Source organism: Hyperolius riggenbachi, chromosome 7, assembly GCF_040937935.1.
Source record: "Hyperolius riggenbachi isolate aHypRig1 chromosome 7, aHypRig1.pri, whole genome shotgun sequence".
Taxonomy (NCBI): Eukaryota; Metazoa; Chordata; class Amphibia; order Anura; family Hyperoliidae; genus Hyperolius; species Hyperolius riggenbachi.
In genome coordinates, this window is record NC_090652.1 from 300,220,152 (window position 1) to 300,436,903 (window position 216,752).

General features: G+C 46.6%; 3 protein-coding genes across 4 annotated transcripts in view; all 3 read right to left on the reverse strand.

The window, feature by feature from the left end:
• Positions 1 to 19,557: 19,557 nt before the first annotated feature.
• Positions 19,558 to 117,029, reverse strand: TMBIM1 (transmembrane BAX inhibitor motif containing 1). The gene is made up of 12 exons (XM_068246072.1): positions 116,953 to 117,029; positions 70,054 to 70,372; positions 56,920 to 57,008; positions 54,342 to 54,406; positions 53,223 to 53,276; positions 52,285 to 52,335; positions 48,346 to 48,385; positions 45,203 to 45,240; positions 32,712 to 32,799; positions 30,745 to 30,840; positions 21,614 to 21,667; positions 19,558 to 21,238 (listed from the first exon to the last, which is right to left on the reverse strand). The coding sequence occupies exons 2-12, from the start codon at positions 70,337 to 70,339 to the stop codon at positions 21,092 to 21,094; spliced, it is 1,008 nt and encodes a 335-aa protein (XP_068102173.1). The 5' UTR covers positions 70,340 to 70,372; positions 116,953 to 117,029; the 3' UTR covers positions 19,558 to 21,091.
• Positions 117,030 to 138,034: 21,005 nt separating this feature from the next.
• On the reverse strand, positions 138,035 to 190,666 carry CYP27C1 (cytochrome P450 family 27 subfamily C member 1). 2 transcript variants are annotated; one of them, XM_068247110.1, is made up of 9 exons: positions 190,583 to 190,666; positions 164,456 to 164,646; positions 158,520 to 158,719; positions 154,952 to 155,161; positions 153,678 to 153,841; positions 150,231 to 150,397; positions 148,842 to 148,920; positions 147,394 to 147,597; positions 138,035 to 138,732 (listed from the first exon to the last, which is right to left on the reverse strand). In XM_068247110.1, the coding sequence occupies exons 2-9, from the start codon at positions 164,563 to 164,565 to the stop codon at positions 138,616 to 138,618; spliced, it is 1,251 nt and encodes a 416-aa protein (XP_068103211.1). In that variant the 5' UTR covers positions 164,566 to 164,646; positions 190,583 to 190,666; the 3' UTR covers positions 138,035 to 138,615. The 2 variants fall into 2 exon arrangements, with proteins under 2 accessions (XP_068103211.1, XP_068103210.1); XM_068247109.1 differs by lacking the exon at positions 190,583 to 190,666 and adding an exon at positions 175,076 to 175,254.
• A 13,290-nt stretch (positions 190,667 to 203,956) lies between these two features.
• ERCC3 (ERCC excision repair 3, TFIIH core complex helicase subunit) overlaps positions 203,957 to 216,752 on the reverse strand; it is a 53,363-nt gene continuing 40,567 nt past the window's right edge. The window contains exons 13-15 of the mRNA XM_068246074.1: positions 209,973 to 210,091; positions 208,282 to 208,437; positions 203,957 to 206,831 (exon numbers count right to left, since the gene is read on the reverse strand). Of these exons, the coding sequence (XP_068102175.1) occupies positions 206,697 to 206,831; positions 208,282 to 208,437; positions 209,973 to 210,091 (410 nt within the window). The 3' untranslated portion in view covers positions 203,957 to 206,696. The remainder of the gene's footprint in view (positions 206,832 to 208,281; positions 208,438 to 209,972; positions 210,092 to 216,752) is intronic.

Genomic DNA, 216,752 nt, shown 5'->3' on the forward strand with positions numbered 1-216,752 from the left:
AAATTACATCAGAAATGGCTTCAAAATAGCCACACTTCAAAGTCGGCACGAAATTACACGTAAATGCATGCCTAATTATGAATGATTATACAAAATCAATTGAATTAACAATTTGTAATTACATATATGCGTGAATTTCACATCATTGTTATTAGTTGATTATGATCACTGTTCTGTTTGCCTTGTATAGCTTTGTTCCATGTTGTATGCCCTTGTTACGTCTGTCATCCTTGTATATGTTTATTGTCCAGCGCTACGTTGGCGCTTTAAAATAATAATAATTAACGCGTGTCAGACTAAATCGCAATCATATCTACAGCGTTCACAATTTCCATTCAACACCTCATAAAAGCACAAGCTATTTAGGTTCTGTTTATTACTTTTTGTTAATTATGCAGTGATAAAAGTTTCTGTTTGAATGAAAGAGACAGAATAGGATCTGTGCTTACGTGATATTTTTATTGGAAAATGACATCACTTGTTATGTTACTGTTTATATTGGAGGATTATGGAGTTCTAGGATTATCCCTGGATAGATCACACTGCTGTGGTGACATACAGAGGATATGAGGTACCAGCAGTCCACTTAGCTGCATTCCTCCATGATAGTGCACTGGCCTGGGATTGTGTCAAACTGGTCGTTTGGCTCCCCCTAGTGGACAACATTATGTATTACAGAATTACACACAGTACCCTGAAAAGACCAAACGGGGAGCAACAATAGAAAAATGATGCATTCCATTCATATAGCACTAAATCTCATTATCTGCCTCATTTTAAAGTGAGCCGTGTACAATTCATGTTGCTGTATGAACATATAAACTCACTGCTGACCCTTACCTTGCCAGTATTTAAACTTACACTGCTGAAAGGCAAAGCTAATTATTGTTTGCATGCGTTGTTGCTTGCACATTTTTGCCAAAGGCATATCGAAAATGCCATTTTCCTTTTTGAGATTTTTTTTTTCACAAAAAAAACCACTTACATTTTTATGTTTTTGCTTTCGAGACTATCCGTGTAAATACACTAAAATTTTTGCGTTTACGCCTGTTTGCCGAATTTCATGGTTAAAAGCAAAAACCCCCTTAACACAGTGCTGGTCGTAATGGAAAAATCTACGATTACGGATCATTACGCGTAATTTTACACTATTACGCATTACGCAATTACGGTTATGGCGTAGGAAATTATCTACGGTACATCACTGTAATTACGCGTAAACTTACACAGTTACGCGTAAGGATACCGTAATGTAGGCGCTTACACTACGATGTTACGCGTAGTGCCGTAATACCCATTAATGCGTATTTTTTGACGCATACGGACGATATGTACGCAATAGCCGTCAATTTGACAGTTATTGCGTACATATCATTCGTATGCGTCAAAACGTACGCTTATACTGAAGGGCGGGAGAAGATACTATTGGTTGCTTAGGATGTTGACTGATTGACTACTCTTAGAAAAGAGGAGTTTTTACGTTAGTAATTACGCGTAAAATTACGCGTAAGTGTTCATAAAATTACGCATGCCTAGCAATTATGGTAGCCAGTGTAATTACGTTACCACTTTACTGCTTACGCGTAAACAATTACGTGTAAGACCGTAAGTTACGCGTAGCGCTCACGCGTAAATTTACATTGAATTACGATGCGTAATTACGCTCATGCGTAATTTCGGCCCAGCACTGCCTTAACAGCTAGAATCAACCAACTTGCAGGGTATGTTAAAGTGGATCCGAGATAAACTTTTACTTATTGCATAATTGTGTTCCTTTCATATAGTTTATAGGGCATTCCTCAAGCCAAATACTATTTTGTTTTTGTTTTAATAATCTAATTCCCTATAAACTAAACAAGCCTCGCCCACAGCTTTTCACAGTGCCTTGGCATTTTCAGACAGTAGCAGGGGCTCATGGGAGCTCAGTCTGGGCAGGAGGAGGGGAGGTGTTACTAGCCATTGATTTCAGAGGCAGAGGGGAGGAGGAGAGGGGACTGAATTTGCACACAGGTAAGCTGATAGCATCTCCAGCCCTTAGCCTGTGACAATGTGACAAACAGAACCTTGGCTGCCCTCATTGTATCACAGGAATTAATAATCATAAACTTTAGAAACTTTTGCAGATAGATATGCTGTGTAAAAAACTTTAGATAACCTACACAGACAAGTTACTTGTTATAGTTAGTTTTTCATCTCGGATCCGCTTTAAGAAGAAAAGTAAGTACAAAAGGAAAAAAAGGTTTTCAAAAAGACCTAGTTTAGGAGAAAATCGATTTAAAATTTACGACAGGAATAAAGTATACATTTAAATGACGGTAAATGACAGATAACCCCAGCCAGGTCAGCATCTGCAAGGAGTTTGTATGTTCTCCCTGTGTCTGCGTGGGTTTCCTCCGGGCACTTCAGTTTCCTCGCACATCCCAAAAATATACAGATAAGTTAATTGGCTTCCCCCTAAATTGCCCCTAGACTAAAATATACATGCACTACACAATACATACATAGACATATGACTATGGTAGGGACTAGATTGTGAGCTCCTTCGAGGAACAGTTAGTGACAAGACTATATATACTCTGTACAGCGCTGCGGAAGATGTTGGTGCTATATAAATAAATAATAATGTACCAACCTAACGGGAGTGTAAATTTACATATATTTTCATGACGGGGTTTCCAGGGGGTCCAACGCAGAGCGTACGGACCCCCTGGAAACCCCTCAGAAGTGGCAACGCTTTGGCCAGGGATCGCTATACACCCACAATATGACTGTATAGAAAACCCTAGCAACTTCAACTTTTTAAACATTTTTTTTTGTTCAGAATGTGGGAAATAATTATTTTTTTTAAAAAATGACACGGGGTTCCCCCTCCCAAGCATCCTTAACCCCTTGTCCCCCATGCAGACTGGGATAGCTAGGATGCGGAGTCCCGGCCACGTGGGGCTTCGCACCCTGAGCTATACCAGCCCACATGGTCCATGGTATGGGGGGGGGGCTCTGGAGCCTGAGGAGAGGGGTGGCTAAGCCTCCCCCTCTCCCCCAGAGCCCTTGTCCAATCCATGGACAAGGGGCTTTTCCCCACCTCCGGCGCCCCAGTAGGAGATGGGGCAACGACATCGGGGGGGGGGGGGGGGCATGGTAGCATCTGAAAGTACACTTTAAGAAGGAGGCCCCAGATACCAGCCCCCTCCGCAGGAGAAATGAGTATAGGGGTACAAAGTACTCCACAATGGGCTAAATTAAATAAAAACATGATGATGAGAAGAGTCCTTTATTATCCTTAATTACCATAAATACTTACCTCTAAATTAAAAAAAAATGTTACCACGCCAATAAATATCCTTTAATGTTGGAAAGCAGAAAACCGAGAGCCCAATATAGTGTAGTATGTATTACAAGAGGGGAGATTAAATGAAACGTAAGTATTATACTTACAAACCGGGGTTACCACCAAGGTAACCACTGTAGATGCAGGTGGGGAGATTAGACCTGTCCCCACTCAGGATTAAGATGTCGCTCTCTGTGGATAGAAGAAAGGGAGGGTGTAACACCCTTCCACCAAGGGTGGATAACTTACTTTGTAGAGTTGTACAGAGGCGCTAAGAGAGTAACATATGCTAAAAACGTCTAAAACCGTTCAGGAGGCGGTGGTGGACCAGCCACTCCAAACAGACACGATGCTGTCGATTTAGTTAATACAATTTATTCACATACTCCTAGTGACAACTGGCAACACGTTTCATGGGCACAATCCTGCTTCATCAGGCAATAACACAACAGGAGTAACACACAGCTAGGGGTCCAGTCTACGCTTGGCACCTCAGTGAACTCTTTGTTGACAGAGGTGTCAAGCGTAGACTGGATCCCTAGCTGTGTGTTATTCCTGTTGTGTTATTGCCTGATGAAGCAGGATTGTGCCCATGAAACGCGTTGCCAGTTGACACTAGGAGTATGTGAATAAATTGTATTAACTAAAATCGACAGCATCGTGTGTTTGGGGTGCCTGGTCCACCACCGCCTCTGGAACGGTTTTAGACATTTTTAGCAGATTTTACTTTTTTGGCGGCTCTGTACACCTCTACATCCTCTTATGTTGTAACCTTGATTGGAGATCTCCACGTACCCACCACTCCCCACGCAGCACTAGCTATACAAAGTATAGTATATTGATATAACAGGGGCGGACTGACAACTCATGGGGCCCCTGGGCAATAGGAGATTATGGGACCCCGTACAACCGCAAGCCACACCAGCTTGCACGGCAGAGGAGTAGGTGCCTCCAATATAGGTAGCCAGTACAGTTGCCCCAGTATAGGTTAGATAGGTAGGTTCCCCGTAGTATAGGTTAGATAGGTAGGTGCCCCCAGTATAGATTAGATAGGTAGGTGCCCCCAGTATAGATTAGATAGGTAGGTGCCCACAGTATAGATTAGATAGGTAGGTGCCCACAGTATAGGTTAGATAGGTAGGTGCCCACAGTATAGGTTAGATAGGTAGGTGCCCACAGTATAGGTTAGATAGGTAGGTGCCCACAGTATAGGTTACATAGGTAGGTTCCTACAGTATAGGTTGCATAGGTAGGTTGCATAGGTAGGTGCCCCCAGTATAGGTTAGATAGGGAGGTGCCCCCAGTATAGATTAGATAGGTAGGTTCCCACAGTATAGGTTAGATAGGTAGGTGCCCACAGTATGTTACATAGGTAGGTGCCCACAGTATAGGTTACATAGGTAGGTGCCCACAGTATAGGTTACATAGGTAGATTCCCCACAGTATAGGTTACATAGGTAGATTCCCCACAGTATAGGTTACATAGGCAGGTGCCCCCAGTATAGATTAGATAGGTAGGTAGGTTCCCACAGTATAGGTTAGATAGGTAGGTGCCCACAGTATAGGTTACATAGGTAGGTGCCCCCAGTATAGGTTACATAGGTAGGTGCCCCCAGTATAGATTAGATAGGTAGGTAGGTTCCCACAGTATAAGTTAGATAGGGGGGTGCCCCCAGTATAGGTTAGATAGGTAGGTAGGTTCCCACAGTATAGGTTAGATAGGTAGGTGCCCACAGTATAGGTTACATAGGTAGATTCCCCACTGTATAGGTTACATAGGTAGGTGCCCATAGTATAGGATACATAGGTAGGTGCCCACAGTATAGGTTACAAAGGTAGGTGCCCACAGTATAGGTTACATAGGTAGGTGCCCCCAGTATAGATTAGATAGGTAGATAGGTTCCCACAGTATAGGTTAGATAGGTATGTGCCCCGCAGAGGTGGGGGGGGGGGGATAGTAGTAGTTACAACTCACTTTCCGCCGCCAATCCCCTCTATCTCCTTCCTCTCCTGGCTTCTGTGGCATTGGTAACAGCGCCCCTTGTGACGACATGCGGTCATGTCATCACAGGAAGGTGCTGCTACCAACACGATGGACACCTGGGAGAGAGGAAGGAGATAGAGGCTGCAGTGCATAGAGAGAAGAGGTTGACCTGACAGATACAAGTTAGAGCTTTTTCACACTGTGAGCGTTTTCGGGGGGTTTTCAAGTGCCAGCGATTTTGAAAAGCGCTTGTGCAAGGATTCCTTATGAGTGTTCACATCTGAGCGTTTCAATTGCTTTCCGCTTACTAAAGCCCTACCTGTACCATTTTCTGAGCGCTTTAGACGATATAGAGAAACCGCTAAGCACTTGAAAAAAGTATAGCGATTTTCCGGTGCACTTTTAAGAATAAATACATTGTATTTATTATATTCTGGGTCAAAGAAATCACTTCCTGAATGAAGTCAGGAAGTGAACTCAATCGCTCATCAAAAGCGCTTATACAAATCGCCCAACGCTAAGAAAACGCCGGGAATTGCTAGAAAAAAAATAACGCACAAAAACGCTCAGCGCTTCCGATAGCGCTGGGCGATTCATAATGTGAACAAGGACTTACATTACACAGAAAGAATACATGGCGTGGCTGATAGAAGCAACCGGCTGTAACTTTCTGAACGACCCTCATACTTCACAAACCGACATACGTAACATCTGCGCCAACAGTTTATTGTTCAGCGCTGTGTAAAACAGTAATAATAATAATAATAATAACCCTGACATCACAGGAGTTACCCTCCCATCCTCTTCACATAAAGTAGCTGCCTATGCAGACGACCTATTTTACCTTACTAATCCACACATTTCCCTGCCTAATTTGCTAGCAGGATTTAAAGAGGAACTCCAGTGAAAATAATGTAATAAAAAAAGTGCTTCATTTTTACAATAATTATGTATAAATGATTTAGTCAGTGTCTGCCCATTGTAAACTCTTTTATATCCCTGATTTACATTCTGACATTTATTACATGGTGACATTTTTACTGCTGGCAGGTGATGTAGCTGCTGCATGCTTTTTTTGGCAGTTGGAAACAGCTGTAAACAGCTATTTCCCACAATGCAACAAGGTTCACAGACAGGAAACTGCCAGGAGTACCACGGTCCTCAGAGTTTCTTGTGGGAGGGGTTTCATCACAATAGCAGCCATACAGCGCCCCCTGATGGTCTGTTTGTGAAAATGAATAGATTTCTCATGTAAAAGGGGGTATCAGCTACTGATTGGAATAAAGTTCAATTCTTGATCGGAGTATGGCCAATAATCCAATATGTCCATCAATTAAGATAAAAGTGAGGCCCTTGGGGTCCTCTTGCCTAGGGATATGAAGACCACTCATCAGTCCAACTTCCGATTTAAGTGGCCCAATAAAGCAGTGAAATATTTGGGTGTACAGATTACCCTGAACCCTGGGGATCTGTTTTCGGCTAACTTTGTCCCTGCTCATGAACGTATTAAGCAAGACCTTCTTCACTGGGACAAACTGCATTTTTCGTGGTTTGGGAGGTCAAATATTATTAAAATGACTATTATGCCCCGCCTACTATATTTATTTCAAACACTACCAATATTTATCCCCTCCCATTATCATAAAGCAGTTACACAAACTTTCTCGAAATTTATTTGGAACGGCCGTAAACCGAGGCTTAAATATTCCCTTCAAACAGCTCCCAAAGAACTAGGTGTCATGGCTGTCCCAAATCCACACCTTTTCCATGCAGCAGCCACTTTGATTAGAATTATAGATTGGCATAGGCACTCGCATCTCAAAAGATGGGTGAGTATAGAAAACGAGATGATGAGTGGATGTCTCGTCCACACCCCTTGGTCAGCCTCATTATTTAAAGTATCTGACCCTGCGGCATCTCTAATCTCCCAGACGCTTAAAGAAGGTTCTGGTCAAGCAGCAGGGACCGATTGCGGTCTGACTCTTTGAATTCAAACCAGCCAAACCAAGTCTTCCAAAATTGTTCATGATTCTCATGTATGGTTGCCGTAAGATCTTCCATATGTCTAGTCTGATCCACCTCACGTGTCCACATCAAGGCTGTGGGTGGATCCGGAGATTTCCACTTTTTTGCTATTGGAGACCGAGCTGAGTTAACTAAATGTCTCGTAAGTGTTTTCTTATATCTGCGAATAGACCAGGTATTGTGATGGAGCAAAAAGAAAGCTGGTGAGTCTAGTGGAAGAAAATCCATCATTTGGTGCATCAGGTCCCTTATGTCTGACCAGACCTGTATAATGTTACTGCAGGACTAGAATCTATGCAATAATGACCCCGTATCTTGTCCACATCTCCAGCAGAGAGGGGATGACCCTGGGAACATGCGATGTAATTTGGATGGTGTGAGGTACCATCTTGTGAACGTTTTATAGCCAGCTTCCTGACTTTTTGATGAAATAGCAGCTTTATGAGAAGAGGTGAGGATTTCTCCCCATTGTTTATCGGAGAACGTCAGACCCAGGTCGTGTTCCCATTTCTCCTTGTAGGCCGACGCAGGCGAATCGGGACAATTTAGAAGCGAATACATAATGGAGATTATGCCTCGCATTGGGCCCTCACCCTGGCATGTTTGTTCGAATAGCGTCGGGTCTACTAAAGTTAATTTTAGTGCCTTGAGTCAAAATGTAGTATCTGAATTGAAGCCAGGACCAATGGTCCAATGCTGGAGAATTATTAAAGTCCTGTCTTAATTTCTGTAATGTGGTCCATTCTCCTTCAACCCAAAAAATGTTTGTCCGTAGATTAGGACATTTACGCCAGTGAGGGTAATTTTAGGTGGAAGCCCGAGGGAAGCCAGGGTTGTCCAATATAGGAAGCAGAGGCGAGGGCCAAGGCGAAATAGCAGGTTCTTGTCTATATTTTGCCAAGGTCACATGGGGAATGTGATGGACACTAAATTGGGTTTACTGGAATTGGGAAATGTCTCCACGCTCCTGGGTCTGTATTTTCATATATCTTTCTCCTGTCCCCTTGGCATTTGGGGAGCGGGAGCTCCTGGGATGGCCTCCTGACATAGATTCTCTTCACTATCTTTTACTTTACTGGAGATCTTTCTCTTCTCTTTCTTTGTGGTCATAGATATCTAATACAGCTTAAAGGTCTAAGTAGACATTTGGTCTTTTCAGGTCAAATTTGGGCTTTTAGGAATGGGTTTTGGGTTGCGGGAATGGTTGACACCCACCTTTAAAAAGTAGCTCTCTTTTGGCAGTCCCTGGTGTATGATCCCTCTAGGCCCAGGGCTGCCTTTTTTCTTATATCTTAAGGCTGCTTTCACAGTGGGACGTTACAGGCGCACGTTAGTGCAGCCTATAACGCTCCCCCAACGCACAGCAATGTAACACAAGTGGGCTGTTCACAGTGCCCACGTTGCGTTACATGTAACGCTGCACGTTGTAGTGAAAGTGCAGCATGCTGTGCGTTGTTTGCACATGCTCAGTGGGGGGCGGAGAGGAGGCGGGGAGATGCTGCTACAGTAGCCGCGCACATGGCTACTTAATATGCACTGCACTGGCGGCCGCTGATTGGCCGTAGTGTTGGGCGAACAGTGTTCGCCACTGTTCGGGTTCTGCAGAACATCACCCTGTTCGGGTGATGTTCGAGTTCGGCCGAACACCTGACGGTGCTCGGCCAAACCGTTCGGCCATATGGCCGAACTAAGAGCGCATGGCCGAACGTTCCCCGAACGTTCGGCTAGCGCTGTGATTGGCCGAACGGGTCACGTGGTTCGGACCCGAACGCGCTCTGATTGGCCGAACGGTCACGTGGTTCGGGTAAATAAATACCCGAACCACGTCATATCTCCGCCATTTGTCTGTGGGTTTAGCTTTGGGTAGGCAGGCAGGGTAGTTCGCGCTCCAGCCACGCTAGCCAGGGTCCCCCCTGTCATTGTGTCACTGCTGGGAACAGTAGTACACCGCTTGCTCAGCCACACTATATAGCATTCTGTTTACTGCCACTCTGTGTACCTCGCTCAGCCACACTATATAGCATTCTGTTTACTGCCACTCTGTGTCTGCTGGGAATAGTAGTACACCGCTTGCTCAGCCACACTATATAGCATTCTGTTTACTGCCACTCTGTGTACCTCGCTCAGCCACACTATATAGCATTCTGTTTACTGCCACTCTGTGTCTGCTGGGAATAGTGGTACACCGCTCGCTCAGCCACACTATATAGCATTCTGTTCACTGTTCTGTGTCTGCTTGGAATAGTGGTACACCGCTCGCTCAGCCACACTATATAGCATTCTGTTTACTGTTCTGTGTCTGCTGGGAATAGTGGTACACCGCTCGCTCAGCCACACTATATAGCATTCTGTTTACTGTTCTGTGTCTGCTGGGAATAGTGGTACACCGCTCGCTCAGCCACACTATATAGCATTCTGTTTACTGTTCTGTGTCTGCTGGGAATAGTGGTACACCGCTCGCTCAGCCACACTATATAGCATTCTGTTCACTGTTCTGTGTCTGCTGGGAATAGTGGTACACCGCTCGCTCAGCCACACTATATAGCATTCTGTTTACTGTTCTGTGTCTGCTGGGAATAGTGGTACACCGCTCGCTCAGCCACACTATATAGCATTCTGTTTACTGTTCTGTGTCTGCTGGGAATAGTGGTACACCGCTCGCTCAGCCACACTATATAGCATTCTGTTTACTGTTCTGTGTCTGCTGGGAACAGTAGTACACCGCTCGCTCAGCCAGAGTATATAGCATTGTGTTTACTGCCACTCTGTGTACACCGCTCAGCCAGACTATATACCATTGTTTACTGACACTCTGTGTACACCGCTCAGCCAGACTATATACCATTGTTTACTGACACTCTGTGTACACCGCTCAGCCAGACTATATACCATTGTTTACTGCCACTCTGATTCTGCTGGGAACAGTAGTACACCGCTCGCTCAGCCAGACTATATAGCATTCGTGTACACCGCTCAGCCAGACTATATACCATTGTTTACTGACACTCTGTGTACACCGCTCAGCCAGACTATATACCATTGTTTACTGAAACTCTGTGTACACCGCTCAGCCAGACTATATAGCATTGTGTTTACTTCCACTCTTTGTCTGCTGGGCCTGGGAACAGTAGTACACCGCTCACCCGCCTCTGTATAGCATTGTGCTCTGTGTCGCTGCTGGGAATAGTGGTACTGTATAGCATTTCTGTGCTGCCACTGTACTGCTGCCAGTCAGCGTGTACTGTAAGGATAAGTGAAATGAGGAAGAAATCCGGTGAAAGAGGAAGGGGCAAGGGAAGAGGTGTTTCCCCTGACGGTTCACGTACAGGCCACAGGGGAGCACCCACTCATGCAAGGCCTGGGTTGTTGTGTCTCACAAAGCGTGGCCTTCTCCTCCTGCGCCTCCTCCTGTTCCATCACGTCTGCTGCTGCTGGGTTAGCGTTGCCGGTCCTTGTTTATGGAACCTCTTATCTTTATTACATTTATGACTGCATGGCGGTACAAAGCATGCTATCCGCACGCTTCTTGCCCTCATGCAAGGCCGGGGTTGTTGTGTCTCACAAAGCGTGGCCTTCTCCTCCTGCGCCTCCTCCTGTTCCATCACGTGTGCTGCTGCTGGGTTAGCGTTACCGGTCCCTTTTCCTGGAACCTCTTATATGTATTACATTTATGACTGCATGCCGACAAAAAGCATGTTACCTGTGCAAAGAAAACAGACATTTCCCGCATTTAAAAGACAGTTTTCCCTTTGAAACTTTAAAATCGATTTTCTCAAAAACTATAAGCTCTTTTTGCTAATTTTTTTTTTCCTCTTGTACCCACTCCCAAGGTGCACATACCCTGTAAATTTGGGGTATGTAGCATGTAAGGAGGCTTTACAAACCACAAAAGTTCGGGTCCCCATTGACTTCCATTATGTTCGGAGTTCGGGTCGAACACCCGAACATCGCGGCCATGTTCGGCCTGTTCGGCCCGAACCCGAACATCTAGATGTTCGCCCAACACTAATTGGCCGGCGGGACCACGTGATGCGGAGTGTCTCGCTCCGCATCACGTGGTCCTGCTGGCCAATCAGCGCCACTCTGGGAGACCTTATGTGGATAGAGCCGCCTAACGCGGCTCACTCTACCGTCCTCTCCCGCACCAGCAGGCGTTGCGTTAGGGGCACGTTATGCGACCATAACGTCCCCTAAAACGCAACGTCTTAGTGTGTAAGTAGACTAAAGGGTGAACATTCTTCTACCTATGCACAATATTTTCTTTTTGATTGCCTTGATGTTCATCTGGGTACTCTATTGTTTCTATGCTAGCTGCGCTGGTTTGCGGCTGGATAATACAATTTCTTTTATACTGTCATAGATGTGCCTGTTTATAATGTGCCAATTTGACCGATACCGGTTATCCTTTGATTCTAAGCTAATTAGGACTTTTTTTTTATATACTAATACTCTGTATATCTTTTGAAAATCAAAAATAAAAGAATCTTAAAAAAAATAAATAATAATAATAAAAAATGTATAAATAATTCATAATACTAAAATGATAGGTAAATAAACACATCTATACAGCAGACGAGAGAGGGACAGGTGCAAGTGAAGCATATTCGCTGCATTTTTTGTATTATGATTGGTAACCACAACTGGTTTCGCCAGTGTAAGTCTTCTGCTTGGCGTCTCTCTATACATACAGAGTAAGGTATGTACCCAGCCAGGGCCCTTTTATGAATTATATACATCTATTCTCCACTCCACAGCCATCACTGACATAGCGCAGATGTACAGCAGGCGAGAGAGGGACAGTTGTAAGTGAAGCATATTTGCTGCATTTTTTTGTATTATCACTGGTAATAAGCACAGCTGGTTTCGCCAGTATAAATCCTTCCCTTGACACCCCTCTATACACACAGAGTAAGGTATGCATCCAGGCAGGGCGCTTCTAATGAAATATATGCATCTATTCTCCACTCCAGAGCCATTACTGACATAGCACAGATGTACAGCAGGCGAGAGAGGTACAGTTGTAAGTGAAGCATATTTGCTGCATTTTTTGTATTATGACTGCTAGTAACCACAACTGGTTTTGCCAGTGTAAATCTTCCGCTTGGCGTCTCTCTATACACACAGAGTAAGGTATGCATCCAGGCAGGGCACTTCTAATGAATTATATGCATCCATTCTCCACTCCAGAGCCATCACTGACATAGCACAGATATCTTACATGCTGTGGCTGCCAATAATGTAGACATGTCATTTATTATTGGTCTCGTTCCTTCTGGCTAAACAGAAAGAGAGCCTGTCACTCCGACTGACGGAAGTGCGGGGACCCGGTACCGGCGCTGCAGAATAATAATAATTCCTTTTTTTGTATAGTGCTTTTCTCCGGTCGGACTCAAAGCGCTTATGAGGCAGCCACTAGGACGCGCTCTATAGGCAGCAGCAGTGTTAGGGAGTCTCGCCCAAAGAACTCCTTACTGAATAGGTGCTGGCTTACTGAACAGGCAGAGCCAATATTCGAACCCAGGTCTCCTGTGTCAGAGACGGAGCCCTTAACCATTACACTATCCAGCCAGAAGACTGAGGACGGCAGCATGGGAGCGATCCGAGCAGAAGGGGCTGGGGGAAGCCCTAGGTATGTATAAATCTTTTTATTTAAACAAACTCTGGTACACTTTAAAATCTGCTGTATTCTGCTTTACCGACCGTGGTCATGCTTAGTGAATTGTAGCCATAGAATCATCTGCAGCAATCGTTTCCCGCACGTTATTATAGACAGCACTAAAGGAAGAGGCAAAACATCCCATCTGCAGTAAGTAACGTTTATTTGCTCTGGATAGTAGATAAAAAACAAAATGTGCATATATAACATCCCGAGAAATAGCCTCCCTCCTTCTCCATGTAATATAAAGATGATATTAAATGTATACAGGTAACGTCTGTCTGACCGCAGTGCATGTACTCCGCACGATTGCGCGGCAATTACATTCAGACAATTTTTGCAGTGTATATATATCTATACATATTTTTCAATGAAACTTTCTCCAGAAAAAAAAAATAGCGAGATTCCAATACAGTCAGTATAGAGATTTTCAAACAACACCTCAAGTGAGAGCGATATGGAGGCTGCCATATTTATTTCCTTTTAAGGAATACCAGTTGCCTGGCTGTCCTGCTGATCTCTTAGGCTGCAGTAGTGTCCGAATCACACCAGAAACAAGCATGCAGCTAATCTTGTCAGATCTGGCAACAACGTCAGAAACACCTGATCTGCTGCATGCCTGTTCGGGGGCTAGGGCTAAAAGTATTAGAGTCAGATGATCAGCAGGACAGCTAGGCAACCGGTATTGCTTAAAAGAAAAACATGGCAGCCTCCATATACCACTCGCTTCAGGTGTACTTAATGCTAAATACATACAATTTTCCCATCCGATTGATGGGGATCGGACAATTATTTACAACATGTCTGGATCTGCGAAGTTCTCATGGGGAAAAAAAAATTGATTCTTTTACTGATCGAGAGTAGTCTGCAAATGTACACATGACAACTTCCCGTCAGATAACCCATTGATCGATTGGGAAATGTAATCATGTGTACCCAGTATTAGGCAGGAGTCACACTTGCCAAGAATCGCGTGCTTTTTTTCCACAATGCGAAAATGTGCATAATGCTTCACTATGGGCAATCACAGGGAAGCGAAGGTAATGTGCATTTTTTTTTCCTGCAGCGTGGAAGAAAAAATACCAACGCAGCTGCTTTGTTTGCACAATCGGCTCTATTCACAATCATTTTCCACATGCGCAAATGCACTTGCGGTAAATTCCCGACTGAAATAAGACCATCTTGAGATTCACAACATTTTACGCATGTTTATCACATGTACGCATTGTTTAACCGCATGCGTAAAAAGTGCGGTAAAAGTCCGCAAAAATTGGTAATTCCCACAAAAAAAACAAATTCACAAACAAAAAGGGGCACATTATTTCTGACTTCAAGGATACCCGAAGTGACATAATGAGATAGACATGGGTATGTACAGTGCCTAGCACACAAATAACTATGCGGTGTTCCTTTTTTTCTTTCTCTGCCTGAAAGGGTTAAATATCAGGTATGTAAGTGGCTGACTCAGTCCTGACTCAGACAGGAAGTGACTACAGTTTGACCCTCACTGGTAAGAAATTTCCCTTTTTATCTCTTTCATGCTCTTAGAAACAATTTTCTGCTAGGAAAGTGTTTTATTGTTGGAATTTCTTAACAGTGGGGGTCACACTGTAGTCACTTCCTGTCTGAGTCAGGACTGAGTCAGCCACTTACATTCCTGATATTTAACTCTTTCAGGCAGAGAAAGTAAAATGGAACACAGCATAGTAATATGTGTGCTAGGCCCTGTACATACATATGTCTATCTCATCATGTCACTTCGGGTATCCTTTAACTACCGATTTTATATCACCTACTAGAACTTATAATATAATATAGAATAATTCGCTTCCCATTGACTTAAATGAAGTCTGGAGCCTTGAGTCCTGCGTTTGTTGGACTTTCATTTTTTTTTTCAAAGTTTTTATGCCACTTTTTTTCCGCATGGTTTCCGCATGTTCACTATGCAATTACGCATGTTTCCCAATTTTTTTTACGCATTGTTGCGGAAAATTTTTAGTGAATGTGAAAAAAAAAAAATGCAGAAATCATCACTGGCGGTAATATAGCAGTCAAAAATCTCTTACCGCATGTGTGATTGTGAGTAGAGCATATTGTGTGCTATTCATTCACTGCCAACTGCTGTCAGACAACACTGCAAATTTGTGCGCGGAAAAACGGCAACATTTTTCTGCAGACGAATTTGCAGTGTCTGACGGCCGGGATCAACTGTGACCCCGCCTTAATGAGCTGCTAACATTGTTTTTATGCAAATATGCGGCTGGAAATGATCCAATCAAAGGCACCAGCTGCTGCAGTTGGTTGGTTCACTTCCAAGCAGCATACATTTAAATAAATAGCAGCTTATTGATAATCCCTACTCAAGAGAGACATTTTCTATAGAGTGAACACCTTTATCTGACAAACTCCATGGCCAACGAGGAGCAAATCATTCCAAACTTGCATGCAGCTCAGAAGGGTAAAGGCTCATACACACATCAGACTATAGTCTTTGGAAAATGAAAGATCACAGACCAATCTTACCACCCTTCATGTAGTATGAGAGCCATACCTACACAGTCTATTCTATGGAGCTGAACTCCCCATCAGACAGAAATCTTTGCAAGATGCTGTACACATGCAACAGATCAGTATCTGCAAAAGATCCATTCCTGCAAATTGCAATGATAGTCTATGAGATCTGCAGATCATACACACATGATTTAACTGACATTCATCTGCAGATCAGATCCACCAGGATGGATTTTCAGATTGGCAGATGATTGCTTGATCTGCAGATGAATGTCAGTTAAATCATGTGTGTATGATGATCTGCAGATCCCATAGACTATCATTGCAATTTGCAGGAATGGATTTTTGGCAGGAACAGATCTTTTGCAGATACTGATCTTTTGTGTCTGTACAGCATCTGTGTGTGCAGCATCTTGCAAAGATTTCTGTCTGATGGGGAGTTCAGCTCCATAGAATAGACTGTGTAGGTATGGCTCTCATACTACATGAAGGGTGGTAAGATTGGTCTGTGATCTTTCATTTTCCAAAGACTATAGTCTGATGTGTGTATGCACCTTTACACAGACATTCATCTGCAGATCAGATCCACCAGGATGGATCTTCTGATCTGCAGATGAATGTCAGTTAAACAAGGTGTGTATGATGATCTGCAGATCTCATAGACTATGAATGCAATGGATTGGCCTAACTCCAAGCTGCATAAAATCTGCATGCAAGTAGGAAAACTGAAATCTCGTTAAAGGGAACCTGAGGGGAGAGGGATATGGAGGCTGACATGTTTATTTACTTTTAAATAATACACATTGCTTGGCTGTCCTGCTGATCCTCTGCCTCTAATACTTTAAGCCATAGCCCCTGAACAAGCATGCAGATTGGATGTCTATGACAAATCTGTCAAGATTAGCTGCATACTTGTTTCAGGTGTGTGATTTAGACCATACTGACCAAAACTATCAGCAGGACTGCCAGGCAACTGGTATTGTTTAAAATGAAATAAATATGGCAGCTTCCGTAGATCTCACACCTCAGGTTCCTTATACGCATCTCTGTTAAGAGATGCTTTTGTACACAAGCCCAGGGGACACATTCTCCTGCGCACCAAACAAGCCACAGAGAGAGCTACACAATAAATACAAAGCTATGAGACGCCCCCTAGAGGTTGGGATCACCCGTGAGATCACTAGGGGTCTCCGCAAAGCCCTCTGGAGAGATTGCAGCACCAGCAGGGGGCGCACCGTGTAACATAGCAATACAGCACAAACTATTTACACTAGTTAAAAAGTTTTTTGTTAAAAATACAATTCTAAAGGGTAAATGGCACTTTAAGGGAAGCTAGGGTCTTGTGGTAAAAAGGGGCAGAACATATAAAGTTACTGGAGAATTATTATGTTCATGTTATTAAAGAGGAACTGTAGTGAAAATGACACAAGAAAAAAAAACAAAACATTTTATTCATTATAACATTCATTTATAGATGATTTAGTCAGGGACCATTGTAAAATCTTTCCTCTCCCTGATTTACATTCAGATATGTATCACTGGTGGTGAGATCTCTGTCAGGTGCAGCACTATTGAATGCTTGAGAATTCCAAAGCCAGAGAAAAAAAACAAAAACGACTGGTCTCCCAAAATACTCTGGGAGGAGAATTCCGCAGAGCTAAACAGCCTAGGCTAAGTGGAGCTACATATCAATTTACGTCAATATATAGATAGATAGAGGAAGGGTTTTTTATGCTAAAACCAGGAAAAGTATGATACTGCAGAAGTGGGTATACTGAATAGTTACTGCATTCTGCTATATGTCACTACAGGGCTTCTTTAATAGCAAATTGGCAACCAGTGATAATTGTTGTGTTATTCCATTTAGCCTTTACTTGTTTTCAATCTATAGAATGGTGCACTGCATTTTTCTAAATAACAGTGGAATTACCCTAAAACAATACAAACAGAGCAACGAGGATTGGATTGTAATCCCTTTTAGAACAAAACATATTAAAGAGAACCCGAGGTGGGAATTACTTTTACTATTGGGGCACAGAGGCTGGTTGTGCGCACTAAGACCAGCCTCTGTTGCCCCATCGTGTGCCTCCATGTCCCCCCTGCTCGCCGCTATACCCCCCGCATTGCTGGCTGTGTCGCCAGCTCAATGTTTACCTTGCGCTGTCAGTCAGCGCCGCTCCCCCGCCTCCTCCGCATCGGCGCCACCCGCCGCGTCACTTCCCTCCTATCAGCGGGAGGGAAGGGACACGGGCGGGTGCGCCGATGCGGAGGAGGCAGGGGAGCAGCGCTGACTGACAGCGCAAGGTAAACATTGAGCTGGCGACACGCTGCGTGTCGCCAGCAATGCGGGGGGTATAGCGGCGAGCAGGGGGGACATGGAGACACACGATGGGGCAACAGAGGCTGGTCTTAGTGCGCACAACAAGCCTCTGTGCCCCAATAGTAAAAGTAATTCCCACCTCGGGTTCTCTTTAAAGGACACCCGAGGCGAAAATAAACGAATGAAATAAACGATTGTATTTATCTTCCTTGTCATAAAAATGCCTTTTTAAGATATTCCACAGTTTTATTTTATTTTTAAATCTACTTTTTAAGTTTTAACTGTGTTATTGTTTTTGCTCAATGACACATTCAATGAAGTATGCCAGAGCTAAAATCTATGAACTATTGACCCTTTTTTATCTCTTTCCTGCTCTCAGAAGCCATTTTCTGCTAGGAAAGTGTTTTATAGTTGGAATTTCTTATCAATGAGAGTCACACTGTAGTCACTTCCTATCTGAGGCCTGGAACCCACTGAAATCCGCAAACGCAAAACGCAACCGCTAGCGTTTTGTCTGAGCGGTTTGCAAGCGGATTCATGCGCGTTTTCGGTCGCGTTTTGCAACATTGTATTTTTTTCCCCAGCGGGTGCCTAGCGTTTTGCGTTTTGCGTTTTTATCCTGATTGGTCCTGTGAATTATTTTTAATTTTGTTACAGTGTGCTGAACCGCAAAACGCTAGCAAAACCGCTCAGTTTAGGTTTTGCTGAGCGTTTCTGCTAGCGGTTCAATACTTTACATTGAAGCGCTAACGCTCCCAAAATGCTGCAGGTCCTGCGTTTGCGTTTCCCAGAAACGCAAACGCTCCTGTGGAAGTTGTCCCATCCATTAACATCAGCTGAGCGTTTTGGCAAAACGCTAGCATATCGCAGCGCTGCCAAAATGCTCAAAAAACCGTTCTTGTGGGTTCCAGCCCTGAGTCAGGACTGAGTCAGCCACTTGCATACCTGATATTTAACTCTTTCAGGCAGAGAAAGAAAAAAAAGGAACACAGCATAGTTATTAGTGTGCTAGGCACCCATGTCTATCTCATCAGGTCATATGTCACCTCAGGTATCCTTTAACAGCAATTGCCAACATAAACAAATTGCCAATAAGGAACTATTCCCACTGTGTAAACAAGCAGTATTTTGGAAATATTTCCTGTGGGATTTTTAGCTTTTATCTTGTGATGTTATGAAGGGATCCCCATCAGAAGCCTTCCCAATTTTCCAAGCTCCAAAAAAGTAAACAGGAGCAGTGCTGCCATAAGGTTTCTCCACGCTGAGCTCAGTCATGGAGTAATAGGTGTAACCACAATGTGCTGCACCCCAATACACCCCTGGTTTGCCGCATTTCAAGAGATATGGGCCCATATGTAACCTTTTCTCCTGGGTGACATTTTCATACTCTGTCAGTAAAATGGCTTTTACTACCAGCAAGCAAGAAAATACTTAAAGTGAACCAGAGACAAAGCACCCTCATGTATTTTACCATATATATCAGTGGGCACATTAGAGAAAACACCTACCCTGCTGTCTGTTTCATCCTTCACTGCTCAGCCTGCTTGTTAGCAGCCCTGATAAAATCCCCGACTGAGCATTCAGTCTGGCTTTGCTCAGGAATTATCATAGAGGAGTCTGTCTTCTCTGATGTCTTTTCAAGCCAAAGCCTGCCCCTTTCTGGCTGGGCTTTCCTGTTCTGTATACTCACAGCATCATCACAGAGAGCAGGGAGGAGCTGCTAATAGGGTATATTGAAAAACTTTTTTTTTTCTTTTTTTTTTTTTTTTTTTTAGAAATCGTGATTTCATTTTGCACACAGCCCACTAAATAATATGATTTTCTGATGAACTGTGTTTTGCGTGGAGTTTTAATTAAAAAGCAAAACAAAACAAAAGGGCACACCAGAGCGGTGAAAATACCAGTCATAGCATTTATTTTGTAAAATCTATTGGGGGATGTTTATTTTGTGCCAAAGCGTTCATCTCTGGTTTCCTTTAAATATCTCCCACAGTAAAATGCACTATAAATTACTTTTTTACTAAGTCGCTGTTACTTACAGTAGGTACTGAAAATCGTACAGGTCTGTCTGGTTTTGGACTAGTCCATCTCCTCATGGGGGGTTCTCTGTTATTACTTCATTAAAAAAAAAAAAGCACTGAACAACAGTTGCTCAGTCCAGCTGGCAAAATACTATGCAACAAATATGGAAGCAGAGTGACATCTCTGTGCAGCTCCTTTCTAGGGAATGCTTTTGTAAACAATAAAGTTAAAACGGAGAATCTCCCATGAGGAGATGGACTAGTCTGGCATTACAGCTAGAAAAATATCAGCATTTTACTATCTACTGTAAGTGTCAGCAACATATGAGAATAATGTAAACTGTATTTTACTCAGGAAAACATACATTTTATATCTATGAATTTTAAAATGCATCACAAAAGTGGACCTGAACTCAGAACTTCTGCTTTGCTCTAAAGGGATAAGCAATAGCATAATAAAGTTCACAGAAAAACGTTTGTTGCAGCTGATAGAAATCCTGCAACAAATCTGCAGTGTGTCTACTCCCTGCTTGTATGGAAGCAAACAGAGTTAGCATCCTTTGTTTATAAATTAGCTGCTCTGCCGAGGCAGCCAGCTGACACAGCTGAGAGATCAAATTACACTTGTGATTAGTCACAGATAATGGGGAATTAGGCAGGCTAAACTCTCTAAATACATACAGGGTGCATTTCTCTGTGTTTTCCTTGTGTTCTGTGCAAGAGTTCAGGTACACTTTAAAAAGAACATCAGCAATGGCCACCTCCATTTTTTTCTCCTGACGATTAGAAAGCGAATAAAAACATCCTGATAAAGGTTGAAGGACAAGTACTAGATTGTGATACAAATTATAAAACGGTGACAAGCAGATTTGGTTGCGCTCATACACTCTGCAACCATTCATATCGATATATATATAGAAAACATGAAGAGTGAGGGGTCAGGCGACCTTCCTTCCAAATCAGAAGCGTCACAAACCTTCAGCGGTCTCTAAGCAGCACTCGAGTCCTCAACGGATGGGTTAACAAAGTTCTCAGTCGGCGAGAAAGCTACAATTGGCATACAGTCTGCTTCCTCCTCACACAGACCTCCATTTTATGTGGTAAACTGAATGGGGGCCATATGAACAGACACACACGGAGTCACTCGGGGACAGGAAAGAGGGTGTGACCTTTTCAGAACAAAATGGCCGCCCTCCCGCTCAAACAGCGGTGAGGGGTGGGGATTGGGGGAAGAGGGGGAGGGGTCTTAGGTCCGACTGCCCACCAGCTGCAGCAGGTTGAGGAAGATGTAAACAATGTCGGTGTAAATCTTCATAGCGCCGTAGACGTATTCCTCCGGGCTGATGGTGTGCTTGCGGTTTCCGATCACCAGCTGCGTGTCATACGCCAAGAACTGTTGTGGAGAACAAAGCCAAAATTAACAAACTGGGTAAAAAAATGACCAACAGGAGAATTATAAGGCGGGGCTAAACTGGTGAAACACCCAATTATGTTCATGAGTGGACATACTGTATTTGCATTCTTTTACATGGTAGTTTGTTCCAGCAGGCACTCAAGTGACACGCCAGGAGCCATATACAGAGGATCCTCTGACCTTCCCGATAGAGTCACAGCAAGGCCAGGCAGTCAGGCAGTCCTGTAGACTCTTCACAGCTTCAGACAGACTCCATATAGCTCATGATCACAGTGAAATATCGCTGCATGTCCCCAAGTCAAGACTACCTATCCCCAGCCCCTTATGGATGAAATAAGATGAAATAATACTAACCAGAGTGAAGGCGACAGCGCCGATAGCAGCATACAGCATGTGCAGCCAGTAGATCTACAACAGGAGACAAGACAGAGAATAATACAGCATTAAAACTTAACATGGAAGAGGCTACAAGATTTGTACAGGGATCTTAATATTTTTTTAATTAATATTCAATTATAAATTATTAAGTCAGTGTTTGTTGTAAAATAATTCCTCTCCTTGATTCTGAAAATTATCCCAGGCAGCCAAAGCTTTGGTCCTGGCAGGTGATCTCTGCGGAATGTTTGTTTACTGAGAGTTCTAAAGCCAGTAGAAAAGATATTTGGTCTCCCAGGATGCTCTGGGGTATTCCACATAATAAATAGTCTAGGATAAGCCTCAGAGGGAGGGATAGGCTACAAACTAATATAAAGCAATATATTGCTGGCAGAAGCCAGGATATTTAACGTAAAATGATAATTAATAATTTACTGCATTCCACTTTATGATGTTTGGGTTCCCTTTAAGCCCAACTACAGGTTGGGAGGAGCAATATACTGCAAGTCTGCAGCCAGGAGACCAGCAACCATCAGCTGCTGCACCAGGCATTTGTGATTGGTGAGATGAGTGAGTTAGAAGAGTTTTTATATTGTAGTCATGCAAATATAAAACACAGCGTCAATAAATGCATTCAAAAGCTTACTGACCCAGGCCTTTAATAAGAATACAAGCCAGGTTTAATAGAGCACACCAGTTCTCTACTCTTAATCAGCCACAAAAAAAAGGGGTAGAAGGTATTCAGGAGCACTGAGGAGAAAGCAGGACTCTCCCAAACAGAACTTCGTTCAAAGTCACATTATAGGAGTCCTACCATACACATGAAGGCTGGACCAGACCACAACGGTCAGAGGGCCCGTTTTCTACTGTCGCGGAAACGGCCGCGAATCCGCAGAGTTTCCCCGCAGGCAAATCGCGCAGGGAAACTCTGCCATAGGGGATAACGGCGCCGCCGGCCGAATCGCTTGCAGTAGCGATTCGGCCGGAACCCCTCACAGAATTCGCGGCGGAGGCTGCGATTCCCATAGCCGTGCATGGCACGGCTCATGGGATTCGCCTGCGATCCCGCCCACCCGCTCAGTGCCGGCGTGCGTCTGCGAGACGCACGCCGCACAAGTGGAAACGAGCCCTAAGTCATAGGAATGTATTTATTTCTAATGTAATATGATTATTTATATTCACTGTTCACTTTTGCACTTTAACTCACACCTGATAGGGGCAAAACATGTAGGGTCACTTTACTTGTCTAAATAGTTTAGATTATGAGTCAGCAACTACCCGAACAAAGCTCTAGTAGAGTATATATTAATTTAAAGCGGAATATAACCCTGCATTTCAACTTTACTCTAAAACATTATTTACAGTATATTATATGCAAAAAGCATTTTTTTTTACTAGACCAGCATTGAAAGGGTTACACAGAGTTTTAAAGTTGCTGGAGATTTCTGCAGACGCATCCGAAGCTTAAAAAGATACATTTTGTTTACAGAAATGTATCTAAGTGTTGAATGTGACTCACTCTCTCTGACTGAGCTGGAGGACAGCCAAAGTGTGTAACATTCAACATTATGTAAAGAAAATGTATCTATTTCAGCTTCGGATACGTCTGCAGAAATCTCCAGGAACTTTAAAACTGTGTAACCCTTCCAATGCTGGTCTAGTAAAAAAAAAATGCTTTTTGCATATAATATACTGTAAATAATGTTTTAGAGCAAAGTTGAAATGCAGGGTTATATTCCGCTTTAAATTAATATATACTCTACTAGAGCTTTGTTCGGGTAGTTGCTGACTCATAATCTAAACTCTCCACCCCCCCACCCCCTCTTTCCCCTTCCTGTGTGCGATTATTAAAAATTAGCCTTATCTTGTTTTTGCATGCCACAGCTTGATGTAGTGCACCGCTATGTGGCCATCAATCTCCATACAATCCTACCCCGCCCCCTCACACAGAGATTTAAAGCTAATCAGACTCTCGATCAATAAATTGCATAAACTAGATCAAAAGTGAATCAATCGTATATGATGGACTATGACTGGTAGATTTGATCAAAGTAACAAAGCCAGAAACTGATTGGGAAAATTGATGAACGTATTGCTAGCTTACCTCTCACTTACAAAACCCTTTACTTAAAGGGGTTCTTCCGCGAAATAGAAAAAAAATAAAAAGTGGTTTATTTATAAACTATTAAAAATCCTCTTCAAATAGTGCGAAAAGTGTTTTTAAAAAATGAATAGTTTCATCAAAGTAACACCTAATGTAATCAGTGACGGATGACGGCCAGGGAGGCTAATCCATTTGTTAGGGGTTTTTTTTTTTGTACTATAATATCACAAACATAACTGCTGCGTACCTAGTTGACAGTTCTGTAGTCCGTTGCTGTCAGGAATGGCTCTTACAATTAGAATAACGGCTGTTATCTCCCGGAGCTCTGCGCAGTTATTTATTTTAGTTTCACGGAGGGAGAGCGAGGACCCCGGAAGCAATGAATCAGGCAGAGAGAGAGCAGCTGATCAGTGAGAACGTAATTTGTTGACGTCGTTGCCCGGCAACCAGACTACGGCGTGTATGCAGAATCCTCTTTATCTCCTGAAAGCGAGTGATCTCTTTGTCGCTGCAAGATTTATGGGTTTGTGTTTTCTTATTAACTTTTAGCTGCCTGGAGAACTCAACACAAACCAATAAATCTTGCAGCGACAAAGAGATCACTCGCTAGAGGATTCTGCATAGACACCCTACGTTCTCACTGATCAGCTGCTCTCTCTCTGCCTGATTCATTGCTCCGGGGTCCTCTCTCTCCCTCCGTGAAACTAAAATAAATAACTGCGCAGAGCTCCGGGAGATAACAGCCGTTATTCTAATTGTAAGAGCCATTCCTGACAGCAACGGACTACAGAACTGTCAACTAGGTACGCAGCAGTTATGTTTGTGATATTATAGTACAAAAAAAAAAAACCCCTAACAAATGGATTAGCCTCCCTGGCCGTCATCCGTCACTGATTACATTAGGTGTTACTTTGATGAAACTATTCATTTTTTAAAAACACTTTTCGCACTATTTGAAGAGGATTTTTAATAGTTTATAAATAAACCACTTTTTATTTTTTTCCTATTTCGCGGAAGAACCCCTTTAAAGGACACTTGAACTAGGAGGTATATGGAGGCTGACATATTTATTGTCTTTTAAATAATACCAGTTGCCTGACTCTTATGCTGAACTTGCAGGTACCAGTAGAGTTTGAATCCCAACACCTGAAACAAGCATGCAGCTAATAAAGTCAGACTTCAGTGCTTGTTTCGGGTTCCCTTTGTGGAGACACAGTACAGATCAGGACTGAGCCAAGTGCCACTGTGCCATGACAAAAGGGATCCTGCGCTGCCCCGAAACAAGTGTTGGTGATACGGTCGGTTGCGTATTGGTGATGGAACAATAAAAACATTTCCTTATAGTGTGTTGTGCAGACCCTTCTTGGATAATTCAAAAATAATAATAGTCATGAAAAGTTTGAGAAACTGTTCGCTTAAAACTAAAATGGTTGCAGTTAGAAATTCCGCCACACGGTGTCACTGTTGCCCTCTTTCCATTACACCCGCCCTTCATTTTCCTGTGAGGACTGTTGCCTAGTATTGTATCTTGCAGAATCCTTCTAGCTAATCCTGTTCCACCCTTCTGGCCTGATAGTAAACATTTGCCGTGTGCTGTAGCGCCAGCACTGACGTAACCTCAAGAGCCTATGGGGAGAGGTCAGCTGATGTAACTCTACTGGAAATCCCAGTTACTGGCAGTCAGATCACCCAGCCACACAGAGCAGATCAGGGTATCCACCACCTGTTATGCTGGCCATACACTAAGCAATATGCTTTGCCCCAATTAGTCATTGGATTCAACAAAAGTCTATTTAATCAAACAATTGTGCTTGAAGGAAATCTTAAAGTGGACCCAAATTAAAAATACAAGATTTCAAAAATAAAATCTATTTTCTAACTTATAATAAATAGCAGCATTTTTTCAGCTGCATGATGACTAATATAAAATAATTTACATTTAGTGGAGGAACCCCTCCCTTCCTTTCATATTGCCGGGACAGAATCCGGCAGACTGGTGAAGTAGAAGGTGTCCAGCAAAGGAGGAATTGCTAATGGCTGCCACCTGTATAAGCAGCCATTAGTTATGAAAAGAGAAGGGTGAAAAGCATGCACTGAAATGCTCATAGGCTTGAAGGAGTGTTTATTTATCTTTGTATGTGTCAGAGTGCTGCAACTAAATATTTTGAATTAAAAAAATGTTTGGTTTGGGTCCGCTCTGTAACAAAATTTTCAGCCTAAAGGTGCGTACACACGTCAGATAAAAGTCTTTGGAAAATGAAAGATCACAGACCAATTTTACCCCCTTCCATGTAGTATGAGAGCCATACTCTACACAGTCTATTCTATGGAGCTGCACTCCCCATCAGATAGAAATCTTTGCAAGATGCTGCACACAAAGATTCTGTACACATTCAACAGATCAGTATCTGCAAAAGATCTGTTCCTGCAAAAGATCCATTCCTGCAAAATGCATTCATAGTCTATGATATCTGCAGATCCTCATACACACCTTGTTTAATGGACATTCATCTGCAGATCAGACAATTATCTGCCGATCTGAAGATCCAACCTGGTGGATCTGATCTACAGATAATTGTCCGTTAAACAAGGTGTGTACGAGATCTGCAGATATCATTGACTATGAAAGCGTTTTGCAGGAATGGATCTTTTGCAGGAACAGATCTTTTGCAGATACTGATCTGTTGCATGTGTACAGCGGTCTTTGTGTGCAGCATCTTGCAATGATTTTTATCTGATGGGGAGTTCAGCTCCATAGAATAGACTGTGTAGAGTATGGCTCTCATACTACATGGAAGGGGGTAAAATTGGTCTATGATCTTTCATTTTCCAAAGACTTTTATCTGACGTGTGTACCCACCTTTAGTTCTTCTATCCTATAAGTTCTTTTGCCTGTTCTAATGTGCTCTGGCTTACTGCAGCCTTTGCTAATTGCACAGTGGCTGTGTTATCGCTGTTATATGATCTAATCTGTTTCCTTCTGTCGGCTCTGTCGGGCTAAGGCTTGAATGTGTGGAATGTGAAGGGCTGCTTGTGATTGGATAGAAGCGATACACACCCTCTGCAGGCCCCCTGCACACTCTGTATGACTCACACACTCTGCTTATGTGAGCCTATCACAAGCTGGTTAGTTTGTTTGTAAACACTGCCTAAAACTGTTAATTACAAGCCAGGATTTCAGCAGAGAGTGGCAGAAACAGCACAGAGGGGCCCAGGAGAACATAATGAATAGAATGGTATGCTTTTAGCTGTAAAAAATGTAGAGTACAGATTCTCTTTAAGTTAAAAAAAAAAAAAAAAAAGTAGTTTAAAGAGAACCCATAACCAAGAATTGAACTTCATCCCAATCAGTAGCTGATATCTCCCCATTCCCATGAGAAATCTTTTCCTTTTCACAAACGGATCATCAGGGGACTCTGTATGGCTGATATTGTGGTGAAACCCCTCCCACAGTAGGACCATGGTCCTCCTGGCAGTTTCCTGTCTGAGAACCTCATTGCATTGTGGGAAATAACAGCTGTTTACAGCTGGATCTAACTGCCAAAAAAGCAAGCAGCATCTCCTTCCACTGGCATCACCTGCCAGCAGTAAAAATGTCACCATGTGATAAATGTCTGAATGTAAATCAGGGAGAGGAAAGATTTTACAATGGGCCAATACCGACTAAATCATTTATACATAAAAATGATATGTAAAAATTAAGCACATTTTTTCATTACCTTATTTTCACTCCTAGGTAAAATTTGCCTTCTTAAAACAGAGTAAAAATACCATGTGGTTTGGGTCACCCTGAGCTGCTTGGTTACTCTGTTATTTTCACTGGAGTTCCTTTTTAACTTACTTGAGGCTTCTTGCAACCCCCTGCAGTCATCCTGTGCCCACACCATCCTTCAGAGACTCTCCAGCAAGCAGTGGCCACCCCTGCAAAGCTGGCTGGCTACGCACACCGTAATCGTGCTCCCATTGCTGACAACATTCTTCGCATGCGCAGTACAGGAAAATCACTACTAGGGGCTTGGGGCTGTGCTTGTGCAGTAGCCTCCACCTGTCCACCACCAGCCACCTTTGCAGGGAGTCGCCACTGCTCACTGGAGAGAAGCGGAAGGACGGAACGGCGTGGCACAGGATGACTGCGCGGGGGGGGGGGGGGGGGGCCTTGGGTTGGGGGGGGGGCTGCAGGTAGCCCTGAACTGACCTGATATCTTTTTTAAATAATGCAGATTGCCTGGCAGCCCTGCTGATCCTCTGCCTCTAATACTTTTAGCCATAGACCCTAAACAAGCATGCAGCAGATCAGTTGTATCTGACTGAAGTCAGACTGCATTAGCTGCATTCTTGTTTCAAATGTGGGGTTCAGACACTGCTGCAGCCAAATAGATCAGCAGGACAGCCAGGCAACTGGTATTCTTTAAATGGAAATAAATACGGCAGCCTCCATATCCCTCTCGCTTCAGATGTACTCTAATCATGGCACCGCGATCGACCTGCAGACAACATTATGTGGGGATGGCGGTTCTTACCACACACCCTACAATTTTTTAAATATCTGTTCAATTTAAGAATTGCAATAATTTTTTCTGACTGATTGACATTTCAAAAATATTACCAATGTACCACACACCTATGTTACATTTTTCCCCAATTATGATAAAAATGATTGGAAACTGAGAAAATTGCTAGGGTGTGCATATTAATAAATTGACAATCTAACACACACCATACAATCTTTAGAAAATTGAAGAAAAATTTCCAGCATTCCGGATCGATACAAAGTGGAAAAAAAAACAGGAATTCCAATCGGATTTTTCAGTCGAATGAAGGGGAAAAAAAAAAAAAAGCTTTCGCCGCTTTTGCCGTAAAATTGGATCATTTTATTGTATCGTGTGTGGCCACCTTTGGCCAAAGTCACTTCGGAAAGTACTCAATACCCCAAGTACTTCTGAAGACGGGCGGATCCATACTGCACATGTGCGAGTGCGGGGTAGAACATGTGTAGGCAGCCATCTTTAGAAGCGCCTGGGGACGTGAACACTTTCAGAAGCTTGCCAAGGACCCCGGAGGCAAAACCTTTGAAGGGAGAACAGCGCTGGAACGAGAGAGGATCAGGAAGGCTCTAGGTTATCTAGAACCTTCCCTATCCTTAGGTGAGAAGCTGACCCCTTTCCTCAATTCATGTTTGCTTCAAGCAGACTTCACCAGCAAGGCTGGCAGCACTATGCTACCGTTCCCCATCCCGGTCTGAGTAATGCTGTGCTTCGTATTACATACAGGTTAGAGTGGGTTATAATAATGGCCTCAATTCACTAAGCTTATCTCCTGTCTTTAATAACGTTTCTAGAGTTATCACCATGGTGATGAGGCATGTAGTAAACTTAATGATTCTGTCTCTAAGTTAAGGATAGATCTCTAAAGTTAACATTTCAATCTTTAAAATAACTACATAACTCCAAAGGTAAAGACAGGCTGTTCATTAACTGCATGTGAAAAGAACTACAGAGGAGGTAACTAAAGGTGCACACTACTGTACTGAACACGCCCCACATATGAACCAGTCGACCCTCCCGCTGGGCGGGCGTTCTGCTGACGGTACTGCGTGTGTACAGCCTGTCAGTTCAGACAGTTTCTGAACGATCTGCTGAGCCAACAGACTGTACACACGCAGTACTATTGGCAGAACGCCCGCCCAGCAGGAGCGTCGGACGGACCCGTTGTTCATTACAGTATTACAGTAGTGCTGTAATGGAGAAAGCCCCAGGTGAGTAAAGCTTTTTTTTTTCCCTGATGATTCCTTTAATAAGGCAAGCTCAATGTGTGGTGGTAAAGGGGCCCATACACTGATCCATGGCCCATAGAGTTGCATTGGATCTAATGGTCGATTTCCAATAGATTTTATTCTGAAATCTAATGGAAATCTGTTCCTAGTGTATAGGTGGCCATACACTGGCCCGATTCGCCGCCGTTTCGACAGCAGATTGGATCACTGGGATCGAATCTGCTGCCAATCGTTCGCGCTACACGCCGAATTTCGATCCTTTTCGTCCGATCCCGTCGATCGCTCCGTGCGGAAAATTAGCGTCGATCGCCCGCGGGTAGGGAGCGCGTCGCTAGCGGCGTTCGAGTGCCCGACGCAATAGAGCTGCATACATTACCTGCTCCGCCGGCACGTCTACGCCCGGTCACCGCTGCTCCGTGTCCGCGCTGGTCTCCGGCATGCTTCAGTTCCTCCGGCCCGGCAGGAAGTTTAAACAGTAGAGGGCGCTCTACTGTTTAAACTTCCTGCCGGGCAGGAAGAAGTAAAGCATGCCGGGGCCGGAGACCAGAGCGGAGACGGAGCAGCGGTGACCGGGGGCAGTCGCACCGGCGGAGCAGGTAATGTATGCGGCGGGGGAGGGGAGCGGCGGCAGCACCACCACAACAGATTGTGATCGGTTTCAGGCTGAAATCGGTTCACAATCTGTTTGCAGTAAAGGTAGCCATACGATCCCTCTCTGATCAGATTCGATCAGATAGGGATCTGTCAGTTGGTCGAATCTGATGGCAAATCGACCAGTGTATGGCTACCTTATAGCACACATCAGATAGATTCCTGTCAGATTCCACTTGACAGGCATCTGACAGAAATCTATCTGATGGTCGAATCTGCTGCAAATCTATAAGTGTATGGCCACCTAAGGTTTCTCTTGTCTTATCTCCAGCATGATCTTAGTGAATTGAGGCCAATGTCTACAGGCTGAATTCATCTAACTACTTTATAACTCAGTTACTTAATCCATTACCCCGGATTTTGTACAACATCAGATACAAGTTTCCGCATAATGCAGGAAAATGTATAGTGATATTTTATGACAATATTTTTCTACGTAACAGATTGCCACTTTTTCTAGGAGTTTTCGTATACCTCCAGTACAGACTGTAATTGTTATCATACAGGATATCACTATTTATGACGTGGTGTAGTCAGTCTGCAATTGGACAGATTATGGCAGGCATGAAACGCTGTACTCACATATTTAAAGGACAGGACAATGGCGGTGACGATGCCCGTCACAAAGACGACTATTCCCAGGACACAGAAGAGTCCCGCGCAGGAAGTGAAGTCCACCTATAGGGGGCAGAACATGGTCAGAAAGTCACGTGGTTCAAAAACAAACACAAAACCTTTAGGCCTCATTCACACTTGCAAAGCGCTAGCGATTTTGCTCAGGCGATTTATGCCAAAAATCACCATTCACCCTTGGGTCGATGTTCCGTGATCGCGATTAGCGTTTCGTAGCACTAAACGCGATCGCCAGAAAATCGCCTGAAAATGGTGCAGGATACAAATTTTTGGAGCGGTTTGCGTTAAATCGCAGGCGATTAACGCAAATCGCCCAAGTAAGAACGGGCCTATAGGTTCCTATTGCACTAGCGCTTGAGCGGTTTGCCGAAATCGCCGGCAAACTGCTCTAGTGCGAACGGGGCCTTAGGGAAATGTGATAATCTTTTCAATTTCCACCACTACGATTTTGCTGCAAACCATTGTACAGGTGTATGGCAAGACTGCTGCTGTGCCGGGCGGATCGCTCAGAAACAGCCGTATCAGTCTGCAGACAGACTGTACACACGCCGGACTGTCGCTGGAACGCCCACCCAGCGGGAGGTGACGACGGACCCGTTTTTGCCTCCAGTCCGGCGTGTGTACGGACCTTTAAAGAGACACTGAAGCAAAAAAAAAAAATATGATATAGTGAATTGGTTGTGTACTATGAATAATTACTAGAAGATTAGCAGCAAAGAAAATATTCTCATACTTTTATTTTCAGGTATATAGTGTTTTTTCTAACATTGCATCATTCTATAATATGTGCACATTACACAACACTCAGCATTCACAATGATTCTTTCAGAGCAGTCTGTGAAGTAATGACCTCTCCTCTAGCAGAGGAAAAGTAAAAAGTCCAGGAACAGTTGAGATAATAAAAGTCAGATAACAGCCCTCTCCACGACTAACTTAGTCGGAGAGCTTAATGGCTTGTTTGCATAGAGATAACAACTGGAGTTTCTCAACTCTTCCTGTACTGGAAACAATTACACTGATGTATCTGATCTTAATGTTTTATTTCTTAGCTGTGCTACACATACAAATCATAATATCATCATTTTTTTTCCGCTTCAGTGTCTCTTTAAGGTCCAGTTCACACTGGGGCTCTTTTCTGCAGCGTTTCCGCACAATGCTTATCACACCCGCACTATGCTTCGCGCGCGGTTTTCCCGTAAGTAAGCGCGTTATGACAAAGGTTTGCACGCGTTAATGTTCGCATGCGCGCGCTAAAGTACGCGTTGGCGCTCGCACATTAATACGTACCTTTGTCATAGCACGCGTAAACCGTTACACGCGGTAAACCACTCACGTAGCATAGCGCGGGCGTGAAAAGCATCATCACGCTTTTGTGAATCAGGCCCAATGTATCCATATGGCATCCTTCACACTGCAGCGCTTGTGATTTGTATAAATCGTAAACGTAGCATTTTTGAAGCGATTGTGATTGATTCTTGCTCCCCAAAGGGGAATCTCAAACGGTAATTGCTGAAAAAATTGCAACACAAAACGCAGTTACTGGCCGATAACGATTGCGTTTTCCGATCACTTACTGTATGTGGTCAAAAAAACCTTCCCCCAGTATTTCGATGCTGCAATTTGCCGCATATCCCTCCCATACCATCGCCAACACCTGTCGGTATGTTAATGGGAGGCTATATCATTACCCATGAGTAGGGGCGGTCAGTGACATGCTAATAGATTATGCAAATTTTATGGTAATGCACGCAGCTCAGAAATGAACTCTGCATAAATCTGCATCAAATTTGCATCAACTCAAAGTTATTATCATCTCATTGACCATCCCTACCCATGAACAATGGCTGAGAACTTGGGCAGGTGGATTTTTCTAGTATATCACAGACTGCTAAGAACGCTGGGGCGATTTATCTCACCTTCGTTTGGAAGCAGAAGACGGTGACAGCGATGGTGACGACAGCCGTTATCGCCAGAGTGATCAGCACGGCTCGCGTGGAGTAATAACTGAAATAGACACAGGAAACAGAAGAGGATGTGAGAGCTGCGTATACTGCATGCCTAGAGGAATATTCTGTATTACGGACATTCATCCCTGTATCCATGACGATGATTCAGATGAGTCTCCCACGGCCAACAGTGGCAAAACTATGGCACATGTGGCAGAGGAGGCACTACGAGCCTTCTCAATGGGCACACAAGGTGCTGCCCGCCCCCACCTGCTGGCTCACTGTGCATTGATGCCTCCCAGTTTACCTCCTGACAGTTAACTTATAGTTCTGGCCAGGAACAGCAGCAGAGACAGAGGCATACTTGAGTAATTGGTAATTGCTGCATTTCATACGTGGGTCAATTGCTGCATTTCATACGTGGGGCAATTGCTGCATTTCATACGTGGGGCAATTGCTACATGTTAAAGGTCGAGTGGCCTATAACGTATGACTTGTTTTTTTCTTAACTAAAACAGCAGTTTTCAGTGTAAATTGCCGTGTTCGCACAGTGTGATAAGGGGATTTTGGGTTACAGTTCAGGTACTCAACCTCTAAAAGGTTTGCCATCGCTGTCTGGAATCCAGTGTGCCATAAATCAGTTCACTGATCTTACGCCACGTACACACATAGGGGGACTGTCACTCATAGGGATGATTTTGGAAATAATCCTGCAGTGTGCATAGGCTGGGTATGCAAGGGTTAACTCGTCTAAGCCACCGCCTCCCTTCTGATGCGCTCCATGACACATTCCATCTACTTCCACTTCTGCCTTCTAAACCGAAACTTCTGCTCTAAAGGAGGAGGTTTAAGATCCTCCCCCACTCCTCTGACGCAGCCCCTCTCTGCCAATTATTGGCTACCAATTACTCAAAGGATCCAGTTTAAACTCCTCCCCATCATACAAAGCTCTACATAAGTTGCCACCTTCATACATTTCCTCACTCATCTCCAGATACCTCCCCGCCCGGAACCTTCACTCCTCCCAGGAGACCTTCTTGTCCTCTAACTTAGTCACCTCCTCTCACTCCCGCATCCAGGACTTCTCATGAGCCTCCCCTCCCCTTTGGAACTCCCTTCCACAGCCTATCTTTCATGCCCTGAGCCCGGAAACCTTCAAATGTTCTTGCAAAACACCCCTGATTAGACAAGCCTTTAATTTGCTATAGGTAGCAATGCAGTTTCACTGCCTCATCCGCTTACCCATGTCTCCTCCCCTAATGCCTCCACCACACTACCCTCTAGGCTACATCTGGCTCACAGACAAATCAGTAGGGGTTGATACACTAAACTACACAGCTCAAGCAGCGCAGCTTAGTGTGGCAGCGCAAGTAACAGTTTCAAAGTAGGCACACTACTGCTATAGCATGCACTACTAACTTACTCACCCCCCTCCCCCCCAAAAAACTAACGTCCACTTCAACTGTCCCACCCTGGACCCTGTCAGTTCTAGTGACTTTGTAGGACGAGATCCCTGCACTTTGATTGGCCCAACAGGCTACCTGTCACTTGACAGGCAGCCTATTGGGCTAAACTGTGAGGATCTCATCCTACAAAGTGAATCAACCCCCAAGTCAGCTAGCTAATTGTACAAGCTGTTAGTCTGTATTTCTCCTTTCTGGCTCTCGGGGAAATTGCTGATATTGCTGAAACCCAAGAGAAGCTGAAGACATGTCTGACACGTCTGCTGCCCTGAGGATCAATTGTATACACATCTCCATGGCAACAGGGACGTGAGCCCTTTGCTGCGCATGCGCACTGTGCCAGTTTGAACCATACTGTATGGCTCTCACGGAATTACATTTTAAAATATGTGGCGTTTATGGCTCTCTCAGCCAAAGAGATTCCTGCCCCCTGCTCCAGATTGTAAGCTCGCAAGGGCAGGGACCTCCTCCTAGTGTTTCTTATTCTGCTGTAACTTATCATATGAATGTGTACCAGTATTGGTGATATTTTAAAGCCACACATCAACTATGTATGTATTTGTATTGCTGGATGTCCTGATTGTACAAAGCTTTGAACTTTCTCCTGTATCAGTGCTCCCCGGTATTTATTTTGTACTATGTACAGCGCTACGGAAGATGTTGGCGCTATATAAAGAAATAATAATAAATATTAATGCTACTTGAAACTATGGATGATCAATGAGATATTTCCAAACTCATGCAGGATTATGTACATTTTTATGAAAATATATGCAGCTCGAAAAGGGATGAATCAAGTCACACCAAGCTTTAATTTGATTGGTCCATTTTCAAGCTGCAGTTATTTGCATAGGAATGTGCATGAAATATTTGCATCTCATTGATCATCCCTACTTGGAACGCATCCGAAGGGAGACAACAGCTTAGGCGAGTAGCACTTGCATACACAACCCGCACCCCCAGGACAATATTGCATTTTGAGAATTCTTTCTCGCTCCCTAGTCGCCCGGCAGGGATTCGGACTTGATACGATAGGCAACAGTTAAGGCCAAAGCTGCATGTTTTGTTGCTATGGGGGGGAGGCGGGCCAACAGTATGGCAAAGCCAGCAGGGCGAGTAGGACAACAATGCCCTGTGACATCTCACCCTATGAGGTCAGATATTGATAAATTACTGGAGGAGTAATTGTGATGTGAGGTTTCCAAACACAGGGAAGTCCTTGCCCTTAAAGTGGATCCGAGATGAACTTTTACTCATTGCATAATTGTGTTCCTTTCCTATTGTTTATAGGGCATTCCTCAAGCCAAATACTTTTTTGTTTTTGTTTTAATACTCTAATTCCCTATAAACTAAATAAACCACGCCCACAGGTTTTCAGAGAGCCTTGGCAGTAGCAAGGGCTCATGGGAGCTCAGTCTGGGCAGGAGGAGGGGGAGGTATTACTAGCCAGAGATTTCAGAGGCAGAGGGGAGAAGAGAGGAGGAGGGATTCGTTTTTTTTCCCAGGCTTAGTGATCAAGATACAGATAAGCCTGCCTCTGTGTAATGTTTACAAATAACATGGCTGCTGTCATTGTATCACAGGAAGAAATAATCATTTTCTAGCTGTGTGCAGCTAGATTTGCTGTGTAAACGATCTAAACTTTAGATAAGATATATAGACAAGTTACTTGTTATAGTTAGTTTTTCATCTCGGATCCGCTTTAAAGCAGATCCGAGATGAAAAACTAACTATAACAAGTAACTTGTCTATATATCTTATCTAAAGTTTAGATAGTTTACACAGCATATCTAGCTGAAAACAGCTTCAAAAGTGTATGATTATGTCTTCCTGTGATACAATGAGGGCAGCCATGTTCTGTTTGTCACAGGCTGAGGGCTGGAGAAATTCAGTCCCCTCTCCTCCTCCCCTCTGCCTCTGAAATCTCTGGCTAGTAACCTCCTCCTCCTGCCCAGACTGAGCTCCCATAAGCCCTTGCTACAGTGCCAAGGCACTGGAGAAAGCTGTGGGTGAGGCTTGTTTAGTTTATAGGGAATTAGAGTATTAACCACTTCACCACTGAGGGGTTTTACCCCCTGACCACCAGAGCAATTTTCACCTTTCAGCGCTCCATCCATTCGTCTATAACTTTATCATAACTTATCCCAATGAAATGAACTATATCTTGTTTTTTCCGCCACCAATTAGGCTTTCTTTAGGTGGGACATTATGCCAAGAATTATTTTATTCTAAATGTGTTTTAATGGGAAAATAGGAAAAATGTGTGAAAAAAATATATTATTTTTCAGTTTCCGGCCATTATAGTTTTTAAATAATGCATGCTACTGTAATTAAAACCCATGAAACGTATTTGCCCTTTTGTCCCGGTTATAAAACCGTTTAAATTATGTCCCTATCACAATGTTTGGCGCCAATATTTTATTTGGAAATAAAGGTGCATTTTTTTCAGTTTTGCGTCCATCCCTAATTACAAGCCCATAGTTTATAAAGTAACAGTGTTATACCCTCTTGACGTAAATATTTAAAAAGTTCAGTCCCTAAGGTAACTATTTATGTATTTTTTTTAATTGTACATTTTTTAATTTTTTTTTAATTACAAAAAAAAAAAATATGGGGAGTGTGGGAGGTAATGAGTTAATTTTTAGTGTAAAACTAATTTATTTCTATGTAAAAAATGCTAAGGGTGTAGTTTTACTGTTTGGCCACAAGATGACAACAGTAACTTTTTGTTTATTGCGACCTGCGAGCGTCCTTCCGGACGCTCGCAGGAAGTATAAGGAGGCTGTGAGTGTTTGTTTTTTCTCACAATGATCGCGCTGCCCATCGGAGAGCAGCGGATCATTGTGGGGCTTAGATCAACGAACGGGAATGGATTTTCCCGTTCATTGATCTCCGGGCGAGCGGGCGGCGGCGTGTTTACTAGCGGCGGGCAGCGTGTTTACGAGCGGGAGCGCGGACAGCGGCGGGAGCGCGGAAAGTACGGATTTCTCCGTCCCTGGGGGTTAAAGGATGGAAAAAGGGACGGAGAAATCCGTACGGGCGGGGGTAAAGTGGTTAAAACAAACTAAAAAAGTACTTGGCTTGAGGAATGCCCTATAAACAATATGAAAGGAACACAATTATGCTATGAGTAAAAGTTTATCTCGGATGTACTTTAAAGTAAACCTGAGAGGAGGATAAAGAGAGATTTGATACTTACCCGGGGCTTCCTTTAGCCCCATAAGCACCACTGAGTCCCTTGCGGTCCTCCCACGGTCTACCCTTCAGCAGCAATCAGCCCCGCTTAGCCGTGCCTGTTGGGCTCTCACGAGCGGAGCGGCTGCGCATGCACAGTAGACCCCGACTGAGCCAGTTCCCGGGGCTGATTGCGGCTGAATGGCAGCCCGCGGGAGGGCAGCGAAGAACTCAGCGGTGCTTATGGGGCTGGAGGAAGCCCCGGGTAAGCATCACATCTTTCTTTATGCCCCTCACAGGTACACATTAAGGTGGCCATACATCAGGCGACTTGGCGGCCAATCGACCATCAGGGTTCAATAATTATCAAATCGGGTGAAAATCTGTGCCACCACAAGCATGCCTGATCGAGGATTCAACTGATTTTGGGACAAAATATATCGGACATGCTGGGTAATCTTGGGCCGATATGGTTGATCGAGTGCACGGCGGTAATGACGTGCGATAATTGCGGGAACACGTGATGGAACCCCCGCCCGCTGTCCCCCAATGTAAATATTCCCCCATGCATGAAAATACTTTACCTGTCCGCTGTCGCCTGCTGCGGTGCCCATACACATCTGTACCATACTTTACCTGTCCGCATCGCCGGCCCACATGGCTACCGGCACAGGGTGTGTGTGTGATGAAGAGGCGGGCGACAATGGACAGGTAAAGTTTTGTCAGGCATGGGTGGGGGGAAGGGGACATTTTATTAGGGGGGCAGCAACAGAGGCGGCGGATGCAGCGTCATGAGGCCTCTTCCAGAAAGATTTCACACTGAAATCGATCGGGAATCTGCCTGTGGTGTATGGGCAGCCAACAGATCTCTCTCGGATAAGATTTGAATAAACATACATATATCCAGGCACATCGCCTCTAGTTAGGACATTAAATAAATTATTAGGGAAAGGGAGGTGCTGAAGGGGGTGTGGCTAGAAAACAGCAAAAATCTATTAACCCTTCGCACACTCACATGCAAATGTTCACACAATTGCATTCACAGATTCACTCATCCAGGCACAACTGTTATCCCTACAGCTAAATTAAAAGCCAGGGTTTTAGTTCACAGAAGAATGCATTCTTATGCTTAATCACCTATACTGCGCAGAAGTACCCAGGTAAACATAGGTGTCCTAACTCTGGCCCTGTAACATGCATAGTGCAGACATGCAAACACATTCATTGCATCAAACCTATCAATGGATTAGGAGCACACATCCTAACTTCCTCTCCTGGGAAAGACAGTGCATCTTACCAATCGCACAAGGGAGCTAATGTTATGTGTCCATGTGCACAATGCGCATACACCAGCATAAGCTGTCTGCATGCTGACAAACATACAGGGGAAGGGGGAGTGCACCGAATTGGACCCTAGCCACAGGGGTCAATGATAAGAATAAACATACATATATCCAGGCACATCGCCTCTAGTTAGGACATTAAATAAATTATTAGGGAAAGGGAGGTGCTGAAGGGGGTGTGGCTAGAAAACAGCAAAAATCTATTAACCCTTCGCACACTCACATGCAAATGTTCACACAATTGCATTCACAGATTCACTCATCCAGGCACAACTGTTATCCCTACAGCTAAATTAAAAGCCAGGGTTTTAGTTCACAGAAGAATGCATTCTTATGCTTAATCACCTATACTGCGCAGAAGTACCCAGGTAAACATAGGTGTCCTAACTCTGGCCCTGTAACATGCATAGTGCAGACATGCAAACACATTCATTGCATCAAACCTATCAATGGATTAGGAGCACACATCCTAACTTCCTCTCCTGGGAAAGACAGTGCATCTTACCAATCGCACAAGGGAGCTAATGTTATGTGTCCATGTGCACAATGCGCATACACCAGCATAAGCTGTCTGCATGCTGACAAACATACAGGGGAAGGGGGAGTGCACCGAATTGGACCCTAGCCACAGGGGTCAATGATAAGAATAAACATACATATATCCAGGCACATCGCCTCTAGTTAGGACATTAAATAAATTATTAGGGAAAGGGAGGTGCTGAAGGGGGTGTGGCTAGAAAACAGCAAAAATCTATTAACCCTTCGCACACTCACATGCAAATGTTCACACAATTGCATTCACAGATTCACTCATCCAGGCACAACTGTTATCCCTACAGCTAAATTAAAAGCCAGGGTTTTAGTTCACAGAAGAATGCATTCTTATGCTTAATCACCTATACTGCGCAGAAGTACCCAGGTAAACATAGGTGTCCTAACTCTGGCCCTGTAACATGCATAGTGCAGACATGCAAACACATTCATTGCATCAAACCTATCAATGGATTAGGAGCACACATCCTAACTTCCTCTCCTGGGAAAGACAGTGCATCTTACCAATCGCACAAGGGAGCTAATGTTATGTGTCCATGTGCACAATGCGCATACACCAGCATAAGCTGTCTGCATGCTGACAAACATACAGGGGAAGGGGGAGTGCACCGAATTGGACCCTAGCCACAGGGGTCAATGATAAGAATAAACATACATATATCCAGGCACATCGCCTCTAGTTAGGACATTAAATAAATTATTAGGGAAAGGGAGGTGCTGAAGGGGGTGTGGCTAGAAAACAGCAAAAATCTATTAACCCTTCGCACACTCACATGCAAATGTTCACACAATTGCATTCACAGATTCACTCATCCAGGCACAACTGTTATCCCTACAGCTAAATTAAAAGCCAGGGTTTTAGTTCACAGAAGAATGCATTCTTATGCTTAATCACCTATACTGCGCAGAAGTACCCAGGTAAACATAGGTGTCCTAACTCTGGCCCTGTAACATGCATAGTGCAGACATGCAAACACATTCATTGCATCAAACCTATCAATGGATTAGGAGCACACATCCTAACTTCCTCTCCTGGGAAAGACAGTGCATCTTACCAATCGCACAAGGGAGCTAATGTTATGTGTCCATGTGCACAATGCGCATACACCAGCATAAGCTGTCTGCATGCTGACAAACATACAGGGGAAGGGGGAGTGCACCGAACTGGACCCTAGCCACAGGGGTCAATGATAAGAATAAACATACATATATCCAGGCACATCGCCTCTAGTTAGGAGGATAAGGATTTGATCACAGAGAGATCTGTCTCTTGGTCAAATCTGCCCATCGTCACGAGATCTATGGGCACCTTTAGAAGACAGTGTTGTCTGATAATCAGGGCTGGATTTACCATAAGGCAATGTAGGCACGTGCCTACAGGCGCCTGATGATGGAAAGGCGGCTCACTCCTCTTCCCCTAGTGCCTCCCTCCCTCCTTCCCTGTGCAGAGTCCTGATGAGAGTGTAAATGAGAGGTTACTCACCCTGCTCTCTGCATTTAACTGACTAAATCTACCTTCAGTCAAGGGAACCTCTAGCTACCTAATGCAGAGGTTCTTCTAGCTATCTTATACTTGGGGCACCTCTAGCTACTAGTAGTAGGTAGCCAGAAGTACCCTAAATATTAAGGGGCACCTATGACAGGCAAGGGAAGTAAGGGATAAGTGACAGCTGGGACAGCCAGCACACTTGTCGCGCCATTTGGTTGGGGTTATAGGTTCATGGAGGGCGGAGTCTAGGGTGCCAGGACATCTGTGCCTATAGGCTCCTGTGATGTAAATCCTGCTGATAATAGATTCTGGCACTGTTCTTGTGTGGGCAAACCGCTCCATTGTTAGCTCACCTAAGGTGGCGGGGCTGGCGTTTCCTGTACATTACTATTATGCTGGGAACATTTTCTGTCAGATAGATTGGCAGATAGATCATTTCCGACAGGTCCGATCTGATTTTGATCGATTTTCTCACAGAAGTGAAAGGAAATCGATCAGAAAAAAAGATGGGAAAATTGATCGGACAGTAAATCTGCTGAAAAAAAAAATCATCATTGTATTCCCAGCATTAGGGGCGGTTTCCACTAGCCGGCGGGAGTCTTGCAAGACGCACACTGGCACTTGTAGTGATGCGATCATGCGTGCCATGCGCCGGCTATAGGTATTCGGGTGTGCGCTGCAGCATGCTGCCCAGAATCGCACACACCATGTTTAACCAGCCTGGCGTTCTATTAAGATCGCCAGGCTGGCGACCGAACGGTTTTTTTTTAATAAAAAAAAAAAAACTATTGCATGCAGCCAACTGAAAGTTGGCTGCATGAAAGCCCACTAGAGGGCGCTCCTGACACGTACTAACAAGAAGGGCCGCGGTGAGCGGCCCTTCTTGTTTTGCTTTCCTCGTCGCCATGGCGACGAGCGGAGTGACGTCATGGACGTCAGCCGACATCCTGACGTCAGCTGCCTCAGATCCAGCCCTTAGCGCTGGCCGGAACTGTTTGGTCCGGCTGCGCTGGGCTCGGGGGGACCCTCTTTCGCCGCTGCGGCGGCGATCAGGTAGCACACGCGGCTGGCAAAGTGCCGGCTGTGTGTGCACCTTTTTATTTCATGAAAATCGTCCCAGCAGGGCCTGAGCGGCAGCCTCCGGCAGTGATGGACGAGCTGAGCTCGTCCATACCGTCCAGCAGGTTAAAGGGGAATTATGACGAATTATTCCCCTTTAAGAAGCTGCAATAAAAAAGCTTTAGATTAAGAAAAATAAACAGAGCTGCTTCCTTAAAGGATACCCGAACTGACATATGACATGAGATAGACATGTGTATGTACAGTGCATAGCACACAAATGACTATGCTGTGTTCCTTTTTTTTCCATTCTCTGCCTGAAGAGTTAAATATCAGGCATGTAAGTGGCTGACTCAGTCCTGACTTATTAGAGTCAGGACTGAGTCAGCCACTTACATACCTGATATTTAACTCTTTCAGGCAGAGAAAGAAAAAAAAAAGGAACACAGCATAGTTATTTGTGTGCTAGGCACTGTACATACACATGTCTATCTCATCATACCACATGTCAGTTCGGGTATCCTTTAATCACTTTAGTTTTCAGTATCCCATCATCTGTATTGTAAGGGTCAGACTAAAACAGACCAATACATTATTTACGGGTTGGGTGGGGGCGGGGTATCATCTGGTATGACTGTTTATTTTTCTCAGATCTGACTTCCCTCTCACCTTGTTGTTCTTGGTTTCTCCACCCCCACGAGCCAGGTCGCTATAAACTGTTGTAAAGCTGCGCTTCCTCACAGCGTAGACTGAAGCCATGAAGGACCCCTGCACTCTGACAGGCAATAAATCAGCCACCTCATCTCGGCTGTCTATCCGCCCCCCACCTCCTGTGTCGTTAGCAGACATGCCTAACGGCTCCTTCACACCTAAGCGGGAATCGTGCAATTCCCACTAACCGCAAACCGGTGTTCTCACTAGAGAATTCTGCTTTTTCTGAGTTTTCAATCATTTTTTTTTCATAATGGAACATGTGTGTGTGGTACATTGGTCAGATTTTTGAAATGTTACAATCAGATTGCAATTCTTGAATTGAACAGATATTTAAAACTTTGTATAGTGAGTGGCCACCATCAGAGTGTTGTATGAGCATGTGGTTTCTGAGGTGTCTGTTCCTGGGGGGGGTCACACACACACACAGGGAGAGAGCATTTGACGAGGTGTGTGTGTGTGTTGTGGGTGTGTGTGTGTGTATACAGTGTGTGTGTGTGTGTGTGTGTATACAGTGTGTGTGTGTGTGTACAGTGTGTGTGTGTATACAGTGTGTGTGTGTGTGTACAGTGTGTGTGTGTATACAGTGTGTGTGTGTGTGTACAGTGTGTGTGTGTGTGTGTGTGTGTGTGTGTGTGTGTGTGTGTGTGTGTGTGTGTGTGTGTGTGTGTGTGTGTGTGTGTGTGTGTGTGTGTGTGTGTACAGTGTGTGTGTGTGTGTGTGTGTGTGTGTGTGTGTGTGTGTGTGTGTGTACAGTGTGTGTGTGTGTACAGTGTGTGTGTGTGTGTGTGTACAGTGTGTGTGCAGTGTGTGTGTGTGTGTGTGTGTGTGTGTGTATACAGTGTGTGTGTGTGTGTGTATACAGTGTGTGTGTGTGTGTATACAGTGTGTGTGTGTGTGTGTGTGTGTGTGTGTGTGTGTGTGTGTGTGTGTGTGTGTGTGTGTGTGTGTGTGTGTGTACAGTGTGTGTGTGTGTGTACAGTGTGTGTACAGTGTGTGTGTGTGTGTATACAGTGTGTGTGTGTGTGTGTATACAGTGTGTGTGTGTGTGTGTGTGTGTATACAGTGTGTGTGTGTGTGTGTGTACAGTGTGTGTGTGTGTGTGTGTGTGTATACAGTGTGTGTGTGTGTGTGTGTGTGTGTGTGTACAGTGTGTGTGTGTGTGTGTGTGTGTGTGTGTGTGTGTGTGTGTGTGTGTATACAGTGTGTGTGTGTGTGTGTGTGTGTGTGTGTGTGTGTGTATACAGTGTGTGTGTGTGTGTGTGTGTGTGTATACAGTGTGTGTGTGTGTGTGTGTGTGTGTGTGTATACAGTGTGTGTGTGTGTATACAGTGTGTGTGTGTGTGTGTATACAGTGTGTGTGTGTGTGTGTATACAGTGTGTGTGTGTGTGTGTACAGTGTGTGTGTGTGTGTGTACAGTGTGTGTGTGTGTGTGTGTGTGTGTGTGTGTGTGTGTGTGTGTGTGTGTGTGTGTGTGTGTGTGTACGTGTGTGTGTGTACGTGTGTGTGTGTACGTGTGTGTGTGTACGTGTGTGTGTGTACGTGTGTGTGTGTACGTGTGTGTGTGTACGTGTGTGTGTGTACGTGTGTGTGTGTACGTGTGTGTGTGTACACGTGTGTGTGTGTGTGTACGTGTGTGTGTGTGTGTACGTGTGTGTGTGTGTGTGTGTACGTGTGTGTGTGTGTACGTGTGTGTGTGTGTGTACGTGTGTGTGTGTGTGTGTACGTGTACGTGTGTGGTTACAGAGTCAGCTATTCCTTGTGACTCCACACAGTGAGAGAGTTTTTGACGTGTGGTTTCTGAGGCGTCTATTGCTGGGGTCCGGCCACTTCCTGCTCTCTGGAGTCACCACCTGCCCTGTATCTGTAGATGCACATGTGACTCAATTGTTTGATATTTTTTTTAATGTCATTTCAGCTTCTGTGGAAGAAAAAGGAAACACTGCAACTAAGCAGCTGTGAGAACCAGAGCAGAGCTACCACAAGAGCGCGAGCACCGCCCAGCCTGCAGGAACCCCTAGGGGTTATTGTTACACCAGTGGTGCTAATGAAGAGAATACATGATCGGTAACTGATTGCTACAGCTAAACCTAACACTATCCCCACACTGAACCCACCCTCTACTGATGCTATTGGGGGAGGGGGGGATTTTGGGTCCCGTGGCGCCTGATAATTGGGCCACACAAAATGCAAAATACGGCTACAAATTGTGCCATTTTTAGCCATATTTTGCATTGCAGGCAGCCCTGGCACCCTCTATCAGGTGCTGCGGACACCCATATTTCCACCCATAGCCTGTATTTATGTGGGCACCTAAGGCCAAACATTTTCTGTTTCCGTAGCAGGAGGCCAAGTTTTCAACAGTCGTATCTGCAGAAGTGAAGATCATTCTGACACGCAGTTCCCACGGAAGGTAACCTCTTATCATGACTACTATTACAAAGGTTCAGATTCAGATCCGTCCAGTTTCAGGACAGGTTGGTTTCCCGACACCTTAAATGAGATGTCTGGAGCTTTGATCGATTGATGAAGATTGCGTACAATGGTTTTATCACTGAAGGATTCTGGGAAATCACTAATGGTCAGTACTTTGCTTTGCTCTATAGCCCCTCCCTGCTAGGTCTGTGTGAATAGGGCTTGTGTAATAGTCCTGCTGAGTCATAGCGTACCTGGCAATAGTCCCGGTCATCAGCGACATGGCAATGGTCTGCGGAGAGAGGAAAGAGTTCATATCTTACAATGTGCAGAACAGAAACACTCCCAGTGCAGCACAAATGTCATCAACGCTCAATAGCCAAAATACTTCCAGACTGAGGGGCACAACTCGAGAGATTGTAAACAGATGATCCAAAAGGAAACACCATGCCCCCCTCCCCCCTCATCCCCCTCCGGAAAAAAAAATACAAAAAGGGAAAAAGAAAACAGGAGCCAATAGTGCAGTATACAATAATTGAACAACATTTGTAAAGCATTTTTCTCCCTTAAGACTCAAAGTGCATAGTTATTTCGTTAAGATGCAGTCTGGACTGTTACAGAGGAAATAGGTATTTATAAATGTCAGACCAAACAGGTGGATTTTCATTTTGGACTTAGATGTTTCCAGGGATGGAGATGTCCTGATTGGGTGTGGCAGGGAGTTCCAAAGTGTAGGGGCAGCATGACAGAAGGATCTGTCTCCAAATGTTTTGAGGTGCACTCTGGGGGTTACCAAGTTATTAGATCCTTTTGATCTAAGATTGGGGGAGGGGGGGGGGGTTGGATGCAGTTGCAACAAATCCTTCAGGTACCCAGGGCCCAGATTGTGCAAGGATTTAAATGTCAATAAGCCATAACAGTCCAAGGTCGGCTGGCCCACCAATGTAGTTTTGCAGAAGGGCTTTATTCCTTAGTGCATGTGTCAACGCGAGTTTTGACAATTGTTTCGGGGCCACGGAGGGTCCTCTTTTTCAGATTGAGCACACATACCGTTAACCGATACCGTATTGTATGTCTGCAATTCCTGATGAAGGGGACCCTCCGTGACCCCGAAACAATTGTCAATTGTGATGTGACTTTTCATCCTGGCTATGCACCCAAATACCTACGGAAATGTGTGCCTCTTCTAAACCTTATTACATTCTCCATTTTATGGGTAGCCAGTGGAATGAGCGATGGGTTGGTGTTTTGTGTATGCTAATACACCTACAGTATTTATGTAAATAAGGTAGTGTACCTAGTAAATAAGGTAGTGTAATCCTGGTTGCAAGGGACTGCGACAAAAGAGTATTTCTGATGCTTAAAGGATACCCGAAGTGACATGTGGTATGATGAGATAGACATGTGTATGTACAGTGCCTAGCACACAAATAACTAGGCTGTGTTCCTTTTTCTCTTTCTCTGCCTGAAAGAGTTAAATATTAGGTATATAAGTGGCTGACTCAGTTCTGACTCAGACAGGAAGTGACTACAGTGTGACCCTCACTGATAAGAAATTCCAACTATAAAACACTTTCCTAGCAGAAAATTACTTATGAGAGCAAAGAAAGAGATAAAAAAGGGGAATTTCTTATCAGTGAGGGTCACACTGTAGTCACTTCCTGTCTGAGTCAGGACTGAGTCAGCCACTTATATACCTGATATTTAACTCTTTCAGGCAGAGAAAGAAAAAAAAGGAAGACAGCATAGTTATTTGTGTGCTAGGCACTGTACATACACATGTCTGTCTCATCATGTCACTTCGGGTATCCTTTAAAACAGGAAAATGACAGTAAAAGTTGGCATTCTGCATAAGGCCTCTTTGGTGATTGACGTGCCCACTGGCTGTATCCATAAGGGAGGGATGGGGTTAATTAATCGCCTTTCTGCAAGAATGACAAATCGTCATCCAGCTCTTCGCTTCTACGTTCGGTTTATATTCATCACTTATCAACCTTATTGCTGTTAAAATGTTACTCGGTTAATTCTAGGTTCAGTTAGGCTTTAACTTTCCCATAAACGGCGTGGTGAGATAGGTCGTGGAATATGATTTATACCAGTGGTGGAACGGACAACCCTTCCCCCACGTACAACGGACTTGGATCATTACTTCAAGCACCACTACAGAGAATCTCCACACTAAAGAGTAACTCCGACTAAACACATCTCTAGAAGTATCATCACTATGAGATACATATTGTAACGGATTGTGTTTAAAAGGACACCCGAGGTGAAAATAAACGAATGAAATAAACAATTGTATCTATCCTCCTCCTCATAAAAATGACTTAAGATATTCCACGGTTTTAGGTTATGGTTAAATCTACTTTTTAAGTTTTTACTGTTTTATTGTTTTTGCTCAATGACACATTCATTGAAGTATGTCAGAGCTAAAAATCTATGGACTATTGACTCTTTTTATCTCTTTCCTGCTCTCAGAAGCCATTTTGTGCTAGGAAAGTGTTTTGTAGTTGTAATGTCTTATCAGTGAGGGTCACACTGTAGTCTGACCCAGTCCTGACTCAGACAGGAACTGCCACTTACATACCTGATGTTTAACTCTTTCAGGCAGAAAAAGAAAAAAAAAGGAGCACAGTCTAGTTATTTGTGTGCTAGGCACTGTACATAAACATGTCTATCTCATCAGGTCACCTCGTGTATCCTTTAAAGAGTACCTGTGAGCCAAAACAAAGTACAAATTACACTCGCCACAGTAGTATTGCTTTGCATAGGATCCAATTGCATCCGTTGGTATCCGTTAAATAGAACATTTTTTGTGAAATGAGAACCGAGCCAAACACATGTATGTAATAAGCATTATGTGATAATGTATTTATAGAAACTATTATTCATCAGACTAGTGATGTTCCCACATCTGCTCCTGTTTCCAGCATAGAAACAGGACCTATACAAAAAAATAAAATTATATGCGTTGGGAGTGGGGGGCGGGGGTTGGTTAGGGGGAAGAAGAAAAAAAAAAAAAAAGATTCCATGGGGGTCATCCTATTGACCAGTAGCCAACTGCGAGAAGTAGACTAAAGAAAACACAGACGCAAAGCACCAGAGCTGCCGCAGCTAGGACACGCTCTATAGGCAGTAGCAGTGTTAGGGAGTATTGCCCAAGGTCTCCTACTGGATAGGTGCTGGCTTACTAAACAGGAACATTTGAACCCAGGTCTCCTGTGTCAGAGGCAGAGCTCTTAACCAGTATCCAGCCTCTGCCTAGTGGGATGAAACAGTCCAAAACCAGAGAATAAAAGGCGGCCAGACCAGCGCCATTTCCAGAAGCATCATTATTGCTGGTCGATGGACTGATCCCACCACTAAGATATAAATACTACAGAACTGAAATACTCACAAATATTGCCAGGAGGATGATATTCCAGGGGAACTTCCTCCTAAAAGAAGAAAGATTGTAAAAGTTATTAACTATTTCAGCATGCAGGGATTTTTCACTTTATGCAACAGCGCAATTTTCACCTCCCATTCCTTCGCCAATAACTTTATCACTAATTATCACAATGAATTGATCTATATCTTGTTTTTTCCGCCACCAATTAGGCTTTCTTTGGGTGGTACATTTTGCTAAGAATTATTTTTTTCTAAATGCATTTTAACAGGAATATTAAAAAGAAAAAAAAATGGGAAAAGTAATGATTTCTCAGTTTTCTGCCAATATAGTTTTAAAATAATACATGCTACCATAATTAAAACCTATGAATTTTATTTGCCCATTTGTCTCGGCTATTACACCATTTAACCACTTAACAACCTCTGCCACGCTTATCTACGCCCCTTTAAAATTCACCTGAGTCACAGGGGCGTAGATAGGCAACTCCTGTTTATTTTCCTGCTGTGCGCGATCGCGTTCGCGTGCGCGATCGCGTTCGCGTGCGCGTCCGCGTCCGCGTGCACGCGGACGTGCATACGCGTCGGGCACCCGCTGGTCTGTGATTGGCTGATGTGAACATGTGTTCACAAAGCCAATGACAGTGCTTATTCATGCAGAATGTGTGTAAACATTGTATCAGTCACTATGCTGTTACAGTTACTGAGATCACTCGTGAGAGGATCTCAGATAACTAACACAGCATTAGTGACTGATCAGCATCAGTGAGGTTTTTTTTAAATAAATTATACCCCCATTAAGCCCATTAACCCTTGCCTCCCTTAAATGTGAAAATTGCTGTGGTTTTTAGGTGAAAAACCCCGTGGTAGAGAAGTGGTTAAATGTTGTCCCTACAATGTATGGCGCCAATATTTTATTTGGAAATAAAGGTGCATTTTTTTCAGTTTTGCATCCATCACTATTTACAAGCTTATAATTTAAAAAAAATGTTCGTAATATACCTTTTTCACATGCATACTTAAAAAGTTCAGATCCTTAGGTAACTATTTATGGGGTTTTTTTTTATTGTAATTTTTTTCCATTAAAAATTCGATTTGGGTAATTTTTGGTGTGGGAAATAAACCGTTAATTTTAAAGAGACTCTGTAACTAAATTTTGAGCCTTATTTCTTGTATCCTCTAAGTTCCTATACCTGTTCTAATGTGCTCTGGCGTACTGCAGCCTTTCCTAGTTGCACAGTGGCTGTATTATCTCTGTTATATGATCTAATCTTCTCTCCTCTGTCGGGCTCAGGCAGTCAGGCTGGAATGTGCTGTGCTGCTTGTGATTGGATAGAAGCTATACACACCCTCTCCAGGCCCCCAGCACACTCTGTATGACTCACACACTGAGCTACTCTCAGCCTATCACTTGCTATGTCTTTTGTATGTAAAGAAAAACAAAAGTTTGCTTTCTTAAAACAGAAAGAATTTGCGATAATTCAGGTTGGAGTGAGCTTGAGATGTCTCCCAGTGCATCACTGCTGAATATATGCAAATCAACCATTGTTACCCTTAGAAGCTTAACACACCTCCAGAACCGCTGGAATGCAATGATGTGTCACCTTGTTAATTTGTACAGAGCCAGAATAATCCAACATGCATACAGACTGTTTCAGATTGTTTGATCCTCATCAGTGCATGGCATGGATTAATTTGGCTCTATGGAGTAGGGCTTGTAACACCGAGAGGTACAGACTAACCAGCAAGCTCATGGTGAACCAGAACTCATTGGAGTGTGTAAGGGACTACAATGGTCCTAAAAGCCCCCTTACTAAAATGCTAAGAAAAACAAAAGTTTGCTTTCTTAAAACAGAAAGAATTTGCGATAATTCAGGTTGGAGTCAGCTTGAGATGTCTCCCAGTGCAACACTGCTGAATATATGCAAATTAACCATTGTTACCCTTAGAAGCTAAACTCACCTCCAGATCCGCTGGAATGCAATAATGTGTCAGCTTTTGTTTGTAAACACTGCATAAAACTGGCAATTACAAGCCAGGATTGCAGCAGAGAGTGGCAGAAACAGCACAGAGGGGCCCAGGAGAACATAATGAATAGAATGGTATGCTTTTTATTGTAAGAATTTTACAGTACAGATTCTCTTTAAATGGAATGATGTGTGTTTTATGTATTGAAAAATGTATGTAGATGTAGTTTTAATGATCTCCGGGCTACCAGGGGGCGGCATGGGGGCGCGCGGGCACGCCCGCGATGGCCTGCGGGAGCGCGCATCAGCAACACAGCAGCCGCCTGGACATGAGGATCACGTCCAGGCGGCATAAATGGTTAAACAAGAAAAAAAAAAAACACTTTACTTATAGTGAACCCGAGGCGAGAGTGATATGGAGGCTGCCATAGTTATTTCCTTTTAAGCAATACCAGGTGCCTGGCTGTCCTGCTGATCATCTGCCACTAATACTTTTAGCCATAGACCCTGAACAAGCATGCAGCAGATCAGGCGTTTCTGACTTAGATTTGACAAGATTAGCTGCATGCTTGTTTCTGGTGTCAATTCAGACACTTCCACAAACAAATAGATCAGGGCGCTCCCGTGCCTCCCCCCCGTTAGCCATAGTTAACATAGTTCCCATTCATTGATCTAAGTCCCCGGTAGAAAGACTGACAGCTTCTTATGAGAAGCCGCGGTCTTTCTGAACAAAAAAAAGAAAAAGAATCACGTCCTCATACTTCCTGTAAGCGAGAGGGCTCGCTTACAGTATGGAATAAAAAAAATAAAATAAAAGACTGCCATCTTGTGGCCAAATAGTAAAATTGCATGTACATATTTTTTTTCACACAAAACACAATAAATTACATTAAAAATTAACAGTTTACCTCCCACACCCAAAAAATACCCAAATTAAATTTTTAACTAAAATAAAAAATAAAATAAAAACAAAACAAAACAAATAGTTACTTAAGGGTCTGAACTTTTTTAATATGCATGTCAAGAGGGTATATTACGAACATTTTTTAAATGATAAGCTTGTAAATAGTGATGGACGCAAAACTGAAAAAATGCATCTTTATTTCTAAATAAAATATGGGCACCATACATTGTGATAGGGACATAATTTGAATAGTGTAATAACTGGGACAAATGGGCAAATAAAATGTGTGGGTTTTAATTATGGTAGCATCTATTATTTTAAAGCTATAATGGCCGAAAACTGAGAAATGATGATTTTTTTTACTTTTGTTCCTTAATATTCCTGTTAAAATTTAGAAAAAAATTATTCTTAGCAAAATGTACCACGCAAAGAAAGCCTAATTGGTGACGCAAAAAATAAGATCAATTGTTTGTGATGCACTAGACAATTGTAAAGAAGCGCCCTAATAGTAGATAAAAGCATCTAAAAACAGTTTAAAATTGACAAAAACTTGAGGTAGCTTACCTCAGTGACGAGAAATCTTTGTAATAAACAGAAGATTTATTTATAGCACAGGCAACGCATTTCGCGGGTCCAAGCCCGCTTCCTCAGGCCAATACAAGTGCCAAGCTAGATGGAATATTTAGCCAAGGGAGGCTCCATTGCACCATTGGGCTCCCCGTTTTTGTTCCATGTCGTTTTTCAGAAGGTGTCCTGACACCCACTACCCACTAATTGATTGTGATAATTAGTGATAAAGTTATTGGCGAATGAATGGGAGGTGAAAATTGCTTGGATGCATAAGGTGATAAACAATTGAAGGCTAAAGTGGTTAAAGAAGTTATACATTCTTTAAATCTTGAGTATATATTCATATATTTGGGTAAATTGCTAAACCGGAATAAATAGCGCCTACGGTTCATTTTCACTCAGGTGTTTGCACTGATTAAAAAAAGAAAATTTATCGGGTTTTGTTATGACACATGCCACATAAAATCCCAAGTTCTTCCTTCTGCCCTCCCTGGTTGGTCAGACTCACCTGGGTCCCTCACAGCAGGCCAGCACAATGTAGGTGACAAAAAACACACCACTGTGGAAGAGAGAGGAGAGAAGATCACACACACATGTAAGACACACATGGGCGTCCGCACGTCGGGCAAATTGGGGCGCCTGACAGCCCCCCCCCGGCCCCGCTGCCTAAGTTCCAGCAGGCAGCCAAGCGTCAGCCCTCCGATCAGCCAGCGACCACAGAGTGCGGGCGCACGGACCTAGTGAACACTGCACTGATATGCAGAAGTGACATCACTTCCACATTGCAGCGTGGTGTCCACGGAGTACCGTGCGCGCCCGCTCTCACTGGTCGCCGGCTGATTCTGAGGTCTGAAGCTCACGCTGGGCTGCTGCTGGATCTACAGTAAGTGGGGGGAACCTGTCACTACATAAACTGAGGGGCACCCGTCACATAAACTGGGGGTCCCTGTCACTACATAAACTGAGGGGCACCCGTCACATAAACTGGGGGTCCCTGTCACTACATAAACTGAGGGGCACCCGTCACATAAACTGGGGGTCCCTGTCACTACATAAACTGCAGGGGTCCCTGTCACTACATAAACTGCAGGGGTCCCTGTCACTACCTAAACTGGGGGGCTCCTGTCACTACCTAAACTGGGGGGCTCCTGTCACTACCTAAACTGGGGGGCTCCTGTCACTACCTAAACTGGGGGGCACCTGTGTTGGAGGCGCTCGCAATCTAATTCTTACTATAATCCTAGTTTAATGTTCCACCAGTGCCAAGTTCGTGTAAGTTTGGCTCCACCCGTGACCACACCCATTTCCTGATCCACGGTCACGCCCATTTTCTGGCACCCTCCCTCCCCCCTTTTTTGCCCCCCTCCCTCCCCCCGGAAATTTTTTTGCAGACACCCATGAAGACACACCATACAGGACACACAGGAAGGTGGAAGCGCTACTCACTAGGAGGAATAGTAGAAAGCAGGATTCTTCCTCACGAATGCCCCCACTGGATCCCTGCAAAAAAAACAGCAGAAGAGAGATCAATGCTAAGATTCTACTACAGCGGATGTCACAGGAACCCTAAGGAGTAGGAATAATCAATGAGATGCAAATATTTCTGAGTATATGCAAATGTATGTACATTTTTTATGCAAACGTATGCAGCTTGAAAATGGACCAATCATTTTAATCCTGGTGGGACCTCATTGGTCCATTTTCAAGCTGTATATATATATTTGCAGAAAGGGGGAAACGTGCTGAAATTCTGCAGCTTTATAAATGATCGTCTAAAATGAAAACTCACTTCCTGATGCTGGAATCTGACCTTCCCACCTTGAGCTGTCTCTCACGGTTTCTTGTCTGTTTAAGTGCTTCAGAAAACAGGACTGAATTCCACCCAGTGGGTGGGAGAGCTCAGAGAAACTCTTTTGCATAAATAACTTGGGTTTCTTTTTAACTCTTCCCGCACTGGGAAACAGAGACTTTTCTTTGCTCCGAATGTTCTATTTCTTAGCTATACTATGCATACAATTCATTAAATCATAAGTTTATGTTTGCTTCATGTTTGCTTTAAGGTGGCCATTAACAATACAATCTCTTGGTCAACCGTAAGATCGGCTGGATTGGGTACCCATCAACACTGAACGATTGTTCCGTCAATGCATGTTTTGGATCAATTCTATAGCCAGATCAGATTGCTTATCATTTCCTCTCCGTTGGTGGGCTCCAACAATCATTTCCAATTGATTGTAACAATTGGACGGTTGTTTGAGAAATTGGATTGTTAATGGACATCTTTACTTTTCATAAATCCAGGACAGCTGGCCTTTATCCAAAAACGTTCTCACGCTGAGTGTTGCCCAAGACTGAAGGCGCAAAACTATCAAAATTACAAACCTTTCGCCAACCCCCACTACAATCTGGTATGATCCAGCATTGCAAGCTCTTTCTACCCATTTGAAATCATCCAGATTTCAGATTTCCTGAATTGATGTTATGGGCCCTCAGTAACGCCCCCTGCAGCTTGTTGGTGAATATGGCATTTGTGGTGGTAAGAGTGAAGACAGATATGTAACCTACACAAACGTGAAGACGGCCACGATGGCGACGGTGACGAACAGCTGCACGGTGATGATGGCGTAGACCTGGAAGACATGGATGGCGTGTGGTCAGTGGAAACTGGCAACAAACACACTTTGCATGGCAGAATAAGAGGGATGGAAGCGAGAGACTGGCGTACAATATATGATACAGCCTCATTTCTGACACGAGGGGATGATCTGCAGGATAGGTGATAAGAAGCACGACATATATTCTGTCTGCTCAGAATCAGTGCTAATCTGCTCTGTGCCTCCAGACCCCGATACCCCACTGCCCTTCCCAGTGCAGCTGTCATCTGTCTCTTCCTCTCCCCCGCATGTGCCCTCTCCCCAACACCCTGCATGTGCCCTGTCACCCTGCATGCGCCCTGTCACCCTGCATGCGCCCTCTCCTCCCACAATCTGCATGCGCACTGCCCCATGCCTGCATGTGCCCCGTCTCCATGCATGCGCCTTGTCTCCCAGCATATGCCCTGCATGCGCCCTGTCTACCTGCATCCGCCCTGCATGCTCCGTCTCCCTGCATCCACCCTGCATGCGCCCTGTCTCCCTGCATGCGCCCTGTCTCCCTGCATGCGCCCTGTCTCCCTGCATGCGCCCTGCATGCGCCATCTCCTTGCATGCGCCCTGTCTCCCTGCATGCGCCCTGTCTCCCTGCATGCGCCCTGTCTCCCCACAAGCACCCTCTCCTCCCACATGCTGCATTTGCCCCGTCTCCCTGCATGCGCCCTGTCTCCCTGCATGCGCCCTGTCTCCCCACAAGCACCCTCTCCTCCCACATGCTGCATACGCCCTGTCACCCCACATGCACCCTCTCCTCCCACAATCTGCATGCGCCCTGTCTCCCTGCATCCACCCTGCATGTGCCCTGTCTCCCTGCATGTGCCCTGTCTCCCTGCATCCGCCCTGTCTCCCTGCATCCGCCCTGTCTCCCTGCATCCGCCCTGCATGCGCCCTGTCTCCCTGCATCCGCCCTGTCTCCCTGCATGCACCCTCTCCTCCCACATGCTGCATTTGCCCCGTCTACTTGCATACGCCCTGTCACCCCACATGCACCCTCTCCTCCCACAATCTGCATGTGCCCTGTCTCCCTGCATGCGCCTTGTCTCCCGGCATGCGCCCTCTCCTCCCACTATCTGCATATGCCCTGTCTCCTTGGCTGCGCCCTGTCTCCCTGCATCCGTCCCGTCTCCCTGCATCCGTCCCGTCTCCCTGCATCCGTCCCGTCTCCCTGCATCCGTCCCGTCTCCCTGCATCCGTCCCGTCTCCCTGCATCCGTCCCGTCTCCCTGCATCCGTCCCGTCTCCCTGCATCCGTCCCGTCTCCCTGCATCCGTCCCGTCTCCCTGCATCCGTCCCGTCTCCCTGCATCCGTCCCGTCTCCCTGCATCCGTCCCGTCTCCCTGCATCCGTCCCGTCTCCCTGCATCCGTCCCGTCTCCCTGCATCCGTCCCGTCTCCCTGCATCCGTCCCGTCTCCCTGCATCCGTCCCGTCTCCCTGCATCCGTCCCGTCTCCCTGCATCCGTCCCGTCTCCCTGCATCCGTCCCGTCTCCCTGCATCCGTCCCGTCTCCCTGCATCCGTCCCGTCTCCCTGCATCCGTCCCGTCTCCCTGCATCCGTCCCGTCTCCCTGCATCCGTCCCGTCTCCCTGCATCCGTCCCGTCTCCCTGCATCCGTCCCGTCTCCCTGCATCCGTCCCGTCTCCCTGCATCCGTCCCGTCTCCCTGCATCCGTCCCGTCTCCCTGCATCCGTCCCGTCTCCCTGCATCCGTCCCGTCTCCCTGCATCCGTCCCGTCTCCCTGCATCCGTCCCGTCTCCCTGCATCCGTCCCGTCTCCCTGCATCCGCCCCGTCTCCCTGCATCCGCCCCGTCTCCCTGCATCCGTCCCGTCTCCCTGCATCCTCCCTGCATGCGCCCTCTCCTCCCACAATCTGCATGCACACTGTGCCCTGTCTCCCGGCATGCGCCCTCTCCTCCCACAATCTGCATATGCCCTGTCTCCTTGGCTGCACCCTGTCCTCCCGCATACGGCCTGTCCCCCATATCCTACATGTATCCTGTCTCCCTGCATGCTCCCCGCCCCCTGCATGCACTCTCCCCTTTCTTGTGGCTCTCCTTCCATCTGCAGCCATGCCCCCTGCCAATCCCTGTGCAGCCCTCTGTTTCATGTGTACAATGCATGTGCAGCTCCCTTGGGCAGCAGCGTCCATGCACAACTCCTCCCTATGCACCATCACATGACCACCCGTCCGTCCCTTTTGGCTGCAGCGTCCATGTGTAGCCCCCTTACCTGCAGCCTCCTCCGCCTATGCAGCATCCCATGACCCCCCCCCCCCCATCCGTCCCTTTTGGCAGCAGCGTCCATGTGTAGCCCCCCTACCTGCAGCCTCCTCCCCCTATGCAGCATCCTATGACCCCCCCATCGGTCCCTTTGGGCAGCAGCGGCCCATCACCATGGCCTGTAAGGAATTTCTGAAAGTCTGGCCCCGCTTACAATGCTAACACGCTGATAGCAGATTACTTCGCATATCATACCCCAATACCAGGAGGACTCACCTTGCGAATGAACGCGTGCCGGACCGTCTTACTGTCCCAGGTGCCAAATTGGCCATCCGGATCTCCAGTCTCATAGGCGCTGTGATCACCTGCAGGCAAGCAGGACAGATTACCAATCATTCCTTTACAGCGGACCTGAACTCAGAACTTCCTCTCTGCTCTAAAAGATACACAACAGCATAATAACGTTTAAACAAAAACATTTCTTTGTTACAGCTGATACAAATCCTAAAATAAAATCTGCGCAGTTTCTACTTCCTGATTCATGGAAGCAGACATATTGTTTACAGCCTGTGCTTTCAAATGGCCTTATCTGCCATAGGCAGTCATGTGATACAGGGGAGGATCAAATTACAACTTGTGATTAGACACAAATGAGGGGGAATTAAACAGGCTAAACTCTCTAAATACATACAGGGTGCAATTCTCTATGTTTTCCTTTTGTCCTGTACAAGAGCTCAGATCCATTTTAAAGGGAATCTGAAGTGAAAATACATTTATGATATAATGATTTGTATGTGTGGTACAACTAAGGGTCCCATACACCTAACGATTTTCCCGCCGATATACAGCAGATTCGATCACTGTGATCATATCTGTAGTGAAATTGTTGCGCAAACGCTGACAGAACGATCGATTTCCATCCGAAATCAATAGTTCCCGTCGATTCCCATCGATCCGTCTGTGCGGAAGATATCGCCGGCAGGTCGGGAGTGCGTTGATAGCAGCGGTCGAATGCCCGACGACCGACGCAATACAGCAGCAATACATTACCTACTCCACCGGCGCTAGTCCCCCGGTCTCCGCTGGGCTCTGAGTCCGGCAGGCTTCACTGAACTTCCTGTCCCGGCAGGGAGTTTAAACAGTAGAGCGCCCTCTACTGTTAAACTTCCCCCTGACAGGACGTTCAGTGAAGCTGCAGCCGAGCGCAGAGAAGACGACGGCGGAGACCGGAGGGGACTCCCGCCCGGCCGGATCAGCTAATGAATGCTGGGGGATGGCAGCTTCACAGATTGTGATGGGTTTCAGGCTGAAATCGATTTACAATTTGTTTGCAGTAAAGGCAGCCATACAATCCCTCTCTGATCAGATTCGATCAGAGAGGGATCTCTGTTGGTCAATCTGATGGAAAATCGACCAGTGTATGGCCACCTTAAGAATTAGAGCATTATTACCACAGATATGAATCTCATATTGTTTCCAGTACAGGAAGATAAGAAACTTCACTTGCCATCTATGCAAAAGAGCTTCTCTGAGCTCTCCGACTAATTCAGAAGTACTTATACATCAAAGAAACAATGGACAACAACTTCAGATAAGATTTTACTGCAGGGAAGTTCAGAGGGTCATTAGCTCTGCTCTTTTTCATAGTTTAAAATGCAGATTGTAGTTTGTAAACTGCACATATTGAGGCTGATGCAATGTCATAAAAAAAAAGCTGTATAACTAAATATAAAAATGAGACTTTTCTTTGCTACTAACGTTCTATGAATCATCCGTACTACACATACAATTCATTAGATCATATGTATTTTTCACTTGAGTGTCACTTTAATAGCACCAATATCCAGCGTACATCTGTATTAACCGCTGGTGAAGGGGGGCGCAGGGTGAGGTGTCACCGCTGGTGAAGGGGGGCGCAGGGTGAGGTGTCACCGCTGGCGAGTGGGGCGCAGGGTGAGGTGTCACCGCTGGCGAGTGGGGCGCAGGGTGAGGTGTCACCGCTGGCGAGTGGGGCGCAGGGTGAGGTGTCACCGCTGGCGAGTGGGGCGCAGGGTGAGGTGTCACCGCTGGCGAGTGGGGCGCAGGGTGAGGTGTCACCGCTGGTGAAGGGGGGCGCAGGGTGAGGTGTCACCGCTGGCAAGTGGGGAGCAGGGTGAGGTGTCACCGCTGGCGAGTGGGGAGCAGGGTGAGGTGTCACCGCTGGTGAGTGGGGCGCAGGGTGAGGTGTCACCGCTGGCGAGTGGGGCGCAGGGTGAGGCGTCACCGCTGGCGAGTGGGGAGCAGGGTGAGGTGTCACCGCTGGCGAGTGGGGCGCAGGGTGAGGTGTCACCGCTGGTGAGTGGGGCGCAGGGTGAGGTGTCACCGCTGGTGAGTGGGGCGCAGGGTGAGGTGTCACCGCTGGTGAGTGGGGCGCAGGGTGAGGTGTCACCGCTGGTGAGTGGGGCGCAGGGTGAGGCGTCACCGCTGGCGAGTGGGGAGCAGGGTGAGGTGTCACCGCTGGCGAGTGGGGCGCAGGGTGAGGTGTCACCGCTGGCGAGTGGGGCGCAGGGTGAGGTGTCACCGCTGGCGAGTGGGGCGCAGGGTGAGGTGTCACCGCTGGTGAGTGGGGCGCAGGGTGAGGTGTCACCGCTGGTGAGTGGGGCGCAGGGTGAGGTGTCACCGCTGGTTGAGTGGGACCCAGGGTGAGGTGTCACCGTTGGTGAGTGGGGCGCAGGGTGAGGTGTCACCGCTGGTGAGTGGGACCCATGGTGAGGTGTCACCGCTGGTGAGTGGGACGCAGGGTGAGGTGTCACCGCTGGTGAGTGGGACGCAGGGTGAGGTGTCACCGCTGGTGAGTGGGGCGCAGGGTGAGGTGTCACCGCTGGTGAGTGGGGCGCAGGGTGAGGTGTCACCGCTGGTGAGTGGGGCGCAGGGTGAGGTGTCACCGCTGGTGAGTGGGGCGCAGGGTGAGGTGTCACCGCTGGTGAGTGGGGCGCAGGGTGAGGTGTCACCGCTGGTGAGTGGGGCGCAGGGTGAGGTGTCACCGCTGGTGAGTGGGACGCAGGGTGAGGGGTCACCGCTGGTGAGTGGGACGCAGGGTGAGGGGTCACCGCTGGTGAGTGGGACGCAGGGTGAGGTGTCACCGCTGGTGAGTGGGGCGCAGGGTGAGGTGTCACCGTTGGTGAGTGGGGCGCAGGGTGAGGTGTCACCGCTGGTGAGTGGGGCGCAGGGTGAGGTGTCACCGCTGGTGAGTGGGACGCAGGGTGAGGTGGATGGCCCACCCTGCTGCCGCTCAAACCCGTGGCGGCGTAAAATACTATTCCCCCTCCGAGTCCTCGCAACTTGGGAGGGAGAATTTTCGGTCTGGAGATTGCTGGAACCCCAAATTACCCAAGTGCCCTAGTGCTATAGGGGCTCCCATATCAAGAGCTATGTGCCAAAAGCACCTGCTTTACAATATCTGCCATAGCGCTAAAGGGAAAAAAATATTTTACAAACAAGGATAATACAGATAAAACAATATTGCACACCATGATACTGCACACTAATGAGAGTTAGTAAGTGCAATGCCAGGATATATTAGGAGACAGGGATCTGCCTATAACAACTCAGGGATCTGCCCAGGAGCGTAGCAATAGGGGGTGCAGAAGTTGCGACAGCATCAGGGCCCTTGGGCCAGAGGGGCCCCATAGAGCCCTCCCTAAACTTTAGTATTAGCGCTCTATTGGTCCTGGGCTCATAATAATCACTTCTATAGATACTTTGAATAGTGGTAATTATTAAACTCCTCCCCATCCCCTTCTTGCACACTGTAGTTGCCATTGGCAGGTTTTGGCGTGCCGTATCAATTGTTACGTATAGAGTGCTTGGGGGGCCCCAATGTAAAACTTGCACTGGGGCCCACAGCTCCTTAGCTAAAGCACTGGATCTGCCAACAAGTGTGCGTACACACATCCAACACAGAATGAATGCAGGAAATCACAATACCATAAAGATCATCACATATTAAAGACAGTGACATCTTGTGGTTGCTTTATTATATTGCAGTTTAAGTAATCCTGTTGATACTTCCAACAGGAACAATACGGGATATCGTCATGACCGACATACACAACGTACCTCCGGCCAAAGTCCCCCCAAGTGTTAAATGTCCCCCCAGTGCCCTGCTTTGAAAATTCTCACCTGCCCCCTGGTACCACTCCTGGCCACTTCTCCGCTGTCACCCGTGTCCGCCGTTTTCACAAATGCTGTACCATGTGACGTGTGTGTGTGTGTGTGTGTGTGTGTGTGTGTGTGTGTCAGCACTGTGGTAACAGCGGACGCATAGATGAAAGTGGAGGCGTGGCTGGGAATCGCGCACGGGGACAGGTGAATAGGGTGGGAGGGGGCACACTTAATATTTTGGGGGCGGCCAGGCATGTGGCAGAGGTAGCAGCTGATTTCTGATAGAAAATCAATTGGCCTGCAGTGTATGGCTAGGCAACAGATCTCGCTCTGATCAGATTCGATCAGAGAGAGAGATCCATTTCACAGTCAAGAAAAGACACAAAACATTTATATTGCGCTTTTCTCCTGGTGGACTTAAAAGTGCCAGAGCTGCAGCCACTAAGGAGCGCTTTATAGGCATAGCAGTGTTAGGGAGTCTTGACCAAGGTCTTCTTACTGAATAGGTGCTGGCTTACTAATCAGGTCGATCTGCTGATATACCATCACTAAACCTTCATGCTTAGTACACACGATGCAATTTTCCATCAGAGGGCTATTGTACACCAAAAACATCTAGCAGATCCACAAAACGCTTGAGGTTTTTGAAGCAGATTTCAGAGCGATTCTAAGCATGTTTAGAGAGATTTTCTAAACATGCCCAGGGTTTTTTGGAGTGTTTTTCTGTAGCAGATTACAAATATTGTTACAGTAAAGCTGTTAACGAACAGCTTCTGTAACAAACGTTTTTCAGAGCAGTTTTCCACTTTCCTATACTTTAACATTGAGATAGAAACGCCTCAGAAATCTAAAAAATGCAGCAGCCCCCGAGTTTGCGTTTGTGGAAAAAACGAACCACTCTGGTGTGCACCATCCTATTGAAATACATTACCCAAGCGGTTTTCAAACAGCTAGCGTTTTTAAAAACACTCATGAACCACTCTGGTGCGCACCAGCCCAGATTGACGCAGTGTTCTCCCCAGTCTTTTAGCCGGGTGCTCCACCCGGCTAGTTTTGGTGACCGCCCGGCTGTCATTGCCTCATCTTCTCCTCTGCTGTGTATGCAGAGAAGCGCCGGCCTGCATTCTGTTATCACGCCCCACCTGGCTACTTTTTCATGCCAACCGGCTGGAAAAAATTTCTGGGGAGAACACAGTTGACGGTCAAATTGAGTATTTCCGACAGGTTGAACTGATTTCCAATCGATCATTTTTTTTTTTTTCAGTTTTTCTGATCGATTTTTTTGATCACTTCTGTGTGTACCAAGTCTGTGCGGCTGATAGATGTCTCAATGCAGAATTCTAAAAAAGGTTCTTTGCCTCCTCCCTCAGCCCTATGAGATAAAAATCTGGAGGATTTATCACATGAACACATCTACTTGCTGCAGTCCAGACCTCACGCCTTCACCCAAATCTGGGATGATTGGATTAGGAGGTTCCCTTCGGGTCACACGCCCTCATCGTACAGAACAGGTTATTTTTGGTAGCCGGCTTAGCCTTACTCCACATACCAGTTTGTTGTCTTCTTGCTAACATTGTACAATACGGTTATTAGCTGTCCTCCTACAGCTACATGGGCAATTTTATTAGGATCAGATTGCCTTTGTCCAAAACGTCTTGATTATTCTAACAAAATATTAAGGTGCCATACATCAGGCGTTTTGGCGGCCGATTGACCATACAATTCAACCCTTGTAATTGGATGAAAATCAGAGCATGCCGAAATTGGTCACATGTATCGAACGGACAATGCTGCAAGATGTAGGGCCGACATGCTGGATCAGGCGAGCTGCGGTAGCGACTTGCGATATCGAGAGGGATGACGAATGTGACGTAACACACGTTCTTACGTATACGCCGGCAACCACATGGGGCGCATGTTTGCGGATAGAGCCCGGAGCTAGTGGCAGACACCGACAGGTAAAGTAAAGTGCACCGGGGGGGGGGGGGGGGGGGGGGGACTCAGCGCGGGGGGGGGGGGGGCGTTTGGCGAGGTGGCTTCACATGGCCGATACCTGAGAGGTTTCATGAAATATATCGGGAATCGGCCTGCAGTGTATGGGCAGGCAATGGCCACCTTTACTGTTCCACAAATTCTCAAATAAAAATGTAAAGTTAAAAAACAAAAAAAACAAAAAACAGTACTTCTGAGCTGTTGCAGATTTTATGTTAATGTTTATAAAAATGTATGCGGTTTAACCTCCCTGGCGGTAAGCCTGAGCTACACTTGGGATAGCCGCCGCAGAGGATCACATGGCCCCCGGAGGATTTTTTAAATAAAATTTACTGTATATGCTTAAGCTAGCACTTGGCTAGCTAACTACGTCCCCCAAGTTTCGCGGCTCCCCACCGATCGCCGCCGTAACACGTACCCCCAGGGATCCTGCGATGGCGCAGTCTCCCAATCAGCTCCAGGCTTCGCTATGGGGAGGATCGGGACTGCGCATGACGTCATGTCTGATCGTCGCCATAGCGGCGAGTGAAGCTGAATGTTGAAGCTGCAGCTCTCGCGGGATCGTGGACGGGTAAATATTGCAGGCGGTGATCGGGGGGTTTAGTTAGATGCGGGCGGGCTTGGGGGACATAGCTAGTGAAGTGCTAGCTAAAACATTAAAAAAAAAAACACATTTTTATAGAAAAAAATCCTCCCGCGGACGTAGCCTCTGAAACTGTGTACCGACAAGTAGACCAATCAAATTCTGCTGCAGCAGAGGAGGTTTGTTTAATTTTTTTTTTTTTTTTTTTTTTTGCTGCAGATGAAGATTACTGGAGCATCCCAACTGTCCCTTTTTTGGAGGAACAGTCCCTCTTTGTGAACCAAATCCCCCTGTCCCTCTTTCTTCTTCGTTTTTCTCTCTTTCAGGACTGATTAACAGATCTGTGTAAATATATGGATAAAATAAATTTAAAAATGTTTTCCATTAAATGTTGCAAATCGGTTGGCCAATCGACCGATCGACGGCCGATTTCGATCGATTTCGATGGATTTCCATCGAACTTGCAGGGTGGAAAATTTAGGTCGATCTGATGAGATTGCTTATCAGTTTGCATTGGCCTTAAAGGGACTCCGAGCAGTGCAGAAACTATGGAAAGATGCATATCATTTTAAAGCTCTCTTTCTCCTCTTTCCAATGATATATAAACCGCCACTCTACGCCTTTTAGTTTTCGCTATTTTCGCGATTGAAATTGCCGCGGCCGCGATTTCAATCGCGAAAATAGAGAAAACTAAAAGGCGTAGGGCAACGATTTAGGTGTCGTCAGAAAGAGGAGAAAGAGAGCTTTAAAATGATATCCATCAAGCCATAGTTATATTGTATTACACAGGGCGACTTTTTGTCAAAGTCAGCAGCTGCATTCAGCAGAATGGAGCTGCTGACACTGGGGAAAGTGTCGTCCTGTGTAATACAATATAACTATGGCTTGATGGATATCATTTTAAAGCTCTCTTTCTCCTCTTTCTGACGACACCTAAATCGTTGCCCTACACCTTTTAGTTTTCTCTATTTTCGCGATCGAAATCGCGGCCATTTCAATCGCGAAAATAGCGAAAACTAAAAGACGTAGGGTGGTGGTTTATATATCATTGGAAAGAGGAGAAAGAGAGCTTTAAAATGATATGCATTGTTCCATAGTTTCTGCACTGCTCGGAGTCCCTTTAATGGAAATCTGATGGCAAAAAAATGCCATCAAATCGAATTTCAATAGATTTCAAACTGAAATCTATTGGAATTCTATCCTGGTAAAAAATGTTCTAAAAACGCATCAGATAGATCATCAGATGCATTTCTTATCTATTTGCTGCCAATCTGACGAGTGTATGGGCACCTTAAGGATGATAGAGAGGACCAGTGTGGTTTGAATGATAAAATTGCAAAAATCTTTTGCTTCCGAATTCTTTGTGACATGCTTGCCCAGGGTGTGGTGGGGGCGTGGTTAGCGGCGTGGCAGGGGCATGTCTTAAAGTGTCCCTCTTTCTTATCTCAAGTTGGGAGGTGTGCTTATAGGGTGTATACACAACTGACCCTGTTCCTCTGATATCATGAGCCACATACACCACCCATTTCCCTCAGTTGGCCACATCCGTACCTTGCAAACAAACGGGCAGAGGAGGCATAAAACCTGAATTTCACACGGTAATCATAATCCAAAGTTATTCCCAGGCACAACTCCAACACATACACCCGGGGAATCGGCAGGATGGCCTTATGGCCAACAGAACAAGGTGGTCATTTCTTGTCAGGAGGAAGCAAGCCTTCATTGTCAACCCTAGGGGTCCCCATAAATTAGCCGATTTCACCTGAGTTTTCTACTAGGTGAAATTTTTACAACCTGTAAATAAATTGCCTTATTTAACCAGCAAACAAATCCTCAAAACAATTTTAACAGTACTTTTTCACCTACTTGGTGTTACTTTTTCCATTGCAAAGTGGGAAAAAAGTTATTTTAAATCTAAGATGTAAAATTATCTCCTAGGAGAAAACTCAGTATAAAAAGTGAATTGCATGTGGGCCTCTGTCTTTGAAACTATAAAACAAAGCAGGAATAATGACCTTTTGAACTTTCCTATAGTAAAATCTTATCTCAAGCTGTCTCTCACTGCTTCTTAGCTATTTAAAGGATACCACAGTGTAAAAAAAAAGTTTTCAGCAGTGTGTGGGGGGGTTAACCACTTGATGACCCACCCTTTACTCCCCCTTAAGGACCAGCGCTGTGTTAAGTGATCTGTGCTGGGTGGGCTCTGCAGCCCCCAGCACAGATCAGGTAGCAGGCAGAGAGATCAGATTGCCCCCCTTTTTTCCCCACTAGGGGGATGATGTGCTGGGGGGGTCCGATCTCTCCTGCCTGCGTGTGGCTGCTAGGGGGGGCACCTCAAAGCCCCCCTCCGTGGCGAAATTCCCCCCCTCCCTCTCCTACCTGCTCCCCCCCCCCCCCCCGGAGATCAGGGCTGCACAGGACGCTATCCGTCCTGTGCAGCCAGTAACAGTCTGTCCCCTGTCACATGGCGGCGATCCCCGGCCGCTGATTGGCCGGGGATCGCCGATCTGCCTTACGGCGCTGCTGCGCAGCAGCGCCGTACAATGTAAACAAAGCGGATTATTTCCGCTTGGGTTTACATTTAGCCTGCCAAGTGGATAAAATTACATACCGTTAGCCAGTCCCGCCTCCTCCGTCTGCCGCCATTAGTCTCATATAAGTCCCGGTGCCCGGCGACTTGATTGACCCCCCCCGGACATACTGCGCCGTGTGCGCGCAGTATGTCCTCCCCTCTTCACTTCTGGCTGGCGCATAGCGATCGGCTCAGAAGCACGTTCATTCCTCTGCGCTGCGTGTGCGCTCCATTACACTTAGTGTCACATGCTAATCATGTGACGCTTAGTGTAATGGAGCGCACACGCAGCGCAGGGGAGGCAGAGGAATGAACGTGCTTCTGAGCCGATCGCTATGCGCCAGCCAGAAGTGAAGAGGGGAGGACATACTGCGCGCACAGGGCGCAGTATGTCCGGGTGGGGGTGGGGGGGGTCAATCAAGTCGCCGGGCACCGGGACTTATATGAGACTAACGGCGGCAGACGGAGGAGCCAGGACTGGCTAACGGTATGTAATTTTAACCCCCCCCCCCACACACACTCGCACACTCGCACACTCAGTGTGTGAGTGTGTGAGTGTGTGAGTGTGCGAGTGTGCGAGTGTGTGTGGGGGGGGGGGTTTAAAATTACATACCGTTAGCCAGTCCTGGCTCCTCCGTCTGCCGCCGTTAGTCTCATATAAGTCCCGGTGCCCGGCGACTTGATTGACCCCCCCCACCCCCACCCGGACATACTGCGCCCTGTGCGCGCAGTATGTCCTCCCCTCTTCACTTCTGGCTGGCGCATAGCGATCGGCTCAGAAGCACGTTCATTCCTCTGCGCTGCGTGTGCGCTCCATTACACTTAGTGTCACATGCTAATCATGTGACGCTTAGTGTAATGGAGCGCACACGCAGCGCAGGGGAGGCAGCGGAATGAACGTGCTTCTGAGCCGATCGCTATGCGCCAGCCAGAAGTGAAGAGGGGAGGACATACTGCGCGCACAGGGCGCAGTATGTCCGGGTGGGGGTGGGGGGGGTCAATCAAGTCGCCGGGCACCGGGACTTATATGAGACTAACGGCGGCAGACGGAGGAGCCAGGACTGGCTAACGGTATGTAATTTTAACCCCCCCCCCCCCACACACACTCGCACACACACACACACACTCACACACTCACACACTCACACACTCACACACTCACACACTCACACACTCACACACTCACACACTCACACACTCACACACTCACACACTCACACACTCACACACTCACACACTCACACACTCACACACTCACACACTCACACACTCACACACTCACACACTCACACACTCACACACTCACACACTCACACACTCACACACTCACACACTCTGCCATTTACAGTGAAATTTGTTTTTTGCCCCCCCTCACTTTTTGTAACCTCCACACAGACACTCGATGACCAAGTTTGTGAGCTTTCAGGTTCCTGGCATCAAAGATGTGTAAATGGAAGCAGTTTATCCAGCAAAGAAATCTGATTGGCTTTTTGTGGCTCCGCCCATTTAGTGAATTTGGACCCCAGTCACCCAATGACCGACTGTAGCAGGTGTGAAGCCTCTGCCATTAACAGTGTAAGAATGGCTGCAGTTTATATTTTCCCAGTGAAATTTGTTTATGGCCCCGCCCACTTTTTGTGATCTTGACACACAGTCACTCAATGACCAAGTTTAGGGCCTGTACACACTGAAAAACGCAGGCAAAAACGCAAGCGCATGCGTTTTTAAAGTGCCTGTAGTTTTAAAAACGCATGTGCAGAGTCTTCTGGGATACTGACTTCTGAAAAACGCAGGCAAAAACGCAAGCGCGTTTTTAATGCGTTTTTCATGCACTGCGTTTGCGTTTTTTTAAAAACGCATCGCACCAGTGTGTACAAGTCATCACGATTTTCATTCTTTTTCAAAAGACCTTGCGTTTTTAAAAACGCAACGCAAGCGCAGCAGTGTGTACAGGCCCTTAGGCGCTTTCAGGTTCCTGGCATCAAAAATGTGTGAATGGAAGCAGTTTATCCAGCAAAGAAATCTGATGGGCTGTTTGTGGCCCCCTTTGGTGAATTTGAACCCCAGTTACCCAATGACCGACTGTAGCAAGTTTGAAGCCTCTGCCATTAACCGTGCAAGAATGTCAGCAGTTTAAATATTCCCCTTGAAAATCAATAGGTGGATTTTGATTGGCTGTTGCAGGCTCCTCCCACTGAATATTAATCCCGGTGACCAAGTGTGCAAAGTTTGAAAACCCTGCGACTAACAGTGTAAGAATGGCTGTAGTTTAAATTTTCCCATTCACAATGAATGGCTAAAATTTGATGCTTTATGCTCCGCCCAATTTTCCTGGATTTGTAGCCTCTGTCACCAAGTGACCAACTGTGCCAAGTGTGGGGACTCTGGCTTGTTTACTGCAGGAATGGCAGCCTTTTACATTTTTTCCATGGATATGAATGGGTGAAATCTGATTTGCTGTTTGTAGCTCCGCCCAGGTGTGCAGGGGGGTCGCGAGTGTGTGTGTGTGTGTGTGTGTGTGTGTGTGTGTGTGTGTGTGTGTGTGTGTGTGTGTGTGTGTGTGTGTGTGTGTGTGTGTGTGTGTGTGTGTGTGTGTGTGTGTGTGTGTGTGTGTGTGTAAAGAATTATGTTTCAGGCATTTGCCATCTTAATTACCTCTTACTGAAGCCAATCTTTATGTCATCTGCTCCCATACTTTTTTTCCTCCTAGAAACTGCACTGTCATAGCTAGCGTGCTTTGTAAACACATGTGAGCAAAGCATAGATCAGATTTCAGCAGCTCACTGAACTGCCCTCAGCCAATCAGTGAGCAGCAGGAATGTAGGGGGAGAGGTCCCTCTCTGTTGACATGGAAAAAATAGAGCCAGGCCGACTGAGATAAGATTTATTAAGGCGTATACATTTCTGAATAAATTGGAGTGCTTGCAATGCAGGGTAAGGCTGCAGGCTGCACAATAAACAGAGCTGTGAGTAAATGAAATTTGATTTTGTGACTGACCAGCCCTCTTTAAATACTGATAACCGGAGCTTAACACAATATGCAAATATTTGCTCCAACGGTGTTTAACACTTCCCAGTTATCTGATTGGTAGCTCGTGGCTTGGAATTGCCTACTGCCATTTACATTTCCTGTGGAGCAGAGATTTGGATATGCAGTAAATGTGTTGCTCCACTTCAATAACTGATATGAACAACACTTAACCTCCTTGGTGTTCTGATTCTTTCTGGATTTTAGGATCTAAAAGCGGTGCAATTTTTTGCATGCTTTTACATCCTAAAACCTGGAAAAAAAATCATGCTGCTAAGGAGTTCTGCAGCACCTTAGCTCTCACTCACCTCCCTGGGATCCAGCACTGCAGTTTTCCCTCAGTCCTGCAGGTGGCACTGTAACCCTTTAGTGCATACATGTCAAACTCCGGCCCGCGGGCCAAATCTGGCCCTCAGAGCCATTAAATTTGGCCCTCAAGGGGTTGCCCAACTTTGCTTTATGTTTTACCTACTCTAGACCACCAGGGATGCTATATTGGAGGTGAAGCCCTAGAACTCCAGGAAAGCCATATGGGGGAGGTGGGTAAAAGCACTAAGCACTAGGGAACTGTATAGGGGAGGGTGGAGGCCACTAGACACCAGGGATCTGTGTATGGGAGGGAGGACCACTAGACTCCAGATAACTGTATAGAGGAGAGAGTTGAAGGGGTGTAATTGGACACCAGGGAACTTTATATGGTGGCAAGTAGACATTGAGGTTGGCCCTCGACTAGGTGCCAGTGTTCAATGTCAGCTCACTTTGTATTTGAGTTTGACACCCCTGCTTTAGTGAGATTGCCGGCTGTCATCATGACGACAGACGGTGATCTCACTAAGGTGAAGCAGAGCCTCAGAGGAGAGGAAGTAGAATGGCGGCCAACGTCGGGATCCCCCGGGAGGTGGGTTAAAACGCGCATTGCTCTGCACAGACCTACCGGCGGCTATCCATGAGTTCAGCTCGGGGATACCGCTCTTAGCAGGTTTTTCCTACCCTGAGCTGAACTCATGATTACCGCTAAGGAGGTTAATAATAAATGCATATATTTATGGCTGTGACAAAATATGGGCGTGATCACACAAGACTTGACCTTACCTGGATTGAGTGGAATATTTGGCAACATGGGCATGACCGGTTTGGGAGGATCATTGTGGCCGGGTTCCGGGTATCCCCCAGGCTGTGGGTATCCTGGTTGTGGGTAGAACCCTCCTGGCTGCCCATATGGGGGAGGATAGGCGCCTGGCTGATTAGATGCACCAGGAGGGTAGCCGGCAGGTGGAGGGTAGCCGCCTGGTGGAGGGTAGCCTCCTGGCTCGGGGTAGCCTCGGTTGTGGAGGGGATCGCGGTCATCATATGGTGGTGGAGCATTTGGATAGGACATGGTGGCTTTCTGGAACAAGAATCACTCTGTGACCTATAGAGAGAGCAAAAACAAAGCATTAATCAGCCCACCAATCCCAGCATTCATTATAAAATGTAACTCAGCAGCTGACCCAAACACTCCACAGTTTATACCCCCATTAGCTTGGGATCCTGGTTTTGATTTATACGATTTTAATCCAATGGCCAAAGTCTCCGCCCTTAGTTTAAGTGCATAAACTGGCTTCTAGAGTGCACAGGAGTACCTTCAGAAGCATAAATGCAAAAAAGAGCGCCGGGGTGAAGCAGAAAAACGGACAGACTATGGCAGGATTAGACTGTGAGCTCCTCTGAGGACAGCCAGTGACATGACTATGTATTCTGTAATGTGCTGCAGAAGATGACAGTGCTATATAAATACATAATAATAATAATAATAATAATAATATGGTAGGACATTAGACTATGACTATGGTAGGGATTAGACTGTGAGCTCCTCTGAGGACAGTCAGTGACATGACTATGTACTCTAATGTGCTGAAGAAGATGTCAGTGCTATATAAATACTGTACATAATAATAATAATAATAATAATAATAATAATAAATAATATGGTAGGACCTTAGATTATGACCAGTGTTCTCCCCACGCTTTTTTAGCCGGGTGCTCCACCCAGCTAGTTTTGGTGACCACCTGGCTGTCATCAGCTCACCTCCTTCTCTACAATAAACAGTTGCGCAGAAAAGTGCCGGCCCTGCATTCTCTCATCTCGCCCCACCCGGCTACTTTTTCATGCCACCCGGCTGGAAAGAAATTCTGGAGAGAACACTGAGGACTATGGTAGGATTAGATTGCGAGCCCCTCTGAGGACAGTCAGTGACATGACTATGATTATGTACTATGTACAGTGCTGCAGAAGATGTCAGTGCTATATAAATACATAATAATAATATGGTAGGACATTAGACTGTGACAATGGTTGGATTAGATTGTGAGCTCCTCTGAGAACAGCCAGTGACATGACTATGTACTTTGTAATGTGATGCAGAAGATGTCAGTGTTATATAAATACATAATAATAATATGGTAGGACATTAGACTGTGAAAATGGTCGGATTAGATTGTGAGCTCCTCTGAGAACAGCCAGTGACATGACTATGTACTCTGTAATGTGCTGCAGAAGATGTAAGTGCTATATGAATACATAATAATTTGTGATTTCTAGTGGCAACCTAGCCTAATATGTTGTTCTACTCCTTTCAATGTATATAACGGATCTGGCAAGGATGGTTTCTTGTTGAAGAGACCAGGATAACACTTTAATATCCATAATGTCCAGCCTGCCATTATAGCTCATTGTTTATTGATCTGATTGGTTGCTATTGATTATTAAAGTAGGATGAAAGTCAGAGCAATAGAGCAGCACAGCTTTCAGCATCACCAGACTACAATCCACTCAGCAATGTCATTTTCTTCAGTTGTCCAGAATAATTCCTGCATTATACTTTCTGGCCCTCATTACTCCGGACACAGCTCTCTATTGAGCAAGTCAGAGGAACAACCCGACACTTCCATCATTTACAGCACCAACATTTCACCACAGCACTGTACAAATAAATCATGTAAAAATGTATAGAATACCATTTCCATGGACAAACAAGTATGGAAGGGACAGCTGTGTAGCATGGGGGACTTCGCATGGGGGTGCATATTAATTCGGCGGCACTCAGTTCGGAGCGGTGAGAGCCGGTTGACAGCTTTCACTGATGCCGCTAAACTCCGAGGCGGCGGTAAATACTATTCCCCCTCTGAGTTGTCTGGCAGCCGCCAGAGCCCTGAATTAGCGCTACGCGGGCCGCGCAGCATAGCAATGCTGCTATAGGGTACCCAGTTTCAGCGTTCGGCTCTCAGAGCTGTGCGCCGAAATCAGCTGATCCGTTCGCATGGTACACAGTCACAAGCACATAAACACATGTCACTTGCGTGTTGCTAAGGGGAGGGAAGGGGAGGAGGGTCGACCATGCAACACAAAATGGAGTGATGAGGGTGGCAAGGAGGAGAATAACGCACTTCGCTTCAAGATCTGTGGGATACCTGTACACACACTAGTTCTGCCTAGATAAAAGAGTTACTGTAGTGGCTTTAAAGGGGAACTGAAGAGAGAGGTATATGGAGGCTACCATGTTTATTTCCTTTTAAGCAATACCAGTTGCCTGGCAGCCCTGCTGATCCTCTGCCTCTAATACTATTAGCCATAGCCCCTGAACAAGCATGCAACAGATCAGGTGTTTCTGACATTAAAGTCAGATCTGAGAAGACTAGCTGCATGCTTGTTTCTGGTGTTATTCAGCCACTACTGCAGAGAAATAGGGATAAGGGGAAGAGAGTAATATGTAAGGCAGGCATGGGAGAGAAGGTATAAGGGGGAGGGGGTGAATACAGACATTTGCCGTCAGTGTCTGTTCTCAGTAAAATATCTGTGCCAAGTGCATTCGGCCTTTAAACACTTCATACCAACTGCATTCCTCCTTATATAAGAGCCCAGTCATAGCATTCCACAACCCGCTGGATCAGTGTGCAGCCTCAGGGCGGATGCATAGCCTGGCACTGGCCAGCATGTCTCTCCACTTATCACCAGACAGGGGGAAGGGTGGCACTGCCTCCTCACCCCGGGGGGGGGGGGGGGGGGAGGGGGTAGCAGGGGTCCCCAAACGTTTTAGGTCGACAGCCAGGTTACTATACTTCAGTCTGCTGGGGGGCGGAGTATACAGAAAATGATGTAGAAGTCTTTGCAGGCCAGACAGTGAAGCATACTCAGGTGACAATCTGCAGTGGACAGCAGAGTCACCTGATGTGGAATTTGATTGGAAACCAGTGAATCACTGTTTTCTGGCTTCCATGTGGATGGGTGGGGCCAGCACTGCTACTCTATATGCGGATCACCAATATTTAAAGATGTAGCTGACCGCATCTATAAGTAATACATTGTGTGTGTGTGTGGGGGGGGGGGGGGGGGAGTGGCAGTAAAGAAGCCTTAGGGGGCCACATTCGGCCCACGGGCCTCAGTTTGAGGACCACTGCTTTAAAGTATGCGCAGCCCAAGTGGGCCTGATCTCAGAAATTCCTCTCTGCTCTACAAGACAAGCAACAGCATAATAACCTTTAAAGTAAAACCTTTTTTTTTTTTTTTTTTTTTACAGCAGATACAAATCCTGCAATAAATCTGCAGCATGTCTACTTCCTGCTTCTATACAAGCAGACATAGGGTTAACATCCTGTGTCTACAAATTAGCTGCTCTGCCGAGGCAGTCAGCTGGCAAAGCTAAGGGACCAAATTACAACTTGTGATTAGTCACAGATGAGGGGGAATTAGACAGGTTAATAACAGAGTGCATTTCTTATGTTTTCCTTCTGTTCAGTGCAAAAGTTCAGGTCCACTTTATCATAAACGGGGATACAGGGCCCCCCAAAATCCATAAAACACTTTAAAATGTAAACTCAAAAAAATAGATTTAGCTTTCCTCAATAATGACACAAGATTTGATAAAGGGGGTCAGCCGATTAGTACGCCCAACACTGAAACTTGGCCTGATGAAGTTGGCCGTATGAACTCACGAAACGCGTTGCCTAACGCAAACACACTTTTTCCCCTTGTATCTAATCTTGTGTCATCATTGACGAGATCCACGTCTATTAACACTTTAAAATCAAAAAATAAAGAAGAATAGAATTTGGGCGCCTCTTATCCCCCTTTGTGTTTCCACCACTCCCTGCAGAGGGCGCCCTCCGTCAGCACTCACAGCTAAAGGCAGCCACACATCTAGCGATTCTGATTCAAATGCACAAAGCGTTCAACTTTAAGGAATAGACTTCAGTATGGTTGATCGACGAGGGATCCACACACTACAAACGATATTCCATGCGATTCACCTTTACATTCAATCTGACCAAAGTGGTGTCTCTGTGTTGTAAAAAAATTGATTCAGAGTTTATCGAATGAAATGTGAACAGTAGCCGATTCCTGCGCTATTGACCGATATCTTGCATCCTGCTCGATCGACTAAGCTGGCCGATTTTGTGAGTACAACAGCCTCTGACTGATACTCCTCTGCTTGAGGTCGCACCCCTGTGGTCGGGAGCATCCTACGCTGGCGCAGTGCTACTGGGCCCGTGCAGAACGCTCCCAGCTACAGGAGTGCAACCCTAAGTGTCGCATGTGTACCCCCCCACATGCGCAGACGCACCCGGCTAGCTTGGCGGCCTCTACGGAGGGAACACCAGAACACCGCTGCGCGTTGCTCCTTTTACTAAAGGGGCCCATACACCTAACGATTTTCCCGCCGATATGCAGCAGATTTGATCACTGATCGAATCTGTTGTGAAATCGTTGCACAAACGCTGACAGAACGATCGATTTCTGTCCGAAAACAATCGTTCCCGTCGATCCATCCGTGCGGAAGATTTCGCTCGATCGCCGGCGGGTCGGGAGTGCGTCGATAGCGGCGTTGGAATGCCCGATGACCGACGCTAGCGGCAATACATTACCTGCTCCGTTGGCGCGTCCCCGCTCTCTCCGCACCGCGGTCACTTCTCCGTGCCCGGCTCCTCCAGCTTCACTGAACTTCCTGTCCCGGCAGGAAGTTTAAACAGTAGAGCGCCCTCTACTGTTTAAAAACTTCCCCGGCAGGAAGTTCAGAGAAGCTGGAGGAGCCGGGCACGGAGGAGAAGACAACGGAGACCGGGGGACACACGCCGGCCGGATCAGGTAATGTATGGGGGGGGGCGGCAGCTTCACAGATTGTGAATCGATTTCAGCATGAAACCGATCACAATCTGTTTGCAGTAAAGGCAGCCATACGATCCCTCTCTGATCAGATTCGATCAGAGAGGGATCTATCTGTTGGTCGGATCTGATGGCAAATCGACCAGTGTATGGCCACCTTTACTGGTTGGGCCAATCACTGCACTCGATCAGTAGTAGTGATATCTAGTAGGTCACTGGGGGCGGGGTATCCTCCAAAGTTTACTTTAGGCAGCAGAAAGTCTAGAACCAACTTTGGGTTTGATCCACAAAGGGGAAAAAAGGGAGTCTTGTGTGAAGCTGTTGGGGGAAATTTTGTTAAAACACAAGGAAATGAAATGTCCTGTTTACAGCAATAAAACTCACAGTTTACAGAGCTCTGCAGAAGTAGTAATCCTACAGGTAAAACAAGATTACTAGCCTGATAGAGAACTCAAACAAACACAGGCTTAAACAGGAACTTTAGCGAAAAGGGGAAATACTGCAAAGTGAGAAGTTAAAAAATAGAAACCAAGAAATGATTGATATTTGTCATGTAATTTGTTCATATTGTTTGATCCACAATCAGTCTGCACGTCATCATCTTTACTACTGGCAGATATGAAAAAAAAAACAGCACCAACTGCAATTATCTGTAACCACACCCCCTAACAATGCAATAGGATAAAAAGGTAATTTTTTTGTTATAGATATACATATGCAGAGAGGGAGATACTGGTTGCTTGGCAGTTGGAAACAGTTGTCACTTCCCACAATGCAACAAGGCTCACAGACAAAAAACTTTCAAGACCTAGGTCCTGACATCACACTGTGGGAGGGGTTTCACCACAATAGCAGCCGAACAGACCCCACCCCCTTCTCATGGGAAAGGGGGTATCAGCTACTGATTGGGATAAAGTCCTTGGTTACAGTTCCTCTTTAAATCCTAGGAAACTGTCCGTATGCCAACGACTTCATCTGTGCTGATTACCGCTAGAGACGCAGAGGAAGCATACAGGGATGGGAGGCTTTTAGAATAGCAGTAATTGGCAAACTGGCACTAATATGTTTGTGAATGACATCCCTGGGGGCTCAGCTGTGGCTTTCAGTTTCCCTTTCTTCCTTCCTTTCACACATCTTGTAATAATAATAATAATAATAATAATAATAATAATAATGGCTTTTGACTTGACCAGCGTTAAACAGTCCACTGAGGAGTGAACAAAATGTACGCTCATTGTAGGCACCCAACAGGTTTGAGAGCTGTTCCTGGGGGGACAGATCAGCAAAAGGGAACACTACCCCTCTGACAATGTGATGAGATCAGGGAGAGGCCTTTAGGTTGTTAAAGATTTGTCTGAAGCGGTTTGTTAAACACAAGGAAATGAAATGTCCGGTTTACAGCAATAAAACTCACACTTTACAAGTACAATTAGCAATCCTACAGGTAAAACAAGATTTCTAGCTTGATGCAGAACTCTAAACATAGAACACGCTTAAAGGGACTCCGAGCACCTCTCATGGGCATGCTTTTTATGCTGGGCATACACGGGTCGATCCGGCGGCCGGATCGACTCCTGCCGTGTGTGCACGTTTATGAAGTATAAAGAATAAGACATAGAAGCTATCATCCCATAATGGTGACCAACACAACAGACCTGTAAATATTGGTCCTAAGATCACCATAGGGAGAAGCAAGTAACAAAGCAAATAAAGCAAGAAAAAAATAAAGCAAGAAAAAAGGGGAAAAAAATATACACCAATCTTAACAAACCTATTAATCCTGAGAAGAGTGTATGACGGGAGCATCACGAAACAAGAGAGAACATCTGAGGCAACCAGATGTATATAACACCTTAAAAGAGAGCCATATAGTAAAGCCACGTATACACATGCGACTACGATCGTTCGTAACAAACGACGAACGATCACTTGCATATGGTTGGTGAAACGGTCGTTATAAACGCCAAGAAACCGCAACAAACGATAAGATCGTTCGTTTACCAACGATCAAGGGATATTACGTACAGATAAGGGCGGCAAGTATGCAAATGTATACGATCTTTTTTTTTTTACCGGAACGAACGTCACTGAAAATGGCCCCGTAGATTCCATTGTAAACAAAGGATTTTTTAAACACACAGACAAACAACAAGGCCAGGCCATCATGGATGATCTTGATGAGCTGTATGCCAAGGCAGAGCTCATAAAGAGCAACGTGTGGACATCTATGTGCCAATATCAGCTCGAGATTAATGAGATGAAGGGGAGAGTGAAGAAAGTTTTGAACTTGTAAAGGCATTTCTTGGTTTATTTTTATTTCAAAATAAAAAAACCGTTCACCAACGTTACTTACTGTAGTGTTTCTTGCGTTACTTTATAGTCTTCATATCAATGTAAGCAATGGAACGACATATCCAAGTCTAATACATAATAGCAACATACAAACACCACTGTAATATTCATAATATGTGTCAATCTATTCACATACAAAACCTGTGCTATATAGAGAGAGACACACAGATCCAAATAGCAATAGATACATAATTCTCTCTCTCTCTCTATATATATATATATATTCATATATATATATAGAGATATACATACAAATACACACACACACATATACATATATATATATATATATATATATATATATATATATATATATATATATATATATATATATATATATATATATATATGTACATAAACATCTCACACTCACATCTACACACATACGCATACACTACAAATAGACATACCAACATAATAACACATGCTCACAAGCCTATTAGCCTTTATTTCTTTAATAACAATGATGTATATATGTCATTTATATTAAAGAAAGCAAGGACAAAAGGCCTGAGCGCATGTGCCGCAGTTTGGGAACGATCGTTTTCGAACGATATCCATACACACGTACGTTTTGTAAACGACCGTCGCCAGATAACGATCCGTCCAGTTGGTCCTTTCGTTTCAAACGACTACTGTCGTTCGTCGTTGGATTTAATAGTCGTTGGCTCTTTTTTTGTAACGATCGTCGTTCGGAACGGTCGGGGAACGATCGTTTCAAACGACTATAGTCGCATGTGTGTACGAGCCTTAAGGGAAATGGTTAGCAGACCAAAACATCATTCCCAGACAGACAGATAATTAAAGCATTTTTATTGAGATTACTCCTGGATTTTTTATGAATTTGTGTCAATAAAGTATTTTTGATAATTTTTTCCTACAAAGACTTTGCATGAACTCTTTTCGGTCCTTTCTATATATAAAAAGTATTCTGGTGGGTCAAGTGGATGACTCCAGAAAAGGATTAAGAGGTTTTTTCCTTTCCTGTCTAAAAGGAACAAATCCCGACTATACTATACAGCATAAGACTCCAACCAGTACTGCAAAGTACTTAAAGATGCATATCATTCAGTAGCTTGTGCTCTCCTCTTTCATTTGATGCCTGAATCGCCGTTCTACACCAAATAGTTTTCATTCCATTTCAATTTAAAAATCGTGGCTGCCATCTTGGCTATGTTATTACTTCCGGGTCACCCCTGTCTTCTCTGTTAGAGAAGTGCATCACTGAATGAAACAGGAAGAGGAAGTGACACGCATGGCCATTGCAAGCGGCTCCTCCAGAGGGGTCATAGCACGACTTTGTTGGAAGTCGTCTGTCTTAAAGCCATGCCCATGAGAGGTGCTCGGAGTCCCTTTAAAGGGGAATCACACTTAACGTAACATAACTGCCATAAACACAAATGCCAGCTGCACAAGTCTATTATTTAAAGGGGTTCTGTGGTAGTCAAAAAGTACAACAAGCTGACACTTACCTGGGGCTTCTATCAGCCCCCTGCAGCAGTAATGTCCCGCGCTGTCCTCCTCTGATCACCCGTTCCCCGCCGCCGGCACCGGGCATTATTCGTCTGGCATAACCGAATAATGCACGCTCCCGTTTGCGTCAACGGGAGCTTATGGCGCAGGCGCAGTACGAAGTTTTCTTGTACTGCGCCTGCGCAGTAAGCTCTGATGACGTGTGCAGGAGCGAGAGCTCGGCCGCGCAGCCGCAGTGTAATCACTTGCGTGATTACATGGGGACCGGCGGCAGGGAACGGCGCATCGGGAGAGGACGGCTTGGGACATCACCGCTGCAAGGGGCTGATAGAAGCCCCAGGTAAGTGTCAGCTCGTTTTACTTTTTGACTAACACAGAACTCCTTTAAAGCACATCTGAAGTGAGGGGAAGATGGTTGATCCCATATAGGCAGCCCCCCATAGGTAAATAATGCTGACCCCCCCCCCCCTCAATAGCACATTATTACGAATCTCCCTTTAAAAAGCCACTTTAAAGGAAATCTTAAGGCAAAATTAAAAATGAGTAACTTCCCTGGGGCTTCTTGCAACCCCTTGGAGTCATCCTGTGTCCACGCCCCCCTCTGGCAAGCAGCAGCGACCCTTGCAAAGCCCACTGGCCACGCGCCGCTTCACCTCACTCCCACAGCTGGGAGCATTCTGTGCATGCAGTACACGGAAATCGCTACTGCGCATGCGCAGTGAGCTCCTGGCCACGGGAGCGTGATCAGTGTGCGCGCTGCTTGGGGTGGTGCATGCGCTTTGAGCTCCTGGCCACGGGAGCGTGATCAGTGTGCGCGCTGCTTGGAGTGGCGCATGCGCAGTAAGCTCCTGGCCACGGGAGCGTGATCAGTGTGCGCGCTGCTTGGAGTGGCGCATGCGCATTGAGCTCCTGGCCACGGGAACGTGATCAGTGTGCGCGCTGCTTGGGGTGGCGAATGCGCAGTAGCTGCCAGTGACCTGCCAGCTTTGCAGGGATCGCTACTGGCTAGTAGAGACTAGTATTGACGTCATGGGAAGAGGATGACTGCAGTGGGCTGCAAAAAAAACCCAGGTAAGTTCAACTCATTTTTAAATTTTGCCTTAAAGGGAACCTGAAGCGAGAGGGATATGGAGGCTGCCATATTTATTTTATTTTAAGCAATACCAGTTGCCTGGCTGTGCTGCTGATCCTCTGTCTCTAATACTTTTTAGCCATAGCCCCTGAACAAGCATGCAGCAGATCAGGTATTTCTGACATTATTGTCAGATCTGACAAGATTAGCTGCATGCTTGTTTCTGGTGTGATTCAGACACTACAGCAGCCAAATAGATCAGCAGGACAGCCAGGCAACTGGATTTGTTTAACAGGAAATAAGTATGGCAGCCTCCACATACCTCTCCTCAAGTAACCCTTTAATACAGCTGTGGCCTATTCTGCTTCTCTGTGGCTTGTGGTTATTTCAGGCAGTTTCCACTTCTGCAGTTCTGCTCCTTTCCCTCTTATCCGAGTTCCAGGTGTGGCCACTATGTCCGCTGTTACCAGTCAGCCCGCATCCTGCTCAGCAACCAATCAGAACCTTCCTTTCTGTTTTCCATGATGCACTGCAGCCCCGACCAAACCAACGCCTGTTTACACAAAGGATGAACATTTGCCGTTTTGTCATGAAAATAATAGTTTCCGACACGTCTGCCTGTTTGCAGATCTGCTCTGGGAAGTCAATATTTCAAACATAGAAAACCAAAAAAAAATTAGGTGAAACTAATCTATGAAATAGACCCATTACATGCAAAGCGAGATATTCCAAGCCTTTATTTGTTATTATTTTGAAGATTATGGCTTACAGCTTATGGGAACCTCAAAATCAAAATCTCACACTCAATATACATTCAAAATACACATTCTCAAACTCAAAATACGTCCTGACTGTTCAGAGCTTTGAACGTTCCTTGTATCTACAGTATGCTCCACATTGTCTTGTAGGGAAATGCTGGATCCCTATGTCCGGCTCCAGCCCAAAGGTCATCGGTGCTCCTCTACTTGGAGATATAGCTGCGCCTATGACCTTTTGACCAAGATAGTGGGGCTAAGCACAGGAAAAGGACATTGGAAGACCGGGTAGGTATTTTAAAGTGCACCAGAGATCAAATGAACTAAAGATTTGATACTTACCCGGGGCTTCCTCCAGCTCCATAAGTTCATCCCACGCCATCTGCCATTAAGCTGCAATCAGCCCCGGTAACAGCTCAGTCGCGTCCAGTTTGGGTCTTCTGCGCATGCATGGACCACCCACACATGCACGGCAGACCCAGAGTGATGTGACTGAGCTGTTACCGGGGCTGATTGCGGCTTAACGGCAGATGGCGTGGGATGAACTTATGGAGCTGGAAGAAATCCCAGGTACCGTATTTTTCGGACTATAAGACGCACCGGACTATAAGACGCACCTAGGTTTAGGGGACAAAAATTAAGGGAAAAAAAATTATATTGAACCTGGTGCATCCATAGTGCCGTTGTGTCTTCTATATCTTCCCTCCCACAATGATTGTTCCTCTTGTGCCTTTCTGATACCTCTTGTGTCTCCCTGTGTCCTCCTTTATTCTCTGTCCTGTGTCCTTTGTCCCCGTGTCCTTTGTCCTCCTGTGTGCTCTATGCCCATGTGTCCTGATGTCCTCTTTGCCTCTATGTAGCCCTGTGTCCTCTGTCCCCATGTCTCTTATCCTCCTGTGTCCTACATACCCCTGTGTAATCCTGCCCTCCAGTATCCCTGTGTCTTGTGGAGTGCCTGTCCCCCTGTTCCCTCTGATGTCCGCTGTGCCACCTCCTTAGTCCTCTGCAGTGTTGATACCCCGCACCCTCAGTCCTCTCCAATGTCGCTGTTCCCCGCCCCTCTAGAGAGTGGCCACCATCCTGTCCCCTCCGGCGTCCATTACATGCCTGAGATGACGGCTGCAAACGTTTTCTTCAGGCTACGTCCCCTCCGGCGTCCATTAAATATCGGAGGTGAAAGCTGCAAAAGTATTCTTCAGGCCATGTCCCCTCCGGCCATTACATACCGGACATGACCGCTGCGCGGTTACCCAGAAGTGGCTACGGAACTAGTAGCCTCACAACTTTGAAAAAGATTGGCGAATCAGGAGGAGGGGCGCTGCCCCAGACCGCCAATCACAGCTCTCGCTGCTCTCTCCTCCTTGCCGATAGGAGCCGCGGTCTTTCGGGCGGGACAAGTCTCGGTATTGGGGCCAATCACTGCACTCCATGCATGGACAGCAGTGATTGGCCCCAATGCCGAGACTTGTCCCGCCCGAAAGACCGCGGCTCCTATCAGCAAGGAGGAATGAGCAGGGAGAGCTGTGATTGGCGGTCTGGGGCAGCGCCCCTCCGCCTGATTCGCCGATCTTTTTCAAAGTTGTGAGGCTACTACGGTAGTTCCGTAGCCACTTCTGGGTACAGCGGTCATGTCCATGTAATGGCCGGAGGGGACATGGCCTGAAGAATACTTTTGCAGCTTTCACCTCCGATATTTAATGGACGCCGGAGGGGACGTAGCCTGACGAAAACGTTTGCAGCCGTCATCTCAGGCATGTAATGGACGCCGGAGGGGACAGGATGGTGGCCACTCTCTAGAGGGGCGGGGAACAGCGACATTGGAGAGGACTGAGGGTGCGGGGGTATCAACACTGCAGAGGACTAAGGAGGTGGCACAGCGGACAGCAGAGGGAACAGGTGGGCCAAAGGACAGGGGACATGGGAAGTAAAAAAAAGTAGTATTCGGAGTATAAGACGCACCAACTTTTTCACCCCACTTTTGGGGGAGAAAAAGTGCGTCTTATAGTCCGAAAAATACGGTAAGTATCAAATCTTTAGTTTGTTTGATCTCTGGTGCACTTTAAAATTTTATTTTGCAGAAGATAATAAATAAAAAATAAAAAAATCAGAAGCATTTCACAATTGCCTGCAGTAGATTGTACAAAACTTCCAATCACCCCCAAAAACGCGCCGGGGATCACTGCACAAAACGCTTGCACAATCCCCTGTGGACCCCAGTACTATATTTTATTAGAGCCGTATCATCCACAAGACAACCCTAGGCAGCTGCCCAGGGCCTAGACAGAGTCTAGGGGCCAGGTGGATGCTTGCCCCCACCAAATCTAACTAAAAAGCCAGGTGACCATCAGCAGTGGACAAAAAAATGCTATCTTGCCTACAGCCCCATTCCATCTTCATCCATTTCTGCATTTTATATTCTCATAAAGACAAGATTATCAAGATAAAAAGAAACATAATTGCCATGAAATCTTTACAATCTACAGAGCCAAACTAACATCGTTGAGTTTTCCCAGTACAAAAGAGGACTTCCCCTTTAAGAAATGCTTGCCAGCTGGGCGCGGCCAAAGATTAATCCCGTGAATGATTCTTTTAGACTCGATCGTGACGTCTGCGTTCCAAAAATAACAGCAGCGAGCCTGGAGGTAGCATCAGGCAGCATCTCCCAGACACAAGGCCTGATCTAGGAAGACAAGTGCAGCGACACATCGCAGTGCAAATAGAAGTCGCCAAGAGCAACCAATCAAAGCTCGGCTTTTCTGGAGCAACTTAAAAACAGGAACTTTAGTGAAAAGGGGAGAAAAAGAAATCAATACATTACAAAGTGAGAAGTTAAAAAACTAGAAGAGATCAAGAAAGTATTGATATTCACCATGTAATTTGTTCATATTGTTTGATCCACAATGAGCCTGCAGGTCAACATCTTTACTGCTGGCAGACATGAAAAAAAAAAGACAGCACCAACTGCCATCATCTATAACCGCACCCCCTGACTATGCGATAAACTAAAAGGTTGTGTTTTTTATTTTATAAACAAACATATACACAGAGGGAGATGCTGCTTGCTTGGCTCTTGGAAAAAGCCATTATTTACCACAATGCAATGAGGTTCACAGACAGGAAACTGTCAGGACTATAGTCATGACATCACACTGTGGGAGGGGTTTCACCAAAATAATAGCCATACAGACACTCCTGATGATCTATTCAAGAAAATGTAAAGATTTTTCATAGGAAAGGGGGTATTTGCTACTGACTGAGATGAAGTTTAATCCTTGGTCACAGTTCCTATTGAAGTCAGATTGGTTGTTGCCCTGGGTAACCACACACCTCCTGCTCTAGATTTACTTTGCGTTTGACTTGATAAATCAGGCTGCATTAGTGATTTGCCGGTGATCAGAAGTCACACCGCAATCGCCGTAGAAACAACCTCGAAGTAAAAAAAAAAACAACTCTTAAAGTGGACCCAAGTTAAAAATACAAGATTTCAGAAATACATTTTTTTTTTATTATAATAATAAATAGCAGCCTTTTTTTCAGCTGCATGATGAGAAATATAAAATATTTTACATTTATTGGAGGAACCCCTCCCTTCATTTCATATTGCCGGGACAGAATCTGGCAGGAGATAAAAAAACTAAAACAAAAACACAGGCTGCTACTGATGATGTCACAGGGGAGGTGATCTCAGCTTGTGTGAGATTTCACATAGACGACGCCCCTGAGAGGCAGGGTAGCTGATGACAAACACACCCATGATCTAAAACCTCCTACTAAGCTCAGAAGTAATGGCTGCCCCAGTATAACCCTAGTTATGAAAAGAGAAGGGTGAAAAGCATGCACTGAAATGCTCATAGGCTTGAAGGAGTGTTTATTTATCTTTATATGTGTCAGAGTGCTGCAACTAAATATTTTGAATTAAAAAAAATGTTTGGTTTGGCTCCGCTTTAACGATGACTGGCAGCAAAAAGGTAAAAGGCTCGAAGTATAAAGCTGGCCATTCACTGTACAATTTTCTTTGCCAAAATGTCTAATAGACAAAATGTCTAATCAATCCTGCACTGAAGTGAATTTAAAGATTTTCGATCAATGCATGCAAAGGGCTAAAATTGCTCTAATGTCGATCATAATATTGATTGGGAAATTTAAAAAAAAAAAAAAAATCAAATAATGCATTTGCAGCACCTGTTTATAGCTAACCAATGAAAGTTATATACAGTATTTTAAAACCGGAAATTCCCAGCAGATCTAGGACAATCTTCAGTATACATTATCAGAGGCTGAAACTAACATCTACCCATATATGGTCACCGATAGTCCCTCCCACATCTATATTCACTTCGATCCTTAAGGTGCCCATACACCTAGTGATTTTGGAGGCTGATCGACTAAGAGATAGATCTCTGTCTAGACATAGGTTTTTTGCAAGAGACACACTTTAAAGAAGGAAAAATCCCTAAAATTATTAATAAAAAATATGGTAATTGGATTAATAATGCCAACCCTAGAAAGAAGGCAGGTGGAGTCTCTATTGTGATTAGTTCCAATCTAGACTTTAAGACAGATCATATCTTCAGAGACCCGGAAGGAAGATTCCTTGTAGTGCTGGGTAGGGTCAGGGGCACACAGATTACCTTAGCCAACCTATATGCCCCTAATCGGGGTCAGGTCAGGGTGATAATGGAGTTCCTGGATTTGGTCAAATGCAGAGGGAAAGGAAGGATTATAATAGGAGGGGATTTTAATTTGGCGACAGACCCCGTTTTGGATAGCACTGGTGGGTCGAGAAGTATATCAAAGAGGGACAGAACCAGGTATAATGACACGGTGAGACATCATAAACTATTGGATGCTTGGCGAATACTCAACTTAGGGGTAAGAGACTATACATATTATTCCAAAACCCATAATATGTTCTCAAGGTTAGACTTCTTTTTGGTTCCCCAGGACCAGGTCCAATGGATAATTGATGCAGAAATTGGGGTTAGGTCCTTATCAGACCATGCCCCAGTGAGAATTACTATAAACGGTTTTGGGGGGACAGCACAAACTAAATCTTGGAGCTTGGATACAGATCTATTAACAGATGAAAATGTTAAAGTAGAAATTCGCACTACTATTATGGAGTTTTATAAAATTAACCGCACACCTGGTATGTCGGAAAAACTACTTTGGGATACCCTTAAATGTGTGCTTAGGGGTATATTTATGAAGTTTAGTGGAAGGAGGAGAAAGGAAAGAAAAGATTGATAAATTACTACATGACTTAAATGAGGTAGAAAACCAACATAAAAAAAACCCAAATAGGTCAACATGGGACAACCTGATCAGTGTCAGGGGGGAGCTTAATAATCTACTGGATTCCCGTTGTCTTAGACAATATAGGACAATAAGAAAAAAATATCACCTTGAAAAGAATAGATCGGGGAAAGTATTAGCAAATTTGCTCAAAAAGGACCACAGTTCTAATTTTATTGAAAAAATCTGCGACGAAAATGGGACTATACAATTCGCAACACATAAGATAGGGTCTGTTTTCGCACAGTTTTATCAGAAACTATATAATCTGTCAGAGACCAAAGAGGACTCGAAGAGTAAAGCACTCGAGAAGCTTGTGGCCATGCAAGTCCTAGATAAAAAAAACTAGTGAGATTCTTGAGGCCCCTATACAGGAGAAGGAGTTTGTTGAAGCAGTAAGAAGCTTGACAGATGGCAAATGCCCAGGACCAGATGGTTTTCCGGTAGAATTTTTTAAGCTTTTTTCAAACTCCTTAGCTCCGCATTTTTGTACATTGGTGAATGATAAGGGGGGTGGTGGGACTTTTTCAGATAGAGCTAATGAGGCTACAATTTCCCTAATACCAAAAGAAGGTAAATCTCTTATGGCGTGTGAAGATTTTCGTCCAATATCAATTATGAATTGTGATGTCAAAATATATTCCAGGATCTTAGCTGCAAGACTGGGTGAAATAACGGACCTGGTTCTGGGGAATCAACAGGCTGGCTTTCGAAAACAAAGACATGTTAAAGACAACATCTATACGGCTATTAATGTGGTGAATGGTTGTAAATTGAGTAATAAAGAAGCAATATTAGCCACTATCGATGCAGAAAAAGCCTTTGATAGGGTATCTAGGGGTTTTATATTTGATGTTCTTAAGAGGATTGGCCTGGGTCCCTGTTTTGTTGACAGAATAATAAATTTGTACTCCAATCAATCAGCAAGAGTCAAGATAAATGGCTGTCTATCGGAGAGCTTTAGATTAACTAATGGAGTTCGGCAAGGATGCCCCCTCTCTCCAGTGCTGTTCAATTTGAGTCTAGAGCCCCTAATCAGAGCTATCCAAGGGGATCCCTTTATAGAGGGGATAGTAAATGAAGGGGAGGAAATAAAATTGATAGCTTACGCTGATGATATACTCCTCACTTTGACCAATCCACGGGTCTCTATGAAACACTGTATGAAATGGTTCACTCAGTTTGGGATGGCTACTAATTTTAAAATTAATGAACAAAAATCTATAATTCTTGATTTGGGTTGCTCCCCTGGAACCAAGAAAGCTATTCAGGACAGTATAAATTTTTGTTGGGACAGTCACTCAATCAAATATTTGGGTGTAAGAATTTGCGCTGAATCAAGAGATTTATATAGAGCCAATTATGGGGACATAGTAGTAGTATGTAGGGAAGCATTGAGAACCTGGGATCTCCCTTTTTTTAAGGTTATTGGTAGAATAGCAATTGTAAAGATGAAGATATTGCCTAGATGACTGTTCCTGTTACAGTGTCTGCCCTGTCCCTACCCAGCAAATGGTTTCAAGAATGGAACAAGATGTTCCAAAATGTTATATGGGCAAGGTCACGGCGTAGGATAGCATTCTCTATTACTTCAAGGGGTAAGGATCTCGGGGGTATGGCAGTTCCAGACATCTACAGATATTATACTAGTATTCATCTAGCTCGTGTGCTGGATTGGAGAATAAATGAGGACAATAGATTATGGGTAAGAATGGAGGGAAGCTGCCTCCGCCGAGACCTTCTCCTTTCCTGGATTCCAGCTCAGATACGAGCTGCTCTGCTGGTTCCCTCCCATCCCCTTATTCAAGCTACGGTATCAATTTTAGCTAAAGTAATTGAGAGATGGCGACATTTTGATGGAATATCCCCACTGATATCAATTGTAAATAATCCAGATTTTGGACCAACTAAAGACAAGGCTTGGTGTAAGGCTAATCATCTTCCTATGGATATGAGACTTATAGACTTGGTAGGTAATAGTGAACTAGCCATCTCTCCCTTACTTGATTCCCATAAAATTGATTATTTCGTTGCTGTACAACTAAAGAGTTACTGGAAGAATTTGGAGAGAAAGGAGGGTGTTATTAGCAACAAAGTAAACAATTTTGAAAGATGGTTCCTATTAAAACAAAGGCCACCGAGGACTCTCTCAAACATTTATAAAGTGCTGGATGCCACCCTCCATGGGGTCCTCCCACGATACTGTGACAGTTGGGAAAAATGTGAAGGAATTAAAATGAATGGAGAATTATGGGCTAGAGTTTTTTAAAAAATCTGGAGTATATCGGACACCTATATTCAGCTTGCCCAATATAAATTAATAGCCAGATGGTACCTGTCGCCAGTTAGTATGTTCAGATACGGCTTAGCTGTCGATGAAACCTGCTGGAACTGCGGACGGGATTCAGGTACCTTCTTGCATATGATGTGGAGCTGCCCTGTGGTGGTGGGCTTCTGGAAAGGGGTGGAGGAATTTTGTTCCGGGTACTTACCGTATTTTTCGGACTATAAGACGCACTTTTTCTCCCCCAAAAGTGGGGTGAAAAAGTTGGTGCGTCTTATACTCCGAATACTACTTTTTTTTACTTCCCATGTCCCCTGTCCTTTGGCCCACCTGTTCCCTCTGCTGTCCGCTGTGCCACCTCCTTAGTCCTCTGCAGTGTTGATACCCCCGCACCCTCAGTCCTCTCCAATGTCGCTGTTCCCCGCCCCTCTAGAGAGTGGCCACCATCCTGTCCCCTCCGGCGTCCATTACATGCCTGAGATGACGGCTGCAAACGTTTTCGTCAGGCTACGTCCCCTCCGGCGTCCATTAAATATCGGAGGTGAAAGCTGCAAAAGTATTCTTCAGGCCATGTCCCCTCCGGCCATTACATGGACATGACCGCTGTACCCAGAAGTGGCTACGGAACTACCGTAGTAGCCTCACAACTTTGAAAAAGATCGGCGAATCAGGCGGAGGGGCGCTGCCCCAGACCGCCAATCACAGCTCTCCCTGCTCATTCCTCCTTGCTGATAGGAGCCGCGGTCTTTCGGGCGGGACAAGTCTCGGCATTGGGGCCAATCACTGCTGTCCATGCATGGAGTGCAGTGATTGGCCCCAATACCGAGACTTGTCCCGCCCGAAAGACCGCGGCTCCTATCGGCAAGGAGGAGAGAGCAGCGAGAGCTGTGATTGGCGGTCTGGGGCAGCGCCCCTCCTCCTGATTCGCCAATCTTTTTCAAAGTTGTGAGGCTACTAGTTCCGTAGCCACTTCTGGGTAACCGCGCAGCGGTCATGTCCGGTATGTAATGGCCGGAGGGGACATGGCCTGAAGAATACTTTTGCAGCTTTCACCTCCGATATTTAATGGACGCCGGAGGGGACGTAGCCTGAAGAAAACGTTTGCAGCCGTCATCTCAGGCATGTAATGGACGCCGGAGGGGACAGGATGGTGGCCACTCTCTAGAGGGGCGGGGAACAGCGACATTGGAGAGGACTGAGGGTGCGGGGTATCAACACTGCAGAGGACTAAGGAGGTGGCACAGCGGACATCAGAGGGAACAGGGGGACAGGCACTCCACAAGACACAGGGATACTGGAGGGCAGGATTACACAGGGGTATGTAGGACACAGGAGGATAAGAGACATGGGGACAGAGGACACAGGGCTACATAGAGGCAAAGAGGACATCAGGACACATGGGCATAGAGCACACAGGAGGACAAAGGACACGGGGACAAAGGACACAGGACAGAGAATAAAGGAGGACACAGGGAGACACAAGAGGTATCAGAAAGGCACAAGAGGAACAATCATTGTGGGAGGGAAGATATAGAAGACACAACGGCACTATGGATGCACCAGGTTCAATATAATTTTTTTTCCCTTAATTTTTGTCCCCTAAACCTAGGTGTGTCTTATAGTCCGGTGCGTCTTATAGTCCGAAAAATACGGTAATCCCTGGGGTTACATTAGATGTAAACTGGGCAATTTTTGGGATTAAAGATACAAAAGAAGCAGAAGGTGGTCCTGAGCAAAAACTATTGGTAGATTTGGGGGTAAGCTTAGCTAGAAAGCTTATTATTAAAAAATGGAAAAATCCAGAACCACTCTCCCTTGGAGAATGGAAAAAGGATATTATAGCATTTCTAAATAATAGAGTTTGGATAGGAGAAGATGATGTGACTGAAAGGTCTAATGCTACTTGTTGGGTTGTTATGAAACAGATTTGGGAGAAGAGTGTTGTCTGACTTCCGTATACCTCTTTGTTTTTGTAAGGAGGAGGAGAGGACCTAGAAGTGTCTGAGTTTTTTGGGGGGAAGTATATGGAGGATGTATGAGGTATGTATGGGGTGTGGTAGGTGGGATGTCTGAGTGAACAGTAATCTGTCATTACGTTGTATTGTTTTACTATATTTCTAATAATTTTCTAATTCAAATAAGATTACTAAATAAAAGATATGGCAAACCATGATGCAACAAATTACCCAACAAGAGAAGGTGCTGATGAAGCTAAGTTCTGGTTGGGATATGGCGTATTATCGCTGCTGAGAGTTTGCAAAAAAAAAAAAAAAAAAAAAAAGATAGATCTCTGTCTGATCGAATCTGAAGGGGGAAGGATCTGTTAGCAGACCATACACTGCAGTCCAATTTCAACTTGAAATCTTTTGGGAATCGTCCTTGTGACGCCACATCTGCCACCTCACCGCTCCCCGCCGCTGTCCCCCTAATGTTTTTATGTCACCCCTGCTGGGCGAAATTGGTCGCATGTATCAATGGGCCATGCTGGAAAATCTCGGGGCGACATGCTCGATCGGGTGCGCCGCAGCTACGGCGAGCGATAATCGCTATAAAACCCCTAGGCGCTGTCCCCCTAATGCTTTATGTCCCTCCGGTGCCCGTACAGTTATACTTTACCTGTCCATGCCGAGTGTACGCATACGTCTGCATTTTCGCCCTCTGGTGGTTGCCGATGTTATAGCACGTGGGGTGCATGAGTGATGTCACACACATGCTATATGCTGGTAGTCACATAGGGCCCAAAGGCAGGAATAGGGTATGGATATTCAGCACGGATGGTGGACAGGTAAAGTATAACTATTATATAGAACAATATTAGGGGGCTGTGGCGCACGCAATAACCGCCGCACACCCGATCGAACATATTGGCCTGAGATTTTCCAGCATGTCCGAACGATACATGTGACCAATTTCCGGCCAAAAATCAAACTGTCAATCAGGCACACTCTTGTGGGCAACTATTTTCATCAGATTCAATAATTATCGAATCTGATGGTTGATCGGCCAAGTCTACAGATGTATGGCCACTTTTAGTCCACCTGTAGATAACAGCTGCCTAGAACAACATAATACTGTGAGGAGGAGAGGATTATGGGAGAAGGAGAGCGATAAGTATCTCCCCCCCCCGCCCACATTCCCAGCCCGCCCCCTGTAACAGAGCACATTCTACCAGGAAAATGCTCTAGCTAAATATTTATATTATAGAAAATGATTATCATCCTGTGTTACGCAGAAACATATACACAAAGTTAGACTCTATTAAGTAAACGTTTTTCCAGCTTCAAACTCAGCACCGCTTAAGTGTATACTGTAAAGCAATCGCCTGGGGCCGGTGCTATCACAGGGACAACCTGGGCGACTGCCTAGGACCCCAGAGGTCCTTTTGGGTAACCAAGTCAGGGATCATGGGGAATCACAATATAGGTTACTGCAAGTATAGCATTCAGAGGAACACAAGGTGTGAGACCTAAGTAAGCTGCCATATTGATTACCTTTTAAACAATACCAGTTGCCTGGCAGTCCTGCTGATCTTTTTGGTCAGTAGGGTCTAAATCACACAGCTGAAACCAGCATGCAGCTAATCCTGTCAGATTTGTCATAGACATCTGATCTGCCTGCTTGTTCAGGGTCTATGGCTTAAAGCATTAGAGGCAGAGGATCAGCAGAACAGCCGGGCAATGTGTAGGATTTAAAAGGAAATAAACATGTCAGCCTTCATATCCCTCTCACCTCAGGTTCCCTTTAATCTTCACACTTATCCAGCCATATGAAAACTGCAGTTAAAGGGGAACTTCAGCCTAAACAAACATACTGTCAAGTTACATTAGTTATGTTAATTAGAATAGATAGGTAATATAATCTCTTACTCACCCTGTTTTAAAAGAACAGGCAAAGGTTTGTGATTCATGGGGGCTGTCATCTTTGTCATGGGGGCAGCCACCTTTTTGGTTGAAAGGAGGTGACAAGGAGCAGGAGACAGAGTTCCAACTATCCTGTGTCCTGATAACCCCTCCCAGCTGCACACGCTAGGCTTCAAATATCAAATTCAAAGTGTAAAAAAAAAAAAAAAAAAAAAAAAAAAAAATTGCACCAAAACAGCAGAACGAGAACAACAAAATCAGAAATCCCATAATGCTTTGCACAGCATCAGGGGAAAAATGCCCGGGCAGTTTTCTTCTGTGCAGCTAAAAATGAGGCTTGTATAAGAGAAACAGAAGTTCTGATGCTGTGAAACTGTTAAAGAAACACCAGGCCTTTTCAGTGATGCTGAGTCGATTTTTAGTCCGGAGGTTTACTTTAATATCGATTACTGAAATAGTTGGGTCTGTGGCTTCATGGCAAAATTGGCTGCCGATCTTGCAAGAAAGGTGGCCACACATGATACAATTTTTTTATATTTTAATTTGAGAAATACAATAAATTTTTCTGATGGAATGTTCAATTTGACAAATCTGACCACACACCTGTTTACAACAGTACCCAATTATGGAGGATTACGGAAAAAAAATGCGGTATAGATCAAGAAATTGATCATCTAGCCTACACCATTCACTTTTCATAAACATTGGTCAGACAAATGAGTGACTCCTGATGGACATAGCAATAAAAACAGGGAATTCAATCAGATTTCTTGCTTGAATGTGGCCAAAAAAAAAAAAAAAAATGTCTGCAACCCACTAGAGCGATTTTTTGAGTGTTTAGGGAGCTTTTAACCACTTCGCATCCAGACCTTGTTTCCCACTTATGGACCAGGGCAGTTTTGATAGTTTAGTAATGTCCTTATTTAGTCAGAAATAACTTTATCCCTACGTATGACACAAATGAAATATATATTGTTTTTTTCAAGACTAACTAGGCTTTCATTGTATGCCATTTTTTTGCCTCTAACAATTTTGCTTTCTATGAATTTTAATGGGAAAACAAATAAAAAAATAGAAAAAAAACCATTTCTCAGTTTTACCAATTCCAGTTTAAAAATAAAAAAAGTGCTACTGTAGATATAAAAAAAAAAAAAAAAAACACCACATTTTGTTTGGCTATTTCTACAATTTATCACAAAACTTAGATTAGAAGATATTTGATTCTGAAATAATGCTACAGTGTGTTTTTCACTATGAAATGAGAAAATAAAAGTATTTTTAATAGTAAATATCAATCTCATTAGGTCAGGGAACATATATTCCCGTTCACCAATTAGTGCTGCATCAGATAGTGCCAGAAATGTGCACAGGAGCAAGCCCAATCCTGCACAGCACTGCTTCTGCTACATGACGTATATCTACTGACTCCTGGCTTAGATGAAGTCACAGAGGATGTACATATACTGTAGTGGTGGATAAAGTGGTTAAAAACGCTAGCGATTTCCCTAAAAGCTCAGATAATGTTAATGGGTGGGCCAAATTCCTCTGCATCGATTGCGATTAGCAAAATCGCAAATGCAGGACATGCAGCAGTTTTAGCGTTTAGTGTTTGCGTTTCTGCAATGTAAAGTATATAAACGCTGGCATAATCGCTTGTCAAAACCTACACAGAGTGATTTTGATAGAGTTTTTAAATTATTGTACACTGTAAAAAAATTGAAAGGACCAATCAGAATTAAAAACACCAATCGCTGGCAAAACGCTTACACTTTTTAAAATAGTTACCAAAATCGCCAGAAAACGCCCATTAAAAACGCTAGCAATTGAGCTTTGTAGTGCGTTCCAAGCCTCAATTTCTCTGTGCAACAGATTATTTTTATCAAAGTGTCATAACATTGATTCTTCTTATTGTATTGTGTGTGGCCACCTTAATTCAGATCGGGGCAGAATCACTTGAACATTTTGCTTACTCATCCATACTTCATGACAGTATGAGTCATTAGGCGGGAGGGGCGATCACATGGCAGCATCAAATTCCGCTGTGACTTAACTTGAACTTGTTGATCTGAATGGCAGTGTTTTTGTTTTTTTTTATAAAACTGGAGAAAAAAAAAAAAACCTATTTGGGCTAAGAAACAGAACCTGTGATCTGTAAGGGCCCATTCGCACTAGCAAATGGCAAAAACGAAACCGCCAAGCGGTCACAATTTTGCTTTGCGATTTCATGGCGCATGCGCTTTGCACAGGGATACATGCGTCACAGAGCTATGCTAATCAGCAAAGCCACCCAGTGTAAGTGGGCCCTCATGGTATTAAACGCTTCTGTCTCAGGATATCACAGTGACTTCATATAGACAAGACAAATAACATTTATATTGCGCTTTTCTCCTGGCGGACTCAAAGCGCCAGAGCAGCCACCAGGGCGTGCTCTATAGGCAGTAGTAGTGTTAGGGAGACTTGCCAAAGGTCTCCTACTGAATAGCTGCTGGCTTACTGAACAGGCAGAGCCGAGATTCGAACCCAGGTCTCCTGTGTCAGAGGCAGAGCCCTTAACCATTACACCACCCAGCCACATATACACAAATCACTACAGAGAGTCTATGATTTAAAAAAAAAAAAAAAATTACTCCCAGTTATATCTACAGCCAAACACATCACTGCCCTTAGAAAAGTTTTAAAGCGGACCTAAACTCAGAACTTCCTCTCTGCACTAAAAAATTAGCAGCAGCAAGCTGCTAATTAGGCTAGGTTCACAGTGGGATGTTGCAGTGCTGCGTTAGAAAGTTTTATAACGCAGATTACTGCACTGCAATCATAATTCTATGGGACGTTCAAAATGCGAGGTTAGCGTCGCATTCTAACGTGTAGCATTATGGTAACGCATTGCATTACCTCTAAACGCACACATTATCAGGTACAGGGAAGCATACTTTTCACTGCCTGTATGCTTTACTGTACCTACTGTATGCGGCAGTAACAGCGTTAATGTGAGTTTCCACTTTTTTGTTGTGTTGTGTTGTAATGCTGCGTTGCAACTTTACAATGCAATGTCCTACTGTGAAATAAAAACATTTCCTTGTTACAGCTGATACAAATCCTGCAATAAATCTGCAGTGTGTCTACATCCTGCTTTCATGGAAACAGACATATTGTTAACATCCTGAGGTTACAAATTAGCTGCTCTGCCAGGACAGCCAGCTGAGAGATCTAATTACAGTGGTGATTGGTCACAGATGAGGGGCATTAGGCAGGGTTAACTCTCTAAATACATACAGGGCTCCTTTCTCTCGGTTTTCCTTCTGTCCTGCGGTCCACAGACCAGACTTCAGTGTACAATGAATATGAGCGGTTATATAAGGTGTACGTGGCATCAGGACGGTTTTCCTAGCTTCATTAAGTGGTTATGTCAGTCATCTGCTGTACATGTGATTGAGACAAAGTGACAGAGGTGTGGCCATCTCGCCTCCTCCTATATATACTCAGAGTGGAGGAACAACTGTCTAAGCAGTAAATGACATGTCACATCGCAGCCTGACACTGTCACACATGACGTTACATGATCACCACCTCTCCTGCTCTTTCCATGTAGACTGCCTGGTATTCCCCAACAGGGCACAAGTACCGGGCAATGCGCCACCACCTTCCCATCGCTCCCACCAGCAGCACAAGGAAACCTAAAGTGACAAGGATATGATGGCTGCCAAATAGATAGGAAATGATAGGACTAAACCGGTCAGAATATTTAGTTTGCTCTCTGCTGCTTCGGAAGCCCGAGTGCTCCTGAAGACGGGCCGCCCCACACTGCGCACGTGAGCACCCTCTCGCACGTTCACAATATGGAGCCGCCTGTCTTTGGGAGGACTCGGCTCCCGAAGATTCCCGAAGTCCCCCGCGGCGGGGGAGCAAGCGCTTAATGGAGGGGACAGGGAGAGGAACAGGAAGGCTCTACAGGACCCAGAGCCTTCCCCCTCCTCAGGTAAATACTGTATTTTTTGAACGATAAGACTCACTTTTTCTCTGCCAAAAGTGTGTGTGGGGGGGGGGGGGGGAATCAACGAGACTTACAGTCCAAATGCAGGGAGTTCCTGACTTGTGAACACCTGCCAATACAAACCTCCAACCCGCTGCAATATTGGTGACTCCCTGTACTGTGCCCATGCAGAGGAGGACACAAAGGGGACAGACAGAAGGACACATGGAGACACAGGAGGACACGTGGGGACAGAGAAAGGCACAGGGAGACACAAGAGGTACAAAGGGGGCATAATCTACAAGATGCCCCTTCACCATGGATGCACCAGGTTTACTATATATTTTTCTCCTGGTTTTCGTCCTGTAAACCTAGGTGCGTCTTATCGCCTGAAAAATGTTTGTTTTTTAAACTACGTTTCCCAATTACTTTAGAGAATAAAAAAATATTCAAAAGAGCAATTATTTCTCAGGTTTCAGCGATTATAGATTTAAAATAAAAAAAAAGTGTTAGGGCGCGTTTCCACTTGTGCAGCACAAGTCTGTGACATGCGCGGCGGCACTTCCGATTCTGCGGGTACACAGATGAGTGCCATGCACGGCTATGGGATTCGCAGATTCCCGCACAACTTCGGATGGAAAAGCCGGCCAAATCGCTAGCGCAAGCGATTCGGCCGGCGGCGCTATTACTCCCTATGGCAGAGTTTCCCAGCACGATTTGCCTGCGGTGAAACTCTGCGGATTCAGCGCAGAAAGTGGAAACGGGTCCTGACTGTAGATACAATGCACACATTTTATTTGCATATTTGTCCCAGTTATTACATTTAAAATGATGTCCTTAGTACAATTTACGGTGACAATATTTTTTGGGGAACAGAAGGTGTATTTTTTGTGTTTCTTTATACTGTATCAATAATTACAAGCCCTTATTTGCAAAAATTACAGTAATATACGGTACCCTGATGAAATACACATTTAAAAAGTCCCTTAGATAACTATTGTTGGATTTTTTTAATGCGGGAATGTGGGTTATTTTGGTAAATATGTGGGAGGGGGTAGAAGGGGTTTACTATAGGAGATTTTTTTTTTATGTATTTAAATGTATATTTAATGTAATTTTACTTTTTGTCCACTAGATGTCCCCACACTTTATCCTGTGTACTTAACAGTGCATAGAAAGTGAGTGTATGTTTACTTTCATTTTTTGAATGATCACCGGCTTGTCGCTGGTGCCAGTGATCATTCGAAGGCCCATTGCTCAGCTTTGGGAACACATGTTCCCATTTCCCTATCAGCACACGGCGTGACAGCGTTGGAAAAATAGAGGCCGGTTTTTAATACCGATTCGATTCAGGCATTTAAAAAAGGAAACAATTATGTCAGCCTCCAAGTCATCTCACCTCAGGTTCTTTTTAAAAGACAAATAAATGAGGTGAGAAAAATAAAGAGGCTGCCATATCTATTTCCTTTTAAACAATACCAGTTCCCTGGCAGCCTTGCTGATCAATTTGGCTGCAGTAGTGTCTGAATCACACCTGAAACAAGCATGCAGCTAGTCTGGTCAGACCTGACAATAATGTCAGCTACACCTGATCTGCTGCATGCTTGTTCAGGGTCTGTGGCTGTAAGTGTTAGGGCCAGTGCACACCAAAAACCGTTAGCGGATCCGCAAAATGCTAGCGATTTTTGAAGATGTTTTTCAAAGCGATTCTAGGCATGTTTAGAGCAAGTTTCTAAACATACCTAGCATTTTTGTGTAGCAGATTTCATATATTGTTACAGTAAAGCTGTTACTGAACAGCTTCTGTAACAAAAACACCTGGAAACCCGCTCTGATCTAGCAGTTCCACTTTCTCATACTTTATATTGAGTCAGAAATGCCTCAGAAATCCCCAAAAATACTGCAGAACAGGAGTTTGCGTTTCAGGAAAAATTAAACCGCTCGTGTGCAGCAGCCTATTGACTAACATTAGCCAAGTGGTTTTCAGCCCCGAAAGCGTTTTTAAAAACGCTCAGAACTGCTCTGGTGGGCACCAGCCCTTAGAGGCAGAAGATCATCAGCATAGCCAGGCAACTGGTATGGTTTAAAACTCCATGCAAGTTAGCCCTAGTACTTCAGAGGACTGCCTTAATATAACAGGCCATTTATTTGTCTGGCGGCAGAAAACAAACGCAGGCGTACGCAATGGGTGAACAGCGCGGTGTTCCAGCACAGAGCTCACAATGGACGTGGTTATCCTGCCAGGCTGCCCCGCATCACAGGACGGTTCAGGGAAGTGCGAAGGTCTGAAAGGTCTACTTGTTCCCAATGTGTTTATATGTGATGCAGCCAAAGCATTCCGCTCACCACACCCCCTGTAACTGGCAGCCGCACCTACGTGAGTCATGCACCCAGAACAGCGCGCAAGCAGCCTCTCTGCAGGCCGGGGACTCACAATGCAAGGGAGGGAAAGAGAAACCAGGACAGCATACAGCTGCTCAGCAACCACATGTACCAGCAGGCCCTGCACTCCGACAGCTGCAGGCTGCACAAGCACACGAGAGCCAGCAAGAGGCTGCCCTGGAACAAAGACTGCTCAGAGGGAAAATCAACTTTCATTGAGAGAAAAGAGTGATATGTCTCATCTTACTTTCACATAGTGTAAGCCAAGCAAACCTGAAGGGAAAATAAACTTATTAGATAATGAATTGTTTGGGTAGAACAGCTAAGGAATAGAACAAAAAAATTAGTTGCAAAGAAAAGAGTCTCATATTGTTTCCAGTAAAGGAAGAGTTAAGGGGCCCATACACCTAATGATTTTCCCGCTGATGTACAGCAGATTCGATCACTGTGATCGAATCTGCTGTGAAATCGTTGCGCAAACGCTGACAGAACGATAGATTTCCGTCCGAAATCAATCGTTCCCATCGATTCGTCAGTGCGGAAGATTATGCTCGATCGCCGGCGGGTCGGGAGTGCGTCGATAGCGGCGTTTGAATGCCAGACGACCGACGCAATACAGCGGCAATACATTACCTGCTTCCGGCCGGCACGAGTCCCCCCGGTCTCCACTGTCTTCTCCGCTTGGCTCCGAGTCCGGCAGGCTTCACTGAACTTCCTGTCCTGGCAGGAAGTTTAAACAGTAGAGCACCATCTACTGTTTAAACTTACCCGGACGTGAAGTGAAGCCAGCCGGTCCGGAACCCAGAGGATAAGACAGCGGAGACCGAGGGACTCGCGCCGGCCAGAGCAGGTAATGTATGCAGGGGGGCGGCGGCAGCTTCACAGATTGCGATCGGTTTCATGCTGAAATCGATTCACAATCTGTTTGCAGTAAAGGCAGCCATACGATCCCTCTCTGATCAGATTCAATCAGAGAGGGATCTATCTGTTGGTCGATCTGATGGCAAATCGACCAGTGTATGGCCACCTTAAAGAAACTTCAGCTATCTATGCAAAAGAGCTTCTCTGAGCTATTGGACCCAACTTAGGTCAAATTCAGTCCTATTTTTTGAAGGCACGTCATCAACTAAGAGACAGTAAGAGACAGCTTGAGATAAGGTTTTACTGACGGAAAGGTCAAAGGATCATTATTTCTGCTGTTTTATTGCTTAAAAGACAGAATGTGGTTTTTAATCTGCAAATGTGACAAAATGATGCAAGGTTTTAAAAAAGAAAAAAAGCTATGACATTGCTACTAATGTTTCTATTTATTATCTGTACTACGCATACAGTTCATTGTAAGTTTTATTTGGCCTCAGGTTTTAAACTGTAAAGCTTGGTACACACTTTCAATTCTTATTGGCCCATCACTGACCAATTTTACCTCCAACCATGTATTGCTAAACCCATACCCACGAAAATAGCGCAAATTGACAGATAAACAACGGATCGTTCCTATAGCGGCGGGTCTCTGCGGATGCGTGTAGTCACCACAAGAAGATCCCTAAAGATCTGTCCAGTCGGACAGAAAATAGGGCGCAGACACAAGTAGTACAGCCCGAAATTTTCCAGAATGTCCAATCGATACATAGTCGAAGTGTTGATCGGGCAGGTTCTTGGTGGTATCAATTTTCATCTGATTCAACAATAATCGAATCTAAAGGTCGATCGGCCGCCAAGTCTACAGATGTATGACCACCTTTAATACTCATACACACGTCCAACTTAATGCACAACCAACCGCACAGCAAGTCGTTTACAAGTATGCACACACGCCATGTGAGCAAGCGAAACGACAAACTGCACAAAATGTCCGCATTCAAAAACAAGGTTGTTCAAACGACTTGTACACACACTATAGTTGTGCAGGTTGGATCTGGCAAACCAACTGTTATTGGTTAGTCGTCTAGCTGTTTGCCAGCCATACACACGCCCAACCGTCTTCCAACAGACCAAGTTTAGATGATAATTGGTCAGCTTGTTTGGACATGTGTACGAGTCTAAATTGCCTAGTTAGAACACACAATGCAATTTTACATCAGATTGATGGTCGAATCGATTATTTCCGACAAGTCTGATCTGATTTCCGATCATTTTACCAATCAATTTCATATACAAGTGATTGGAAATCAGATCAGACCAGCGGAAATAATCGATTCTACCGTCAGCGCCCTTTTACACCGGAGTGGTGCGGTATTTTTGCTGCACCCCACCGCCGGGCAATGAAAGTCTATGGAGACTTTCATACTGCCACGGTATGTTGCGACGGAAGTGAAGTTTTCGCCAGATCCTCAACGCTAGAACAAAACTACATTAACGCACATACTTGCGTCGCTCTGCGTCGGGCCGGAAGTCATGTTAGTCTATGGTGACGCAGAGTTTTTAAGAATGTTGGCATTGCGACGCGCATGCGTGAAAGCATATTTAAACAATACGCTTCTGTGCACTTCTGCATACCCGATGCAGGAATTGACGGCAAGGGAGCGCCACTTCCTGCTTGGCTGGTGGCCAGACAGGAAACACCGCGCACTAACCGTGTGTTCCCTGGAGGCCTGTTTCTGGTGGAGCGATGTGGTGCGGCGGGCGCGACGCACTGCATCGCTGCTACTAGTTTTCGTTGTGAAATCGGCCTCAGATCTGACAGAAAATTGCATGGTGTATACCAGGCATTATGCTGGGTACACACAATGCGTTTTTTCGGTCAATTTTCTGTCCGATTGATTTTCCAATCGATTTCCAAATCGATTCTGTTATGTTTCTTATCTATTTCCAATCACTTCTATGAGAAATCGATCAGAAAAACCATCGAAAATAAGCTTGGACATGTCGGAAATTATCTATCGAACCATCTAATCAGCTCAGAATCGAGCCGTGTATTCCCAGCATAACACAATATTGTATGGTGCGTTCCTAGTGCCTACTACCCACCAAACAATTTTCTGTTAGATTTTCTGTTAAGGGAGCCATACACTAGGCGACCAACCAACCAATCGACCATCCAATTCGATTACTATAATCCAATTGGATGAAAATTGGTGCTGCCAAGTGCATGCCCGACCAGCAAAGCGAGCAATTTCGAGACGGAAATTGGCCGCACGGTCGATCGCGCTTGCTGGAAAATTTCAGGCCGAGGTTGGTTGGTCGGGTGCGCGGCGGTACAACGGCCAAATTGCGAACGAGTGACGAGACGACGGATCCCCCGCCGCAATGTATGCAGTGTGTGAGCATTTATGCATTACCTGTCCGGTGTCAGCCTCCACGCGGTTTCCGTCCAACTCGCCGGGTTCCGCATACACGCCGGCGGCGCTCTGACGTCACAAAGACGCATAGCGGCTGACGTCAGATGCTATGCGCCGCTAGCGTGTATGCGGCTTACCCAGCGAGATGGACGAATGGACCCGGCGAGCTGCTTCAGGACAGGTAATGTAAAAAATGTACTACATAATTTACATACATTTTGGGCACAGCGGCGGGGCGGACAGCGGCGGCTCAGCCGATTCCCGGATGATTTCATGCTGAAATCGGCCTGTAGTGTATGGGCAGATTCGATTAGAGATAAATTTGTCTCTTGGTCGAATCTGCCCATATTTGTTCTAGTGTATGGGCACCTTAAAGGTGCGTACACACACACTACAAAAGGAAACGATGGGTCCGCTGCGTGTGTACGCGCTGTCGGCAGACTGATAAGGCGGTTTCTGAACGATCCGCCCCAGCACGTACACACGCGCATACTGTCGGCTAAAGAGCAAAACAATCAGGCGGGAGATCGGACATGTAGGAAATGATCTATGGAGACATCTTAATGGCTCAAAACCGAGCTGTGTATTCTCAGCATAACAGAAAAGTGTGAAGTGTGTACCTAGTATAGCATTAGTTGAGAAATCTTGAAAGATCTTCAATCAACTTCTGTAGGTTTGATGTTGACATATTGCTGCCATTTCCAGAGGTTATCAGCACTTCAACAGAGATAAGCTTCTTTAGATTAGTTTGCACAGTGAGTAACCCAGTAGAGGCTGGAGGAACAGCTCCACAGCTGGATAGCTAGTTTATGCTGGGCATACACGGATAGATTATGCTCCGGAATCGAGACGCTCAATAGATTCCGGCGCGTTCCCGCGGGCGCCCGGATCAATTCCCACTCGTCCATCAAGCGCGGAATCAATCCAGCGCAGTGATCGGACACGTCAGAAATTATCAATCGAGCCATCAGCGGCTCGACTGATAAGAAGAAACTATCAGTGTATGCCCAGCATTACTCTCAGTATAGGCACAGAATACCAGTGAGGGCCCAATTCAAATCCAGCCAAACACGCCCATTTCAGCAGGCAGACTGGAGGTAGCAGGGATCAGCACACACTACAGCTAGTATACTATCAGTACAGGCACACAGTAACAGCTTATACTGTACATACTGGAGGCAGCAGTGATCAGCACACACTACAGCTAGTATACTATCAGTACAGGCACACAGTAACAGCTTATACTGTACATACTGGAGGCAACAGAGATCAGCACACACTGCAGCTAGTTTACTATCAGTACTGGCACAGAGTAACCGCTTATACTGTACATACTGAAGGCAGCAGTGATCAGCACACACTGCAGTAGGTTTACTATCAGTATAGGCACAGAGTAACAGCTTCTACTGTATATACTGGAGGTAGCAGAGATCAGCACACACTGCAGCTAGTTTACTATCAGTACTGGCACAGAGTAACCGCTTATACTATACATACCGAGGGTACCAGAGATCAGCACACACTACAGCTAGTTTACTATCAGTACATGCACAGAGTAACCGCTTAGACTGTACATAATGGAGGCAGCAGGGATCAGCACACACTGCAGCTAGTTTGCTATCAGTACAGGCACAGAGTAACCGCTTATACTGTACATACTGGAGGTAGCAGAGATCTGCACATGCTGCAGCTAGTTTACTATCAGTACAGGCACAGAGTAACAGCTTATACTGTACATACTGGAGGCAGCAGTGATCAGCACACACTGCAGCTAGTTTACTATCAGTACAGGCACAGAGTAACCGCTTATACAGTACATACTGGAGGTAGCAGAGATCTGTACATGCTGCAGCTAGTTTACTATCAGTACAGGCACAGAGTAACAGCTTATACTGTACATACTGAAAGACCGCTTACACGATACAATGGTGACCAGCTCAGGGCACCTCCAGCACAGGTATCTGAGATTTGTACAATGCTGGTACACACCTTCAATTCTAAATTGCCCAATTTTACTGCCGTCATGTACTAGGAGGGCCACCAGATTTTGAATACTATGAACAGATAGTGTTGGTAAACTCTCATACTATAAAAAGTGATTGGCCAATTAAAATTGAAGGTGTGTACAAGGCTTAAAGCAGACCTGAACTCAGAACTTCCTCTCTGCTTTAAAAGATAAGCAACAGCATAATAACCTTTACAGAAAAACATTTCTTTGTTACATCTGATACAAATCCTGCAAAAAATCTACAGTGTCTACTTCCTGCTTTCATGGAAGCAGCCATAGGGTTAACATCCTGTGTTTACAAACTAGCTACCCTGCTGAGCTGACACAGCTGAAGAGATCACATTACAACTTGTGATTAGTCACAGATGAGGAGGGATTAGATAGGCTCTCTAAAATACATAGAGGGTGCATTTCTCTCCGTTTTCCTTCTGTCCTGTGCAAGAGTTCAGGTCCACTTTAAACTTGCTGCAGTAGTGGAGAGATGCACATGTCACAGTTCTGGGTATTCCCAGAGCCCACATCTGTCGCCCAGCTGTCACCGTCACATGACCCGACCAGCCAACAGCAGTCCCACTCCTACAGTGCTTATTACACAACAGTATTTATATGCAGATGCTACAGGGCAGCACCATTACATTATTCTGTATATTAAGGTTATTACTGAGTCCCTCCCTGACATTAGCAGCCACATAAATAAGCAGACAGCTAAATATAGCCTATTAGGCCACGGTGTAGTAAGTGTGTGTGTCCTATGGTGTGGTAACAGCAGCCTGAGACAGGCCGGGGGGGTGTGTGGCACAGCTATAGATCAGTGCTTATTACCAGAAGCACGGATCATTTCAGTTACCGGAGAACTACAAGCCCCAGCATGCTCTGCCAGTATCAGGCCTGCTGGAACTTGTAGTTACTCAGCAGGTGGTTGCCAATATACACACACACACACACACGCACACTACACACACACACACACACACACACACACACACACACACACCGAGAAAGAAGGCAGGTCCAGAAAGACCTCTAGAAAAGAAACCATGGCAATTACTGTATTTTTTGGATGATAAGACTCACCTTTTCTCTGCCAAAAGTGGGGGAAAAAAAGTCACTGCGTCTTATAGTACAAATGCAGGGAGTTCCTGACTTGTAAACACCTGTCAATAGGAACCTCCAACCTACCACAATGTCAGGGACTCCCTGTACTGTGCCCATGCAGAGGAAAACACAGGGGGACAAATGGAGGGCACAGGGGACACAAAGGGGCATCTAGGAGGACACACACGGGGGGCACAAAGGGGCATAGAGGAGGACACAAGGGGAACACACAAAGGGGCATAGAGGAGGACACAAGGGGGGGCACAAAGGGGCATAGAGGACACAAGGGGGACACAAAGGGGCATAGAGGAGGACACAAAGGGGCATAGAGGAGGACACAATGGGGGCACAAAGGGGCATGGAGGAGGACACAAGGGGGGCATAGAAGAGGACACAAAGGGGCATAGAGGAGGACACAAGGGGGGGGGGCACAAAGGGGCATAGAGGAGGACACAAGGGGAGCACAAAGGAGGACACAAAGGGGCATAGAGGACACAAAGGGGACACAAAGGGGCATAGAGGACGACACAAGGGGGGCACAAAGGGGCATAGAGGATGACACAAGGGGGGCACAAAGTGGCATAGAGGATGACACAAGGGGGGCACAAAGTGGCATAGAGGATGAGACAAGGGGGGCACAAAGGGGCATAGAGGATGACACAAGGGGGGCATAGAAGAGGACACAAGGGGGACACAAAGGGGCATAGAGGAGGACACAAGGGGGACACAAAGGGTCATAGAGGAGGACACGAGAGGCACAAGGGGGCATGAGGTGCAAGGGGGGGGATAATCCACAAGATGCCCCTTCACCATGGATGCACCAGGTTTAGTATATATTTATTTTTCCCCGGTTTTGTCCTTTAAACCTAGGTGCCTCTTATGGTCAGGAGTGTCTTATAGTCCGAAATATATGGTAGGTACTGTGAACTATAGAAATAGATTATTGTTTTATATTCATAAACAACCAATCTTTATCCATTAATTATACTACTTGTTATGTAATTAAAAAAAAAAAAAAATGTCTCATCTTCAGAAACACTAGGAATTTCATATTAAAATAATATGTCCTTCACAGAACAAATGTTCCTTGTTAAAAACCTCCTAGTCCTATGCTAGGTATACACGATGCAATTTTCTGATAGATTTACTGTCAGATTGATTATTTCTAACATGTCTGATCTGATTTCCGAGAGATTTTCCATAGAGGTAAAAACCAGATCAGGCATGTAGGAAATAATCGATTCAAACTATCTGACAGGCTATCTACCAAAAAACAGGCTAGCTCCTCTCCAATCCCTTCTAAATGCAGCGGCCCGCCTCATTCACCTTTCCACACGCTCTTCCGATGCAGCCCCACTGTGCCGTTCTCTCCACTGGTTACCCATTACCCAGAGGATCCAGTTCAAACTCCTGACTCTAACATACAAAGCCCTCCACGAGTTGTCTCCTCCATACATCTCCTCACTAATCTCAAGATATTGTCCCTCCCGCAACCTTCGCTCCTCCCAAGAAATTATCCTGGCCTCTAAGCTGATCACCTCCTCTCATGCTCGCATCCAGGACTTTACACGAGCATCAGCCCTTATCTGGAACTCTCTTCCACAGCCTGTACGTCATGCTCCAAACCTGGACATCTTCAAACGCACTCTTAAAACACACCTTTTCAGACAAGCTTATAACATTCTATAGCCCTTTATTTACTTATTTGTCACAATGTAATCAGAGGCAAAGAATCACTGCCTCATCCATCCTCCACCCCCTTACCTAGTGTGTCCCCCACTACCCATTAGATTGTAAGCTCGCAAGGGCAGGGTCATCCTCCTAATGTTTACTGTCTTTGTAACAATATTTGTGCTGCTTGGAACTCTGCTGTATATTTGTTAGCTGTATCTATGTTCCCCTTGTCGTCTTATTGTGCTTTGTAAAGCGCTGCGGAATATGTTGGCGCTATATAAATAAAAAATAATAATAATAATAATAATAATCTGACGGGAAACTGCATATGTGTACCAGGCACAAATGTAGCTATACATTTAGCAATGATGGGCACATTCAACCAAGATAGAGATCTCTCTCTGATCGGGGAGAGATCGGTCAGCTGCCCATACACCCCAGACCGTTTCCTCATAGATTTCAGCATGAAATCTTGCAGGAATCCGCCATGTGACGTTTCCTTTGGAGCCATTTCCCCCATTGTGAAAATGTGCCCCCCTGGTGCCTGTGAGTGAATACTTTACCCGCCAGTGTCCTCCGCTGGCCCGGGCTCTGCACTCTCGCTCACACACACGCGCCCCTTGTGGTTGCCGACGTAATGTGGGCACATGTGTGTTATCAGATAAATGAGATACTGATCTTGTGGTCACTTACGTAAACTAGAATGCATTGTTTGCTATGGTGTATGTAAATATAAGTAACTAAAGCCATGGAGCCAAACATTCTAAATGTACACCATTCTGTAACGCATTGTCTATCGTGTGTGTAAATATAAATCACAAACTAAAAGTCAAACAGCGCAACACAAGTATGCCATTCTGTACAAGCAGCCGATTGGCCTGTGAAATCCAGCCTTCACCGACTGTCTACAGACACCATGTTTTGGGGTGTGCCTCGCTATTGTGCTCCTGTGCAGAAAGATCACACCAGCGACTTGGAAGTCTGAGGGTGGAACGGACTGTATCCACAATGCAATTTTTGCAGCAATTTTTCACAATATTATGTGACATTGTTTAACTAAAGTTAAAGTTGACCTGAACTCTTGAACGGGACAGAAGGAAAACAGAGAAATGCACCTTGTATGTATTTAGAGAGTTTAGCCCAGTGGTCCTCAAACTACAGCCCACGGGCCAAATGTGCGCCCCCCCCCCCGAGACTTTTTCACTGGCCCTCAATCACACAATGTATAACTTCTAGATGCGGCCCGCTGTACCTTTAAATATTGGCAGCTCGAATATAGAATAGCAGTGATGCCCCCCCCCCCCCCCCCCCCCATCCACATACTGTAGAAGCCAGTGAGCAGTCATTCGCTGGCTTCCAATCCAATTCTACATCAGGTGACACTGCTGTCCAACTGGGCGGCAGGTTGTCACCCGGGTATGCGTCACTGTCTGGTGCACAGAGACGTTCTTCAGGTGCTGCATGACTGGATTGCTGCTGGGAGGTCTCCTCCGGGCATGATTGGAAGAATTGATACCAAGACTCAGGGCCTGTTTCCACTTGTGCGGTGCGAATCGCAGCGGTAAAAATTCGCATGTGGATGCGAATTTTGCATGCGGGTGTATGCGAATTTTCATGTGAATTCGCATGAATGATGCTATATGCGAATTTAACCATGGCAGTGCCTGTATACTTTTCCATTGATTTAATGCGAATTTGCGTGAAAATTCGCATACACCCACATAGCGGTATGCAAATTCTGATGGCTCTGCCATGCGAATTTTTACCGCTCAGAAATCCTGACAAGTGGAAAAAGTCCCATCCACTTGTATTGGCTATGCAAATTCGCATGCAGCAAACGCATTCGAATTCGCAATAGTGGAATCAGGCCCTCAATGTAATGTTTTTCAACATCTTTTTATGTATGTTCCCGCCCCCCGGCAGCCCGAAGTATGTAGACCCAGCCCTTGACCGAAAAAGTTTGATGACCCCTGGTTTAGCCGGTCTAATTTCGCCTCATCTGTGACTAATCACAAGTGTAATTTGATGCCTCAGCTGTATCAGATCAAGAATCTACTCTACCCCAGCAGAGCAGCTAATATATAAACACAGGATGTTAACCCTATGTCTGCTCCCATGAAAGCAGGAAGTAGACACACTGCAGATGTTTAGCAGGATTTGTTTCAGGTGTAACAAAGAAATGTTTTCCTTTAAAGGTTATTATGCTATTGCTTATCTTTTAGAGCAAAGAGGAAGTCCTGAGTTCAGGTCGCTTTAGTTAAATTATGTTTGTCAACGTGCAGCGAACGCCACAGCGGATCCCGTCCCGGATTGTCGTTCAGATCCCCATAGACTCCCGCGATAATTACCACGAGTGTTTGAAGTCTCGTTGGCACCGGCGCTTGTTCCCGCGGTAAGCGATTGCAGAAGATGGGTCGGGGATCCCTCTTTAGGGGAGTACTTTGCTTTACAGGAACAATTTCCCCAAAAATCATTGCCATCAAATGGAGATGGCTGTTCGGCCAACCAACGGAGGAGAAGATGGTAAGTAATCCGATCAGAGTAAAAGAATGGATCCAAAATGTGGAACGATTGCCAGATCAATCATTCGATAGCATTAACAGTATCCAATCAATCATACAGTTGAATTCCCAGGAGATTGCACCGTTAATGGTCACTTTAAAAAGTCAACTGTAGCAAGAGGCTGCCATATTTATTTCCATTTAAGCAATACCATTTGCCTGGCAGTCCAGCTGATCTATTTGGCCGCAGTAGTGTCTGAATCACACCAGAAACAAGCATGCAGCTAATCTTGTCAGATCTGACAATAATGTCAGAAACACCTGATCTGCTGCATGCTTGTTCAGGGCCTATGGCTGAAAGTATTAGAGGCAGAGGATCAGCAGGACAGCCAGGCAACTGGTATTGCTTAAATGGAAATACATATGGCAGCCTCCATATCCCTCTCACTACAGTTGTCCTTTAACCTCCTTAAGGTAGCCAAACACTGGTCGATTTGCCATCAGATTCGACCAACAGATAGATCCCTGTCTGATCAGAGAGGGATAGTATGGCTGCCTTTACTGCAAACAGATTGTGAATCGATTTCAGCATAAAACCGATCACAATCTGTGGAGCCGCCGCCGCCTGTCCGCTGTCTTCTTCTCCGCGCTGGGTTCCGGAACGGCTGCAGCTTCACTGAACTTCCTGTCCAGGGGAAGTTTAAACAGTAGAGGGCACTCTACTATTTAAACTTCCTGCCGGGACAGGAAGTTCAGTGAAGCTGCAGCCCTGAGCGGAGAAGAACACAGCAGAGACCGGGGGAGTCGCGCCGGCCGGAACAGGTAATGCATCTCCGCTGTATTGCGTCGGTCGTCAGGCATTCGAACGCCGCTATCGACGCACCCCCGACCCGCCGGCGATAGAGAAAAATCTTCCGCACGGACGGATCGACGGGAAAGATTGATTTCGGACGGAAGTTCTGTCAGCGTTTGCGTGACGATTTCACAGCAGATTCTATTACAGTGATCGAATCTGCTGTATATCAGCGGGAGAATCGTTAGGTGTATGGGGCCCTTAAGTGGTATGCCGGACATTGTGTCGGGCATACCGCTTGGTGTCCTCAGGAGTCCCCCAAGCATAAGTAATGTGATCAAATGGCTTTAAACCCTTTAGCTAGCACTAGCTAGTGTCAGTCACCCCCTGATCTCCGCCGATCCCCCCTGTTTATACATTACCCAGCCTGGATCCAGCGATCGCGCAGCCTCCCTGCATAGCTCCGGTCTCTCTATGGGAAGGATCAAGTTTGCGCATGACGTCATGTGCGATCCTCCCCATAGTGAAGACCGGAGCTGTCCGGGGAGGCTGCGATGATCGCTGGATCCAGGCTGGGCAACGTATAAACGGGGGAGAAGCGGGGATCGGGGGGTGCCAGACACTTGTACTAGCTAGCCTAGTGCTAGCTAAAGGGTTTACAGCCATTTGATCACATTACATATGCTTGGGGACACAAACTGGCAAAACCTGAGCGGCGTAACGCTTAGGAGGTTAAAGAGCATCTGTAACGTCAAAACGTCCCCTGGGGGGGGGGTACTCACCTCGGGTGGGGGAAGCCTCCGGATCCTAATGAGGCTTCACACGCCGTCCTCCGTCCCTCAGGGGTCTCGCTGCAGCCCTCCATGCAGCTGTGACGTCAATATTTACCTTCCCGGCTCCTGCGCAGGAGCTCGGCTCCGAAGTAGGCAGAAATACCCGATCGCCGTCGGGTCTGCTCTACTGCGCAGGTGCAAGTCTCCGGCGCCTGCGCAGTAGAGCGGACCCGACAGAGATCGGGTATTTCCGTCTATTTCGGAGCCGAAAGCAGCCACAGCGCCCCCGCTGGAGCCAGCAAAGGTAAATATTGAATCTACAGTCGGGTCTGTCGCCGGCTGTTCGGAGGGCTGCAGCGAGACCCCCGTGGGACAGAGGACGGCATGGGAAGCCTCATTAGGATCCGGAGGCTTCCCCCCTAGTGATTTGGACTGGCCTAATTCCAGCCCGCATTCAATTTGCATTAAACCTGCATGCAAATCAGAATTATTTGCATCCCGATCTCCAGCTCTAAAAATGTAGTATTTACAAATAGGAAGGAGGGTCATTTGTGATGATTACTCATAAACACGGGTCACCGAAAAGGAAACCAGTGACTCACTCAGGAAAGAGCGTCTCGTAAAATGCCTGGGCGGTCACGTTCTCACAGGGTTCACAGTAAACTGCCAAATACCTGCAAATGAGTCCTAATGCAGGCCAGACACTTAAAGGGGACCCAAATTAAAAATACAAGATTTCAGAAATAAAATCTATTTTTTAAATTATAATAATAAATATCAGCCTTTTTTCAGCTGCATGATGACAAATATAAAATATTTTACATTTATTGGAGGAACCCCTCCCTTCCTTTCATATTGCCGGGACAGAATCCGGCAGACTGGTGGAGGAGATAAAAAACAAAAACAAAACACAGGCTGCTACTGATGATGTCACAGGGGAGGTGATCTCAGCTTGTGTGAGATTTCACATAGATGACGCCCCTGTGAGGGAGGGCAGCTGATGACAAACACACCCATGATCTAAAACCTCCTACTAAGCTCAGAAGTAATGGCTGCCACCTGTGTAACCCTAGTTATGAAAAGAGAAGGGGGGAAAGCATGCACTGAAATGCTCATAGGCTTGAATGAGTGTTTATTTATCTTTGTATGTGTCAGAGTGGTGCAACTAAATATTTTGAATTAAAAAAATGTTTGGTTTGGGTCTGGTTTAAAGTGAACCCGAGGTGAGAGAGATATGGAGGCTGCCATATTTATTTCCTTTTAAACAATACCAGTTACCTGGCAGTCCTCCTGATCCTGTGTCACTAATACTTTTACCTGTCCCCGCCGCTGTTTGGGTCTCTACCCTCCCAGTTTGCTGCTTCTTCACTGCCCAAACACTAGAGGCCTCTAGTGGTAACAGCGCCCCTAGTGTCAGGCCTCTGCATTACATTACACATGCGTCCTGGGACTTGGCAGTGAAGAAGAGGCTGACTGGGAGGGGGGGGTGTCCGGTCTCAACCGGTTCCCAACCTGTCACGCTCCACTTTCTGTTGCTCAAATCTGCCCTTTTCTGAGTGAATGGGTGAAATATTTTTACAGTCAGGGACCGGCTGATGTCATCCGATCCGCCAACGCTATCGGTTTCCCAAGCTTGAAGACATCTTTCTCCACTTTTGTTAAAGTGAACAATACAAATATTTACACAACACACAGGCGATACAGGAGATGTTATGGTCATTAAAATTAACTTATTTCAAACAGCCAGGTTTGTTTTAGCAAAACAACAGTGACATTTATCATTCCTGCCACAAAAACATTGCTTCCCCCGGCCGCCTTCTAGCCACCTGCTGAATTTGCAGTGATTCCAATTATGCAACATGATTTTTAAGCTTTTAGCACCCAATTTATTTAAAGGCTTGCAAGAGCTCCAGAGCAAATTTCAGCGCACTTTTTCATTTCTTATATGTTAAATTTCCCTGCTTCTAATTAGTACTGCTGTAATGTGTATTTATGGCCACTTGTCACTATGGGGCAGTGTGAGACACTAACAGAGAACTTCTGCTTTCAGTATTTATAATTTTCTGCTAGTAAAGAGAGATCAAAGCATTCCAAGAATTTACAGCAGGACGAGTTCTGCTGACTGAGGTCAAAAACGAGATAACTCTATTGAAGCTGCTAATTGGTTAAAGGAAAGTCTGCCTTTGCACATTCCTCTAAGCTGAACTGCTATGAAAAATGGTACATGTCGGAAGATATCAATTTCCTAAAAATCCAAAAGCTACTGAGGTTAAACACTCAGGCAGAGTGACACTGCAGTAGCGCATGGCCGATCACCGAAGATTAGTAAGCGCAGCGCAAACGCCCCCAGTGTGAACCACCCCTAAAGGTGGCCACGCACCAAACAACTTTTTTATATTTCTTTTCAAATAAAGAATTCCAATCAAATTTTTCTGACTGATTGTAACATTTCAAAAATCAAACAGTCAATTTTTCACCTAATTATAAAAAAACAAAACAAAAAGAAGAAGAAAATTGAAAACTCTGAAAATTGCATGGATCTATATAAATTGACGATTTCTACACCATTCAATTTTCATTAAGATTGATAAAAAAAAATCCACTGCTCCTGATCGACTTTTATCAAAACAAAACGGAAAATTCAATCGGATTTCTTGAACAAATAAAAATTATTTGGTTTTATCAAATTGCATTGAATCATTTCATCAATAAAGCCCCATCTATACCATACAATTCATGTCCGATTGGGATTCGATTCAATTTGCCATTGCAACTGACATGTCGGATTGTATCGAATCGGACAAATAAAAAATTGTATCGTGTAGATGCAGCTATAGTGTGTGGCAACCTTTAGGCTGGAGATTGCAAATTAGAGCAATTTTGCTACTGTACTGAAATCGGAAAGATTTCTGGAGCGATTTCAGGGAATGCTATTTTGGCCCCCATATTCCCTGAAGGAAAGGACTCCAAAAAAGCTGCGGGCACCGGGGTTACGATTTCAGCAAATCACAATCACTCCTGTGGAATCACTGCCATTGGCTTTCATTAGCCTGATGCTTTTGGAATTGCCAGCGATTCCTAGAAAGCACAAAATCACTCTTACAACCAATGGGCCCTTTCCCCCGTCCTCCCACGGCCCTGTTCCTTGATGATTGCACCAGGCCACGGGAGCATGATCGAGAAGATTCTTGCATGCCCAGTATCCTGCGAATGGCTCAGATGCCCGGGTTCTGGAGAGGCACAGATGGACGACAGAGGGCTGGAGGAAGCCCCAGGTAACAAACTGCACACCTTAAGGAGCGTACACACATGCGACTATAGTCGTTTGAAACGATCGTTCCCCGATCGTTTCAAACGACGATCGTTTAAAAAAAAAAAAAAAAAGCAGCCAACGACCATTAAGGCTAACGACGGACGAGCTAGATCGTTAAAAACAAACGATCTAGCTTGGCGGATTTTTCCCAACGACGATCGTTTGCAAAAGTAGTACATCGTTAGAAACTGTCGTTCGTACTAGGCTTGACATGCGCATTTCACTATTTTTCCATGGAACTTTTCATTTTTATGCGCAGGCGCAATAGGTGCTTAACGTGATGTAACGTTCGTTCCAACGATGTGATCGTTACACACCTTTTAAAACTAACTTTACTTAGGTCGTTCTTTCGCCAATTAAAAGTTCGTTAGTCGTTGACAACGAACGATCGTTGTCGCATGTGTGTACGTAGCTTTAGTGTCACTGTAGGTACCCTTCAAGGATACCAGAGCTGATGATAGTTGGAGAAATGGGGGGGGGGGGGGGGAGCAGGGGGTGAAGCTATCCTGCGGTCCACTGCTCCCCCCCCCCCCCCCCACCTCCTTTCCTACCTAAATGCCCCCTTTTAGGTAGGACTTACCTGGCGCTTCCCCAAGCCCCAGCAGCCATCCTGCCCCGCGCTGGTCCTCCACGATCCTCCGTTCTCCCACCACCAGCTAGTTTCGTTACCGTCAACTTCTAAGTCGACGGCAACTGCACGCCCCAGGCCACACGCAGCTTTCGTCGCGTTGCCGCCCACTTAAGCATCCATCTCTGGGGTTCCCACATTCTTGGCGTGATCTGCACAGCAAAGTTTGGGGAATAAATCAATAGCCAAGTTTTTTTTTTTCATAAGACCCTCATAGGAGGGCTGCTTCTCAGGCACAATGTGGGGGTACGGGCACTGCTGGCAACAATAGGATGCTGTACAGATTGTAGGCCGTCTAGAAGCAGCACAAGAGCTTGCAATCTAGGAAAGGTTTAGGCGGCTTTTACATTTTGTGCGGTGCAATTGTAAACAATCGCACCACAGCCAAAAAGTTGTACAGCGCACTACAGCCATGGTGCGGCCAAAAAAAAAAAAAAAAAAAAAACGAACAGTGAGGAATAATTTCCATTGAAATTTTTCATCACTTACTTAGTTACTGTGCAAGTTGCAGGGCAATGCACTGCACGCAGCGCAATCGCTACTTCTGCAACATAATCCTTTACAGGACAACTGAAGTGAGAGGGATCTGGAGGCTGCCATATTTATTTCCATCTAAGCAATGCCAGTTGCCTGGCTCGTCCTGCTGATCCTCTGCCTCTAATGCCTCATCTACACGGGTAGATGAGGCGCGGATGTGGCTTATCAATCGAGCCGCTAATGCGGCTCGATTGATAAGATCCGACAGGTCGGATCTTACTACCACCGATTCCCTGCTCGTTCCCCGCGAGGGGACAATGGCAGGGAATCGAGCGGAAGATGCTCGGCGCTGGGACGAGCGGGTATCGAATCCGGCGCACGCGCGGGTGAGTGGTGACACGGAAGAGGCGATCTGGCGGCTAATAGAGCCGCCGGATCGGAGCCTCATCTACGCGTGTAGATGAGGCTTAATACTATTAGTCATAGCCCCAGAACAAGCATGCAGCAGATCAGGTGTTTCTGACATTAAAGAGAACCCGAGGTGGGATTTTATTATGCTAGTGGGGCACAGAGGCTGGTTGTGCACACTAACACCAGCCTCTGTTGCCCCATGGTGTGCCTCCATGTCTCCCCTGCGCACCGCTATACCCCCCACAGTGCTGGCGACACGCAGTGTATCACCAGCACAATGTTTAACTATGCGCTGTCAGTCAGCGCCGCTCCCCCGCCTCCTCCGTATCGGCGCTACCCGCCTGTGTCCCTTCCCTCCCGCCGATTGGAGGGAAGTGACGAGGGCGGGTAGCGCTGATACGGAGGAGGCGGGGGAGCGGCGCGCAGGGGGGTCTTGGAGGCACACCATGGGGCAACAGAGGCTGGTGTTAATGTGCACAACCAGCCTCTGTGCCCCAATAGCATAATAAAATCCCACCTCGGGTTCTCTTTAATGTCAGATCTGACAAGACTAGCTGCATGCTTGTTTCTGGTGTGATTCACACTACTGCAGCCAAATAGCTCAGCAGGGCTGCCAGGCAACTGGTATTGATTAAAAGGAAATAAATATGGCAGCCTCCGTATACCTCTTACTTCAGTTCCCCTTTAAGTGTAAAAAGGGCTATGCCCACCAGAGTGATTTCAGCAGAGTTGTGGGATCGCACATGATCGCTGGCAATCCCAAAAAGCGCTATGCTAGTAAAGGTCAATATGGCCAAATCGACAGGTGCGATTGCGATTACCGTAGGCCAAATCACAATCACAGGGGAGCATTTTTGGAGCATTTGCAAAATCACTCTACAAAAAGCTAGCACCAAAATAAAATTGCGTTTAAAGCACCGGAAATCGCTGCACAAAAACACTTACAAAAACTCTGAGAAATAGCAATTCACAATTTGTAGCGGGTGCCTGGCCTGAGCCTGGTAAACGTTGTGCAATTTTAACTTCAGATCCTATTTTCCCCATTGAATACAGATCGAAAATGGTTGAAAAAGACACACACACAGAACGATAGCCAGTATTTTGATCGATATTTTTGGCACGACCAATCTGTTTTGAAACACAACGATTTTGAGCATTGGCGAGTCGCTGGCAATCCGTATATTTCTTTCTCCGGATCCGATCATTTTCTCGATCTGCCGTGAAGATTGCATGGTGTGTACCAGGCCTTGTGTACAGGAAGATCCTCCACTCCCCTAAAAGTTATTCCAGTAAACAGATGGCCATGTGACCTCAGGGCTGGTGGACTTTCCATGCTGCAATTACTAAGCGAAGCCCCCCTCTCTTCCCCCCAAACACACCATCCCCTCCCCCTCCAGAGACCCCCCTCTCCCCAATACACCACCCCTTCCTACCCCCAACCCTCTCTGCCCACCTTACCTGCGCTTCCCTCTGCTGCCTCTGCTCCACTTCTGGTCTGACCAGTCTCCGGAGTCTGACTGGAGGTAATGCTGGGTGTGAATTTGAAGTTCCTTACACTCCCTTTCAGGCATAGAATGCATGACAAGATCGCCCCCTGGTGTCCCCAGAGTGCAAGTGCTACCTGTAACCCTTTCCCTGCTGAAACAATGTGTAATGATTCCAAAATTATTTTTTTTTTTTATTTATATAGTGCCAACATCTTCGGTAGCGCTGTATATAGTACAAAACAAATAGTGGGCAGCGTAGATACGTGAAACTTTCCCAATTCTGTACAATCTATTACATCCAGCAATTCAAATATATACACAGTTGATGGGTGGTTTTAAGACATCAAAATTATCTTTGTATATATTATTGTCAATATTATTATTAATCTATATAGCAGTGACATCTCCTGCAGCACTTTACAGAGTACATAGTGATGTCACTGACTGTCCTCAGAGGGGCTCACAGTCTAATCCCTATCATAGTCATAATAATAATAATAATAAGTCTAATGTCCTCCCATATTATTATTATGTATTCATATAGCACTAACATCTCCTGCAGAACTTTACAGCGTACATAGCCATGTCACTGACAGTCCTCAGAGGACCATTCAATCTAATGCTACCAGGGGCGTAACTAGAAATCACTGGGCCCCCCTGCGAATATTTGGATGGGGCCCCCCCCCATAGGTGCCAAATAATCGTAATGGGGCAGCGTTTCACTGTAAATTAATTGTAAAGTGGGCAGCATTTTACCAGACAATCGTAATGTGGGCCAGAAAATCGCAATGTGGGCAGCAGACACCTGAAAATCACAATGTGGGCAGCAGACACCTGAAAATCACAATGTGGGCAGCAGACACCTGAAAATCGTAATGTGGGCAGCAGACACCTGAAAATCGCAATGTGGGCAGCAGACACCTGAAAATCGTAATGTGGGCAGCAGACACCTGAAAATCGTAATGTGGGCAGCAGACACCAGAAAATCAAAATATGGGCAGCAGACACCAGAAAATCGTAATGTGGGCAGCAGACACCTGAAAATCGCAATGTGGGCAGCAGTGACCAGAAAATCGTAATGTGGGCAGCAGACACCTCAAAATCGCAATGTGGGCAGCAGACACCAGAAAATCGTAATGTGGGCAGCAGACACCAGAAAATCATAATGTGGGCAGCAGACACCTGAAAATCGCAATGTGGGCAGCAGACACCTGAAAATCGTAATGTGGGCAGCAGACACCTGAAAATCGTAATGTGGGCAGCAGGCACCTGAAAATCGTAATGTGGGCAGCAGACACCAGAAAATCGTAATGTGGGCAGCAGACACCAGAAAATCGTAATGTGGGCAGCAGACACCAGAAAATCATAATATGGGCAGCAGACACCAGAAAATCGTAATGTGGGCAGCAGACACCTGAAAATCGCAATGTGGGCAGCAGACACCTGAAAATCGTAATGTGGGCAGCAGACACCTGAAAATCGTAATGTGGGCAGCAGACACCTGAAAATCGTAATGTGGGCAGCAGGCACCTGAAAATCGTAATGTGGGCAGCAGACACCAGAAAATCATAATATGGGCAGCAGACACCAGAAAATCGTAATGTGGGCAGCAGACACCAGAAAATCGTAATGTGGGCAGCAGACACCTGAAAATCGCAATGTGGGCAGCAGTGACCAGAAAATCGTAATGTGGGCAGCAGACACCTGAAAATCGCAATGTGGGCAGCAGACACCAGAAAATCGTAATGTGGGCAGCAGACACCAGAAAATCGTAATGTGGGCAGCAGACACCAGAAAATCGTAATATGGGCAGCAGACACCAGAAAATCGTAATGTGGGCAGCAGACACCTGAAAATCGCAATGTGGGCAGCAGTGACCAGAAAATCGTAATGTGGGCAGCAGACACCTGAAAATCGCAATGTGGGCAGCAGACACCAGAAAATCGTAATGTGGGCAGCAGACACCTGAAAATCGTAATGTGGGCAGCAGACACCTGAAAATCACAATGTAGGCAGCAGACACTAGAAAAAAAAATGCACCTGTGAACAAAAAACAATTCACTTACCTGACAGAAGTCTTCTCCTCTCCCGGCATCTGGCTCGCAGCTCCCCGAGTCCTCCTGCGCTGACAGGCAGAGTGCAGGGCTACGGCAAGATGGCTGCCGAAGCCCTGTACTAGAGACACAAATAGTCTCCAGTGCAGGGCTTCTTCGGCGGCCATCTTGCCGTAGCCCTGCTCTGCCTGCCGGAGACTATGCAGGCTGCTGGAGCGGAGCGGGGCTGCGGGGAATGAACTGGCGCAGCGTCTATTAGAGATGGGAAGTTCGGATCTTTTCAATGATCCGGATGATTCGAATCGGATCATTGAAGAGATCCGGATCTTTGATTCGAATCTCGGATCATTTTACTACCGGAAGCATTCGGGGGTGAAATGAACAGCAGGACAGGTCTGTGGACAGGAGAAGGGGAGGGCGGTGGACACACAGAGAAGGGGAGAAGATGGACAGAGGGCAGGGAGTGGACAGAGATGGGAGGAGGGACGAGCAGAGAGCAGAAATGTTTGCACGTAATACCCACATGCTGAAGTCATATGCTTTACATATATTTCACCTATATGTTCATCTGTACACTTTGAAAGAAAAGGTCGCACAGTGAAAGAAAGCATTCCCAGAAGATAAGTGCAGCTGTTTAGTGCCGAGTGCAGGAGGATTATATTGCCGAGTGCAGGAGGATTATATTGCCTTTCAATCACACTGTCTGCAAAGTTACTGAGCTGTGCTGAGCCAAAAGCTTCCCATGTGTTCACTGTGCAGCACTACGGAACAGACAGCCTATAATGAGCAGCACATTGCAGCCAGTATGTGTGCTCTACACATATCTGGCAGTGGCACCCATGTCCCCTCTCTCTCATCTACCTGTCCCTGCAAGGCTGCCTCCCCTCCAACTCAGCAATCCATCCCTGCTCTGCTTCCCGAACCCCGCTGCCCGCTGAGAGGGGGCGTGTCGCTTCTGGCCCCGCCCCTTTTGCGATCCGAATCGTTCATTTTGATGATTCGGATGATCGACTCATAAAATAGATTCGGATCAAAGATCCGAATCGTTCATGATCCGGACAACACTAGCGTCTATTAGACGCTGCGGCCAGTTGAGCACCTTGCTGGGGGGTCCAGAGCAGCGCTCCCCCCACGCACAGTGAGCGGGCCCCAGAGCAGCCCCGGGCCCCCCTGCGGCTGAGGGGGTCGCATCCCCGGTATGTACGCCGGTGAATGCTACCATAGTCATAGTCTAATGTCCTACCATATTATTATGATGTATTATATAGCACTGCCATCTTCTGCAGCACTTTACAGAGTACACAGTCATGTCACTGACTGTCTCCACAAACGAGCAGTGGAGAGAGGTAAAAACAAAATGGAAGATGGGCTAATAAATAGCAGCCTTTTTTAAGCTGTATGATGAGAAATATAAAATATTTTACATTTATTAGAGGAATCCCCTCCCTTCCTTTCATATTGCCGGGACAGAATCCGGCAGTCTGGTGGAGTAGGAGGTGTCCGGAAAAGGAGGAATTACTAATGGCTGCCACCAGGGGCGTAACTAGAAATCACTGGGCCCCCCTGCGAATATTTGGATGGGCCCCCCCCCCATAGGTGCCAAATAATCGTAATGGGGCAGCGTTTCACTGTAAATTAATTGTAAAGTGGGCAGCATTTTACCAGACAATCGTAATGTGGGCCAGAAAATCGCAATGTGGGCAGCAGACACCTGAAAATCACAATGTGGGCAGCAGACACCTGAAAATCACAATGTGGGCAGCAGACACCTGAAAATCGTAATGTGGGCAGCAGACACCTGAAAATCGCAATGTGGGCAGCAGACACCTGAAAATCGTAATGTGGGCAGCAGACACCTGAAAATCGTAATGTGGGCAGCAGACACCTGAAAATCGTAATGTGGGCAGCAGACACCAGAAAATCATAATATGGGCAGCAGACACCAGAAAATCGTAATGTGGGCAGCAGACACCAGAAAATCGTAATGTGGGCAGCAGACACCTGAAAATCGCAATGTGGGCAGCAGTGACCAGAAAATCGTAATGTGGGCAGCAGACACCTCAAAATCGCAATGTGGGCAGCAGACACCAGAAAATCGCAATGTGGGCAGCAGACACCAGAAAATCATAATGTGGGCAGCAGACACCTGAAAATCGCAATGTGGGCAGCAGACACCTGAAAATCGTAATGTGGGCAGCAGACACCTGAAAATCGTAATGTGGGCAGCAGACACCTGAAAATCGTAATGTGGGCAGCAGGCACCTGAAAATCGTAATGTGGGCAGCAGACACCAGAAAATCGTAATGTGGGCAGCAGACACCAGAAAATCGTAATGTGGGCAGCAGACACCAGAAAATCATAATATGGGCAGCAGACACCAGAAAATCGTAATGTGGGCAGCAGACACCTGAAAATCGCAATGTGGGCAGCAGACACCTGAAAATCGTAATGTGGGCAGCAGACACCTGAAAATCGTAATGTGGGCAGCAGACACCTGAAAATCGTAATGTGGGCAGCAGGCACCTGAAAATCGTAATGTGGGCAGCAGACACCTGAAAATCGTAATGTGGGCAGCAGACACCAGAAAATCGTAATGTGGGCAGCAGACACCAGAAAATCGTAATGTGGGCAGCAGACACCAGAAAATCATAATATGGGCAGCAGACACCAGAAAATCGTAATGTGGGCAGCAGACACCTGAAAATCGCAATGTGGGCAGCAGACACCTGAAAATCGTAATGTGGGCAGCAGACACCTGAAAATCGTAATGTGGGCAGCAGACACCTGAAAATCGTAATGTGGACAGCAGACACCTGAAAATCGTAATGTGGGCAGCAGGCACCTGAAAATCGTAATGTGGGCAGCAGACACCTGAAAATCGTAATGTGGGCAGCAGACACCTGAAAATCGTAATGTGGGCAGCAGGCACCTGAAAATCGTAATGTGGGCAGCAGACACCAGAAAATCATAATATGGGCAGCAGACACCAGAAAATCGTAATGTGGGCAGCAGACACCAGAAAATCGTAATGTGGGCAGCAGACACCTGAAAATCGCAATGTGGGCAGCAGTGACCAGAAAATCGTAATGTGGGCAGCAGACACCTGAAAATCGTAATGTGGGCAGCAGACACCTGAAAATCGCAATGTGGGCAGCAGACACCAGAAAATCGTAATGTGGGCAGCAGACACCAGAAAATCATAATGTGGGCAGCAGACACCTGAAAATCGCAATGTGGGCAGCAGACACCTGAAAATCGTAATGTGGGCAGCAGACACCTGAAAATCACAATGTAGGCAGCAGACACTAGAAAAAAAAATGCACCTGTGAACAAAAAACAATTCACTTACCTGACAGAAGTCTTCTCCTCTCCTCCCGGCATCTGGCTCGCAGCTCCCCGAGTCCTCCTGCAGCACATCTCCCGCGCTGACAGGCAGAGTGCAGGGCTACGGCAAGATGGCTGCCGAAGCCCTGTACTAGAGACACAAATAGTCTCCAGTGCAGGGCTTCTTCGGCGGCCATCTTGCCGTAGCCCTGCTCTGCCTGCCGGAGACTATGCAGGCTGCTGGAGCGGAGCGGGGCTGCGGGGAATGAACTGGCGCAGCGTCTATTAGACGCTGCGGCCAGTTGAGCACCTTGCTGGGGGGTCCAGAGCAGCGCTCCCCCCACGCACAGTGAGCGGGACCCAGAGCAGCCCCGGGCCCCCCTGCGGCTGAGGGGGTCGCATCCCCGGTATGTACGCCGGTGGCTGCCACCTGTGTAACCCTAGTTATGAAAAGAGAAGGGTGAAAAGCAAGCACTGAAATGCTCATAGGCTTGAAGGAGTGTTTATTTATCTTTGTATGTGTCAGAGACTGAGTGCTGCAACTAAATATTTTGAATTAAAAAAATGTTTGGTTTGGGTCCGTTTTAAAGTGTATCCCGGGTTGACGTGTGACATGATGAGATAAACGTGTGTATGTACAGTGCAAAACATATTAATAACCAGGCTGTTTTACTTGTTTTATTTTGCTGCCTGAAAGAGTTAATTTCTAGGCATGGAAGTGACCGCTTCTGTCTTGTGGGTACCTTGTCGGGAATATAGTAAACCTCACTGATAAGCAAATTACAGCCATAAAAGTTTTCCTGGCAGAATACAATTTCTGAGAGCAAGGAGAGATAAAACATGAACTATTGACCTTTTGCTAATTCTGGGACACTTATTAGGCAGCCACTGAGCAGAGGCAACAAAAAAATTAAATCGAGTTTGTAAATGGTTAAATATAAAATAGAACCAAGGGATATTTTTTTTTTAAAGTCATTTTTAGAAGTAGGAGGATAAATACAACTGTTTATCTCATTATTTATTTATTTATTGTATTTATAAAGCGCCAACATATTCGTTTATTATCACCTCGGGTTCACTTTAAAATATGTGAGGCTACGTTAACATTGGGTAGTCGTGTCGCGTACCATGTAAGCGCAGGAACCCGATGGAGGGGAAAGCTGAATCACGTGTTAAAGAGACACTGAAGCTGAAAAAAAAATTATGATATAATGAATTGGTTGTGTAGTACGGATAATTACTAGAACATTAGTAGCAAAGAAAATATTCTCATATTTTTATTTTCAGTTATATAGTGTTTTTTATAACATTGCATCATTCTCTAATATTTGCAGTTTACACAACACTCAGCATTCTAAATGATTTTACAGAGCAGGTCAGTGAACTTTTGAACCCCTCTCTGCGGAGAAAAAGAAAATACATTGACAGACACTTGAGATAATAAGCTTCCGAAGACAGAGCTCTCTGCCACTTTGAAAGTCGTGGAGCTCAATGGCTCTTTTGCATAGAAGATAACAACTGGAGTCTCTTAACTCTTCCTGTACTTGATGCAATATTAGACTTATGTCTTAATAATGTTTTATTTCTTAGCTGTACTACACATACAAATCAATATATCATACGTTTATTTTCACTTCAGATTCCCTTTAAGCATGGGGTGTGACACATACCATGAAACATACAATACAAGAAAGTATGCTTCACTGCCACCTTTAACCCACGCATTATGCAGTAACGCATTGCATACATCGAGTTATGTCCGATATGAACATACCATTACAATGTAATTGCATCGAGTTGCCAATGTGATTATATTGCTATGCACGTAACATGCCGTGAAAGCGTGAACGGCCTTCTATGAGGCTAGCAGGAGATCGCATGCACTGATGCGCCTTCAGTCTCCCAGCATCGTCTAATCAGGCTGTACAGCGATCTAAGGCAGTGCTGTACTGGGGACAGCAGTGTGACACGGTTGTCCCCCTGGGACACAGGAGAGCGATCGGCTCTCAAAGGCTGAAGCCTATGGCAGCCGATCGCCGTGATTGGCTGGCTGGGGGGAGGGAGGTATTATAAAAAATAAATACTAGAATTTATTAAAAAATAAAGCACATAAATATTTATAAAAAAAAACAAAAAACACTGAGGGAGCGATCAGAGAAAAGGGGGAGAGATCACGTGGGTGCTGAGTTGGACGGCCCTGCAGCAAGGCCTTAAAGGATACCCGAAGTGACATGTGACGTGATGAGATAGACATGGGTACAGTGCCTAGCACACAAATAACTAGGCTGTGTTCCTTTTTTTTCTTTCTGTGCCTGAAAGAGTTAAATATCAGGTATGTAAGTGGCTGACTCAGTCCTGACAGGAAGTGACTACAGTGTGACTCTCACTGATAAGAAATTCCAACTATAAAACACTTTCCCAGCAGAAAATGGCTTCTGAAAACAGGAAGAGAAAAAAAGGGTCAATAGTTCATAGATTTTAGCTCTGGCATACTTCAATGAATGTGTCATTGACCAAAAACAATAAAACAGTAAAAACTTAAAAAGTAGATTTAAACATAAAATAAAACTGTGGAATATCTTTAAAAAGTCGTTTTTAAGAGAAGGAAGATAGATACTATTGTTTATTTCATTCGTTTATTTTCGCCTCGGGTGTCCTTTAAGGTGGATTGGTTGTAAATATTGCTGTATGTCACCCCTAAATATTGTCTATAATCTTAACTACTGTAATGTCCAGGGCTAAATAAAGTAAATATTCTCTGTTGATCGGCACAATAGATTACGAACAATTTATAAAAAAGGTCGGCCAACTGGATTTTTGTCGAACCAAATTTTGGATTTTCTTTTGATAGATAGGAAGCACAGATTGGTTCGTTGATGATGTAGCGAACTATTTCACTTCCGATCAAAATTATCTGATCAATTGATTTTTCGCTATAAACTGGATTGTTAGTGGCCACCTTAAAGGAATCATCAGGCAAATTGGACAAAATCAGCCTTACCCACCTGGGGCTTTCTCCAGCCCCTTGCAGCCGTCTGTAACCCACATTGTGGTGACAGCGGGATAGCAGCGGGGAGCAGAGCGGTCGGTGTGGGACAGTCTGGTGCAAGGGGCTGGAGAAAGCCCCAGGCGAGTAACGTTGATTTTTTATTTTTAGCCTGGTGAAGATTCCTTTAAGGTGCCCATACATCTAGTAATATTTGAGCAGATCGACCAAAAGACAGGTCTCTCTCTGATTGAATCTGGTTAGAGAGAGAGATCTGTTGGCTGGCCATGCATAGAGCTGGTTCTCTCATGAAGCAAGGTGAAACACTTGCATCAGGCGGCAGAGATTACAGGTGCAGCATGTTTGTACTGTGTTTACACTAACAGCATGCAGTCAGAGTAGGAGGAGAAGCGAGAGGATAGCGAGGTGAAGAGGTCATCATTGGGGAAAAGCAGCTTGTTGTGCTGTGTGAGGAGTCTGACAAAGAGTGAGGAGGAGGAGGAGGCAGGAGAGCAGCAGTGTTCTATTTAAAATAGGGCCCTAAACAAGACAGCAGTTTTTGCCCACCACTGATGGCTTTTTGTTTAGTAAGATTTGGTGAGAGCTAGCATCCACCAGGCTCCTAGACCCTCTCCAGGCCCTAGGCAACTGCCTAGCTTTGCCTAGTAGATGATTTGGCTCTGGAGTGAACCCTTCTGAAACCTAGCACTGAACATTTCTACATGGAAGATGGTTGACCTCTTGAAGAAGACTGAGAGGAGATCGTCAGGGTTTGGAAAGTTCACAAAGTTTCCGCTTACCGCAATTGCAAACAGGTCATTTCCTCAATGTGACAAACTTTTCTTTGGCTTGAATAACATTAACATCCTCTTCTGTGCATCTTCTTCTTCATATCGAGGAAAATAGAATGATGACTATATGAGTGCTTAAAATAGGCTAAAATGAAATTGTTGCAATATACTTGTACTATAAGGAACTTGCCTGCTCTTGAAGTTTCCGCTGAGACCCGGGCAGAATCTGTCGCTTCCGGGTCTCGGCGCTTGTTCCCCACTGATGACGTCACTGCTGAGACACAAACTGCACATGCTGATAGGCGGAGGAGGCGTTCAGAATATGCCCTCCGCAAATGTAAACAATAGTCAGCCGACTCCGGTCAGCTGACAGCATGGTGTCAGCTGACGTTACAGCTGACACCTAGGTAGGCTTAACGCTGTGCGATTGGATGTGCGGAGTGTGGCCAGCCACTGATTGGTTGAAAGTTGTATTTAAACCTGCAGAGTGCTCCCAGTCATTGCCCGTGATAAGTATAGCTTTGGCTGGGTGTGCAGAGAGCTCAGTCAGAGACAGGCAGAGCTTTCACTCACAGAGAGCAGCGGAAATGTATCTTATGTGCAACATAAACATTTGTAATTGTGTGTGTGAAAACTGATACCTGACAGTATTTGGGTTTTCATATAGCTGTGCTTCAATATTACACTGTTCATAGCATGTCAGACTGTAGAGATTCACCTTTGCAAATGAGACATTCCAAACATAGCTAAAATCTACACACAATAAATTAAAGCTTTTGCCTCTGATATTTAACATCAAAAGTAGGAAAAGGTTTACACAGCTACTTGGGTTTACACAGAACTCTTGGGTATTGATAGAGTTCCTTTAAACATTTACCAAATAATTTCAAATGATAACACAAACCGGTTTCTTACATTCTTGGTTAGTGGTTGGCTGAAGCCATTTATTGTCTAACAATGGTGTTCTTTTTAAATTATAATCACAACACAAACTACCCAAATGACCCTGTTTAAAGTTTACATACCCTGGTGATTTGGCCTGATAACTTGCACACAACTTGATTCAAATGGCTATTAAAAAGGTAACCATCTTCAGTTATAATTTGTTTCCGTGTAATTAGTGGGTGTGTGTAAAAGGTCAATGAGTTTCTGGACTCCTGACAGACCCTTGCATCTTTCAACCAGTGCTCCCCGAAGTTTTCTGGATTCTAAGTCATGGGGAAAGCAAAAGAAATGTAAAAGCATCTGGTAGACCAACTAAAATCTCAGCCACAACCGCTCAAAAAATTATTTGGGGTGCAAGGAAAAACCCACAAGTAACTTCAGGTGAAATACAGGACTTTCTGAAAAAATGTGGTGTGTCGGTTTCAAGATGCACAATAAGGAGGCACTTGAAGAAAAACAGGCTGCGTGGTGGAGTTGCCAGAAGAAAGCCATTACTACACAAATACCCCAAAGTATCCCACTTACAATATGCCTAACAGCACAGAGGTAAGCCTCAAACCTACTGGCAGAAACTCATTTAGAGTGATAAGACAAAAATTAAACTCTTTGGCCACAACCAGGGCTGTGGAGTCAACGTCAAGGAGTCTGAGTCAAAGCAATTTAGGGTACCTGGATTTGGAGGTTTCATAAACCGAGTTGGATGATTTTTATACTGTCTCCACAGCCTTGGCCACAACCATAAATGCTACATTTGAAGAGGAGTCAACAAGGCCTATGATGAAAGGTACTCCATACCTACTGTAAAACATGGTGGTGGATGGATCACTGATGTTTTGAGAATGTGTGAGCTACAAAGGCACAGGACATTTGGTCAAAATTGATGGCAATATGAATGCAGTAAGTTATTAAAAAATACTAGAGGCAAATGTGAAACTCATTAGCCAGGAAGCTGAGCATGGGACATACTTGTACTTTCCAACATGATAAAGATCTAAAACACAAAGCCAAGTTGACCTGTCATTGGGCACAGCAACATGAAGGTTTTGGAGTGGCCGTCTGTCTCCAGACCTCAATATCGTTGAGGCACTCTGGAGAGACCTCGGGCGTGCAGTTCATGCAAGACAGCCCAAAAATGTAGGAACTGGAGGCTTTCTGCCAGGCAGAATGGGCAGCTTTACCATCTGAGAAGATAAAGAGCCCTATCCACAACGACCACAAGAGGCTTCAAGATGTCATTGATGTTAAAACGGGACAACAAACGGTATGTGAACTTTTAATCATGGTCAATTCGGTAGTTTGTGTTGTGATTAGGACAAGCGACACCCATGCTAACCTAGAAATAAAAAACACATATATAAGTAGATAAATACTACTTCTACTTACATAGCAGATGTATTGTGCTATCTGCATAATGATTCCTGTGAATTTTATAAAGGAAAAGCAGAAAATCCTATTCTAGGCAGTGGCCATCTTGCCAAGCTAATGCTGACATCATATCCTCCCTGACTCTTGTTTCCCCCCCTCCCTTCTCTTGCTCATTGTGTATTCATTAGCTGCCCTCCTCCCAGAGTCTTTAGACACTCCCACTGAGGTGTATACAAGGAACTGCACTTTTTTTTTCCTTCTTTTCTCCTCCAATCGCTGAGTAGTGTTGGGCGAACAGTGTTCGCCACTGTTCGGGTTCTGCAGAACATCACCCTGTTCGGGTGATGTTCGCGTTCGGCCGAACACCTGATGGTGTTCGGCCTTTTAAGTTCGGGTTCGCCCCGAACTTCTAATGGCCGCCGAACAGGGCCGAACAGGGCCCCTGTTCGGCCGAACAGGGCCCTGTTCGGCCGAATACTGCCCCCCTATGGGGTCGCAGGCATAAGGGGGGAGCATGCCCCGATCGCGGGGGGGGGGCGGAAATTCCCCCCACCCCCTCCGCTAGCGCTCCCCCCTCTGCCCGCTTCCCCATTCAAAAGTTTAAGCAAAGTACCTGTAGTGGATGGCCTGGCAGTGGAGTGAGGAGGAGGAGTCCGGAGAGTGACGAGTTGAGGGAGGCCGGGCAGCGGGCGGTTCAGCGGAAGTACCCTTGTGGTACTTCCGCCCTTTCTCTGACCTCACGCCCGCTGCCCGGCCTCCCTCAACTCGTCACTCTCCGGACTCCTCCTCCTCACTCCACAGTGCCGCCCACTGCCAGGCCATCCACTACAGGTACTTTGCTTAAACTTTTGAATGGGGAAGCGGGCAGAGGGGGGAGCGCTAGCGGAGGGGGTGGGGGGAATTTCCAACCCCCCCCCGCGATCGGGGCATGCTCCCCCCTTATGCCTGCGACCCCATATGGCCCCCAAAAGCTGGATGTTCGGAAAGTTCGGGGTTCGGCCCGAACATCTCGGCCATGTTCGGCGAACTTTCCCGAACCCGAACATCCAGGTGTTCGCCCATCACTATCGCTGAGTCACCTCAGCCTTGCTTGTAATCACAAGTGAGCAGAGAATCATGTTTCAGTTAGGCTAGGCAGGGAAATAAAGGGAAGAGGAGGAATATATTATAGATTAACCTCCTTGGCGGTATGAAAAATACCGCCAGGAGGGAGCGCAGCAGTTTTTAAAAAAAAAAATTTTTTTTTTATCATGTAGCGAGCCGAGGGCTCGCTACATGATAGCCGCTGCTGAGCGGCATCCCCCCGCCCGCTTCGATCGCCTTCGGCGATCTCCGATCAGGAAATCCCGTTCATAGAACGGGATTTCCTGGAGGGCTTCCCCCGTCGCCATGGCGACGGGGCGGGATGACGTCACCGACGTCACTGACGTCGGGACGTCATTGGGAGTCCCGGGCCACCCCTCGGCGCTGCCTGGCACTGATTGGCCAGGCAGCGCTGGGGTCTGGAGGGGGGGGGGGGGCCCGCGCCGCAGCAGATAGCGGCGATCGGGCAGGGGCCGGCGGCGATCAGAGTGCTGGCGCAGCTAGCAAAGTGCTAGCTGCGTCCAGCAAAGCAAAAATTATGAAAATCGGCCCAGCAGGGCCTGAGCGGCACCCTCCGGCGGCTTACCCCGTGTCACACACGGGGTTACCGCCAAGGAGGTTAAGGGCTCGTTCCCACTATCGCGAATCTGCATGCGTCCAACGCATGCAGATCCGCACATGTAATGCAAGTGGATGGGCCTGTTTCCACTGTAGCGTTGTTGAGGTGCGTTTTTTTCAGCGGTAAAAAAACGCACAAAAGAGCCAACGATTTCGCCTGCGTCGGGAATCCGTGCGAATCGCCGCTAATGTATTTAATAGTAAAAACGCATGCGTTTGTTACATGCATTTTTACTCGCGATTTCGCGTGCGATTTCGCACCTTTTTTAATTTTATTTTGCCCTGGCAGTGTCATGGTTAATTTCGCATGGCACCCTGCCATGCGAAATCGCATGCGAAATCGCGGGTAAAAACGCATGCGGAAACGCATCCGCATGCGTTTTTACAAGCGTCGGAATGCGGCCGAAATCGCGTCGCAACAGTGGGAACGAGCCCTGAAAAAAAAAAAAGAAACAGCATTCAACTGTTTAGCACTGACTACTAAAGGGCTAGTGCTCCTATAGCAGCCTTTCTCAACCTTTCTACCATGGAGGAACCCTGCAAATAACTTTTGGATCTCAAGGAACCCCTGCACACAATTTTTTGGGATCTCGAGGAACCCCTGCATTTATTTTGCAGGAGGCGTGGTCTTTAAAAGTAGGTGTGGCTGTTTATTTCACTATCTCCTATTACACTGCCACTCATTAGACTGTCTCCTGACCCCCCAATTTAGTGCTTCTTGTTACAGTACCACCGATTATAAATGTGCTCTATTATACTTCCCCCACGATGGGGTAAAATGCCAAGGAACCCCTGCAGAGTCCTCAAGGAACCCTGGTTGAGAAAGCCTGTCCTATAGTATATGTGATAACTCCAAATTATAACAGCAGAAAAAAGTTTTTCAAGTTTTGAATGCAGGATTAGCATCTTTATCACTTAATACACTCAGACCAGTTGCTGTTTAAATTTGATTTTTATGGTGACAAATTAAAAAAAAAAAGTAAGGAGTAAACAGTTGTTTGCTATTGAATGGCTTCAGCCAATCACGAACCATGAAACCATGAGTGAAAGCAGAGGGTTTGTGTTATCATTCATATTCTATGAAAAATGGTAAAGAAATCATAAATTCTACCAGAGTATGTGAGCTTGGTACATTCTCTGCTGCAAAAGGAGCATCATTTGTCCAACCATTGGGGGTACAGAACAAGCACTTGCACAATTGGATGACTGACTACAAGGTTAAAGTGGATCCAAGATGAAAAACTACCTTTTAGGGCTGCATTGCCAGGCTGGACAAATCCCTAGTACAGTATCTAGGGCTACTAAAAGAGAACCAGAGAAGACAGAAAAAAGATGTTATACATACCTGGGGCTTCCTCCAGCCCCATCAGCCTGGATCGCTCCCACGCCGCCGTCCTCCGCTGCCTCTGTCCGCCGGTACCGGGTCCCGTCATTTCGGGTAGTCGACGCAAGCGCAATGTGCTCCCTCCGTACTGCGCAAAGATATGGAGGAAGTCCCTGCGCTTGCGTACAATTGCCCGCGTCCGCCGAAAGTGACAGGACCCAGTACCGGCGATAGAGGCTGCGAAGGACGGCGGCGTGGGAGCGATCCAGGCTTATGGGGCTGGGGGAAGCCCCAGGTATGTATAACTTTTTTTATTTTTTAAGACCGTTCGCCTCCAAAAATTGCAGCCATCACTCAATAGAGGCAGCCACTTTCTTCCTGTGAGTGGCTCCGATACCTCCGTGGGCGGGACTTGCAGCACATATCCTGCAAAACCTTCTGCTCACACATGAGCCAATCATGAAGCCTCTCTTCAAAATGCAGCCAATCACAATAAGCCACTAACATCAGTAATGCGAGTGGCTATATATCCGCAGGCGGGACTTAACACATTCCTCTCCACTCTTAGTTTGGCAGCGAGTAGGACCGCCCTCACCTGCACTACAAGTGAAAGTAGCCTGTACTGCACTCTACAAGCTACCAGGAGCATCATCGCTAACTAGGGAAGAGATACCCAGGAGTGCGTACAATCTCGTGGGAGGACTGTAACGATACTTTTAATCGGTGATTGTAAAGTGGACGTGGTAACACTGCATCCTCTTGTTTACATTCACATTATTCCTAATTTCCACCAGGCTGCTTATTTGTACAGCACTGTATATCCAGCGCCGGGACCATTCTTCTGGTCTTACAAATGTTATCAGGCATCAACTCACCTGCAACCAGCCTGAAGAGAGCAGCCGACACTGATCTATGACGCATGCGCCGCCCACTGTTTACTATATCCAGAGTCAGCGTCATGTAGGGGCCAAAAACCATGTTTACTATAACAGAAGTTTTATTATATCAGAGTTTACTATACCAGCCGTTGTTCCCATAGACTTATAATGGAGATCGGCCCACATGGAGAGGTAGTTTACTATACCCAAATGTTTACAATATCAGTTTATTATCACACGATTATACTGTAGTTCTAATAGGCGAGTTCATCATAAAATGAATACATATGGTTATGAAATATGGAACAAGACAGGACACTTTGAAGGTCAAAATTTTGGATTTTTTTTTTATGTTGACCAATAAAAAGAGCTCACTATCCCAAGTCTTTCTGTGAAACTGTAGACATTTAGCTTCACCATTTATGAACATTTACAGCATCTGCAGCACAATTAGTTTATAGAAAACAAAACTGTTCCAATAAATATTTTATTAGGGACCATGTACAAAAATTACACTGTTACTAGACAAAATATCACCCTAATAAAAAATATATATAAAGAATAAGAAAAAGTGTAACGGTACTAAACAAGAACCAATTCTCGCTCTGTGCAGATTTTATATACAAAAAAAAAAAAAAAAATACAAAAAAAAAAATTCACACAGAAATGCAATTCAAGTATGTATAAAATATTGATGACTGCCATGTTTCTCTAATTAGTAGAGCACCATTATATATCATGATGGGAAAAATGGCGATCACTCTAAATTTTAAACACATGTACCGTATACCCCACAAATATTAGAAATTGTATCCACTCAGAAGTTATTTGCATCTACTTGACCATCACTACTCTCTACCCAGAGCTAAAAGAACAAAGCTTTGGCAAGCGTATTCCCTTTAAAGAGACTCTGTAACATTAAAAAAATCCCCTGGGGGGTACTCGCCTCGGGTGGGGGAAGCCTCCGGATCCTAATGAGGCTTCCCACGCCGTCCTCTGTCCCACGGGGGTCTCGCTGCAGCCCTCCGAACAGCCGGCGACAGACCCGACTGTCAATTCAATATTTACCTTTCCAGGCTCCAGCGGGGGCGCTATGGCGGCTTTCGGCACGGAAATAGACGGAAATATCCGATCTCCGTCGGGTCCGCTCTACTGCGCAGGCGCCGGAAACTTGCGCCTGCACAGTAGAGCAGACCTGACGGCGATCGGGTATTTCCGCCTACTTCGGCGCCGACAGCCGTCAGAGCGCCTGCGCAGGAGCCAGGAAGGTAAATATTACGTCACCGCTGCACGGAGGGCTGCAGCGAGACCCCTGACGGATGGAGGACGGCGTGGGAAGCCTCATTAGGATCCGGAGGCTTCCCCCACCCGAGGTGAGTACCCCCCAGGGGCCGTTTTGTCGTTACAGTTCCTCTTTAAAGCCACCTAAGGGCTGGTGCACACCAAGAGCAGTTCTAAGTGTTTTTCAAAACGCTTTCGGAGGGAAAACCGCTTGGCTAATGTTAGTCAATAGGCTGGTGCACACCAGAGCGGTTCGTTTTTCCCTCAAACGCAACCTCAGGTCCTGCAGCATTTTTGAGATTTGAGGCGTTTGCCTCAATGTATAGGAAAGTGGAAAACTGCTCTGAAAAACGCTAGATCAGAGCGGTTTTCCAAGCGTTGTTACAGAAGCTGTTCAGCTACAGCTCTACTGAATATAAGAATATAAAATCTGCTACACAAAAACGCTCCAAAAACACTAGGCATGTTTAGAAAACGTCTCTAAACATGTATAGAATCGCTCTGAAAAAACAGCTTCAAAAACCTCTAGTGTTTGCGGATCCGCTAGCGGTTTTTTGGGGTGTGCCAGCCCTAAGTGTGTACACACACACACACACACACACACACACACACACACACACACACACACACACACACACACACACACACACACACTTAAAGGGAACCTGAACTGAGCAAAATTATTTAAAATAATCACATGATGTAGCTGTTCCTCTCAGAAGCTCACCATTGTCTTCTTACAGTGATCCTTTCCAGTTCTGACAATATTTTGTCAGAACTGAAATATACCAGTTGCTGTCAGTTATACATCAGCTGCTGTCAGTTACATATCAGATGCTGTCAGTTACAACTGATGAGCAAGGTAATGTCCATGTTTCCCTATGGCTCAAGTGGGCGATATAACAGTTTAACAGTGTGCTGGCCAGGAAGCTGTTATGGAATAATGGCCATTTTGAAAATGGAGGACAGAGAATTCTATCGATGACAGTGGACAAACAGGACGCAGGAGAGGAGAAAAGGGATTGAAGAATAGACTATATGGGAGGTAAGTATGATTTATGTATGTTTATTTTGACTTTTAGTTTTCAGTTCAGGTTCTCTTTAAGTTTCCTAAAAAGAAAAAAATATGAGCTATCACTGTATTTTCTCCTTGGTGATATTTTCTCAACTCTTTCATAAATTGCCTTTTAGGCTATCACAGCAAGCCAGAAAATACTCAGAATAATATTGATAGTCCGTTTTCACCTACTGTACTTTTTCAAAAGTTATTTTAAGTAGAAGATGAAAAATTATGTCCTAGGAGAAAAAATGAAAAAATGAATTAAGTGCCCTTGCCTTAAAGAGACACTGAAGGGAAAAAATGATGATATTATGAGTTGCATGTGTAGTACAGCTAAGAAATAAAACATTAAGATCAGATACATCAGTGTAATTGTTTCCAGTACAGGAAGAGTTGAGAAACTCCAGTTGTTATCTCTATGCAAACAAGCCATTAAGCTCTCCTGACTAAAGGTGCGTACACACATGCGACTATAGTCGTTTGTAACGATCGTTCCCCGATCTTTACCAACGACGATCGTTACAAAAAACGAACCAACGACTATTAAGGCAAACGACGAACGAGGCAAATCGCTACAAAACAAAGTTCTGTCTTGGCGGATTTTTACCACCGACGATCGTTAGCAAAAGTGGCACATCGTTGGAAACGATCGTTCGTACCAGGCTGGACATGCTCATTTCACTTTTTCTCCAAGGAACTTTACAATTTTATGCGCAGGCGCATTAAGTGCTTTTACGTGGTGTAACGTTCGTTCTAACGATGTGATCGTTACATACTTTTTACAACTAACTTTACTTCGGTCGTTCTTTCGTCAATTAAAAGATCGTTCGTCGTTGACAACGAACGATCGTTGTCGCATGTGTGTACGTAGCATAAGTTAGTCGTGGAGAGGGCTGTTATCTGACTTTTATTATCTCAACTGTAAGTGAACTGTTTACTTTTCCTCTGCTAGAGGAGAGGTCATTACTTCACAGACTGCTCTGAAAGAATCATTTTGAATGCTGAGTGTTGTGTAATCTGCACATATTAGAGAATGATGCAATGTTAGAAAAAACACTATATACCTGAAAATAAAAATATGAGAATATTTTCTTTGCTGCTAATCTTCTAGTAATTATTCATAGTACACAACCAATTCATTATATCATGTATTTTTTTTCACTTCAGTGTCTCTTTAAAGGACAACTGAAGCGAGAGGTGAGGCTGCCATATTTACAATATTTCCTTTTAAACCATACCAGTTGCCTGGCTATCCTGCTGATCCTCTGTCTCTAATACTTTTAGCCATAGACCCTGAACAAGCATGCAGCAGAAAAGAGGTTTCTGACATTGTCAGATCTGACAAAATTAGCTGCATGCTCGTTTCTGGTGTTATTCAGACACAACTGCAGCCAAATAGATCAGCAGGGCTGCCGTGCAACTAGTATGGTTTATTCAGAAAACAAATATGGCAGCCTACATATTCTTATCAGTGAGGGTCACACTGTAGTCACTTCCTGTCGGAGTCAGGACTGAGTCAGCCACTTACATACCTGATATTTAACTCTTTAAAGGGAACCTAAACTGAGAGGGATATGGAGGTTTCCTTTTAAAAAATACCAGTTGCCTGGCTGTCCTGCTGAACTCATTGGTTGTAGGAGCGTCTGACTTCAGTCAGAGCACCTGATCTGCATGCTTGTTCAGGGGCTGTGGCTTAGGCCCCGTTCACATCACAAACGCGGATGGCCATGCGTGCGGAACGCAACGCATGCGAACGCACGCCATCCGCGTTTGTGTGCGTTGCGTGGTTGATCCCATCACTGAAAAGTGAATGGGACAGCCACGCGTTTTTTGCAAAAAATGCGTGCAGCATGCGTTCCCGGACCGCACAGGTCCGGAACGCATGCAGTGTGAACATCAGACAGTGCACTATATGCACTGTCTGATGTCGTGCGTGTCGGGCCACCCGCACGCGTTTCCAAAACGCGGCTGGAAACGCGTGCAGTGTGAACGGGGCCAAAAAGTATTAGAGACACAGGATCAGCAGGACAGTCAGACAACTGGTATTATTTTAAAAGGAAAAATCTATATCCTTCTCAGTTTAGGTTGCCTTTAAGGCAGAGAAAGAAAAAAAGGAACACAGCATAGTTATTTGTGAGCTAGGCACTGTCCATACACGTCTATCTCATCATGTCACATGCCACTTCCGGTATCCTTTAGGGCCCGTTTCCACTATAGCGAATTTGAATTCGCACGGGCAACACAAGTGAATGGGACTGTTTCCACTTGTCAGGATTTCTGAGCGTTTTCTGTGCAGAAAAAATCTGCACGGCAGAACCCTCAGAATTCGCATACCGCTATGCGAATCGCATAAAATTTAATAGGAAGTTCGCATGCGGTTTTGGTATGCAAATTTTCCTGCAAATTCGCGTACGATTTTGCATAGAAACAATGGAAAAGCACACAGGCACTGCAATGGTTAAATTCGCATACATAGTCATCCATGCGAAATCTTATGCGAATTTGCATTAAAATTCGCATACAACCGCATGCGTAATTTTCTGCAGCGATTCCGACCGCACAAGTGGAAACGGGCCCTAAAAAAAACATTGAGTACTTTTTATTTATTTATTTTTTTGCTTGCGCTAAAAAAATGTTTATTATTGAGAAGATATAGCAAGATCTTTAAAGAAAAAAAAAAAAAAAACTAGCACCTTAAGGAAAAAAATTAAGTAGGGGTCCTTATCTTTTTCTTACCTTATGAAAAACATTTTCAAACACTTGGTAAGCAAACCATTTGTTAAAAAAATAAAAAATTATAATAATTACAGTACTTAAAGAGGATCTGTAACGTCAAAAGATCCCCTGGGGGGTATTCACCTCGGGTGGGGGAAGCCTCCGGATCCTAATGAGGCTTCCCACGCCGTCCTCTGTCCCTCAGGGGTCTCGCTGCAGCCCTCCGAGAAAGATGAAGTCAATATTTACCCTCCTGGCTCCTGCGCAGGCGCTCTGACGGCTGTCGGCTCCGAACTACACGGAAATACCCGATCCCCGGCGGGTCTGCTCTGCTGCGCAGGTGCAAGTTTCCGGCGCCTGCGCAGTAGAGCGGACCCGACTGAGATCGGGTATTTCCGTGTAGTTCGGAGCCGAGAGCAGTCACAGCGCCCCCGCTGGAGCCAGCAAAGGTAAATATCAAACTGACAGTCGGGCCTGTCGCCGGCTGTTCGGAGGGCTGCAGCGAGACCCCCGTGGGACAGAGGACGGCGTTGGAAGCCTCATTAGGATCCGGAGGCTTCCCCCACCCGAGGTGAGTACCCCCCAGGGGATCTTTTTGATGTTACAGAGTCTCTTTAAAATTTGGATCAAGTTTATTCTAATCATTTTCTGCTCACTATGCTCTGAAAAAGAATCCTAGGCAAGTAGCGCATGGAAAATGCAAAAAAAGTTTGGTTTAGTTCATCAGGGCCCAAAAGTGTGAATCCCTATTACAAAAAAAAAAAAAATGTTTCTTTCTTTCACACGCTTCTGGTTTTAAGATTATCATGTCCAAAGAGGAACTGTAAGAGAAAAGTGCCCCCATCAGGTACTTACCTTGAGAGGGAGAAGCTTGTAGATCCTTATGAGGCTTCCTCTGTACCCTTCAGCATCAGGGATCCAGCATCTCTCCCCTCCCGAGGCAAGGACCCCCCAGGGGCACTATTTTTCCCCCTTACAATAATACTTTAAGCTGGATATTTATCCCTCAGACCTCATTTCGTACAGTACATAAAAGTGCACAGTGGAGTTTTATCATCTACTTCCAAGTCCAGCTTTAAAAAAAAAAAAAAAAAAAAAAAAAAAAAGGTTCTACAAAAATGTACAGTTCTCTTTTCATGCAACACGGTGGTCCTTCAGTAGAAGCAGCCGATGGCGGCACTGACCATCCATTGATCTGCCGCACGTATACTTATCCCCTATCCACAAAGCGCACGTTGATACTCCCCGACGGGCACAGCAAACCGTGCGTTTTGGGGAGGACGTTCTGCGTCTTCGGTGAAGTCTTCAGCTCAAATCTCTGAAGCAACTGTTATGGGGGAAAAAGGACATTAAATAAAAAATATCATCACTAAAATTACAGGAAAAAAATATGGATTTTTTCCCCTCCTAACAAAATTGGTAACATCTGCAACTAACCCTTAAAGATACTGTAACAAAAAACAAAACAAAAAAAGTTCCCCTCGGGTGTACTCACCTCGGTAGAGGGAAGCTTCAGGGTCCCAATGAGGCTTCCCCCTCCCCTGTAGCTGCAGGCAATCCAGCGCTGGCTCCCCCGAAGCGTCCCGCAATCCAGGCTCGACAAGCCTGACAAGGCTAATATATTTACCTTCCCTGGCTCCAGCGGGGGCGCTGTTGCGGCTCTCAGCATGGAGATAGGCGGAAATAGCCGATCTCCGTCGGGTCCGCTCTACTAAGCTGGTGCAGGAGACTTGTGCCTGTGCAGTACAGCGGCCTGACTGCGATCGGCTATTTCCACCTATCTCTGAGCAGAGAGCAGATACTGCGCCTGCGCTGGAGCCGGGAAGGTAAATATTTACATCCCCGCTGTTCGGAGGGGCACAGCGAGACCGCTGTGGGACACAGGACGACGGGGGAAGCCTCGATAGGATCCGGAGGCTTCCCCCACCCGAGGCGAGTACACCCCCCCCCCCCCCCGGGGGAACTTTTTTACTTTTTTTCATTACAGGTTTTCTTTAAAGAGAATCTGTATTGTTAAAATCGCACAAAAGTAAACATACCAGTGCGTTAGGGGACATCTCCTATTACCCTCTGTCACAATTTCGCCGCTCCTCGCCGCATTAAAAGTGGTTAAAAACAGTTTTAAAAAGTTTGTTTATAAACAAACAAAATGGCCACCAAAACAGGAAGTAGGTTGATGTACAGTATGTCCACACATAGAAAATACATCCATACACAAGCAGGCTGTATACACCCTTCCTTTTTAATCTCAAGAGATCATTTGTGTGTTTCTTTCCCCCTGCAGCTATCTTCCACTGAAGTATCAGGCTTTTTCTTCCTGCAGAGTGCAGACAGCTCTGCCTGTATGTAATTCCTCAGTATGTGAAAGCCCAGCCAGCCCAGAGGAGGATTTATCCAGCTTGTAAAAGATAATAGAGCAGAGAGAACCTGCCATAATCTAAATAACACACAGGCAGTGTGCAGAGAGGGGCCTGTAGGGGGGAGATGCATCTCAGAATCACAACACTGAAGAACTTGGCAGCCTTCCAGACACAGGCTGACAAGTCTGACAAGAGAGAGATAAGCTGATTTATTTCAGAGACTGTGATAGTAGAACGTGCTGCAGTAAGCCAGAACACATTAGAATAGCTTTTGGAACTTGTAGGATGATAAAAAACAGGATGCAATTTTTGTTACGGAGTCTCTTTAAAGTGTACCTGAGATTTAAAAGAAAAATGTATACATACCTGGGGCTTCCTCCAGCCCCGTTCAGGCTCGTCAGTCCCTCCCAGGCCCCCCGATACATGTTTGGTTTGTCTCGCACTCACTAAAAGGATATTACCTTGTTCAATATCGGGAGGACTGCAGCTGAACGGGGGTTGTGGGACATCAGAGGAGCAAAAGCCGGCACATCCCATAAACTTGTTTATTGTTAATGGTAATGTTAAAAAGCCAACGTTTCGGAACCACGCAGGCCCCTTTATGAAGGCACAAATTGCTCTAGGCAACCATCTGTCAGCCTACGAAGGGTTTAAGAGTACCCGAGGCTGTTTTTTGTTAAGAAATTATAGGACACACAGCAGGGGTCGAGTCCTGCGTGAACGCGGGGGGACAACGTCCACTCACTTTTCTTGGAGAGTGGACGCCGTCCGCCCTAGCACCCTGGAGGGGAGCAGCGCAGCAGAGAGGAGCATTGGGCAGAGCAGCGGGGAAGGGCGGACGTTTCCCCCCCCCCCCTTCCCTCACCTTAGTGCTCCTCTCCCTGGCTCTCCCCTCCATAACATTGCGGCGGTGGCTGGCGGCGGTGGCTGGCAGCGGCGGCGGGACTTACCTCCTCCAGTGTTCCGGCGAGTGGACGCTGTGCGTGCGTGCAGCTAGTCTGGTCTTCACTAGACCAGACTAGCTGCACGCATAGGCACAGCGTCCACTCGCCGGAACACTGGAGGTGGTAAGTCCCGCCCACCGCCGCCGCTACCAGCCACCGCCACAATGTTATGGAGGGGAGAGCCAGGGAGAGGAGCACTAAGGTGAGGGAAGGGGGGGGGGGGGGAAACGTCCGCCCTTCCCCGCTGCTCTGCCCAATGCTCCTCTCTGCTGCGCTGCTCCTCTCCAGCTGGGGGGGCACCTATACACCTGGCTACATATACTGGGGCCACTATACACCTGGCTACGTATACTGGGGCCACTATACATCTGGCTACGTATACTGGGGCCACTATACACCTGGCTACATATACTGGGGCCACTATACACCTGGCTACATATACTGGGGCCACTATACATCTGGCTACATATACTGGGGCCACTATACACCTGGCTACATATACTGGGGCCACTATACACCTGGCTACATATACTGGGGCCACCATACATCTGGCTACATATACTGGGGCCACTATACACCTGGCTACATATACTGGGGCCACTATACACCTGGCTACATATACTGGGGCCACTATACATCTGGCTACGTATACTGGGGCCACTATACACCTGGCTACGTATACTGGGGCCACTATACACCTGGCTACGTATACTGGGGCCACTATACATCCTGCTACATATACTGGGGCCACTATACATCTGGCTACGTATACTGGGGCCACTATACACCTGGCTACATATACTGGGGCCACTATACATCTGGCTACATATACTGGGGCCACTATACACCTGGCTACATATACTGGGGCCACTATACACCTGGCTACATATACTGGGGCCACTATGCATCTGGCTACATATACTGGGGCCACTATACACCTGGCTACATATACTGGGGCCACTATACACCTGGCTACATATACTGGGGCCACTATACACCTGGCTACATATACTGGGGCCACTATACATCTGGCTACATATACTGGGGCCACTATACATCTGGCTACATATACTGGGGCCACTATACACCTGGCTACATATACTGGGGCCACTATACACCTGGCTACATATACTGGGGTCACTATACACCTGGCTACATATACTGGGGCCACTATACACCTGGCTACATATACTGGGGACACCTATACAACTGGCTACATATACTGGGGACATATACACCTGCCTATATATACTGCGGACACCTATACACCTGGCTATACTGGGGATACCTATACACCTGGCTACATATACTGGGGACACCTATACACCTGGCTATACTGGGGACACCTGAACACCTGGTTACATTTACTGGGGACACCAGGCTATACTGGGGACACCTATAGACCTGGCTACCTATTTTGGGGACATCTATACACTTGGCCACATATTCTGGAAACAACTATACACATGGCTACTTATACTGGGGACACCTATACACCTGGCTAGCTATACTGGGGGTACCTATTTTGGGAGAACTGCTGTCAGATCTGTATTTTTGGGGAACCGCTGATGCCAGATTACGTGTATTTTGGGGAACCGCTGCCAGATTGTGTATGTTGGGGGACCACTACTGCCAGATTATATGTCCTTTGTGTGTTACATGTATTTTGGGTGATCCGCTGCCAGGTTTCGCGTATTTTGGGGAACTGCTTCCAGATGTTGGGGAACTGCTGCTGCCAGATTGTCTATTTTGGGAGAACCACTGCCATATTATCTGTATTTTGGAGGAACCTCTGCCAGATTATGTGTATTTTTGGTGAAATGCTGTCAGATTACATCTACTTTTTGGGGATACACTACAACAGAGCTCAAACTTCCCCTGGCAGACCTTTTATACCACTGCTAAGGCCATGTATATTTGGCCCCACCCATGACCACGCCCACACTATGCTTAACCACGCCCATTTTTCGGGGGTTTTTTTGGGTGAGTCCACTCACTTCTTTTTCCAGGACTAGACCCCTGACACACAGGCATGTTCTCTGCAAAATGACATGCCTCTGTGTCCTGCTCAGGCGCGGAGCTAGGGGGGGTCGGGGTAGGTCAAGTGCCCCCGGGCGCCGGGTCCTTAAGGGCGCCTAGCTGAGCTGCTTTGTTTTTTTTGCTTTTTTGTTTTTTCTTCTGCGGAGGGGAGCAGCGCAGAGAAGAGGGAGAGCTATGCGGACGGTGGAGAAGGGGGCCATCTCCCCCCCTTCTCTCACCTTAGGGTGCTCTCCCTCCCTCGCTCTCCCCTCCATTGATGTCCGGGTGTCTCTGGCGCAGCGGGCAAGACTTACCTCCGTCTCGCTACAGCGCCGGAAGTTCGGGTGCCGCAGCCGCTGCTCTGGTCTGGAGCAGACCAGAGTAGTGGCTAATCCATCCGGCGCTGCGACGAGACGGAGGTAAGTTCCACCCGCCGCTGCCAGCCACCCGGACATTAATGGAGGGGAGAGCGAAGGAGGGAGAGCAGCTCTCCCTATTCTCTGCGCTGCTCCCCTCCTGCTGGGGAGCCAGGGAGGGGGACACCGGCTACCTACTCTACGCACATATACCCCTGGCTACATATACTGGGCATATATACCCCTGGCTACATATACTGGGCATATATACCCCTGGCTACATATACTGGGCATATATACCCCTGGCTACATATACTGGGCATATATACCCCTGACTACATATACTGGGCATATATACCCCTGGCTACATATACTGGGCATATATACCCCTGGCTACATATACTGGGCATATATACCCCTGCCTACATATACTGGGCATATATACCCCTGCCTACATATACTGGGGACATATACCCCCTGACTACATATACGGGGCATATATACCCCTGGCTACATATACTGGGCATATATACCCCTGGCTACATATACTGGGCATATATACCCCTGGCTTCATATACTGGGCATATATACCCCTGGCTACATATACTGGGCATATATACCCCTGCCTACATATACTGGGCATATATACCCCTGCCTACATATACTGGGCATATATACCCCTGGCTACATATACTGGGCATATATACCCCTGCCTACATATACTGGGCATATAAACCCCTGCCTACATATACTGGGCACATATACACCTGCCTACATATACTGGGCACATATACCCCTGGCTACATATACTGGGCACATATACCCCTGGCTACATATACTGGGCACATATACCTCTGGCTACATATACTGGGCACACATACCCCTGCTTACATATACTGGGCACATATACCCCTGGCTACCTGTTCTGTGGACATCTTTACCCCTGGCTACCTGTTCTGGGGACATCTATACCGCTGGCCACCTATTCTGGGTACATCTATACTGCTGGCCACCTATTCTGGGGACACCTATAGACCTGGGGCTTCCTATTTTTGGGGGGCCTCATGATTTGTTGGGGGCCTCAAGATCGCTGAATTTGTCTTGTTGGGGGCCTCATGATTGCTGAATTTGTCTTGTTGGGGGCCTCATGATTGCTGAATTTGTCTTGTTGGGGGCCTCAAGATTGCTGAATTTGTCTTGTTGGGGGCCTCAAGATCGCTAAATTTGTCTTGTTGGAGGCCTCATGATTGCTGAGTTGGTCATGTTGGGGGCCTCATGTTTGCTCATGATTGCTGAATTTGTCTTGATGGGGGGGAATGTGTTTTGGAACATGCTGGAAGGTACATACTGAGGGAGGGTGGGTGAGCGTGAGCCTGCTAACCTCCATATACATTTGGCTCCACCCATAACCACGCCCGCATTTATTATGTGGCCACGCCTCCTTTTGGCGCAGGGGGGGGGGGGCATTAATAGTCTTTGTCCCCAGGCGCTGAAAACCCTAGCTACGCCTCTGGTCCTGCTGCTGCCAGTCCCTCCCCAGACTGTCCCCCCCCCCCCCCCCTCAAAGCTGGCGACAATCTGATTGTCACTATCCTCCTGTTTACCTGCCAGTATGTCAATTGAACTGCATCCCCTGCATCATTCCCCCTGCCTCCGCCAACCTGCTCCCCGCCTCTGTCGCCTCACTCCCCCGCCTCCTCCAATCGGCAGCTAAGCCGTGACCCAGGAAATACTTCCGGGTCACGGCCATCTTGGATTACCTCCGCCAGTGATTGAAGGTTTCACCAACTGCGGAGGAGGAATAGGAAAACAGAGAACGGCATGGAGCAGCGCAGATCAGGCCAGGAGGCGGCGTGGATCAGATAGTATGTGGTTTGGGTTTTTTTTGTTTGTTTTGTTTTTTTACAGCCGCCTCGGGTTCTTTTTAAAGGGACTCAGAGCTCTAAATAAAAAATTAAATTGGTACTCACCTGGGGCTTTCTGCAGCCCACCGTAGGTCGGGAGGGCCCTCGGCGTCCATCTGGCTCTTCTCTCAGGGCCTGGCCAGAAATAGCTCCCCGGCGGCTCTGGGCCCGAGTGTCGGGCTCCTTCCTGAAATGTCACATCTGTCGTCACCACGCCGGCCCCCTCGCGTCATCACGGCGGCCAGCGTGACAGTACTGCGCATGCGCGCCGGGGAGCCATTTCTGGCCAGGTCCTGGGAGAAGAGCCAGATGGACGCCGAGGGACCTCCCGACCTACGGTGGGCTGGAGAAAGCCCCAGGTAAGTTCAGATTTTGAATTGAGTTACTGCTCGGAGTCCCTTTAAGTATCCTTATTCTGGTGGGGAGTTAGAGCTCTTTGCTGCATTTTTTTAATTAAATGTATAGATTTGCAATATATACTGTATACAAATTGCAAGTTGTATGCAAAGATGTGAGTGCATGCGTGTGTAGAGAGCATATAAAAAAAAAAAAAAAAAAGGCCCATCGACACAGTATACCCTTCAATTTTGATTGGCCAGTATTACCGCCTCAATGTAGTATGAGGGCCAATAGGTTTTGAATACCATTCACAGATTGTGTAGGTAAACTATCATATTACATGAAGGCTGTAAAAAAGGTCAGCGATTGACCAATCAAAATTGGGCGTGTGTACCAGGCTCAGAGGGCACTGGCAACCCTTGATTTTTTTTCCCTCTTTACACAATGAACTTCCCCATAAGTGAGGTTTGTAACACAATACGCTGGGGTGGCACAGGTGTTAGTGGGAGTGCCATATGCTCCTGTAGCCCCACCCCCTTGCCTGTGTGGCATATGCCATCACTGTCTGCAGCTGCCGCAGTTCACGGATTCCGCTTTCGGTAGCAATGCATGCAGGGAGATGCATGCCTCAAGCTTTAGTACATACAGCTCCTTGCATGCATTGCGGCCGGGAGCGCGGTCCACATGGCGAAGGCTTTAACTGCGGCAGCTGCGGACCATGATGGCGTACTCCACATGGACCGGGAGGGGGCACAAGGGATGGTTGGAATTCCGCCGAAATTCTAATTTTCCAATTTCCGAGGAGCATCAGAGAATGCAATAAAGGAAGGGGGGGGGGACCCCGGAAAAATGGAAAAATCAGTCTTGTGATTGGTCTAGGGGAGTTGCTAGGAGATCCGGGGCACTTTTGGGAACTCCAGCTGAAGAATGGGTGTGGCCATGCACTACAATGTAGGTGTGGTCATGGGTGGAGGCAAATTTACATGAACTTAACAGTGGTCTAAGTAGGCTTGCCCAGAAAAATGTTGGCTGAATTTCCCCTTTCCATGAATGCAATAAATAAATAAAGTATATCACATAAATAAGCTGTGTCACTTAAACCTAACTAGGCAGGGATACCTGGCTTCTCTGCTAACTGGTCTGGCTTTCTGCGGGGTCAGCTGGTCTGTCGCCAGGTTATCTGGCAGTCCCCCCATAGCATTCCCTGACCTTCTAGTGGACCCCCTCCCATGCTCCCCGGGCATTGAGAGACCACAACTCCCAGCATGCTTCCATAGAAGAACCACAGCTCCCTGCATGCCCCGATAGAGGCATCTCACAGCATCTAGCATGGCATCACAGCACCCATAGCAACCAGCATACCCCCCATTGCCGTGTTCTGTGGTGTCATGCTGGGTGCCGTGGTGCCTCTACTCTGCCTGGAGGATGTCTGTGGCACCCCAGAATAGATCCGGGGCGCGTGCCACTGATCTTTGGGGCTAGCGACGCCCCTGGATTGGTCTAAAATTAAAATTTCACTGAAAAAGTCTGATTTCCAACTTCAAGGCCATGGGTTCTCGGTGCCCCTTAAAGTGAATGTTTACCGGTTTAAAAAAGAAAAAGTCAGATACTCACCTAAGGAGAGGGAAGGCTCGGTCCTAATGAGCCTTCCCTCTCCTCTCCCGGTGCCCGGTCCTGCGCAGGATCCCCCGTGGCAGTATTCGACCAGTTCGGTCAAATACTGCCACTTCCGCAGCCGAAGGGATGTTTCGGAAGCCTTCGGGAGCACTCGGGCTCCCGAGGACGCGGCCGCTCCATACTACGCATGCGCGAGCGCCCTCTATGATGCACTCGAGCGTGCGTAGTATGGAGCGGCCCGTCTTCGGAACCCCGAGTGCTCCCGAAGACCTCCGAAGTCCCTGCGGCGGCGGCCGCGAACGGGGGAGCCAGCGCAGCAACGAGGGCACCGGGAGAGGAGAGGGAAGGCTCATTAGGACCGAGCCTTCCCTCTCCTTAGGTGAGTATCTGACTTTTTTTTTTCATTAGCGGTACCCATTGGCTTTAAGAATCTTACTTCCCAAATATACCTGAATGAGAGCCAGGTGGATCTCCAGCTCAGCCAGTCTTCTGCCAATACAGCTGCGGATTCCATAACCGAATGGGATGGAGCCAAAGTTTTCCACTCTGTCCAAATGTCCGTGCCTCAGCCAGCGGGTTGGCTGGAACTCCTCCGCCGTGGGGAAATAGCTCTCATCGTAGGAGGTGGAGTAATGACACAACGCCAGCTGCGTCTGGAGACACGCAGACAACAGACCACAATGAAAAAAACATTCAAAACAACATCACGACAGATAAATGTAAGGGGAGTTTACTGAGGAACAGAAAATTCCATTTTAAAAAAGGGGGCTGTAACATCTAACATGTATTTTATTTTGGAAAAAAAAAAAAAAAGAGGGTATAGTAAGTTTATCTCAGCATGCAGAAACAGAAAGCTTCATATTTCAAATAAGGACACTATGAGCAGAAGTTAATTGAATCTCCTCTCCCTTTGAAGAGTTAAAATGTACTAGAGAGCCCACTTGCCGGGGGCTTCCAGCCCCCTACAGGCTAATCGGTCCCTTGCGGTCCTCCCCCGCTATAAGGGCTGAGACACAATATAAATGCTTTTTCGCCATCAGTGCTTTAAGGGGTTTTTATGAAACCAGATTAATGCTGGGAATACACGGGTCGATCCGTGTATCGACCCCCACCGCGTCCCCACTCGTGCGTGCGGATTGATTACCGCTCGTCCCCGCAGGCGCTCCTTATCAGCAGCTAGATTCCCTGCCATTGTCCGCTGGCTGGGATCAAGCGGGCGCGGGTCGAGCAGCGTGATCGGACCAGCTGAATATTATCAGCTGGCCGGATCAGCTGCTCGATACACGGTACAGAAACGTACCGTGTATCCCCAGCATAAGGGCTGGCTCACTCAGGCTTCTGCTCAGCATCTCGTTCAAACACCATTTTTTTTTCAAGAATGCCAACATTTAACAGCTAAGCTTTCAATGGCTTTGGAAGGCTTTTAATGGCTTCAGTGCGCAGCGTTTGAGAGCGTTGCGTTTTCTGGGCTTTTGCAGGAAGTGAGGGAAAGGGCTGGGACTTGTGTCTGCAGGAAGCGGAAATACAGGGTTTGGTTGGCTTTCAGTGGCGTTTGCTGGCATTCTAACGCAACGCCAGCAACAGCCAACGACTTCTAGAAGCTGCATGTTGCTTTTGAGACGTGGTGCGGGATCTATTGACATACTTTCATGAAAGCCTGCAAAAGCTTGTACTAAAACGCTCCCATTCACTTGTATAATAAGACGGCCCTTGATCCCTAATAACGTCACTTTTGCCCGTTGCCCAAAACACCGGGTTTAACGCCCGCAAAGCCTCCGTGTGAACCACCCCTAAGACCTCTGTACTCTGATCATAACAAGTTTCTGATATAACATAACTGAATGGAGTTTCACAGTAGGACTTCTATCAGCTACAGGTTAATGTATGGAATACTCACCCCTTTTGGAATTAAATATCCTCCCAAGACCATGTCATCGTGGGTTACACGACCGTTTCCTGGCAACACCGGGAACAGCCTGGCAATAGTCAAAAATATGTGAATATGAGAGAGTGGTTACACTAAACACACCCAGTGCTCAATACGCAACAGGCAGGATTAATGAGAGGTTAATCATTTCAAATTGATGGAAATTTTTGGCAGCTTAGAAATGGGCCAATCAAATGCAACAGATCCCGCTTGTTATTGGTCCATTTCCAACCTGCATACAGTTTCATAAAATGTAAATATCATCTTAGAACTATTAGTGTGTCATTGACCAATCCTACTCAACAGTCCAGCCTGGTTTGGTAAAGGGTACCTTAGCCCTTACTGTATTTTTTGGCATACAACACGCACTTTTTCTCCCCCTTGCGTCTTATATGCCAGATACACTCATGAACGCCCGCCGATACGAACTGCCGACCTGCCGCGATGTTGGGGAATCCCTGTACTGTGTCCTCCGCTCCCCCCTTCTGTCCTTCCACTGAATAATGTAAAGCAGCGGCAGCACAGCTCTACAGGCTCACCTCATGCATTGGCTCCTGCGGTGATCAGAGACCTCTCTTCTCCCTCATGGCTCCCGTAGTGCTGGCTTGTGCTGATCGCATCATCAGCAGAAGCCGGCTCTGAGGGAGAAGAGAGGTCCCTGATCGCCAATGGATGAGGTGAGCCCATTGAGCCATGCTGCTTTACATTATTCAGGGGGAGCGGAGGAGGACACTAGAGGGGAGGGGGGAAGCAGAGGACACAGGGGATAGAAGGGACACATGAGGGACAGGGGGGGGGGGATTGCTGGAGGACACAGGGGACAGAAGGTGAGACATGGCACATGAGGTATATGGGGGACACAATAATTGGGGGAGAACATCCACAAGACACTCCTGCACCACGGACTCACCGGGTGTAGTATATTTTTCTTTCCCTGTTTTTTTGCCCTCTGAACCTACGTGCGTCTCATAGTCCGGAGCATCTTACATGCTGAAAAGTCTGGTAACTAATTTTGTGATTGACGCCGTATGCGGGTAGGTGCGCATAGGCTTACCGCACGTCCCGTGCAATAAATCTGCAGTGTGGATACTTTCTGCTTTCTTGGAAGCAGCCATAGGGTTAACATTCTGTGTTTACAAGTTATCTGTGTATCTGCCAGTACTTTTGTTTTCTTGTTTATTTGGTAGTACAGCATGCCCCTAAACACCCCCCCCCCCCCCCCACACACACACACACACACACACACACACACACACACACTCTGCATTGCCCCTAAGCCCCGCCCCTACTCTCTGCATTGCCCCTAAACCCCGCCCCCAGATCGCCACTCTCTGCATTACCAGCGACTCCTCCACATACCTCAGTGTCTCCTTCAGGACTGCTCGTACCAGTGGTACTTTTGGCACATCTTCCGCCATGGGCACTCTGTCTTTCCCGAGATTCTTCACAATTTCACTGTACACCATCTGCTGCACCGCAGGGTACCTGGCCAGGAGGTCGGTGGCCCAGGACAGCGTAAAGGAGGTCTGAAATTGGGGGGGGGAGGGAGGGAGGTGATTTAAAAAGACTTTCCGCACCTATGAACAAACATCAAATGTATGCAGCTTGCACAAGCTGCCTATAATTACATAAAATTTGCTTCAACTTGGAATTATTACCATCTTAATAAACCATCCTTGCTCTCCAATGTCACCTGGCAGAAGGCCTATTAGCAACTAGTTCTCCCAAAGTGGTTTTATGTTGCTGTAAAAATAAGGTTGTTCTTTTTTTTTTTATGGAATAAAACAGGTTACAGAGAAGAGCTCAGAGCTCGGATGGGCTCTCTATGTTCAAAAGTGATAAAAGTAAATGTAAGCTGAAGTAAATATTAGGGTAAAGTACAATAGTAAAACATCAAAGATAGCTGGTGCAGTCTCAACTTTCACCACTGGGTGGCGAATCAATCCCACATCCAGCAGGGAGTGATATGAAGGTGTCAATGTCTTATATATTTTACTTTAAAGAGAACCCGAAGTGGGTTTGAAGAATATTATCTGCATACAGAGGCTGGATCTGCCTATACAGCCCAGCCTCTGTTGCTATCCCAAACCCCCCTAAGGTCCCCCTGCACTCTGCAATCCCTCATAAATCACAGCCGTGCTGACAAACAGCTTGTCAGAGCTGGCTGTGTTTATCTCTATAGTGTCAGTCTGCTGCTCTCCCCGCCTCCTGCAGAACTCCAGTCCCCGCCTGCATCCCTTCCCTCCCTGCTGATTGGAGGGAAGGGACGGGGGCAGGGACCGGAGCTATGCAGGAGGCGGGGGAGCAGCTGAGACTGACACTACAGATGTAAACACAGCCTCACAGCACGGCTGTGATTTATGAGGGATTGCAGAGTGCAGGGGGACCTTAGTGGGGTTTGGGATAGCAACAGAGGCTGGGCTGTATAGGCAGATCCAGCCTCTGTATGCAGATAACATTCTTTAAACACACCTCGGGTTCTCTTTAAAACAATACAGTGGGCTTTCGCAATGGTAAAAAAAAAAAAAAGTTCAAAAATTGGGGCCTTCAGGTAGTAGATCCAGAGGTCTTGCGAGATGCCCTTGGTTCGGGAGGAGACTCTTTGGAGTGATTTATATCTGTTTAGCAGACAGAATAATCTGAAAGTCACTCCAAAAAGTAATACAGAAAGTTAGGCATGGGGATACTTTTGGAAGGAACAATGGATAAAGTGGAAATGGGCATAAATACTCTTCTCAGAGGGATATATCGTATTTTTTGCCTTCTAAGATGCACTTTTTTTGGCCACGGGAGCGCGCGGCTGCAGCCTTTTGGCCGTATCAGATACGTCCAAAAGGCTTAGGCCTCGTTCACTTCATACGTGCTTCCGTGCACATTTGGAAGCACATATGATGTGCTGAAACACAGGAACGGCAGAAGGGAATAGACAGCCCTTCTACCATTCACATCTACTGCGCTGCGCAGCAGTATGATGCGCTAGGAAGCGCTTGCGTACTGCTGTCTGCATTTTGCCCGGAAGCGCAGAGCTGACCCATCACTGTAATCAATGGATGGGATCAGCAGCGCAGCAGATGCTGTGTGATCGTATGCGTTGCGTTCGGATCGCACGGCCATCTGCGCTAGCTAGATGTGAACGAGGCCTAAGGTAGTTTAATGAGAACTCTCTGGTGCATTTAAAGTGGCCTGGAACGCAGTTCCCATTTATTGATCTAAGTCCCCGTTAGAAAGACCGACGGCTTCTATTAGAAGCCACGATCTCGCTAAAGAGAGAGGAAAAAAAAGTTCACGTCCTGGAAGACGCGTTTCCACTTGAGCGAATCCGCAGTTTCCCCGCAGGCGAATAGTGCGGGGAAACTCTGCCATAGGGTGCAATGATAATGCCGGCCGAATCGCTACCGCTAGCGATTCGGCCGGCTTTTCCATCCGAATCGGCGCGGGAGGCTGCGGATCCCATAGCCGTGCAGGACACGGCTGATGGTATTCGTCTGCTTTCCCCGCAGACCCAGAAGAGCCGGCTCGCATCTCGCAGACGCGCGCCGCTCAAGTGGAATCGCGCCCTGAGGCCATATTGTGGTCAAATAGTAAAACTACATCTACATACATTTTGTTCAATAAAAATCACAAACAATGACATTTAACATTAACTGTTTACCTTCCACACTACAAAAATACCCAAATAAAATTTTTTACTAAAAAATAAATAAAAAAATTACAATTAAAAAACAAAACAAAAACAAAGTTACCTAAGGAACTGAACTTTTTTAATATGCATGTCAAGAGGGTATATTACTAATATTTTTTAAATTATAAGCTTGTAAATGGTGATGGATGCAAAACTGAAAAAATGCACCTTTATTTCCAAATAAAATATTGGCGTCATACATTGCGATACGGACATAATTTAAATGGTATAATAACTGGGACAAATGGGCAAAGAAAAATATGTGGGTTTTAATTATGGTAGCATGTATTATTTTAACCGAAAACTGAGAGATAATGAATTTTTTCAATTTATTTTTCTTAATATTCCCGTTACAAGGCATTTAGAAAAAAATAATAGTTCTTAGAAAAATGTACCACCCAAAGAAAGCCTAATTGGTAGTGGAAAAAAACAAGCTATAGATCAATTCAGTGTGATAAGTAGTGATAAAGTTATTGGTGAATGAATGGGAGGTGAAAATTGCTCGAATGCATAAGGTGAAAAACGACTGAAGGCTGAAGTGGTTAAAGAGAGTCTGAAGCGAGAATAAATCTCGCTTCAGACCTCATAGATAGCAGGGGCATGCGTGCCCCTGCTAAAACGCCGCTGTCCCGCGGCTTAACGGGGGTCCCTTCACCCCCAAATCCCCTCGGTGCAGCGGGGGAGCGCTTCCTGGTTGGGGCAGCGCTAACCGCCGCAGCCCTGCCTCTTGCGCGTCTGTCAGCGCGTATCTCCGCCTCTCTCCCGCCCCTCTCAGTCTTCCTTCACTGAGAGGGGCGGGGGAGAGGCGGCGATGCGCTGCTGATAGACGCGACTGGAGGCAGGGCTGCAGCCGTTAGCCCTGCCTCCAGGAGCGACCAAGTCTGCGACCAAGTGTCGCAGGGGTGGGTTTGGGGGTGAGGGGACCCCCGTTTAGCTTAGCGATAGCGGCGGTTTAGCAGGGGCACACATGCCCCTTCTAACTATGAGCTCTAAAGCGAGATTTATTCTCGCTTCAGAGTCTCTTTAAGCTAATAGCATCCATGATATGATTGTCGACAAGCGTTTGTTTGTTAGTAACCTTCGGCGAACAGAAGATGATGAACAGAGGCACCGGCCAGTCTTACCGTGTCGACGCCCGCGAGGAGCATCTCCGTCATGTTGGCGTACAGCTCCTCCACCGTCAGCTCCTTGCTGATGAGGATGGAGGTCAGGAGGCCCCCTTGTACCTCCTCCCCACGCTCCAGGCTGGCCTCTATCTCCCGCAGCTTCTCGTCCACGAGGATCTGACCTGTAGATTCAGCAGAAACTTGTGTGACCATTTCAAGTAAATGTGTGACTACTTCACAATGCATGCAAGTGATATTAAACATAACGGGTTATGTATGCAAGATCCTCGGGGCACTCTTGGCGGCGGAACGGCGAGAGCCACGCTGAGACGCAAGCCTCTGGGTCTCGGCAGATCTGACGAAGGAGCAGAGCGCCGAAACGAGTCATGACATCATACGCATGCTGATACCAAGCCCCGCCCACCCCCCAGCGAGACGCCTCCCAGGCTATCTGAGACCGTGTTGCTGGCCACAGCACGTTGTTACCTGCTGCCAGGGTTGGCTTTACCGCTGATATGAGAGTTTTTACTGCAATCTTGTAAGTACAATATTGTTTGCGGAAAAAAAAATGTATCCTTTTGATAATGCACTATGGAGGACTCCTTTCCCACCTAGATTTGTTCTCCTTGCCCTAATAACAGAGCAGCGCAATGCATAGTATTAAGGAACTGTGAGAGTGACTTTGGTTTCTGGACAAGAGCGCAAGGATTTTCGTTTTGTTGTTGGATTGCATACCTGCTAACAACCATCTGACTCATCTGGACTGCTTCATCTTCCAGGCCTCAGGTGACTATAATACCTGTGTATACTGTGCCTTGCATTGTACCTTAGGTTCTGTTTCGTGGATACTATCTGTCTGTCTGTGTGCTACATCTACCTGCAGGGTTATTGTAGTTCTGGGTTAGGTAGGAGTTTGCGCAGGTGTTACGGGCTGGGCTATAGGTCAGTCACATGGGCATACAGCCTGACCTATAGTCATTGACCAGACAAGCCTGACAGGCATTTGTTTCAGTTTGCGATAATTTCTCATGCTGGGGGGGGGGGGAATTTTACATCAAATACATGTACACATGCGGTCAGATGTTTCAAAATTAAAAATTAAATTCTCCAATTGAAAAAGGTTGTTGTGTGGCCCCCTTTAGGGGCGAGGAAAAAGATGAAGAGCCCACATGGGTGCTGGCACAATACACAAGTGCCACAGACACACATGGGTGCTGTCAAAATACACAAGTGCCACAAACACACATGGGTGCTGTAGGAACAAGCACTGTCACCAGGCAATAAGCACTTACTGAACTTGAAGAGTCCATCCCAGGAGCGGCAGAATTCCTCCCAGGGCTTGGGGATGAGGGGGCGCAGCCACTTGGGAATGGCCCCGGCATACATGGTGATCTTAAACATGCTGAACATCAGTTCCAGGGCTTCTATGTACTCCACCGTCTTCTTCGGCACCTCGTTCTCCAGGCATCCCAGCCGGCTCTCGTACAGCACCGTGGCCACAGCTGGAGGGGGGGGGGGGGGGGGTGACAGGGAGAAAAGCAGTGTTCAATGCAAGAAAATTTCATACGCAAACACATAGATCTGTATTCCTTTCAGTGTGGCCAGCATGACATCAACAGACTAGTATAATTACCAGTAAACCCACAATTCACAAAGGAATCACAAATTATCTTATATACTCAACATTTGCACATCACATCTGCTGCCTACTGTGATCCCCACCCAAAGCCTACAGCTGCTTACCTATAAATCTGCTGCCGGGATAGATATTTGGGCTCAGGATACAGCCATTATACAGCTCACCCTGCTCCTGCACAACTCCCGGCGGCCCATACAGGCCGCCATGAATAGTGGGGGAATGATGTCATTTGGCTTCCAGTAACTTGAGCCGTAATTCCTATTACAGCCTGTGGTGGCGCCGGCTGCATCCAAATCTCCTGTGCTGTTTTATCCGTGCTCACTAGAGTCACCCAAAGCCTCTACAAGCACACCACAACCGCTACCTACAATGCGAACGCCACCCTGCCATATACAGCATGAATGCCACATCTGTCCAAAGCCTGCGCACACCAAAGCTTCTGCAAGCACACTACAACTGCCACCTACAACACAAATGCTACCTCCGCCTAAAGCTTCTGCAAGCACACTACAACCGCCTCCTACAACACAAATGCTACCTCCGCCCAAAGCTTCTGCAAGCACACTACAACCGTTTCCTGCAACACAAATGCTACCTCCGCCCAAAGCCTCTGCAAGCACACTACAACCGCCTGCTACAACACAAATGCTACCTCCGCCCAAAGCTTCTGCAAGCACACTACAACCGCCTCCTACAACACAAATGCTACCTCCGCCCAAAGCCTCTGCAAGCACACTACAACCGCCTGCTACAACACAAATGCTACCTCCGCCCAAAGCTTCTGCAAGCACACTACAACCGCCTCCTACAACACAAATGCTACCTCCGCCTAAAGCTTCTGCAAGCACGCTACAACCGCCTCCTACAACACAAATGCTACCTTCGCCCAAAGCTTCTGCAAGCACACTACAACCACCTCCTACAACACAAATGCTACCTCCGCCTAAAGCCTCTGCAAGCACACTACAACCGCCTCCTACAACACAAATGCTACCTTCGCCCAAAGCTTCTGCAAGCACACTACAACCACCTCCTACAACACAAATGCTACCTCCGCCCAAAGCTTCTGCAAGCACACTACAACCACCTCCTACAACACAAATGCTACCTCCGCCTAAAGCTTCTGCAAGCACACTACAACCGCCTCCTACAACACAAATGCTACCTTCGCCCAAAGCTTCTGCAAGCACACTACAACCACCTCCTACAACACAAATGCTACCTCCGCCTAAAGCCTCTGCAAGCACACTACAACCGCCTCCTACAACACAAATGCTACCTCCGCCCAAAGCTTCTGCAAGCACACTACAACCACCTCCTACAACACAAATGCTACCTCCGCCTAAAGCTTCTGCAAGCACACTACAACCGCCTCCTACAACACAAATGCTACCTCCGCCTAAAGCCTCTGCAAGCACACTACAACCGCCTCCTACAACACAAATGCTACCTCCGCCCAAAGCTTCTGCAAGCACACTACAACCACCTCCTACAACACAAATGCTACCTCCGCCTAAAGCTTCTGCAAGCACACTACAACCGCCTCCTACAACACAAATGCTACCTCCGCCCAAAGCTTCTGCAAGCACACCATAACCTCCGCTTACAACACAACCGCCACCCTGTCGCCTACAAGACGAATATTATCTCTGCCCAAAGTATCCTGCCACCCAAAGCCTGCACAAGCACACCCAAACTGTCACCTACAACACAACCGCCACCCACATTGCAAATGTCACCTCCGCCCAAAGCGTGTACAAGCACACCACAACCACCACCACCCTGCCACCTCTGCCCAAAGCCTCTACAAACACCTCAACTGCTACCTACAATGTAAACACCACCCAAAGCCTTCATTTACTTCACATGGATGGTTTGGAGGGTGTTAAATTAAGCATTTTAAAACTGTGACCATGTGGCGCTGTGTGTGGAAAGGGCGTACATGTAAAAAAAAGGGCCACAGATAGCTGCTAGTAGAGGATCAGAGAGATAGAGATATATTCTGCTATTAATTATGATCATAAAATATCCACGTTTACCAATATTTTCAGGGCTGTGGAGTTGGAGTCAAGGAGTCGGAACAATTATGAGTGCCTGTAATCGAAGGTTTCAATAAAACTCTTTTGAAGGGACAGTCCCTCTTTGGAAACTAAATCCCCCTGTCCCTCCTTCTTCATGTGTTCCTCTTTCAGGACTGATGTAGATATCTATGTAAATATATGTATTGTTCTACAAAAAAAAAATAAGTGACTTTATTCACATCTTCTATACTAATATATTTCTCACTAGATCTTAGGCCTGTTCTAATAGAGAGCGCTAGGCCTTGGCCGCTACGCCCCTCACAAGCCCCTCCTCATCGCAACATCGCCCGCACGGTCAGGGTGCATGCACACAGCCGCTACATATACATGCCCACACAACACAACGGCCGCGACGTGTATGCATGCTGCAATGTGAGCACACAACCGCCCCCTGCACCAGTCCTGTGCTGTCTAAGGTCCGCCCACATGCCACACTGGCCTGAACGCACGGACACAGGAGGACGCAGGGATACAGGCAGATTATTACACTATATAGGATTACAAAATGATAATATGAAGAAAAAATGAATTATGATAGAAAGGATTAGGGCCTTTTTCCACTAGCCTGCGATTTGCGATTTGTTTCTGATCGCAAATCGCAAGGTACATTAAACTAATGGAAACTGCAGCAGCAATTTCCATTAGTGCGGTCCGATTGCGATGCGATTTTGGTCAAAGCGCAATCGTTGTCCTGCCGCGTTTTGTATGCGATTGAGCTGGACTATAATGAGTATAGTAGCTCAATCGCAATCGCATGGTGGAAATTGAAACGCGATTGCGATCGGAATCGTGATCGCATTTCATAGTGAAAAAGAGCCCTGAGAGTGGTTGGAATTGTAAAACTACTTTTTTGCTTATTTATTCTGAGATATGTGTGACTAGGGGGTGTGGTGGGGCGTGGTTAGGGGTATGTTTTAAAAGGTCCCTCCCTCTTATCATAAAGCTGGGAGGTATGCTAATGATTCTGAGTTGATGCAAACGTTATATAAATCTATGCTGCTTTGAAAGGATGCACTTCATTGCTCCATTTTTGAGCTGCATAAATCTTGCATCAACTCGGAAGGATTAGAATCTCATTGTCCCCCCTTGTATCCACCTCCAGTTTCCATACATAGATCTATGTGCAGTTCAGTCACAGACCTTCCATGGAGTATTTGAAGTACAGGTCGTTGCAGTTGGTCACAGTTTCGCCGTCCTCTTCGCGGCTCCGGAGGACTTCGATGCGTTTGATCAAGTCGCTTATTACTTCGTTCATCCCGCCGGCGTAGACGTAAACGTCTTTGGGCTTCAGGATCTTCTGCCGCAAGACACTGCGCATCGACAGCCACTTCTTCCCCTCCCTGCAGAGAGAGAAGCCACACGGGAGTTAGAGAGGGATCTATAGTTTTCACTTTAAAAGAAAATCTAAAGTGGCAATAAAAAAAAAAGTTTTATTTACCTGGGGCTTCTTGCAGCCCCCTGGAGTCATCTTGTGCCCACGACGTCCTCCGGCAGGCAGCAGTAACCCCCGCAAAGCTGGCCAGTCATGCGCCTCCTCACTGCGCTCTCGCAGATTAAAAAAAAACGCTACTGCGCAGAGCGTGATCAGGGGCCGGGCGTGCATCCGCCATAGCTGCAGACCAGCCAGATTTGTGGGGGTCACCGCTGCTTGCTTACGGTGGACGACGCGGGCACAGGAGGACTCCAAGGGGCAGCAAGAAGCCCCTGGTAAGTTTAACTGATTTTTTTTTTTCTCTTAAAGCGGAATATAACCCAGCATTTCAAACTTTGCTCTACAACATTATTTACAGCATATTATATGCAGCCAGCATTTTTTTTTTTTTACTAGACCAGCATTGGAAGGGTTACACACAGAGCTTTAAAGTTCGGTGGAGAGAAATGCTGCCGCAGCCGAAGTTTAGATATATACATTTAAGTAAACACAATGTAACAAGTGAGGAATGTGACTCACTCTCTCTCTGTGTCCGGGAGCTCCTGCACAGTCAGAGTGTGTATCACATTCCACACTTGTTACATTGTGTTTACTTAAATTTATCTATCTAAACTTCGGCTGCGGCAGCATTTCTCTCCACGGAACTTTAAAGCTCTGTGTAACCCTTCCAATGCTGGTCTAGTAAAAAAAAAAAAATGCTGGTTGCATATAATATGCTGTAAATAATGTTTTAGAGCAAAGTTGAAATGCAGGGTTATATTCCGCTTTAAATAACCCTTTAAAGCTGGGCTCTGTAGTGACATATAGTAGAATGCAGTACGGTAAGGGGTTTTTTTGGGCGGGGGGGGGGGGGGGGTTGTGCCATTAATAGCTGTATCTCTTTTTAAAGAAATGTACAATGTATTCCTAGTTTTAAAAAATAAATAAAAACATAAAATCTAAAGACAATCTACTCAAAATTCAAGAGACACGACAATGACTTATAGTAGAGTGTAGTAAATTATTCAGGACACCCACTTCTATGGAAATTTGGTTTCAGCATCAATACTCCCTATAGCTATATATTGCTGTACATTGGCATGTAGCCCCGCCCACCTAGTGAGGTTTAGCCTAGGCTAATTAGTTATGCAGGATTCTCCTCACAGAGCATGCTGGGAGACCAGGTATATTTTTATACTGGCTTCAGAACTATCAGTAAACAAACATTTCACAGAGCTGCATCTGACAGGACTAAAGAGTTGCCACCATCTGATACATTTTAGAATGTACATCGGGGACAGATACGATGGGCAAACACTGACTTAAATTTAGAAATGAATTCAAAAAAAAAAAAAAAGGAATTTTTTTGCCTTATTTTCACTACAGTTCGTTCCTTATACTTGTGCATGTTTATCATTTGCATCCCTAATATTTACTGTATAGAACTGTGTAATAGGCTGTGAATTTAACCAGTTAATGTGCAATTCACTGGTTCTCCTAGGAGTTAATTTTTATCTTCACATTAAAATACATTTTTCCCAGCATCCAGCAATTGAAAAAGTGCAAAAAAAAAGTAGGTTTAAAAAAAAAAAAAAAAAAGGTGCTGTTGAACCATTTACTGACATCCTAACGTATTAAAACGTCATGCTTACCGCTATTAACAGCAACATGACGTTTTAATACGTCCCGCCGCTGCTACCGCCGTGTGTGCGCCGCTACTGCCGCTGTTTCCGTCGGGCTTCCATGCTGGGTGATTGGGGAAGAGGACCGAACGGTCCTCTACCCAATCGCAGTGCCTGGAGTGAATGGACGTGACCGCGAACAGCGGCTACGTCCATTCACAATAACAGGAAATGTAACAATTAAATAAAGTGAAGAAAAAAAAAAAAAAAAAGTGAACATTTCCTATGAGTGTTCACTAGCGCCATCTTGTGGCCAAAAAGTATATTACACCTACAAAATACATTCATTTTCAAGTACATACAGATCTTAATAAAATTAAACTTCCAACCCTCCCCCCCCCCCCCCCCCAAAAAAAAAACCACTTGTAAAAAAAAAAAATCAGCTAAAAAAATAAATAAATAGTTGCCTTAGGGACTCAGCTTTGTTAATTTATATTTTATGGGGGGAAATTAATTTTAATTTATTACATAGGGGCTTGTAATTATGGCCAGAATAAAAAAAAAACACAACAGAAAAATAACACTTATATTTCAAAATAATATACTGTCGCCATACATCATTTAAACTGTTTAATAATCGGGACAACTGGGCAAATAAAACGTGTTTGTTTTATCCACAGGAGAATGTTTAATTTTAAAACTATAATGGTTGAAAACTGAGGAGAAATGATTTTTTTTCTTTTTTTTCTGTTTTTCTCATTAAAACGCATTTAGAATAAAAAAATTCTTAGCAAAATGTACTATCCACAGAAAGCCTAATTGGTGGCGAAAAAAACGAGGTATAGATCATTTTCTTGTGATAAGTAGTAATAAAGTTATTAGGGAATAAAAGGGAGGAGCACTGACAACTGAAAATTGCTCTGGTCCGTTAGGATAAAAACCCTTGGGGGTGAACTGGTGAAATTATTCTGAGGATTTTCTTGCTTGCTGGTGGTCTGAAATGCTTTTGTTGCAAAGGTGTGAATCACCTAGGTCCTAGGAGCTAAACATTCAGGGATGGAACCCACTAGAGCGATTTTTTTTCAGCGATTAGGGAGCGCTTTGAAGCGCTAGTGCTTTCCCTAAACGCTCTGCCAATGTAAATAAATGTAACAAATTCCACAGTAGCGATTGCGATTAGCAAAATCGCAATCGCAGGACATGCAGCAGTTTGGGAGCGTTTGCGCTTGAATGTAATGTATTGAAGCGCAGGCAAATCGCTCATGAATCGCTACAGATAGCGATTTGAGTGCGATTGCAAGCTGTAATAAAATTCTGATACATTGAAAGGACCAATCAGAATTAAAATCGCTAATCGCAAATCGCTACACAATCGCTGGCAAAAAGCTTACACTTTTTAAAATCTCTCCCAAAAGCGCCGGAAAACGCTCATGAAATCACTAACAAAATTCTGAATAAAAACGCTAGCGAATGTGTTTTGCGATTTGTAGTGGGTTTTTTTTTTTTTTTGCGCGTTTGTTTTTTCTCCTCTTGGCGCTTAGCTACACGCTGTCATTTTGCATAAAGCGCGTTTCAAAGCGCTTTTGCAAGTCAGGAAGTGAACTCTTTGACCCGGAAAACAATACCGGTAAATACAATTGTATTTGGGGGAAATCCCTGTACCAGGCGCTTTTTCAAACGCTTTGCGATTTTCCTATACGTTCCATTTGAGCAAAAACACTCAGAAAATGGTACAGGCAGCGCTTTGATGAGTGGATCAGAAATGAACCACTTAGATGTGAACTCTCATAGGGAATCATTGTGCAGGTGCCTTTAAGGAGCTTTTGAAAATTGCCGGTGCTTTAACTACCTGACGACCGCTCCACACCGATGGGCGTGGCTCTGGCAGCAGCCCCAGGACCGCCTAACGCCAATTGGTGTCAGGTCCTGGAGCCTGCTACTGAAGGAGATCGTGCGCAGAGTGCGCGCGCCTCCTTCTCGGGGGGCGGAGCTCTGCCCCCTCTTCAGTCTCAGAGCGGCTATTGCCGCTCAGGAGACTGCTAGACGGCGTGATCGCCGTCTATTTACATAGTGCAGCGCTGCGATCAGCAGCAGTGCTGCACTGGGGACAGCTGTGTGAAACGGCTGTCCCCCTGGGGGACAAGAGAGCGATCGGCTCTCATAGGCAGAAGCCTATGACAGCCGATCGCCAGGATTGGCCGGCTGGGGGGAGGGAGGGAATTTCTAAAAAGTAAAAAAAAAAATTATAAAAATATGAACAAAAATATTTAATAAACACAAGGGGGGGGGGGGGGGGGCATCAGACTGCACCAACAGAGAGCTCTGTTGGTGGGGAGAAGGGGGGGGGGGTGAAATCACTCGTGTGCTGTGTTGTGCGGCCCTGCAGCTTGGCCTTAAAGCTGCAGTGGCCAATTATGAAGAATACAGCCTGCTCTTTAGGGGGTTTACCACTGTGGTCCTCAAGTGGTTAAAATAAAAAAAAAATAAAAAAAAGCAACCAGGCTAAATTAAAAAGGACCCTGAGCAGTGCCCTGAAGAATATATTTGGACTCACCTGGGCGCTCCTCCAGCATCTTCTTCCTTTCCGCGGTCCCACCAGCGCAGAAAGGAAGAAGATGGTAATACAGGGACTTTGTCTTAAGTCGCAGGTGCACGCCTCCAGCGCATAATCCTGCGCATGCGCAGTTCAGTCTTTAGAGAACCGCGCATGTGCAGGACTTATGATGACCAGCGTGATGGCGTCACGGAAGGAAGCAAGAGGATGCCAGGAGACCTGGCGGGCTACGGGAGGCAGGAGGAAGTCCCAAGTAAGTCCCAATTTCTTTTTCAGGGCACTGCTCTGGGTCCCTTTAAATCCAGGTTTGTTTGTTTTTTTTGTTATGTGCATAGAATACAACAACTGGTAGATGCAGAGGCATCCGTTTGCTACCAGTCCAGGGCCGGAGCTACCATAGGAAAAAATGGGCAATTGCCCCAGAGCCTGTAGGGGCCCCCAAGGTGTCCCTCCCCAGGGACTCTGCAGAGTCTGTTAAGTTGGGAGGTGATTGGGGGAGGGTCAGCAGCCAGCTCTTGGGCCCAGTAGGAAAATTTGGCTGCAATAAAGGGCCTCTAATGACGATTTTCGGTCAGGGGGTGTCTGTTGGGGGGCCCCCAGGCTAATTTTGTCCTAGGGCCCAATTGTTACTTGAACCGGCCCTGTACCAGTCAATGGATTAGTGCAGGTGTCAGTGATCCTGCTCTGTGCAGCTTATTACTCATACAGCCAACACAGAAGTTTCTGAACAGGCTCACGGCAACTGTACCCAAAATATAGTACCATTGCTAAGGCTACAAAGCAGAGCAATTTGACTTCACTTCAGGCTTCAGGAATTCACAGCTTGATGTGGAAATATCACTTTTAAAAACATTAGGACAGATAAAACACTTCTGCTATGATGTCCTATATGGCAATTTATTTATTTGATTTATTTTTTTACGAATGTGTATTTCCCTTTAAAGTGAACCTCCAGACTAAAAATCTATTCGGCAGCACTGAAAAGGCTTGGTGTTTCTTTAACAGATTCACAGCATCAGAACTTTAGTTTTCTTACCCAAGCCTCATTTTTTAGCTGTACAGAAGCTAAGCTCCGCCCCATCAAAGAAATCTGCCTGTGCATTTTCACCTGATGCTGTGCAAAGCATGATGGGATTTCTGATGTTGTTGTTCTCCTTCTGCTGTTTTGGAGCAAATTTGTTTTTTTGTTTTTTTTAATTTGAGATTTGAAGCCTAGCGCGCAGCTGGGAGGGGTAATCAGGACACAGGACAGTTGGAACTGTGTCTCATGCTCCCTGTCACCTCCCTTCAACCAAAAAGATGGCTGCCCCCATGAAATCACAAACATTTGCCTGTTCTTTTAAAACAGGATGAGTAATAGATTATATTATATTACTTATCTATTTTAATTAACATAACTAATGTAACTTAAGGATAGTATGTTTGTTTAGGCTGAAGTTCCCCTTTAAGTTTCGCAGAACATCCATAAGTGAGGTCAGTGGGTACTCACGCAGAGATCAGTCCCGTAGAGCGCCCCCTCAGGTCTCGATACTCCTGCCAGGACTCCATGTTGCCTCTTTGAGGTGCCTCCCCCTCGGCCCGCAGAACCTGGGCGATCATATCCCGGTCAGCGATGGACACCACAAACTGAGGACCGAAGTGGGACTTGAATATTCGGCCATATTCCTTGATGTGTTTTTGCTGAAATAAAAGTTTACAATTATGAAGTCACAACAATCTGGTGAAGCAGGATTACAAAAGGACATTCAGACAGCGACAGACATAGAAAATAATTCAAGACAGGTATTGGACGGGGGCACAAAGTATAACAAAGTGCCTAGCTAGCACTTCATGCTGAACGACCTCTCCAAGTGCTGCTATTTTAACAGACTATAACTGAGGTCATGGTCCCGCCCTCTCCTGATTTATCCATACAGCATAGTCTTTACAGCATTTCTCCTTGGTCCCTCCCCCTGCCTTGTTCCTTTCACGGTCTAAAGGTGCCCATACACAGGGATTTTTCCAAATGGATTCCCTGCAGATTTGATCCAACTTTGGGTGGAAATCTATTAGTGAATGATCAGCTTGACTACTGAGGTGTTTTTCTGCTTGAGGGCTCAATTCCACTATCGCGAATCCACATGCGTCCAAAGCATGCGGATTCGCACATGTAACGCAAGTGGATGGGCCCGTTTCCACTGTAGCATTGTTGAGGTGCATTTTTTTCAACGGTGAAAAAATGCACAAAAAAGCCGCAGAATTCACCTGCGAGTGGAATGCATGCGAATCGCATGCAATGTATTTAATAGGGAAATCGCATGCGTTTTCCCCATGCTTTTTTTGCCGCGAATTCGCATAGGTACCAATGTAAATTCACACAGGCAGTGACATGGTTAAAATCGCATATACCCTCACCTATGCGAATTCGCATGCAGGCAGGGACGGATCTAGACCAAGTTGCCCCAAGTTGCGCCTGGGGCAAGGTCAGGTTTTGGCGCCTAAACTGCCATTCCCCATCCAAATTTTGACGCCTTTTTAAGAATTCAGTAAACTGCGCCTGGGGCAAGAGACCTGCTTGCCCCCCCCCCCCCCAGATCCGTCCCTGCATGCAGGGGGGCGCTGGGCTGCTGTAACCTGTGCTCTGAGCAGCAGGGGGTGCTGTGCATACATTGTGGCAGCAGCAACAGGGGGCGCTGTGCTGCTGCAACCTGCGCTCTGAGCAGCAGGGGGCGCTGGGCTGCTGTAACATGCGCTCTGAGCAGCAGGGGGTGCTGGGCTGCTGTAACCTGTGCTCTGAGTCTGAGCATCAGGGGGTGCTGTGCATACATTATGGCAGCAGCAGCAGGGGGCGCTGTGCTGCTGCAACCTGCGTTCTGAGCAGCAGGGGGCGCTGGGCTGCTGTAACCTGTGCTCTGAGAAGCAGCGGGCGCTGGGCTGCTGTAACCTGTGCTCTGAGTCTGAGCATCAGGGGGTGCTGTGCATACATTGTGGCAGCAGCAGCAGGGGGCGCTGTGCTGCTGCAACCTGCGTTCTGAGCAGCAGGGGGCGCTGGGCTGCTGTAACCTGTGCTCTGAGCAGCAGGGGGCGCTGGGCTGCTGTAACCTGTGCTCTGAGTCTGAGCATCAGGGGGTGCTGTGCATACATTGTGGCAGCAGCAGCAGGGGGCGCTGTGCTGCTGCAACCTGCGTTCTGAGCAGCAGGGGGCGCTGGGCTGCTGTAACCTGTGCTCTGAGCAGCAGGGGGCGCTGGGCTGCTGTAACCTGTGCTCTGAGCAGCAGGGGGTGCTGTGCATACCTTGTGGCAGCAGCAGGGGGCGCTGTACTGCTGCAACCTGCGCTCTGAGCAGCAGGGGGAGCTGTGCTGCTGCAACCTGTGCTCTGAGTCTGAGCATCAGGGGGTGCTGTGCATACATTATGGCAGCAGCAGCAGGGGGCGCTGTGCTGCTGCAACCTGCGTTCTGAGCAGCAGGGGGCGCTAGGCTGCTGTAACCTGTGCTCTGAGCAGCAGGGGGCGCTGGGCTGCTGTAACCTGTGCTCTGAGCATCAGGGGGTGCTGTGCATACATTGTGACAGCAGCAGCAGGGGGCGCTGGGCTGCTGCAACCTGTGCTCTCACCAGCAGGGGGCGCTGGGCTGCTGCAACCTGCGCTCTCACCAGCAGGGGGCGCTGGGCTGCTGCAACCTGTGCTCTCACCAGCAGGGGGCGCTGGGCTGCTGCAACCTGCGCTCTCACCAGCAGGGGGCGCTGGGCTGCTGCAACCTGCGCTCTCACCAGCAGGGGGCGCTGGGCTGCTGCAACCTGCGCTCTCACCAGCAGGGGGCGCTGGGCTGCTGCAACCTGCGCTCTCACCAGCAGGGGGCGCTGGGCTGCTGCAACCTGCGCTCTCACCAGCAGGGGGCGCTGGGCTGCTGCAACCTGCGCTCTCACCAGCAGGGGGCGCTGGGCTGCTGTAACCTGTGCTCTTACCAGCAGGGGGTGCTGGGCTGCTGCAACCTGCGCTCTCACCAGCAGGGGGCGCTGGGCTGCTGTAACCTGTGCTCTCACCAGCAGGGGGCGCTGGGCTGCTGCAACCTGCGCTCTCACCAGCAGGGGGCGCTGGGCTGCTGTAACCTGTGCTCTTACCAGCAGGGGGTGCTGGGCTGCTGCAACCTGCGCTCTCACCAGCAGGGGGCGCTGGGCTGCTGTAACCTGTGCTCTCACCAGCAGGGGGCGCTGGGCTGCTGCAACCTGCGCTCTCACCAGCAGGGGACGCTGGGCGCTGAATATACACTGTGGCAGCAGCTGCTGGGCACAGCTGGGGGAGCAGCAGGGAATTATATAAGCAGCGATGGTAGATTAAGCTCAGACTCCGCTCTTGTATATACATTCACTCTGCCCAGCGCAGGGCTCATATTTCCCATCTACACCAGATGCTGAATCCCTGAAAGCAGATGGAATTCTTTATTCATTCTGTGAGCCGGGGAAACAATCTCCACCGGACACGGAAAAAAACCCGCAACAGGACGCAAAGTTCCCAGAACGCTGGTGGGAAGGATTAGGGGGATGCACAGGCTGTGATCACTACTGGGCCCTTGCTCCAGCAGGGGCCACTCAGTCCCTCAGCAACCTTTGCATCATCTCTTCATTTGGGGTTACAGTAGTTATGATTTACCACTGTTTGTGTACTTTACAATCATTTAAGAGGACATGTAATAAGCATAATAACCTTTAAGAAAAACATTTGTTACAGCTGATACAAGTCCTGCAATAAATCTGCAGTGTCTACTTCCTGCTTTCATGGAAGCAGACGTACGGTTTAAAAATTAGCTGCTGTGCTAAGATAGCCAGTTGACACAGCAAAGAGATCAAATTAGAGTTGTGATTAGTCACAGATGAGGGGGATTAGACAGGCTAAACTCTCTAAATACATACAGGGTGCATTCCTCTATGTTTTCCTTCTGTCCTGTACAAGCAGTCAGGTCCACTTTAATGATGGCTACAAGAACACATCACAATCTAGCAGTACTTGGGAGCTCAGAATCTACAAGACTATTTTATTATTACTATTGATTTTTTAGTTCCTACATGTGCAGAGAGTGAAGTGGAGTGGAGTCATCCATTGTCTGCCTGTTGTGTGATATGTCTGGTTGGGTTGCTGGAAACGGCTCCCCCTGCATGCCTGGGGGCCACTTTGTGCCATGGCTTTCTGCTTGGAGCTGTATGTATGTGACACTAAAGCTACATATTTCCACAAGAGACCAATTCACTAAGGCTGTTAAACATCTCCATAAATGTCAATTCACAAAGAGCATGCTGTAAAACAAGTGAGATGTTCGGTATCTGGAGCAGAGAGGAAGTTCTGAGTTCAGGTGCCCATACACCTTCCAATCTGCCATCACAAGGACAATCAGATAGGGTGTGTGTGTGTACAGTGTGTGTGTGTGTGTACAGTGTGTGTGTACAGTGTGTGTATGTGTGTATATGTGTGTGTGTGTATGTGTGTGTGTGTGTGTATATGTGTGTGTGTGTGTATATGTGTGTGTGTGTGTATATGTGTGTGTGTGTGTATATGTGTGTGTGTGTGTATGTGTGTGTGTGTATGTGTGTGTGTCTGTATATGTGTGTATGTGTGTGTGTGTGTGTATATGTGTGTGTGTGTATATGTGTGTGTGTGTGTATATGTGTGTATGTGTGTGTGTGTGTGTGTGTGTGTGTGTGTGTGTGTGTGTGTGTGTGTGTGTGTGTGTGTGTGTGTGTGTGTGTGTGTGTGTGTGTGTGTGTGTGTGTGTGTGTGTGTGTGTGTGTGTGTGTGTGTGTGTGTGTGTGTGTGTGTGTGTGTGTGTGTGTGTGTGTGTGTGTGTGTGTGTGTGTGTGTGTGTGTGTGTGTAGATATGAGCAGTATAGATATGAGTTGGAGGAGCCTTTAAGTGCAGGATATCCCGTTCGTCCTCCGCAGCCCCCATCCGCCCTCTGCCGTCTCGATTTTTTGCCCATCGTGTGAAATCCCATAATGGGCAGGAGAACCATGGAATTTAGAGTGGGCACCTGCAACAGAGAACAAACAGGACTAGGTCTCGTATCAGATCTTAGATCGTGGCTAGGTATTTTATAAGTTCTTGGAGATTGGTTAACCTATTTTGGTTCCTGGACGTAGAAACTACGTCCAGGAACCATGCACGCTACTGCGAGCTCCCGCAGCCGATCGCGCGCGGGCACGCGCACTCCCGGCCGCGGATTCGGTAGCCAGGGAATCAATGTATCGGGCTATGGTGCCTGATCACTGATTCCTCTCCCCCGCTGAGAAAGCGACAGCTTCTCTCGGAAGCTGCTCCTTTTCTGGCCGTTCCCTCCCCGATGCGTCACTCTAACCGTGTGTTACGCTTAGAGTGACGTCATGTAAACAAACTCATGGCCACCATCTTGTGGCTAAAAAGTAATACTACAACTGAAAATAAAAATAAATTAAAATGAACACACATTTACATTATAAATCTATTGTTTACCTCCCACCCTCCCAAAACTACCCAAATAAAATGTTTACTATAAAAAAAAAACAAAAAACATTACAATTAAAAAAAAAAACAACATGTAAATATTTACCTAAGGGTCTAAACTTTTTAAATATCAATGTTTCTATATTTTTTTTATTTTAAACTTGTTAATAGTGATAGATGCAAAATGGAAAAAATGCACCTTTATTTCCAAATATAATATTGTCGCCATACATTGTGATAGGGACATAATTTTAACGGTGTAATAACCGGGACATATGGGCAAATACAATACGTGAGTTTTAATTATGGAGGCATGTATTATTTTAAAACTATAATGGCTGAAAACTGAGAAATAATGAATTTTTCCATTTTTTTCTTATTCTTCCTGTTAAAATGCGTTTACAGTAAAGTGGCTCTTATCAAAATGTACCCCCAAAGAAAGCCTAATTGGTGGCGGAAAAAACAAGATATAGATCAGTTCATTGTGATAAGTAGTGATAAAGTTATAGGCTAATGAATGGGAGGTGAACATTTCTCACGTCAAAACCACGGAACCTGAATGGGTTAAATATTGTAATAGATCTGGGAGCTTGGTTAGATCTCATATTAGATCTGGGAATTTGGCTAGGTCTTGTTTTAAATCTGGGTGCTTGGTTGAACTTCATACAGTATTAGATCTGGGTGCTTAGTTTAGATCTGGAAGCTCAGTTGGGTCTCAGGTTATATATGGGAGCTAGGTCTCGTAACAGATCTTGGAGCTTGGCTAGGTCTCGTAACAGATCTTGGAGCTTGGCTAGGTCTCGTAACAGATCTTGGAGCTTGGCTAGGTCTCGTAACAGATCTTGGAGCTTGGCTAGGTCTCGTAACAGATCTTGGAGCTTGGCTAGGTCTCGTAACAGATCTTGGAGCTTGGCTAGGTCTCGTAACAGATCTTGGAGCTTGGCTAGGTCTCTAATTAAATCTGTGAACTTGGCTAGGTCTCGTTTTAGATCTGGGAGCTCAGCTGAGTGTCATATAAAGCCCCATCTACACTTTACAATTTTCCATCAGATCGACCAGTGATCTGATAAGAAATTGCATTGTGTGTAGACATCCAAATTGTTTCCGATGGATTTAGCAATCCATTTGCGTAAAGTACCCAAAATCGATTGGAATGCATTGATCTGACAGAAAAGTGTACCATTAAGATTAGGCTTTAGATCTGGGAGCTTGGTTTAGGTCTCCTATTTAGAGATGGCCCGAACGGTTCGCTGGAGAACGGTTCCCGGAAAACTTCTGTGGTTCGCAGGGAACCGCAAACTTTTCTGGAAGTTTGATTCGGCCCCATAGTGCATCATTAGGGTCAACAGCTCTTGAGAGCTAATCTTGTTCTTGTGATCGTGTGTGTGTGTGCGCGTGTGTGTGCATGCCACTTGCATTATATTTAGCCCTGTCACTCAGTTGCAGCTGGCCTTTGGCCCCTTGGTGGTATAATTATTACTACTGTGCCAGGTACAGATTTGTAATACCCATCACTGCATACCTCTTGTTCCCTTCAATGCACCCACCTACCTACGTGATTGCACGCCGTGTCACTGTGCCTGTCCGGTACCTGTCTGTGTGTGACATGAGCACACTTGTAATACCAGTCATTGCATAATTGTTCACAGACTCACAGTACCTGTGTGACCGCACGCTGTGTAATATACCACTCCGAGCATACCTGTTAACTGCACCTGTGTGACCGCTGCACATTGTATTGTAATACCAGTCACTGCATGCATACCTTTCACTGCATCTGTGACTGCACATTGTATTATACCTCACAGTCAGTGCATACCTTTCACTTGAATGGATGGCAGACTTGCCCTCCATAACAGATTCTCGTGAAAGGATTTAAAATTGATTTGTCTCATACACAGCAGGGCCTCAAAAGTCCTCCTGTATTGTTATTTTTTGTCACTACCTCGGGTCTTGCATGCCATGCCTGCTGCCTTCCTTGGATGTGTGGTGGTAGCCGTTTCTCAGGCTCCAACTCCGGACCAGAATTAAACGCCGACTCCCCGGCTGTACGCTTTAACAATGGTATAGAAAGAACCATCGACAGTATGAGCAACGATGGACTACTTGACCTGCTGTCACAATTTGCCATCCAACTTCTGTCTTGTTCTGCCTCAAGCATCCTGTCAGAAAGGACCTTCAGCGCAACTGGAGGCATTGTCACTGAGAAGAAGTCGCCTAAGTCACAAAAGTGTTCAGTACCTCACCTTTATCAAAATGAATGAGGCATGGATCCCGGAGGGCTACTGCCCGCCTGAAGACTAAGTCAGTCCCCACACACAGCATTTCTGCCTGCACGCCGTGTGAGTGGCTGCCTGCCCCAAGACTAAGTCGCTCCCCACACAGCATCTCTGCCCGCAGGCCACTTCACTGCCTTCTCCGCCACCACCAACAGGGTCCAGGACTCCAGGCGGATTCCTGAATTTTTAGCTACAGTGGTTTGCAAAAGTATTCGGCACACTTGAAGTTTTCCACATTTTGTCATATTACTGCCACAAACATGAATCAGTTTTACTGGAATTCCACGTGAAAGACCAATACAAAGTGGTGTACACGTAAGAAGTGGAACCAAAATCATACAGGATTCCAAACATTTAAAAAAAACAAAAAAACGGCAAAGTGGGGTGTGCGTAATTATTCAGCCCCCTGAGTCAGTCAATACTTTGTAGAATCACCTTTTGCTGCAATTACAGCTGCCAGTCTTTTAGGGTATGTCTCTACCAGCTTTGCACATCTAGAGACTGAAATCCTTGCCCATTCTTCTTTGCAAAACAGCTCCAGCTCAGTCAGATTAGATGGACAGCGTTTGTGAACAGCAATTTTCAGACCTTGCCACAGATTTTCGATTGGATTTAGATCTGGACTTTGACTAGGCCATTCTAACACATAGATAGGTTTTGTTTTAAACCATTCAATTGTTGCCCAGGCTTTCTGTTTAGGTTTGTTGTCCTGCTGGAAGGTGAACCTCCACCCCAGTCTCAAGTCTTTTGCAAACTCCAAGATGTTTTCTTCCAAGATTGCCCTGTATTTGGCTCCATCCATCTTCCCATCAACTCTAACCAGCTTCCCTGTCCCTGCTGAAGAGAAGCACCCCCAGAGCATGATGCTATCACCACCATATTTGACAGTGGGGATGGTTTGTTCAGAGTGATGTGCAGTGTTAGTTTTCCACCACACAAAGCATTTTGCATTTTGGCCAAAAAGTTTCATTTTGGTCTCATCTGACCAGAGCACCTTCTTCTACATGTTTGCTGTTTCCCCCACATGGCTTGTGGCAAACTGCAAACGGGACTTCTTATGCTTTTCTGTTAACAATGGCTTTCTTCTTGCCACTCTTTCATAAAGGCCAACTTTGTACAGTGCACGACTAATAGTTGTCCTATGGACAGATTCCCCCATCTGAGCTGTAGATCTCTACAGCTCGTCCAGAGTCACCATGGGCCTGACTGCATTTCTGATCAGCGCTCTCCTTGTCCGGCCTGTGAGTTTAGGTGAATGGTCTTGTCTTGGTAGGTTTACAGTTGTGCCATACTCCTTCCATTTCTGAACGATCGCTTGAACAGTGCTCCGTGGGATGTTCACACCCAAGATAATAAGGTCGTTGCTTCATTTTGGACAGACCAAATTTGATCAGCTGGACAGTCACTGTTGTTCTTTCATTGAGCTACCACAGCCCGGCGACCATATGGGCTTGATAACCGCCACGGCCTGCACTCTCGCCATGGTGCGCACCAGTCCAGCACGGCCGTCACTACGCAAACAGCTGTTTGCGGTGCGTTACACAGCGAGTTTGGTGTGTCAGTGTGAAGCAGTAGTCTAATTACACTCCCTGATTGATGTATACACATGCAAGATGTTTTAAAGCACTTTAGGCCTGCAATTTAGTATTCAATGTGATTTAATTTCTGCCCTTAAAACGCTGCTTTGCGTCAAATCCAGATTTTTCCCCGGGACTTTTGGCATCTATCCCACTCATCCATGCAAAAACTCAGATGTTAGACCCCTTGAAACATCTTTTCCATCACTTTTCTGGCCAGCATAAGTGTTTCTAGTTTTCAAAGTTCGCCTCCCCATTGAAGTCTATTGCGGTTCGAGAAAGTTCACGCAAACCGAACTTTTGCAGAAGTTTGCAAACCTCAAGTGGGAGGTTCGGGCCATCTCTACTCCTATTAGATCTGGGTGGCACATTGGGTATCTTCTATTATATATGTTCTGGGGTTAGGCATCATACAGAATTTGGGCAATGTATTGGATCTGGATTGCAGCTCCTGGCCTGAAGTGACCTGGAAGCTGCAGACCAGAGACAGCGATATAGATATATATATATGTATTATAATCTATACATATTTCGATACAGAAACTGGATATAAATAGATGCAGTGTGATGTAATAGTAAAATAGAACCATAGGGGTCATAAAATCGAATTATTTGCCTACAGCAGCAGCATTTCCCGGCACACACCTCCAGCCTGCGATGCTCTCATCAACCAAACTGCAAAAACAAAAATCTGATACCCAGACTGCGGCCAGAAACTGGAGAGTCAACGCCTGGTCCCGCCCACCTCCCGGTCCCCGAGCGCGCGGAGGGGCGGGGTCTGCTGACAGGCCACGCCCACGGTTGTATAACTCTCCGGAGAACACGTGGGGACGGAGGAGTGAGTTTTGGAATAAGTGGACCCCGTTAACACCTGCCATGCCGAACTTGCCCATTTCTGGGCATAGCTTAACCCTCGCATTCCCGGCCTCCAAGTACAAGAGACGCCCTTTAACCCTTTCTGCGCGTTCCTGACTAGGAGGGGAGATCGGCCACACGCCTGCGATGTCACTACAGCCGATCTTTTATCCCGGCAACGCTAAAACATGGTTGGCTCAGAACCCTCTGCCAAAATCAATGGCACCGGCTGCCGACACGTTGTAGTGCCCGGCCCAGGGAGGGAGTTTTTTTTTGTTTTTTTTATAGGCATTAGTAATCACATCTGCATACTGGAAAGCTGCAGATGTTATTACTAATGCTTATAAAAAAATAAAAAAAAATATTGCGGCTGAGAGATCAGGGGAACAAAAAAAAAAATCTAAAAAGTATGTAAGCCCCCATATTCCAAACTGAAAAGTTCCCCAAACTCAAGGGGTCTCACGAGGGTGATCTGCCCCCCAAACTCTAACCTGAAAAGTTCCTCATACTTCAGGGGTTCCGCGAGGGGGTGATCTGACCTTTTTTTTTACTCCAACCTGAAAGGTTTCCCTTAAACTCCGGGGGTCTCACGAGGCGGGGACCCCCCAAAAATAAAAAGGTTTTGCTGGGACAGTAATTTAACCTCCTCTCCCAATTACAACACCAACCCCCCAATACTTCAACCTGAAAAAAAAGTTCTACAAACTGCAGGAGTCTTACGAGCGAGGAGAGGGTGATCTGCCCCCCCTCCCCTCCCTTCAAATTGTGAAAAGTGCCTCAAACTTTTAGAAACGTGTGCTGGGGAAGTAGCTCTGCTCACCCCTCCTCCTATCCTGCAGACCAATACTATCAATCAGCCTTGCCCTTTTGTAGAGGCCCCCTAAAAATGTCTGTTTGGAAGAAGCCCCCCAATAACCCCCCCCCCTCCAGGCTCTGCCCCATCCTACCTGGATCTGGTGGATGCGGCTGAACCCGTCTCTCCAGAAGAACTCCAGCAGGTTGCTGAGGGTGCTGGGTCCGGGCATCTCCTTCAGGTCCTTGGGCACAGATGCCACCTTCACCCCCTGGGGCATGACCCCCTGAGCCTCCTCCACGTCTTCCCTGACTGCCTGGCCGGCGTCCCGGAGCCCCGAGAGCCTGTGCAGCCCCCTCCTGCAGCCCCCCAGCCTGGCACTGAAGCCCAGCACAGCCATCCTCACTCCTGAGCCAAGTCTGCTCTCCTGCATGCGGGGGCATCAGCTTACACCTTTATCCAGCCTGCCCCCCTCCTCCTCCCAGAGGGGCTGGAGCAAGGGGGGGTGGTCTCAGGGCTGCATCAATGGACTCATGTGTTTCATGGGGGGCACCCCCTGCTCACCTAGACGCCTAGACGGGCATCACCAGCCGTTAACCCTCTGAGGGGCTTCCAGACACCAGCTAACACTTTCCAGGTTTGGCTGCGCTGATTGGTGTTTATTGTCTCCAGACATGATCATTAATTGCCCGCAGTAACCCCTTTAGTGCCGCATTCAGCAGAGAGACCCCCGGGATCCGGGTTGGGGGGAGCAGAGCGCGAGGGGACACATGCTTCTCAACCAGCTTCAGCAACTTTTTGTGTTTGATTTTTGTTTGTTTTTGTTTTGTCTTTTTTTAAATAAACTTTTTTTTAGCGTAACTGATGTTATCTTTTCCACTGTTTGTAGTGTTTAGTTTTCAGATAAAGCAAAACATTGGTCGTTTTTAATCCTTTTTGAATAAAGTGCCAAAATATTAGGCAGAATAAATTAGGATGCAGCCAGAAAACAAACAGAAGATGTAAACTTAACTACTGTCTATGCATTTCCGAATTAGCAGGGAGAAAAACTGCATGTGCTGCATTATGGAGAAGAGCAGCATATACTGTACTATGGAGAGGGGGAAGGAGCAGCCTGTACTGTACTATGGTGAGGGGAGAGGAGCAGCATATACTGTACTATGGAGAGGGGAGAAGAGCAGCATGTACTGTACTATGGAGAGGGGGAAGGAGCAGCCTGTACTGTACTATGGAGAGGGGAGAGGAGCAGCATGTACTGTACTATGGAGAGGGGAGAGGAGGAGCAGCATATACTGTACTATGGAGAGGGGAGAGGAGCAGCATGTACTGTACTATGGAGAGGGGAGAGAAGCAGCATGTACTGTACTATGGAGAGGGGAGGGGAGCAGCATGTACTGTACTATGGAGAGGGGAGAGGAGGAGCAGGTACTGTACTATGGAGAGGGGAAGGAGCAGCATGTACTGTACTATGGAGAGGGGAGAGGAGCAGCATGTACTGTACTATGGAGAGGGGAGAGGAGCAGCATGTACTGTACTATGGAGAGGGGAGAGGAGCAGCATGTACTGTACTATGGAGAGGGGAGGGGAGCAGCAGGTACTGTACTATGGAGAGGGGAAGGAGCAGCATGTACTGTACTATGGAGAGGGGAGAGGAGCAGCATGTACTGTACTATGGAGAGGGGAGAGGAGCAGCATGTACTGTACTATGGAGAGGGGAGGGGAGCAGCAGGTACTGTACTATGGAGAGAGGAGAGGAGCAGCATGTACTGTACTATGGAGAGGGGAGGAGCAGCATGTACTGTACTATGGAGAGGGGAAGGAGCAGCATGTACTGTACTATGGAGAGGGGAGAGGAGCAGCATGTACTGTACTATGGAGAGGGGAGAGGAGCAGCACGTACTGTACTATGGAGAGGGGAGAGGAGCAGCATGTACTGTACTATGGAGAGGGGAGGGAGGAGCAGCATGTACTGTACTATGGAGAGGGGAGAGAAGTAGCATGTACTGTACTATGGAGAGGGGAGGGAGAGGAGCAGCATGTACTGTACTATGGAGAGGGGAGAGGAGCAGCATGTACTGTACTATGGAGAGGGGAGAGGAGCAGCATGTACTGTACTATGGAGAGGGGAGGGGAGCAGCATGTACTGACTATGGAGAGGGGAGAGGAGCAGCATGTACTGTACTATGGAGAGGGGAGGGGAGCAGCAGGTACTGTACTATGGAGAGGGGAGAGGAGCAGCAGGTACTGTACTATGGAGAGGGGAGAGGAGCAGCATGTACTGTACTATGGAGAGGGGAGGGGAGCAGCATGTACTGTACTATGGAGAGGGGAGAGGAGCAGCATGTACTGTACTATGGAGAGGGGAGGGGAGCAGCAGGTACTGTACTATGGAGAGGGGAGAGGAGCAGCATGTACTGTACTATGGAGAGGGGAGAGAAGTAGCATGTACTGTACTATGGAGAGGGGAGGGAGAGGAGCAGCATGTACTGTACTATGGGGAGGGGAGGGAGAGGAGCAGCATGTACTGTACTATGGAGAGGGGAGAGGAGCAGCATGTACTGTACTATGGAGAGGGGAGGGGAGCAGCATGTACTGTACTATGGAGAGGGGAAGGAGCAGCATATACTGTACTATGGAGAGGGGGGAGGTGCAGCATGTACTGTACTATGGAGAGGGGAGAGGAGCAGCATGTACTGTACTATGGAGAGGGGAGAGGAGCAGCATGTACTGTACTATGGAGAGGGGAGGGGAGCAGCATGTACTGTACTATGGAGAGGGGAGAGGAGCAGCGTGTGCTGTACTATGGAGAGGGGAGAGGAGCAGCATGTACTGTACTATGGAGAGGGGAGAGGAGCAGCATGTACTGTACTATGGAGAGGGGAGAGGAGCAGCATATACTGTACTATGGAGAGGGGAGGGGAGCAGCATGTACTGTACTATGGAGAGGGGAGAGGAGCAGCATGTACTGTACTATGGAGAGGGGAGGGGAGCAGCATGTACTGTACTACAGAGAGGGGAGAGGAGCAGCATGTACTGTACTATGGAGAGGGGAGAGGAGCAGCGTGTGCTGTACTATGGAGAGGGGAGAGGAGCAGCATGTACTGTACTATGGAGAGGGGAGAGGAGCAGCATGTACTGTACTATGGAGAGGGGAGAGGAGCAGCATATACTGTACTATGGAGAGGGGAGGGGAGCAGCATGTACTGTACTATGGAGAGGGGAGAGGAGCAGCATGTACTGTACTATGGAGAGGGGAGGGGAGCAGCATGTACTGTACTATGGAGAGGGGAGAGGAGCAGCATGTACATGTACTGTACTATGGAGAGGGGAGAGGAGCAGCAGGTACTGTACTATGGAGAGGGGAAGGAGCAGCATGTACTGTACTATGGAGAGGGGAGAGGAGCAGCATGTACTGTACTATGGGAAGGGAAGGGGAGAAACATGTACTGTACTATGGAGAGGGGAGAGGAGCAGCATGTACTGTACTATGGAGAGGGGAGAGGAGCAGCATGTACTGTACTATGGAGAGGGGAGGGGAGCAGCATGTACTGCAGTATGGAGAGGGGAGAGGAGCAGCATGTACTGTACTATGGAGCGGGGAAGGAGCAGCATGTACTGTACTATAGAGAGGGGAGAAGAAGAGAAGCAGCATGTACTGCACTATGGAGAGGGGAAGGAGCAGCATGTACTGTACTATGGAGAGGGGAGAGGAGCAGCATGTACTGTACTATGGAGAGGGGAGAGAAGCAGCATGTACTGTACTATGGAGAGGGGAGGGGAGCAGCATGTACTGTACTATGGAGAGGGGAGAGGAGCAGCATGTACTGTACTATGGAGAGGGGGGAGGGGAGCAGCAGGTACTGTACTATGGAGAGGGGAAGGAGCAGCATGTACTGTACTATGGAGAGGGGAGAGGAGCAGCATGTACTGTACTATGGAGAGGGGAGAGGAGCAGCATGTACTGTACTATGGAGAGGGGAGGGGAGCAGCATGTACTGTAATATGGAGAGGGGAGAGGAGCAGCATGTACTGTACTATGGAGAGGGAAGAGGAGCAGCATGTACTGTACTATGGAGAGGGGAGAGGAGCAGCATGTACTGTACTATGGAGAGGGGAGGGGAGCAGCATGTACTGTACTATGGAGAGGGGAGAGGAGCAGCATGTACATGTACTGTACTATGGAGAGGGGAGAGGAGCAGCAGGCACTGTACTATGGAGAGGGAAGAGGAGCAGCATGTACTGTACTATGGAGAGGGGAGAGGAGCAGCAGGCACTGTACTATGGAGAGGGGAAGGAGCAGCATGTACTGTACTATGGAGAGGGGAGAGGAGCAGCATGTACTGTACTATGGAGAGGGAAGGGGAGAGGAGCAGTATGTACTGTACTATGGAGAGAGGAGAGGAGCAGCATGTACTGTACTATGGAGAGAGGAGAGGAGCAGCATGTACTGTACTATGGAGAGAGGAGAGGAGCAGCATGTACTGTACTATGGAGAGGGGAGAGGAGCAGCATGTACTGTACTATGGAGAGGGAAGAGGAGCAGCATGTACTGTACTATGGAGAGAGGAGAGGAGCAGCATGTACTGTACTATGGAGAGGGGAGAGGAGCAGCATGTACTGTACTATGGAGAGGGGAGAGGAGCAGCATGTACTGCAGTATGGAGAGGGGAGAGGAGCAGCATGTACTGTACTATGGAGAGTGGAGAGGAGCAGCATGTACTGTACTATGGAGAGGGGAGAGGAGCAGCATGTACTGTACTATGGAGAGGGGAGAGGAGCAGCATGTACTGTACTATGGAGAGGGGAGAGGAGCAGCATGTACTGTACTATGGAGAGGGGAAGGGGCAGCATGTACTGTACTATGGAGAGGGGAGAGGAGCAGCATGTACTGTACTATGGGGAGGGGAGGGGAGCAGCATGTACTGTACTATGGAGAGGGGAGAGGAGCAGCATGTACTGTACTATGGAGAGGGGAGAGTAGCAGCGTGTGCTGTACTATGGAGAGGGGAGAGAAGCAGCATGTCCTGTACTATGGAGAGGGGAGAGGAGCAGCATGTACTGCACTATGTAGAGGGGAAGGAGCAGCATGTATTGTACTATGGAGAGGGGAGAGGAGCAGCATGTACTGTACTATGGAAAGGGGAGAGGAGCAGCATGTACTGTACTATGGAGAGGGGAGAGCAGCATGTACTGTACTATGGAGAGGGGAGAGCAGCATGTACTGTACTATGGAGAGGGGGAGGTGCAGCATGTACTGTACTATGGAGAGGGGAGAGGAGCAGCATGTACTGTACTATGGAGAGGGGAGAGGAGCAGCATGTACTGTACTATGGAGAGGGGAGAGGAGCAGCATGTACTGTACTATGGAGAGAGGAGAAGAGCAGCATGTACTGTACTATGGAGAGGGGAAGGAGCAGCATGTAATGTACTATGGAGAGGGGAGAGGAGCAGCATGCACTGTACTATGGAGAGGGGGAGGAGCAGCATGTCCTGTACTATGGAGCGGGGAAGGAGCAGCATGTACTGTACTATGGAGAGGGGAGAAGAAGAGAAGCAGCATGTACTGCACTATGGAGAGGGGAAGGAGCAGCATGTACTGTACTATGGAGAGGGGAGAGGAGCAGCCTGTACTGTACTATGGAGAGAGGAGAGGAGCAGCATGTACTGTACTATGGAGAGGGCAGAGGAGCAGCATGCACTGTACTATGGAGAGGGGGAGGAGCAGCATGTAATGTACTATGGAGAGGGGAGGGAAGAGGAGCAGCATGTACTGTACTATGGAGAGGGGAGAGGAGCAGCATGTACTGTACTATGAAGAGGGGAGGGAAGAGGAGCAGCATGTACTGTACTATGGAGAGGGGAGAGGAGCAGCATGTACTGTACTATGGAGAGGGGAGAGGTGCAGCATGTACTGACTATGGAGAGGGGAGAGGAGCAGCATGTACTGTACTATGGAGAGGAGCAGCATGTACTGTACTATGGAGAGGGGAGAGGAGCAGCATGTACTGTACTATGGAGAGGGGAGAGGAGCAGCATGTACTGTACTATGGAGAGGGGAGAGGAGCAGCATTTACTGTACTATGGAGAGGGGGAGGAGCAGCATGTGCCGTACTATGGAGAGGGGAGGGGAGCAGCATATACTGTACTATGGAGAGGGGAGAGGAGCAGCATGTACTGTACTATGGAGAGGGGAGAGGAGCAGCATGTACTGTACTATGGAGAGGAGCAGCATGTACTGTACTATGGAGAGGGGAGAGGAGCAGCATGTACTGTACTATGGAGAGAGGAGGTGCAGCATGTACTGTACTATGGAGAGGGGAGAGGAGCAGCATGTACTGTACTATGGAGAGGGCAGAGGAGCAGCATGTACTGTACTATGGAGAGGGGAGAGGAGCAGCATGTACTGTACTATGGAGAGGGGAGAGGAGCAGCATGCACTGTACTATGGAGAGGGCAGAGGAGCAGCATGCACTGTACTATGGAGAGGGGGAGGAGCAGCATGTAATGTACTATGGGGAGGGGAGAGGAGCAGCATGTGCTGTACTATGGAGAGGGGAGAGGAGCATGTACTGTACTATGGAGAGGGCAGAGGAGCAGCATGCACTGTACTATGGAGAGGGGGAGGAGCAGCATGTAATGTACTATGGGGAGGGGAGAGGAGCAGCATGTACTGTACTATGAAGAGGGGAGAGGAGCACCATGTACTGTACTATGGAGAGGGGAGGTGCAGCATGTACTGTACTATGGAGAGGGGAGGGTAGAGGAGCAGCATGTAATGTACTATGGAGAGGGGAGAGGAGCAGCATGTACTGTACTATGGAGAGGGGAGGGGAGCAGCGTGTACTGTACTATGGAGAGGGGAGGAGCAGCATGTACTGTACTATGGAGAGGGGAGAGGAGCAGCATGTACTGTACTATGGAGAGGGCAGAGGAGCAGCATGTACTGTACTATGGAGAGGGGAGAGGAGCAGCATATACTGTACTATGGAGAGGGGGAGGAGCAGCATGTAATGTACTATGGAGAGGGGAGAGGAGCAGCATGCACTGTACTATGGAGAGGGGGAGGAGCAGCATGTAATGGACTATGGAGAGGGGAGAGGAGCAGCATGTACTGTACTATGGAGAGGGGAGAGGAGCAGCATGTACTGTACTATGGAGAGGGGGGGGAGCAGCATGTACTGTACTATGGAGAGGGGAGAGGAGCAGCATGTACTGTACTATGGAGAGGGGGAGGAGCAGCATGTAATGTACTATGGAGAGGGGGGAGGAGCAGCATGTAATGTACTATGGAGAGGGGAGAGGAGCAGCATGTACTGTACTATGGAGAGGGGAGAGGAGCAGCATATACTGTACTATGGAGAGGGGGAGGAGCAGCATGTTCTGTACTATGGAGAGGGGAGGAGAGCAGCATGTACTGTACTATGGAGAGGGGGGAGGAGCAGCATGTAATGTACTATGGAGAGGGGAGAGGAGCAGCATGTACTGTACTATGGAGAGGGGAGAGGAGCAGCATATACTGTACTATGGAGAGGGGGAGGAGCAGCATGTTCTGTACTATGGAGAGGGGAGGAGAGCAGCATGTACTGTACTATGGAGAGGGGAGAGGAGCAGCATGTACTGCACTATGGAGAGGGGAGGGGAGCAGCATGTACTGTACTATGGAGAGGGGAGAGGAGCAGCATGTACTGTACTATGGAGAGGGGAGAGGAGCAGCATGTACTGTACTATGGAGAGGGGAGAGGAGCAGCATGTACTGTACTATGGAGAGGGGAGAGGAGCAGCATGTACTGTACTATGGAAAGGGGAGAGGAGCAGCATGTACTGTACTATGGAGAGGGGAGAGCAGCATGTACTGTACTATGGAGAGGGGAGAGCAGCATGTACTGTACTATGGAGAGGGGAGAGGAGCAGCATGTACTGTACTATGGAGAGGGGAGAGGAGCAGCATGTACTGTACTATGGAGAGGGGAGAGGAGCAGCATGTACTGTACTATGGAGAGGGGAGAGGAGCAGCATGTACTGTACTATGGAGAGGGGAGAGGAGCAGCATGTACTGTACTATGGAGAGGGGGAGGAGCAGCATGTACTGTACTATGGAGAGGGGAGAGGAGCAGCATGTACTGTACTATGGAGAGGGGAGAGGAGCAGCATGTATTGACTATGGAGAAGGGAGGGGTGAGGAGCAGCATGTACTGTACTATGGAGAGGGGAGAGGAGCAGCATGTACTGTACTATGGGGAGGGGAGGGAGGAGCATGTACTGTACTATGGAGAGGGGAGGGGAGCAGCATGTACTGTACTACAGAGAGGGGAGAGGAGCAGCATGTACTGTACTATGGAGAGGGGAGAGGAGCAGCATGTACTGTACTATGGAGAGGGGAGAGGAGCAGCATGTACTGTACTATGGAGAGGGGAGAGGAGCAGCATGTACTGTACTATGGAGAGGGGAGAGGAGCAGCATGTACTGCACTATGGAGAGGGGAAGGGGCAGCATGTACTGTACTATGAAGAGGGGAGAGGAGCAGCATGTACTGTACTATGGAGAGGGGAGAGGAGCAGCATGTACTGTACTATGGAGAGTGGAGAGGAGCAGCATGTACTGCACTATGGAGAGGGGAGAGGAGCAGCATGTACTGCACTATGGAGAGGGGAGAGGAGCAGCATGTACTGTACTATGGAGAGGGGAGAGGAGCAGCATGTACTGTACTATGGAGAGGGGAGAGGAGCAGCATATACTGTACTATGGAGAGGGGAGAGGAGCAGCATGTACTGTACTATGGAGAGGGGAGAGGAGCAGCATGTACTGTACTATGGAGAGGGGGAGGAGCAGCATGTACTGTACTATGGAGAGGGGAGAGGAGCAGCATATACTGTACTATGGAGAGGGGGGAGGTGCAGCATGTACTGTACTATGGAGAGGGGAGAGGAGCAGCATGTACTGCAGTATGGGGAGGGGAGGAGCAGCATGTACTGCAGTATGGAGAGGGGAGAGGAGCAGCATGTACTGTACTATGGAGAGGGGAGAGGAGCAGCATGTACTGTACTATGGAGAGGGGAGAGGAGCAGCATGTACTGTACTATGGAGAGGGGAGAGGAGCAGCATGTACTGCACTATGGAGAGGGGAGCAGCATGTACTGCACTATGGAGAGGGGAGAGGAGCAGCATGTACTGCACTATGGAGAGGGGAGAGGAGCAGCATGTACTGTACTATGGAGAGGGGAGAGGAGCAGCATGTACTGTACTATGGAGAGGGGAGAGGAGCAGCATATACTGTACTATGGAGAGGGGAGAGGAGCAGCATGTACTGTACTATGGAGAGGGGAGAGGAGCAGCATGTACTGTACTATGGAGAGGGGGAGGAGCAGCATGTACTGTACTATGGAGAGGGGAGAGGAGCAGCATATACTGTACTATGGAGAGGGGGGAGGTGCAGCATGTACTGTACTATGGAGAGGGGAGGGGAGCAGCATGTACTGTACTATAATAATTACATAGTTTGGTTGAAATAAAATCCACCTGATTGAATCTGATTGGAGAGAGATCTGTCGGCTGCCCATACACAACAGGCCGATTCCCGATCAATTTCAGTATGAAATCTTTTGGGAATCGGCCTTGCGACGCCGCATCCGCCTCCTCGCCGACCCCGCGCTTTCCCCCCTAATGTAAACCGGTGCCCGGTGCAGTATACTTTACCTGTCCGTGTCCGCCGCTGGCTCTGTCCGCAATCTGCATAAACACTCCCACGTTACTCCGGCAACCACGAGGAGTTAATGCCGCGATCGACCATGACGGCCCGACATTTTGCAGCATGTCCGATCGATTTATGCATCAAATTCCGGCCCGATATTGGTTGCATCATCGATTGGACATGCTCTTGGCAGAACCGATATTCATCCGATTTGATAACAATGATTGAATCGGATGGTCGATTAGCCTCCAAGTCGATAGATGTATGGTCACCTTTATTGACCCGTCGTTCTGATGGGAAATTGCATGGTGTGTATCAGGCATAATGCTAGGTACACGCAATGCAATATTTTGACAGATTTGCGGTCAGATCGACTATTTACAACATAACCGATCTGATTTCTGATGGATTTTCTGAATGATTTTCCGTTCAATTTTATGGAAAATCAATTGTAAAATCGATCGGAAATCAGATCAGAGATGTTGGAAATAGTCGATCTGACAGTAAATTTGTCAGAAAATTGCATGTAGTGTACCAGGCATAGAGGTGCGTACACACACCGTACTTTTTCAAACGACGGGTCTGTTGATAAGACTGATAAAACTGCCGAGCGGTTCAGTCAAAATCAGTCTAAAGGGGCCCATACACTTACCGATTTTCCCGCCGATACACAGCCCATTCGATCACTGTGAACGAATCGGCTGTGAAATCGTCACGCAAACGCTCACCGAACAATCGATTTCCATCCGAAATCGATTGTTCCCGTCGTTTCTGTCCATGCGGAAGATTCTGCTCAATCGCCGGCGTGTCGGCGTTCGAATGCACGGTGACCGACGCAATACAGCGGCAATACAATACCTGTTCCACCGGTGCGAGTCCCCTGGTCACTGCTGCTCCGTCTCCGCGCTGGGCTCCGAGTCCAGAATGCTTCACTTCTTCCTGTCCCGGCAGGAAGTTAAAACAGTAGAGCGCCCATGCTGAAATTGATTCACAATTAGTTTGCAGTAAAGGCAGCCATACGATCCCTTTCTGATCAGATTCGATCAGAGAGGGATCTATCTGTTGGAATCTGATGGCAAATCGACCAGTATGTGGCTACCTTTATCAGTCTGCCGACAGCTTGTACTCACGCGCAACTGTCGGCAGAACGACCGCCCCGCGGCAATATTTCCATTCAGCTAGAGGGGTCGGGGGGGGGGGGGGGGGATTGGGGAGAGTCAGTGACAATATTGGGATGTTTTCTTGCACATGCAAATGTCTGATTTGCGCCTGCAGAAATGACAGGTCTGAAGGACCTGTCCTTTGAAAAAGTATGGCATGAGTACATGTGTAAGCATGGCCGGATTTCAGGCAAGGCCACATAGGCCATGGCCTAGGGCACCAGGAAAGCTAGGGGCGGGCTGTGGGCAGCAGGGTGGTAATAACAGTTAGCCTGCCGAACATTCATCATGCTTCACAGAATTTGCACATGGCGGTAGGTGACTAATAACAGCAGGATCTGGCACTTGGGGGAGGAAGGGACAGCGAACACTTACAGTGATCACTGAGCTGCCTGTCACTCACCAAATGTGCTGCCCACAAGAAGCTTACAATCTAATCCCTGCCATCAAGTCACTAACTGTCCACAGAGGAGCTTATGATGTTATCCTTGCCACCACTTAACTAACTGTCCTTAGATGAGCCTACAATCTAATCTCTGCCATGTTGGGGGGGGGGGGGGGGGGGTTAGTATGCTGCCGTGTTGGGGGGGTTAGTATGCTGCCATTTGGGGGCAGCTGGTGAAAGTGGGTCTTGGGCGGCAAAAAGTACAAATCCGGCCCTGTGTGTAAGCACCTTAAGCTAATTATTCCAAGGATTAAACCACATGGGCACTGATAAAACAAACTGATCAGCTGGAGGGGCTGGAACAACAGAGCTGGACAATGGCCCCCCCTGTGGTGAAGGGTACACAGAAGGAGGAAGGGACAGTTAGCAGCACACACAGGATCACACTTCTGTACAATTGTGCTGCTCACACCTTGCAGAGCCCATTGTGACTGTGTGACCAATTACTGCCAAATGCATTTCTGCAGGCGCAAATCAGACATTTGCATGTGCAAGAAAACATCCCAATATTGTCACCGACTCCCCCCAGCTGAATGGGAGGACTGCAGTACAGGTGGGAACACTGTGCAGCTGAATGGTTTGGTGTGATCTTGTGCTGATTTCTGGCTGTTCCTTATTTTGTATTTCAGGTTGAAGGTTCTCCTCACCTTCCGGTTGGGGTCGCGCTTAGCAGAATTGCATGGTCGATTTCCACAGTGTGCTATGGGGAAAACTCATGCAATTCTGCTAAGTGTGACCCTGGCCGCCAGAAGTACTGTGGTCACATGCCTCCAGATGAAAGATGCACTGAGGCCTCATTCACATCATAAGCGCTTCCGTGCGCATTTTGAAGCGCGTATGATGTGCTGAAACGCAGGAATGGCAGAAGGGCATAGACAGCCCTTCTACCGTTCACATCTACTGCGCTGCGCAGCAGTACAATGCGCTTGCGTACTGCTGCCTGCATTTTGCCCGGAAGTGCAGAGCTGATCCCATCACTGTCAATGGATGGGATCAGCAGCGCAGCGGCGCAGATGGCACACGATCGTACATGTTGCATTCGGATTGCACGGCCATCTGCGCTAGCTAGATGTGAACGAGGCCTGAGGGAGCAGCACAACAGGTGAGTCACTACACAGTCACTACACTAACAAAGACTTTGCAGGGCCTAGGGACAGTGGCATAGCTAAGGAGCTATGGGCCCCGATGCAATTTTTACAGTAGGGCCCCCCAAGCATGCTATAGATAACAATTGAAACGGTGCACCAAAACCTGCCAATGGCAACTACAGTGTCAGAGGTGGAAGAAGGGGATGGGGAATAGTCTGTTAATGATTACCACTATTCAATGTATCTACAGAAGTGATTATTATGAGCACAGGACCAATAGAGCGCCAATGCTGCAGTTGAGGGAGGGTCCTTCGGGGCCCCTCTGACCCAAGGGCCCCCGATGCGGTCGCAGACTCGCTACCTCTGCAACCCCTTTTGCTACGCCCCTGCCTGGGGACCACATAAAGAGACCCTGAAAAAAACAAATCTGGACTTACCTGGGACTTCCTACAGATTCAGGTTGCTTTGGGTGGGAGTTCTGTCAGTAGGGGGGTGGGCATCTTTGTAACTACAATCAGCCAGTGCCGGATCATCCACAAGGCAATTCTAGGCAGTTGCCTAGGCAGTTGCCTAGGGCCTGGAGAGAGTCTAGGGGCCTGGTGAATGTTAGCCCTCCCTCACCAAATCTAACTTAAAAAGCCAGGTGCCCATCAGCTGTGGCCAAATACTGCTATCTTGCCCAGGGCTTCATTCCATCTTAGGCCCAGAGCACACCAAAACCTCTAGCACAGTGGTTCCCAACCCATGTGCCGTGACACATACATGTGTCGCGGCAGCTTCGGGTATGTGTCGCAGTGTCAGCTCTCGGAGGAAAGCAGCGCAGTGGAGGGAGAGCTGTGGGCAGCGGCGGAGAAGGGGGCCATCTCCCCCCCCTTCTCTCACCTTAGAGTGCTCTCCCTCCCTCGCTCTCTCCGCCGGATCTAACTGTGGTCAGGCGTTTGCAGCGGGCGGGAATTACCTTCCGTGTCGCTCCAAGCGCCGGAAGTTCTGGTGCTGCAGCCGCTGCTGTGGTCTGGATCAGACCAGAGTAGTGGCAAATCATCCCGCGTCTGCGACGAGACCAGACGGAGAACATGGAAGGTAAGTTCCGCTCCTCTGCCAGCCACCGCACTTCGTTCCGGAGGAGAAAGCGAGGGAGGGAGAGCACCCTGAGCTGCCGCTCTCCTTCCCTCGCTCTCTCCTCCTGGGGGGGGGGGGGGGGGGCACCTGGCTACATATACTGGGCATATATACACCTGGCTACATATACTGGGCATATATACACCTGACTACATATACTGGGCACATATACCCCTGGCTACATATACTGGGGACATATACCCCTGGCTACATATACTGGGCAGATATACACCTGGCTACATATACTGGGCACATATACCCCTGGCTACATATACTGGGCACATATACCCCTGGCTACATATACTGGGCACATATACCCCTGGCTACATGTACTGTGCACATATACACCTGGCTACATATACTGGGCACATATACCCCCGGCTACATATACTGGGCACATATGCCCCTGGCTACATATACTGGGCACATATGCCTCTGGCTACATATACTGGACACATATACCCCTGACTACATATACTGGGCACATATACACCTGCCTACATATACTGTCCACATATACACCTGCCTACATATACTGGGCACATATACCTCTGGCTACATATACTGGGCACATATATCTCTGGCTACATATACTGGGGACAACTAGCTGTTTGTCATTATGCGCATTTACTGGTGAAAAGCTGTCTCTTATGTGCATTTACTGGTGAAAAGCTGTCTCTTATGTGCATTTACTGGTGAAAAGCTGTCTCTTATTATGTGCATTTACTGGTGAAAAGAGGTCTCTTATGTGCATTTACTGGTGAAAAGAGGTCTCTTATTATGTGCATTCACTGGTGAAAGGCTGTCTCTTAAGTACATTTACCGGTGATAAGCTGTCTCTTATGTGCATTTACTGGTGAAAAGCTGTCTCTTATGTGCATTTACTGGTGAAAAGCTGTCTCTTATTATGTGCATTTACTGGTGAAAAGAGGTCTCTTATGTGCATTTACTGGTGAAAAGCTGTCTCTTATGTGTATTTACTGGGGAAACGCTGTCTCTCATTATGTGCATTTACTGGTGAAAGGCTGTCTGTCATTACCTGCATTTACTGGTGAAACGCTGTCTCTTATGTGCATTTAGTGGGGAAACGCTGTCTCTCATTACATGCATTTAATCTACGTGTCACGGAGATCTGAACGTTTGGTTTGATGTGTCACGACTCCAAAAAGGTTGGGAACCACTGCTCTAGCAGATCTGCAAAATGCTAGCGGTTTTTGAAGCAGATTTCAGAGCGATTCTAGGCATGTTTAGGGCCCATTCACACTAGAGCGCTTTTCAGGCGATTTCTGCATCGCTGGAAATCTCTAGCATTTTAAAAAACCGCTTGGTCAATGTTAAGTCTATGTGGCCATTCTCATTTAAGCGTTTTGCATTTTTCAGCGATTAGCTGAACCGCAAACGTGTAACCTGCATCATTTCTGAGCGATTTTGAGCAATTAGCGCTTCAATGTTAAAGATAGGAGTGCACAAAATGTTCTGTTCACAATAATCAGCATTTTTCCTGCGCTTTTACTCAGTAAATATTGCAGTTTACCCATAAAACACCTCTGTTTCCTGTGTAGTGGCCATTTAAAATCGCTAAATGCAAAACGCTGGAAAATGCAGAAAAACGCTATCCCATACAGTTAAAAAAACGCTCAAAATACTATTGAGGAAAACGCCAGAAAAACCTCAGCGTTTGCGTTTAGCAATTTGTAGTGTGAACAGAGCCTTAGAGACGTTTTCTAAACATGCCTAGCGTATTTTGGAGCGTTTTGGTGTAGTAGATTTCAAATATTGTTACAGTAAAGCCGTTACTGAACAGCTTCTGTAACAAAAACACCTGGAAAACCGCTCTGATGTAGCATTTTTCAGAGCGGTTTTCCACTTTCCTATACTTTAACACTGAGGCAGAAACACCTCAGAAATCTAAAAAATGCTGCAGGACCAGAGTTAGCATTTGTGGAAAAAACGAGCTGCTCTGGTGTGCACCAGCCCATTCACTTTCATTAGCCAAGCGGTTTTCCCCCTGCAAGCGTTTTAAAAAACGATCCAGAACCGCTCCGGTGTGCGCCAGCCCTCTATCCATTTCTGCAGCCAGCCCTGTCCACTAATAATGGATCAAACTCACCTCGAGCTATTTAAAAGGGAACCTAGAGTGAACTGAAGAAGTTTCACTTACCTGGTGCTTCTACCAGCCCCCTGCAGCCGCCCTGTGCCCGTGCCGTCACGGAACTATCCTTCAGTCCTCCGCAGAACCAGTCGCTGACCACTGCGCTGCCCTGGCTTCCTCAATCACGCCCCTATGCAGTACAAGAAAATCTGCTCCCTCCCTCCTCCATGATCAGTAGAGATGGTCGGAAATGTCGATTTCCGATTCCGCTAAAACTCCAATTTTCCGCCAATGCCGATTACCGATTCCACAGACCCTGCAACGGGTTCCAGAAGCCACCGAGGGCCCCATGGGGGAAGAAGTTTCTTTACCCTGTTGTGAGAGACTGACAACTAAGGGCACAGAGAGGAAAAATTTCTGCTTTCTGCACAATTGTTCTAATGACTGCATCTGCTCAGCCACTGTTAAGAAATCATACAAAGTTTTGCAGATAAAGATTTGTAGGCAGTCCCTATTTAGTGAGCTGCTGAGACTGACAACTAAGGGTGCGGGGAGAAAAAGCTTTCTGCTCTGTGCACAATTTTCTGTATGCGTTTTATGCACACCATGTGTGTGTGTATGTTTGAAAACATGCACATTTATCACAGAAGCTAATGTAATTGATAGGGAAATTGCTCCCAGTGCTTCACTGCTGTCTGACTTTATCTGCATGGGGAAAACCCATTCAAGTGTGCACTAGCCAATTAAAGAGGCACTATGGCGAAAAAACTTAAATTTACAATATGTGCAAACATAGACAAATAAGAAGTATGTTTTTTCCTGAGTAAAATGAGCCATGAATTGCTTTTCTCCTATGTTGCTATCACTTACAGTAGGTAGTAGAAATCTGACAGAAGTGACAGGTTTTGGACTAGTCCACCTCTTCATAGGGGATTCTCAGCAAGGCTTTTATTCTTTATAAAGCTATTCCCTAAAAAGGATTTAAACAATGATGCCGGCCAGCTTCCCTGCTCGCTACACAGTTTTTTGGCATTGGAAAAGAGGAGAGAGGCAGAGGCACAGTTAAAGCAACGTGAAGTACCTTGAGGCTGCTTTCATAGTAAGACGTTACAGGCGCACGTTAGTGCAGCCTGTAACGCATCCCCACCGCACAGTAATGAAAAGTCAATAGGCTGTTCACAGTGCCCACGTTGCGTTACATTGTAACGCCGCACATCCGTTGAGAGTGCTGCATGCTGTGCGTTCACTGTTTGCACATGCTCAGTAGTGTTGGGGAGGAGTGGAGAGCGGCCAGGCTTATTAATATTCACTGCACGGTGTGACGTGCAGTGTTTACTTCCTGGAGCGGCCGCTCTGTGCGGTGATTGGCCGGCGGGACCACGTGATGCCGCATGCGTCCAAAAGTACGCATCACGGCATCACGGACGCCAGAGTGAGCTGCACAACGCGGCTCACTCCGACGTCCACATCAGAGAGCACCAGGCGTTGCGTTAGGGGCACGTTATGTGCCCTATAACGTCCCCTAAACGCAACGTCCTGGTGTGTAACTAGCCTAAATCCACGGTGTGCTGACACGCGGGGTTACAGTGGGGGTGAGGGGATGCCTGACAGCTGTTTCGCTAAGAAAGCTTCTTCAGAGGCAAAATTTAGGAACTTTTGCCTCTGAACTTTCTTAGCGAAACAGCTGTCAGGCATCCCCTCACCCCCACTGTAACCCCGCGTGTCAGCACACCGTGGATTAAAGGTACTTCACGTTGCTTTAACTGTGCCTCTGCCTCTCTCCTCTTTTCCAATTGCAAGTGTGTGTTCTTGAGAGCACGTTTGGCATGGAGTACGCAATTCAGTGAACCCAGCGCTCATCCACCCACATCTAGTGCCATCCTTTTTTACAACAGTTTTTTGGCAGTTGGGCAGAGCAACTGCCATTCACTAAGTGCTTTGGTAAATAAATACAGTGGTTTGCAAAAGTAATATGAATCTAAAATATATGAAAGTCTAATGTTTATCAGTACATTACAGAAAATAATGAACTTTATCACAATATGCATAATATGTTGGCGCTTTATAAATACAATAAATAAATAATATGCTAATTTTTTGAGCAAGACCTGTAAGGGGGAGGGGGGGGAATACAGACATTTTCCTTGCCGTAAATGTCTGTTCTCAGTAAAATATCTGTGCCAAGTGCATTCTGCCTTTATTAAACACTTCATACCAACTGCATTCCTCCTTATAGAAGAGCCCAGTCATAGCATTCCACAACCCGCCGGATCAGTGTGCAGCCTGAGGGCGGATGTATAGCTTGGCACTGCACATCACTCTGAACACACCATCCCCACTGTCAAATATGGTGGTGGCAGCATCATGCTCTGGGGGTGCTTCTCTTCAGCAGGGACAGGGAAGCTGGTCAGAGTTGATGGGAAGATGGATGGAGCCAAATACAGGGCAATCTTATAAGAAAACCTCTTGGAGACTGCAAAAGACTTGAGACTGAGGCGGAGGTTCACCTTCCAGCAGGACAATGACCCTAAACATAAAGCCAGGGCAACAATGGAATGGTTTAAAACAAAACATATCCATGTTTTAGAATGGCCCAGTCAAAGTCCAGATCTAAATCCAATCGAGAATCTGTGGCAAGATCTGAAAACTGCTGTTCACAAACGCTGTCCATCTAATCTGACTGAGCTGGAGCTGTTTTGCAAAGAAGAATGGGCAAGGATTTCAGTCTCTAGATGTGCAAAGCTGGTAGAGACATACCCTAAAAGACTGGCAGCTGTAATTGCAGCAAAAGGTGGTTCTACAAAGTATTGACTCAGGGGGCCGAATAATTACGCACACCCAACTTTGCAGTTATTGTTTTATAATGTATGTTTTTGTGTTGGTCTTTCAGGTGGAATTCCAATAAAATTGATTCATGTTTGTGGCAGTAATGTGACAAAATGTGGATAGCTTCAAAGGGGCAGAATACTTTTGCTTGTGATATCTAGTTACGCCCCTGCCTACTTTCTACTATTGTAATATACTACTTTGTAGACCATCAACTGACAGACTGGCACCCCTCCAATCTGTACTGAACTCAGCTGCTCATCTCAAACATCTCTTTTTGTTGTTCCTCCTCTGCTGCTCCTCTCTGCCAAGCTCTTTATTGGCTACCAATTAACCAGAGGATCCAGTTCAAACTCTTAACTTAGGCCCAGTGCACACCAAACACCGCAAGCGGATCTGCAAACACTGGAGGTTTTTGAAGCAGATTTTCAAAACGATTCTAGGCATGTTTAGAGAGGTTTTCTATACATGCCTAGCGTTTTTTGGAGCGTTTTTGTGTAGCAGTTTTCATATATTGTTACAGTAAAGCTGTTACTGAACAGCTACTGTAGCAAAAATGCCTGCAAAACCGCTCTGATCTAGCGCTTTTCAGAGCAGTTTTCCACTTTCCTATACTTTACATTAAGGCAGAAACGCCTCAGAAAACCGCAAAAATGCTGCAGCCCCCGAGAATGCATTTATGTAAAAAACGAAACAGCCCACTGACATTCATTAGCCAAGCGCCCCCCCCCCCAAGCATTTTAGAAAACGCTCAGAAGCGCTCTTGGGGCTTGCTTCACAAAACCATAACTCACAGATCAGCCACGCTAGCGTTTTCGCGCACAATCGCGAATTTTCATGCACGATTGCACGTGAAAATGCTAGCGCGGCCGTATGAGTTATCACAGTTTAGTGTAACAAGCCCTTGGTGTGCACCAGCCCTCACAAAGCTCTCCACAATCTCTCTCCCCCGTACATCTCCTCACTAATTTCCAGATACCAACCGCAACCTCCTCTAGAATCACCTCCTCGCATTCACTTATACTGTATACAAGACTTCTCACATGCTTCACCCCTCCTCTGGAAGTCCCTTTCACAACACATCCATCACTCTCCAGTCTTTAAAACGCTGTCTCAAAACTCATTTTCTGACACTCTGTTTACTGTATTCTACCGAACCTCTTGTCCTCCCCCCCCCCCCCCCCCCCCCCCCACTCCTGTAGATTGTAAGCTTGCAAGGGCAGGGCTCTCTCGCCGTTTTGTGTCTTGGAATTTGTTATGCCTGGTACAGACCGTGCAATTTCCGATCAGATTTTGGGTCAAATCGATCATTTCTGTCATGCTTGATTTGATTTCTGATCAATTTTCCGAACACGTCTGTACAAAATTGATCAGAAAAAAAAAACGATCGGAAATCAGGTCTGACCTGTCGGAAATTATCGATTCGACCCAAATCTGAGGGGAAATTGCATGGTGTGTACTAGGCATTATACCTTTTATTCATCATGTTACATTTGTCACTGTAATTACTGTGTCTACCAATTCTGTATTTTGTACCAGTGTCTATATTTGGTGGGCACCATTGTCTGTATTATGATGTACCCCATGTTTGTTTCTTACTCTGTACAGCACCACGGAATATGTTGGCACTTTATAAATCTAGAATACATACCTCCCAACTTTTTGAGATGAGAAAAAGGGACACTTAAGCCACGCCCCTGCCACACCCCTGATCACGCCTCCATCACACCCCTAGTCACGCATACCATAAAGATTTTATAAAAAATATATGTTTAATAATTAAAACCACACTGGTCCTTTCTATCCTGGTTCATTTTCCCTTATAGTATTATTTTAAAATTAGTAATATATTAATTTAAAAGATGGGAATAGAGTCAATCAAACACATTTTTAGTTGAGAAATACATATATTTACATAGAAAGAGAGACAAAGTCCTGAAAGAGGAACAAATGAGGAGGACAGAGGGACAGGGCTCCCAAAGAGGGACTGTCCCTCCAAAAGAGGGACAGTTGGGAACCATGATAATAATACAAATAACAGCCAGAGTGGTAAGAAGTCTTCAAACTCCAGAAAGGACAATAATAATAAGTATGATGTTGGTAGTGATGGTGCTCTGCAGATCTTCTTCCTCCAAATTCCCCCCCCTTTTGTTTAACGCAGGGAATTGGGGGGGGGGGGGGGGGGGGGGGGGGGGAGGAGATGGGCGACCGCAGTGACCTGAACCATCACCATCGGAAAATTTGTAGAGTCGCATCGGGTTCAGCTCCAGGTCAACTTTTCAACTTGTCAAGTGGCCCCTGTGTGTTTTATTTTATGATCACTTTAATGAATAGAGGGGGTGCAGGGGGGGGGGGATCTGCTGTTGTGCCATTTGCCACTGGTTGATAAGAAGCATATACAGTTGGGAAAATAATTATTTCACCCCCTGCTAAATTTGTATGTTTAAACTCTTACAAAAATTAACGGTTTGTAATTTTATGGTAGTTTCATTATAATGACGATAGACAAAAAAATTCAACCAAAATCCAGTTAAAAAACACATTTAAGAAAGTTATAAATTGCATGTCTGAGTGTAATACGTATTCGATCCCCTACAACCCAGACAGGATTGAGACTCACACAAATTGTTACGTGGCACAAAGATTGCAATCACCCAGATACCCAGTCCTATGTGGTTAGGCCCCATTTACACTTGCGTTTTGCCTTGCAAACGGACCAGATCCTGATCGGATCAGGACCTGATCCTGATCGGAACCGTACGGTTCCGATCAGGATCCGATCCGTTTGCATCAGGCATGCATCAGGCTGCCATCAGGATCCGTGGGCAAAAAATAGCGAAATTAAATAAAAAAATGTTGGGGTCAGCAGAAGGTGCACCTGTAGAATCAGGTTCCTCCGCTGTAGGCCTCACCTCCACCTCCGACATTCTGCCAAACAGCTCCAGCACGTCTGTCACTGCTGCTCCACTCCAGACATGCTTGGCCCATGTGTCCCCATCCGAAATGGCCGCTTGGATACGCATAGGAAGTGGGGTAGAATGTCAAGTTTTTGTAGGCAGTGTGTTCTGTGCCTTCCGTTTCCCATTGGTTTCTGTGTTCCGGATGGTGCTGTCAGGCTCCGGTCAGGATGCGTGGGCCGGAGATCCGGACCCAAAAAATAGCGCATGTTGGAAAAGAGTCCGGAGTCCGGATCCGATCCGGCTCCGGTACGTACGGAACGGACGCGTGTGAACGTCCGCATAGACATTACATTGCTATGCGGAACGTACGTTCCGTTTGTACATTATGCGTTCCGGATCCGATCCGGAAAATCCTGATAGCGAACGCTAATGTGAACCGGGCCTAAGTCATGTTGAGAATCTGAAGACCTAACATAGGTGACACCTTTGGTGACTAACTGTACAAGAGATCTTTGCAAGCTTTTGAGCATGCCTGAAGAAGAAACTCACAGTTATGAAAGCGTGCTGTTGTACAGTTCAGTCATTAAAAGTATCACCAAAACAACTTTTGTTATGTCTTTGATTTCAGACCCTCCAGTCCTGACCTCAACTCATATTGTGCATAAAACATCTGTCCACAGAATCAGTTCCTTCCATTACAACCACCCCATCACCATTGCCAAGAGCAAAGAGCTGTTAACATGACATGCAGGACAAGATTGTGGACCTGCACCATGCTAGAATGGGCTTAAAGGGACACTTAAGCCATAAAACATGAGTCTTACTCACCTGGGGCTTCTACCAGCACCCTGCAGCCATCCCATGCCCTTGCAGTCTCAATCAGATCCTCCTGTCCCCCGCCGGCAGCTACTTTCATTTTTGGCGACAGGCCTGGCCATGCATCTGCTTCCTCGTGTTCCTGTCCGCAATAGCACCCTCTATACTGCTATTGCGGACAGGAACACGTAGAAGCAGATGCATGGCCAGGCCTGTCCCCGAAAATGCCAACCACCGATACAGGGACAACAATGGATAATTTGCATATTTCAGCAGTTATACATTGTGGGACACCTCAGAGTTCACTCTAATTTGAATGATCACAAACACCTTCTTTTTTAAGAAGGAAAACTTCTGCTTAAAGTGAATGTTTACTGAAGTCGGATACTCACCTAAGGAGTGGGAAGGCTCGGTCCTAATGAGCCTTCCCCCTCCTCTCCCGGTCCCACGCAGGATCCCCCGTGGCAGTATTCGACCATTTCGGTCAAATACTGCCACTTCCACATGCCTGCGGGAGCTTTCGGAAGCCTTCGGGAGCACTCGGGCTCCCGATGACGCGGCCGCTGCATACTACGCAAGCGCGAGCGCCCTCTATGACGCGCTCGCGTGTACGTAGTATGGAGCGGCCCGTCTTCGGAAGCCCGAGTGCTCCCAAAGACCTCCGAAGTCCCTGCGGCGGCAGACGCGAACGGGGGAGCCAGCGCAGCACCGAGGGCACCGGGAGAGGAGAGGGAAGGCTCATTAGGACCGAGTCTTCCCTCTCCTTAGGTGAGTATCCGACTTTGTTTTTAGAAACGGTACCCATTGGCTTTAAAGCAGGATTATGTCACCATAAAAATCAAATTTCAACAGCAACTGGTCTGAGTGTATTAAGTGATAAAGATGCTAATCCTGCATTCAAAACTTTTTCTGCGGTTATGGTTTGCAGTTATCACATACCTTAGGAGCACTGGCCCTTTAATTGCTATTGCCATCAGCTGGCAAAACAGTTGCATGCTGAGGGGTATTTTAATCTAGAATATATTCCTCCTCTTACCTTTATTCCCCCCTCCTTCTAATGACATGAGGCAGTGCACTTCCTAGTATAGACCTCAGTGGGAGTGTCTGAAGACTCTGGGAGGAGGGCTGGTAATGAATATACAATTAGCAAGAGAAGAAAAAAGAGTGAGGGAGGAAATGATGTCAGGATTAGCTTCATTCAAAGTTAACCAAGATGGAAACTGTCTAGAATAAGAATCTCTGCTTTTCCTTTATAAAATTCACATTAATCATAACGTGGATAGTGCAATACATCTGTTATGTAAGTAGATCTAGTATTTATCTACTTTTATATGTGTTTTTTATTTCTAGGTTAGCATCGGTGTCGCTTGTTCTTTATGAAAAAAGTGGTACCACTATTCCCTGTGACCTATGAAATGAGATGACTACCTGATGTAAATACGTAGGATCAGCCTACAAATGATTTAGTCAGGGTGTACCACCATATATGGGTCTTTGATTGACAAGACCTATAAGTCCCCAGAGGTAATTGTCACTTAAGCCTAGTACACACTAGCAATTTTGATTGGCCAATGATTGGTCAATTTTACCACCTCCATGTAGTATGAGGGCCAAACAGATTTTCAATTCTATGCAGATTATATAGGTAAATGGTCATACCACATGGAGGTGGTAAAATTGACCAATGATTGGCCTATCAAAATTGCAAGTGTGTACTAGGCTTAAGAATGCAACTTTAAAGCCTGGTACACACTTTCAATTATGATTGGCCAATCACTGACCAGTTTTACAATTTCCATGTAGTATGAAGGTCAACAGATATAAAAACTATGAGCTGATTGGATAGATAAACTTTCATGCCACATGGAGGTGGTAAAATTGCTCAGTGTTTGGCCAATCATAATTGAAAGTGTGTACCAGGCTTTATTGTTAAATTCTGTCCGGTACACACTTTCAATTTTGATTGGAAAATCACTGACCAATTATACCACCTACATATAGTATGAGAGTTTACCTACATAATTTATATTCAAAATATGTTGGCACTCACACTCAACGCTGTTTCTAGGGGTGGGCGAGGCAGTTGTCCACCTGGGGTACAGTGAGGGAGGGGGCAGCAGCAGGCACACTGGGACTTAGCTGCAGGGAGAGGTCTTCTCCTCTGTACTCCCCACTCCATCGCTGAAATTTATGGCAGCTGCAAGCGGTCCTAAAAACTCACCTCCTTCTGGGCTCCATGCAAGGATTACGTGCCGCTCACTACTAATGATTAGCGGAAGTACTGGCTAACTTATACTGGGAGCACCTATACCTGGCTACCTATACTGGGGCACCAATACCTGGCTACCTATACTGGGAGCACCTATACCCAGGATAACTATCCTGGAAGCACCTATACCCAGGATAACTATCCTGGAAGCACCTATGCCTGGCTATCTATAATGGGGCACCTATACCTGTCTACCTATACTGGGAGCACCTATACCTGTCTACCTATACTGGGAGCACCTCTACCCAGGATACCTATACTGGGAGCACCTCTACCCAGGATACCTATACTGGGAGCACCTCTACCCAGGATACCTATACTGGGAGCACCTCTACCCAGGATACCTATACTGGGAGCACCTCTACCCAGGATACCTATACTGGGAGCACCTCTACCCAGGATACCTATACTGGGAGCACCTCTACCCAGGATACCTATACTGGGAGCACCTCTACCCAGGATACCTATACTGGGAGCACCTCTACCCAGGATACCTATACTGGGAGCACCTCTACCCAGGATACCTATACTGGGAGCACCTCTACCCAGGATACCTATACTGGGAGCACCTCTACCCAGGATACCTATACTGGGAGCACCTCTACCCAGGATACCTATACTGGGAGCACCTCTACCCAGGATACCTATACTGGGAGCACCTCTACCCAGGATACCTATACTGGGAGCACCTCTACCCAGGATACCTATACTGGGAGCACCTCTACCCAGGATACCTATACTGGGAGCACCTCTACCCAGGATACCTATCCTGGGGAGCACCTATGCCTGGCTATCTATACTGGGGCACCTATACCTGGCTACCTATACTAGGGGCTAAATACCGAACTGCAAATAATGTTCTCACCCGCCCCAATTTTTACACCCTCACCATGGGAGCAATTTAGCCTGGAAACTGCAATGCTCACACTAAATGGAGGTGGCCATGATAATTTGGCTAGTCATAATTGAAGGTGTGTACCAGCCTTGACTATGTACTCTGTAAAGTGCTGCAGAAGAAGTCATTGCTATATAAATAACTGATAATAATAATGGTAGGATATTAGACTATGACTATGGTAGGATTAGATTGTGAGCTCCTCTGAGGACAGTCAGTGACATGACTGTGTACTCTGTAAAGTGCTGCAGAGGAAGTCAGTGCTATATAAATACCTGATAATAATATGGTAAGATATTAGACTATGACTATAGTAGGATTAGATTGTGAGCTCCTCTGAGGACAGTCAGTGACATGACTATGTACTCTGTAATGTGCTGCAGAAGATGTCAGTGCTATATAAATACATAATAATAATAATAATAATATGGTGTGACATTAGACTATGGTAGCATTAGACTGTGAGCTCCTCTGAGGACAGTCAGTGACATGGCTCTGTACTGTAAAGTGCTGCAGCAGATGTCAGTGCTGTGGATATGAAGTAAGGGCATTTGGAGTGGGCGCGCCTTGCCTGATCTCACACGATTTTCAGGATCCAGATGCCACCCACCCGTCTGTGTCTGCGCGGAGTGAGAGCACATCATCCTGACAATGTCAACAGATGATTCACGTTAGAGAGACTCAGCAGATTAGGCAGAAATACCTCTGCTATTTGTCATTCAAGTCTTGCTCTGCAGAGGAAATGGCTCCAGGCTGCTCACACAAAGGGGAACAGGAATCCTAACAACCTGCTCTCACATTGTCCTCCCAATGTACCAAAATTCAAGCAATTTCAATAAACGAGCAACAGCCGTCATCAGGATCTCAAGAAAAGGTCACCATAAATGGACAGACGTCAAAGAGGCCAGGCCAGTCCTCACCCCAACCCGTCCGCCAGGCCATGCTGGAAACTTTGGCGTTAGATTCTTCCAACTTCCACGCCTTAAAGAGAACCTGCGGTGGATCTTCTGGGGGCAGATGGGACAGAGAGGCATGTTCTCTGCCTTATGACATGCCTCGGTGTCCCCCAACCGCCACTCTCTGCCCCCCCCCCCCACTATAGCCCCCTGAGTTTAGTGACAATATTTGTCGCTAACTCGGAGGTAAACACAGGGGAAAGGAATTCCCTGTTCAAAAGGTCCATCCGGGGCATCCCTGCAGAGTTTCCTGAGCTGCCATTGGGCAGCGCTCTCTCCCTGGCCACGCCCCTGCACACTATGAGAGACAACACAGTATCTCAGTGCAGCGTCGTGACCTAGGAGGTCACACAAGTGAAAGTGGGCCATTGTGGACAACAGGAGCGGCAGTTTTTGTGGCTACCTGATCCACTCAGTCCTGCAGATCAAGGTAGCCTACTTTTTTTTATTTTGTTTGAGCCCACCTCGGGCTCTTTTTAAAAGGTAACCTGGAGCATAGCTCCCAATTGTCCCTTTTTCAGAGTAAGGCTCCCTGCACACTGCAAATCCGTTTTCCGATTCCGATTCCGTTTCCGATTTTCCTTGAATACATTCAACAGAAAAACGGATCAAAAAACGCAGCATGCAGTTAAGATTAAAAATCTGAATCGGAATCGGATGTAAAAACAGATTAAAAATCTGAATCTGAATCTGATTTGCTTGCAGTGTGCAAGAGGCCTAACAGTCCCTCTTTGGGAACTCAGTCCCTGTCCTACTTTTCAGGACTGATGTACAGATCTGTGTACATATATGTATTTTTCTACTGAAAACTGTATTTAATTGACTCTAAAGGCTATTCCCATCCTTCAAATTGAATTGTTTTTATTTTTAAATGCTAATATGAAAAGGGAAAAGAACCAGGATGGAAAAGACCAGTGTGGTTTGAATTAGGCCTCTTTTTTACGGCCAGTTGAACTGTGTGCTCAGCAAGCAGTTGCCAGGCAGCAGTAAGCAGTTATTATGCAGCAACAAGCAGTTACTAGGCAGCAGTAAGCAGTTGAGAGTTTGAGAGGCATTTCACTGCCTATCAGTGATCCGTGGAAAGAGTGTCTGAATCACACACCTGAACCAAGCATGCAGCTAATCTAGTCAGATTTTTGTCAGAAGCACCAGATCTGCATGCTTGTTCAGGCTCTATGGCTGAGTATTAGGCAGGCATAGGATCAGTAGGGCAGCTATGGAACTGGAAATGGTATTGTTTAACATTGAATAAAAATGTCATCCTCAATATCCTTCTCACTTCATGGTTCCCTTTAAAGTCAAAATACAAATACTTTCCTAGCAATTTTCTCTTCAGATTCTATGCAAGCGAGTCATCAGATCCATTTTTAGATCTGACATTGATCGGATATAGAAGACAGCTAGCATAAATGGGATTCATTTCAAATTCCAACCATTTTTACAATTGGAAATTGATTGAAAATGAATTGGAAGGACATACAGGCGGGTACAATGGTCAGCATACCTGCAACTTCCTGAAAGGTAGGAAAACAAACAGCCTGGGGATTCTCTTTTCCCCACTTGGAGATATTCTAGCCCCACCTGACCTACACCACCTATTCAAGCATGCAAATGTCAACTCTACTGGCTGCTAGTTAGCAGTGAGGTGTCAGAAGCCAGTGTGTTAACTAACTGTGTTAAAAGGGAAACTGTTAAATAGGGGCCAGCACACTGGGTGTGAAGAAGTTTGCACTTTTTCCATGTGCCATTATGCCCTGTCTTGTATCAGAGTGCATGTACATATCATATATACTGCATATACAACGGGCATGATATCAAAATCATTAACGTATCATCAGCATCCCTGGCACTGAGGTGTCAGAAGCCAGTGTGTTAACTAACTGTGTTAAAAGGGAAACTGTTAAATAGGGGCCAGCACACTGGGTGTGAAGAAGTTTGCACTTTTTCCATGTGCCATTATGCCCTGTCTTGTATCAGAGTGCATGTACATATCATATATACTGCATATACAACGGGCATGATATCAAAATCATTAACGTATCATCAGCATCCCTGGCACTATCTGTGGGGGTTTTGTATGTTCTCCCCATGATTATGGGGCTGTCCTCCCACATCTCAAAAAACATATTCAACTAATTGATTCCCACCCCCACAAGACTACAGTAGGAACATTAGACATCTAGGGTAAGGATTAGATTGTGAGCTCCTCAGTCAGCACTGTATACAAAGTCATTGTCTAATGTCCTATTACATTATTATGGTAGGATCATATTGTGGGAGTGATGACTGCTATATAAATGCATTATAAAAATAATATGGTAGGACATTAGACTATGGCAGTTATAGATTGTGAGCTCCTCTGAGGACAGTCAGTGACATGACTATGTACTCTGTAATGTGCTGCAGGAGATGCCAGTGCAATATAAATACATAATAATATGGTAGGACATTAGACTATGACTATGGTAGGATTAGATTGTGAGCTCCTCTGAGGACAGCCAGTGACATGACTATGTACTATGTAAAGTGCTGCAGAAGATGTTAGTGCTATATAAATACATAATAATATGGGAGGACATTACACTATGACTATGGTAGGGATTAGAGTGTGACGTGAGTGACAATGTACTATATCACATTTTATTTCCATGCACATTGGGATTATTAGTAATAAATAAATCTCATTAATAAACTCCACCCAGCACCTGATACAATGTGTTACAATTGGCCTTCTATATATCATTAATACCAGTGTTAACAAAAAACACACACACAAGAACGTTTTGATTGAAAATACTGTATTATAAAGAGCGTTCATGTCATGGTTCTTACTAAACATTCACCTTCCAATTACCTCACAGTTCCCACTTGGGGCCTGGACAACATATGGGGTTTCTGCTGTCAGTTGCATTCTTCACCTGGGTCATATCAGAATGCAGTGGGGGTGCTGAAAAGCTAATAAATTTTGAGATTGTGTACTTCAATCATGTGCAGTAGCCACACTGAGAAGTTTTAACATAAATCTAGGCTATGCAGAATATATTTAAAGGACAACTAGAGGTATATGGAGGCTGCCGTATTTATTTCCTTTTAAGCGATACCAGTTGCCTGGCACCCCTGCTGATCTATTTGGATGCAGTATAGTCTGAATCACACCAGAAACAAGCATGCAGCTAATCTTGCCAGATTGGACAACAATGTCAGCAACACCTGCTCTGCTGCATGCTTGTTCAGGGGCTATGGCAAAAAGTATTAGAGGCAGAGGATCAGTAGGATAACCAGGTGACTGGTATTACTTAAAAGGAAATAAATATGGCAGCCTCCATATATCTATCACTACAGTTGTCCTTTAAGTCCAAACGTAAAGGGAACCTGAGAAGAGAAACAAATGGAGGTGGACACATTTGTTCCATTTTAAACAATGCACATTATCTGGCCATCCTCAGGAGGTTCTGATATGACCCACTGGAATAAAGAATTGTGCCACTTATCACACACATTATACAAAAGTCCAGTCCATATTTTTTGTATGGCTTAGGGCGGCTCTCCAATCTCAGTAAACCACCCTGTCAATGCTATATGCAACACACATATATATATATCCAAAAGTAAAAAGTCTTACAAGAGGGGGAAAAAACAGGTTAGCATAGAAAATCATTGCAAATGTTTATATAAAACTAAGACAAAAAAAGAATTACAACTACCCATCATCGAGTAGTTGCTACGGGCAACGCAAACTTTTCTGTTACCACTTTCACATAATCCCCATTTTTTTTTTTAAATATAAGATAGAAAAAGCAGCAACACAGCGATAAGGAAGAAAAAAAAATTACTTTATTCCTTTAAGGAATATTTTCATTTCACTACATTTTATTGTGTTACAATAAAATGATTCAAATAAATAATCTATGAGCGCCAGGTCGCCATAGAAATAAATCTTGCGTCAGAGCTACAATTTAAGCATAGTGTAGGGGAAACTAACTATAGGCATGAAGCACCTCCTACCTTCAGCGTCAGTGAATGTCGACATGCCCCCCCCCCCCCCCCCAATTCAAGCATAGGGTGGGGGAACAAAATTACAGGGCATGAGGCACCGCCCACCTTCAGCAGTGAATTTAGAGACATGCCCCTCAGTTAAAGCATAGTGTGGGGAAATAAACTACAGGGCACTACGAGGCACTGCCCACCTTCAGCGTCAGTGAATGTAGACACACCTCCTCTCCCAAGGCCACGTCACAATGCTGTATTCCTGGGCACCAACAGACGGGCTGGACTAGGGTCAGGTGAGCTATGCAAGCTCAGAGTCTGCAGGGAGCCAGTATCTGCATGGAGGTTTAGGCGGAACACAGATATGACTCGAGATTCCTCTAAACCATCACAGCAGTCGGCCATTATAGTCCCCGCTTTATCCTCCCATCAAATCTTGGTTATTATTTTTCCCCTTTAAGTCCACTTTCTACTGAGCCTCAGTGGACTCCACAAATCAAACAAGAACAAAAAATATCAAGCACCATGGTCCGAGCTGTGTGTGTTTTTTTAGTAACTGCCTGTGTTTTCTTTATCTACAGGCAAGTGTAGAGAGAATTGTGTGTCCAAAATCTGAACTGATAAAGTTTATAAAATTTGAAGGAAATCTCAGAAACAGCCACAACTTATGAACAGCAAACTTAGCCAGGTGTGGTTTCTCAGAGGTCTGCACAGGACAGATCTATTTACCGTATATAATTTATATAAATTAACTGAGCTTCCCAAAGTGGGCGCCCCCTAACAGCACTACAGGGGTGTTGCAGCGTCGATGCTCCATGCCCACCCACCCCCTTTGGAAAACATTCACACCACTTCCTGAATTACAAGATCTGATAAGGAATGAATGCAGCCTCATGTACAGAATACTGTGAAGAGGGAGGAGCCTGAGCTGGCATTTCCTCTCCACATATTCCCTGGAATGGCAAAAAAGGCTGAGTCAAAGAACCATCCACAAGGCTGGGGGAGTGGTTACCAAGGACACGCCCAGTGAGCCGAATCAAAGAAGTTTTGGAAACTGGCAAACAAGACATTACTAGCATTTTGGGATCACAAAACTGTCCCTGGGCATGATTTACTTTGGCTAATAAGGGCTATGCAACTAGCACCACCGCAGAGAAGATGTTCAAAGAACTCTGGAAGCGTTCCACACTCTAATTTGTATTTGTCATCAGGAATCCAGGGAGCTGCTATTGGCCACAAGAGAGTCAATTCTGGCTTGCATGCAAATTGTATGCAGATTGAAACGAGGCCACTTCCTGACATTTGTAGTCTAATTCCAGGCTGCGTACAATTTGCAATAAATACGTATGGTCAACACGTCACTGACAATCGCTACTAGTCGGGAGAAGAAGGTGAGTATAGGATGCCTCCCTGTGGCTTGTGATAGGGGAGGATGGATCTTAGCAGGAAGCAGCAGCGGACCCCCGCTCATCTCACCACCTGTAGAGCGGTATGCCGGACGGGTGAGACGCGTTATAATGAAGAGTCCAGACTTTCATTTTCGGAAGCGCTTGAAGAGCGGATGGACATGCTTGCCGGAAGCTCCCTTGTTCCGGGGGGCATGGTACTCCATATATACGGTATCGTCTGCCCCGGACATGGAGCTCATGGTGCCGACACGCCGCGCCATCTGCAGGAGACACCAAAGCATTGTGAGCGGGCTGAACCCCAGAAAGAGATAGTTTTATAGTATGCTGGTTTCTATCATCTATTGAGAATACCGGGGAGGTGGCAGACAGGAGGGAGGGCGAGGAAGCAGCAAGGACGAGGCAGCAGGGCGGGGAGGGAGGCAGCAGGCCCAAAGAGGGAGAGAGGGAGGACGAAGCAGCAGGGAGGACGAGGCAGCGGGACAGGGGAGGGAGGACGAGGCAGAGGGCCCAAGGAGGAAGGGAGGACGAGGCAGCAGGGTGGATGGATAAGGCAGCAGGACGGGGGAGGGAGGACGAGGTAGAGAACCCGAGGAGGAAGGGAGGACAAGGCAGCAAGGAGGATGAGACAGCAGGACGGGGAGGGAGGGAGGATGTGGGACTGGGGAGGGCTAGGCAGCGGGACCGGGGATGATGATGCAGCGGGAATGATGCGGCAGAAGGGAGGGAGGACGTAGCAGCGGGCCCGGGGAGGGAGGAGAAGCCAGCAGGACTGGGGAGGGAGGATGAGGCAGTGGGACCACAGAGAGCGGGAGCAGAGAGGGAGGAGGAGACAGCGGGAGCAGGGAGGGAGGAGGAGACAGCGGGAGCAGGGAGGGAGGAGGAGACAGCGGGAGCAGAGAGGGAGGGAGGAGACAGTGGGAGCAGAGAGGGAGGGAGGAGACAGTGGGAGCAAGAAGGGGGGAGGAGACAGCGGGAGCAGGGAGGGAGGAGGAGACAGCGGGAGCAGGGAGGGAGGAGGAGACAGCGGGAGCAGAGAGGGAGGGAGGAGACAGTGGGAGCAGGAAGGGGGGAGGAGACAGCGGGAGCAGGGAGGGAGGAGGAGACAGCGGGAGCACGGAGGGAGGAGGAGACAGCGGGAGCACAGAGGGAGGAGACAGCGGGAGCACAGAGGGAGGAGGAGACAGCGGGAGCACAGAGGGAGGAGGAGACAGCGGGAGCACAGAGGGAGGAGGAGACAGCGGGAGCACGGAGGGAGGAGGAGACAGCGGGAGCACGGAGGGAGGAGGAGACAGCGGGAGCACGGAGGGAGGAGGAGACAGCGGGAGCACGGAGGGAGGAGAAGACAGCGGGAGCACGGAGGCAGGAGGAGACAGCGGGAGCACAGAGGGAGGAGGAGACAGCGGGAGCACGGAGGGAGAAGGAGACAGCGGGAGCACAGAGGGAGGAGGAGACAGCGGGAGCACGGAGGCAGGAGGAGACAGCGGGAGCACGGAGGCAGGAGGAGACAGCGGGAGCACGGAGGCAGGAGGAGACAGCGGGAGCACGGAGGCAGGAGGAGACAGCGGGAGCACGGAGGCAGGAGGAGACAGCGGGAGCACAGAGGGAGGAGGAGACAGCGGGAGCACGGAGGGAGAAGGAGACAGCGGGAGCACGGAGGGAGGAGAAGACAGCGGGACTGGGAAGATGCGTCAGTACCACCATTTTCCTTACATGAGTGGAGGACTTGGTTCCATACTCTCCGGCCACCACCTCCTCTTCTGCATCCAGATCGCTGGCCGCCAACACTTTCTGCAGAAGCTGCTGCTGCTCCTCTTTGGTGGAAAAGGCCAAATCCTCCTCCTCCATGCCGGCCAGCTTGGTGATCACCTGTAGACAAGAGAACCTGTCACTCTGACATCAATCTGCATGCGATGTGCAAAATTATGCTGCAAAAAGTACTTTTTTTCTTTTTGTTCTTGAAAACGCAACTTGAATTTTAGCAGAGGCGCGATTCTCCACTGACTCATAAGAGTCACATCCGTTCCCACTGAGAGTATTCGCTTCAAATCGCAAAAGGCTAGCAGTTTTTAAATCGCTAGGGTTGATACTTTAAAACAGGAATCGCGAAAATTATTTTATACTATCGCGATTCGATCTTCTGTAAAGCGCAGTCGCTTTTTGCAGTGATTTTGCCTGCAATTGCACTTTAATGTTAAACGATAAATGCATAATCCAGATCGCATACACAAACAATGCAAAATTGCAATAGTTTGTATTTTCATTAGGCGATTGCTAGTGGAAAAAGACCCTTAGACGGAGCTCGGCATGACAGGCTTTTACACTTTAGGTACTCTTTTAAAGAGGATCCGAGATGAAAAACTAACAAGTAACTTGTCTATATATCTTATCTAAAGTTTAGATAATTTACACAGCATATCTAGCTGCAAACAGCTTCAACCGTTTAGGATTATTTATTCCTGTGATACAATGAGGGCAGCCATGTTCTGTTTGTCACAGGCTGAGGGCTGGAGATGCTATCAGCTTGCCTGTGTGTAAATTCAATTCCCTCTCCTCCTCCCATCTGCCTCTGATATCAATGGCTAGTATCCTCCTCCTCCCCAGACTGAGCTCCCATAAGCCCTAGCTACAGTGCCAAGGCACAAAAAGGAGCTGTGGGCGAGGCTTGTTTAGTTTATAGGAAATTAGATTAACAAAAAAAAACAACAAGTATTTGACTTGAGGAATGCCCTATAAACTAATATGAAAGGAACACAATTATGCAATGAGTAAAAGTTTATCTCGGATCCACTTTAAACAGATTCCCCTTAAAGGATACCACAACTGAAATGTGACATAATGAGATAGACATGTGTATGTACAGTGCCTAGCACACAGATAACTATGCTGTGTTCCTTTTTTTCTTTCTCTGCCTGAAAGAGTTAAATATCAGGTATGTAAGGGGCTGACTCAGTCCTGACTACAGTGTGACCCTCACTGATAAGAAATTCCAACTATAAAACACTTTCCTAGCAGAAAATGGCTTCTGAGAGCAAGAAAGAGGTAAAAAAGGGGAATTTCTTATCAGTGAGGGTCACACTGTAGTCACTTCCTGTCTGAGTCAGGACTGAGTCAGCCACTTACATACCTGATATTTAACTCTTTCAGGCAGAGAAAGAAAAAAAGGAACACAGCATAGTTATCTGTGTGCTAGGCACTGTACATAAACATGTCTATCTCATTATGTCACATTTCAGTTGTGGTATCCTTTAAATTGTCTCTAGACTACAGCAGGGGAATTAGATTGTGAGGTCCTGCAGTCAGCCTGTTAGCAACATGCAACAGAGTGTAAATAATACTGTATGATACGCATGATAATTCTTCCTCTGTAAGATAATAGTGTGATCAGTAGGAGAGCAGCGTACCTTGAAGCTGTAGCCCTGATCCACCAGGAATCTCTGCCTCTTGGTGGAATAGGCCATTTCCTGCGTGTCCTGAGACACTAGAGAGTAGAAGAAGGCGTTGTACTCCTCCGCCACCATACCTACAATCACAATCATTATTAGTCGCATGGAATTGGATTTGGCACAAAAAAAACAAAAACAAAAAACAACAACTTCATGGCTCTAGAAGGAGATAGGACACACAAAATATACAGCAGTATAAGCAAGATACATTAAAAAGGAAATGACTCAGGAGACAATTTATCAATCAGACACACAATATACAAAGGAGCAGTGACAAGGGACAGTTTATTGATGACAACCAGTGTAGTGAGAGTTCCAGAGGTTGACAGCCGAGGGGGAAAGGATTTTTATTTAATGGAGGTAGCCCAAAACCTCCGGCCTGTTGGGAGCCAATTGAAGAAGCGGTGGCTTGGGTGTGAGGGATTGATGGAAATCCTATGGAACGATAAATGCCATTACATCGGGGGAGGTCACACATACAACACGTTTATGGAGGTGTGACATGGCTTGGAGGAAGGAGGTGTCTAAGGACCACAAGAGTTGAAGCCCATCAAGCTGGTGGCCATACACCTATAGCTGGCCACCAGATCGACCATCAGAGCCTTCTCTGATCAAATCAGAGCAGAGAGGGATCTATTGCCTGCTCATAAACTGTACACAGATTTTCAATCAATTTCAGCACGAAACAGATTGAAAATCTGTGGAGCCTCCTGCTTGGCCAGTTCTCCCCCCCCCCCCCCCCCCCAAAAAAAAAAGAGAAGATAAATCTGTGTTCCCCCTGGCAGCAGGGCTCTCACCTACCCCCCTGGCATGTCCCCTTGTGTCTGGTGGTTTACTTTATTCCACAGGTCTCCTACTCCCTGTGTCTTCAGTCTGTGTCACATGACAGGGAGAGAAGTTTAAACACTAGAGGTCCGGTATGTAGGCTGCCAGCATGCATGCTGCCGGAGCTCTAGTGTTTGAGTTTCAGCTTGTGTCACATGACAGGGGGCAAAGAAGACGCAGGAGGAGGAAACCCCGTGACATGAAGTAAAACATCGGACACGGGAGGACACCAGCGGGACAGGTGATGGTACTGCCAGCGCTCTGCGCCTGCCGTCGCCAAACCAAAAGCCACTAGTGATGCACTCCAAACCTGCCACCGATCAACTTTCTCCGCCCTGCGTGATCGACCATATTGATCAATTTGTGATTAAATTTGATTAAGCAACGTTTGCATTAGCGATCTCTAGCAGATTCGATCACAGCGATCAAATCTGCCATTTGCCGACAGGTAAAATTGTCTGATGCATTTTCAGATTTAAAGAGAAACTCCGACCAAGAATTGAACTTTATCCCAATCAGTAGCTTATACTTCTTTTTACATGAGAAATCTGTTCATTTTCACAAACGGATCATCAGGGGGCGCTGTATGGCTGATATTGTGGTGAAACTCCTCCTACAAGAAACTCTAAGGACCGTGGTACTCCTGGCAGTTTCCTGTCTGTGAACCTTGCTGCATTGTGGGAAATAGCTGTTTACAGCTGTTTCCAACTGCCAAGAAAGCAAGCAGCAGCTACATTACCTGCCAACAGTAAAAATGTCACCATGAAATAAATTTCAGAATGTAAATCAGGGATTTAAAAGATTTTACAATGGGCAAACACTGACTAAATCATGTATACATAATTATTGTAAAAATGAAGCACTTTTTTTTATTACATTATTTTCACTGGAGTTCCTCTTTAAGGGGCCCATAAAGGTACAATTTTTAAGTGAGTGGAATAATCTTCAATCAGATTATTCTGATCGAATTGTATGAAGACAAACTGTAAATGCTGATGGGCCAAACCGATCCCTATCAATCGTTCCCTTATAAAACTGGGTTGATGGGCGTGGATGATTTTTAAACTTAGTTTGGATAATTTAATGTTGTGAATCGACTGAACACGATCTTTTCCTTTTAATCCGAGTGATCTAAAAAAAAAAAAAAGTGCTACAAATGGCACCGGTAAAAAGCTTGGACTCCACCAATCAACAGTGAGAGAGACTGTGTACAAATGTTTACCATCAAAGATACCTCCAGCCGCATGATGTGTAATGGTTTGAGAGTTTACAGGTGTGTTCAGAGGCAGTGAGCTTAGCGATCGCAGGATATCTGTGTGCCTCTGTCCCCCATTAGTCGATTCACAGCTGTCTGTGCGGGGATTGTGGAGCTGGGTGTGTTTGGAGCAGCATAGAGGCAGTGAGCTCAGTGATTGCAGGATATATGTGTGCAATGTGGAGCAGGGTGTGTTCGGAGCAGCATAGAGGCAGTGAGCTCAGTGATTGCAGGATATCTGTGTGCGGTGTGGAGCTGGGTGTGTGTGTGGAGCAGCAGAGGCAGTGAGCTTAGCGATCGCAGAATATCTGTGTGCGGTGTGGAGCAGGGTGTGTGTGTGGAGCAGCAGAGGCAGTGAGCTCAGTGATTGCAGGATATCTGTGTGCAGCGTGGAGCAGGCTGTGTGTGGAGCAGCAGAGGCAGTGAGCTTAGCGATCGCAGGATATCTGTGTGCGGTGTGGAGCAGCAGAGGCAGTGAGCTCAGTGACTGCAGGATATCTGTGTGCTGTGTGGAGCTGGGTGTGTTTGGAGCAGCAGAGGCAGTGAGCTCAGTGACTGCAGGATATCTGTGTGCTGTGTGGAGCTGGGTGTGTTTGGAGCAGCAGAGGCAGTGAGCTCAGTGACTGCAGGATATCTGTGTGCTGTGTGGAGCATGGTGTGTTTGGAGCAGCAGAGGCAGTGAGCTCAGGGACTGCAGGATATCTGTGTGCTGTGTGGAGCAGGTTGTGTGTGGAGCAGCAGAGGCAGTGAGCTCAGTGAATGCAGGATATCTGTGTGCTGTGTGGAGCTGGGTGTGTGTGGAGCAGCAGAGGCAGTGAGCTCAGTGACTGCAGGATATCTGTGTGCAGCGTGGAGCAGGGTGTGTTTGGAGCAGCAGAGGCAGTGAGCTCAGTGATTGCAGGATATCTGTGTGCTGTGTGGAGCTGGGTGTGTTTGGAGCAGCATAGAGGCAGTGAGCTCAGTGATTGCAGGATATCTGTGTGCTGTGTGGAGATGGGTGTGTTTGGAGCAGCAGAGGCAGTGAGCTCAGTGATTGCAGGATATCTGTGTGCTGTGTGGAGATGGGTGTGTTTGGAGCAGCAGAGGCAGTGAGCTCAGTGATTGCAGGATATCTGTGTGCTGTGTGGAGCAGGGTGTGTTTGGAGCAGCAGAGGCAGTGAGCTCAGTGATTGCAGGATATCTGTGTGCTGTGTGAAGCATGGTGTGTTTGGAGCAGCAGAGGCAGTGAGCTCAGTGACTGCAGGATATCTGTGTGCTGTGTGGAGCTGGGTGAGTTTGGAGCAGCAGAGGCAGTGAGCTCAGTGATTGCAGGATATCTGTGTGCAGTGTGGAGCTGGGTGTGCGGTGTGGAGCAGCAGAGGCAGTGAGCTCAGTGACTGCAGGATATCTGTGTGCTGTGTGGAGCAGGGTGTGTTTGGAGCAGCAGAGGCAGTGAGCTCAGTGACTGCAGGATATCTGTGTGCTGTGTGGAGCTGGGTGCGTTTGGAGCAGCAGAGGCAGTGAGCTCAGTGACTGCAGGATATCTGTGTGCTGTGTGGAGCTGGGTGTGTTTGGAGCAGCAGAGGCAGTGAGCTCAGTGATTGCAGGATATCTGTGTGCTGTGTGGAGCAGGGGGTGTTCGGAGCAGCAGAGGCAGTGAGCTCAGTGATTGCAGGATATCTGTGTGCTGTGTGGAGCAGGGTGTGTTTGGAGCAGCAGAGGCAGTGAGCTCAGTGACTGCAGGATATCTGTGTGCTGTGTGGAGCAGGGTGTGTTTGGAGCAGCAGAGGCAGTGAGCTCAGTGATTGCAGGATATCTGTGTGCGGTGTGGAGCTGGGTGTGTTTGGAGCAGCAGAGGCAGTGAGCTCAGTGATTGCAGGATATCTGTGTGCTGTGTGGAGCAGTGTGTGTGTGGAGCAGCAGAGGCAGTGAGCTCAGTGATTGCAGGATATCAGTGTGCTGTGTGGAGCAGGGGGTGTTCGGAGCAGCAGAGGCAGTGAGCTCAGTGATTGCAGGATATCTGTGTGCTGTGTGGAGCTGGGTGCGTTTGGAGCAGCAGAGGCAGTGAGCTCAGTGACTGCAGGATATCTGTGTGCGGTGTGGAGCAGGGTGTGTTTGGAGCAGCATAGAGGCAGTGAAGCTCAGTGACTGCAGGATATCTGTGTGCTGTGTGGAGCTCGGTGTGTGTGGAGCAGCAGAGGCAGTGAGCTCAGTGATTGCAGGATATCTGTGTGCTGTGTGGAGCATGGTGTGTTTGGAGCAGCAGAGGCAGTGAGCTCAGTGACTGCAGGAAATCTGTGTGCTGTGTGGAGCAGGGTGCGTTTGGAGCAGCAGAGGCAGTGAGCTCAGTGACTGCAGGAAATCTGTGTGCTGTGTGGAGCTGGGTGTGTGTGGAGCAGCAGAGGCAGTGAGCTCAGTAATTGCAGGATATCTGTGTGCTGTGTGGAGCTGGGTGTGCTCGGAGCAGCATAGAGGCAGTGAGCTCAGTGATTGCAGGATATCTGTGTGCTGTGTGGAGCTGGGTGTGTTCGGAGCAGCATAGAGGCAGTGAGCTCAGTGATTGCAGGATATCTGTGTGCTGTGTGGAGCTGGGTGCGTTTGGAGCAGCAGAGGCAGTGAGCTCAGTGATTGCAGGATATCTGTGTGCTGTGTGGAGCTGGGTGTGTTTGGAGCAGCATAGAGGCAGTGAGCTCAGTGACTGCAGGACATCTGTGTGCGGTGTGGAGCAGGGTGCGTTTGAAGCAGCAGAGGCAGTGAGCTCAGTGATTGCAGGATATCTGTGTGCTGTGTGGAGCTGGGTGTGTGTGGAGCAGCAGAGGCAGTGAGCTCAGTGATTGCAGGATATCTGTGTGCTGTGTGGAGCTGGGTGTGTTCGGAGCAGCATAGAGGCAGTGAGCTCAGTGATTGCAGGATATCTGTGTGCTGTGTGGAGCTGGGTGTGTGTGGAGCAGCAGAGGCAGTGAGCTCAGTGATTGCAGGATATCTGTGTGCTGTGTGGAGCAGGGTGCGTTTGGAGCAGCAGAGGCAGTGAGCTCAGTGACTGCAGGATATCTGTGTGCAGCGTGGAGCAGGCTGTGTGTGGAGCAGCAGAGGCAGTGAGCTTAGTGATTGCAGGATATCTGTGTGCTGTGTGGAGCTGGGTGTGTTCGGAGCAGCATAGAGGCAGTGAGCTCAGTGATTGCAGGATATCTGTGTGCTGTGTGGAGCTGGGTGCGTTTGGAGCAGCAGAGGCAGTGAGCTCAGTGATTGCAGGATATCTGTGTGCTGTGTGGAGCTGGGTGTGTTTGGAGCAGCATAGAGGCAGTGAGCTCAGTGACTGCAGGACATCTGTGTGCGGTGTGGAGCAGGGTGCGTTTGGAGCAGCAGAGGCAGTGAGCTCAGTGATTGCAGGATATCTGTGTGCTGTGTGGAGCTGGGTGTGTTCGGAGCAGCATAGAGGCAGTGAGCTCAGTGATTGCAGGATATCTGTGTGCTGTGTGGAGCTGGGTGTGTGTGGAGCAGCAGAGGCAGTGAGCTCAGTGATTGCAGGATATCTGTGTGCTGTGTGGAGCAGGGTGCGTTTGGAGCAGCAGAGGCAGTGAGCTCAGTGACTGCAGGATATCTGTGTGCGGTGTGGAGCTGGGTGTGTTTGGAGCAGCATAGAGGCAGTGAGCTCAGTGATTGCAGGATATCTGTGTGCTGTGTGGAGCAGGGTGTGTTTGGAGCAGCAGAGGCAGTGAGCTCAGTGACTGCAGGATAGCTGTGTGCGGTGTGGAGCTGGGTGTGTTCGGAGCAGCAGAGGCAGCGAGTTCAGCAGGATATTTCCACATACTTTATTAATCAAAGCACGGCCAGCAGTGTATAAATCCTGCAGCAAGGTGACATCACAGCGATGCCGGGAATTAATTATGCTGCAGAAGAGGCCCATAGGGGTCACTAGTGAACAGAGATCACCACCCCCACCAGGCAGCCTCCACTCCGCTCCCCACGGGGGTCCCCACTGGTCAACTTACAGGGCGTGAGAAACCAAACTACCAATTAGCTGCTCTTAAAAGGCCAAGAAGCTTCAATCAAGTGGCTTCTTCTCCTCACCACCAGGGGGCAGGTGCAAAGCAGCAGCCGGATTCACAACTGGCAGCTACAACACAAGCTAAGTGTACCTTTCATCCTCTCTCCTCTTCCAGCGTTTCTAAATTCAGTCTCTAATCATTAGAAAGTGCATGTTTCACCGTTTCGAAAAAAAACCCGTCCTCTTGCAACATTTAGGGCTTATTCACAGTAGGGCGATTAGTGGGCGATTCCCGCTAATCGCCGAAGCGCTAGCGCAATTTTAACCCTATGGCAGCGATTAGCGGCAATCGCAAAACGTGTTGCCTGCAGCATTTTCTCGCGATTCGTGTACAGTGATTTTACTGTGCTAATTGTGGTATAAATCACTCGCGCAAAATGGTAGCGCTTAGCGGGCGAGTGCGAATGTGCCCTAACATTACAAAACTGAGTAAGGCTTCGTTCAAACTGCAAAACGCAATCTAAGCCCAAAATTGTTGCAATTTTTGCTGAAAAATGCTGCATGTTGCATGATTGCAATTTTAATCAAATAGCAACAATGCTGTGGGACCAACATCACAGGGTGATATTAACAAAATGTTGAGGACACGAGTACATTCCAAACATGCATGAGGAGTCCTAAAGAGGTTCAA

Excerpts from the sequence above, each read along its gene's own strand:
- TMBIM1 (XM_068246072.1), bottom strand. The coding sequence starts at position 70,339 with ATGTCCTATCCAAATGCTCCACCACCATATGATGACCGCGATCCCCTC. Across the intron at positions 52,336-53,222 it reads GCTTTCTACTATTCCTCCTA|TGGTGTGTTTTTTGTCACCT; the intron begins GTGAGTAGCGCT and ends TCTCTTCCACAG. Across the intron at positions 21,239-21,613 it reads GCGCTGTCGCCTTCACTCTG|TTCTTGGCGTATGACACGCA; the intron begins GTTAGTATTATT and ends TCTCCACAACAG.
- CYP27C1 (XM_068247109.1), bottom strand. The coding sequence starts at position 175,201 with ATGCCCCAGGGGGTGAAGGTGGCATCTGTGCCCAAGGACCTGAAGGAG. Across the intron at positions 164,647-175,075 it reads GCCGCATCCACCAGATCCAG|CAAAAACACATCAAGGAATA; the intron begins GTAGGATGGGGC and ends CTTTTATTTCAG. Across the intron at positions 153,842-154,951 it reads GGATGGACTCTTCAAGTTCA|GTCAGATCCTCGTGGACGAG; the intron begins GTAAGTGCTTAT and ends CTGAATCTACAG.